The following is a 288,358-nucleotide window of genomic DNA, read 5'->3' on the forward strand; positions in this document are numbered from 1 at the left end:
TTCCAAATGTGTGTGGGTAGAATATATATCCCACGGGGGTAAAATTGAAAAAAGTTGAAAAAAATTTTTTTTTGGACTTAGTCATTTCTCTGGTGTTTATCAGACTTTAAGATAGGAGAAATGTCAGTGATCATTCCCATTTCAGTTCCAGAGCGATTCGCCTAATGAGTCTTTGATATTTAGTCGTTTTCAGCCAATTTTCTGGATTTTTGAAAATTTCACTTCTTTGTGAAAATATCCACTAAATGAGGGAATAATATGTGTGAGGGTACCCCAGGAGAGTTCCAAATGTGTGTGGGTAGAATATATATCCCACGGGGGTAAAATTGAAAAAAGTTGAAAAAAATTTTTTTTTGGACTTGGTAATTTTTCCGGCGTTTATCAGACTTTCAGATAGGGAAAATGTCAGTGAGCATTCGGATTTCAGTTCCAGAGCGATTCGCCCAATGAGTCCTTGATACTTAGTCGTTTTCAGCCAATTTTCTGGATTTTTGAAAATTTCACTTCTTTGTGAAAATATCCACTAAATGAGGGAAGAATATGTGTGAGGGTACCCCAGGAGAGTTCCAAATGTGTGTGGGTAGAATATATATCCCACGGGGGTAAAATTGAAAAAAGTTGAAAAAAATTTTTTTTTGGACTGTCATTTTTCTGGCGTTTATCAGACTTTAAGATAGGGGAAATGTCAGTGAGCATTCCCATTTCAGTTCCAGAGCGATTCGCCCAATGAGTCTTTGATATTTAGTCGTTTTCAGCCAATTTTCTGGATTTTTGAAAATTTCACTTTTTTTTAAAAATATCTACTAAATGAGGGAATAATATGTGTGAGGTTACCGAAGGAGAGTTCCAAATGTGTGTGGGTAGAATATATATCCCAAGGGGGTAAAATTGAAAAAAGATGAAAAAAATTTTTTTTTGGACTTAGTCATTTTTCTGGTGTTTATCAGACTTTAAAATAGGGGAATTGTCAGTGATCATTCCCATTTCAGTTCCAGAGCGATTCGCCTAATGAGTCTTTGATATTTAGTCGTTTTCAGCAAATTTTCTGGATTTTTGAAAATTTCACTTCTTTGTGAAAATATCCACTAAATGAGGGAATAATATGTGTGAGGGTACCCCAGGAGAGTTCCAAATGTGTGTGGGTAGAATATATATCCCACGGGGGTAAAATTTAAAAAAGTTGAAAAAAATTTTTTTTTGGACTTAGTCATTTCTCTGGTGTTTATCAGACTTTAAGATAGGAGAAATGTCAGTGATCATTCCCATTTCAGTTCCAGAGCGATTCGCCTAATGAGTCTTTGATATTTAGTCGTTTTCAGCCAATTTTCTGGATTTTTGAAAATTTCACTTCTTTGTGAAAATATCCACTAAATGAGGAAATAATATGTGTGAGGGTACCCCAGGAGAGTTCCAAATGTGTGTGGGTAGAATATATATCCCACGGGGGTAAAATTGAAAAAAGTTGAAAAAATTTTTTTTTGGACTTGGTAATTTTTCCGGCGTTTATCAGACTTTCAGATAGGGAAAATGTCAGTGAGCATTCGGATTTCAGTTCCAGAGCGATTCGCCCAATGAGTCCTTGATACTTAGTCGTTTTCAGCCAATTTTCTGGATTTTTGAAAATTTCACTTCTTTGTGAAAATATCCACTAAATGAGGGAAGAATATGTGTGAGGGTACCCCAGGAGAGTTCCAAATGTGTGTGGGTAGAATATATATCCCACGGGGGTAAAATTGAAAAAAGTTGAAAAAAATTTTTTTTTGGACTGTCATTTTTCTGGCGTTTATCAGACTTTAAGATAGGGTAAATGTCAGTGAGCATTCCCATTTCAGTTCCAGAGCGATTCGCCCAATGAGTCTTTGATATTTATTCGTTTTCAGCCAATTTTCTGGATTTTTGAAAATTTCACTTTTTTTTTAAAATATCTACTAAATGAGGGAATAATATGTGTGTGGGTACCCCAGGAGAGTTCCAAATGTGTGTGGGTAGAATATATATCCCACGGGGGTAAAATTGAAAAAAGTTGAAAAAAATTTTTTTTTGGACTTAGTCATTTTTCCGGCGTTTATCAGACTTTCAGATAGGGAAAATGTCAGTGAGTGTTCCGATTTCAGTTCCAGAGCGATTCGCCCAATGAGTCCTTGATACTTAGTCGTTTTCAGCAAATTTTCTGGATTTTTGAAAATTTCACTTCTTTGTGAAAATATCCACTAAATGAGGGAATAATATGTGTGAGGGTACCCCAGGAGAGTTCCAAATGTGTGTGGGTAGAATATATATCCCACGGGGGTAAAATTGAAAAAAGTTGAAAAAAATTTTTTTTTGGACTTAGTCATTTTTCTGGTGTTTATCAGACTTTAAGATAGGGGAAATGTCAGGGATCATTCCCATTTCAGTTCCAGAGCGATTCGCCCAATGAGTCCTTGATACTTAGTCGTTTTCAGCCAATTTTCTGGATTTTTGAAAATTTCACTTCTTTGTGAAAATATCCACTAAATGAGGGAATAATATGTGTGAGGGTACCCCAGGAGAGTTCCAAATGTGTGTGGGTAGAATATATATCCCACGGGGGTAAAATTGAAAAAAGTTGAAAAAAATTTTTTTTTGGACTTAGTCATTTTTCTGGTGTTTATCAGACTTTAAGATAGGGGAAATGTCAGTGATCATTCCCATTTCAGTTCCAGAGCGATTCGCCCAATGAGTCCTTGATACTTAGTCGTTTTCAGCCAATTTTCTGGATTTTTGAAAATTTCACTTCTTTGTGAAAATATCCACTAAATGAGGGAATAATATGTGTGAGGGTACCCCAGGAGAGTTCCAAATGTGTGTGGGTAGAATATATATCCCACGGGGGTAAAATTGAAAAAAGTTGAAAAAAATTTTTTTTTGGACTTAGTCATTTTTCCGGCGTTTATCAGACTTTCAGATAGGGAAAATGTCAGTGAGCATTCGGATTTCAGTTCCAGAGCGATTCGCCCAATGAGTCCTTGATACTTAGTCGTTTTCAGCCAATTTACTGGATTTTTGAAAATTTCACTTCTTTGTGAAAATATCCACTAAATGAGGGAAGAATATGTGTGAGGGTACCCCAGGAGAGTTCCAAATGTGTGTGGGTAGAATATATATCCCACGGGGGTAAAATTGAAAAAAGTTGAAAAAAATTTTTTTTTGGACTTAGTCATTTTTCTGGCGTTTATCAGACTTTAAGATAGGGGAAATGTCAGTGAGCATTCCCATTTCAGTTCCAGAGCGATTCGCCCAATGAGTCTTTGATATTTAGTCGTTTTCAGCCAATTTTCTGGATTTTTGAAAATTTCACTTTTTTGTGAAAATATCCACTAAATGAGGGAATAATATGTGTGAGGGTACCCCAGGAGAGTTCCAAATGTGTGTGGTAAGAATTTATATCCCACGGAGGTAAAATTGAAAAAAGTTGAAAAAAATTTTTTTTTGGACTTAGTCATTTTTCTGGTGTTTATCAGACTTTAAGATAGGGGAAATGTCAGTGATCATTCCCATTTCAGTTCCAGAGCGATTCGCCTAATGAGTCTTTGATATTTAGTCGTTTTCAGCCAATTTTCTGGATTTTTGAAAATTTCACTTCTTTGTGAAAATATCCACTAAATGAGGGAATAATATGTGTGAGGGTACCCCAGGAGAGTTCCAAATGTGTGTGGGTAGAATATATATCCCAGGGGGGTAAAATTGAAAAAAGTTGAAAAAAATTTTTTTGGGGACTTAGTCATTTTTCCGGCGTTTATCAGACTTTCAGATAGGGAAAATGTCAGTGAGCATTCCGATTTCAGTTCCAGAGCGATTCGCCCAATGAGTCTTTGATATTTAGTGGTTTTCAGCCAATTTTCTGGATTTTTGAAAATTTCACTTCTTTGTGAAAATATCCACTAAATGAGGAAATAATATGTGTGAGGGTACCCCAGGAGAGTTCCAAATGTGTGTGGTTAGAATATATATCCCACGGGGGTAAAATTGAAAAAAGTTTAAAAAAAATTTTTTTTGGACTTAGTCATTTTTCCGGCGTTTATCAGACTTTCAGATAGGGAAAATGTCAGTGAGCGTTCCGATTTCAGTTCCAGAGCGATTCGCCCAATGAGTCCTTGATACTTAGTCATTTTCAGCCAATTTTCTGGATTTTTGAAAATTTCACTTCTTTGTGAAAATATCCACTAAATGAGGGAATAATATGTGTGAGGGTACCCCAGGAGAGTTCCAAATGTGTGTGGGTAGAATATATATCCCACGGGGGTAAAATTGAAAAAAGTTGAAAAAAATTTTTTTTTGGACTTAGTCATTTTTCCGGCGTTTATCAGACTTTCAGATAGGGAAAATGTCAGTGAGCGTTCCGTATTTCAGTTCCAGAGCGATTCGCCCAATGAGTCCTTGATACTTAGTCGTTTTCAGCAAATTTTCTGGATTTTTGAAAATTTCACTTCTTTGTGAAAATATCCACTAAATGTGGGAATAATATGTGTGAGGGTACCCCAGGAGAGTTCCAAATGTGTGTGGGTAGAATATATATCCCACGGGGGTAAAATTGAAAAAAGTTGAAAAAAATTTTTTTTTTGACTTAGTCATTTCTCTGGTGTTTATCAGACTTTAAGATAGGGGAAATGTCAGTGAGCATTCCCATTTCAGTTCCAGAGCGATTCGCCCAATGAGTCTTTGATATTTAGTCGTTTTCAGCCATTTTTCTGGATTTTTGAAAATGTCACTTTTTTTTTAAAATATCCACTAAATGAGGGAATAATATGTGTGAGGGTACCCCAGGAGAGTTCCAAATGTGTGTGGGTAGAATATATATCCCACGGGGATAAAATTGAAAAAAGTTGAAAAAAATTTTTTTTTGGACTTAGTCATTTCTCTGGTGTTTATCAGACTTTAAGATAGGAGAAATGTCAATGATCATTCCCATTTCAGTTCCAGAGCGATTCGCCTAATGAGTCTTTGATATTTAGTCGTTTTCAGCCAATTTTCTGGATTTTTGAAAATTTCACTTCTTTGTGAAAATATCCACTAAATGAGGGAATAATATGTGTGAGGGTACCCCAGGAGAGTTCCAAATGTGTGTGGGTAGAATATATATCCCACGGGGGTAAAATTGAAAAAAGTTGAAAAAAATTTTTTTTTGGACTTGGTAATTTTTCCGGCGTTTATCAGACTTTCAGATAGGGAAAATGTCAGTGAGCATTCGGATTTCAGTTCCAGAGCGATTCGCCCAATGAGTCTTTGATACTTAGTCGTTTTCAGCCAATTTTCTGGATTTTTGAAAATTTCACTTCTTTGTGAAATTATCCACTAAATGAGGGAAGAATATGTGTGAGGGTACCCCAGGAGAGTTCCAAATGTGTTTGGGTAGAATATATATCCCACGGGGGTAAAATTGAAAAAAGTTGAAAAAAATTTTTTTTTGGACTTAGTCATTTTTCTGGCGTTTATCAGACTTTAAGATAGGGGAAATGTCAGTGAGCATTCCCATTTCAGTTCCAGAGCGATTCGCCCAATGAGTCTTTGATATTTAGTCGTTTTCAGCCAATTTTCTGGATTTTTGAAAATTTCACTTCTTTGTGAAAATATCCACTAAATGAGGGAATAATATGTGTGAGGGTACCCCAGGAGAGTTCCAAATGTGGTTGGTTAGAATATATATCCCACGGGGGTAAAATTGAAAAAAGTTGAAAAACATTTTTTTTTGGACTTAGTCATTTTTCCGGCGTTTATCAGACTTTCAGATAGGGAAAATGTCAGTGAGCGTTCCGATTTCAGTTCCAGAGCGATTCGCCCAATGAGTCCTTGATACTTAGTCGTTTTCAGCAAATTTTCTGGATTTTTGAAAATTTCACTTCTTTGTGAAAATATCCACTAAATGAGGGAATAATATGTGTGAGGGTACCCCAGGAGAGTTCCAAATGTGTGTGGGTAGAATATATATCCCACGGGGGTAAAATTGAAAAAAGTTGAAAAAAATTTTTTTTTGGACTTAGTCATTTCTCTGGTGTTTATCAGACTTTAAGATAGGAGAAATGTCAGTGATCATTCCCATTTCAGTTCCAGAGCGATTCGCCTAATGAGTCTTTGATATTTAGTCGTTTTCAGCCAATTTTCTGGATTTTTGAAAATTTCACTTCTTTGTGAAAATATCCACTAAATGAGGGAATAATATGTGTGAGGGTACCCCAGGAGAGTTCCAAATGTGTGTGGGTAGAATATATATCCCACGGGGGTAAAATTGAAAAAAGTTGAAAAAATTTTTTTTTGGACTTGGTAATTTTTCCGGCGTTTATCAGACTTTCAGATAGGGAAAATGTCAGTGAGCATTCGGATTTCAGTTCCAGAGCGATTCGCCCAATGAGTCCTTGATACTTAGTCGTTTTCAGCCAATTTTCTGGATTTTTGAAAATTTCACTTCTTTGTGAAAATATCCACTAAATGAGGGAAGAATATGTGTGAGGGTACCCCAGGAGAGTTCCAAATGTGTGTGGGTAGAATATATATCCCACGGGGGTAAAATTGAAAAAAGTTGAAAAAAATTTTTTTTTGGACTGTCATTTTTCTGGCGTTTATCAGACTTTAAGATAGGGTAAATGTCAGTGAGCATTCCCATTTCAGTTCCAGAGCGATTCGCCCAATGAGTCTTTGATATTTAGTCGTTTTCAGCCAATTTTCTGGATTTTTGAAAATTTCACTTCTTTGTGAAAATATCCACTAAATGAGGGAATAATATGTGTGAGGGTACCCCAGGAGAGTTCCAAATGTGTGTGGGTAGAATATATATCCCACGGGGGTAAAATTGAAAAAAGTTGAAAAAAATTTTTTTTTGGACTTAGTCATTTTTCCGGCGTTTATCAGACTTTCAGATAGGGAAAATGTCAGTGAGCGTTCCGTATTTCAGTTCCAGAGCGATTCGCCCAATGAGTCCTTGATACTTAGTCGTTTTCAGCAAATTTTCTGGATTTTTGAAAATTTCACTTCTTTGTGAAAATATCCACTAAATGTGGGAATAATATGTGTGAGGGTACCCCAGGAGAGTTCCAAATGTGTGTGGGTAGAATATATATCCCACGGGGGTAAAATTGAAAAAAGTTGAAAAAAATTTTTTTTTTGACTTAGTCATTTCTCTGGTGTTTATCAGACTTTAAGATAGGGGAAATGTCAGTGAGCATTCCCATTTCAGTTCCAGAGCGATTCGCCCAATGAGTCTTTGATATTTAGTCGTTTTCAGCCATTTTTCTGGATTTTTGAAAATGTCACTTTTTTTTTAAAATATCCACTAAATGAGGGAATAATATGTGTGAGGGTACCCCAGGAGAGTTCCAAATGTGTGTGGGTAGAATATATATCCCACGGGGATAAAATTGAAAAAAGTTGAAAAAAATTTTTTTTTGGACTTAGTCATTTCTCTGGTGTTTATCAGACTTTAAGATAGGAGAAATGTCAATGATCATTCCCATTTCAGTTCCAGAGCGATTCGCCTAATGAGTCTTTGATATTTAGTCGTTTTCAGCCAATTTTCTGGATTTTTGAAAATTTCACTTCTTTGTGAAAATATCCACTAAATGAGGGAATAATATGTGTGAGGGTACCCCAGGAGAGTTCCAAATGTGTGTGGGTAGAATATATATCCCACGGGGGTAAAATTGAAAAAAGTTGAAAAAAATTTTTTTTTGGACTTGGTAATTTTTCCGGCGTTTATCAGACTTTCAGATAGGGAAAATGTCAGTGAGCATTCGGATTTCAGTTCCAGAGCGATTCGCCCAATGAGTCTTTGATACTTAGTCGTTTTCAGCCAATTTTCTGGATTTTTGAAAATTTCACTTCTTTGTGAAATTATCCACTAAATGAGGGAAGAATATGTGTGAGGGTACCCCAGGAGAGTTCCAAATGTGTTTGGGTAGAATATATATCCCACGGGGGTAAAATTGAAAAAAGTTGAAAAAAATTTTTTTTTGGACTTAGTCATTTTTCTGGCGTTTATCAGACTTTAAGATAGGGGAAATGTCAGTGAGCATTCCCATTTCAGTTCCAGAGCGATTCGCCCAATGAGTCTTTGATATTTAGTCGTTTTCAGCCAATTTTCTGGATTTTTGAAAATTTCACTTCTTTGTGAAAATATCCACTAAATGAGGGAATAATATGTGTGAGGGTACCCCAGGAGAGTTCCAAATGTGGTTGGTTAGAATATATATCCCACGGGGGTAAAATTGAAAAAAGTTGAAAAACATTTTTTTTTGGACTTAGTCATTTTTCCGGCGTTTATCAGACTTTCAGATAGGGAAAATGTCAGTGAGCGTTCCGATTTCAGTTCCAGAGCGATTCGCCCAATGAGTCCTTGATACTTAGTCGTTTTCAGCAAATTTTCTGGATTTTTGAAAATTTCACTTCTTTGTGAAAATATCCACTAAATGAGGGAATAATATGTGTGAGGGTACCCCAGGAGAGTTCCAAATGTGTGTGGGTAGAATATATATCCCACGGGGGTAAAATTGAAAAAAGTTGAAAAAAATTTTTTTTTGGACTTAGTCATTTCTCTGGTGTTTATCAGACTTTAAGATAGGAGAAATGTCAGTGATCATTCCCATTTCAGTTCCAGAGCGATTCGCCTAATGAGTCTTTGATATTTAGTCGTTTTCAGCCAATTTTCTGGATTTTTGAAAATTTCACTTCTTTGTGAAAATATCCACTAAATGAGGGAATAATATGTGTGAGGGTACCCCAGGAGAGTTCCAAATGTGTGTGGGTAGAATATATATCCCACGGGGGTAAAATTGAAAAAAGTTGAAAAAAATTTTTTTTTTGACTTAGTCATTTCTCTGGTGTTTATCAGACTTTAAGATAGGGGAAATGTCAGTGAGCATTCCCATTTCAGTTCCAGAGCGATTCGCCCAATGAGTCTTTGATATTTAGTCGTTTTCAGCCATTTTTCTGGATTTTTGAAAATGTCACTTTTTTTTTAAAATATCCACTAAATGAGGGAATAATATGTGTGAGGGTACCCCAGGAGAGTTCCAAATGTGTGTGGGTAGAATATATATCCCACGGGGATAAAATTGAAAAAAGTTGAAAAAAATTTTTTTTTGGACTTAGTCATTTCTCTGGTGTTTATCAGACTTTAAGATAGGAGAAATGTCAGTGATCATTCCCATTTCAGTTCCAGAGCGATTCGCCTAATGAGTCTTTGATATTTAGTCGTTTTCAGCCAATTTTCTGGATTTTTGAAAATTTCACTTCTTTGTGAAAATATCCACTAAATGAGGGAATAATATGTGTGAGGGTACCCCAGGAGAGTTCCAAATGTGTGTGGGTAGAATATATATCCCACGGGGGTAAAATTGAAAAAAGTTGAAAAAATTTTTTTTTGGACTTGGTAATTTTTCCGGCGTTTATCAGACTTTCAGATAGGGAAAATGTCAGTGAGCATTCGGATTTCAGTTCCAGAGCGATTCGCCCAATGAGTCCTTGATACTTAGTCGTTTTCAGCCAATTTTCTGGATTTTTGAAAATTTCACTTCTTTGTGAAAATATCCACTAAATGAGGGAAGAATATGTGTGAGGGTACCCCAGGAGAGTTCCAAATGTGTGTGGGTAGAATATATATCCCACGGGGGTAAAATTGAAAAAAGTTGAAAAAAATTTTTTTTTGGACTGTCATTTTTCTGGCGTTTATCAGACTTTAAGATAGGGTAAATGTCAGTGAGCATTCCCATTTCAGTTCCAGAGCGATTCGCCCAATGAGTCTTTGATATTTAGTCGTTTTCAGCCAATTTTCTGGATTTTTGAAAATTTCACTTCTTTGTGAAAATATCCACTAAATGAGGGAATAATATGTGTGAGGGTACCCCAGGAGAGTTCCAAATGTGTGTGGGTAGAATATATATCCCACGGGGGTAAAATTGAAAAAAGTTGAAAAAAATTTTTTTTTGGACTTAGTCATTTTTCCGGCGTTTATCAGACTTTCAGATAGGGAAAATGTCAGTGAGCATTCGGATTTCAGTTCCAGAGCGATTCGCCCAATGAGTCCTTGATACTTAGTCGTTTTCAGCCAATTTACTGGATTTTTGAAAATTTCACTTCTTTGTGAAAATATCCACTAAATGAGGGAAGAATATGTGTGAGGGTACCCCAGGAGAGTTCCAAATGTGTGTGGGTAGAATATATATCCCACGGGGGTAAAATTGAAAAAAGTTGAAAAAAATTTTTTTTTGGACTTAGTCATTTTTCTGGCGTTTATCAGACTTTAAGATAGGGGAAATGTCAGTGAGCATTCCCATTTCAGTTCCAGAGCGATTCGCCCAATGAGTCTTTGATATTTAGTCGTTTTCAGCCAATTTTCTGGATTTTTGAAAATTTCACTTTTTTGTGAAAATATCCACTAAATGAGGGAATAATATGTGTGAGGGTACCCCAGGAGAGTTCCAAATGTGTGTGGGTAGAATATATATCCCAGGGGGGTAAAATTGAAAAAAGTTGAAAAAAATTTTTTTTGGGACTTAGTCATTTTTCCGGCGTTTATCAGACTTTCAGATAGGGAAAATGTCAGTGAGCATTCCGATTTCAGTTCCAGAGCGATTCGCCCAATGAGTCCTTGATACTTAGTCGTTTTCAGCCAATTTTCTGGATTTTTGAAAATTTCACTTCTTTGTGAAATTATCCACTAAATGAGGGAATATGTGTGAGGGTACCCCAGGAGAGTTCCAAATGTGTTTGGGTAGAATATATATCCCACGGGGTAAAATAGAAAAAAGTTGAAAAAAATTTTTTTTTGGACTTAGTCATTTTTCTGGCGTTTATCAGACTTTAAGATAGGGGAAATGTCAGTGAGCATTCCCATTTCAGTTCCAGAGCGATTCGCCCAATGAGTCTTTGATATTTAGTGGTTTTCAGCCAATTTTCTGGATTTTTGAAAATTTCACTTCTTTGTGAAAATATCCACTAAATGAGGAAATAATATGTGTGAGGGTACCCCAGGAGAGTTCCAAATGTGTGTGGTTAGAATATATATCCCACGGGGGTAAAATTGAAAAAAGTTTAAAAAAATTTTTTTTTGGACTTAGTCATTTTTCCGGCGTTTATCAGACTTTCAGATAGGGAAAATGTCAGTGAGCGTTCCGATTTCAGTTCCAGAGCGATTCGCCCAATGAGTCCTTGATACTTAGTCATTTTCAGCCAATTTTCTGGATTTTTGAAAATTTCACTTCTTTGTGAAAATATCCACTAAATGAGGGAATAATATGTGTGAGGGTACCCCAGGAGAGTTCCAAATGTGTGTGGGTAGAATATATATCCCACGGGGGTAAAATTGAAAAAAGTTGAAAAAAATTTTTTTTTGGACTTAGTCATTTTTCCGGCGTTTATCAGACTTTCAGATAGGGAAAATGTCAGTGAGCGTTCCGTATTTCAGTTCCAGAGCGATTCGCCCAATGAGTCCTTGATACTTAGTCGTTTTCAGCAAATTTTCTGGATTTTTGAAAATTTCACTTCTTTGTGAAAATATCCACTAAATGTGGGAATAATATGTGTGAGGGTACCCCAGGAGAGTTCCAAATGTGTGTGGGTAGAATATATATCCCACGGGGGTAAAATTGAAAAAAGTTGAAAAAAAATTTTTTTTTGACTTAGTCATTTCTCTGGTGTTTATCAGACTTTAAGATAGGGGAAATGTCAGTGAGCATTCCCATTTCAGTTCCAGAGCGATTCGCCCAATGAGTCTTTGATATTTAGTCGTTTTCAGCCATTTTTCTGGATTTTTGAAAATGTCACTTTTTTTTTTAAATATCCACTAAATGAGGGAATAATATGTGTGAGGGTACCCCAGGAGAGTTCCAAATGTGTGTGGGTAGAATATATATCCCACGGGGATAAAATTGAAAAAAGTTGAAAAAAATTTTTTTTTGGACTTAGTCATTTCTCTGGTGTTTATCAGACTTTAAGATAGGAGAAATGTCAATGATCATTCCCATTTCAGTTCCAGAGCGATTCGCCTAATGAGTCTTTGATATTTAGTCGTTTTCAGCCAATTTTCTGGATTTTTGAAAATTTCACTTCTTTGTGAAAATATCCACTAAATGAGGGAATAATATGTGTGAGGGTACCCCAGGAGAGTTCCAAATGTGTGTGGGTAGAATATATATCCCACGGGGGTAAAATTGAAAAAAGTTGAAAAAAATTTTTTTTTGGACTTGGTAATTTTTCCGGCGTTTATCAGACTTTCAGATAGGGAAAATGTCAGTGAGCATTCGGATTTCAGTTCCAGAGCGATTCGCCCAATGAGTCTTTGATACTTAGTCGTTTTCAGCCAATTTTCTGGATTTTTGAAAATTTCACTTCTTTGTGAAAATATCCACTAAATGAGGGAAGAATATGTGTGAGGGTACCCCAGGAGAGTTCCAAATGTGTGTGGGTAGAATATATATCCCACGGGGGTAAAATTGAAAAAAGTTGAAAAAAATTTTTTTTTGGACTTAGTCATTTTTCTGGCGTTTATCAGACTTTCAGATAGGGGAAATGTCAGTGAGCATTCCCATTTCAGTTCCAGAGCGATTCGCCCAATGAGTCTTTGATATTTAGTCGTTTTCAGCCAATTTTCTGGATTTTTGAAAATTTCACTTTTTTGTGAAAATATCCACTAAATGAGGGAATAATATGTGTGAGGGTACCCCAGGAGAGTTCCAAATGTGTGTGGGTAGAATATATATCCCAGGGGGGTAAAATTGAAAAAAGTTGAAAAAAATTTTTTTTTGGACTTAGTCATTTTTCCGGCGTTTATCAGACTTTCAGATAGGGAAAATGTCAGTGAGCGTTCCGATTTCAGTTCCAGAGCGATTCGCCCAATGAGTCCTTGATACTTAGTCGTTTTCAGCCAATTTTCTGGATTTTTGAAAATTTCACTTCTTTGTGAAAATATCCACTAAATGAGGGAAGAATATGTGTGAGGGTACCCCAGGAGAGTTCCAAATGTGTGTGGGTAGAATATATATCCCACGGGGGTAAAATTGAAAAAAGTTGAAAAAAATTTTTTTTTGGACTTAGTCATTTTTCTGGTGTTTATCAGACTTTCAGATAGGGGAAATGTCAGTGAGCATTCCAATTTCAGTTCCAGAGCGATTCGCCCAATGAGTTTTTGATATTTAGTCGTTTTCAGCCAATTTTCTGGATTTTTGAAAATTTCACTTTTTTGTGAAAATATCCACTAAATGAGGGAATAATATGTGTGAGGGTACCCCAGGAGAGTTCCAAATGTGTGTGGGTAGAATATATATCCCAGGGGGGTAAAATTGAAAAAAGTTGAAAAAAATTTTTTTTTGGACTTAGTCATTTTTCCGGCGTTTATCAGACTTTCAGATAGGGAAAATGTCAGTGAGCATTCGGATTTCAGTTCCAGAGCGATTCGCCCAATGAGTCCTTGATACTTAGTCGTTTTCAGCCAATTTTCTGGATTTTTGAAAATGTCACTTCTTTGTGAAAATATCCACTAAATGAGGGAATAATATGTGTGAGGGTACCCCAGGAGAGTTCCAAATGTGTGTGGGTAGAATATATATCCCACGGGGGTAAAATTGAAAAAAGTTGAAAAAAATTTTTTTTTGGACTTAGTCATTTTTCTGGCGTTTATCAGACTTTCAGATAGGGGAAATGTCAGTGAGCATTCCCATTTCAGTTCCAGAGCGATTCGCCCAATGAGTCTTTGATATTTAGTCGTTTTCAGCCAATTTTCTGGATTTTTGAAAATTTCACTTTTTTGTGAAAATATCCACTAAATGAGGGAATAATATGTGTGAGGGTACCCCAGGAGAGTTCCAAATGTGTGTGGGTAGAATATATATCCCACGGGGGTAAAATTGAAAAAAGTTGAAAAAAATTTTTTTTTGGACTTAGTCATTTTTCCGGCGTTTATCAGACTTTCAGATAGGGAAAATGTCAGTGAGCGTTCCGATTTCAGTTCCAGAGCGATTCGCCCAATGAGTCCTTGATACTTAGTCGTTTTCAGCCAATTTTCTGGATTTTTGAAAATTTCACTTCTTTGTGAAAATATCCACTAAATGAGGGAAGAATATGTGTGAGGGTACCCCAGGAGAGTTCCAAATGTGTGTGGGTAGAATATATATCCCACGGGGGTAAAATTGAAAAAAGTTGAAAAAAATTTTTTTTTGGACTTAGTCATTTTTCTGGTGTTTATCAGACTTTCAGATAGGGGAAATGTCAGTGAGCATTCCAATTTCAGTTCCAGAGCGATTCGCCCAATGAGTCTTTGATATTTAGTCGTTTTCAGCCAATTTTCTGGATTTTTGAAAATTTCACTTTTTTGTGAAAATATCCACTAAATGAGGGAATAATATGTGTGAGGGTACCCCAGGAGAGTTCCAAATGTGTGTGGGTAGAATATATATCCCACGGGGGTAAAATTGAAAAAAGTTGAAAAAAATTTTTTTTTGGACTTAGTCATTTTTCCGGCGTTTATCAGACTTTCAGATAGGGAAAATGTCAGTGAGCATTCGGATTTCAGTTCCAGAGCGATTCGCCCAATGAGTCCTTGATACTTAGTCAATTTCAGCCAATTTTCTGGATTTTTGAAAATTTCACTTCTTTGTGAAAATATCCACTAAATGAGGGAAGAATATGTGTGAGGGTACCCCAGGAGAGTTCCAAATGTGTGTGGATAGAATATATATCCCACGGGGGTAAAATTGAAAAAAGTTGAAAAAAATTTTTTTTTGGACTTAGTCATTTTTCCGGCGTTTATCAGACTTTCAGATAGGGGAAATGTCAGTGAGCATTCCCATTTCAGTTCCAGAGTGATTCGCCCAATGAGTCTTTGATATTTAGTCGTTTTCAGCCAATTTTCTGGATTTTTGAAAATTTCACTTTTTTTGTGAAAATATCCACTAAATGAGGGAATAATATGTGTGAGGGTACCCCAGGAGAGTTCCAAATGTGTGTGGGTAGAATATATATCCCACGGGGGTAAAATTGAAAAAAGTTTAAAAAAATTTTTTTTTGGACTTAGTCATTTTTCCGGCGTTTATCAGACTTTCAGATAGGGAAAATGTCAGTGAGCATTCGGATTTCAGTTCCAGAGCGATTCGCCCAATGAGTCCTTGATACTTAGTCGTTTTCAGCCAATTTTCTGGATTTTTGAAAATTTCACTTCTTTGTGAAAATATCCACTAAATGAGGGAAGAATATGTGTGAGGGTACCCCAGGAGAGTTCCAAATGTGTGTGGGTAGAATATATATCCCACGGGGGTAAAATTGAAAAAAGTTGAAAAAAATTTTTTTTTGGACTTAGTCATTTTTCTGGCGTTTATCAGACTTTAAGATAGGGGAAATGTCAGTGAGCATTCCCATTTCAGTTCCAGAGCGATTCGCCCAATGAGTCTTTGATATTTATTCGTTTTCAGCCAATTTTCTGGATTTTTGAAAATTTCACTTCTTTGTGAAAATATCCACTAAATGAGGGAATAATATGTGTGAGGGTACCCCAGGAGAGTTCCAAATGTGTGTGGGTAGAATATATATCCCACGGGGGTAAAATTGAAAAAAGTTGAAAAAATTTTTTTTTGGACTTAGTAATTTTTCCGGCGTTTATCAGACTTTCAGATAGGGAAAATGTCAGTGAGCATTCGGATTTCAGTTCCAGAGCGATTCGCCCAATGAGTCCTTGATACTTAGTCGTTTTCAGCCAATTTTCTGGATTTTTGAAAATTTCACTTCTTTGTGAAAATATCCACTAAATGAGGGAATAATATGTGTGAGGGTACCCCAGGAGAGTTCCAAATGTGTGTGGGTAGAATATATATCCCACGGGGGTAAAATTGAAAAAAGTTGAAAAAATTTTTTTTTTGGACTTAGTCATTTTTCCGGCGTTTATCAGACTTTCAGATAGGGAAAATGTCAGTGAGCATTCGGATTTCAGTTCCAGAGCGATTCGCCCAATGAGTCCTTGATACTTAGTCGTTTTCAGCCAATTTTCTGGATTTTTGAAAATTTCACTTCTTTGTGAAAATATCCACTAAATGAGGGAAGAATATGTGTGAGGGTACCCCAGGAGAGTTCCAAATGTGTGTGGGTAGAATATATATCCCACGGGGGTAAAATTGAAAAAAGTTGAAAAAAATTTTTTTTTGGACTTAGTCATTTTTCTGGTGTTTATCAGACTTTCAGATAGGGGAAATGTCAGTGAGCATTCCAATTTCAGTTCCAGAGCGATTCGCCCAATGAGTCTTTGATATTTAGTCGTTTTCAGCCAATTTTCTGGATTTTTGAAAATTTCACTTTTTTGTGAAAATATCCACTAAATGAGGGAATAATATGTGTGAGGGTACCCCAGGAGAGTTCCAAATGTGTGTGGGTAGAATATATATCCCACGGGGGTAAAATTGAAAAAAGTTGAAAAAAATTTTTTTTTGGACTTAGTCATTTTTCCGGCGTTTATCAGACTTTCAGATAGGGAAAATGTCAGTGAGCATTCGGATTTCAGTTCCAGAGCGATTCGCCCAATGAGTCCTTGATACTTAGTCAATTTCAGCCAATTTTCTGGATTTTTGAAAATTTCACTTCTTTGTGAAAATATCCACTAAATGAGGGAAGAATATGTGTGAGGGTACCCCAGGAGAGTTCCAAATGTGTGTGGATAGAATATATATCCCACGGGGGTAAAATTGAAAAAAGTTGAAAAAAATTTTTTTTTGGACTTAGTCATTTTTCCGGCGTTTATCAGACTTTCAGATAGGGGAAATGTCAGTGAGCATTCCCATTTCAGTTCCAGAGTGATTCGCCCAATGAGTCTTTGATATTTAGTCGTTTTCAGCCAATTTTCTGGATTTTTGAAAATTTCACTTTTTTTGTGAAAATATCCACTAAATGAGGGAATAATATGTGTGAGGGTACCCCAGGAGAGTTCCAAATGTGTGTGGGTAGAATATATATCCCACGGGGGTAAAATTGAAAAAAGTTTAAAAAAATTTTTTTTTGGACTTAGTCATTTTTCCGGCGTTTATCAGACTTTCAGATAGGGAAAATGTCAGTGAGCATTCGGATTTCAGTTCCAGAGCGATTCGCCCAATGAGTCCTTGATACTTAGTCGTTTTCAGCCAATTTTCTGGATTTTTGAAAATTTCACTTCTTTGTGAAAATATCCACTAAATGAGGGAAGAATATGTGTGAGGGTACCCCAGGAGAGTTCCAAATGTGTGTGGGTAGAATATATATCCCACGGGGGTAAAATTGAAAAAAGTTGAAAAAAATTTTTTTTTGGACTTAGTCATTTTTCTGGCGTTTATCAGACTTTAAGATAGGGGAAATGTCAGTGAGCATTCCCATTTCAGTTCCAGAGCGATTCGCCCAATGAGTCTTTGATATTTATTCGTTTTCAGCCAATTTTCTGGATTTTTGAAAATTTCACTTCTTTGTGAAAATATCCACTAAATGAGGGAATAATATGTGTGAGGGTACCCCAGGAGAGTTCCAAATGTGTGTGGGTAGAATATATATCCCACGGGGGTAAAATTGAAAAAAGTTGAAAAAATTTTTTTTTGGACTTAGTAATTTTTCCGGCGTTTATCAGACTTTCAGATAGGGAAAATGTCAGTGAGCATTCGGATTTCAGTTCCAGAGCGATTCGCCCAATGAGTCCTTGATACTTAGTCGTTTTCAGCCAATTTTCTGGATTTTTGAAAATTTCACTTCTTTGTGAAAATATCCACTAAATGAGGGAATAATATGTGTGAGGGTACCCCAGGAGAGTTCCAAATGTGTGTGGGTAGAATATATATCCCACGGGGGTAAAATTGAAAAAAGTTGAAAAAATTTTTTTTTTGGACTTAGTCATTTTTCCGGCGTTTATCAGACTTTCAGATAGGGAAAATGTCAGTGAGCATTCGGATTTCAGTTCCAGAGCGATTCGCCCAATGAGTCCTTGATACTTAGTCGTTTTCAGCCAATTTTCTGGATTTTTGAAAATTTCACTTCTTTGTGAAAATATCCACTAAATGAGGGAAGAATATGTGTGAGGGTACCCCAGGAGAGTTCCAAATGTGTGTGGGTAGAATATATATCCCACGGGGGTAAAATTGAAAAAAGTTGAAAAAAATTTTTTTTTGGACTTAGTCATTTTTCTGGTGTTTATCAGACTTTCAGATAGGGGAAATGTCAGTGAGCATTCCAATTTCAGTTCCAGAGCGATTCGCCCAATGAGTCTTTGATATTTAGTCGTTTTCAGCCAATTTTCTGGATTTTTGAAAATTTTACTTTTTTGTGAAAATATCCACTAAATGAGGGAATAATATGTGTGAGGGTACCCCAGGAGAGTTCCAAATGTGTGTGGGTAGAATATATATCCCACGGGGGTAAAATTGAAAAAAGTTGAAAAAAATTTTTTTTTGGACTTAGTCATTTTTCCGGCGTTTATCAGACTTTCAGATAGGGAAAATGTCAGTGAGCATTCGGATTTCAGTTCCAGAGCGATTTGCCCAATGAGTCCTTGATACTTAGTCAATTTCAGCCAATTTTCTGGATTTTTGAAAATTTCACTTCTTTGTGAAAATATCCACTAAATGAGGGAAGAATATGTGTGAGGGTACCCCAGGAGAGTTCCAAATGTGTGTGGGTAGAATATATATCCCACGGGGGTAAAATTGAAAAAAGTTGAAAAAAATTTTTTTTTGGACTTAGTCATTTTTCTGGTGTTTATCAGACTTTAAGATAGGGGAAATGTCAGTGATCATTCCCATTTCAGTTCCAGAGCGATTCGCCCAATGAGTCCTTGATACTTAGTCGTTTTCAGCCAATTTTCTGGATTTTTGAAAATTTCACTTCTTTGTGAAAATATCCACTAAATGAGGGAATAATATGTGTGAGGGTACCCCAGGAGAGTTCCAAATGTGTGTGGGTAGAATATATATCCCACGGGGGTAAAATTGAAAAAAGTTGAAAAAAATTTTTTTTTGGACTTAGTCATTTTTCTGGCGTTTATCAGACTTTCAGATAGGGGAAATGTCAGTGAGCATTCCCATTTCAGTTCCAGAGCGATTCGCCCAATGAGTCTTTGATATTTAGTCGTTTTCAGCCAATTTTCTGGATTTTTGAAAATTTCACTTTTTTGTGAAAATATCCACTAAATGAGGGAATAATATGTGTGAGGGTACCCCAGGAGAGTTCCAAATGTGTGTGGGTAGAATATATATCCCACGGGGGTAAAATTGAAAGAAGTTGAAAAAAATTTTTTTTTGGACTTAGTCATTTTTCCGGCGTTTATCAGACTTTCAGATAGGGAAAATGTCAGTGAGCGTTCCGATTTCAGTTCCAGAGCGATTCGCCCAATGAGTCCTTGATACTTAGTCGTTTTCAGCCAATTTTCTGGATTTTTGAAAATTTCACTTCTTTGTGAAAATATCCACTAAATGAGGGAAGAATATGTGTGAGGGTACCCCAGGAGAGTTCCAAATGTGTGTGGGTAGAATATATATCCCACGGGGGTAAAATTGAAAAAAGTTGAAAAAAAATTTTTTTTGGACTTAGTCATTTTTCTGGTGTTTATCAGACTTTCAGATAGGGGAAATGTCAGTGAGCATTCCAATTTCAGTTCCAGAGCGATTCGCCCAATGAGTCTTTGATATTTAGTCGTTTTCAGCCAATTTTCTGGATTTTTGAAAATTTCACTTTTTTGTGAAAATATCCACTAAATGAGGGAATAATATGTGTGAGGGTACCCCAGGAGAGTTCCAAATGTGTGTGGGTAGAATATATATCCCACGGGGGTAAAATTGAAAAAAGTTGAAAAAAATTTTTTTTTGGACTTAGTCATTTTTCCGGCGTTTATCAGACTTTCAGATAGGGAAAATGTCAGTGAGCATTCGGATTTCAGTTCCAGAGCGATTCGCCCAATGAGTCCTTGATACTTAGTCAATTTCAGCCAATTTTCTGGATTTTTGAAAATTTCACTTCTTTGTGAAAATATCCACTAAATGAGGGAAGAATATGTGTGAGGGTACACCAGGAGAGTTCCAAATGTGTGTGGATAGAATATATATCCCACGGGGGTAAAATTGAAAAAAGTTGAAAAAAATTTTTTTTTGGACTTAGTCATTTCTCCGGCGTTTATCAGACTTTCAGATAGGGGAAATGTCAGTGAGCATTCCCATTTCAGTTCCAGAGTGATTCGCCCAATGAGTCTTTGATATTTAGTCGTTTTCAGCCAATTTTCTGGATTTTTGAAAATTTCACTTTTTTGTGAAAATATCCACTAAATGAGGGAATAATATGTGTGAGGGTACCCCAGGAGAGTTCCAAATGTGTGTGGGTAGAATATATATCCCACGGGGGTAAAATTGAAAAAAGTTTAAAAAAATTTTTTTTTGGACTTAGTCATTTTTCCGGCGTTTATCAGACTTTCAGATAGGGAAAATGTCAGTGAGCATTCGGATTTCAGTTCCAGAGCGATTCGCCCAATGAGTCCTTGATACTTAGTCGTTTTCAGCCAATTTTCTGGATTTTTGAAAATTTCACTTCTTTGTGAAAATATCCACTAAATGAGGGAAGAATATGTGTGAGGGTACCCCAGGAGAGTTCCAAATGTGTGTGGGTAGAATATATATCCCACGGGGGTAAAATTGAAAAAAGTTGAAAAAAATTTTTTTTTGGACTTAGTCATTTTTCTGGCGTTTATCAGACTTTAAGATAGGGGAAATGTCAGTGAGCATTCCCATTTCAGTTCCAGAGCGATTCGCCCAATGAGTCTTTGATATTTATTCGTTTTCAGCCAATTTTCTGGATTTTTGAAAATTTCACTTCTTTGTGAAAATATCCACTAAATGAGGGAATAATATGTGTGAGGGTACCCCAGGAGAGTTCCAAATGTGTGTGGGTAGAATATATATCCCACGGGGGTAAAATTGAAAAAAGTTGAAAAAATTTTTTTTTGGACTTAGTCATTTTTCCGGCGTTTATCAGACTTTCAGATAGGGAAAATGTCAGTGAGCATTCCGATTTCAGTTCCAGAGCGATTCGCCCAATGAGTCCTTGATACTTAGTCGTTTTCAGCCAATTTTCTGGATTTTTGAAAATTTCACTTCTTTGTGAAAATATCCACTAAATGAGGGAAGAATATGTGTGAGGGTACCCCAGGAGAGTTCCAAATGTGTGTGGGTAGAATATATATCCCACGGGGGTAAAATTGAAAAAAGTTGAAAAAATTTTTTTTTTGGACTTAGTCATTTTTCCGGCGTTTATCAGACTTTCAGATAGGGAAAATGTCAGTGAGCATTCGGATTTCAGTTCCAGAGCGATTCGCCCAATGAGTCCTTGATACTTAGTCGTTTTCAGCCAATTTTCTGGATTTTTGAAAATTTCACTTCTTTGTGAAAATATCCACTAAATGAGGGAAGAATATGTGTGAGGGTACCCCAGGAGAGTTCCAAATGTGTGTGGGTAGAATATATATCCCACGGGGGTAAAATTGAAAAAAGTTGAAAAAAATTTTTTTTTGGACTTAGTCATTTTTCTGGCATTTATCAGACTTTCAGATAGGGGAAATGTCAGTGAGCATTCCCATTTCAGTTCCAAAGCGATTCGCCCAATGAGTCTTTGATATTTAGTCGTTTTCAGCCAATTTTCTGGATTTTTGAAAATTTCACTTTTTTGTGAAAATATCCACTAAATGAGGGAATAATATGTGTGAGGGTACCCCAGGAGAGTTCCAAATGTGTGTGGGTAGAATATATATCCCACGGGGGTAAAATTGAAAAAAGTTGAAAAAAATTTTTTTCTGGACTTAGTCATTTTTCCGGCGTTTATCAGACTTTCAGATAGGGAAAATGTCAGTGAGCATTCGGATTTCAGTTCCAGAGCGATTCGCCTAATGAGTCTTTGATATTTAGTCGTTTTCAGCCAATTTTCTGGATTTTTGAAAATTTCACTTCTTTGTGAAAATATCCACTAAATGAGGGAATAATATGTGTGAGGGTACCCCAGGAGAGTTCCAACTGTGTGGGGGTAGAATATATATCCCACGGGGGTAAAATTGAAAAAAGTTGAAAAAAATTTTTTTTTGGACTTCGTCATTTTTCCGGCGTTTATCAGACTTTCAGATAGGGAAAATGTCAGTGAGCATTCCGATTTCAGTTCCAGAGCGATTCGCCCAATGAGTCCTTGATACTTAGTCGTTTTCAGCCAATTTTCTGGATTTTTGAAAATTTCACTTCTTTGTGAAAATATCCACTAAATGAGGGAATAATATGTGTGAGGGTACCCCAGGAGAGTTCCAAATGTGTGTGGGTAGAATATATATCCCACGGGGGTAAAATTGAAAAAAGTTGAAAAAAATTTTTTTTTGGACTTAGTCATTTTTCTGGCGTTTATCAGACTTTAAGATAGGGGAAATGTCAGTGAGCATTCCCATTTCAGTTCCAGAGCGATTCGCCCAATGAGTCCTTGATACTTAGTCGTTTTCAGCCAATTTTCTGGATTTTTGAAAATTTCACTTCTTTGTGAAAATATCCACTAAATGAGGGAATAATATGTGTGAGGTTACCGAAGGAGAGTTCCAAATGTGTGTGGGTAGAATATATATCCCAAGGGGGTAAAATTGAAAAAAGATGAAAAAAATTTTTTTTTGGACTTAGTCATTTTTCTGGTGTTTATCAGACTTTAAGATAGGGGAATTGTCAGTGATCATTCCCATTTCAGTTCCAGAGCGATTCGCCTAATGAGTCTTTGATATTTAGTCGTTTTCAGCAAATTTTCTGGATTTTTGAAAATTTCACTTCTTTGTGAAAATATCCACTAAATGAGGGAATAATATGTGTGAGGGTACCCCAGGAGAGTTCCAAATGTGTGTGGGTAGAATATATATACCACGGGGGTAAAATTGAAAAAAGTTGAAAAAAAATTTTTTTTGGACTTAGTCATTTCTCTGGTGTTTATCAGACTTTAAGATAGGAGAAATGTCAGTGATCATTCCCATTTCAGTTCCAGAGCGATTCGCCTAATGAGTCTTTGATATTTAGTCGTTTTCAGCCAATTTTCTGGATTTTTGAAAATTTCACTTCTTTGTGAAAATATCCACTAAATGAGGGAAGAATATGTGTGAGGGTACCCCAGGAGAGTTCCAAATGTGTGTGGGTAGAATATATATCCCACGGGGGTAAAATTGAAAAAAGTTGAAAAAAATTTTTTTTTGGACTTAGTCATTTTTCTGGTGTTTATCAGACTTTCAGATAGGGGAAATGTCAGTGAGCATTCCAATTTCAGTTCCAGAGCGATTCGCCCAATGAGTCTTTGATATTTAGTCGTTTTCAGCCAATTTTCTGGATTTTTGAAAATTTCACTTTTTTGTGAAAATATCCACTAAATGAGGGAATAATATGTGTGAGGGTACCCCAGGAGAGTTCCAAATGTGTGTGGGTAGAATATATATCCCACGGGGGTAAAATTGAAAAAAGTTGAAAAAAATTTTTTTTTGGACTTAGTCATTTTTCCGGCGTTTATCAGACTTTCAGATAGGGAAAATGTCAGTGAGCATTCGGATTTCAGTTCCAGAGCGATTCGCCCAATGAGTCCTTGATACTTAGTCAATTTCAGCCAATTTTCTGGATTTTTGAAAATTTCACTTCTTTGTGAAAATATCCACTAAATGAGGGAAGAATATGTGTGAGGGTACACCAGGAGAGTTCCAAATGTGTGTGGATAGAATATATATCCCACGGGGGTAAAATTGAAAAAAGTTGAAAAAAATTTTTTTTTGGACTTAGTCATTTTTCCGGCGTTTATCAGACTTTCAGATAGGGGAAATGTCAGTGAGCATTCCCATTTCAGTTCCAGAGTGATTCGCCCAATGAGTCTTTGATATTTAGTCGTTTTCAGCCAATTTTCTGGATTTTTGAAAATTTCACTTTTTTGTGAAAATATCCACTAAATGAGGGAATAATATGTGTGAGGGTACCCCAGGAGAGTTCCAAATGTGTGTGGGTAGAATATATATCCCACGGGGGTAAAATTGAAAAAAGTTTAAAAAAATTTTTTTTTGGACTTAGTCATTTTTCCGGCGTTTATCAGACTTTCAGATAGGGAAAATGTCAGTGAGCATTCGGATTTCAGTTCCAGAGCGATTCGCCCAATGAGTCCTTGATACTTAGTCGTTTTCAGCCAATTTTCTGGATTTTTGAAAATTTCACTTCTTTGTGAAAATATCCACTAAATGAGGGAAGAATATGTGTGAGGGTACCCCAGGAGAGTTCCAAATGTGTGTGGGTAGAATATATATCCCACGGGGGTAAAATTGAAAAAAGTTGAAAAAAATTTTTTTTTGGACTTAGTCATTTTTCTGGCGTTTATCAGACTTTAAGATAGGGGAAATGTCAGTGAGCATTCCCATTTCAGTTCCAGAGCGATTCGCCCAATGAGTCTTTGATATTTATTCGTTTTCAGCCAATTTTCTGGATTTTTGAAAATTTCACTTCTTTGTGAAAATATCCACTAAATGAGGGAATAATATGTGTGAGGGTACCCCAGGAGAGTTCCAAATGTGTGTGGGTAGAATATATATCCCACGGGGGTAAAATTGAAAAAAGTTGAAAAAATTTTTTTTTGGACTTAGTCATTTTTCCGGCGTTTATCAGACTTTCAGATAGGGAAAATGTCAGTGAGCATTCGGATTTCAGTTCCAGAGCGATTCGCCCAATGAGTCCTTGATACTTAGTCGTTTTCAGCCAATTTTCTGGATTTTTGAAAATTTCACTTCTTTGTGAAAATATCCACTAAATGAGGGAAGAATATGTGTGAGGGTACCCCAGGAGAGTTCCAAATGTGTGTGGGTAGAATATATATCCCACGGGGGTAAAATTGAAAAAAGTTGAAAAAATTTTTTTTTTGGACTTAGTCATTTTTCCGGCGTTTATCAGACTTTCAGATAGGGAAAATGTCAGTGAGCATTCGGATTTCAGTTCCAGAGCGATTCGCCCAATGAGTCCTTGATACTTAGTCGTTTTCAGCCAATTTTCTGGATTTTTGAAAATTTCACTTCTTTGTGAAAATATCCACTAAATGAGGGAAGAATATGTGTGAGGGTACCCCAGGAGAGTTCCAAATGTGTGTGGGTAGAATATATATCCCACGGGGGTAAAATTGAAAAAAGTTGAAAAAAATTTTTTTTTGGACTTAGTCATTTTTCTGGCATTTATCAGACTTTCAGATAGGGGAAATGTCAGTGAGCATTCCCATTTCAGTTCCAAAGCGATTCGCCCAATGAGTCTTTGATATTTAGTCGTTTTCAGCCAATTTTCTGGATTTTTGAAAATTTCACTTTTTTGTGAAAATATCCACTAAATGAGGGAATAATATGTGTGAGGGTACCCCAGGAGAGTTCCAAATGTGTGTGGGTAGAATATATATCCCACGGGGGTAAAATTGAAAAAAGTTGAAAAAAATTTTTTTCTGGACTTAGTCATTTTTCCGGCGTTTATCAGACTTTCAGATAGGGAAAATGTCAGTGAGCATTCGGATTTCAGTTCCAGAGCGATTCGCCTAATGAGTCTTTGATATTTAGTCGTTTTCAGCCAATTTTCTGGATTTTTGAAAATTTCACTTCTTTGTGAAAATATCCACTAAATGAGGGAATAATATGTGTGAGGGTACCCCAGGAGAGTTCCAACTGTGTGGGGGTAGAATATATATCCCACGGGGGTAAAATTGAAAAAAGTTGAAAAAAATTTTTTTTTGGACTTAGTCATTTTTCCGGCGTTTATCAGACTTTCAGATAGGGAAAATGTCAGTGAGCATTCCGATTTCAGTTCCAGAGCGATTCGCCCAATGAGTCCTTGATACTTAGTCGTTTTCAGCCAATTTTCTGGATTTTTGAAAATTTCACTTCTTTGTGAAAATATCCACTAAATGAGGGAATAATATGTGTGAGGGTACCCCAGGAGAGTTCCAAATGTGTGTGGGTAGAATATATATCCCACGGGGGTAAAATTGAAAAAAGTTGAAAAAAATTTTTTTTTGGACTTAGTCATTTTTCTGGCGTTTATCAGACTTTAAGATAGGGGAAATGTCAGTGAGCATTCCCATTTCAGTTCCAGAGCGATTCGCCCAATGAGTCCTTGATACTTAGTCGTTTTCAGCCAATTTTCTGGATTTTTGAAAATTTCACTTCTTTGTGAAAATATCCACTAAATGAGGGAATAATATGTGTGAGGTTACCGAAGGAGAGTTCCAAATGTGTGTGGGTAGAATATATATCCCAAGGGGGTAAAATTGAAAAAAGATGAAAAAAATTTTTTTTTGGACTTAGTCATTTTTCTGGTGTTTATCAGACTTTAAGATAGGGGAATTGTCAGTGATCATTCCCATTTCAGTTCCAGAGCGATTCGCCTAATGAGTCTTTGATATTTAGTCGTTTTCAGCAAATTTTCTGGATTTTTGAAAATTTCACTTCTTTGTGAAAATATCCACTAAATGAGGGAATAATATGTGTGAGGGTACCCCAGGAGAGTTCCAAATGTGTGTGGGTAGAATATATATACCACGGGGGTAAAATTGAAAAAAGTTGAAAAAAAATTTTTTTTGGACTTAGTCATTTCTCTGGTGTTTATCAGACTTTAAGATAGGAGAAATGTCAGTGATCATTCCCATTTCAGTTCCAGAGCGATTCGCCTAATGAGTCTTTGATATTTAGTCGTTTTCAGCCAATTTTCTGGATTTTTGAAAATTTCACTTCTTTGTGAAAATATCCACTAAATGAGGGAATAATATGTGTGAGGGCACCCCAGGAGAGTTCCAAATGTGTGTGGGTAGAATATATATCCCACGGGGGTAAAATTGAAAAAAGTTGAAAAAAATTTTTTTTTGGACTTGGTAATTTTTCCGGCGTTTATCAGACTTTCAGATAGGGAAAATGTCAGTGAGCATTCGGATTTCAGTTCCAGAGCGATTCGCCCAATGAGTCCTTGATACTTAGTCGTTTTCAGCCAATTTTCTGGATTTTTGAAAATTTCACTTCTTTGTGAAAATATCCACTAAATGAGGGAAGAATATGTGTGAGGGTACCCCAGGAGAGTTCCAAATGTGTGTGGGTAGAATATATATCCCACGGGGGTAAAATTGAAAAAAGTTGAAAAAAATTTTTTTTTGGACTGTCATTTTTCTGGCGTTTATCAGACTTTAAGATAGGGGAAATGTCAGTGAGCATTCCCATTTCAGTTCCAGAGCGATTCGCCCAATGAGTCTTTGATATTTAGTCGTTTTCAGCCAATTTTCTGGATTTTTGAAAATTTCACTTTTTTTTTAAAATATCTACTAAATGAGGGAATAATATGTGTGAGGGTACCCCAGGAGAGTTCCAAATGTGTGTGGGTAGAATATATATCCCACGGGGGTAAAATTGAAAAAAGTTGAAAAAAATTTTTTTTTGGACTTAGTCATTTTTCCGGCGTTTATCAGACTTTCAGATAGGGAAAATGTCAGTGAGCGTTCCGTATTTCAGTTCCATAGCGATTCGCCCAATGAGTCCTTGATACTTAGTCGTTTTCAGCAAATTTTCTGGATTTTTGAAAATTTCACTTCTTTGTGAAAATATCCACTAAATGAGGGAATAATATGTGTGAGGGTACCCCAGGAGAGTTCCAAATGTGTGTGGGTAGAATATATATCCCACGGGGGTAAAATTGAAAAAAGTTGAAAAAAATTTTTTTTTGGACTTAGTCATTTTTCCGGCGTTTATCAGACTTTCAGATAGGGAAAATGTCAGTGAGCATTCCCATTTCAGTTCCAGAGCGATTCGCCCAATGAGTCTTTGATATTTAGTTGTTTTCAGCCAATTTTCTGGATTTTTGAAAATTTCACTTTTTTTTGAAAATATCCACTAAATGAGGGAATAATATGTGTGAGGGTACCCCAGGAGAGTTCCAAATGTGTGTGGGTGGAATATATATCCCACGGGGGTAAAATTGAAAAAAGTTGAAAAAAATTTTTTTTTGGACTTAGTCATCTTTCCGGCGTTTATCAGACTTTCAGATAGGGAAAATGTCAGTGAGCGTTCCGATTTCAGTTCCAGAGCGATTCGCCCAATGAGTCCATGATACTTAGTCGTTTTCAGCCAGTTTTCTGGATTTTTGAAAATTTCACTTCTTTGTGAAAATATCCACTAAATGAGGGAAGAATATGTGTGAGGGTACCCCAGGAGAGTTCCAAATGTGTGTGGTAAGAATTTATATCCCACGGGGGTAAAATTGAAAAAAGTTGAAAAAATTTTTTTTTTGGACTTAGTCATTTTTCTGGTGTTTATCAGACTTTAAGATAGGGGAAATGTCAGTGATCATTCCCATTTCAGTTCCAGAGCGATTTGCCTAATGAGTCTTTGATATTTAGTCGTTTTCAGCCAATTTTCTGGATTTTTGAAAATTTCACTTCTTTGTGAAAATATCCACTAAATGAGGGAAGAATATGTGTGAGGGTACCCCAGGAGAGTTCCAAATGTGTGTGGTAAGAATTTATATCCCACGGGGGTAAAATTGAAAAAAGTTGAAAAAATTTTTTTTTTGGACTTAGTCATTTTTCTGGTGTTTATCAGACTTTAAGATAGGGGAAATGTCAGTGATCATTCCCATTTCAGTTCCAGAGCGATTTGCCTAATGAGTCTTTGATATTTAGTCGTTTTCAGCCAATTTTCTGGATTTTTGAAAATTTCACTTCTTTGTGAAAATATCCACTAAATGAGGGAATAATATGTGTGAGGGTACCCCAGGAGAGTTCCAAATGTGTGTGGGTAGAATATATATCCCACGGGGTAAAATTGAAAAAAGTTGAAAAAAAATTTTTTTTGGACTTAGTCATTTTTCCGGCGTTTATCAGACTTTCAGATAGGGAAAATGTCAGTGAGCATTCCGATTTCAGTTCCAGAGCGATTCGCCCAATGAGTCCTTGATACTTAGTCGTTTTCAGCCAATTTTCTGGATTTTTGAAAATTTCACTTCTTTGTGAAATTATCCACTAAATGAGGGAAGAATATGTGTGAGGGTACCCCAGGAGAGTTCCAAATGTGTTTGGGTAGAATATATATCCCACGGGGGTAAAATTGAAAAAAGTTGAAAAAAATTTTTTTTTGGACTTAGTCATTTTTCTGGCGTTTATCAGACTTTAAGATAGGGGAAATGTCAGTGAGCATTCCCATTTCAGTTCCAGAGCGATTTGCCTAATGAGTCTTTGATATTTAGTCGTTTTCAGCCAATTTTCTGGATTTTTGAAAATTTCACTTCTTTGTGAAAATATCCACTAAATGAGGGAAGAATATGTGTGAGGGTACCCCAGGAGAGTTCCAAATGTGTGTGGTAAGAATTTATATCCCACGGGGGTAAAATTGAAAAAAGTTGAAAAAATTTTTTTTTTGGACTTAGTCATTTTTCTGGTGTTTATCAGACTTTAAGATAGGGGAAATGTCAGTGATCATTCCCATTTCAGTTCCAGAGCGATTTGCCTAATGAGTCTTTGATATTTAGTCGTTTTCAGCCAATTTTCTGGATTTTTGAAAATTTCACTTCTTTGTGAAAATATCCACTAAATGAGGGAATAATATGTGTGAGGGTACCCCAGGAGAGTTCCAAATGTGTGTGGGTAGAATATATATCCCACGGGGTAAAATTGAAAAAAGTTGAAAAAAAATTTTTTTTGGACTTAGTCATTTTTCCGGCGTTTATCAGACTTTCAGATAGGGAAAATGTCAGTGAGCATTCCGATTTCAGTTCCAGAGCGATTCGCCCAATGAGTCCTTGATACTTAGTCGTTTTCAGCCAATTTTCTGGATTTTTGAAAATTTCACTTCTTTGTGAAATTATCCACTAAATGAGGGAAGAATATGTGTGAGGGTACCCCAGGAGAGTTCCAAATGTGTTTGGGTAGAATATATATCCCACGGGGGTAAAATTGAAAAAAGTTGAAAAAAATTTTTTTTTGGACTTAGTCATTTTTCTGGCGTTTATCAGACTTTAAGATAGGGGAAATGTCAGTGAGCATTCCCATTTCAGTTCCAGAGCGATTCGCCCAATGAGTCTTTGATATTTAGTCGTTTTCAGCCAATTTTCTGGATTTTTGAAAATTTCACTTCTTTGTGAAAATATCCACTAAATGAGGGAATAATATGTGTGAGGGTACCCCAGGAGAGTTCCAAATGTGTGTGGGTAGAATATATATCCCACGGGGGTAAAATTGAAAAAAGTTGAAAAAAATTTTTTTTTGGACTTAGTCATTTTTCCGGCGTTTATCAGACTTTCAGATAGGGAAAATGTCAGTGAGCGTTCCGATTTCAGTTCCAGAGCGATTCGCCCAATGAGTCCTTGATACTTAGTCGTTTTCAGCCAATTTTCTGGATTTTTGAAAATTTCACTTCTTTGTGAAAATATCCACTAAATGAGGGAATAATATGTGTGAGGTTACCGAAGGAGAGTTCCAAATGTGTGTGGGTAGAATATATATCCCAAGGGGGTAAAATTGAAAAAAGATGAAAAAAATTTTTTTTTGGACTTAGTCATTTTTCTGGTGTTTATCAGACTTTAAGATAGGGGAATTGTCAGTGATCATTCCCATTTCAGTTCCAGAGCGATTCGCCTAATGAGTCTTTGATATTTAGTCGTTTTCAGCAAATTTTCTGGATTTTTGAAAATTTCACTTCTTTGTGAAAATATCCACTAAATGAGGGAATAATATGTGTGAGGGTACCCCAGGAGAGTTCCAAATGTGTTTGGGTAGAATATATATCCCACGGGGGTAAAATTTAAAAAAGTTGAAAAAAATTTTTTTTTGGACTTAGTCATTTCTCTGGTGTTTATCAGACTTTAAGATAGGAGAAATGTCAGTGATCATTCCCATTTCAGTTCCAGAGCGATTCGCCTAATGAGTCTTTGATATTTAGTCGTTTTCAGCCAATTTTCTGGATTTTTGAAAATTTCACTTCTTTGTGAAAATATCCACTAAATGAGGGAATAATATGTGTGAGGGTACCCCAGGAGAGTTCCAAATGTGTGTGGGTAGAATATATATCCCACGGGGGTAAAATTGAAAAAAGTTGAAAAAATTTTTTTTTGGACTTGGTAATTTTTCCGGCGTTTATCAGACTTTCAGATAGGGAAAATGTCACTGAGCATTCGGATTTCAGTTCCAGAGCGATTCGCCCAATGAGTCCTTGATACTTAGTCGTTTTCAGCCAATTTTCTGGATTTTTGAAAATTTCACTTCTTTGTGAAAATATCCACTAAATGAGGGAAGAATATGTGTGAGGGTACCCCAGGAGAGTTCCAAATGTGTGTGGGTAGAATATATATCCCACGGGGGTAAAATTGAAAAAAGTTGAAAAAAAATTTTTTTTGGACTGTCATTTTTCTGGCGTTTATCAGACTTTAAGATAGGGGAAATGTCAGTGAGCATTCGGATTTCAGTTCCAGAGCGATTCGCCCAATGAGTCCTTGATACTTAGTCGTTTTTAGCCAATTTACTGGATTTTTGAAAATTTCACTTCTTTGTGAAAATATCCACTAAATGAGGGAAGAATATGTGTGAGGGTACCCCAGGAGAGTTCCAAATGTGTGTGGGTAGAATATATATCCCACGGGGGTAAAATTGAAAAAAGTTGAAAAAAATTTTTTTTTGGACTTAGTCATTTTTCTGGCGTTTATCAGACTTTAAGATAGGGGAAATGTCAGTGAGCATTCCCATTTCAGTTCCAGAGCGATTCGCCCAATGAGTCCTTGATACTTAGTCGTTTTCAGCCAATTTTCTGGATTTTTGAAAATTTCACTTCTTTGTGAAAATATCCACTAAATGAGGGAATAATATGTGTGAGGGTACCCCAGGAGAGTTCCAAATGTGTGTGGGTAGAATATATATCCCACGGGGATAAAATTGAAAAAAGTTGAAAAAAATTTTTTTTTGGACTTAGTCATTTCTCTGGTGTTTATCAGACTTTAAGATAGGAGAAATGTCAATGATCATTCCCATTTCAGTTCCAGAGCGATTCGCCTAATGAGTCTTTGATATTTAGTCGTTTTCAGCGAATTTTCTGGATTTTTGAAAATTTCACTTCTTTGTGAAAATATCCACTAAATGAGGGAATAATATGTGTGAGGGTACCCCAGGAGAGTTCCAAATGTGTGTGGGTAGAATATATATCCCACGGGGGTAAAATTGAAAAAAGTTGAAAAAAATTTTTTTTTGGACTTGCTAATTTTTCCGGCGTTTATCAGACTTTCAGATAGGGAAAATGTCAGTGAGCATTCGGATTTCAGTTCCAGAGCGATTCGCCCAATGAGTCTTTGATACTTAGTCGTTTTCAGCCAATTTTCTGGATTTTTGAAAATTTCACTTCTTTGTGAAAATATCCACTAAATGAGGGAAGAATATGTGTGAGGGTACCCCAGGAGAGTTCCAAATGTGTGTGGGTAGAATATATATCCCACGGGGGTAAAATTGAAAAAAGTTGAAAAAAATTTTTTTTTGGACTGTTATTTTTCTGCCGTTTATCAGACTTTAAGATAGGGGAAATGTCAGTGAGCATTCCCATTTCAGTTCCAGAGCGATTCGCCCAATGAGTCTTTGATATTTAGTCGTTTTCAGCCAATTTTCTGGATTTTTGAAAATTTCACTTTTTTGTGAAAATATCTACTAAATGAGGGAATAATATGTGTGAGGGTACCCCAGGAGAGTTCCAAATGTGTGTGGGTAGAATATATATCCCACGGGGGTAAAATTGAAAAAAGTTGAAAAAAATTTTTTTTTGGACTTAGTCATTTTTCCGGCGTTTATCAGACTTTCAGATAGGGAAAATGTCAGTGAGCGTTCCGATTTCAGTTCCAGAGCGATTCGCCCAATGAGTCCTTGATACTTAGTCGTTTTCAGCAAATTTTCTGGATTTTTGAAAATTTCACTTCTTTGTGAAAATATCCACTAAATGAGGGAATAATATGTGTGAGGGTACCATAGGAGAGTTCCAAATGTGTGTGGGTAGAATATATATCCCACGGGGGTAAAATTGAAAAAAGTTGAAAAAAATTTTTTTTTGGACTTAGTCATTTTTCTGGTGTTTATCAGACTTTAACATAGGGGAAATGTCAGTGATCATTCCCATTTCAGTTCCAGAGCGATTCGCCCAATGAGTCCTTGATACTTAGTCGTTTTCAGCCAATTTTCTGGATTTTTGAAAATTTCACTTCTTTGTGAAAATATCCACTAAATGAGGGAATAATATGTGTGAGGGTACCCCAGGAGAGTTCCAAATGTGTGTGGGTAGAATATAGATCCCACGGGGGTAAAATTGAAAAAAGTTGAAAAAATTTTTTTTTTGGACTTAGTCATTTTTCTGGCGTTTATCAGACTTTCAGATAGGGGAAATGTCAGTGAGCATTCCCATTTCAGTTCCAGAGCGATTCGCCCAATGAGTCTTTGATATTTAGTCGTTTTCAGCCAATTTTCTGGATTTTTGAAAATTTCACTTTTTTGTGAAAATATCCACTAAATGAGGGAATAATATGTGTGAGGGTACCCCAGGAGAGTTCCAAATGTGTGTGGGTAGAATATATATCCCACGGGGGTAAAATTGAAAAAAGTTGAAAAAAATTTTTTTTTGGACTTAGTCATTTTTCCGGCGTTTATCAGACTTTCAGATAGGGAAAATGTCAGTGAGCGTTCCGATTTCAGTTCCAGAGCGATTCGCCCAATGAGTCCTTGATACTTAGTCGTTTTCAGCCAATTTTCTGGATTTTTGAAAATTTCACTTCTTTGTGAAAATATCCACTAAATGAGGGAAGAATATGTGTGAGGGTACCCCAGGAGAGTTCCAAATGTGTGTGGGTAGAATATATATCCCACGGGGGTAAAATTGAAAAAAGTTGAAAAAAAATTTTTTTTGGACTTAGTCATTTTTCTGGTGTTTATCAGACTTTCAGATAGGGGAAATGTCAGTGAGCATTCCAATTTCAGTTCCAGAGCGATTCGCCCAATGAGTCTTTGATATTTAGTCGTTTTCAGCCAATTTTCTGGATTTTTGAAAATTTCACTTTTTTGTGAAAATATCCACTAAATGAGGGAATAATATGTGTGAGGGTACCCCAGGAGAGTTCCAAATGTGTGTGGGTAGAATATATATCCCACGGGGGTAAAATTGAAAAAAGTTGAAAAAAATTTTTTTTTGGACTTAGTCATTTTTCCGGCGTTTATCAGACTTTCAGATAGGGAAAATGTCAGTGAGCATTCGGATTTCAGTTCCAGAGCGATTCGCCCAATGAGTCCTTGATACTTAGTCAATTTCAGCCAATTTTCTGGATTTTTGAAAATTTCACTTCTTTGTGAAAATATCCACTAAATGAGGGAATAATATGTGTGAGGGTACCCCAGGAGAGTTCCAAATGTGTGTGGGTAGAATATATATCCCACGAGGGTAAAATTGAAAAAAGTTGAAAAAAATTTTTTTTTGGACTTAGTCATTTTTCTGGCGTTTATCAGACTTTCAGATAGGGGAAATGTCAGTGAGCATTCCCATTTCAGTTCCAGAGCGATTCGCCCAATGAGTCTTTGATATTTAGTCGTTTTCAGCCAATTTTCTGGATTTTTGAAAATTTCACTTTTTTGTGAAAATATCCACTAAATGAGGGAATAATATGTGTGAGGGTACCCCAGGAGAGTTCCAAATGTGTGTGGGTAGAATATATATCCCACGGGGGTAAAATTGAAAAAAGTTGAAAAAAATTTTTTTTTGGACTTAGTCATTTTTCCGGCGTTTATCAGACTTTCAGATAGGGAAAATGTCAGTGAGCGTTCCGATTTCAGTTCCAGAGCGATTCGCCCAATGAGTCCTTGATACTTAGTCGTTTTCAGCCAATTTTCTGGATTTTTGAAAATTTCACTTCTTTGTGAAAATATCCACTAAATGAGGGAAGAATATGTGTGAGGGTACCCCAGGAGAGTTCCAAATGTGTGTGGGTAGAATATATAACCCACGGGGGTAAAATTGAAAAAAGTTGAAAAAAATTTTTTTTTGGACTTAGTCATTTTTCTGGTGTTTATCAGACTTTCAGATAGGGGAAATGTCAGTGAGCATTCCAATTTCAGTTCCAGAGCGATTCGCCCAATGAGTCTTTGATATTTAGTCGTTTTCAGCCAATTTTCTGGATTTTTGAAAATTTCACTTTTTTGTAAAAATATCCACTAAATGAGGGAATAATATGTGTGAGGGTACCCCAGGAGAGTTCCAAATGTGTGTGGGTAGAATATATATCCCACGGGGGTAAAATTGAAAAAAGTTGAAAAAAATTTTTTTTTGGACTTAGTCATTTTTCCGGCGTTTATCAGACTTTCAGATAGGGAAAATGTCAGTGAGCGTTCCGATTTCAGTTCCAGAGCGATTCGCCCAATGAGTCCTTGATACTGAGTCATTTTCAGCCAATTTTCTGGATTTTTGAAAATTTCACTTCTTTGTGAAAATATCCACTAAATGAGGGAAGAATATGTGTGAGGGTACCCCAGGAGAGTTCCAAATGTGTGTGGGTAGAATATATATCCCACGAGGGTAAAATTGAAAAAAGTTGAAAAAAATTTTTTTTTGGACTTAGTCATTTTTCTGGCGTTTATCAGACTTTCAGATAGGGGAAATGTCAGTGAGCATTCCCATTTCAGTTCCAGAGCGATTCGCCCAATGAGTCTTTGATATTTAGTCGTTTTCAGCCAATTTTCTGGATTTTTGAAAATTTCACTTTTTTGTGAAAATATCCACTAAATGAGGGAATAATATGTGTGAGGGTACCCCAGGAGAGTTCCAAATGTGTGTGGGTAGAATATATATCCCACGGGGGTAAAATTGAAAAAAGTTGAAAAAAATTTTTTTTTGGACTTAGTCATTTTTCCGGCGTTTATCAGACTTTCAGATAGGGAAAATGTCAGTGAGCGTTCCGATTTCAGTTCCAGAGCGATTCGCCCAATGAGTCCTTGATACTTAGTCGTTTTCAGCCAATTTTCTGGATTTTTGAAAATTTCACTTCTTTGTGAAAATATCCACTAAATGAGGGAAGAATATGTGTGAGGGTACCCCAGGAGAGTTCCAAATGTGTGTGGGTAGAATATATATCCCACGGGGGTAAAATTGAAAAAAGTTGAAAAAAATTTTTTTTTGGACTTAGTCATTTTTCCGGCGTTTATCAGACTTTCAGATAGGGAAAATGTCAGTGAGCGTTCCGATTTCAGTTCCAGAGCGATTCGCCCAATGAGTCCTTGATACTGAGTCATTTTCAGCCAATTTTCTGGATTTTTGAAAATTTCACTTCTTTGTGAAAATATCCACTAAATGAGGGAAGAATATGTGTGAGGGTACCCCAGGAGAGTTCCAAATGTGTGTGGGTAGAATATATATCCCACGGGGGTAAAATTGAAAAAAGTTGAAAAAAATTTTTTTTGGGACTTAGTCATTTTTCTGGTGTTTATCAGACTTTCAGATAGGGGAAATGTCAGTGAGCATTCCAATTTCAGTTCCAGAGCGATTCGCCCAATGAGTCTTTGATATTTAGTCGTTTTCAGCCAATTTTCTGGATTTTTGAAAATTTCACTTTTTTGTGAAAATATCCACTAAATGAGGGAATAATATGTGTGAGGGTACCCCAGGAGAGTTCCAAATGTGTGTGGGTAGAATATATATCCCACGGGGGTAAAATTGAAAAAAGTTGAAAAAAATTTTTTTTTGGACTTAGTCATTTTTCCGGCGTTTATCAGACTTTCAGATAGGGAAAATGTCAGTGAGCGTTCCGATTTCAGTTCCAGAGCGATTCGCCCAATGAGTCCTTGATACTGAGTCATTTTCAGCCAATTTACTGGATTTTTGAAAATTTCACTTCTTTGTGAAAATATCCACTAAATGAGGGAAGAATATGTGTGAGGGTACCCCAGGAGAGTTCCAAATGTGTGTGGGTAGAATATATATCCCACGGGGGTAAAATTGAAAAAAGTTGAAAAAAAATTTTTTTGGGACTTAGTCATTTTTCTGGTGTTTATCAGACTTTCAGATAGGGGAAATGTCAGTGAGCATTCCAATTTCAGTTCCAGAGCGATTCGCCCAATGAGTCTTTGATATTTAGTCGTTTTCAGCCAATTTTCTGGATTTTTGAAAATTTCACTTTTTTGTAAAAATATCCACTAAATGAGGGAATAATATGTGTGAGGGTACCCCAGGAGAGTTCCAAATGTGTGTGGGTAGAATATATATCCCACGGGGGTAAAATTGAAAAAAGTTGAAAAAAATTTTTTTTTGGACTTAGTCATTTTTCCGGCGTTTATCAGACTTTCAGATAGGGAAAATGTCAGTGAGCGTTCCGATTTCAGTTCCAGAGCGATTCGCCCAATGAGTCCTTGATACTGAGTCATTTTCAGCCAATTTTCTGGATTTTTGAAAATTTCACTTCTTTGTGAAAATATCCACTAAATGAGGGAAGAATATGTGTGAGGGTACCCCAGGAGAGTTCCAAATGTGTGTGGGTAGAATATATATCCCACGAGGGTAAAATTGAAAAAAGTTGAAAAAAATTTTTTTTTGGACTTAGTCATTTTTCTGGCGTTTATCAGACTTTCAGATAGGGGAAATGTCAGTGAGCATTCCCATTTCAGTTCCAGAGCGATTCGCCCAATGAGTCTTTGATATTTAGTCGTTTTCAGCCAATTTTCTGGATTTTTGAAAATTTCACTTTTTTGTGAAAATATCCACTAAATGAGGGAATAATATGTGTGAGGGTACCCCAGGAGAGTTCCAAATGTGTGTGGGTAGAATATATATCCCACGGGGGTAAAATTGAAAAAAGTTGAAAAAAATTTTTTTTTGGACTTAGTCATTTTTCCGGCGTTTATCAGACTTTCAGATAGGGAAAATGTCAGTGAGCGTTCCGATTTCAGTTCCAGAGCGATTCGCCCAATGAGTCCTTGATACTTAGTCGTTTTCAGCCAATTTTCTGGATTTTTGAAAATTTCACTTTTTTGTGAAAATATCCACTAAATGAGGGAATAATATGTGTGAGGGTACCCCAGGAGAGTTCCAAATGTGTGTGGGTAGAATATATATCCCACGGGGGTAAAATTGAAAAAAGTTGAAAAAAATTTTTTTTTGGACTTAGTCATTTTTCCGGCGTTTATCAGACTTTCAGATAGGGAAAATGTCAGTGAGCGTTCCGATTTCAGTTCCAGAGCGATTCGCCCAATGAGTCCTTGATACTGAGTCATTTTCAGCCAATTTTCTGGATTTTTGAAAATTTCACTTCTTTGTGAAAATATCCACTAAATGAGGGAAGAATATGTGTGAGGGTACCCCAGGAGAGTTCCAAATGTGTGTGGGTAGAATATATATCCCACGGGGGTAAAATTGAAAAAAGTTGAAAAAAAATTTTTTTGGGACTTAGTCATTTTTCTGGTGTTTATCAGACTTTCAGATAGGGGAAATGTCAGTGAGCATTCCAATTTCAGTTCCAGAGCGATTCGCCCAATGAGTCTTTGATATTTAGTCGTTTTCAGCCAATTTTCTGGATTTTTGAAAATTTCACTTTTTTGTGAAAATATCCACCAAATGAGGGAATAATATGTGTGAGGGTACCCCAGGAGAGTTCCAAATGTGTGTGGGTAGAATATATATCCCACGGGGGTAAAATTGAAAAAAGTTGAAAAAAATTTTTTTTTGGACTTAGTCATTTTTCCGGCGTTTATCAGACTTTCAGATAGGGAAAATGTCAGTGAGCATTCGGATTTCAGTTCCAGAGCGATTCGCCCAATGAGTCCTTGATACTTAGTCGTTTTCAGCCAATTTTCTGGATTTTTGAAAATTTCACTTCTTTGTGAAAATATCCACTAAATGAGGGAAGAATATGTGTGAGGGTACCCCAGGAGAGTTCCAAATGTGTGTGGGTAGAATATATATCCCACGGGGGTAAAATTGAAAAAAGTTGAAAAAAATTTTTTTTTGGACTTAGTCATTTTTCTGGCATTTATCAGACTTTAAGATAGGGGAAATATCAGTGAGCATTCCCATTTCAGTTCCAGAGCGATTCGCCCAATGAGTCTTTGATATTTAGTCGTTTTCAGCCAATTTTCTGGATTTTTGAAAATTTCACTTCTTTGTGAAAATATCCACTAAATGAGGGAATAATATGTGTGAGGGTACCCCAGGAGAGTTCCAAATGTGTGTGGGTAGAATATATATCCCACGGGGGTAAAATTGAAAAAAGTTGAAAAAATTTTTTTTTGGACTTAGTCATTTTTCTGGTGTTTATCAGACTTTCAGATAGGGGAAATGTCAGTGAGCATTCCCATTTCAGTTCCAGAGCGATTCGCCCAATGAGTCTTTGATATTTAGTCGTTTTCAGCCAATTTTCTGGATTTTTGAAAATTTCATTTTTTGGGAAAATATCCACTAAATGAAGGAATAATATGTGTGAGGGTACCCCAGGAGAGTTCCAAATGTGTGTGGGTAGAATATATATCCCACGGGGGTAAAATTGAAAAAAGTTGAAAAAAATTTTTTTTTGGACTTAGTAATTTTTCCGGCGTTTATCAGACTTTCAGATAGGGAAAATGTCAGTGAGCATTCGGATTTCAGTTCCAGAGCGATTCGCCCAATGAGTCCTTGATACTTAGTCGTTTTCAGCCAATTTTCTGGATTTTTGAAAATTTCACTTCTTTGTGAAAATATCCACTAAATGAGGGAATAATATGTGTGAGGGTACCCCAGGAGAGTTCCAAATGTGTGTGGTTAGAATATATATCCCACGGTGGTAAAATTGAAAAAAGTTGAAAAAAATTTTTTTTTGGACTTAGTCATTTTTCCGGCGTTTATCAGACTTTCAGATAGGGAAAATGTCAGTGAGCGTTCCGTATTTCAGTTCCAGAGCGATTCGCCCAATGAGTCCTTGATACTTAGTCGTTTTCAGCAAATTTTCTGGATTTTTGAAAATTTCACTTCTTTGTGAAAATATCCACTAAATGAGGGAATAATATGTGTGAGGGTACCCCAGGAGAGTTCCAAATGTGTGTGGGTAGAATATATATCCCACGGGGGTAAAATTGAAAAAAGTTGAAAAAATTTTTTTTTGGACTTAGTCATTTCTCTGGTGTTTATCAGACTTTAAGATAGGAGAAATGTCAGTGATCATTCCCATTTCAGTTCCAGAGCGATTCGCCTAATGAGTCTTTGATATTTAGTCGTTTTCAGCCAATTTTCTGGATTTTTGAAAATTTCACTTCTTTGTGAAAATATCCACTAAATGAGGGAATAATATGTGTGAGGGTACCCCAGGAGAGTTCCAAATGTGTGTGGGTAGAATATATATCCCACGGGGGTAAAATTGAAAAAAGTTGAAAAAAATTTTTTTTTAGACTTAGTCATTTTTCCGGCGTTTATCAGACTTTCAGATAGGGAAAATGTCAGTGAGCATTCCGATTTCAGTTCCAGAGCGATTCGCCCAATGAGTCCTTGATACTTAGTCGTTTTCGACCAATTTTCTGGATTTTTGAAAATTTCACTTCTTTGTGAAAATATCCACTAAATGAGGGAATAATATGTGTGAGGGTACCCCAGGAGAGTTCCAAACGTGTGTGGTTAGAATATATATCCCACGGGGGTAAAATTGAAAAAAGTTGAAAAAAATTTTTTTTTGGACTTAGTCATTTTTCCGTCGTTTATCAGACTTTCAGATAGGGAAAATGTCAGTGAGCGTTCCGATTTCAGTTCCAGAGCGATTCGCCCAATGAGTCCTTGATACTGAGTCATTTTCAGCCAATTTTCTGGATTTTTGAAAATTTCACTTCTTTGTGAAAATATCCACTAAATGAGGGAAGAATATGTGTGAGGGTACCCCAGGAGAGTTCCAAATGTGTGTGGGTAGAATATATATCCCACGGGGGTAAAATTGAAAAAAGTTGAAAAAAAATTTTTTTGGGACTTAGTCATTTTTCTGGTGTTTATCAGACTTTCAGATAGGGGAAATGTCAGTGAGCATTCCAATTTCAGTTCCAGAGCGATTCGCCCAATGAGTCTTTGATATTTAGTCGTTTTCAGCCAATTTTCTGGATTTTTGAAAATTTCACTTTTTTGTGAAAATATCCACCAAATGAGGGAATAATATGTGTGAGGGTACCCCAGGAGAGTTCCAAATGTGTGTGGGTAGAATATATATCCCACGGGGGTAAAATTGAAAAAAGTTGAAAAAAATTTTTTTTTGGACTTAGTCATTTTTCCGGCGTTTATCAGACTTTCAGATAGGGAAAATGTCAGTGAGCATTCGGATTTCAGTTCCAGAGCGATTCGCCCAATGAGTCCTTGATACTTAGTCGTTTTCAGCCAATTTTCTGGATTTTTGAAAATTTCACTTCTTTGTGAAAATATCCACTAAATGAGGGAAGAATATGTGTGAGGGTACCCCAGGAGAGTTCCAAATGTGTGTGGGTAGAATATATATCCCACGGGGGTAAAATTGAAAAAAGTTGAAAAAAATTTTTTTTTGGACTTAGTCATTTTTCTGGCATTTATCAGACTTTAAGATAGGGGAAATATCAGTGAGCATTCCCATTTCAGTTCCAGAGCGATTCGCCCAATGAGTCTTTGATATTTAGTCGTTTTCAGCCAATTTTCTGGATTTTTGAAAATTTCACTTCTTTGTGAAAATATCCACTAAATGAGGGAATAATATGTGTGAGGGTACCCCAGGAGAGTTCCAAATGTGTGTGGGTAGAATATATATCCCACGGGGGTAAAATTGAAAAAAGTTGAAAAAATTTTTTTTTGGACTTAGTCATTTTTCTGGTGTTTATCAGACTTTCAGATAGGGAAAATGTCAGTGAGCATTCCGATTTCAGTTCCAGAGCGATTCGCCCAATGAGTCCTTGATACTTAGTCGTTTTCAGCCAATTTTCTGGATTTTTGAAAATTTCACTTCTTTGTGAAAATATCCACTAAATGAGGGAAGAATATGTGTGAGGGTACCCCAGGAGAGTTCCAAATGTGTGTGGGTAGAATATATATCCCACGGGGGTAAAATTGAAAAAAGTTGAAAAAAATTTTTTTTTGGACTTAGTCATTTTTCCGTCGTTTATCAGACTTTCAGATAGGGAAAATGTCAGTGAGCATTCCGTATTTCAGTTCCAGAGCGATTCGCCCAATGAGTCCTTGATACTTAGTCGTTTTCAGCAAATTTTCTGGATTTTTGAAAATTTCACTTCTTTGTGAAAATATCCACTAAATGAGGGAATAATATGTGTGAGGGTACCCCAGGAGAGTTCCAAATGTGTGTGGGTAGAATATATATCCCACGGGGGTAAAATTGAAAAAAGTTGAAAAAAATTTTTTTTTGGACTTAGTCATTTTTCCGGCGTTTATCAGACTTTCAGATAGGGAAAATGTCAGTGAGCATTCCGATTTCAGTTCCAGAGCGATTCGCCCAATGAGTCCTTGATACTTAGTCGTTTTCAGCCAATTTTCTGGATTTTTGAAAATTTCACTTCTTTGTGAAAATATCCACTAAATGAGGGAAGAATATGTGTGAGGGTACCCCAGGAGAGTTCCAAATGTGTGTGGTTAGAATATATATCCCACGGGGGTAAAATTGAAAAAAGTTGAAAAAAATTTTTTTTTGGACTTAGTCATTTTTCCAGCGTTTATCAGACTTTCAGATAGGGAAAATGTCAGTGAGCGTTCCAATTTCAGTTCCAGAGCGATTCGCCCAATGAGTCCTTGATACTTAGTCGTTTTCAGCAAATTTTCTGGATTTTTGAAAATTTCACTTCTTTGTGAAAATATCCACTAAATGAGGGAATAATATGTGTGAGGGTACCCCAGGAGAGTTCCAAATGTGTGTGGGTAGAATATATATCCCACGGGGGTAAAATTGAAAAAAGTTGAAAAAAATTTTTTTTTGGACTTAGTCATTTTTCTGGCGTTTATCAGACTTTAAGATAGGGGAAATATCAGTGAGCATTCCCATTTCAGTTCCAGAGCGATTCGCCCAATGAGTCTTTGATATTTAGTCGTTTTCAGCCAATTTTCTGGATTTTTGAAAATTTCACTTCTTTGTGAAAATATCCACTAAATGAGGGAATAATATGTGTGAGGGTACCCCAGGAGAGTTCCAAATGTGTGTGGGTAGAATATATATCCCACGGGGGTAAAATTGAAAAAAGTTGAAAAAATTTTTTTTTGGACTTAGTCATTTTTCTGGTGTTTATCAGACTTTCAGATAGGGGAAATGTCAGTGAGCATTCCCATTTCAGTTCCAGAGCGATTCGCCCAATGAGTCTTTGATATTTAGTCGTTTTCAGCCAATTTTCTGGATTTTTGAAAATGTCACTTTTTTTTGAAAATATCCACTAAATGAGGGAATAATATGTGTGAGGGTACCCCAGGAGAGTTCCAAATGTGTGTGGGTAGAATATATATCCCACGGGGGTAAAATTGAAAAAAGTTGAAAAAAATTTTTTTTTGGACTTAGTCATTTCTCTGGTGTTTATCAGACTTTAAGATAGGAGAAATGTCAGTGATCATTCCCATTTCAGTTCCAGAGCGATTCGCCCAATGAGTCCTTGATACTTAGTCGTTTTCAGCCAATTTTCTGGATTTTTGAAAATTTCACTTCTTTGTGAAATTATCCACTAAATGAGGGAAGAATATGTGTGAGGGTACCCCAGGAGAGTTCCAAATGTGTTTGGGTAGAATATATATCCCACGGGGGTAAAATTGAAAAAAGTTGAAAAAAATTTTTTTTTGGACTTAGTCATTTTTCTGGCGTTTATCAGACTTTAAGATAGGGGAAATGTCAGTGAGCATTCCCATTTCAGTTCCAGAGCGATTCGCCCAATGAGTCTTTGATATTTAGTCGTTTTCAGCCAATTTTCTGGATTTTTGAAAATTTCACTTCTTTGTGAAAATATCCACTAAATGAGGGAAGAATATGTGTGAGGGTACCCCAGGAGAGTTCCAAATGTGTGTGGTTAGAATATATATCCCACGGGGGTAAAATTGAAAAAAGTTGAAAAAAATTTTTTTTTGGACTTAGTCATTTTTCCAGCGTTTATCAGACTTTCAGATAGGGAAAATGTCAGTGAGCGTTCCAATTTCAGTTCCAGAGCGATTCGCCCAATGAGTCCTTGATACTTAGTCGTTTTCAGCAAATTTTCTGGATTTTTGAAAATTTCACTTCTTTGTGAAAATATCCACTAAATGAGGGAATAATATGTGTGAGGGTACCCCAGGAGAGTTCCAAATGTGTGTGGGTAGAATATATATCCCACGGGGGTAAAATTGAAAAAAGTTGAAAAAAATTTTTTTTTGGACTTAGTCATTTTTCTGGTGTTTAGCAGACTTTAAGATAGGGGAAATGTCAGTGATCATTCCCATTTCAGTTCCAGAGCGATTCGCCCAATGAGTCCTTGATACTTAGTCGTTTTCAGCCAATTTTCTGGATTTTTGAAAATTTCACTTCTTTGTGAAAATATCCACTAAATGAGGGAATAATATGTGTGAGGGTACCCCAGGAGAGTTCCAAATGTGTGTGGGTAGAATATATCCCACGGGGGTAAAATTGAAAAAAGTTGAAAAAAATTTTTTTTTGGACTTAGTCATTTTTCCGGCGTTTATCAGACTTTCACATAGGGAAAATGTCAGTGAGCGTTCCGATTTCAGTTCCAGAGCGATTCGCCCAATGAGTCATTGATACTTAGTCGTTTTCAGCCAATTTTCTGGATTTTTGAAAATTTCACTTCTTTGTGAAAATATCCACTAAATGAGGGAATAATATGTGTGAGGGTACCCCAGGAGAGTTCCAAATGTGTGTGGGTAGAATATATCCCACGGGGGTAAAATTGAAAAAAGTTGAAAAAAATTTTTTTTTGGACTTAGTCATTTTTCTGGCGTTTATCAGACTTTAAGATAGGGGAAATGTAAGTGAGCATTCCCATTTCAGTTCCAGAGCGATTCGCCCAATGAGTCTTTGATATTTAGTCGTTTTCAGCCAATTTTCTGGATTTTTGAAAATGTCACTTTTTTTTTAAAATATCCACTAAATGAGGGAATAATATGTGTGAGGGTACCCCAGGAGAGTTCCAAATGTGTGTGGGTAGAATATATATCCCACGGGGGTAAAATTGAAAAAAGTTGAAAAAAAATTTTTTTTGGACTTAGTCATTTTTCCGGCGTTTATCAGACTTTCAGATAGGGAAAATGTCAGTGAGCGTTCCGATTTCATTTCCAGAGCGATTCGCCCAATGAGTCCTTGATACTTAGTCGTTTTCAGCCAATTTTCTGGATTTTTGAAAATTTCACTTCTTTGTGAAAATATCCACTAAATGAGGGAATAATATGTGTGAGGGTACCCCAGGAGAGTTCCAAATGTGTGTGGGTAGAATATATCCCACTGGGGTAAAATTGAAAAAAGTTGAAAAAATTTTTTTTTTGGACTTAGTCATTTTTCTGGCGTTTATCAGACTTTAAGATAGGGGAAATGTCAGTGAGCATTCCCATTTCAGTTCCAGAGCGATTCGCCCAATGAGTCTTTGATATTTAGTCGTTTTCAGCCAATTTTCTGGATTTTTGAAAATGTCACTTTTTTTTGAAAATATCCACTAAATGAGGGAATAATATGTGTGAGGGTACCCCAGGAGAGTTCCAAATGTGTGTGGGTAGAATATATATCCCACGGGGGTAAAATTGAAAAAAGTTGAAAAAAATTTTTTTTTGGACTTAGTCATTTTTCCGGCGTTTATCAGACTTTCACATAGGGAAAATGTCAGTGAGCGTTCCGATTTCATTTCCAGAGCGATTCGCCCAATGAGTCCTTGATACTTAGTCGTTTTCAGCCAATTTTCTGGATTTTTGAAAATTTCACTTCTTTGTGAAAATATCCACTAAATGAGGGAATAATATGTGTGAGGGTACCCCAGGAGAGTTCCAAATGTGTGTGGGTAGAATATATCCCACGGGGGTAAAATTGAAAAAAGTTGAAAAAAAAATTTTTTTGGACTTAGTCATTTTTCTGGCGTTTATCAGACTTTAAGATAGGGGAAATGTCAGTGAGCATTCCCATTTCAGTTCCAGAGCGATTCGCCCAATGAGTCTTTGATATTTAGTCGTTTTCAGCCAATTTTCTGGATTTTTGAAAATGTCACTTTTTTTTGAAAATATCCACTAAATGAGGGAATAATATGTGTGAGGGTACCCCAGGAGAGTTCCAAATGTGTGTGGGTAGAATATATATCCCACGGGGGTAAAATTGAAAAAAGTTGAAAAAAATTTTTTTTTGGACTTAGTCATTTTTCCGGCGTTTATCAGACTTTCAGATAGGGAAAATGTCAGTGAGCGTTCCGATTTCAGTTCCAGAGCGATTCGCCCAATGAGTCCTTGATACTTAGTCGTTTTCAGCCAATTTTCTGGATTTTTGAAAATTTCACTTCTTTGTGAAAATATCCACTAAATGAAGGAATAATATGTGTGAGGGTACCCCAGGAGAGTTCCAAATGTGTGTGGGTAGAATATATATCCCACGGGGGTAAAATTGAAAAAAGTTGAAAAAAATTTTTTTTTGGACTTAGTCATTTTTCCGGCGTTTATCAGACTTTCAGATAGGGAAAATGTCAGTGAGCATTCCAATTTCAATTCCAGAGCGATTCGCCCAATGAGTCCTTGATACTTAGTCGTTTTCAGCCAATTTTCTGGATTTTTGAAAATTTCACTTCTTTGTGAAAATATCCACTAAATGAGGGAATAATATGTGTGAGGTTACCGAAGGAGAGTTCCAAATGTGTGTGGGTAGAATATATATCCCAAGGGGGTAAAATTGAAAAAAGATGAAAAAAATTTTTTTTTGGACTTAGTCATTTTTCTGGTGTTTATCAGACTTTAAGATAGGTGAAATGTCAGTGAGCATTCCCATTTCAGTTCCAGAGCGATTCGCCCAATGAGTCTTTGATATTTAGTCATTTTCAGCCAATTTTCTGGATTTTTGAAAATTTCACTTTTTTGTGAAAATATCCACTAAATGAGGGAATAATATGTGTGAGGGTACCCCAGGAGAGTTCCAAATGTGTGTGGGTAGAATATATATCCCACGAGGGTAAAATTGAAAAAAGTTTAAAAAAATTTTTTTTTGGACTTAGTCATTTTTCCGGCGTTTATCAGACTTTCAGATAGGGAAAATGTCAGTGAGCGTTCCGATTTCAGTTCCAGAGCGATTCGCCCAATGAGTCCTTGATACTTAGTCATTTTCAGCCAATTTTCTGGATTTTTGAAAATTTCACTTCTTTGTGAAAATATCCACTAAATGAGGGAAGAATATGTGTGAGGGTACCCCAGGAGAGTTCCAAATGTGTGTGGGTAGAATATATATCCCACGGGGGTAAAATTGAAAAAAGTTGAAAAAAATTTTTTTTTGGACTTAGTCATTTCTCTGGTGTTTATCAGACTTTAAGATAGGAGAAATGTCAGTGATCATTCCCATTTCAGTTCCAGAGCGATTCGCCTAATGAGTCTTTGATATTTAGTCGTTTTCAGCCAATTTTCAGGATTTTTGAAAATTTCACTTCTTTGTGAAAATATCCACTAAATGAGGGAATAATATGTGTGAGGGTACCCCAGGAGAGTTCCAAATGTGTGTGGGTAGAATATATATCCCACGGGGGTAAAATTGAAAAAAGTTGAAAAAAATTTTTTTTTGGACTTAGTCATTTTTCCGGCGTTTATCAGACTTTCAGATAGGGAAAATGTCAGTGAGCATTCGGATTTCAGTTCCAGAGCGATTCGCCCAATGAGTCCTTGATACTTAGTCGTTTTCAGCCAATTTTCTGGATTTTTGAGAATTTCACTTCTTTGTGAAAATATCCACTAAATGAGGGAAGAATATGTGTGAGGGTACCCCAGGAGAGTTCCAAATGTGTGTGGGTAGAATATATATCCCACGGGGGTAAAATTGAAAAAAGTTGAAAAAAATTTTTTTTTGGACTTAGTCATTTTTCTGGCGTTTATCAGACTTTAAGATAGGGGAAATGTCAGTGAGCATTCCCATTTCAGTTCCAGAGCGATTCGCCCAATGAGTCTTTGATATTTAGTCGTTTTCAGCCAATTTTCTGGATTTTTGAAAATTTCACTTTTTTGTGAAAATATCCACTAAATGAGGGAATAATATGTGTGAGGGTACCCCAGGAGAGTTCCAAATGTGTGTGGGTAGAATATATATCCCACGGGGGTAAAATTGAAAAAAGTTGAAAAAAATTTTTTTTTGGACTTAGTCATTTTTCCGGCGTTTATCAGACTTTCAGATAGGGAAAATGTCAGTGAGCATTCCGATTTCAGTTCCAGAGCGATTCGCCCAATGAGTCCTTGATACTTAGTCGTTTTCAGCCAATTTTCTGGATTTTTGAAAATTTCACTTCTTTGTGAAAATATCCACTAAATGAGGGAATAATATGTGTGAGGGTACCCCAGGAGAGTTCCAAATGTGTGTCGGTAGAATATATATCCCACGGGGGTAAAATTGAAAAAAGTTGAAAAAAATTTTTTTTTGGACTTAGTCATTTTTCTGGCTTTTATCAGACTTTAAGGTAGGGGAAATGTCAGTGAGCATTCCCATTTCAGTTCCAGAGCGATTCTCCCAATGAGTCTTTGATATTTAGTCGTTTTCAGCCAATTTTCTGGATTTTTGAAAATGTCACTTTTTTGTGAAAATATCCACTAAATGAGGGAATAATATGTGTGAGGGTACCCCAGGAGAGTTCCAAATGTGTGTGGGTAGAATATATATCCCACGGGGGTAAAATTGAAAAAAGTTGAAAAAAATTTTTTTTTGGACTTAGTCATTTTTCCGGCGTTTATCAGACTTTCAGATAGGGAAAATGTCAGTGAGCATTCCGATTTCAGTTCCAGAGCGATTCGCCCATTGAGTCTTTGATACTTAGTCGTTTTCAGCCAATTTTCTGGATTTTTGAAAATTTCACTTCTTTGTGAAAATATCCACTAAATGAGGGAATAATATGTGTGAGGTTACCGAAGGAGAGTTCCAAATGTGTGTGGGTAGAATATATATCCCAAGGGGGTAAAATTGAAAAAAGTTGAAAAAAATTTTTTTTTGGACTTAGTCATTTTTCTGGTGTTTATCAGACTTTAAGATAGGGGAATTGTCAGTGATCATTCCAATTTCAGTTCCAGAGCGATTCGCCTAATGAGTCTTTGATATTTAGTCGTTTTCAGCCAATTTTCTGGATTTTTGAAAATTTCACTTCTTTGTGAAAATATCCACTAAATGAGGGAATAATATGTGTGAGGGTACCCCAGGAGAGTTCCAAATGTGTGTGGGTAGAATATATATCCCACGGGGGTAAAATTGAAAAAAGTTGAAAAAATTTTTCCGGCGTTTATCAGACTTTCAGATAGGGAAAATGTCAGTGAGCATTCGGATTTCAGTTCCAGAGCGATTCGCCCAATGAGTCCTTGATACTTAGTCGTTTTCAGCCAATTTTCTGGATTTTTGAAAATTTCACTTCTTTGTGAAAATATCCACTAAATGAGGGAAGAATATGTGTGAGGGTACCCCAGGAGAGTTCCAAATGTGTGTGGGTAGAATATATATCCCACGGGGGTAAAATTGAAAAAAGTTGAAAAAAATTTTTTTTTGGACTTAGTCATTTTTCTGGCGTTTATCAGACTTTAAGATAGGGGAAATGTCAGTGAGCATTCCCATTTCAGTTCCAGAGCGATTCGCCCAATGAGTCTTTGATATTTAGTCGTTTTCAGCCAATTTTCTGGATTTTTGAAAATTTCACTTCTTTGTGAAAATATCCACTAAATGAGGGAATAATATGTGTGAGGGTACCCCAGGAGAGTTCCAAATGTGTGTGGGTAGAATATATATCCCACGGGGGTAAAATTGAAAAAAGTTGAAAAAAATTTTTTTTTGGACTTAGTCATTTTTCCGGCGTTTATCAGACTTTCAGATAGGGAAAATGTCAGTGAGCATTCGGATTTCATTTCCAGAGCGATTCGCCCAATGAGTCCTTGATACTTAGTCGTTTTCAGCCAATCTTCTGGATTTTTGAAAATTTCACTTCTTTGTGAAAATATCCACTAAATGAGGGAAGAATATGTGTGAGGGTACCCCAGGAGAGTTCCAAATGTGTGTGGGTAGAATATATATCCCACGGGGGTAAAATTGAAAAAAGTTGAAAAAAATTTTTTTTTGGACTTAGTCATTTTTCTGGCGTTTATCAGACTTTAAGATAGGGGAAATGTCAGTGAGCATTCCCATTTCAGTTCCAGAGCGATTCGCCCAATGAGTCTTTGATATTTAGTCGTTTTCAGCCAATTTTCTGGATTTTTGAAAATTTCACTTTTTTGTGAAAATATCCACTAAATGAGGGAATAATATGTGTGAGGGTACCCCAGGAGAGTTCCAAATGTGTGTGGGTAGAATATATATCCCACGGGGGTAAAATTGAAAAAAGTTGAAAAAAATTTTTTTTTGGACTTAGTCATTTTTCCGGCGTTTATCAGACTTTCAGATAGGGAAAATGTCAGTGAGCATTCGGATTTCAGTTCCAGAGCGATTCGCCCAATGAGTCCTTGATACTTAGTCGTTTTCAGCCAATTTTCTGGATTTTTGAAAATTTCACTTCTTTGTGAAAATATCCACTAAATGAGGGAATAATATGTGTGAGGGTACCCCAGGAGAGTTCCAAATGTGTGTGGGTAGAATATATATCCCACGGGGGTAAAATTGAAAAAAGTTGAAAAAAATTTTTTTTTGGACTTAGTCATTTTTCTGGCTTTTATCAGACTTTAAGGTAGGGGAAATGTCAGTGAGCATTCCCATTTCAGTTCCAGAGCGATTCGCCCAATGAGTCTTTGATATTTAGTCGTTTTCAGCCAATTTTCTGGATTTTTGAAAATTTCACTTTTTTGTGAAAATATCCACTAAATGAGGGAATAATATGTGTGAGGGTACCCCAGGAGAGTTCCAAATGTGTGTGGGTAGAATATATATCCCACGGGGGTAAAATTGAAAAAAGTTGAAAAAAATTTTTTTTTGGACTTAGTCATTTTTCCGGCGTTTATCAGACTTTCAGATAGGGAAAATGTCAGTGAGCGTTCCGATTTCAGTTCCAGAGCGATTCGCCCAATGAGTCCTTGATACTTAGTCGTTTTCAGCCAATTTTCTGGATTTTTGAAAATTTCACTTCTTTGTGAAAATATCCACTAAATGAGGGAAGAATATGTGTGACGGTACCCCAGGAGAGTTCCAAATGTGTGTGGGTAGAATATATATCCCACGGGGGTAAAATTGGAAAAAGTTGAAAAAAATTTTTTTTTGGACTTAGTCATTTCTCTGGTGTTTATCAGACTTTAAGATATGAGAAATGTCAGTGATCATTCCCATTTCAGTTCCAGAGCGATTCGCCTAATGAGCCTTTGATATTTAGTCTTTTTCAGCCAATTTTCTGGATTTTTGAAAATGTCACTTTTTTTTGAAAATATCCACTAAATGAGGGAATAATATGTGTGAGGGTACCCCAGGAGAGTTCCAAATGTGTGTGGGTAGAATATATATCCCACGGGGGTAAAATTGAAAAAAGTTGAAAAAAATTTTTTTTTGGACTTAGTCATTTTTCCGGCGTTTATCAGACTTTCAGATAGGGAAAATGTCAGTGAGCATTCGGATTTCATTTCCAGAGCGATTCGCCCAATGAGTCCTTGATACTTAGTCGTTTTCAGCCAATTTTCTGGATTTTTGAAAATTTCACTTCTTTGTGAAAATATCCACTAAATGAGGGAAGAATATGTGTGAGGGTACCCCAGGAGAGTTCCAAATGTGTGTGGGTAGAATATATATCCCACGGGGGTAAAATTGAAAAAAGTTGAAAAAAAATTTTTTTTGGACTTAGTCATTTTTCTGGCGTTTATCAGACTTTAAGATAGGGGAAATGTCAGTGAGCATTCCCATTTCAGTTCCAGAGCGATTCGCCCAATGAGTCTTTGATATTTAGTCGTTTTCAGCCAATTTTCTGGATTTTTGAAAATGTCACTTTTTTGTGAAAATATCCACTAAATGAGGGAATAATATGTGTGAGGGTACCCCAGGAGAGTTCCAAATGTGTGTGGGTAGAATATATATCCCACGGGGGTAAAATTGAAAAAAGTTGAAAAAAATTTTTTTTTGGACTTAGTCATTTTTCCGGCGTTTATCAGACTTTCAGATAGGGAAAATGTCAGTGAGCATTCCGATTTCAGTTCCAGAGCGATTCGCCCAATGAGTCCTTGATACTTAGTCGTTTTCAGCCAATTTTCTGGATTTTTGAAAATTTCACTTCTTTGTGAAAATATCCACTAAATGAGGGAATAATATGTGTGAGGTTACCGAAGGAGAGTTCCAAATGTGTGTGGGTAGAATATATATCCCAAGGGGGTAAAATTGAAAAAAGTTGAAAAAAATTTTTTTTTGGACTTAGTCATTTTTCTGGTGTTTATCAGACTTTAAGATAGGGGAATTGTCAGTGATCATTCCAATTTCAGTTCCAGAGCGATTCGCCTAATGAGTCTTTGATATTTAGTCGTTTTCAGCCAATTTTATGGATTTTTGAAAATTTCACTTCTTTGTGAAAATATCCACTAAATGAGGGAATAATATGTGTGAGGGTACCCCAGGAGAGTTCCAAATGTGTGTGGGTAGAATATATATCCCACGGGGGTAAAATTGAAAAAAGTTGAAAAAATTTTTTTTTTGGACTTAGTCATTTTTCCGGCGTTTATCAGACTTTCAGATAGGGAAAATGTCAGTGAGCATTCGGATTTCAGTTCCAGAGCGATTCGCCCAATGAGTACTTGATACTTAGTCGTTTTCAGCCAATTTTCTGGATTTTTGAAAATTTCACTTCTTTGTGAAAATATCCACTAAATGAGGGAAGAATATGTGTGAGGGTACCCCAGGAGAGTTCCAAATGTGTGTGGGTAGAATATATATCCCACGGGGGTAAAATTGAAAAAAGTTGAAAAAAATTTTTTTTTGGACTTAGTCATTTTTCTGGCGTTTATCAGACTTTAAGATAGGGGAAATGTCAGTGAGCATTCCCATTTCAGTTCCAGAGCGATTCGCCCAATGAGTCTTTGATATTTAGTCGTTTTCAGCCAATTTTCTGGATTTTTGAAAATTTCACTTCTTTGTGAAAATATCCACTAAATGAGGGAATAATATGTGTGAGGGTACCCCAGGAGAGTTCCAAATGTGTGTGGGTAGAATATATATCCCACGGGGGTAAAATTGAAAAAAGTTGAAAAAAATTTTTTTTCGGACTTAGTCATTTTTCCGGCGTTTATCAGACTTTCAGATAGGGAAAATGTCAGTGAGCATTCGGATTTCATTTCCAGAGCGATTCGCCCAATGAGTCCTTGATACTTAGTCGTTTTCAGCCAATTTTCTGGATTTTTGAAAATTTCACTTCTTTGTGAAAATATCCACTAAATGAGGGAAGAATATGTGTGAGGGTACCCCAGGAGAGTTCCAAATGTGTGTGGGTAGAATATATATCCCACGGGGGTAAAATTGAAAAAAGTTGAAAAAAATTTTTTTTTGGACTTAGTCATTTTTCTGGCGTTTATCAGACTTTAAGATAGGGGAAATGTCAATGAGCATTCCCATTTCAGTTCCAGAGCGATTCGCCCAATGAGTCTTTGATATTTAGTCGTTTTCAGCCAATTTTCTGGATTTTTGAAAATTTCACTTTTTTGTGAAAATATCCACTAAATGAGGGAATAATATGTGTGAGGGTACCCCAGGAGAGTTCCAAATGTGTGTGGGTAGAATATATATCCCACGGGGGTAAAATTGAAAAAAGTTGAAAAAAATTTTTTTTTGGACTTAGTCATTTTTCCGGCGTTTATCAGACTTTCAGATAGGGAAAATGTCAGTGAGCATTCGGATTTCAGTTCCAGAGCGATTCGCCCAATGAGTCCTTGATACTTAGTCGTTTTCAGCCAATTTTCTGGATTTTTGAAAATTTCACTTCTTTGTGAAAATATCCACTAAATGAGGGAATAATATGTGTGAGGGTACCCCAGGAGAGTTCCAAATGTGTGTCGGTAGAATATATATCCCACGGGGGTAAAATTGAAAAAAGTTGAAAAAAATTTTTTTTTGGACTTAGTCATTTTTCTGGCTTTTATCAGACTTTAAGGTAGGGGAAATGTCAGTGAGCATTCCCATTTCAGTTCCAGAGCGATTCGCCCAATGAGTCTTTGATATTTAGTCGTTTTCAGCCAATTTTCTGGATTTTTGAAAATGTCACTTCTTTGTGAAAATATCCACTAAATGAGGGAAGAATATGTGTGAGGGTACCCCAGGAGAGTTCCAAATGTGTGTGGGTAGAATATATATCCCACGGGGGTAAAATTGAAAAAAGTTGAAAAAATTTTTTTTTTGGACTTAGTCATTTTTCCGGCGTTTATCAGACTTTCAGATAGGGAAAATGTCAGTGAGCGTTCCGATTTCAGTTCCAGAGCGATTCGCCCAATGAGTTCTTGATACTTAGTCGTTTTCAGCCAATTTTCTGGATTTTTGAAAATTTCACTTCTTTGTGAAAATATCCACTAAATGAGGGAATAATATGTGTGAGGGTACCCCAGGAGAGTTCCAAATGTGTGTGGGTAGAATATATATCCCACGGGGGTAAAATTGAAAAAAGTTGAAAAAATTTTTTTTTTGGACTTAGTCATTTTTCCGGCGTTTATCAGACTTTCAGATAGGGAAAATGTCAGTGAGCGTTCCGATTTCAGTTCCAGAGCGATTCGCCCAATGAGTCCTTGATACTTAGTCGTTTTCAGCCAATTTTCTGGATTTTTGAAAATTTCACTTCTTTGTGAAAATATCCACTAAATGAGGGAAGAATATGTGTGAGGGTACCCCAGGAGAGTTCCAAATGTGTGTGGGTAGAATATATATCCCACGGGGGTAAAATTGAAAAAAGTTGAAAAAAATTTTTTTTTGGACTTAGTCATTTTTCTGGCGTTTATCAGACTTTAAGATAGGGGAAATGTCAATGAGCATTCCCATTTCAGTTCCAGAGCGATTCGCCCAATGAGTCTTTGATATTTAGTCGTTTTCAGCCAATTTTCTGGATTTTTGAAAATTTCACTTCTTTGTGAAAATATCCACTAAATGAGGGAATAATATGTGTGAGGGTACCCCAGGAGAGTTCCAAATGTGTGTGGGTAGAATATATATCCCACGGGGGTAAAATTGAAAAAAGTTGAAAAAATTTTTTTTTTGGACTTAGTCATTTTTCCGGCGTTTATCAGACTTTCAGATAGGGAAAATGTCAGTGAGCGTTCCGATTTCAGTTCCAGAGCGATTCGCCCAATGAGTTCTTGATACTTAGTCGTTTTCAGCCAATTTTCTGGATTTTTGAAAATTTCACTTCTTTGTGAAAATATCCACTAAATGAGGGAATAATATGTGTGAGGGTACCCCAGGAGAGTTCCAAATGTGTGTGGGTAGAATATATATCCCACGGGGGTAAAATTGAAAAAAGTTGAAAACATTTTTTTTTTGGACTTAGTCATTTTTCCGGCGTTTATCAGACTTTCAGATAGGGAAAATGTCAGTGAGCGTTCCGATTTCAGTTCCAGAGCGATTCGCCCAATGAGTCCTTGATACTTAGTCGTTTTCAGCCAATTTTCTGGATTTTTGAAAATTTCACTTCTTTGTGAAAATATCCACTAAATGAGGGAAGAATATGTGTGAGGGTACCCCAGGAGAGTTCCAAATGTGTGTGGGTAGAATATATATCCCACGGGGGTAAAATTGAAAAAAGTTGAAAAAAATTTTTTTTTGGACTTAGTCATTTTTCTGGCGTTTATCAGACTTTAAGATAGGGGAAATGTCAGTGAGCATTCCCATTTCAGTTCCAGAGCGATTCGCCCAATGAGTCTTTGATATTTAGTCGTTTTCAGCCAATTTTCTGGATTTTTGAAAATTTCACTTCTTTGTGAAAATATCCACTAAATGAGGGAATAATATGTGTGAGGGTACCCCAGGAGAGTTCGAAATGTGTGTGGGTAGAATATATATCCCACGGGGGTAAAATTGAAAAAAGTTGAAAAAAATTTTTTTTTGGACTTAGTCATTTTTCCGGCGTTTATCAGACTTTCAGATAGGGAAAATGTCAGTGAGCATTCGGATTTCATTTCCAGAGCGATTCGCCCAATGAGTCCTTGATACTTAGTCGTTTTCAGCCAATTTTCTGGATTTTTGAAAATTTCACTTCTTTGTGAAAATATCCACTAAATGAGGGAAGAATATGTGTGAGGGTACCCCAGGAGAGTTCCAAATGTGTGTGGGTAGAATATATATCCCACGGGGGTAAAATTGAAAAAAGTTGAAAAAAATTTTTTTTTGGACTTAGTCATTTTTCTGGCGTTTATCAGACTTTAAGATAGGGGAAATGTCAGTGAGCATTCCCATTTCAGTTCCAGAGCGATTCGCCCAATGAGTCTTTGATATTTAGTCGTTTTCAGCCAATTTTCTGGATTTATGAAAATTTCACTTTTTTGTGAAAATATCCACTAAATGAGGGAATAATATGTGTGAGGGTACCCCAGGAGAGTTCCAAATGTGTGTGGGTAGAATATATATCCCACGGGGGTAAAATTGAAAAAAGTTGAAAAAAATTTTTTTTTGGACTTAGTCATTTTTCCGGCGTTTATCAGACTTTCAGATAGGGAAAATGTCAGTGAGCATTCCGATTTCAGTTCCAGAGCGATTCGCCCAATGAGTCCTTGATACTTAGTCGTTTTCAGCCAATTTTCTGGATTTTTGAAAATTTCACTTCTTTGTGAAAATATCCACTAAATGAGGGAATAATATGTGTGAGGTTACCGAAGGAGAGTTCCAAATGTGTGTGGGTAGAATATATATCCCAAGGGGGTAAAATTGAAAAAAGTTGAAAAAAATTTTTTTTTGGACTTAGTCATTTTTCCGGCGTTTATCAGACTTTCAGATAGGGAAAATGTCAGTGAGCATTCCGATTTCAGTTCCAGAGCGATTCGCCCAATGAGTCCTTGATACTTAGTCGTTTTTAGCCAATTTTCTGGATTTTTGAAAATTTCACTTCTTTGTGAAAATATCCACTAAATGAGGGAATAATATGTGTGAGGTTACCGAAGGAGAGTTCCAAATGTGTGTGGGTAGAATATATATCCCAAGGGGGTAAAATTGAAAAAAGTTGAAAAAAATTTTTTTTTGGACTTAGTCATTTTTCTGGTGTTTATCAGACTTTAAGATAGGGGAATTGTCAGTGATCATTCCAATTTCAGTTCCAGAGCGATTCGCCTAATGAGTCTTTGATATTTAGTCGTTTTCAGCCAATTTTCTGGATTTTTGAAAATTTCACTTCTTTGTGAAAATATCCACTAAATGAGGGAATAATATGTGTGAGGGTACCCCAGGAGAGTTCCAAATGTGTGTGGGTAGAATATATATCCCACGGGGGTAAAATTGAAAAAAGTTGAAAAAATTTTTTTTTTGGACTTAGTCATTTTTCCGGCGTTTATCAGACTTTCAGATAGGGAAAATGTCAGTGAGCGTTCCGATTTCAGTTCCAGAGCGATTCGCCCAATGAGTTCTTGATACTTAGTCGTTTTCAGCCAATTTTCTGGATTTTTGAAAATTTCACTTCTTTGTGAAAATATCCACTAAATGAGGGAATAATATGTGTGAGGGTACCCCAGGAGAGTTCCAAATGTGTGTGGGTAGAATATATATCCCACGGGGGTAAAATTGAAAAAAGTTGAAAAAATTTTTTTTTTGGACTTAGTCATTTTTCCGGCGTTTATCAGACTTTCAGATAGGGAAAATGTCAGTGAGCGTTCCGATTTCAGTTCCAGAGCGATTCGCCCAATGAGTCCTTGATACTTAGTCGTTTTCAGCCAATTTTCTGGATTTTTGAAAATTTCACTTTTTTTTGAAAATATCCACTAAATGAGGGAATAATATGAGTGAGGGTACCCCAGGAGAGTTCCAAATGTGTGTGGGTAGAATATATATCCCACGGGGGTAAAATTGAAAAAAGTTGAAAAAAATTTTTTTTTGGACTTAGTCATTTTTCCGGCGTTTATCAGACTTTCAGATAGGGGAAATGTCAGTGAGCGTTCCGATTTTAGTTCCAGAGCGATTCGCCCAATGTGTCCTTGTTATTTAGTTGTTTTCAGCCAATTTTCTGGATTTTTGAAAATTTCACTTCTTTGTGAAAATATCCACTAAATGAGGGAATAATATGTGTGAGGTTACCGAAGGAGAGTTCCAAATGTGTGTGGGTAGAATATATATCCCAAGGGGGTAAAATTGAAAAAAGTTGAAAAAAATTTTTTTTTGGACTTAGTCATTTTTCTGGTGTTTATCAGACTTTAAGATAGGGGAATTGTCAGTGATCATTCCCATTTCAGTTCCAGAGCGATTCGCCTAATGAGTCTTTGATATTTAGTCGTTTTCAGCCAATTTTCTGGATTTTTGAAAATTTCACTTCTTTGTGAAAATATCCACTAAATGAGGGAATAATATGTGTGAGGGTACCCCAGGAGAGTTCCAAATGTGTGTGGGTAGAATATATATCCCACGGGGGTAAAATTGAAAAAAGTTAAAAAAAAAATTTTTTTTGGACTTAGTCATTTTTCTGGCGTTTATCAGACTTTAAGATAGGGCAAATGTCAGTGAGCATTCCCATTTCAGTTCCAGAGCGATTCGCCCAATGAGTCTTTGATATTTAGTCGTTTTCAGCCAATTTTCTGGATTTTTGAAAATTTCACTTTTTTTTGAAAATATCCACTAAATGAGGGAATAATATGAGTGAGGGTACCCCAGGAGAGTTCCAAATGTGTGTAGGTAGAATATATATCCCACGGGGGTAAAATTGAAAAAAGTTGAAAAAATTTTTTTTTTGGACTTAGTCATTTTTCCGGCGTTTATCAGACTTTCAGATAGGGAAAATGTCAGTGAGCGTTCCGATTTCAGTTCCAGAGCGATTCGCCCAATGAGTCCTTGATACTTAGTCGTTTTCAGCCAATTTTCTGGATTTTTGAAAATTTCACTTCTTTGTGAAAATATCCACTAAATGAGGGAATAATATGTGTGAGGTTACCGAAGGAGAGTTCCAAATGTGTGTGGGTAGAATATATATCCCAAGGGGGTAAAATTGAAAAAAGTTGAAAAAAATTTTTTTTTGGACTTAGTCATTTTTCTGGTGTTTATCAGACTTTAAGATAGGGGAATTGTCAGTGATCATTCCAATTTCAGTTCCAGAGCGATTCGCCTAATGAGTCTTTGATATTTAGTCGTTTTCAGCCAATTTTCTGGATTTTTGAAAATTTCACTTCTTTGTGAAAATATCCACTAAATGAGGGAATAATATGTGTGAGGGTACCCCAGGAGAGTTCCAAATGTGTGTGGGTAGAATATATATCCCACGGGGGTAAAATTGAAAAAAGTTGAAAAAATTTTTTTTTTGGACTTAGTCATTTTTCCGGCGTTTATCAGACTTTCAGATAGGGAAAATGTCAGTGAGCGTTCCGATTTCAGTTCCAGAGCGATTCGCCCAATGAGTCCTTGATACTTAGTCGTTTTCAGCCAATTTTCTGGATTTTTGAAAATTTCACTTTTTTTTGAAAATATCCACTAAATGAGGGAATAATATGAGTGAGGGTACCCCAGGAGAGTTCCAAATGTGTGTGGGTAGAATATATATCCCACGGGGGTAAAATTGAAAAAAGTTGAAAAAAATTTTTTTTTGGACTTAGTCATTTTTCCGGCGTTTATCAGACTTTCAGATAGGGGAAATGTCAGTGAGCGTTCCGATTTTAGTTCCAGAGCGATTCGCCCAATGTGTCCTTGTTATTTAGTTGTTTTCAGCCAATTTTCTGGATTTTTGAAAATTTCACTTCTTTGTGAAAATATCCACTAAATGAGGGAATAATATGTGTGAGGTTACCGAAGGAGAGTTCCAAATGTGTGTGGGTAGAATATATATCCCAAGGGGGTAAAATTGAAAAAAGTTGAAAAAAATTTTTTTTTGGACTTAGTCATTTTTCTGGTGTTTATCAGACTTTAAGATAGGGGAATTGTCAGTGATCATTCCCATTTCAGTTCCAGAGCGATTCGCCTAATGAGTCTTTGATATTTAGTCGTTTTCAGCCAATTTTCTGGATTTTTGAAAATTTCACTTCTTTGTGAAAATATCCACTAAATGAGGGAATAATATGTGTGAGGGTACCCCAGGAGAGTTCCAAATGTGTGTGGGTAGAATATATATCCCACGGGGGTAAAATTGAAAAAAGTTAAAAAAAAAATTTTTTTTGGACTTAGTCATTTTTCTGGCGTTTATCAGACTTTAAGATAGGGCAAATGTCAGTGAGCATTCCCATTTCAGTTCCAGAGCGATTCGCCCAATGAGTCTTTGATATTTAGTCGTTTTCAGCCAATTTTCTGGATTTTTGAAAATTTCACTTTTTTTTGAAAATATCCACTAAATGAGGGAATAATATGAGTGAGGGTACCCCAGGAGAGTTCCAAATGTGTGTAGGTAGAATATATATCCCACGGGGGTAAAATTGAAAAAAGTTGAAAAAATTTTTTTTTTGGACTTAGTCATTTTTCCGGCGTTTATCAGACTTTCAGATAGGGAAAATGTCAGTGAGCGTTCCGATTTCAGTTCCAGAGCGATTCGCCCAATGAGTCCTTGATACTTAGTCGTTTTCAGCCAATTTTCTGGATTTTTGAAAATTTCACTTCTTTGTGAAAATATCCACTAAATGAGGGAATAATATGTGTGAGGTTACCGAAGGAGAGTTCCAAATGTGTGTGGGTAGAATATATATCCCAAGGGGGTAAAATTGAAAAAAGTTGAAAAAAATTTTTTTTTGGACTTAGTCATTTTTCTGGTGTTTATCAGACTTTAAGATAGGGGAATTGTCAGTGATCATTCCAATTTCAGTTCCAGAGCGATTCGCCTAATGAGTCTTTGATATTTAGTCGTTTTCAGCCAATTTTCTGGATTTTTGAAAATTTCACTTCTTTGTGAAAATATCCACTAAATGAGGGAATAATATGTGTGAGGGTACCCCAGGAGAGTTCCAAATGTGTGTGGGTAGAATATATATCCCACGGGGGTAAAATTGAAAAAAGTTGAAAAAATTTTTTTTTTGGACTTAGTCATTTTTCCGGCGTTTATCAGACTTTCAGATAGGGAAAATGTCAGTGAGCGTTCCGATTTCAGTTCCAGAGCGATTCGCCCAATAAGTCCTTGATACTTAGTCGTTTTCAGCCAATTTTCTGGATTTTTGAAAATTTCACTTTTTTTTGAAAATATCCACTAAATGAGGGAATAATATGAGTGAGGGTACCCCAGGAGAGTTCCAAATGTGTGTGGGTAGAATATATATCCCACGGGGGTAAAATTGAAAAAAGTTGAAAAAAAATTTTTTTTGGACTTAGTCATTTTTCCGGCGTTTATCAGACTTTCAGATAGGGGAAATGTCAGTGAGCGTTCCAATTTTAGTTCCAGAGCGATTCGCCCAATGTGTCCTTGTTATTTAGTTGTTTTCAGCCAATTTTCTGGATTTTTGAAAATTTCACTTCTTTGTGAAAATATCCACTAAATGAGGGAATAATATGTGTGAGGTTACCGAAGGAGAGTTCCAAATGTGTGTGGGTAGAATATATATCCCAAGGGGGTAAAATTGAAAAAAGTTGAAAAAAATTTTTTTTTGGACTTAGTCATTTTTCCGGCGTTTATCAGACTTTCAGATAGGGAAAATGTCAGTGAGCATTCCGATTTCAGTTCCAGAGCGATTCGCCCAATGAGTCCTTGATACTTAGTCGTTTTCAGCCAATTTTCTGGATTTTTGAAAATTTCACTTCTTTGTGAAAATATCCACTAAATGAGGGAATAATATGTGTGAGGTTACCGAAGGAGAGTTCCAAATGTGTGTGGGTAGAATATATATCCCAAGGGGGTAAAATTGAAAAAAGTTGAAAAAAATTTTTTTTTGGACTTAGTCATTTTTCTGGTGTTTATCAGACTTTAAGATAGGGGAATTGTCAGTGATCATTCCAATTTCAGTTCCAGAGCGATTCGCCTAATGAGTCTTTGATATTTAGTCGTTTTCAGCCAATTTTCTGGATTTTTGAAAATTTCACTTCTTTGTGAAAATATCCACTAAATGAGTGAATAATATGTGTGAGGGTACCCCAGGAGAGTTCCAAATGTGTGTGGGTAGAATATATATCCCACGGGGGTAAAATTGAAAAAAGTTGAAAAAATTTTTTTTTTGGACTTAGTCATTTTTCCGGCGTTTATCAGACTTTCAGATAGGGAAAATGTCAGTGAGCGTTCCGATTTCAGTTCCAGAGCGATTCGCCCAATGAGTCCTTGATACTTAGTCGTTTTCAGCCAATTTTCTGGATTTTTGAAAATTTCACTTTTTTTTGAAAATATCCACTAAATGAGGGAATAATATGAGTGAGGGTACCCCAGGAGAGTTCCAAATGTGTGTGGGTAGAATATATATCCCACGGGGGTAAAATTGAAAAAAGTTGAAAAAAATTTTTTTTTGGACTTAGTCATTTTTCCGGCGTTTATCAGACTTTCAGATAGGGGAAATGTCAGTGAGCGTTCCGATTTTAGTTCCAGAGCGATTCGCCCAATGTGTCCTTGTTATTTAGTTGTTTTCAGCCAATTTTCTGGATTTTTGAAAATTTCACTTCTTTGTGAAAATATCCACTAAATGAGGGAATAATATGTGTGAGGTTACCGAAGGAGAGTTCCAAATGTGTGTGGGTAGAATATATATCCCAAGGGGGTAAAATTGAAAAAAGTTGAAAAAAATTTTTTTTTGGACTTAGTCATTTTTCCGGCGTTTATCAGACTTTCAGATAGGGAAAATGTCAGTGAGCATTCCGATTTCAGTTCCAGAGCGATTCGCCCAATGAGTCCTTGATACTTAGTCGTTTTCAGCCAATTTTCTGGATTTTTGAAAATTTCACTTCTTTGTGAAAATATCCACTAAATGAGGGAATAATATGTGTGAGGTTACCGAAGGAGAGTTCCAAATGTGTGTGGGTAGAATATATATCCCAAGGGGGTAAAATTGAAAAAAGTTGAAAAAAATTTTTTTTTGGACTTAGTCATTTTTCTGGTGTTTATCAGACTTTAAGATAGGGGAATTGTCAGTGATCATTCCAATTTCAGTTCCAGAGCGATTCGCCTAATGAGTCTTTGATATTTAGTCGTTTTCAGCCAATTTTCTGGATTTTTGAAAATTTCACTTCTTTGTGAAAATATCCACTAAATGAGTGAATAATATGTGTGAGGGTACCCCAGGAGAGTTCCAAATGTGTGTGGGTAGAATATATATCCCACGGGGGTAAAATTGAAAAAAGTTGAAAAAATTTTTTTTTTGGACTTAGTCATTTTTCCGGCGTTTATCAGACTTTCAGATAGGGAAAATGTCAGTGAGCGTTCCGATTTCAGTTCCAGAGCGATTCGCCCAATGAGTCCTTGATACTTAGTCGTTTTCAGCCAATTTTCTGGATTTTTGAAAATTTCACTTTTTTTTGAAAATATCCACTAAATGAGGGAATAATATGAGTGAGGGTACCCCAGGAGAGTTCCAAATGTGTGTGGGTAGAATATATATCCCACGGGGGTAAAATTGAAAAAAGTTGAAAAAAATTTTTTTTTGGACTTAGTCATTTTTCCGGCGTTTATCAGACTTTCAGATAGGGGAAATGTCAGTGAGCGTTCCGATTTTAGTTCCAGAGCGATTCGCCCAATGTGTCCTTGTTATTTAGTTGTTTTCAGCCAATTTTCTGGATTTTTGAAAATTTCACTTCTTTGTGAAAATATCCACTAAATGAGGGAATAATATGTGTGAGGTTACCGAAGGAGAGTTCCAAATGTGTGTGGGTAGAATATATATCCCAAGGGGGTAAAATTGAAAAAAGTTGAAAAAAATTTTTTTTTGGACTTAGTCATTTTTCCGGCGTTTATCAGACTTTCAGATAGGGAAAATGTCAGTGAGCATTCCGATTTCAGTTCCAGAGCGATTCGCCCAATGAGTCCTTGATACTTAGTCGTTTTCAGCCAATTTTCTGGATTTTTGAAAATTTCACTTCTTTGTGAAAATATCCACTAAATGAGGGAATAATATGTGTGAGGTTACCGAAGGAGAGTTCCAAATGTGTGTGGGTAGAATATATATCCCAAGGGGGTAAAATTGAAAAAAGTTGAAAAAAATTTTTTTTTGGACTTAGTCATTTTTCTGGTGTTTATCAGACTTTAAGATAGGGGAATTGTCAGTGATCATTCCAATTTCAGTTCCAGAGCGATTCGCCTAATGAGTCTTTGATATTTAGTCGTTTTCAGCCAATTTTCTGGATTTTTGAAAATTTCACTTCTTTGTGAAAATATCCACTAAATGAGGGAATAATATGTGTGAGGGTACCCCAGGAGAGTTCCAAATGTGTGTGGGTAGAATATATATCCCACGGGGGTAAAATTGAAAAAAGTTAAAAAAAAAATTTTTTTTGGACTTAGTCATTTTTCTGGCGTTTATCAGACTTTAAGATAGGGCAAATGTCAGTGAGCATTCCCATTTCAGTTCCAGAGCGATTCGCCCAATGAGTCTTTGATATTTAGTCGTTTTCAGCCAATTTTCTGGATTTTTGAAAATTTCACTTTTTTTTGAAAATATCCACTAAATGAGGGAATAATATGAGTGAGGGTACCCCAGGAGAGTTCCAAATGTGTGTGGGTAGAATATATATCCCACGGGGGTAAAATTGAAAAAAGTTGAAAAAATTTTTTTTTTGGACTTAGTCATTTTTCCGGCGTTTATCAGACTTTCAGATAGGGAAAATGTCAGTGAGCGTTCCGATTTCAGTTCCAGAGCGATTCGCCCAATGAGTCCTTGATACTTAGTCGTTTTCAGCCAATTTTCTGGATTTTTGAAAATTTCACTTCTTTGTGAAAATATCCACTAAATGAGGGAATAATATGTGTGAGGTTACCGAAGGAGAGTTCCAAATGTGTGTGGGTAGAATATATATCCCAAGGGGGTAAAATTGAAAAAAGTTGAAAAAAATTTTTTTTTGGACTTAGTCATTTTTCTGGTGTTTATCAGACTTTAAGATAGGGGAATTGTCAGTGATCATTCCAATTTCAGTTCCAGAGCGATTCGCCTAATGAGTCTTTGATATTTAGTCGTTTTCAGCCAATTTTCTGGATTTTTGAAAATTTCACTTCTTTGTGAAAATATCCACTAAATGAGGGAATAATATGTGTGAGGGTACCCCAGGAGAGTTCCAAATGTGTGTGGGTAGAATATATATCCCACGGGGGTAAAATTGAAAAAAGTTGAAAAAATTTTTTTTTTGGACTTAGTCATTTTTCCGGCGTTTATCAGACTTTCAGATAGGGAAAATGTCAGTGAGCGTTCCGATTTCAGTTCCAGAGCGATTCGCCCAATGAGTCCTTGATACTTAGTCGTTTTCAGCCAATTTTCTGGATTTTTGAAAATTTCACTTTTTTTTGAAAATATCCACTAAATGAGGGAATAATATGAGTGAGGGTACCCCAGGAGAGTTCCAAATGTGTGTGGGTAGAATATATATCCCACGGGGGTAAAATTGAAAAAAGTTGAAAAAAATTTTTTTTTGGACTTAGTCATTTTTCTGGCGTTTATCAGACTTTCAGATAGGGGAAATGTCAGTGAGCGTTCCAATTTTAGTTCCAGAGCGATTCGCCCAATGTGTCCTTGTTATTTAGTTGTTTTCAGCCAATTTTCTGGATTTTTGAAAATTTCACTTCTTTGTGAAAATATCCACTAAATGAGGGAATAATATGTGTGAGGTTACCGAAGGAGAGTTCCAAATGTGTGTGGGTAGAATATATATCCCAAGGGGGTAAAATTGAAAAAAGTTGAAAAAAATTTTTTTTTGGACTTAGTCATTTTTCCGGCGTTTATCAGACTTTCAGATAGGGAAAATGTCAGTGAGCATTCCGATTTCAGTTCCAGAGCGATTCGCCCAATGAGTCCTTGATACTTAGTCGTTTTCAGCCAATTTTCTGGATTTTTGAAAATTTCACTTCTTTGTGAAAATATCCACTAAATGAGGGAATAATATGTGTGAGGTTACCGAAGGAGAGTTCCAAATGTGTGTGGGTAGAATATATATCCCAAGGGGGTAAAATTGAAAAAAGTTGAAAAAAATTTTTTTTTGGACTTAGTCATTTTTCTGGTGTTTATCAGACTTTAAGATAGGGGAATTGTCAGTGATCATTCCAATTTCAGTTCCAGAGCGATTCGCCTAATGAGTCTTTGATATTTAGTCGTTTTCAGCCAATTTTCTGGATTTTTGAAAATTTCACTTCTTTGTGAAAATATCCACTAAATGAGTGAATAATATGTGTGAGGGTACCCCAGGAGAGTTCCAAATGTGTGTGGGTAGAATATATATCCCACGGGGGTAAAATTGAAAAAAGTTGAAAAAATTTTTTTTTTGGACTTAGTCATTTTTCCGGCGTTTATCAGACTTTCAGATAGGGAAAATGTCAGTGAGCGTTCCGATTTCAGTTCCAGAGCGATTCGCCCAATGAGTCCTTGATACTTAGTCGTTTTCAGCCAATTTTCTGGATTTTTGAAAATTTCACTTTTTTTTGAAAATATCCACTAAATGAGGGAATAATATGAGTGAGGGTACCCCAGGAGAGTTCCAAATGTGTGTGGGTAGAATATATATCCCACGGGGGTAAAATTGAAAAAAGTTGAAAAAAATTTTTTTTTGGACTTAGTCATTTTTCCGGCGTTTATCAGACTTTCAGATAGGGGAAATGTCAGTGAGCGTTCCGATTTTAGTTCCAGAGCGATTCGCCCAATGTGTCCTTGTTATTTAGTTGTTTTCAGCCAATTTTCTGGATTTTTGAAAATTTCACTTCTTTGTGAAAATATCCACTAAATGAGGGAATAATATGTGTGAGGTTACCGAAGGAGAGTTCCAAATGTGTGTGGGTAGAATATATATCCCAAGGGGGTAAAATTGAAAAAAGTTGAAAAAAATTTTTTTTTGGACTTAGTCATTTTTCTGGTGTTTATCAGACTTTAAGATAGGGGAATTGTCAGTGATCATTCCCATTTCAGTTCCAGAGCGATTCGCCTAATGAGTCTTTGATATTTAGTCGTTTTCAGCCAATTTTCTGGATTTTTGAAAATTTCACTTCTTTGTGAAAATATCCACTAAATGAGGGAATAATATGTGTGAGGGTACCCCAGGAGAGTTCCAAATGTGTGTGGGTAGAATATATATCCCACGGGGGTAAAATTGAAAAAAGTTAAAAAAAAAATTTTTTTTGGACTTAGTCATTTTTCTGGCGTTTATCAGACTTTAAGATAGGGCAAATGTCAGTGAGCATTCCCATTTCAGTTCCAGAGCGATTCGCCCAATGAGTCTTTGATATTTAGTCGTTTTCAGCCAATTTTCTGGATTTTTGAAAATTTCACTTTTTTTTGAAAATATCCACTAAATGAGGGAATAATATGAGTGAGGGTACCCCAGGAGAGTTCCAAATGTGTGTGGGTAGAATATATATCCCACGGGGGTAAAATTGAAAAAAGTTGAAAAAATTTTTTTTTTGGACTTAGTCATTTTTCCGGCGTTTATCAGACTTTCAGATAGGGAAAATGTCAGTGAGCGTTCCGATTTCAGTTCCAGAGCGATTCGCCCAATGAGTCCTTGATACTTAGTCGTTTTCAGCCAATTTTCTGGATTTTTGAAAATTTCACTTCTTTGTGAAAATATCCACTAAATGAGGGAATAATATGTGTGAGGTTACCGAAGGAGAGTTCCAAATGTGTGTGGGTAGAATATATATCCCAAGGGGGTAAAATTGAAAAAAGTTGAAAAAAATTTTTTTTTGGACTTAGTCATTTTTCTGGTGTTTATCAGACTTTAAGATAGGGGAATTGTCAGTGATCATTCCAATTTCAGTTCCAGAGCGATTCGCCTAATGAGTCTTTGATATTTAGTCGTTTTCAGCCAATTTTCTGGATTTTTGAAAATTTCACTTCTTTGTGAAAATATCCACTAAATGAGGGAATAATATGTGTGAGGGTACCCCAGGAGAGTTCCAAATGTGTGTGGGTAGAATATATATCCCACGGGGGTAAAATTGAAAAAAGTTGAAAAAATTTTTTTTTTGGACTTAGTCATTTTTCCGGCGTTTATCAGACTTTCAGATAGGGAAAATGTCAGTGAGCGTTCCGATTTCAGTTCCAGAGCGATTCGCCCAATGAGTCCTTGATACTTAGTCGTTTTCAGCCAATTTTCTGGATTTTTGAAAATTTCACTTTTTTTTGAAAATATCCACTAAATGAGGGAATAATATGAGTGAGGGTACCCCAGGAGAGTTCCAAATGTGTGTGGGTAGAATATATATCCCACGGGGGTAAAATTGAAAAAAGTTGAAAAAAATTTTTTTTTGGACTTAGTCATTTTTCTGGCGTTTATCAGACTTTCAGATAGGGGAAATGTCAGTGAGCGTTCCAATTTTAGTTCCAGAGCGATTCGCCCAATGTGTCCTTGTTATTTAGTTGTTTTCAGCCAATTTTCTGGATTTTTGAAAATTTCACTTCTTTGTGAAAATATCCACTAAATGAGGGAATAATATGTGTGAGGTTACCGAAGGAGAGTTCCAAATGTGTGTGGGTAGAATATATATCCCAAGGGGGTAAAATTGAAAAAAGTTGAAAAAAATTTTTTTTTGGACTTAGTCATTTTTCCGGCGTTTATCAGACTTTCAGATAGGGAAAATGTCAGTGAGCATTCCGATTTCAGTTCCAGAGCGATTCGCCCAATGAGTCCTTGATACTTAGTCGTTTTCAGCCAATTTTCTGGATTTTTGAAAATTTCACTTCTTTGTGAAAATATCCACTAAATGAGGGAATAATATGTGTGAGGTTACCGAAGGAGAGTTCCAAATGTGTGTGGGTAGAATATATATCCCAAGGGGGTAAAATTGAAAAAAGTTGAAAAAAATTTTTTTTTGGACTTAGTCATTTTTCTGGTGTTTATCAGACTTTAAGATAGGGGAATTGTCAGTGATCATTCCAATTTCAGTTCCAGAGCGATTCGCCTAATGAGTCTTTGATATTTAGTCGTTTTCAGCCAATTTTCTGGATTTTTGAAAATTTCACTTCTTTGTGAAAATATCCACTAAATGAGTGAATAATATGTGTGAGGGTACCCCAGGAGAGTTCCAAATGTGTGTGGGTAGAATATATATCCCACGGGGGTAAAATTGAAAAAAGTTGAAAAAATTTTTTTTTTGGACTTAGTCATTTTTCCGGCGTTTATCAGACTTTCAGATAGGGAAAATGTCAGTGAGCGTTCCGATTTCAGTTCCAGAGCGATTCGCCCAATGAGTCCTTGATACTTAGTCGTTTTCAGCCAATTTTCTGGATTTTTGAAAATTTCACTTTTTTTTGAAAATATCCACTAAATGAGGGAATAATATGAGTGAGGGTACCCCAGGAGAGTTCCAAATGTGTGTGGGTAGAATATATATCCCACGGGGGTAAAATTGAAAAAAGTTGAAAAAAATTTTTTTTTGGACTTAGTCATTTTTCCGGCGTTTATCAGACTTTCAGATAGGGGAAATGTCAGTGAGCGTTCCGATTTTAGTTCCAGAGCGATTCGCCCAATGTGTCCTTGTTATTTAGTTGTTTTCAGCCAATTTTCTGGATTTTTGAAAATTTCACTTCTTTGTGAAAATATCCACTAAATGAGGGAATAATATGTGTGAGGTTACCGAAGGAGAGTTCCAAATGTGTGTGGGTAGAATATATATCCCAAGGGGGTAAAATTGAAAAAAGTTGAAAAAAATTTTTTTTTGGACTTAGTCATTTTTCTGGTGTTTATCAGACTTTAAGATAGGGGAATTGTCAGTGATCATTCCCATTTCAGTTCCAGAGCGATTCGCCTAATGAGTCTTTGATATTTAGTCGTTTTCAGCCAATTTTCTGGATTTTTGAAAATTTCACTTCTTTGTGAAAATATCCACTAAATGAGGGAATAATATGTGTGAGGGTACCCCAGGAGAGTTCCAAATGTGTGTGGGTAGAATATATATCCCACGGGGGTAAAATTGAAAAAAGTTAAAAAAAAAATTTTTTTTGGACTTAGTCATTTTTCTGGCGTTTATCAGACTTTAAGATAGGGCAAATGTCAGTGAGCATTCCCATTTCAGTTCCAGAGCGATTCGCCCAATGAGTCTTTGATATTTAGTCGTTTTCAGCCAATTTTCTGGATTTTTGAAAATTTCACTTTTTTTTGAAAATATCCACTAAATGAGGGAATAATATGAGTGAGGGTACCCCAGGAGAGTTCCAAATGTGTGTGGGTAGAATATATATCCCACGGGGGTAAAATTGAAAAAAGTTGAAAAAAAATTTTTTTTGGACTTAGTCATTTTTCCGGCGTTTATCAGACTTTCAGATAGGGAAAATGTCAGTGAGCATTCCGATTTCAGTTCCAGAGCGATTCGCCCAATGAGTCCTTGATACTTAGTCGTTTTCAGCCAATCTTCTGGATTTTTGAAAATTTCACTTCTTTGTGAAAATATCCACTAAATGAGGGAATAATATGTGTGAGGGTACCCCAGGAGAGTTCCAAATGTGTGTGGGTAGAATATATATCCCACGGGGGTAAAATTGAAAAAAGTTGAAAAAATTTTTTTTTTGGACTTAGTCATTTTTCCGGCGTTTATCAGACTTTCAGATAGGGAAAATGTCAGTGAGCGTTCCGATTTCAGTTCCAGAGCGATTCGCCCAATGAGTCCTTGATACTTAGTCGTTTTCAGCCAATTTTCTGGATTTTTGAAAATTTCACTTTTTTTTGAAAATATCCACTAAATGAGGGAATAATATGAGTGAGGATACCCCAGGAGAGTTCCAAATGTGTGTGGGTAGAATATATATCCCACGGGGGTAAAATTGAAAAAAGTTGAAAAAAATTTTTTTTTGGACTTAGTCATTTTTCCGGCGTTTATCAGACTTTCAGATAGGGGAAATGTCAGTGAGCGTTCCGATTTTAGTTCCAGAGCGATTCGCCCAATGTGTCCTTGTTATTTAGTTGTTTTCAGCCAATTTTCTGGATTTTTGAAAATTTCACTTCTTTGTGAAAATATCCACTAAATGAGGGAATAATATGTGTGAGGTTACCGAAGGAGAGTTCCAAATGTGTGTGGGTAGAATATATATCCCAAGGGGGTAAAATTGAAAAAAGTTGAAAAAATTTTTTTTTTGGACTTAGTCATTTTTCTGGTGTTTATCAGACTTTAAGATAGGGGAATTGTCAGTGATCATTCCCATTTCAGTTCCAGAGCGATTCGCCTAATGAGTCTTTGATATTTAGTCGTTTTCAGCCAATTTTCTGGATTTTTGAAAATTTCACTTCTTTGTGAAAATATCCACTAAATGAGGGAATAATATGTGTGAGGGTACCCCAGGAGAGTTCCAAATGTGTGTGGGTAGAATATATATCCCACGGGGGTAAAATTGAAAAAAGTTAAAAAAAAAATTTTTTTTGGACTTAGTCATTTTTCTGGCGTTTATCAGACTTTAAGATAGGGCACATGTCAGTGAGCATTCCCATTTCAGTTCCAGAGCGATTCGCCCAATGAGTCTTTGATATTTAGTCGTTTTCAGCCAATTTTCTGGATTTTTGAAAATTTCACTTTTTTTTGAAAATATCCACTAAATGAGGGAATAATATGAGTGAGGGTACCCCAGGAGAGTTCCAAATGTGTGTGGGTAGAATATATATCCCACGGGGGTAAAATTGAAAAAAGTTGAAAAAAAATTTTTTTTGGACTTAGTCATTTTTCCGGCGTTTATCAGACTTTCAGATAGGGAAAATGTCAGTGAGCATTCCGATTTCAGTTCCAGAGCGATTCGCCCAATGAGTCCTTGATACTTAGTCGTTTTCAGCCAATCTTCTGGATTTTTGAAAATTTCACTTTATCCACTAAATGAGGGAATAATATGTGTGAGGGTACCCCAGGAGAGTTCCAAATGTGTGTGGGTAGAATATATATCCCACGGGAATAAAATTGAAAAAAGTTGAAAAAAATTTTTTTTTGGACTTAGTCATTTTTCTGGTGTTTATCAGACTTTAAGATAGGGGAAATGTCAGTGATCATTCCCATTTCAGTTCCAGAGCGATTCTCCTGAGTCTTTGATATTTAGTCGTTTTCAGCCAATTTTCTGGATTTTTGAAAATTTCACTTCTTTGTGAAAATATCCACTAAATGAGGGAATAATATGTGTGAGGGTACCCCAGGAGAGTTCCAAATGTGTGTGGGTAGAATATATATCCCACGGGGGTAAAATTGAAAAAAGTTGAAAAAATTTTTTTTTTGGACTTAGTCATTTTTCCGGCGTTTATCAGACTTTCAGATAGGGAAAATGTCAGTGAGCGTTCCGATTTCAGTTCCAGAGCGATTCGCCCAATGAGTCCTTGATACTTAGTCGTTTTCAGCCAATTTTCTGGATTTTTGAAAATTTCACTTCTTTGTGAAAATATCCACTAAATGAGGGAAGAATATGTGTGAGGGTACCCCAGGAGAGTTCCAAATGTGTGTGGGCAGAATATATATCCCACGGGGGTAAAATTGAAAAAAGTTGAAAAAAATTTTTTTTTGGACTTAGTCATTTTTCTGGCGTTTATCAGACTTTAACATAGGGGAAATGTCAGTGAGCATTCCCATTTCAGTTCCAGAGCGATTCGCCCAATGAGTCTTTGATATTTAGTCGTTTTCAGCCAATTTTCTGGATTTTTGAAAATTTCACTTTTTTGTGAAAATATCCACTAAATGAGGGAATAGTATGTGTGAGGGTACCCCAGGAGAGTTCCAAATGTGTGTGGGTAGAATATATATCCCACGGGGGTAAAATTGAAAAAAGTTGAAAAAATTTTTTTTTTGGACTTAGTCATTTTTCTGGCGTTTATCAGACTTTAAGATAGGGCAAATGTCAGTGAGCATTCCCATTTCAGTTCCAGAGTGATTCGCCCAATGAGTCTTTGATATTTAGTCATTTTCAGCCAATTTTCTGGATTTTTGAAAATTTCACTTTTTTTTGAAAATATCCACTAAATGAGGGAATAATATGAGTGAGGGTACCCCAGGAGAGTTCCAAATGTGTGTGGGTAGAATATATATCCCACGGGGGTAAAATTGAAAAAAGTTGAAAAAAATTTTTTTTTGGACTTAGTCATTTTTCCGGCGTTTATCAGACTTTCAGATAGGGAAAATGTCAGTGAGCATTCCGATTTCAGTTCCAGAGCGATTCGCCCAATGAGTCCTTGATACTTAGTCGTTTTCAGCCAATTTTCTGGATTTTTGAAAATTTCACTTCTTTGTGAAAATATCCACTAAATGAGGGAATAATATGTGTGAGGGTACCCCAGGAGAGTTCCAAATGTGTGTGGGTAGAATATATATCCCACGGGGGTAAAATTGAAAAAAGTTTAAAAAAAATTTTTTTTGGACTTAGTCATTTTTCTGGCGTTTATCAGACTTTAAGATAGGGGAAATGTCAGTGAGCATTCCCATTTCAGTTCCAGAGCGATTCGCCCAATGAGTCTTTGATATTTAGTCGTTTTCAGCCAATTTTCTGGATTTTTGAAAATGTCACTTTTTTTTGAAAATATCCACTAAATGAGGGAATAATATGTGTGAGGGTACCCCAGGAGAGTTCCAAATGTGTGTGGGTAGAATATATATCCGACGGGGGTAAAATTGAAAAAAGTTGAAAAAAATTTTTTTTTGGACTTAGTCATTTTTCTGGTGTTCATCAGACTTTAAGATAGGGGAAATGTCAGTGATCAGTTCCAGAGCGATTCTCCTAATGAGTCTTTGATATTTAGTCGTTTTCAGCCAATATTCTGGATTTTTGAAAATTTCACTTCTTTGTGAAAATATCCACTAAATGAGGGAATAATATGTGTGAGGGTACCCCAGGAGAGTTCCAAATGTGTGTGGGTAGAATATATATCCCACGGGGGTAAAATTGAAAAAAGTTGAAAAATTTTTTTTTTGGACTTAGTCATTTTTCTGGTGTTTATCAGACTTTAAGATAGGGGAATTGTCAGTGATCATTCCCATTTCAGTTCCAGAGCGATTCGCCTAATGAGTCTTTGATATTTAGTCGTTTTCAGCCAATTTTCTGGATTTTTGAAAATTTCACTTCTTTGTGAAAATATCCACTAAATGAGGGAATAATATGTGTGAGGGTACCCCAGGAGAGTTCCAAATGTGTGTGGGTAGAATATATATCCCACGGGGGTAAAATTGAAAAAAGTTAAAAAATAATTTTTTTTTGGACTTAGTCATTTTTCTGGCGTTTATCAGACTTTAAGATAGGGCAAATGTCAGTGAGCATTCCCATTTCAGTTCCAGAGCGATTCGCCCAATGAGTCTTTGATATTTAGTCGTTTTCAGCCAATTTTCTGGATTTTTGAAAATTTCACTTTTTTTTTAAAATATCCACTAAATGAGGGAATAATATGAGTGAGGGTACCCCAGGAGAGTTCCAAATGTGTGTGGGTAGAATATATATCCCACGGGGGTAAAATTGAAAAAAGTTGAAAAAAATTTTTTTTTGGACTTAGTCATTTTTCCGGCGTTTATCAGACTTTCAGATAGGGAAAATGTCAGTGAGCATTCCGATTTCAGTTCCAGAGCGATTCGCCCAATGAGTCCTTGATACTTAGTCGTTTTCAGCCAATTTTCTGGATTTTTGAAAATTTCACTTCTTTGTGAAAATATCCACTAAATGAGGGAATAATATGTGTGAGGGTACCCCAGGAGAGTTCCAAATGTGTGTGGGTAGAATATATATCCCACGGGGGTAAAATTGAAAAAAGTTGAAAAAATTTTTTTTTTGGACTTAGTCATTTTTCCGGCGTTTATCAGACTTTCAGATAGGGAAAATGTCAGTGAGCGTTCCGATTTCAGTTCCAGAGCGATTCGCCCAATGAGTCCTTGATACTTAGTCGTTTTCAGCCAATTTTCTGGATTTTTGAAAATTTCACTTCTTTGTGAAAATATCCACTAAATGAGGGAAGAATATGTGTGAGGGTACCCCAGGAGAGTTCCAAATGTGTGTGGGCAGAATATATATCCCACGGGGGTAAAATTGAAAAAAGTTGAAAAAAATTTTTTTTTGGACTTAGTCATTTTTCTGGCGTTTATCAGACTTTAACATAGGGGAAATGTCAGTGAGCATTCCCATTTCAGTTCCAGAGCGATTCGCCCAATGAGTCTTTGATATTTAGTCGTTTTCAGCCAATTTTCTGGATTTTTGAAAATTTCACTTTTTTGTGAAAATATCCACTAAATGAGGGAATAGTATGTGTGAGGGTACCCCAGGAGAGTTCCAAATGTGTGTGGGTAGAATATATATCCCACGGGGGTAAAATTGAAAAAAGTTGAAAAAATTTTTTTTTTGGACTTAGTCATTTTTCTGGCGTTTATCAGACTTTAAGATAGGGCAAATGTCAGTGAGCATTCCCATTTCAGTTCCAGAGTGATTCGCCCAATGAGTCTTTGATATTTAGTCATTTTCAGCCAATTTTCTGGATTTTTGAAAATTTCACTTTTTTTTGAAAATATCCACTAAATGAGGGAATAATATGAGTGAGGGTACCCCAGGAGAGTTCCAAATGTGTGTGGGTAGAATATATATCCCACGGGGGTAAAATTGAAAAAAGTTGAAAAAAATTTTTTTTTGGACTTAGTCATTTTTCCGGCGTTTATCAGACTTTCAGATAGGGAAAATGTCAGTGAGCATTCCGATTTCAGTTCCAGAGCGATTCGCCCAATGAGTCCTTGATACTTAGTCGTTTTCAGCCAATTTTCTGGATTTTTGAAAATTTCACTTCTTTGTGAAAATATCCACTAAATGAGGGAATAATATGTGTGAGGGTACCCCAGGAGAGTTCCAAATGTGTGTGGGTAGAATATATATCCCACGGGGGTAAAATTGAAAAAAGTTTAAAAAAAATTTTTTTTGGACTTAGTCATTTTTCTGGCGTTTATCAGACTTTAAGATAGGGGAAATGTCAGTGAGCATTCCCATTTCAGTTCCAGAGCGATTCGCCCAATGAGTCTTTGATATTTAGTCGTTTTCAGCCAATTTTCTGGATTTTTGAAAATGTCACTTTTTTTTGAAAATATCCACTAAATGAGGGAATAATATGTGTGAGGGTACCCCAGGAGAGTTCCAAATGTGTGTGGGTAGAATATATATCCGACGGGGGTAAAATTGAAAAAAGTTGAAAAAAATTTTTTTTTGGACTTAGTCATTTTTCTGGTGTTCATCAGACTTTAAGATAGGGGAAATGTCAGTGATCAGTTCCAGAGCGATTCTCCTAATGAGTCTTTGATATTTAGTCATTTTCAGCCAATATTCTGGATTTTTGAAAATTTCACTTCTTTGTGAAAATATCCACTAAATGAGGGAATAATATGTGTGAGGGTACCCCAGGAGAGTTCCAAATGTGTGTGGGTAGAATATATATCCCACGGGGGTAAAATTGAAAAAAGTTGAAAAATTTTTTTTTTGGACTTAGTCATTTTTCTGGTGTTTATCAGACTTTAAGATAGGGGAATTGTCAGTGATCATTCCCATTTCAGTTCCAGAGCGATTCGCCTAATGAGTCTTTGATATTTAGTCGTTTTCAGCCAATTTTCTGGATTTTTGAAAATTTCACTTCTTTGTGAAAATATCCACTAAATGAGGGAATAATATGTGTGAGGGTACCCCAGGAGAGTTCCAAATGTGTGTGGGTAGAATATATATCCCACGGGGGTAAAATTGAAAAAAGTTAAAAAATAATTTTTTTTTGGACTTAGTCATTTTTCTGGCGTTTATCAGACTTTAAGATAGGGCAAATGTCAGTGAGCATTCCCATTTCAGTTCCAGAGCGATTCGCCCAATGAGTCTTTGATATTTAGTCGTTTTCAGCCAATTTTCTGGATTTTTGAAAATTTCACTTTTTTTTTAAAATATCCACTAAATGAGGGAATAATATGAGTGAGGGTACCCCAGGAGAGTTCCAAATGTGTGTGGGTAGAATATATATCCCACGGGGGTAAAATTGAAAAAAGTTGAAAAAAATTTTTTTTTGGACTTAGTCATTTTTCCGGCGTTTATCAGACTTTCAGATAGGGAAAATGTCAGTGAGCATTCCGATTTCAGTTCCAGAGCGATTCGCCCAATGAGTCCTTGATACTTAGTCGTTTTCAGCCAATTTTCTGGATTTTTGAAAATTTCACTTCTTTGTGAAAATATCCACTAAATGAGGGAAGAATATGTGTGAGGGTACCCCAGGAGAGTTCCAAATGTGTGTGGGCAGAATATATATCCCACGGGGGTAAAATTGAAAAAAGTTGAAAAAAATTTTTTTTTGGACTTAGTCATTTTTCTGGCGTTTATCAGACTTTAACATAGGGGAAATGTCAGTGAGCATTCCCATTTCAGTTCCAGAGCGATTCGCCCAATGAGTCTTTGATATTTAGTCGTTTTCAGCCAATTTTCTGGATTTTTGAAAATTTCACTTTTTTGTGAAAATATCCACTAAATGAGGGAATAGTATGTGTGAGGGTACCCCAGGAGAGTTCCAAATGTGTGTGGGTAGAATATATATCCCACGGGGGTAAAATTGAAAAAAGTTGAAAAAATTTTTTTTTTGGACTTAGTCATTTTTCTGGCGTTTATCAGACTTTAAGATAGGGCACATGTCAGTGAGCATTCCCATTTCAGTTCCAGAGTGATTCGCCCAATGAGTCTTTGATATTTAGTCATTTTCAGCCAATTTTCTGGATTTTTGAAAATTTCACTTTTTTTTGAAAATATCCACTAAATGAGGGAATAATATGAGTGAGGGTACCCCAGGAGAGTTCCAAATGTGTGTGGGTAGAATATATATCCCACGGGGGTAAAATTGAAAAAAGTTGAAAAAAATTTTTTTTTGGACTTAGTCATTTTTCCGGCGTTTATCAGACTTTCAGATAGGGAAAATGTCAGTGAGCATTCCGATTTCAGTTCCAGAGCGATTCGCCCAATGAGTCCTTGATACTTAGTCGTTTTCAGCCAATTTTCTGGATTTTTGAAAATTTCACTTCTTTGTGAAAATATCCACTAAATGAGGGAATAATATGTGTGAGGGTACCCCAGGAGAGTTCCAAATGTGTGTGGGTAGAATATATATCCCACGGGGGTAAAATTGAAAAAAGTTTAAAAAAAATTTTTTTTGGACTTAGTCATTTTTCTGGCGTTTATCAGACTTTAAGATAGGGGAAATGTCAGTGAGCATTCCCATTTCAGTTCCAGAGCGATTCGCCCAATGAGTCTTTGATATTTAGTCGTTTTCAGCCAATTTTCTGGATTTTTGAAAATGTCACTTTTTTTTGAAAATATCCACTAAATGAGGGAATAATATGTGTGAGGGTACCCCAGGAGAGTTCCAAATGTGTGTGGGTAGAATATATATCCGACGGGGGTAAAATTGAAAAAAGTTGAAAAAAATTTTTTTTTGGACTTAGTCATTTTTCTGGTGTTCATCAGACTTTAAGATAGGGGAAATGTCAGTGATCAGTTCCAGAGCGATTCTCCTAATGAGTCTTTGATATTTAGTCGTTTTCAGCCAATATTCTGGATTTTTGAAAATTTCACTTCTTTGTGAAAATATCCACTAAATGAGGGAATAATATGTGTGAGGGTACCCCAGGAGAGTTCCAAATGTGTGTGGGTAGAATATATATCCCACGGGGGTAAAATTGAAAAAAGTTGAAAAATTTTTTTTTTGGACTTAGTCATTTTTCTGGTGTTTATCAGACTTTAAGATAGGGGAATTGTCAGTGATCATTCCCATTTCAGTTCCAGAGCGATTCGCCTAATGAGTCTTTGATATTTAGTCGTTTTCAGCCAATTTTCTGGATTTTTGAAAATTTCACTTCTTTGTGAAAATATCCACTAAATGAGGGAATAATATGTGTGAGGGTACCCCAGGAGAGTTCCAAATGTGTGTGGGTAGAATATATATCCCACGGGGGTAAAATTGAAAAAAGTTAAAAAATAATTTTTTTTTGGACTTAGTCATTTTTCTGGCGTTTATCAGACTTTAAGATAGGGCAAATGTCAGTGAGCATTCCCATTTCAGTTCCAGAGCGATTCGCCCAATGAGTCTTTGATATTTAGTCGTTTTCAGCCAATTTTCTGGATTTTTGAAAATTTCACTTCTTTGTGAAAATATCCACTAAATGAGGGAATAATATGTGTGAGGGTACCCCAGGAGAGTTCCAAATGTGTGTGGGTAGAATATATATCCCACGGGGGTAAAATTGAAAAAAGTTGAAAAAAATTTTTTTTTGGACTTAGTCATTTTTCTGGTGTTTATCAGACTTTAAGATAGGGGAAATGTCAGTGATCATTCCCATTTCAGTTCCAGAGCGATTCTCCTAATGAGTCTTTGATATTTAGTCGTTTTCAGCCAATTTTCTGGATTTTTGAAAATTTCACTTCTTTGTGAAAATATCCACTAAATGAGGGAATAATATGTGTGAGGGTACCCCAGGAGAGTTCCAAATGTGTGTGGGTAGAATATATATCCCACGGGGGTAAAATTGAAAAAAGTTGAAAAATTTTTTTTTTGGACTTAGTCATTTTTCTGGTGTTTATCAGACTTTAAGATAGGGGAATTGTCAGTGATCATTCCCATTTCAGTTCCAGAGCGATTCGCCTAATGAGTCTTTGATATTTAGTCGTTTTCAGCCAATTTTCTGGATTTTTGAAAATTTCACTTCTTTGTGAAAATATCCACTAAATGAGGGAATAATATGTGTGAGGGTACCCCAGGAGAGTTCCAAATGTGTGTGGGTAGAATATATATCCCACGGGGGTAAAATTGAAAAAAGTTAAAAAATAATTTTTTTTTGGACTTAGTCATTTTTCTGGCGTTTATCAGACTTTAAGATAGGGCAAATGTCAGTGAGCATTCCCATTTCAGTTCCAGAGCGATTCGCCCAATGAGTCTTTGATATTTAGTCGTTTTCAGCCAACTTTCTGGATTTTTGAAAATTTCACTTTTTTTTTAAAATATCCACTAAATGAGGGAATAATATGAGTGAGGGTACCCCAGGAGAGTTCCAAATGTGTGTGGGTAGAATATATATCCCACGGGGGTAAAATTGAAAAAAGTTGAAAAAAATTTTTTTTTGGACTTAGTAATTTTTCCGGCGTTTATCAGACTTTCAGATAGGGAAAATGTCAGTGAGCATTCCGATTTCAGTTCCAGAGCGATTCGCCCAATGAGTCCTTGATACTTAGTCGTTTTCAGCCAATTTTCTGGATTTTTGAAAATTTCACTTCTTTGTGAAAATATCCACTAAATGAGGGAATAATATGTGTGAGGGTACCCCAGGAGAGTTCCAAATGTGTGTGGGTAGAATATATATCCCACGGGGGTAAAATTGAAAAAAGTTGAAAAAAATTTTTTTTTGGACTTAGTCATTTTTCTGGTGTTTATCAGACTTTAAGATAGGGGAAATGTCAGTGATCATTCCCATTTCAGTTCCAGAGCGATTCTCCTAATGAGTCTTTGATATTTAGTCGTTTTCAGCCAATTTTCTGGATTTTTGAAAATGTCACTTTTTTTTGAAAATATCCACTAAATGAGGGAATAATATGTGTGAGGGTACCCCAGGAGAGTTCCAAATGTGTGTGGGTAGAATATATATCCGACGGGGGTAAAATTGAAAAAAGTTGAAAAAAATTTTTTTTTGGACTTAGTCATTTTTCTGGTGTTCATCAGACTTTAAGATAGGGGAAATGTCAGTGATCAGTTCCAGAGCGATTCTCCTAATGAGTCTTTGATATTTAGTCATTTTCAGCCAATATTCTGGATTTTTGAAAATTTCACTTCTTTGTGAAAATATCCACTAAATGAGGGAATAATATGTGTGAGGGTACCCCAGGAGAGTTCCAAATGTGTGTGGGTAGAATATATATCCCACGGGGGTAAAATTGAAAAAAGTTGAAAAATTTTTTTTTTGGACTTAGTCATTTTTCTGGTGTTTATCAGACTTTAAGATAGGGGAATTGTCAGTGATCATTCCCATTTCAGTTCCAGAGCGATTCGCCTAATGAGTCTTTGATATTTAGTCGTTTTCAGCCAATTTTCTGGATTTTTGAAAATTTCACTTTTTTTTGAAAATATCCACTAAATGAGGGAATAATATGTGTGAGGGTACCCCAGGAGAGTTCCAAATGTGTGTGGGTAGAATATATATCCGACGGGGGTAAAATTGAAAAAAGTTGAAAAAAATTTTTTTTTGGACTTAGTCATTTTTCTGGTGTTCATCAGACTTTAAGATAGGGGAAATGTCAGTGATCAGTTCCAGAGCGATTCTCCTAATGAGTCTTTGATATTTAGTCATTTTCAGCCAATATTCTGGATTTTTGAAAATTTCACTTCTTTGTGAAAATATCCACTAAATGAGGGAATAATATGTGTGAGGGTACCCCAGGAGAGTTCCAAATGTGTGTGGGTAGAATATATATCCCACGGGGGTAAAATTGAAAAAAGTTGAAAAATTTTTTTTTTGGACTTAGTCATTTTTCTGGTGTTTATCAGACTTTAAGATAGGGGAATTGTCAGTGATCATTCCCATTTCAGTTCCAGAGCGATTCGCCTAATGAGTCTTTGATATTTAGTCGTTTTCAGCCAATTTTCTGGATTTTTGAAAATTTCACTTCTTTGTGAAAATATCCACTAAATGAGGGAATAATATGTGTGAGGGTACCCCAGGAGAGTTCCAAATGTGTGTGGGTAGAATATATATCCCACGGGGGTAAAATTGAAAAAAGTTAAAAAATAATTTTTTTTTGGACTTAGTCATTTTTCTGGCGTTTATCAGACTTTAAGATAGGGCAAATGTCAGTGAGCATTCCCATTTCAGTTCCAGAGCGATTCGCCCAATGAGTCTTTGATATTTAGTCGTTTTCAGCCAATTTTCTGGATTTTTGAAAATTTCACTTTTTTTTTAAAATATCCACTAAATGAGGGAATAATATGAGTGAGGGTACCCCAGGAGAGTTCCAAATGTGTGTGGGTAGAATATATATCCCACGGGGGTAAAATTGAAAAAAGTTGAAAAAAATTTTTTTTTGGACTTAGTCATTTTTCCGGCGTTTATCAGACTTTCAGATAGGGAAAATGTCAGTGAGCATTCCGATTTCAGTTCCAGAGCGATTCGCCCAATGAGTCCTTGATACTTAGTCGTTTTCAGCCAATTTTCTGGATTTTTGAAAATTTCACTTCTTTGTGAAAATATCCACTAAATGAGGGAATAATATGTGTGAGGGTACCCCAGGAGAGTTCCAAATGTGTGTGGGTAGAATATATATCCCACGGGGGTAAAATTGAAAAAAGTTGAAAAAAATTTTTTTTTGGACTTAGTCATTTTTCTGGTGTTTATCAGACTTTAAGATAGGGGAAATGTCAGTGATCATTCCCATTTCAGTTCCAGAGCGATTCTCCTAATGAGTCTTTGATATTTAGTCGTTTTCAGCCAATTTTCTGGATTTTTGAAAATTTCACTTCTTTGTGAAAATATCCACTAAATGAGGGAATAATATGTGTGAGGGTACCCCAGGAGAGTTCCAAATGTGTGTGGGTAGAATATATATCCCACGGGGGTAAAATTGAAAAAAGTTGAAAAAAATTTTTTTTTGGACTTAGTCATTTTTCTGGCGTTTATCAGACTTTAAGATAGGGCAAATGTCAGTGAGCATTCCCATTTCAGTTCCAGAGCGATTCGCCCAATGAGTCTTTGATATTTAGTCATTTTCAGCCAATTTTCTGGATTTTTGAAAATTTCACTTTTTTTTGAAAATATCCACTAAATGAGGGAATAATATGAGTGAGGGTACCCCAGGAGAGTTCCAAATGTGTGTGGGTAGAATATATATCCCACGGGGGTAAAATTGAAAAAAGTTGAAAAAAATTTTTTTTTGGACTTAGTCATTTTTCCGGCGTTTATCAGACTTTCAGATAGGGAAAATGTCAGTGAGCATTCCGATTTCAGTTCCAGAGCGATTCGCCCAATGAGTCCTTGATACTTAGTCGTTTTCAGCCAATTTTCTGGATTTTTGAAAATTTCACTTCTTTGTGAAAATATCCACTAAATGAGGGAATAATATGTGTGAGGGTACCCCAGGAGAGTTCCAAATGTGTGTGGGTAGAATATATATCCCACGGGGGTAAAATTGAAAAAAGTTGAAAAAAATTTTTTTTTGGACTTAGTCATTTTTCTGGTGTTTATCAGACTTTAAGATAGGGGAAATGTCAGTGATCATTCCCATTTCAGTTCCAGAGCGATTCTCCTAATGAGTCTTTGATATTTAGTCGTTTTCAGCCAATTTTCTGGATTTTTGAAAATTTCACTTCTTTGTGAAAATATCCACTAAATGAGGGAATAATATGTGTGAGGGTACCCCAGGAGAGTTCCAAATGTGTGTGGGTAGAATATATATCCCACGGGGGTAAAATTGAAAAAAGTTGAAAAAAATTTTTTTTTGGACTTAGTCATTTTTCTGGCGTTTATCAGACTTTAAGATAGGGCAAATGTCAGTGAGCATTCCCATTTCAGTTCCAGAGCGATTCGCCCAATGAGTCTTTGATATTTAGTCATTTTCAGCCAATTTTCTGGATTTTTGAAAATTTCACTTTTTTTTGAAAATATCCACTAAATGAGGGAATAATATGAGTGAGGGTACCCCAGGAGAGTTCCAAATGTGTGTGGGTAGAATATATATCCCACGGGGGTAAAATTGAAAAAAGTTGAAAAAAATTTTTTTTTGGACTTAGTCATTTTTCCGGCGTTTATCAGACTTTCAGATAGGGAAAATGTCAGTGAGCATTCCGATTTCAGTTCCAGAGCGATTCGCCCAATGAGTCCTTGATACTTAGTCGTTTTCAGCCAATTTTCTGGATTTTTGAAAATTTCACTTCTTTGTGAAAATATCCACTAAATGAGGGAATAATATGTGTGAGGGTACCCCAGGAGAGTTCCAAATGTGTGTGGGTAGAATATATATCCCACGGGGGTAAAATTGAAAAAAGTTTAAAAAAAATTTTTTTTGGACTTAGTCATTTTTCTGGCGTTTATCAGACTTTAAGATAGGGGAAATGTCAGTGAGCACTCCCATTTCAGTTCCAGAGCGATTCGCCCAATGAGTCTTTGATATTTAGTCGTTTTCAGCCAATTTTCTGGATTTTTGAAAATTTCACTTCTTTGTGAAAATATCCACTAAATGAGGGAATAATATGTGTGAGGGTACCCCAGGAGAGTTCCAAATGTGTGTGGGTAGAATATATATCCCACGGGGGTAAAATTGAAAAAAGTTGAAAAATTTTTTTTTTTGGACTTAGTCATTTTTCCGGCGTTTATCAGACTTTCAGATAGGGAAAATGTCAGTGAGCGTTCCGATTTCAGTTCCAGAGCGATTCGCCCAATGAGTCCTTGATACTTAGTCGTTTTCAGCCAATTTTCTGGATTTTTGAAAATTTCACTTCTTTGTGAAAATATCCACTAAATGAGGGAAGAATATGTGTGAGGGTACCCCAGGAGAGTTCCAAATGTGTGTGGGTAGAATATATATCCCACGGGGGTAAAATTGAAAAAAGTTGAAAAAATTTTTTTTTTGGACTTACTCATTTTTCTGGCGTTTATCAGACTTTAAGATAGGGGAAATGTCAGTGAGCATTCCCATTTCAGTTCCAGAGCGATTCGCCCAATGAGTCTTTGATATTTAGTCGTTTTCAGCCAATTTTCTGGATTTTTGAAAATTTCACTTTTTTTTGAAAATATCCACTAAATGAGGGAATAATATGAGTGAGGGTACCCCAGGAGAGTTCCAAATGTGTGTGGGTAGAATATATATCCCACGGGGGTAAAATTGAAAAAAGTTGAAAAAAATTTTTTTTTGGACTTAGTCATTTTTCCGGCGTTTATCAGACTTTCAGATAGGGGAAATGTCAGTGAGCGTTCCGATTTTAGTTCCAGAGCGATTCGCCCAATGTGTCCTTGTTATTTAGTTGTTTTCAGCCAATTTTCTGGATTTTTGAAAATTTCACTTTTTTGTGAAAATATCCACTAAATGAGGGAATAATATGTGTGAGGGTACCCCAGGAGAGTTCCAAATGTGTGTGGGTAGAATATATATCCCACGGGGGTAAAATTGAAAAAAGTTAAAAAATAATTTTTTTTTGGACTTAGTCATTTTTCTGGCGTTTATCAGACTTTAAGATAGGGCAAATGTCAGTGAGCATTCCCATTTCAGTTCCAGAGCGATTCGCCCAATGAGTCTTTGATATTTAGTCGTTTTCAGCCAATTTTCTGGATTTTTGAAAATTTCACTTTTTTTTTAAAATATCCACTAAATGAGGGAATAATATGAGTGAGGGTACCCCAGGAGAGTTCCAAATGTGTGTGGGTAGAATATATATCCCACGGGGGTAAAATTGAAAAAAGTTGAAAAAAATTTTTTTTTGGACTTAGTCATTTTTCCGGCGTTTATCAGACTTTCAGATAGGGAAAATGTCAGTGAGCATTCCGATTTCAGTTCCAGAGCGATTCGCCCAATGAGTCCTTGATACTTAGTCGTTTTCAGCCAATTTTCTGGATTTTTGAAAATTTCACTTCTTTGTGAAAATATCCACTAAATGAGGGAATAATATGTGTGAGGGTACCCCAGGAGAGTTCCAAATGTGTGTGGGTAGAATATATATCCCACGGGGGTAAAATTGAAAAAAGTTGAAAAAAATTTTTTTTTGGACTTAGTCATTTTTCTGGTGTTTATCAGACTTTAAGATAGGGGAAATGTCAGTGATCATTCCCATTTCAGTTCCAGAGCGATTCTCCTAATGAGTCTTTGATATTTAGTCGTTTTCAGCCAATTTTCTGGATTTTTGAAAATTTCACTTCTTTGTGAAAATATCCACTAAATGAGGGAATAATATGAGTGAGGGTACCCCAGGAGAGTTCCAAATGTGTGTGGGTAGAATATATATCCCACGGGGGTAAAATTGAAAAAAGTTGAAAAAAATTTTTTTTTGGACTTAGTCATTTTTCCGTCGTTTATCAGACTTTCGGATAGGGAAAATGTCAGTGAGCATTCCGATTTCAGTTCCAGAGCGATTCGCCCAATGAGTCCTTGATACTTAGTCGTTTTCAGCCAATTTTCTGGATTTTTGAAAATTTCACTTCTTTGTGAAAATATCCACTAAATGAGGGAATAATATGTGTGAGGGTACCCCAGGAGAGTTCCAAATGTGTGTGGGTAGAATATATATCCCACGGGGGTAAAATTGAAAAAAGTTTAAAAAAAATTTTTTTTGGACTTAGTCATTTTTCTGGCGTTTATCAGACTTTAAGATAGGGGAAATGTCAGTGAGCACTCCCATTTCAGTTCCAGAGCGATTCGCCCAATGAGTCTTTGATATTTAGTCGTTTTCAGCCAATTTTCTGGATTTTTGAAAATTTCACTTCTTTGTGAAAATATCCACTAAATGAGGGAATAATATGTGTGAGGGTACCCCAGGAGAGTTCCAAATGTGTGTGGGTAGAATATATATCCCACGGGGGTAAAATTGAAAAAAGTTGAAAAATTTTTTTTTTTGGACTTAGTCATTTTTCCGGCGTTTATCAGACTTTCAGATAGGGAAAATGTCAGTGAGCGTTCCGATTTCAGTTCCAGAGCGATTCGCCCAATGAGTCCTTGATACTTAGTCGTTTTCAGCCAATTTTCTGGATTTTTGAAAATTTCACTTCTTTGTGAAAATATCCACTAAATGAGGGAAGAATATGTGTGAGGGTACCCCAGGAGAGTTCCAAATGTGTGTGGGTAGAATATATATCCCACGGGGGTAAAATTGAAAAAAGTTGAAAAAATTTTTTTTTTGGACTTACTCATTTTTCTGGCGTTTATCAGACTTTAAGATAGGGGAAATGTCAGTGAGCATTCCCATTTCAGTTCCAGAGCGATTCGCCCAATGAGTCTTTGATATTTAGTCGTTTTCAGCCAATTTTCTGGATTTTTGAAAATTTCACTTTTTTTTGAAAATATCCACTAAATGAGGGAATAATATGAGTGAGGGTACCCCAGGAGAGTTCCAAATGTGTGTGGGTAGAATATATATCCCACGGGGGTAAAATTGAAAAAAGTTGAAAAAAATTTTTTTTTGGACTTAGTCATTTTTCCGGCGTTTATCAGACTTTCAGATAGGGGAAATGTCAGTGAGCGTTCCGATTTTAGTTCCAGAGCGATTCGCCCAATGTGTCCTTGTTATTTAGTTGTTTTCAGCCAATTTTCTGGATTTTTGAAAATTTCACTTTTTTGTGAAAATATCCACTAAATGAGGGAATAATATGTGTGAGGGTACCCCAGGAGAGTTCCAAATGTGTGTGGGTAGAATATATATCCCACGGGGGTAAAATTGAAAAAAGTTGAAAAATTTTTTTTTTTGGACTTAGTCATTTTTCCGGCGTTTATCAGACTTTCAGATAGGGGAAATGTCAGTGAGCGTTCCGATTTTAGTTCCAGAGCGATTCGCCCCATGTGTCCTTGTTATTTAGTTGTTTTCAGCCAATTTTCTGGATTTTTGAAAATTTCACTTTTTTGTGAAAATATCCACTAAATGAGGGAATAATATGTGTGAGGGTACCCCAGGAGAGTTCCAAATGTGTGTGGGTAGAATATATATCCCACGGGGGTAAAATTGAAAAAAGTTGAAAAATTTTTTTTTTTGGACTTAGTCATTTTTCCGGCGTTTATCAGACTTTCAGATAGGGAAAATGTCAGTGAGCGTTCCGATTTCAGTTCCAGAGCGATTCGCCCAATGAGTCCTTGATACTTAGTCGTTTTCAGCCAATTTTCTGGATTTTTGAAAATTTCACTTCTTTGTGAAAATATCCACTAAATGAGGGAAGAATATGTGTGAGGGTACCCCAGGAGAGTTCCAAATGTGTGTGGGTAGAATATATATCCCACGGGGGTAAAATTGAAAAAAGTTGAAAAAAATTTTTTTTTGGACTTAGTCATTTTTCTGGCGTTTATCAGACTTTAAGATAGGGCAAATGTCAGTGAGCATTCCCATTTCAGTTCCAGAGCGATTCGCCCAATGAGTCTTTGATATTTAGTCATTTTCAGCCAATTTTCTGGATTTTTGAAAATTTCACTTTTTTTTGAAAATATCCACTAAATGAGGGAATAATATGAGTGAGGGTACCCCAGGAGAGTTTCAAATGTGTGTGGGTAGAATATATATCCCACGGGGGTAAAATTGAAAAAAGTTGAAAAAAATTTTTTTTTGGACTTAGTCATTTTTCCGGCGTTTATCAGACTTTCAGATAGGGAAAATGTCAGTGAGCATTCCGATTTCAGTTCCAGAGCGATTCGCCCAATGAGTCCTTGATACTTAGTCGTTTTCAGCCAATTTTCTGGATTTTTGAAAATTTCACTTCTTTGTGAAAATATCCACTAAATGAGGGAATAATATGTGTGAGGGTACCCCAGGAGAGTTCCAAATGTGTGTGGGTAGAATATATATCCCACGGGGGTAAAATTGAAAAAAGTTTAAAAAAAATTTTTTTTGGACTTAGTCATTTTTCTGGTGTTTATCAGACTTTAAGATAGGGGAATTGTCAGTGATCATTCCCATTTCAGTTCCAGAGCGATTCGCCTAATGAGTCTTTGATATTTAGTCGTTTTCAGCCAATTTTCTGGATTTTTGAAAATTTCACTTTTTTTTGAAAATATCCACTAAATGAGGGAATAATATGTGTGAGGGTACCCCAGGAGAGTTCCAAATGTGTGTGGGTAGAATATATATCCGACGGGGGTAAAATTGAAAAAAGTTGAAAAAAATTTTTTTTTGGACTTAGTCATTTTTCTGGTGTTCATCAGACTTTAAGATAGGGGAAATGTCAGTGATCAGTTCCAGAGCGATTCTCCTAATGAGTCTTTGATAGTTAGTCGTTTTCAGCCAATTTTCTGGATTTTTGAAAATTTCACTTCTTTGTGAAAATATCCACTAAATGAGGGAATAATATGTGTGAGGGTACCCCAGGAGAGTTCCAAATGTGTGTGGGTAGAATATATATCCCACGGGGGTAAAATTGAAAAAAGTTGAAAAATTTTTTTTTTTTGGACTTAGTCATTTTTCCGGCGTTTATCAGACTTTCAGATAGGGAAAATGTCAGTGAGCGTTCCGATTTCAGTTCCAGAGCGATTCGCCCAATGAGTCCTTGATACTTAGTCGTTTTCAGCCAATTTTCTGGATTTTTGAAAATTTCACTTCTTTGTGAAAATATCCACTAAATGAGGGAAGAATATGTGTGAGGGTACCCCAGGAGAGTTCCAAATGTGTGTGGGTAGAATATATATCCCACGGGGGTAAAATTGAAAAAAGTTGAAAAAATTTTTTTTTTGGACTTAGTCATTTTTCTGGCGTTTATCAGACTTTAAGATAGGGGAAATGTCAGTGAGCATTCCCATTTCAGTTCCAGAGCGATTCGCCCAATGAGTCTTTGATATTTAGTCGTTTTCAGCCAATTTTCTGGATTTTTGAAAATTTCACTTTTTTTTGAAAATATCCACTAAATGAGGGAATAATATGTGTGAGGGTACCCCAGGAGAGTTCCAAATGTGTGTGGGTAGAATATATATCCCACGGGGGTAAAATTGAAAAAAGTTTAAAAAAAATTTTTTTTGGACTTAGTCATTTTTCCGGCGTTTATCAGACTTTCAGATAGGGAAAATGTCAGTGAGCGTTCCGATTTCAGTTCCAGAGCGATTCGCCCAATGAGTTCTTGATACTTAGTCGTTTTCAGCCAATTTTCTGGATTTTTGAAAATTTCACTTCTTTGTGAAAATATCCACTAAATGAGGGAATAATATGTGTGAGGGTACCCCAGGAGAGTTCCAAATGTGTGTGGGTAGAATATATATCCCACGGGGGTAAAATTGAAAAAAGTTGAAAAAAATTTTTTTTTGGACTTAGTCATTTTTCTGGTGTTTATCAGACTTTAAGATAGGGGAAATGTCAGTGAGCATTCCCATTTCAGTTCCAGAGCGATTCGCCCAATGAGTCTTTGATATTTAGTCGTTTTCAGCCAATTTTCTGGATTTTTGAAAATTTCACTTTTTTTTTAAAATATCCACTAAAAGAGGGAATAATATGAGTGAGGGTACCCCAGGAGAGTTCCAAATGTGTGTGGGTAGAATATATATCCCACGGGGGTAAAATTGAAAAAAGTTTAAAAAAAATTTTTTTTGGACTTAGTCATTTTTCCGGCGTTTATCAGACTTTCAGATAGGGGAAATGTCAGTGAGCGTTCCGATTTTAGTTCCAGAGCGATTCGCCCAATGTGTCCTTGTTATTTAGTTGTTTTCAGCCAATTTTCTGGATTTTTGAAAATTTCACTTTTTTGTGAAAATATCCACTAAATGAGGGAATAATATGTGTGAGGGTACCCCAGGAGAGTTCCAAATGTGTGTGGGTAGAATATATATCCCACGGGGGTAAAATTGAAAAAAGTTGAAAAATTTTTTTTTTTGGACTTAGTCATTTTTCCGGCGTTTATCAGACTTTCAGATAGGGAAAATGTCAGTGAGCGTTCCGATTTCAGTTCCAGAGCGATTCGCCCAATGAGTCCTTGATACTTAGTCGTTTTCAGCCAATTTTCTGGATTTTTGAAAATTTCACTTCTTTGTGAAAATATCCACTAAATGAGGGAAGAATATGTGTGAGGGTACCCCAGGAGAGTTCCAAATGTGTGTGGGTAGAATATATATCCCACGGGGGTAAAATTGAAAAAAGTTGAAAAAATTTTTTTTTTGGACTTAGTCATTTTTCTGGCGTTTATCAGACTTTAAGATAGGGGAAATGTCAGTGAGCATTCCCATTTCAGTTCCAGAGCGATTCGCCCAATGAGTCTTTGATATTTAGTCGTTTTCAGCCAATTTTCTGGATTTTTGAAAATTTCACTTTTTTTTGAAAATATCCACTAAATGAGGGAATAATATGTGTGAGGGTACCCCAGGAGAGTTCCAAATGTGTGTGGGTAGAATATATATCCCACGGGGGTAAAATTGAAAAAAGTTTAAAAAAAAATTTTTTTGGACTTAGTCATTTTTCCGACGTTTATCAGACTTTCAGATAGGGAAAATGTCAGTGAGCGTTCCGATTTCAGTTCCAGAGCGATTCGCCCAATGAGTTCTTGATACTTAGTCGTTTTCAGCCAATTTTCTGGATTTTTGAAAATTTCACTTCTTTGTGAAAATATCCACTAAATGAGGGAATAATATGTGTGAGGGTACCCCAGGAGAGTTCCAAATGTGTGTGGGTAGAATATATATCCCACGGGGGTAAAATTGAAAAAAGTTGAAAAAAATTTTTTTTTGGACTTAGTCATTTTTCTGGTGTTTATCAGACTTTAAGATAGGGGAAATGTCAGTGAGCATTCCCATTTCAGTTCCAGAGCGATTCGCCCAATGAGTCTTTGATATTTAGTCGTTTTCAGCCAATTTTCTGGATTTTTGAAAATTTCACTTTTTTTTTAAAATATCCACTAAAAGAGGGAATAATATGAGTGAGGGTACCCCAGGAGAGTTCCAAATGTGTGTGGGTAGAATATATATCCCACGGGGGTAAAATTGAAAAAAGTTTAAAAAAAATTTTTTTTGGACTTAGTCATTTTTCCGGCGTTTATCAGACTTTCAGATAGGGGAAATGTCAGTGAGCGTTCCGATTTTAGTTCCAGAGCGATTCGCCCAATGTGTCCTTGTTATTTAGTTGTTTTCAGCCAATTTTCTGGATTTTTGAAAATTTCACTTTTTTGTGAAAATATCCACTAAATGAGGGAATAATATGTGTGAGGGTACCCCAGGAGAGTTCCAAATGTGTGTGGGTAGAATATATATCCCACGGGGGTAAAATTGAAAAAAGTTGAAAAATTTTTTTTTTTGGACTTAGTCATTTTTCCGGCGTTTATCAGACTTTCAGATAGGGAAAATGTCAGTGAGCGTTCCGATTTCAGTTCCAGAGCGATTCGCCCAATGAGTCCTTGATACTTAGTCGTTTTCAGCCAATTTTCTGGATTTTTGAAAATTTCACTTCTTTGTGAAAATATCCACTAAATGAGGGAAGAATATGTGTGAGGGTACCCCAGGAGAGTTCCAAATGTGTGTGGGTAGAATATATATCCCACGGGGGTAAAATTGAAAAAAGTTGAAAAAAATTTTTTTTTGGACTTAGTCATTTTTCTGGCGTTTATCAGACTTTAAGATAGGGGAAATGTCAGTGAGCATTCCCATTTCAGTTCCAGAGCGATTCGCCCAATGAGTCTTTGATATTTAGTCGTTTTCAGCCAATTTTCTGGATTTTTGAAAATTTCACTTTTTTTTGAAAATATCCACTAAATGAGGGAATAATATGAGTGAGGGTACCCCAGGAGAGTTCCAAATGTGTGTGGGTAGAATATATATCCCACGGGGGTAAAATTGAAAAAAGTTGAAAAAAATTTTTTTTTGGACTTAGTCATTTTTCCGGCGTTTATCAGACTTTCAGATAGGGGAAATGTCAGTGAGCGTTCCGATTTTAGTTCCAGAGCGATTCGCCCAATGTGTCCTTGTTATTTAGTTGTTTTCAGCCAATTTTCTGGATTTTTGAAAATTTCACTTTTTTGTGAAAATATCCACTAAATGAGGGAATAATATGTGTGAGGGTACCCCAGGAGAGTTCCAAATGTGTGTGGCTAGAATAAAAATCCCACGGGGGTAAAATTGAAAAAAGTTGAAAAAAATTTTTTTTTGGACTTAGTCATTTTTCCGGCGTTTATCAGACTTTCAGATAGGGAAAATGTCAGTGAGCGTTCCGATTTCAGTTCCAGAGCGATTCGCCCAATGAGTTCTTGATACTTAGTCGTTTTCAGCCAATTTTCTGGATTTTTGAAAATTTCACTTCTTTGTGAAAATATCCACTAAATGAGGGAATAATATGTGTGAGGGTACCCCAGGAGAGTTCCAAATGTGTGTGGGTAGAATATATATCCCACGGGGGTAAAATTGAAAAAAGTTGAAAAAAATTTTTTTTTGGACTTAGTCATTTTTCTGGTGTTTATCAGACTTTAAGATAGGGGAAATGTCAGTGAGCATTCCCATTTCAGTTCCAGAGCGATTCGCCCAATGAGTCTTTGATATTTAGTCGTTTTCAGCCAATTTTCTGGATTTTTGAAAATTTCACTTTTTTTTTAAAATATCCACTAAAAGAGGGAATAATATGAGTGAGGGTACCCCAGGAGAGTTCCAAATGTGTGTGGGTAGAATATATATCCCACGGGGGTAAAATTGAAAAAAGTTTAAAAAAAATTTTTTTTGGACTTAGTCATTTTTCCGGCGTTTATCAGACTTTCAGATAGGAGAAATGTCAGTGAGCGTTCCGATTTTAGTTCCAGAGCGATTCGCCCAATGTGTCCTTGTTATTTAGTTGTTTTCAGCCAATTTTCTGGATTTTTGAAAATTTCACTTTTTTGTGAAAATATCCACTAAATGAGGGAATAATATGTGTGAGGGTACCCCAGGAGAGTTCCAAATGTGTGTGGGTAGAATATATATCCCACGGGGGTAAAATTGAAAAAAGTTTAAAAAAAATTTTTTTTGGACTTAGTCATTTTTCCGGCGTTTATCAGACTTTCAGATAGGGAAAATGTCAGTGAGCGTTCCGATTTCAGTTCCAGAGCGATTCGCCCAATGAGTCCTTGATACTTAGTCGTTTTCAGCCAATTTTCTGGATTTTTGAAAATTTCACTTCTTTGTGAAAATATCCACTAAATGAGGGAAGAATATGTGTGAGGGTACCCCAGGAGAGTTCCAAATGTGTGTGGGTAGAATAGATATCCCACGGGGGTAAAATTGAAAAAAGTTGAAAAAAATTTTTTTTTGGACTTAGTCATTTTTCTGGCGTTTATCAGACTTTAAGATAGGGGAAATGTCAGTGAGCATTCCCATTTCAGTTCCAGAGCAATTCGCCCAATGAGTCTTTGATATTTAGTCGTTTTCAGCCAATTTTCTGGATTTTTGAAAATTTCACTTCTTTGTGAAAATATCCACTAAATGAGGGAATAATATGTGTGAGGGTACCCCAGGAGAGTTCCAAATGTGTGTGGGTAGAATATATATCCCACGGGGGTAAAATTGAAAAAAGTTGAAAAAAATTTTTTTTTTGGACTTAGTCATTTTTCTGGTGTTTATCAGACTTTAAGATAGGGGAAATGTCAGTGATCATTCCCATTTCAGTTCCAGAGCGATTCGCCTAATGAGTCTTTGATATTTAGTCGTTTTCAGCCAATTTTCTGGATTTTTGAAAATTTCACTTTTTTTTGAAAATATCCACTAAATGAGGGAATAATATGTGTGAGGGTACCCCAGGAGAGTTCCAAATGTGTGTGGGTAGAATATATATCCCACGGGGGTAAAATTGAAAAAAGTCGAAAAAAATTTTTTTTTGGACTTAGTCATTTTTCTGGCGTTTATCAGACTTTCAGATAGGGGAAATGTCAGTGAGCGTTCCGATTTTAGTTCCAGAGCGATTCGCCCAATGTGTCCTTGTTATTTAGTTGTTTTCAGCCAATTTTCTGGATTTTTGAAAATTTCACTTTTTTGTGAAAATATCCACTAAATGAGGGAATAATATGTGTGAGGGTACCCCAGGAGAGTTCCAAATGTGTGTGGGTAGAATATATATCCCACGGGGGTAAAATTGAAAAAAGTTTAAAAAAAATTTTTTTTGGACTTAGTCATTTTTCCGGCGTTTATCAGACTTTCAGATAGGGAAAATGTCAGTGAGCATTCCGATTTCAGTTCCAGAGCGATTCGCCCAATGAGTCCTTGATACTTAGTCGTTTTCAGCCAATTTTCTGGATTTTTGAAAATTTCACTTCTTTGTGAAAATATCCACTAAATGAGGGAATAATATGTGTGAGGGTACCCCAGGAGAGTTCCAATTGTGTGTGGGTAGAATATATATCCCACGGGGGTAAAATTGAAAAAAGTTTAAAAAAAATTTTTTTTCGACTTACTCATTTTTCTGGCGTTTATCAGACTTTAAGATAGGAGAAATGTCAGTGAGCATTCCCATTTCAGTTCCAGAGCGATTCGCCCAATGAGTCTTTGATATTTAGTCGTTTTCAGCCAATTTTCTGGATTTTTGAAAATGTCACTTTTTTTTGAAAATATCCACTAAATGAGGGAATAATATGTGTGAGGGTACCCCAGGAGAGTTCCAAATGTGTGTGGGTAGAATATATATCCCACGGGGGTAAAATTGAAAAAAGTTGAAAAAAATTTTTTTTTGGACTTAGTCATTTTTCTGGTGTTTATCAGACTTTAAGATAGGGGAATTGTCAGTGATCATTCCCATTTCAGTTCCAGAGCGATTCGCCTAATGAGTCTTTGATATTTAGTCGTTTTCAGCCAATTTTCTGGATTTTTGAAAATTTCACTTTTTTTTGAAAATATCCACTAAATGAGGGAATAATATGTGTGAGGGTACCCCAGGAGAGTTCCAAATGTGTGTGGGTAGAATATATATCCGACGGGGGTAAAATTGAAAAAAGTTGAAAAAAATTTTTTTTTGGACTTAGTCATTTTTCTGGTGTTCATCAGACTTTAAGATAGGGGAAATGTCAGTGATCAGTTCCAGAGCGATTCTCCTAATGAGTCTTTGATATTTAGTCGTTTTCAGCCAATTTTCTGGATTTTTTAAAATTTCACTTCTTTGTGAAAATATCCACTAAATGAGGGAATAATATGTGTGAGGGTACCCCAGGAGAGTTCCAAATGTGTGTGGGTAGAATATATATCCCACGGGGGTAAAATTGAAAAAAGTTGAAAAATTTTTTTTTTTGGACTTAGTCATTTTTCCGGCGTTTATCAGACTTTCAGATAGGGAAAATGTCAGTGAGCGTTCCGATTTCAGTTCCAGAGCGATTCGCCCAATGAGTCCTTGATACTTAGTCGTTTTCAGCCAATTTTCTGGATTTTTGAAAATTTCACTTCTTTGTGAAAATATCCACTAAATGAGGGAAGAATATGTGTGAGGGTACCCCAGGAGAGTTCCAAATGTGTGTGGGTAGAATATATATCCCACGGGGGTAAAATTGAAAAAAGTTGAAAAAAATTTTTTTTGGACTTAGTCATTTTTCCAGCGTTTATCAGACTTTCAGATAGGGGAAATGTCAGTGAGCGTTCCGATTTTAGTTCCAGAGCGATTCGCCCAATGTGTCCTTGTTATTTAGTTGTTTTCAGCCAATTTTCTGGATTTTTGAAAATTTCACTTTTTTGTGAAAATATCCACTAAATGAGGGAATAATATGTGTGAGGGTACCCCAGGAGAGTTCCAAATGTGTGTGGGTAGAATATATATGCCACGGGGGTAAAATTGAAAAAAGTTTAAAAAAAAATTTTTTTGGACTTAGTCATTTTTCCGGCGTTTATCAGACTTTCAGATAGGGAAAATGTCAGTGAGCGTTCCGATTTCAGTTCCAGAGCGATTCGCCCAATGAGTTCTTGATACTTAGTCGTTTTCAGCCAATTTTCTGGATTTTTGAAAATTTCACTTCTTTGTGAAAATATCCACTAAATGAGGGAATAATATGTGTGAGGGTACCCCAGGAGAGTTCCAAATGTGTGTGGGTAGAATATATATCCCACGGGGGTAAAATTGAAAAAAGTTGAAAAAAATTTTTTTTTGGACTTAGTCATTTTTCTGGTGTTTATCAGACTTTAAGATAGGGGAAATGTCAGTGAGCATTCCCATTTCAGTTCCAGAGCGATTCGTCCAATGAGTCTTTGATATTTAGTCGTTTTCAGCCAATTTTCTGGATTTTTGAAAATTTCACTTTTTTTTGAAAATATCCACTAAATGAGGGAATAATATGTGTGAGGGTACCCCAGGAGAGTTCCAAATGTGTGTGGGTAGAATATATATCCCACGGGGGTAAAATTGAAAAAAGTTGAAAAAAATTTTTTTTTGGACTTAGTCATTTTTCTGGTGTTTATCAGACTTTAAGATAGGGGAAATGTCAGTGAGCATTCCCATTTCAGTTCCAGAGCGATTCGTCCAATGAGTCTTTGATATTTAGTCGTTTTCAGCCAATTTTCTGGATTTTTGAAAATTTCACTTTTTTTTGAAAATATCCACTAAATGAGGGAATAATATGTGTGAGGGTACCCCAGGAGAGTTCCAAATGTGTGTGGGTAGAATATATATCCCACGGGGGTAAAATTGAAAAAAGTTGAAAAAAATTTTTTTTTGGACTTAGTCATTTTTCTGGTGTTTATCAGACTTTAAGATAGGGGAATTGTCAGTGATCATTCCCATTTCAGTTCCAGAGCGATTCGCCTAATGAGTCTTTGATATTTAGTCGTTTTCAGCCAATTTTCTGGATTTTTGAAAATTTCACTTTTTTTTGAAAATATCCACTAAATGAGGGAATAATATGTGTGAGGGTACCCCAGGAGAGTTCCAAATGTGTGTGGGTAGAATATATATCCGACGGGGGTAAAATTGAAAAAAGTTGAAAAAAATTTTTTTTTGGACTTAGTCATTTTTCTGGTGTTCATCAGACTTTAAGATAGGGGAAATGTCAGTGATCAGTTCCAGAGCGATTCTCCTAATGAGTCTTTGATATTTAGTCGTTTTCAGCCAATTTTCTGGATTTTTGAAAATTTCACTTCTTTGTGAAAATATTCACTAAATGAGGGAATAATATGTGTGAGGGTACCCCAGGAGAGTTCCAAATGTGTGTGGGTAGAATATATATCCCACGGGGGTAAAATTGAAAAAAGTTGAAAAATTTTTTTTTTTGGACTTAGTCATTTTTCTGGCGTTTATCAGACTTTCAGATAGGGAAAATGTCAGTGAGCGTTCCGATTTCAGTTCCAGAGCGATTCGCCCAATGAGTCCTTGATACTTAGTCGTTTTCAGCCAATTTTCTGCATTTTTGAAAATTTCACTTCTTTGTGAAAATATCCACTAAATGAGGGAAGAATATGTGTGAGGGTACCCCAGGAGAGTTCCAAATGTGTGTGGGTAGAATATATATCCCACGGGGGTAAAATTGAAAAAAGTTGAAAAAAATTTTTTTTTGGACTTAGTCATTTTTCTGGCGTTTATCAGACTTTAAGATAGGGGAAATGTCAGTGAGCATTCCCATTTCAGTTCCAGAGCGATTCGCTCAATGAGTCTTTGATATTTAGTCGTTTTCAGCCAATTTTCTGGATTTTTGAAAATTTCACTTTTTTTTGAAAATATCCACTAAATGAGGGAATAATATGAGTGAGGGTACCCCAGGAGAGTTCCAAATGTGTGTGGGTAGAATATATATCCCACGGGGGTAAAATTGAAAAAAGTTGAAAAAAATTTTTTTTTGGACTTAGTCATTTTTCCGGCGTTTATCAGACTTTCAGATGGGGGAAATGTCAGTGAGCATTCCGATTTTAGTTCCAGAGCGATTCGCCCAATGTGTCCTTGTTATTTAGTTGTTTTCAGCCAATTTTCTGGATTTTTGAAAATTTCACTTTTTTGTGAAAATATCCACTAAATGAGGGAATAATATGTGTGAGGGTACCCCAGGAGAGTTCCAAATGTGTGTGGGTAGAATATATATCCCACGGGGGTAAAATTGAAAAAAGTTTAAAAAAAATTTTTTTTGGACTTAGTCATTTTTCCGGCATTTATCAGACTTTCAGATAGGGAAAATGTCAGTGAGCGTTCCGATTTCAGTTCCAGAGCGATTCGCCCAATGAGTTCTTGATACTTAGTCGTTTTCAGCCAATTTTCTGGATTTTTGAAAATTTCACTTCTTTGTGAAAATATCCACTAAATGAGGGAAGAATATGTGTGAGGGTACCCCAGGAGAGTTCCAAATGTGTGTGGGTAGAATATATATCCCACGGGGGTAAAATTGAAAAAAGTTGAAAAAAATTTTTTTTTGGACTTAGTCATTTTTCTGGCGTTTATCAGACTTTAAGATAGGGGAAATGTCAGTGAGCATTCCCATTTCAGTTCCAGAGCGATTCGCCCAATGAGTCTTTGATATTTAGTCGTTTTCAGCCAATTTTCTGGATTTTTGAAAATTTCACTTTTTTTTGAAAATATCCACTAAATGAGGGAATAATATGAGTGAGGGTACCCCAGGAGAGTTCCAAATGTGTGTGGGTAGAATATATATCTCACGGGGGTAAAATTGAAAAAAGTTTAAAAAAAATTTTTTTTGGACTTAGTCATTTTTCCGGCGTTTATCAGACTTTCAGATAGGGGAAATGTCAGTGAGCGTTCCGATTTTAGTTCCAGAGCGATTCGCCCAATGTGTCCTTGTTATTTAGTTGTTTTCAGCCAATTTTCTGGATTTTTGAAAATTTCACTTTTTTGTGAAAATATCCACTAAATGAGGGAATAATATGTGTGAGGGTACCCCAGGAGAGTTCCAAATGTGTGTGGGTAGAATATATATGCCACGGGGGTAAAATTGAAAAAAGTTTAAAAAAAAATTTTTTTGGACTTAGTCATTTTTCCGGCGTTTATCAGACTTTCAGATAGGGAAAATGTCAGTGAGCGTTCCGATTTCAGTTCCAGAGCGATTCGCCCAATGAGTTCTTGATACTTAGTCGTTTTCAGCCAATTTTCTGGATTTTTGAAAATTTCACTTCTTTGTGAAAATATCCACTAAATGAGGGAATAATATGTGTGAGGGTACCCCAGGAGAGTTCCAAATGTGTGTGGGTAGAATATATATCCCACGGGGGTAAAATTGAAAAAAGTTGAAAAAAATTTTTTTTTGGACTTAGTCATTTTTCTGGTGTTTATCAGACTTTAAGATAGGGGAAATGTCAGTGAGCATTCCCATTTCAGTTCCAGAGCGATTCGCCCAATGAGTCTTTGATATTTAGTCGTTTTCAGCCAATTTTCTGGATTTTTGAAAATTTCACTTTTTTTTGAAAATATCCACTAAATGAGGGAATAATATGTGTGAGGGTACCCCAGGAGAGTTCCAAATGTGTGTGGGTAGAATATATATCCCACGGGGGTAAAATTGAAAAAAGTTGAAAAAAATTTTTTTTTGGACTTAGTCATTTTTCTGGTGTTTATCAGACTTTAAGATAGGGGAATTGTCAGTGATCATTCCCATTTCAGTTCCAGAGCGATTCGCCTAATGAGTCTTTGATATTTAGTCGTTTTCAGCCAATTTTCTGGATTTTTGAAAATTTCACTTTTTTTTGAAAATATCCACTAAATGAGGGAATAATATGTGTGAGGGTACCCCAGGAGAGTTCCAAATGTGTGTGGGTAGAATATATATCCGACGGGGGTAAAATTGAAAAAAGTTGAAAAAAATTTTTTTTTGGACTTAGTCATTTTTCTGGTGTTCATCAGACTTTAAGATAGGGGAAATGTCAGTGATCAGTTCCAGAGCGATTCTCCTAATGAGTCTTTGATATTTAGTCGTTTTCAGCCAATTTTCTGGATTTTTTAAAATTTCACTTCTTTGTGAAAATATTCACTAAATGAGGGAATAATATGTGTGAGGGTACCCCAGGAGAGTTCCAAATGTGTGTGGGTAGAATATATATCCCACGGGGGTAAAATTGAAAAAAGTTGAAAAATTTTTTTTTTTGGACTTAGTCATTTTTCCGGCGTTTATCAGACTTTCAGATAGGGAAAATGTCAGTGAGCGTTCCGATTTCAGTTCCAGAGCGATTCGCCCAATGAGTCCTTGATACTTAGTCGTTTTCAGCCAATTTTCTGCATTTTTGAAAATTTCACTTCTTTGTGAAAATATCCACTAAATGAGGGAAGAATATGTGTGAGGGTACCCCAGGAGAGTTCCAAATGTGTGTGGGTAGAATATATATCCCACGGGGGTAAAATTGAAAAAAGTTGAAAAAAATTTTTTTTTGGACTTAGTCATTTTTCTGGCGTTTATCAGACTTTAAGATAGGGGAAATGTCAGTGAGCATTCCCATTTCAGTTCCAGAGCGATTCGCCCAATGAGTCTTTGATATTTAGTCGTTTTCAGCCAATTTTCTGGATTTTTGAAAATTTCACTTTTTTTTGAAAATATCCACTAAATGAGGGAATAATATGAGTGAGGGTACCCCAGGAGAGTTCCAAATGTGTGTGGGTAGAATATATATCCCACGGGGGTAAAATTGAAAAAAGTTGAAAAAAATTTTTTTTTGGACTTAGTCATTTTTCCGGCGTTTATCAGACTTTCAGATAGGGGAAATGTCAGTGAGCATTCCGATTTTAGTTCCAGAGCGATTCGCCCAATGTGTCCTTGTTATTTAGTTGTTTTCAGCCAATTTTCTGGATTTTTGAAAATTTCACTTTTTTGTGAAAATATCCACTAAATGAGGGAATAATATGTGTGAGGGTACCCCAGGAGAGTTCCAAATGTGTGTGGGTAGAATATATATGCCACGGGGGTAAAATTGAAAAAAGTTTAAAAAAAAATTTTTTTGGACTTAGTCATTTTTCCGGCGTTTATCAGACTTTCAGATAGGGAAAATGTCAGTGAGCGTTCCGATTTCAGTTCCAGAGCGATTCGCCCAATGAGTTCTTGATACTTAGTCGTTTTCAGCCAATTTTCTGGATTTTTGAAAATTTCACTTCTTTGTGAAAATATCCACTAAATGAGGGAATAATATGAGTGAGGGTACCCCAGGAGAGTTCCAAATGTGTGTGGGTAGAATATATATCCCACGGGGGTAAAATTGAAAAAAGTTGAAAAAAATTTTTTTTTGGACTTAGTCATTTTTCCGGCGTTTATCAGACTTTCAGATAGGGAAAATGTCAGTGAGCGTTCCGATTTCAGTTCCAGAGCGATTCGCCCAATGAGTTCTTGATACTTAGTCGTTTTCAGCCAATTTTCTGGATTTTTGAAAATTTCACTTCTTTGTGAAAATATCCACTAAATGAGGGAAGAATATGTGTGAGGGTACCCCAGGAGAGTTCCAAATGTGTGTGGGTAGAATATATATCCCACGGGGGTAAAATTGAAAAAAGTTGAAAAAAATTTTTTTTTGGACTTAGTCATTTTTCTGGCGTTTATCAGACTTTAAGATAGGGGAAATGTCAGTGAGCATTCCCATTTCAGTTCCAGAGCGATTCGCCCAATGAGTCTTTGATATTTAGTCGTTTTCAGCCAATTTTCTGGATTTTTGAAAATTTCACTTTTTTTTGAAAATATCCACTAAATGAGGGAATAATATGAGTGAGGGTACCCCAGGAGAGTTCCAAATGTGTGTGGGTAGAATATATATCTCACGGGGGTAAAATTGAAAAAAGTTTAAAAAAAATTTTTTTTGGACTTAGTCATTTTTCCGGCGTTTATCAGACTTTCAGATAGGGGAAATGTCAGTGAGCGTTCCGATTTTAGTTCCAGAGCGATTCGCCCAATGTGTCCTTGTTATTTAGTTGTTTTCAGCCAATTTTCTGGATTTTTGAAAATTTCACTTTTTTGTGAAAATATCCACTAAATGAGGGAATAATATGTGTGAGGGTACCCCAGGAGAGTTCCAAATGTGTGTGGGTAGAATATATATGCCACGGGGGTAAAATTGAAAAAAGTTTAAAAAAAAATTTTTTTGGACTTAGTCATTTTTCCGGCGTTTATCAGACTTTCAGATAGGGAAAATGTCAGTGAGCGTTCCGATTTCAGTTCCAGAGCGATTCGCCCAATGAGTTCTTGATACTTAGTCGTTTTCAGCCAATTTTCTGGATTTTTGAAAATTTCACTTCTTTGTGAAAATATCCACTAAATGAGGGAATAATATGTGTGAGGGTACCCCAGGAGAGTTCCAAATGTGTGTGGGTAGAATATATATCCCACGGGGGTAAAATTGAAAAAAGTTGAAAAAAATTTTTTTTTGGACTTAGTCATTTTTCTGGTGTTTATCAGACTTTAAGATAGGGGAAATGTCAGTGAGCATTCCCATTTCAGTTCCAGAGCGATTCGCCCAATGAGTCTTTGATATTTAGTCGTTTTCAGCCAATTTTCTGGATTTTTGAAAATTTCACTTTTTTTTGAAAATATCCACTAAATGAGGGAATAATATGTGTGAGGGTACCCCAGGAGAGTTCCAAATGTGTGTGGGTAGAATATATATCCCACGGGGGTAAAATTGAAAAAAGTTGAAAAAAATTTTTTTTTGGACTTAGTCATTTTTCTGGTGTTTATCAGACTTTAAGATAGGGGAATTGTCAGTGATCATTCCCATTTCAGTTCCAGAGCGATTCGCCTAATGAGTCTTTGATATTTAGTCGTTTTCAGCCAATTTTCTGGATTTTTGAAAATTTCACTTTTTTTTGAAAATATCCACTAAATGAGGGAATAATATGTGTGAGGGTACCCCAGGAGAGTTCCAAATGTGTGTGGGTAGAATATATATCCGACGGGGGTAAAATTGAAAAAAGTTGAAAAAAATTTTTTTTTGGACTTAGTCATTTTTCTGGTGTTCATCAGACTTTAAGATAGGGGAAATGTCAGTGATCAGTTCCAGAGCGATTCTCCTAATGAGTCTTTGATATTTAGTCGTTTTCAGCCAATTTTCTGGATTTTTTAAAATTTCACTTCTTTGTGAAAATATTCACTAAATGAGGGAATAATATGTGTGAGGGTACCCCAGGAGAGTTCCAAATGTGTGTGGGTAGAATATATATCCCACGGGGGTAAAATTGAAAAAAGTTGAAAAATTTTTTTTTTTGGACTTAGTCATTTTTCCGGCGTTTATCAGACTTTCAGATAGGGAAAATGTCAGTGAGCGTTCCGATTTCAGTTCCAGAGCGATTCGCCCAATGAGTCCTTGATACTTAGTCGTTTTCAGCCAATTTTCTGCATTTTTGAAAATTTCACTTCTTTGTGAAAATATCCACTAAATGAGGGAAGAATATGTGTGAGGGTACCCCAGGAGAGTTCCAAATGTGTGTGGGTAGAATATATATCCCACGGGGGTAAAATTGAAAAAAGTTGAAAAAAATTTTTTTTTGGACTTAGTCATTTTTCTGGCGTTTATCAGACTTTAAGATAGGGGAAATGTCAGTGAGCATTCCCATTTCAGTTCCAGAGCGATTCGCCCAATGAGTCTTTGATATTTAGTCGTTTTCAGCCAATTTTCTGGATTTTTGAAAATTTCACTTTTTTTTGAAAATATCCACTAAATGAGGGAATAATATGAGTGAGGGTACCCCAGGAGAGTTCCAAATGTGTGTGGGTAGAATATATATCCCACGGGGGTAAAATTGAAAAAAGTTGAAAAAAATTTTTTTTTGGACTTAGTCATTTTTCCGGCGTTTATCAGACTTTCAGATAGGGGAAATGTCAGTGAGCATTCCGATTTTAGTTCCAGAGCGATTCGCCCAATGTGTCCTTGTTATTTAGTTGTTTTCAGCCAATTTTCTGGATTTTTGAAAATTTCACTTTTTTGTGAAAATATCCACTAAATGAGGGAATAATATGTGTGAGGGTACCCCAGGAGAGTTCCAAATGTGTGTGGGTAGAATATATATGCCACGGGGGTAAAATTGAAAAAAGTTTAAAAAAAAATTTTTTTGGACTTAGTCATTTTTCCGGCGTTTATCAGACTTTCAGATAGGGAAAATGTCAGTGAGCGTTCCGATTTCAGTTCCAGAGCGATTCGCCCAATGAGTTCTTGATACTTAGTCGTTTTCAGCCAATTTTCTGGATTTTTGAAAATTTCACTTCTTTGTGAAAATATCCACTAAATGAGGGAATAATATGTGTGAGGGTACCCCAGGAGAGTTCCAAATGTGTGTGGGTAGAATATATATCCCACGGGGGTAAAATTGAAAAAAGTTGAAAAAAATTTTTTTTTGGACTTAGTCATTTTTCTGGTGTTTATCAGACTTTAAGATAGGGGAAATGTCAGTGAGCATTCCCATTTCAGTTCCAGAGCGATTCGCCCAATGAGTCTTTGATATTTAGTCGTTTTCAGCCAATTTTCTGGATTTTTGAAAATTTCACTTTTTTTTGAAAATATCCACTAAATGAGGGAATAATATGTGTGAGGGTACCCCAGGAGAGTTCCAAATGTGTGTGGGTAGAATATATATCCCACGGGGGTAAAATTGAAAAAAGTTGAAAAAAATTTTTTTTTGGACTTAGTCATTTTTCTGGTGTTTATCAGACTTTAAGATAGGGGAATTGTCAGTGATCATTCCCATTTCAGTTCCAGAGCGATTCGCCTAATGAGTCTTTGATATTTAGTCGTTTTCAGCCAATTTTCTGGATTTTTGAAAATTTCACTTTTTTTTGAAAATATCCACTAAATGAGGGAATAATATGTGTGAGGGTACCCCAGGAGAGTTCCAAATGTGTGTGGGTAGAATATATATCCGACGGGGGTAAAATTGAAAAAAGTTGAAAAAAATTTTTTTTTGGACTTAGTCATTTTTCTGGTGTTCATCAGACTTTAAGATAGGGGAAATGTCAGTGATCAGTTCCAGAGCGATTCTCCTAATGAGTCTTTGATATTTAGTCGTTTTCAGCCAATTTTCTGGATTTTTTAAAATTTCACTTCTTTGTGAAAATATTCACTAAATGAGGGAATAATATGTGTGAGGGTACCCCAGGAGAGTTCCAAATGTGTGTGGGTAGAATATATATCCCACGGGGGTAAAATTGAAAAAAGTTGAAAAAAATTTTTTTTTGGACTTAGTCATTTTTCTGGTGTTTATCAGACTTTAAGATAGGGGAATTGTCAGTGATCATTCCCATTTCAGTTCCAGAGCGATTCGCCTAATGAGTCTTTGATATTTAGTCGTTTTCAGCCAATTTTCTGGATTTTTGAAAATTTCACTTTTTTTTGAAAATATCCACTAAATGAGGGAATAATATGTGTGAGGGTACCCCAGGAGAGTTCCAAATGTGTGTGGGTAGAATATATATCCGACGGGGGTAAAATTGAAAAAAGTTGAAAAAAATTTTTTTTTGGACTTAGTCATTTTTCTGGTGTTCATCAGACTTTAAGATAGGGGAAATGTCAGTGATCAGTTCCAGAGCGATTCTCCTAATGAGTCTTTGATATTTAGTCGTTTTCAGCCAATTTTCTGGATTTTTTAAAATTTCACTTCTTTGTGAAAATATTCACTAAATGAGGGAATAATATGTGTGAGGGTACCCCAGGAGAGTTCCAAATGTGTGTGGGTAGAATATATATCCCACGGGGGTAAAATTGAAAAAAGTTGAAAAATTTTTTTTTTTGGACTTAGTCATTTTTCCGGCGTTTATCAGACTTTCAGATAGGGAAAATGTCAGTGAGCGTTCCGATTTCAGTTCCAGAGCGATTCGCCCAATGAGTCCTTGATACTTAGTCGTTTTCAGCCAATTTTCTGCATTTTTGAAAATTTCACTTCTTTGTGAAAATATCCACTAAATGAGGGAAGAATATGTGTGAGGGTACCCCAGGAGAGTTCCAAATGTGTGTGGGTAGAATATATATCCCACGGGGGTAAAATTGAAAAAAGTTGAAAAAAATTTTTTTTTGGACTTATTCATTTTTCTGGCGTTTATCAGACTTTAAGATAGGGGAAATGTCAGTGAGCATTCCCATTTCAGTTCCAGAGCGATTCGCCCAATGAGTCTTTGATATTTAGTCGTTTTCAGCCAATTTTCTGGATTTTTGAAAATTTCACTTTTTTTTGAAAATATCCACTAAATGAGGGAATAATATGAGTGAGGGTACCCCAGGAGAGTTCCAAATGTGTGTGGGTAGAATATATATCCCACGGGGGTAAAATTGAAAAAAGTTGAAAAAAATTTTTTTTTGGACTTAGTCATTTTTCCGGCGTTTATCAGACTTTCAGATAGGGGAAATGTCAGTGAGCATTCCGATTTTAGTTCCAGAGCGATTCGCCCAATGTGTCCTTGTTATTTAGTTGTTTTCAGCCAATTTTCTGGATTTTTGAAAATTTCACTTTTTTGTGAAAATATCCACTAAATGAGGGAATAATATGTGTGAGGGTACCCCAGGAGAGTTCCAAATGTGTGTGGGTAGAATATATATCCCACGGGGGTAAAATTGAAAAAAGTTTAAAAAAAATTTTTTTTGAACTTAGTCATTTTTCCGGCGTTTATCAGACTTTCAGATAGGGGAAATGTCAGTGAGCGTTCCGATTTTAGTTCCAGAGCGATTCGCCCAATGTGTCCTTGTTATTTAGTTGTTTTCAGCCAATTTTCTGGATTTTTGAAAATTTCACTTTTTTGTGAAAATATCCACTAAATGAGGGAATAATATGTGTGAGGGTACCCTAGGAGAGTTCCAAATGTGTGTGGGTAGAATATATATCCCACGGGGGTAAAATTGAAAAAAGTTTAAAAAAAATTTTTTTTGGACTTAGTCATTTTTCCGGCGTTTATCAGACTTTCAGATAGGGAAAATGTCAGTGAGCGTTCCGATTTCAGTTCCAGAGCGATTCGCCCAATGAGTCCTTGATACTTAGTCGTTTTCAGCCAATTTTCTGGATTTTTGAAAATTTCACTTCTTTGTGAAAATATCCACTAAATGAGAAAAGAATATGTGTGAGGGTACCCCAGGAGAGTTCCAAATGTGTGTGGGTAGAATATATATCCCACGGGGGTAAAATTGAAAAAAGTTGAAAAAAATTTTTTTTTGGACTTAGTCATTTTTCTGGCGTTTATCAGACTTTAAGATAGGGGAAATGTCAGTGAGCATTCCCATTTCAGTTCCAGAGCAATTCGCCCAATGAGTCTTTGATATTTAGTCGTTTTCAGCCAATTTTCTGGATTTTTGAAAATTTCACTTCTTTGTGAAAATATCCACTAAATGAGGGAATAATATGTGTGAGGGTACCCCAGGAGAGTTCCAAATGTGTGTGGGTAGAATATATATCCCACGGGGGTAAAATTGAAAAAAGTCGAAAAAAATTTTTTTTTGGACTTAGTCATTTTTCTGGCGTTTATCAGACTTTCAGATAGGGGAAATGTCAGTGAGCATTCCGATTTTAGTTCCAGAGCGATTCGCCCAATGTGTCCTTGTTATTTAGTTGTTTTCAGCCAATTTTCTGGATTTTTGAAAATTTCACTTTTTTGTGAAAATATCCACTAAATGAGGGAATAATATGTGTGAGGGTACCCCAGGAGAGTTCCAAATGTGTGTGGGTAGAATATATATCCCACGGGGGTAAAATTGAAAAAAGTTTAAAAAAAATTTTTTTTGGACTTAGTCATTTTTCCGGCGTTTATCAGACTTTCAGATAGGGAAAATGTCAGTGAGCGTTCCGATTTCAGTTCCAGAGCGATTCGCCCAATGAGTTCTTGATACTTAGTCGTTTTCAGCCAATTTTCTGGATTTTTGAAAATTTCACTTCTTTGTGAAAATATCCACTAAATGAGGGAATAATATGTGTGAGGGTACCCCAGGAGAGTTCCAAATGTGTGTGGGTAGAATATATATCCCACGGGGGTAAAATTGAAAAAAGTTGAAAAAAATTTTTTTTTGGACTTAGTCATTTTTCTGGTGTTTATCAGACTTTAAGATAGGGGAAATGTCAGTGATCATTCCCATTTCAGTTCCAGAGCGATTCGCCTAATGAGTCTTTGATATTTAGTCGTTTTCAGCCAATTTTCTGGATTTTTGAAAATTTCACTTCTTTGTGAAAATATCCACTAAATGAGGGAAGAATATGTGTGAGGGTACCCCAGGAGAGTTCCAAATGTGTGTGGGCAGAATATATATCCCACGGGGGTAAAATTGAAAAAAGTTGAAAAAAATTTTTTTTTGGACTTAGTCATTTTTCTGGCGTTTATCAGACTTTAAGATAGGGGAAATGTCAGTGAGCATTCCCATTTCAGTTCCAGAGCGATTCGCCCAATGAGTCTTTGATATTTAGTCGTTTTCAGCCAATTTTCTGGATTTTTGAAAATTTCACTTTTTTGTGAAAATATCCACTAAATGAGGGAATAATATGTGTGAGGGTACCCCAGGAGAGTTCCAAATGTGTGTGGGTAGAATATATATCCCACGGGGGTAAAATTGAAAAAAGTTGAAAAAAATTTTTTTTTGGACTTAGTCATTTTTCCGGCGTTTATCAGACTTTCAGATAGGGGAAATGTCAGTGAGCATTCCGATTTTAGTTCCAGAGCGATTCGCCCAATGTGTCCTTGTTATTTAGTTGTTTTCAGCTAATTTTCTGGATTTTTGAAAATTTCACTTTTTTGTGAAAATATCCACTAAATGAGGGAATAATATGTGTGAGGGTACCCCAGGAGAATTCCAAATGTGTGTGGGTAGAATATATATCCCACGGGGGTAAAATTGAAAAAAGTTTAAAAAAAATTTTTTTTGGACTTAGTCATTTTTCCGGCATTTATCAGACTTTCAGATAGGGAAAATGTCAGTGAGCGTTCCGATTTCAGTTCCAGAGCGATTCGCCCAATGAGTTCTTGATACTTAGTCGTTTTCAGCCAATTTTCTGGATTTTTGAAAATTTCACTTCTTTGTGAAAATATCCACTAAATGAGGGAAGAATATGTGTGAGGGTACCCCAGGAGAGTTCCAAATGTGTGTGGGTAGAATATATATCCCACGGGGGTAAAATTGAAAAAAGTTGAAAAAAATTTTTTTTTGGACTTAGTCATTTTTCTGGCGTTTATCAGACTTTAAGATAGGGGAAATGTCAGTGAGCATTCCCATTTCAGTTCCAGAGCGATTCGCCCAATGAGTCTTTGATATTTAGTCGTTTTCAGCCAATTTTCTGGATTTTTGAAAATTTCACTTTTTTTTGAAAATATCCACTAAATGAGGGAATAATATGAGTGAGGGTACCCCAGGAGAGTTCCAAATGTGTGTGGGTAGAATATATATCTCACGGGGGTAAAATTGAAAAAAGTTTAAAAAAAATTTTTTTTGGACTTAGTCATTTTTCCGGCGTTTATCAGACTTTCAGATAGGGGAAATGTCAGTGAGCGTTCCGATTTTAGTTCCAGAGCGATTCGCCCAATGTGTCCTTGTTATTTAGTTGTTTTCAGCCAATTTTCTGGATTTTTGAAAATTTCACTTTTTTGTGAAAATATCCACTAAATGAGGGAATAATATGTGTGAGGGTACCCCAGGAGAGTTCCAAATGTGTGTGGGTAGAATATATATGCCACGGGGGTAAAATTGAAAAAAGTTTAAAAAAAAATTTTTTTGGACTTAGTCATTTTTCCGGCGTTTATCAGACTTTCAGATAGGGAAAATGTCAGTGAGCGTTCCGATTTCAGTTCCAGAGCGATTCGCCCAATGAGTTCTTGATACTTAGTCGTTTTCAGCCAATTTTCTGGATTTTTGAAAATTTCACTTCTTTGTGAAAATATCCACTAAATGAGGGAATAATATGTGTGAGGGTACCCCAGGAGAGTTCCAAATGTGTGTGGGTAGAATATATATCCCACGGGGGTAAAATTGAAAAAAGTTGAAAAAAATTTTTTTTTGGACTTAGTCATTTTTCTGGTGTTTATCAGACTTTAAGATAGGGGAAATGTCAGTGAGCATTCCCATTTCAGTTCCAGAGCGATTCGCCCAATGAGTCTTTGATATTTAGTCGTTTTCAGCCAATTTTCTGGATTTTTGAAAATTTCACTTTTTTTTGAAAATATCCACTAAATGAGGGAATAATATGTGTGAGGGTACCCCAGGAGAGTTCCAAATGTGTGTGGGTAGAATATATATCCCACGGGGGTAAAATTGAAAAAAGTTGAAAAAAATTTTTTTTTGGACTTAGTCATTTTTCTGGTGTTTATCAGACTTTAAGATAGGGGAATTGTCAGTGATCATTCCCATTTCAGTTCCAGAGCGATTCGCCTAATGAGTCTTTGATATTTAGTCGTTTTCAGCCAATTTTCTGGATTTTTGAAAATTTCACTTTTTTTTGAAAATATCCACTAAATGAGGGAATAATATGTGTGAGGGTACCCCAGGAGAGTTCCAAATGTGTGTGGGTAGAATATATATCCGACGGGGGTAAAATTGAAAAAAGTTGAAAAAAATTTTTTTTTGGACTTAGTCATTTTTCTGGTGTTCATCAGACTTTAAGATAGGGGAAATGTCAGTGATCAGTTCCAGAGCGATTCTCCTAATGAGTCTTTGATATTTAGTCGTTTTCAGCCAATTTTCTGGATTTTTTAAAATTTCACTTCTTTGTGAAAATATTCACTAAATGAGGGAATAATATGTGTGAGGGTACCCCAGGAGAGTTCCAAATGTGTGTGGGTAGAATATATATCCCACGGGGGTAAAATTGAAAAAAGTTGAAAAATTTTTTTTTTTGGACTTAGTCATTTTTCCGGCGTTTATCAGACTTTCAGATAGGGAAAATGTCAGTGAGCGTTCCGATTTCAGTTCCAGAGCGATTCGCCCAATGAGTCCTTGATACTTAGTCGTTTTCAGCCAATTTTCTGCATTTTTGAAAATTTCACTTCTTTGTGAAAATATCCACTAAATGAGGGAAAAATATGTGTGAGGGTACCCCAGGAGAGTTCCAAATGTGTGTGGGTAGAATATATATCCCACGGGGGTAAAATTGAAAAAAGTTGAAAAAAATTTTTTTTTGGACTTAGTCATTTTTCTGGCGTTTATCAGACTTTAAGATAGGGGAAATGTCAGTGAGCATTCCCATTTCAGTTCCAGAGCGATTCGCCCAATGTGTCCTTGTTATTTAGTTGTTTTCAGCCAATTTTCTGGATTTTTGAAAATTTCACTTCTTTGTGAAAATATCCACTAAATGAGAAAAGAATATGTGTGAGGGTACCCCAGGAGAGTTCCAAATGTGTGTGGGTAGAATATATATCCCACGGGGGTAAAATTGAAAAAAGTTGAAAAAAATTTTTTTTTGGACTTAGTCATTTTTCTGGCGTTTATCAGACTTTAAGATAGGGGAAATGTCAGTGAGCATTCCCATTTCAGTTCCAGAGCAATTCGCCCAATGAGTCTTTGATATTTAGTCGTTTTCAGCCAATTTTCTGGATTTTTGAAAATTTCACTTCTTTGTGAAAATATCCACTAAATGAGGGAATAATATGTGTGAGGGTACCCCAGGAGAGTTCCAAATGTGTGTGGGTAGAATATATATCCCACGGGGGTAAAATTGAAAAAAGTCGAAAAAAATTTTTTTTTGGACTTAGTCATTTTTCTGGCGTTTATCAGACTTTCAGATAGGGGAAATGTCAGTGAGCATTCCGATTTTAGTTCCAGAGCGATTCGCCCAATGTGTCCTTGTTATTTAGTTGTTTTCAGCCAATTTTCTGGATTTTTGAAAATTTCACTTTTTTGTGAAAATATCCACTAAATGAGGGAATAATATGTGTGAGGGTACCCCAGGAGAGTTCCAAATGTGTGTGGGTAGAATATATATCCCACGGGGGTAAAATTGAAAAAAGTTTAAAAAAAATTTTTTTTGGACTTAGTCATTTTTCCGGCGTTTATCAGACTTTCAGATAGGGAAAATGTCAGTGAGCGTTCCGATTTCAGTTCCAGAGCGATTCGCCCAATGAGTTCTTGATACTTAGTCGTTTTCAGCCAATTTTCTGGATTTTTGAAAATTTCACTTCTTTGTGAAAATATCCACTAAATGAGGGAATAATATGTGTGAGGGTACCCCAGGAGAGTTCCAAATGTGTGTGGGTAGAATATATATCCCACGGGGGTAAAATTGAAAAAAGTTGAAAAAAATTTTTTTTTGGACTTAGTCATTTTTCTGGTGTTTATCAGACTTTAAGATAGGGGAAATGTCAGTGATCATTCCCATTTCAGTTCCAGAGCGATTCGCCTAATGAGTCTTTGATATTTAGTCGTTTTCAGCCAATTTTCTGGATTTTTGAAAATTTCACTTCTTTGTGAAAATATCCACTAAATGAGGGAAGAATATGTGTGAGGGTACCCCAGGAGAGTTCCAAATGTGTGTGGGCAGAATATATATCCCACGGGGGTAAAATTGAAAAAAGTTGAAAAAAATTTTTTTTTGGACTTAGTCATTTTTCTGGCGTTTATCAGACTTTAAGATAGGGGAAATGTCAGTGAGCATTCCCATTTCAGTTCCAGAGCGATTCGCCCAATGAGTCTTTGATATTTAGTCGTTTTCAGCCAATTTTCTGGATTTTTGAAAATTTCACTTTTTTGTGAAAATATCCACTAAATGAGGGAATAATATGTGTGAGGGTACCCCAGGAGAGTTCCAAATGTGTGTGGGTAGAATATATATCCCACGGGGGTAAAATTGAAAAAAGTTGAAAAAAATTTTTTTTTGGACTTAGTCATTTTTCCGGCGTTTATCAGACTTTCAGATAGGGGAAATGTCAGTGAGCATTCCGATTTTAGTTCCAGAGCGATTCGCCCAATGTGTCCTTGTTATTTAGTTGTTTTCAGCTAATTTTCTGGATTTTTGAAAATTTCACTTTTTTGTGAAAATATCCACTAAATGAGGGAATAATATGTGTGAGGGTACCCCAGGAGAATTCCAAATGTGTGTGGGTAGAATATATATCCCACGGGGGTAAAATTGAAAAAAGTTTAAAAAAAATTTTTTTTGGACTTAGTCATTTTTCCGGCATTTATCAGACTTTCAGATAGGGAAAATGTCAGTGAGCGTTCCGATTTCAGTTCCAGAGCGATTCGCCCAATGAGTTCTTGATACTTAGTCGTTTTCAGCCAATTTTCTGGATTTTTGAAAATTTCACTTCTTTGTGAAAATATCCACTAAATGAGGGAAGAATATGTGTGAGGGTACCCCAGGAGAGTTCCAAATGTGTGTGGGTAGAATATATATCCCACGGGGGTAAAATTGAAAAAAGTTGAAAAAAATTTTTTTTTGGACTTAGTCATTTTTCTGGCGTTTATCAGACTTTAAGATAGGGGAAATGTCAGTGAGCATTCCCATTTCAGTTCCAGAGCGATTCGCCCAATGAGTCTTTGATATTTAGTCGTTTTCAGCCAATTTTCTGGATTTTTGAAAATTTCACTTTTTTTTGAAAATATCCACTAAATGAGGGAATAATATGAGTGAGGGTACCCCAGGAGAGTTCCAAATGTGTGTGGGTAGAATATATATCTCACGGGGGTAAAATTGAAAAAAGTTTAAAAAAAATTTTTTTTGGACTTAGTCATTTTTCCGGCGTTTATCAGACTTTCAGATAGGGGAAATGTCAGTGAGCGTTCCGATTTTAGTTCCAGAGCGATTCGCCCAATGTGTCCTTGTTATTTAGTTGTTTTCAGCCAATTTTCTGGATTTTTGAAAATTTCACTTTTTTGTGAAAATATCCACTAAATGAGGGAATAATATGTGTGAGGGTACCCCAGGAGAGTTCCAAATGTGTGTGGGTAGAATATATATGCCACGGGGGTAAAATTGAAAAAAGTTTAAAAAAAAATTTTTTTGGACTTAGTCATTTTTCCGGCGTTTATCAGACTTTCAGATAGGGAAAATGTCAGTGAGCGTTCCGATTTCAGTTCCAGAGCGATTCGCCCAATGAGTTCTTGATACTTAGTCGTTTTCAGCCAATTTTCTGGATTTTTGAAAATTTCACTTCTTTGTGAAAATATCCACTAAATGAGGGAATAATATGTGTGAGGGTACCCCAGGAGAGTTCCAAATGTGTGTGGGTAGAATATATATCCCACGGGGGTAAAATTGAAAAAAGTTGAAAAAAATTTTTTTTTGGACTTAGTCATTTTTCTGGTGTTTATCAGACTTTAAGATAGGGGAATTGTCAGTGATCATTCCCATTTCAGTTCCAGAGCGATTCGCCTAATGAGTCTTTGATATTTAGTCGTTTTCAGCCAATTTTCTGGATTTTTGAAAATTTCACTTTTTTTTGAAAATATCCACTAAATGAGGGAATAATATGTGTGAGGGTACCCCAGGAGAGTTCCAAATGTGTGTGGGTAGAATATATATCCGACGGGGGTAAAATTGAAAAAAGTTGAAAAAAATTTTTTTTTGGACTTAGTCATTTTTCTGGTGTTCATCAGACTTTAAGATAGGGGAAATGTCAGTGATCAGTTCCAGAGCGATTCTCCTAATGAGTCTTTGATATTTAGTCGTTTTCAGCCAATTTTCTGGATTTTTTAAAATTTCACTTCTTTGTGAAAATATTCACTAAATGAGGGAATAATATGTGTGAGGGTACCCCAGGAGAGTTCCAAATGTGTGTGGGTAGAATATATATCCCACGGGGGTAAAATTGAAAAAAGTTGAAAAATTTTTTTTTTTGGACTTAGTCATTTTTCCGGCGTTTATCAGACTTTCAGATAGGGAAAATGTCAGTGAGCGTTCCGATTTCAGTTCCAGAGCGATTCGCCCAATGAGTCCTTGATACTTAGTCGTTTTCAGCCAATTTTCTGCATTTTTGAAAATTTCACTTCTTTGTGAAAATATCCACTAAATGAGGGAAAAATATGTGTGAGGGTACCCCAGGAGAGTTCCAAATGTGTGTGGGTAGAATATATATCCCACGGGGGTAAAATTGAAAAAAGTTGAAAAAAATTTTTTTTTGGACTTAGTCATTTTTCTGGCGTTTATCAGACTTTAAGATAGGGGAAATGTCAGTGAGCATTCCCATTTCAGTTCCAGAGCGATTCGCCCAATGAGTCTTTGATATTTAGTCGTTTTCAGCCAATTTTCTGGATTTTTGAAAATTTCACTTTTTTTTGAAAATATCCACTAAATGAGGGAATAATATGAGTGAGGGTACCCCAGGAGAGTTCCAAATGTGTGTGGGTAGAATATATATCCCACGGGGGTAAAATTGAAAAAAGTTGAAAAAAATTTTTTTTTGGACTTAGTCATTTTTCCGGCGTTTATCAGACTTTCAGATAGGGGAAATGTCAGTGAGCATTCCGATTTTAGTTCCAGAGCGATTCGCCCAATGTGTCCTTGTTATTTAGTTGTTTTCAGCCAATTTTCTGGATTTTTGAAAATTTCACTTTTTTGTGAAAATATCCACTAAATGAGGGAATAATATGTGTGAGGGTACCCCAGGAGAGTTCCAAATGTGTGTGGGTAGAATATATATCCCACGGGGGTAAAATTGAAAAAAGTTTAAAAAAAATTTTTTTTGGACTTAGTCATTTTTCCGGCGTTTATCAGACTTTCAGATAGGGAAAATGTCAGTGAGCATTCCGATTTCAGTTCCAGAGCGATTCGCCCAATGAGTCCTTGATACTTAGTCGTTTTCAGCCAATTTTCTGGATTTTTGAAAATTTCACTTCTTTGTGAAAATATCCACTAATTGAGGGAAGAATATGTGTGAGGGTACCCCAGGAGAGTTCCAAATGTGTGTGGGTAGAATATATATCCCACGGGGGTAAAATTGAAAAAAGTTGAAAAAAATTTTTTTTTGGACTTAGTCATTTTTCTGGCGTTTATCAGACTTTAAGATAGGGGAAATGTCAGTGAGCATTCCCATTTCAGTTCCAGAGCAATTCGCCCAATGAGTCTTTGATATTTAGTCGTTTTCAGCCAATTTTCTGGATTTTTGAAAATTTCACTTCTTTGTGAAAATATCCACTAAATGAGGGAATAATATGTGTGAGGGTACCCCAGGAGAGTTCCAAATGTGTGTGGGTAGAATATATATCCCACAGGGGTAAAATTGAAAAAAGTCGAAAAAAATTTTTTTTTGGACTTAGTCATTTTTCTGGCGTTTATCAGACTTTCAGATAGGGGAAATGTCAGTGAGCATTCCAATTTTAGTTCCAGAGCGATTCGCCCAATGTGTCCTTGTTATTTAGTTGTTTTCAGCCAATTTTCTGGATTTTTGAAAATTTCACTTTTTTGTGAAAATATCCACTAAATGAGGGAATAATATGTGTGAGGGTACCCCAGGAGAGTTCCAAATGTGTGTGGGTAGAATATATATCCCACGGGGGTAAAATTGAAAAAAGTTTAAAAAAAATTTTTTTTGGACTTAGTCATTTTTCTGGCGTTTATCAGACTTTAAGATAGGGGAAATGTCAGTGAGCATTCCCATTTCAGTTCCAGAGCGATTCGCCCAATGAGTCTTTGATATTTAGTCGTTTTCAGCCAATTTTCTGGATTTTTGAAAATTTCACTTTTTTTTTATAATATCCACTAAATGAGGGAATAATATGTGTGAGGGTACCCCAGGAGAGTTCCAAATGTGTGTGGGTAGAATATATATCCCACGGGGGTAAAATTGAAAAAAGTTTAAAAAAAATTTTTTTTGGACTTAGCCATTTTTCCGGCGTTTATCAGACTTTCAGATAGGGAAAATGTCAGTGAGCGTTCCGATTTCAGTTCCAGAGCGATTCGCCCAATGTGTCCTTGTTATTTAGTTGTTTTCAGCCAATTTTCTGGATTTTTGAAAATTTCACTTTTTTGTGAAAATATCCACTAAATGAGGGAATAATATGTGTGAGGGTACCCCAGGAGAGTTCCAAATGTGTGTGGGTAGAATATATATGCCACGGGGGTAAAATTGAAAAAAGTTTAAAAAAAAATTTTTTTGGACTTAGTCATTTTTCCGGCGTTTATCAGACTTTCAGATAGGGAAAATGTCAGTGAGCGTTCCGATTTCAGTTCCAGAGCGATTCGCCCAATGAGTTCTTGATACTTAGTCGTTTTCAGCCAATTTTCTGGATTTTTGAAAATTTCACTTCTTTGTGAAAATATCCACTAAATGAGGGAATAATATGTGTGAGGGTACCCCAGGAGAGTTCCAAATGTGTGTGGGTAGAATATATATCCCACGGGGGTAAAATTGAAAAAAGTTGAAAAAAATTTTTTTTTGGACTTAGTCATTTTTCTGGTGTTTATCAGACTTTAAGATAGGGGAAATGTCAGTGAGCATTCCCATTTCAGTTCCAGAGCGATTCGCCCAATGAGTCTTTGATATTTAGTCGTTTTCAGCCAATTTTCTGGATTTTTGAAAATTTCACTTTTTTTTGAAAATATCCACTAAATGAGGGAATAATATGTGTGAGGGTACCCCAGGAGAGTTCCAAATGTGTGTGGGTAGAATATATATCCCACGGGGGTAAAATTGAAAAAAGTTGAAAAAAATTTTTTTTTGGACTTAGTCATTTTTCTGGTGTTTATCAGACTTTAAGATAGGGGAATTGTCAGTGATCATTCCCATTTCAGTTCCAGAGCGATTCGCCTAATGAGTCTTTGATATTTAGTCGTTTTCAGCCAATTTTCTGGATTTTTTAAAATTTCACTTCTTTGTGAAAATATTCACTAAATGAGGGAATAATATGTGTGAGGGTACCCCAGGAGAGTTCCAAATGTGTGTGGGTAGAATATATATCCCACGGGGGTAAAATTGAAAAAAGTTGAAAAATTTTTTTTTTTGGACTTAGTCATTTTTCCGGCGTTTATCAGACTTTCAGATAGGGAAAATGTCAGTGAGCGTTCCGATTTCAGTTCCAGAGCGATTCGCCCAATGAGTCCTTGATACTTAGTCGTTTTCAGCCAATTTTCTGCATTTTTGAAAATTTCACTTCTTTGTGAAAATATCCACTAAATGAGGGAAAAATATGTGTGAGGGTACCCCAGGAGAGTTCCAAATGTGTGTGGGTAGAATATATATCCCACGGGGGTAAAATTGAAAAAAGTTGAAAAAAATTTTTTTTTGGACTTAGTCATTTTTCTGGCGTTTATCAGACTTTAAGATAGGGGAAATGTCAGTGAGCATTCCCATTTCAGTTCCAGAGCGATTCGCCCAATGAGTCTTTGATATTTAGTCGTTTTCAGCCAATTTTCTGGATTTTTGAAAATTTCACTTTTTTTTGAAAATATCCACTAAATGAGGGAATAATATGAGTGAGGGTACCCCAGGAGAGTTCCAAATGTGTGTGGGTAGAATATATATCCCACGGGGGTAAAATTGAAAAAAGTTGAAAAAAATTTTTTTTTGGACTTAGTCATTTTTCCGGCGTTTATCAGACTTTCAGATAGGGGAAATGTCAGTGAGCATTCCGATTTTAGTTCCAGAGCGATTCGCCCAATGTGTCCTTGTTATTTAGTTGTTTTCAGCCAATTTTCTGGATTTTTGAAAATTTCACTTTTTTGTGAAAATATCCACTAAATGAGGGAATAATATGTGTGAGGGTACCCCAGGAGAGTTCCAAATGTGTGTGGGTAGAATATATATCCCACGGGGGTAAAATTGAAAAAAGTTTAAAAAAAATTTTTTTTGGACTTAGTCATTTTTCCGGCGTTTATCAGACTTTCAGATAGGGAAAATGTCAGTGAGCATTCCGATTTCAGTTCCAGAGCGATTCGCCCAATGAGTCCTTGATACTTAGTCGTTTTCAGCCAATTTTCTGGATTTTTGAAAATTTCACTTCTTTGTGAAAATATCCACTAAATGAGGGAAGAATATGTGTGAGGGTACCCCAGGAGAGTTCCAAATGTGTGTGGGTAGAATATATATCCCACGGGGGTAAAATTGAAAAAAGTTGAAAAAAATTTTTTTTTGGACTTAGTCATTTTTCTGGCGTTTATCAGACTTTAAGATAGGGGAAATGTCAGTGAGCATTCCCATTTCAGTTCCAGAGCAATTCGCCCAATGAGTCTTTGATATTTAGTCGTTTTCAGCCAATTTTCTGGATTTTTGAAAATTTCACTTCTTTGTGAAAATATCCACTAAATGAGGGAATAATATGTGTGAGGGTACCCCAGGAGAGTTCCAAATGTGTGTGGGTAGAATATATATCCCACAGGGGTAAAATTGAAAAAAGTCGAAAAAAATTTTTTTTTGGACTTAGTCATTTTTCTGGCGTTTATCAGACTTTCAGATAGGGGAAATGTCAGTGAGCATTCCAATTTTAGTTCCAGAGCGATTCGCCCAATGTGTCCTTGTTATTTAGTTGTTTTCAGCCAATTTTCTGGATTTTTGAAAATTTCACTTTTTTGTGAAAATATCCACTAAATGAGGGAATAATATGTGTGAGGGTACCCCAGGAGAGTTCCAAATGTGTGTGGGTAGAATATATATCCCACGGGGGTAAAATTGAAAAAAGTTTAAAAAAAATTTTTTTTGGACTTAGTCATTTTTCTGGCGTTTATCAGACTTTAAGATAGGGGAAATGTCAGTGAGCATTCCCATTTCAGTTCCAGAGCGATTCGCCCAATGAGTCTTTGATATTTAGTCGTTTTCAGCCAATTTTCTGGATTTTTGAAAATTTCACTTTTTTTTTATAATATCCACTAAATGAGGGAATAATATGTGTGAGGGTACCCCAGGAGAGTTCCAAATGTGTGTGGGTAGAATATATATCCCACGGGGGTAAAATTGAAAAAAGTTTAAAAAAAATTTTTTTTGGACTTAGTCATTTTTCCGGCGTTTATCAGACTTTCAGATAGGGAAAATGTCAGTGAGCGTTCCGATTTCAGTTCCAGAGCGATTCGCCCAATGAGTTCTTGATACTTAGTCGTTTTCAGCCAATTTTCTGGATTTTTGAAAATTTCACTTCTTTGTGAAAATATCCACTAAATGAGGGAATAATATGTGTGAGGGTACCCCAGGAGAGTTCCAAATGTGTGTGGGTAGAATATATATCCCACGGGGGTAAAATTGAAAAAAGTTGAAAAAAATTTTTTTTTGGACTTAGTCATTTTTCTGGTGTTTATCAGACTTTAAGATAGGGGAAATGTCAGTGATCATTCCCATTTCAGTTCCAGAGCGATTCGCCTAATGAGTCTTTGATATTTAGTCGTTTTCAGCCAATTTTCTGGATTTTTGAAAATTTCACTTCTTTGTGAAAATATCCACTAAATGAGGGAAGAATATGTGTGAGGGTACCCCAGGAGAGTTCCAAATGTGTGTGGGCAGAATATATATCCCACGGGGGTAAAATTGAAAAAAGTTGAAAAAAATTTTTTTTTGGACTTAGTCATTTTTCTGGCGTTTATCAGACTTTAAGATAGGGGAAATGTCAGTGAGCATTCCCATTTCAGTTCCAGAGCGATTCGCCCAATGAGTCTTTGATATTTAGTCGTTTTCAGCCAATTTTCTGGATTTTTGAAAATTTCACTTTTTTGTGAAAATATCCACTAAATGAGGGAATAATATGTGTGAGGGTACCCCAGGAGAGTTCCAAATGTGTGTGGGTAGAATATATATCCCACGGGGGTAAAATTGAAAAAAGTTTAAAAAAAATTTTTTTTGGACTTAGTCATTTTTCTGGCGTTTATCAGACTTTAAGATAGGGGAAATGTCAGTGAGCATTCCCATTTCAGTTCCAGAGCGATTCGCCCAATGAGTCTTTGATATTTAGTCGTTTTCAGCCAATTTTCTGGATTTTTGAAAATGTCACTTTTTTTTTAAAATATCCACTAAATGAGGGAATAATATGTGTGAGGGTACCCCAGGAGAGTTCCAAATGTGTGTGGGTAGAATATATATCCCACTGGGGTAAAATTGAAAAAAGTTGAAAAAAATTTTTTTTTGGACTTAGTCATTTTTCTGGTGTTTATCAGACTTTAAGATAGGGGAATTGTCAGTGATCATTCCCATTTCAGTTCCAGAGCGATTCGCCTAATGAGTCTTTGATATTTAGTCGTTTTCAGCCAATTTTCTGGATTTTTGAAAATTTCACTTCTTTGTGAAAATATCCACTAAATGAGGGAAGAATATGTGTGAGGGTACCCCAGGAGAGTTCCAAATGTGTGTGGGCAGAATATATATCCCACGGGGGTAAAATTGAAAAAAGTTGAAAAAAATTTTTTTTTGGACTTAGTCATTTTTCTGGCGTTTATCAGACTTTAAGATAGGGGAAATGTCAGTGAGCATTCCCATTTCAGTTCCAGAGTGATTCGCCCAATGAGTCTTTGATATTTAGTCGTTTTCAGCCAATTTTCTGGATTTTTGAAAATTTCACTTTTTTGTGAAAATATCCACTAAATGAGGGAATAATATGAGTGAGGGTACCCCAGGAGAGTTCCAAATGTGTGTGGGTAGAATATATATCCCACGGGGGTAAAATTGAAAAAAGTTGAAAAAAATTTTTTTTTGGACTTAGTCATTTTTCCGGCGTTTATCAGACTTTCAGATAGGGGAAATGTCAGTGAGCATTCCGATTTTAGTTCCAGAGCGATTCGCCCAATGTGTCCTTGTTATTTAGTTGTTTTCAGCCAATTTTCTGGATTTTTGAAAATTTCACTTTTTTGTGAAAATATCCACTAAATGAGGGAATAATATGTGTGAGGGTACCCCAGGAGAGTTCCAAATGTGTGTGGGTAGAATATATATCCCACGGGGGTAAAATTGAAAAAAGTTTAAAAAAAATTTTTTTTGGACTTAGTCATTTTTCCGGCGTTTATCAGACTTTCAGATAGGGAAAATGTCAGTGAGCATTCCGATTTCAGTTCCAGAGCGATTCGCCCAATGAGTCCTTGATACTTAGTCGTTTTCAGCCAATTTTCTGGATTTTTGAAAATTTCACTTCTTTGTGAAAATATCCACTAAATGAGGGAAGAATATGTGTGAGGGTACCCCAGGAGAGTTCCAAATGTGTGTGGGTAGAATATATATCCCACGGGGGTAAAATTGAAAAAAGTTGAAAAAAATTTTTTTTTGGACTTAGTCATTTTTCTGGCGTTTATCAGACTTTAAGATAGGGGAAATGTCAGTGAGCATTCCCATTTCAGTTCCAGAGCAATTCGCCCAATGAGTCTTTGATATTTAGTCGTTTTCAGCCAATTTTCTGGATTTTTGAAAATTTCACTTCTTTGTGAAAATATCCACTAAATGAGGGAATAATATGTGTGAGGGTACCCCAGGAGAGTTCCAAATGTGTGTGGGTAGAATATATATCCCACGGGGGTAAAATTGAAAAAAGTTTAAAAAAAATTTTTTTTGGACTTAGTCATTTTTCTGGCGTTTATCAGACTTTAAGATAGGGGAAATGTCAGTGAGCATTCCCATTTCAGTTCCAGAGCGATTCGCCCAATGAGTCTTTGATATTTAGTCGTTTTCAGCCAATTTTCTGGATTTTTGAAAATGTCACTTTTTTTTTAAAATATCCACTAAATGAGGGAATAATATGTGTGAGGGTACCCCAGGAGAGTTCCAAATGTGTGTGGGTAGAATATATATCCCACTGGGGTAAAATTGAAAAAAGTTGAAAAAAATTTTTTTTTGGACTTAGTCATTTTTCTGGTGTTTATCAGACTTTAAGATAGGGGAATTGTCAGTGATCATTCCCATTTCAGTTCCAGAGCGATTCGCCTAATGAGTCTTTGATATTTAGTCGTTTTCAGCCAATTTTCTGGATTTTTGAAAATTTCACTTCTTTGTGAAAATATCCACTAAATGAGGGAAGAATATGTGTGAGGGTACCCCAGGAGAGTTCCAAATGTGTGTGGGCAGAATATATATCCCACGGGGGTAAAATTGAAAAAAGTTGAAAAAAATTTTTTTTTGGACTTAGTCATTTTTCTGGCGTTTATCAGACTTTAAGATAGGGGAAATGTCAGTGAGCATTCCCATTTCAGTTCCAGAGCGATTCGCCCAATGAGTCTTTGATATTTAGTCGTTTTCAGCCAATTTTCTGGATTTTTGAAAATTTCACTTTTTTGTGAAAATATCCACTAAATGAGGGAATAATATGAGTGAGGGTACCCCAGGAGAGTTCCAAATGTGTGTGGGTAGAATATATATCCCACGGGGGTAAAATTGAAAAAAGTTGAAAAAAATTTTTTTTTGGACTTAGTCATTTTTCCGGCGTTTATCAGACTTTCAGATAGGGGAAATGTCAGTGAGCATTCCGATTTTAGTTCCAGAGCGATTCGCCCAATGTGTCCTTGTTATTTAGTTGTTTTCAGCCAATTTTCTGGATTTTTGAAAATTTCACTTTTTTGTGAAAATATCCACTAAATGAGGGAATAATATGTGTGAGGGTACCCCAGGAGAGTTCCAAATGTGTGTGGGTAGAATATATATCCCACGGGGGTAAAATTGAAAAAAGTTTAAAAAAAATTTTTTTTGGACTTAGTCATTTTTCCGGCGTTTATCAGACTTTCAGATAGGGAAAATGTCAGTGAGCATTCCGATTTCAGTTCCAGAGCGATTCGCCCAATGAGTCCTTGATACTTAGTCGTTTTCAGCCAATTTTCTGGATTTTTGAAAATTTCACTTCTTTGTGAAAATATCCACTAAATGAGGGAAGAATATGTGTGAGGGTACCCCAGGAGAGTTCCAAATGTGTGTGGGTAGAATATATATCCCACGGGGGTAAAATTGAAAAAAGTTGAAAAAAATTTTTTTTTGGACTTAGTCATTTTTCTGGCGTTTATCAGACTTTAAGATAGGGGAAATGTCAGTGAGCATTCCCATTTCAGTTCCAGAGCAATTCGCCCAATGAGTCTTTGATATTTAGTCGTTTTCAGCCAATTTTCTGGATTTTTGAAAATTTCACTTCTTTGTGAAAATATCCACTAAATGAGGGAATAATATGTGTGAGGGTACCCCAGGAGAGTTCCAAATGTGTGTGGGTAGAATATATATCCCACAGGGGTAAAATTGAAAAAAGTCGAAAAAAATTTTTTTTTGGACTTAGTCATTTTTCTGGCGTTTATCAGACTTTCAGATAGGGGAAATGTCAGTGAGCATTCCAATTTTAGTTCCAGAGCGATTCGCCCAATGTGTCCTTGTTATTTAGTTGTTTTCAGCCAATTTTCTGGATTTTTGAAAATTTCACTTTTTTGTGAAAATATCCACTAAATGAGGGAATAATATGTGTGAGGGTACCCCAGGAGAGTTCCAAATGTGTGTGGGTAGAATATATATCCCACGGGGGTAAAATTGAAAAAAGTTTAAAAAAAATTTTTTTTGGACTTAGTCATTTTTCTGGCGTTTATCAGACTTTAAGATAGGGGAAATGTCAGTGAGCATTCCCATTTCAGTTCCAGAGCGATTCGCCCAATGAGTCTTTGATATTTAGTCGTTTTCAGCCAATTTTCTGGATTTTTGAAAATTTCACTTTTTTTTTATAATATCCACTAAATGAGGGAATAATATGTGTGAGGGTACCCCAGGAGAGTTCCAAATGTGTGTGGGTAGAATATATATCCCACGGGGGTAAAATTGAAAAAAGTTTAAAAAAAATTTTTTTTGGACTTAGTCATTTTTCCGGCGTTTATCAGACTTTCAGATAGGGAAAATGTCAGTGAGCGTTCCGATTTCAGTTCCAGAGCGATTCGCCCAATGAGTTCTTGATACTTAGTCGTTTTCAGCCAATTTTCTGGATTTTTGAAAATTTCACTTCTTTGTGAAAATATCCACTAAATGAGGGAATAATATGTGTGAGGGTACCCCAGGAGAGTTCCAAATGTGTGTGGGTAGAATATATATCCCACGGGGGTAAAATTGAAAAAAGTTGAAAAAAATTTTTTTTTGGACTTAGTCATTTTTCTGGTGTTTATCAGACTTTAAGATAGGGGAAATGTCAGTGATCATTCCCATTTCAGTTCCAGAGCGATTCGCCTAATGAGTCTTTGATATTTAGTCGTTTTCAGCCAATTTTCTGGATTTTTGAAAATTTCACTTCTTTGTGAAAATATCCACTAAATGAGGGAAGAATATGTGTGAGGGTACCCCAGGAGAGTTCCAAATGTGTGTGGGCAGAATATATATCCCACGGGGGTAAAATTGAAAAAAGTTGAAAAAAATTTTTTTTTGGACTTAGTCATTTTTCTGGCGTTTATCAGACTTTAAGATAGGGGAAATGTCAGTGAGCATTCCCATTTCAGTTCCAGAGCGATTCGCCCAATGAGTCTTTGATATTTAGTCGTTTTCAGCCAATTTTCTGGATTTTTGAAAATTTCACTTTTTTGTGAAAATATCCACTAAATGAGGGAATAATATGTGTGAGGGTACCCCAGGAGAGTTCCAAATGTGTGTGGGTAGAATATATATCCCACGGGGGTAAAATTGAAAAAAGTTTAAAAAAAATTTTTTTTGGACTTAGTCATTTTTCTGGCGTTTATCAGACTTTAAGATAGGGGAAATGTCAGTGAGCATTCCCATTTCAGTTCCAGAGCGATTCGCCCAATGAGTCTTTGATATTTAGTCGTTTTCAGCCAATTTTCTGGATTTTTGAAAATGTCACTTTTTTTTTAAAATATCCACTAAATGAGGGAATAATATGTGTGAGGGTACCCCAGGAGAGTTCCAAATGTGTGTGGGTAGAATATATATCCCACTGGGGTAAAATTGAAAAAAGTTGAAAAAAATTTTTTTTTGGACTTAGTCATTTTTCTGGTGTTTATCAGACTTTAAGATAGGGGAATTGTCAGTGATCATTCCCATTTCAGTTCCAGAGCGATTCGCCTAATGAGTCTTTGATATTTAGTCGTTTTCAGCCAATTTTCTGGATTTTTGAAAATTTCACTTCTTTGTGAAAATATCCACTAAATGAGGGAAGAATATGTGTGAGGGTACCCCAGGAGAGTTCCAAATGTGTGTGGGCAGAATATATATCCCACGGGGGTAAAATTGAAAAAAGTTGAAAAAAATTTTTTTTTGGACTTAGTCATTTTTCTGGCGTTTATCAGACTTTAAGATAGGGGAAATGTCAGTGAGCATTCCCATTTCAGTTCCAGAGCGATTCGCCCAATGAGTCTTTGATATTTAGTCGTTTTCAGCCAATTTTCTGGATTTTTGAAAATTTCACTTTTTTGTGAAAATATCCACTAAATGAGGGAATAATATGTGTGAGGGTACCCCAGGAGAGTTCCAAATGTGTGTGGGTAGAATATATATCCCACGGGGGTAAAATTGAAAAAAGTTTAAAAAAAATTTTTTTTGGACTTAGTCATTTTTCCGGCATTTATCAGACTTTCAGATAGGGAAAATGTCAGTGAGCGTTCCGATTTCAGTTCCAGAGCGATTCGCCCAATGAGTTCTTGATACTTAGTCGTTTTCAGCCAATTTTCTGGATTTTTGAAAATTTCACTTCTTTGTGAAAATATCCACTAAATGAGGGAAGAATATGTGTGAGGGTACCCCAGGAGAGTTCCAAATGTGTGTGGGTAGAATATATATCCCACGGGGGTAAAATTGAAAAAAGTTGAAAAAAATTTTTTTTTGGACTTAGTCATTTTTCTGGCGTTTATCAGACTTTAAGATAGGGGAAATGTCAGTGAGCATTCCCATTTCAGTTCCAGAGCGATTCGCCCAATGAGTCTTTGATATTTAGTCGTTTTCAGCCAATTTTCTGGATTTTTGAAAATTTCACTTTTTTTTGAAAATATCCACTAAATGAGGGAATAATATGAGTGAGGGTACCCCAGGAGAGTTCCAAATGTGTGTGGGTAGAATATATATCTCACGGGGGTAAAATTGAAAAAAGTTTAAAAAAAATTTTTTTTGGACTTAGTCATTTTTCCGGCGTTTATCAGACTTTCAGATAGGGGAAATGTCAGTGAGCGTTCCGATTTTAGTTCCAGAGCGATTCGCCCAATGTGTCCTTGTTATTTAGTTGTTTTCAGCCAATTTTCTGGATTTTTGAAAATTTCACTTTTTTGTGAAAATATCCACTAAATGAGGGAATAATATGTGTGAGGGTACCCCAGGAGAGTTCCAAATGTGTGTGGGTAGAATATATATGCCACGGGGGTAAAATTGAAAAAAGTTTAAAAAAAAATTTTTTTGGACTTAGTCATTTTTCCGGCGTTTATCAGACTTTCAGATAGGGAAAATGTCAGTGAGCGTTCCGATTTCAGTTCCAGAGCGATTCGCCCAATGAGTTCTTGATACTTAGTCGTTTTCAGCCAATTTTCTGGATTTTTGAAAATTTCACTTCTTTGTGAAAATATCCACTAAATGAGGGAATAATATGTGTGAGGGTACCCCAGGAGAGTTCCAAATGTGTGTGGGTAGAATATATATCCCACGGGGGTAAAATTGAAAAAAGTTGAAAAAAATTTTTTTTTGGACTTAGTCATTTTTCTGGTGTTTATCAGACTTTAAGATAGGGGAAATGTCAGTGAGCATTCCCATTTCAGTTCCAGAGCGATTCGCCCAATGAGTCTTTGATATTTAGTCGTTTTCAGCCAATTTTCTGGATTTTTGAAAATTTCACTTTTTTTTGAAAATATCCACTAAATGAGGGAATAATATGTGTGAGGGTACCCCAGGAGAGTTCCAAATGTGTGTGGGTAGAATATATATCCCACGGGGGTAAAATTGAAAAAAGTTGAAAAAAATTTTTTTTTGGACTTAGTCATTTTTCTGGTGTTTATCAGACTTTAAGATAGGGGAATTGTCAGTGATCATTCCCATTTCAGTTCCAGAGCGATTCGCCTAATGAGTCTTTGATATTTAGTCGTTTTCAGCCAATTTTCTGGATTTTTGAAAATTTCACTTTTTTTTGAAAATATCCACTAAATGAGGGAATAATATGTGTGAGGGTACCCCAGGAGAGTTCCAAATGTGTGTGGGTAGAATATATATCCGACGGGGGTAAAATTGAAAAAAGTTGAAAAAAATTTTTTTTTGGACTTAGTCATTTTTCTGGTGTTCATCAGACTTTAAGATAGGGGAAATGTCAGTGATCAGTTCCAGAGCGATTCTCCTAATGAGTCTTTGATATTTAGTCGTTTTCAGCCAATTTTCTGGATTTTTTAAAATTTCACTTCTTTGTGAAAATATTCACTAAATGAGGGAATAATATGTGTGAGGGTACCCCAGGAGAGTTCCAAATGTGTGTGGGTAGAATATATATCCCACGGGGGTAAAATTGAAAAAAGTTGAAAAATTTTTTTTTTTGGACTTAGTCATTTTTCCGGCGTTTATCAGACTTTCAGATAGGGAAAATGTCAGTGAGCGTTCCGATTTCAGTTCCAGAGCGATTCGCCCAATGAGTCCTTGATACTTAGTCGTTTTCAGCCAATTTTCTGCATTTTTGAAAATTTCACTTTTTTTTGAAAATATCCACTAAATGAGGGAATAATATGAGTGAGGGTACCCCAGGAGAGTTCCAAATGTGTGTGGGTAGAATATATATCCCACGGGGGTAAAATTGAAAAAAGTTGAAAAAAATTTTTTTTTGGACTTAGTCATTTTTCTGGCGTTTATCAGACTTTAAGATAGGGGAAATGTCAGTGAGCATTCCCATTTCAGTTCCAGAGCAATTCGCCCAATGAGTCTTTGATATTTAGTCGTTTTCAGCCAATTTTCTGGATTTTTGAAAATTTCACTTCTTTGTGAAAATATCCACTAAATGAGGGAATAATATGTGTGAGGGTACCCCAGGAGAGTTCCAAATGTGTGTGGGTAGAATATATATCCCACAGGGGTAAAATTGAAAAAAGTCGAAAAAAATTTTTTTTTGGACTTAGTCATTTTTCTGGCGTTTATCAGACTTTCAGATAGGGGAAATGTCAGTGAGCATTCCAATTTTAGTTCCAGAGCGATTCGCCCAATGTGTCCTTGTTATTTAGTTGTTTTCAGCCAATTTTCTGGATTTTTGAAAATTTCACTTTTTTGTGAAAATATCCACTAAATGAGGGAATAATATGTGTGAGGGTACCCCAGGAGAGTTCCAAATGTGTGTGGGTAGAATATATATCCCACGGGGGTAAAATTGAAAAAAGTTTAAAAAAAATTTTTTTTGGACTTAGTCATTTTTCTGGCGTTTATCAGACTTTAAGATAGGGGAAATGTCAGTGAGCATTCCCATTTCAGTTCCAGAGCGATTCGCCCAATGAGTCTTTGATATTTAGTCGTTTTCAGCCAATTTTCTGGATTTTTGAAAATTTCACTTTTTTTTTATAATATCCACTAAATGAGGGAATAATATGTGTGAGGGTACCCCAGGAGAGTTCCAAATGTGTGTGGGTAGAATATATATCCCACGGGGGTAAAATTGAAAAAAGTTTAAAAAAAATTTTTTTTGGACTTAGCCATTTTTCCGGCGTTTATCAGACTTTCAGATAGGGAAAATGTCAGTGAGCATTCCGATTTCAGTTCCAGAGCGATTCGCCCAATGTGTCCTTGTTATTTAGTTGTTTTCAGCCAATTTTCTGGATTTTTGAAAATTTCACTTTTTTGTGAAAATATCCACTAAATGAGGGAATAATATGTGTGAGGGTACCCCAGGAGAGTTCCAAATGTGTGTGGGTAGAATATATATGCCACGGGGGTAAAATTGAAAAAAGTTTAAAAAAAAATTTTTTTGGACTTAGTCATTTTTCCGGCGTTTATCAGACTTTCAGATAGGGAAAATGTCAGTGAGCGTTCCGATTTCAGTTCCAGAGCGATTCGCCCAATGAGTCCTTGATACTTAGTCGTTTTCAGCCAATTTTCTGCATTTTTGAAAATTTCACTTCTTTGTGAAAATATCCACTAAATGAGGGAAAAATATGTGTGAGGGTACCCCAGGAGAGTTCCAAATGTGTGTGGGTAGAATATATATCCCACGGGGGTAAAATTGAAAAAAGTTGAAAAAAATTTTTTTTTGGACTTAGTCATTTTTCTGGCGTTTATCAGACTTTAAGATAGGGGAAATGTCAGTGAGCATTCCCATTTCAGTTCCAGAGCGATTCGCCCAATGAGTCTTTGATATTTAGTCGTTTTCAGCCAATTTTCTGGATTTTTGAAAATTTCACTTTTTTTTGAAAATATCCACTAAATGAGGGAATAATATGAGTGAGGGTACCCCAGGAGAGTTCCAAATGTGTGTGGGTAGAATATATATCCCACGGGGGTAAAATTGAAAAAAGTTGAAAAAAATTTTTTTTTGGACTTAGTCATTTTTCCGGCGTTTATCAGACTTTCAGATAGGGGAAATGTCAGTGAGCATTCCGATTTTAGTTCCAGAGCGATTCGCCCAATGTGTCCTTGTTATTTAGTTGTTTTCAGCCAATTTTCTGGATTTTTGAAAATTTCACTTTTTTGTGAAAATATCCACTAAATGAGGGAATAATATGTGTGAGGGTACCCCAGGAGAGTTCCAAATGTGTGTGGGTAGAATATATATCCCACGGGGGTAAAATTGAAAAAAGTTTAAAAAAAATTTTTTTTGGACTTAGTCATTTTTCCGGCGTTTATCAGACTTTCAGATAGGGAAAATGTCAGTGAGCATTCCGATTTCAGTTCCAGAGCGATTCGCCCAATGAGTCCTTGATACTTAGTCGTTTTCAGCCAATTTTCTGGATTTTTGAAAATTTCACTTCTTTGTGAAAATATCCACTAAATGAGGGAAGAATATGTGTGAGGGTACCCCAGGAGAGTTCCAAATGTGTGTGGGTAGAATATATATCCCACGGGGGTAAAATTGAAAAAAGTTGAAAAAAATTTTTTTTTGGACTTAGTCATTTTTCTGGCGTTTATCAGACTTTAAGATAGGGGAAATGTCAGTGAGCATTCCCATTTCAGTTCCAGAGCGATTCGCCCAATGAGTCTTTGATATTTAGTCGTTTTCAGCCAATTTTCTGGATTTTTGAAAATTTCACTTTTTTGTGAAAATATCCACTAAATGAGGGAATAATATGTGTGAGGGTACCCCAGGAGAGTTCCAAATGTGTGTGGGTAGAATATATATCCCACGGGGGTAAAATTGAAAAAAGTTTAAAAAAAATTTTTTTTGGACTTAGTCATTTTTCTGGCGTTTATCAGACTTTAAGATAGGGGAAATGTCAGTGAGCATTCCCATTTCAGTTCCAGAGCGATTCGCCCAATGAGTCTTTGATATTTAGTCGTTTTCAGCCAATTTTCTGGATTTTTGAAAATGTCACTTTTTTTTGAAAATATCCACTAAATGAGGGAATAATATGTGTGAGGGTACCCCAGGAGAGTTCCAAATGTGTGTGGGTAGAATATATATCCCACTGGGGTAAAATTGAAAAAAGTTGAAAAAAATTTTTTTTTGGACTTAGTCATTTTTCTGGTGTTTATCAGACTTTAAGATAGGGGAATTGTCAGTGATCATTCCCATTTCAGTTCCAGAGCGATTCGCCTAATGAGTCTTTGATATTTAGTCGTTTTCAGCCAATTTTCTGGATTTTTGAAAATTTCACTTCTTTGTGAAAATATCCACTAAATGAGGGAATAATATGTGTGAGGGTACCCCAGGAGAGTTCCAAATGTGTGTGGGTAGAATATATATCCCACGGGGGTAAAATTGAAAAAAGTTGAAAAATTTTTTTTTTTGGACTTAGTCATTTTTCCGGCGTTTATCAGACTTTCAGATAGGGGAAATGTCAGTGAGCATTCCCATTTCAGTTCCAGAGCGATTCGCCCAATGAGTCCTTGATACTTAGTCGTTTTCAGCCAATTTTCTGGATTTTTGAAAATTTCACTTCTTTGTGAAAATATCCACTAAATGAGGGAAGAATATGTGTGAGGGTACCCCAGGAGAGTTCCAAATGTGTGTGGGCAGAATATATATCCCACGGGGGTAAAATTGAAAAAAGTTGAAAAAAATTTTTTTTTGGACTTAGTCATTTTTCTGGCGTTTATCAGACTTTAAGATAGGGGAAATGTCAGTGAGCATTCCCATTTCAGTTCCAGAGCGATTCGCCCAATGAGTCTTTGATATTTAGTCGTTTTCAGCCAATTTTCTGGATTTTTGAAAATTTCACTTTTTTGTGAAAATATCCACTAAATGAGGGAATAATATGTGTGAGGGTACCCCAGGAGAGTTCCAAATGTGTGTGGGTAGAATATATATCCCACGGGGGTAAAATTGAAAAAAGTTGAAAAAAATTTTTTTTTGGACTTAGTCATTTTTCTGGCGTTTATCAGACTTTAAGATAGGGAAAATGTCAGTGAGCATTCCCATTTCAGTTCCAGAGCGATTCGCCCAATGAGTCTTTGATATTTAGTCATTTTCAGCCAATTTTCTGGATTTTTGAAAATTTCACTTTTTTTTGAAAATATCCACTAAATGAGGGAATAATATGAGTGAGGGTACCCCAGGAGAGTTCCAAATGTGTGTGGGTAGAATATATATCCCACGGGGGTAAAATTGAAAAAAGTTGAAAAAAATTTTTTTTTGGACTTAGTCATTTTTCCGGCGTTTATCAGACTTTCAGATAGGGAAAATGTCAGTGAGCATTCCGATTTCAGTTCCAGAGCGATTCGCCCAATGAGTCCTTGATACTTAGTCGTTTTCAGCCAATTTTCTGGATTTTTGAAAATTTCACTTCTTTGTGAAAATATCCACTAAATGAGGGAATAATATGTGTGAGGGTACCCCAGGAGAGTTCCAAATGTGTGTGGGTAGAATATATATCCCACGGGGGTAAAATTGAAAAAAGTTTAAAAAAAATTTTTTTTGGACTTAGTCATTTTTCTGGCGTTTATCAGACTTTAAGATAGGGGAAATGTCAGTGAGCATTCCCATTTCAGTTCCAGAGCGATTCGCCCAATGAGTCTTTGATATTTAGTCGTTTTCAGCCAATTTTCTGGATTTTTGAAAATGTCACTTTTTTTTGAAAATATCCACTAAATGAGGGAATAATATGTGTGAGGGTACCCCAGGAGAGTTCCAAATGTGTGTGGGTAGAATATATAACCCACTGGGGTAAAATTAAAAAAAGTTGAAAAAAATTTTTTTTTGGACTTAGTCATTTTTCTGGTGTTTATCAGACTTTAAGATAGGGGAATTGTCAGTGATCATTCCCATTTCAGTTCCAGAGCGATTCGCCTAATGAGTCTTTGATATTTAGTCGTTTTCAGCCAATTTTCTGGATTTTTGAAAATTTCACTTCTTTGTGAAAATATCCACTAAATGAGGGAATAATATGTGTGAGGGTACCCCAGGAGAGTTCCAAATGTGTGTGGGTAGAATATATATCCCACGGGGGTAAAATTGAAAAAAGTTGAAAAAAATTTTTTTTTGGACTTAGTCATTTTTCTGGCGTTTATCAGACTTTCAGATAGGGGAAATGTCAGTGAGCATTCCCATTTCAGTTCCAGAGCGATTCGCCCATTGAGTCTTTGATATTTAGTCGTTTTCAGCCAATTTTCTGGATTTTTGAAAATTTCACTTTTTTTTGAAAATATCCACTAAATGAGGGAATAATATGTGTGAGGGTACCCCAGGAGAATTCCAAATGTGTGTGGGTAGAATATATATCCGACGGGGGTAAAATTGAAAAAAGTTGAAAAAAATTTTTTTTTGGACTTAGTCATTTTTCTGGTGTTCATCAGACTTTAAGATAGGGGAAATGTCAGTGATCATTCCCATTTCAGTTCCAGAGCGATTCTCCTAATGAGTCTTTGATATTTAGTCGTTTTCAGCCAATTTTCTGGATTTTTGAAAATTTCACTTCTTTGTGAAAATATCCACTAAATGAGGGAATAATATGTGTGAGGGTACCCCAGGAGAGTTCCAAATGTGTGTGGGTAGAATATATATCCCACGGGGGTAAAATTGAAAAAAGTTGAAAAATTTTTTTTTTTGGACTTAGTCATTTTTCCGGCGTTTATCAGACTTTCAGATAGGGAAAATGTCAGTGAGCGTTCCGATTTCAGTTCCAGAGCGATTCGCCCAATGAGTCCTTGATACTTAGTCGTTTTCAGCCAATTTTCTGGATTTTTGAAAATTTCACTTCTTTGTGAAAATATCCACTAAATGAGGGAAGAATATGTGTGAGGGTACCCCAGGAGAGTTCCAAATGTGTGTGGGTAGAATATATATCCCACGGGGGTAAAATTGAAAAAAGTTTAAAAAAAATTTTTTTTGGACTTAGTCATTTTTCCGGCGTTTATCAGACTTTCAGATAGGGAAAATGTCAGTGAGCGTTCCGATTTCAGTTCCAGAGCGATTCGCCCAATGAGTTCTTGATACTTAGTCGTTTTCAGCCAATTTTCTGGATTTTTGAAAATTTCACTTCTTTGTGAAAATATCCACTAAATGAGGGAATAATATGTGTGAGGGTACCCCAGGAGAGTTCCAAATGTGTGTGGGTAGAATATATATCCCACGGGGGTAAAATTGAAAAAAGTTGAAAAAAATTTTTTTTTGGACTTAGTCATTTTTCTGGTGTTTATCAGACTTTAAGATAGGGGAAATGTCAGTGAGCATTCCCATTTCAGTTCCAGAGCGATTCGCCCAATGAGTCTTTGATATTTAGTCGTTTTCAGCCAATTTTCTGGATTTTTGAAAATTTCACTTTTTTTTGAAAATATCCACTAAATGAGGGAATAATATGTGTGAGGGTACCCCAGGAGAGTTCCAAATGTGTGTGGGTAGAATATATATCCCACGGGGGTAAAATTGAAAAAAGTTGAAAAAAATTTTTTTTTGGACTTAGTCATTTTTCTGGCGTTTATCAGACTTTAAGATAGGGAAAATGTCAGTGAGCATTCCCATTTCAGTTCCAGAGCGATTCGCCCAATGAGTCTTTGATATTTAGTCATTTTCAGCCAATTTTCTGGATTTTTGAAAATTTCACTTCTTTGTGAAAATATCCACTAAATGAGGGAATAATATGTGTGAGGGTACCCCAGGAGAGTTCCAAATGTGTGTGGGTAGAATATATATCCCACGGGGGTAAAATTGAAAAAAGTCGAAAAAAATTTTTTTTTGGACTTAGTCATTTTTCTGGCGTTTATCAGACTTTCAGATAGGGGAAATGTCAGTGAGCGTTCCGATTTTAGTTCCAGAGCGATTCGCCCTATGTGTCCTTGTTATTTAGTTGTTTTCAGCCAATTTTCTGGATTTTTGAAAATTTCACTTTTTTGTGAAAATATCCACTAAATGAGGGAATAATATGTGTGAGGGTACCCCAGGAGAGTTCCAAATGTGTGTGGGTAGAATATATATCCCACGGGGGTAAAATTGAAAAAAGTTTAAAAAAAATTTTTTTTGGACTTAGTCATTTTTCTGGCGTTTATCAGACTTTCAGATAGGGGAAATGTCAGTGAGCGTTCCGATTTTAGTTCCAGAGCGATTCGCCCTATGTGTCCTTGTTATTTAGTTGTTTTCAGCCAATTTTCTGGATTTTTGAAAATTTCACTTTTTTGTGAAAATATCCACTAAATGAGGGAATAATATGTGTGAGGGTACCCCAGGAGAGTTCCAAATGTGTGTGGGTAGAATATATATCCCACGGGGGTAAAATTGAAAAAAGTTGAAAAAAATTTTTTTTTGGACTTAGTCATTTTTCTGGCGTTTATCAGACTTTCAGATAGGGGAAATGTCAGTGAGCATTCCCATTTCAGTTCCAGAGCGATTCGCCCATTGAGTCTTTGATATTTAGTCGTTTTCAGCCAATTTTCTGGATTTTTGAAAATTTCACTTTTTTTTGAAAATATCCACTAAATGAGGGAATAATATGTGTGAGGGTACCCCAGGAGAGTTCCAAATGTGTGTGGGTAGAATATATATCCGACGGGGGTAAAATTGAAAAAAGTTGAAAAAAATTTTTTTTTGGACTTAGTCATTTTTCTGGTGTTCATCAGACTTTAAGATAGGGGAAATGTCAGTGATCATTCCCATTTCAGTTCCAGAGCGATTCTCCTAATGAGTCTTTGATATTTAGTCGTTTTCAGCCAATTTTCTGGATTTTTGAAAATTTCACTTCTTTGTGAAAATATCCACTAAATGAGGGAATAATATGTGTGAGGGTACCCCAGGAGAGTTCCAAATGTGTGTGGGTAGAATATATATCCCACGGGGGTAAAATTGAAAAAAGTTGAAAAATTTTTTTTTTTGGACTTAGTCATTTTTCCGGCGTTTATCAGACTTTCAGATAGGGAAAATGTCAGTGAGCGTTCCGATTTCAGTTCCAGAGCGATTCGCCCAATGAGTCCTTGATACTTAGTCGTTTTCAGCCAATTTTCTGGATTTTTGAAAATTTCACTTCTTTGTGAAAATATCCACTAAATGAGGGAAGAATATGTGTGAGGGTACCCCAGGAGAGTTCCAAATGTGTGTGGGTAGAATATATATCCCACGGGGGTAAAATTGAAAAAAGTTGAAAAAAATTTTTTTTTGGACTTAGTCATTTTTCCGGCGTTTATCAGACTTTCAGATAGGGGAAGTGTCAGTGAGCGTTCCGATTTTAGTTCCAGAGCGATTCGCCCAATGTGTCCTTGTTATTTAGTTGTTTTCAGCCAATTTTCTGGATTTTTGAAAATTTCACTTTTTTGTGAAAATATCCACTAAATGAGGGAATAATATGTGTGAGGGTACCCCAGGAGAGTTCCAAATGTGTGTGGGTAGAATATATATCCCACGGGGGTAAAATTGAAAAAAGTTTAAAAAAAATTTTTTTTGGACTTAGTCATTTTTCCGGCGTTTATCAGACTTTCAGATAGGGAAAATGTCAGTGAGCGTTCCGATTTCAGTTCCAGAGCGATTCGCCCAATGAGTTCTTGATACTTAGTCGTTTTCAGCCAATTTTCTGGATTTTTGAAAATTTCACTTCTTTGTGAAAATATCCACTAAATGAGGGAATAATATGTGTGAGGGTACCCCAGGAGAGTTCCAAATGTGTGTGGGTAGAATATATATCCCACGGGGGTAAAATTGAAAAAAGTTGAAAAAAATTTTTTTTTGGACTTAGTCATTTTTCTGGCGTTTATCAGACTTTAAGATAGGGAAAATGTCAGTGAGCATTCCCATTTCAGTTCCAGAGCGATTCGCCCAATGAGTCTTTGATATTTAGTCATTTTCAGCCAATTTTCTGGATTTTTGAAAATTTCACTTTTTTTTGAAAATATCCACTAAATGAGGGAATAATATGAGTGAGGGTACCCCAGGAGAGTTCCAAATGTGTGTGGGTAGAATATATATCCCACGGGGGTAAAATTGAAAAAAGTTGAAAAAAATTTTTTTTTGGACTTAGTCATTTTTCCGGCGTTTATCAGACTTTCAGATAGGGAAAATGTCAGTGAGCATTCCGATTTCAGTTCCAGAGCGATTCGCCCAATGAGTCCTTGATACTTAGTCGTTTTCAGCCAATTTTCTGGATTTTTGAAAATTTCACTTCTTTGTGAAAATATCCACTAAATGAGGGAATAATATGTGTGAGGGTACCCCAGGAGAGTTCCAAATGTGTGTGGGTAGAATATATATCCCACGGGGGTAAAATTGAAAAAAGTCGAAAAAAATTTTTTTTTGGACTTAGTCATTTTTCTGGCGTTTATCAGACTTTCAGATAGGGGAAATGTCAGTGAGCGTTCCGATTTTAGTTCCAGAGCGATTCGCCCTATGTGTCCTTGTTATTTAGTTGTTTTCAGCCAATTTTCTGGATTTTTGAAAATTTCACTTTTTTGTGAAAATATCCACTAAATGAGGGAATAATATGTGTGAGGGTACCCCAGGAGAGTTCCAAATGTGTGTGGGTAGAATATATATCCCACGGGGGTAAAATTGAAAAAAGTTGAAAAAAATTTTTTTTTGGACTTAGTCATTTTTCTGGCGTTTATCAGACTTTCAGATAGGGGAAATGTCAGTGAGCATTCCCATTTCAGTTCCAGAGCGATTCGCCCATTGAGTCTTTGATATTTAGTCGTTTTCAGCCAATTTTCTGGATTTTTGAAAATTTCACTTTTTTTTGAAAATATCCACTAAATGAGGGAATAATATGTGTGAGGGTACCCCAGGAGAGTTCCAAATGTGTGTGGGTAGAATATATATCCGACGGGGGTAAAATTGAAAAAAGTTGAAAAAAATTTTTTTTTGGACTTAGTCATTTTTCTGGTGTTCATCAGACTTTAAGATAGGGGAAATGTCAGTGATCATTCACATTTCAGTTCCAGAGCGATTCTCCTAATGAGTCTTTGATATTTAGTCGTTTTCAGCCAATTTTCTGGATTTTTGAAAATTTCACTTCTTTGTGAAAATATCCACTAAATGAGGGAATAATATGTGTGAGGGTACCCCAGGAGAGTTCCAAATGTGTGTGGGTAGAATATATATCCCACGGGGGTAAAATTGAAAAAAGTTGAAAAATTTTTTTTTTTGGACTTAGTCATTTTTCCGGCGTTTATCAGACTTTCAGATAGGGAAAATGTCAGTGAGCGTTCCGATTTCAGTTCCAGAGCGATTCGCCCAATGAGTCCTTGATACTTAGTCGTTTTCAGCCAATTTTCTGGATTTTTGAAAATTTCACTTCTTTGTGAAAATATCCACTAAATGAGGGAAGAATATGTGTGAGGGTACCCCAGGAGAGTTCCAAATGTGTGTGGGTAGAATATATATCCCACGGGGGTAAAATTGAAAAAAGTTGAAAAAAATTTTTTTTTGGACTTAGTCATTTTTCCGGCGTTTATCAGACTTTCAGATAGGGGAAGTGTCAGTGAGCGTTCCGATTTTAGTTCTAGAGCGATTCGCCCAATGTGTCCTTGTTATTTAGTTGTTTTCAGCCAATTTTCTGGATTTTTGAAAATTTCACTTTTTTGTGAAAATATCCACTAAATGAGGGAATAATATGTGTGAGGGTACCCCAGGAGAGTTCCAAATGTGTGTGGGTAGAATATATATCCCACGGGGGTAAAATTGAAAAAAGTTTAAAAAAAATTTTTTTTGGACTTAGTCATTTTTCCGACGTTTATCAGACTTTCAGATAGGGAAAATGTCAGTGAGCGTTCCGATTTCAGTTCCAGAGCGATTCGCCCAATGAGTTCTTGATACTTAGTCGTTTTCAGCCAATTTTCTGGATTTTTGAAAATTTCACTTCTTTGTGAAAATATCCACTAAATGAGGGAATAATATGTGTGAGGGTACCCCAGGAGAGTTCCAAATGTGTGTGGGTAGAATATATATCCCACGGGGGTAAAATTGAAAAAAGTTGAAAAAAATTTTTTTTTGGACTTAGTCATTTTTCTGGTGTTTATCAGACTTTAAGATAGGGAAATGTCAGTGAGCATTCCCATTTCAGTTCCAGAGCGATTCGCCCAATGAGTCTTTGATATTTAGTCGTTTTCAGCCAATTTTCTGGATTTTTGAAAATTTCACTTTTTTTTGAAAATATCCACTAAATGAGGGAATAATATGTGTGAGGGTACCCCAGGAGAGTTCCAAATGTGTGTGGGTAGAATATATATCCCACGGGGGTAAAATTGAAAAAAGTTGAAAAAAATTTTTTTTTGGACTTAGTCATTTTTCTGGCGTTTATCAGACTTTAAGATAGGGAAAATGTCAGTGAGCATTCCCATTTCAGTTCCAGAGCGATTCGCCCAATGAGTCTTTGATATTTAGTCATTTTCAGCCAATTTTCTGGATTTTTGAAAATTTCACTTTTTTTTGAAAATATCCACTAAATGAGGGAATAATATGAGTGAGGGTACCCCAGGAGAGTTCCAAATGTGTGTGGGTAGAATATATATCCCACGGGGGTAAGATTGAAAAAAGTTGAAAAAAATTTTTTTTTGGACTTAGTCATTTTTCCGGCGTTTATCAGACTTTCAGATAGGGAAAATGTCAGTGAGCATTCCGATTTCAGTTCCAGAGCGATTCGCCCAATGAGTCCTTGATACTTAGTCGTTTTCAGCCAATTTTCTGGATTTTTGAAAATTTCACTTCTTTGTGAAAATATCCACTAAATGAGGGAATAATATGTGTGAGGGTACCCCAGGAGAGTTCCAAATGTGTGTGGGTAGAATATATATCCCACGGGGGTAAAATTGAAAAAAGTCGAAAAAAATTTTTTTTTGGACTTAGTCATTTTTCTGGCGTTTATCAGACTTTCAGATAGGGGAAATGTCAGTGAGCGTTCCGATTTTAGTTCCAGAGCGATTCGCCCTATGTGTCCTTGTTATTTAGTTGTTTTCAGCCAATTTTCTGGATTTTTGAAAATTTCACTTTTTTGTGAAAATATCCACTAAATGAGGGAATAATATGTGTGAGGGTACCCCAGGAGAGTTCCAAATGTGTGTGGGTAGAATATATATCCCACGGGGGTAAAATTGAAAAAAGTTTAAAAAAAATTTTTTTTGGACTTAGTCATTTTTCCGGCGTTTATCAGACTTTCAGATAGGGAAAATGTCAGTGAGCGTTCCGATTTCAGTTCCAGAGCGATTCGCCCAATGAGTTCTTGATACTTAGTCGTTTTCAGCCAATTTTCTGGATTTTTGAAAATTTCACTTCTTTGTGAAAATATCCACTAAATGAGGGAATAATATGTGTGAGGGTACCCCAGGAGAGTTCCAAATGTGTGTGGGTAGAATATATATCCCACGGGGGTAAAATTGAAAAAAGTTGAAAAAAATTTTTTTTTGGACTTAGTCATTTTTCTGGTGTTTATCAGACTTTAAGATAGGGGAAATGTCAGTGAGCATTCCCATTTCAGTTCCAGAGCGATTCGCCCAATGAGTCTTTGATATTTAGTCGTTTTCAGCCAATTTTCTGGATTTTTGAAAATTTCACTTTTTTTTGAAAATATCCACTAAATGAGGGAATAATATGTGTGAGGGTACCCCAGGAGAGTTCCAAATGTGTGTGGGTAGAATATATATCCCACGGGGGTAAAATTGAAAAAAGTTGAAAAAAATTTTTTTTTGGACTTAGTCATTTTTCTGGCGTTTATCAGACTTTAAGATAGGGAAAATGTCAGTGAGCATTCCCATTTCAGTTCCAGAGCGATTCGCCCAATGAGTCTTTGATATTTAGTCATTTTCAGCCAATTTTCTGGATTTTTGAAAATTTCACTTTTTTTTGAAAATATCCACTAAATGAGGGAATAATATGAGTGAGGGTACCCCAGGAGAGTTCCAAATGTGTGTGGGTAGAATATATATCCCACGGGGGTAAAATTGAAAAAAGTTGAAAAAAATTTTTTTTTGGACTTAGTCATTTTTCCGGCGTTTATCAGACTTTCAGATAGGGAAAATGTCAGTGAGCATTCCGATTTCAGTTCCAGAGCGATTTGCCCAATGAGTCCTTGATACTTAGTCGTTTTCAGCCAATTTTCTGGATTTTTGAAAATTTCACTTCTTTGTGAAAATATCCACTAAATGAGGGAATAATATGTGTGAGGGTACCCCAGGAGAGTTCCAAATGTGTGTGGGTAGAATATATATCCCACGGGGGTAAAATTGAAAAAAGTCGAAAAAAATTTTTTTTTGGACTTAGTCATTTTTCTGGCGTTTATCAGACTTTCAGATAGGGGAAATGTCAGTGAGCGTTCCGATTTTAGTTCCAGAGCGATTCGCCCTATGTGTCCTTGTTATTTAGTTGTTTTCAGCCAATTTTCTGGATTTTTGAAAATTTCACTTTTTTGTGAAAATATCCACTAAATGAGGGAATAATATGTGTGAGGGTACCCCAGGAGAGTTCCAAATGTGTGTGGGTAGAATATATATCCCACGGGGGTAAAATTGAAAAAAGTTTAAAAAAAATTTTTTTTGGACTTAGTCATTTTTCTGGCGTTTATCAGACTTTCAGATAGGGGAAATGTCAGTGAGCGTTCCGATTTTAGTTCCAGAGCGATTCGCCCTATGTGTCCTTGTTATTTAGTCATTTTCAGCCAATTTTCTGGATTTTTGAAAATTTCACTTCTTTGTGAAAATATCCACTAAATGAGGGAATAATATGTGTGAGGGTACCCCAGGAGAGTTCCAAATGTGTGTGGGTAGAATATATATCCCACGGGGGTAAAATTGAAAAAAGTTGAAAAATTTTTTTTTTTGGACTTAGTCATTTTTCCGGCGTTTATCAGACTTTCAGATAGGGAAAATGTCAGTGAGCGTTCCGATTTCAGTTCCAGAGCGATTCGCCCAATGAGTCCTTGATACTTAGTCGTTTTCAGCCAATTTTCTGGATTTTTGAAAATTTCACTTCTTTGTGAAAATATCCACTAAATGAGGGAAGAATATGTGTGAGGGTACCCCAGGAGAGTTCCAAATGTGTGTGGGTAGAATATATATCCCACGGGGGTAAAATTGAAAAAAGTTGAAAAAAATTTTTTTTTGGACTTAGTCATTTTTCCGGCGTTTATCAGACTTTCAGATAGGGGAAGTGTCAGTGAGCGTTCCGATTTTAGTTCCAGAGCGATTCGCCCAATGTGTCCTTGTTATTTAGTTGTTTTCAGCCAATTTTCTGGATTTTTGAAAATTTCACTTTTTTGTGAAAATATCCACTAAATGAGGGAATAATATGTGTGAGGGTACCCCAGGAGAGTTCCAAATGTGTGTGGGTAGAATATATATCCCACGGGGGTAAAATTGAAAAAAGTTTAAAAAAAATTTTTTTTGGACTTAGTCATTTTTCCGGCGTTTATCAGACTTTCAGATAGGGAAAATGTCAGTGAGCGTTCCGATTTCAGTTCCAGAGCGATTCGCCCAATGAGTTCTTGATACTTAGTCGTTTTCAGCCAATTTTCTGGATTTTTGAAAATTTCACTTCTTTGTGAAAATATCCACTAAATGAGGGAATAATATGTGTGAGGGTACCCCAGGAGAGTTCCAAATGTGTGTGGGTAGAATATATATCCCACGGGGGTAAAATTGAAAAAAGTTGAAAAAAATTTTTTTTTGGACTTAGTCATTTTTCTGGTGTTTATCAGACTTTAAGATAGGGGAAATGTCAGTGAGCATTCCCATTTCAGTTCCAGAGCGATTCGCCCAATGAGTCTTTGATATTTAGTCGTTTTCAGCCAATTTTCTGGATTTTTGAAAATTTCACTTTTTTTTGAAAATATCCACTAAATGAGGGAATAATATGTGTGAGGGTACCCCAGGAGAGTTCCAAATGTGTGTGGGTAGAATATATATCCCACGGGGGTAAAATTGAAAAAAGTTGAAAAAAATTTTTTTTTGGACTTAGTCATTTTTCCGGCGTTTATCAGACTTTCAGATAGGGAAAATGTCAGTGAGCATTCCGATTTCAGTTCCAGAGCGATTCGCCCAATGAGTCCTTGATACTTAGTCGTTTTCAGCCAATTTTCTGGATTTTTGAAAATTTCACTTCTTTGTGAAAATATCCACTAAATGAGGGAATAATATGTGTGAGGGTACCCCAGGAGAGTTCCAAATGTGTGTGGGTAGAATATATATCCCACGGGGGTAAAATTGAAAAAAGTCGAAAAAAATTTTTTTTTGGACTTAGTCATTTTTCTGGCGTTTATCAGACTTTCAGATAGGGGAAATGTCAGTGAGCGTTCCGATTTTAGTTCCAGAGTGATTCGCCCTATGTGTCCTTGTTATTTAGTTGTTTTCAGCCAATTTTCTGGATTTTTGAAAATTTCACTTTTTTGTGAAAATATCCACTAAATGAGGGAATAATATGTGTGAGGGTACCCCAGGAGAGTTCCAAATGTGTGTGGGTAGAATATATATCCCACGGGGGTAAAATTGAAAAAAGTTTAAAAAAAATTTTTTTTGGACTTAGTCATTTTTCTGGCGTTTATCAGACTTTCAGATAGGGGAAATGTCAGTGAGCGTTCCGATTTTAGTTCCAGAGCGATTCGCCCTATGTGTCCTTGTTATTTAGTTGTTTTCAGCCAATTTTCTGGATTTTTGAAAATTTCACTTTTTTGTGAAAATATCCACTAAATGAGGGAATAATATGTGTGAGGGTACCCCAGGAGAGTTCCAAATGTGTGTGGGTAGAATATATATCCCACGGGGGTAAAATTGAAAAAAGTTGAAAAAAATTTTTTTTTGGACTTAGTCATTTTTCTGGCGTTTATCAGACTTTCAGATAGGGGAAATGTCAGTGAGCATTCCCATTTCAGTTCCAGAGCGATTCGCCCATTGAGTCTTTGATATTTAGTCGTTTTCAGCCAATTTTCTGGATTTTTGAAAATTTCACTTTTTTTTGAAAATATCCACTAAATGAGGGAATAATATGTGTGAGGGTACCCCAGGAGAGTTCCAAATGTGTGTGGGTAGAATATATATCCGACGGGGGTAAAATTGAAAAAAGTTGAAAAAAATTTTTTTTTGGACTTAGTCATTTTTCTGGTGTTCATCAGACTTTAAGATAGGGGAAATGTCAGTGATCATTCCCATTTCAGTTCCAGAGCGATTCTCCTAATGAGTCTTTGATATTTAGTCGTTTTCAGCCAATTTTCTGGATTTTTGAAAATTTCACTTCTTTGTGAAAATATCCACTAAATGAGGGAATAATATGTGTGAGGGTACCCCAGGAGAGTTCCAAATGTGTGTGGGTAGAATATATATCCCACGGGGGTAAAATTGAAAAAAGTTGAAAAATTTTTTTTTTTGGACTTAGTCATTTTTCCGGCGTTTATCAGACTTTCAGATAGGGAAAATGTCAGTGAGCGTTCCGATTTCAGTTCCAGAGCGATTCGCCCAATGAGTCCTTGATACTTAGTCGTTTTCAGCCAATTTTCTGGATTTTTGAAAATTTCACTTCTTTGTGAAAATATCCACTAAATGAGGGAAGAATATGTGTGAGGGTACCCCAGGAGAGTTCCAAATGTGTGTGGGTAGAATATATATCCCACGGGGGTAAAATTGAAAAAAGTTGAAAAAAATTTTTTTTTGGACTTAGTCATTTTTCCGGCGTTTATCAGACTTTCAGATAGGGGAAGTGTCAGTGAGCGTTCCGATTTTAGTTCCAGAGCGATTCGCCCAATGTGTCCTTGTTATTTAGTTGTTTTCAGCCAATTTTCTGGATTTTTGAAAATTTCACTTTTTTGTGAAAATATCCACTAAATGAGGGAATAATATGTGTGAGGGTACCCCAGGAGAGTTCCAAATGTGTGTGGGTAGAATATATATCCCACGGGGGTAAAATTGAAAAAAGTTTAAAAAAAATTTTTTTTGGACTTAGTCATTTTTCCGGCGTTTATCAGACTTTCAGATAGGGAAAATGTCAGTGAGCGTTCCGATTTCAGTTCCAGAGCGATTCGCCCAATGAGTTCTTGATACTTAGTCGTTTTCAGCCAATTTTCTGGATTTTTGAAAATTTCACTTCTTTGTGAAAATATCCACTAAATGAGGGAATAATATGTGTGAGGGTACCCCAGGAGAGTTCCAAATGTGTGTGGGTAGAATATATATCCCACGGGGGTAAAATTGAAAAAAGTTGAAAAAAATTTTTTTTTGGACTTAGTCATTTTTCTGGTGTTTATCAGACTTTAAGATAGGGGAAATGTCAGTGAGCATTCCCATTTCAGTTCCAGAGCGATTCGCCCAATGAGTCTTTGATATTTAGTCGTTTTCAGCCAATTTTCTGGATTTTTGAAAATTTCACTTTTTTTTGAAAATATCCACTAAATGAGGGAATAATATGTGTGAGGGTACCCCAGGAGAGTTCCAAATGTGTGTGGGTAGAATATATATCCCACGGGGGTAAAATTGAAAAAAGTTGAAAAAAATTTTTTTTTGGACTTAGTCATTTTTCTGGCGTTTATCAGACTTTAAGATAGGGAAAATGTCAGTGAGCATTCCCATTTCAGTTCCAGAGCGATTCGCCCAATGAGTCTTTGATATTTAGTCATTTTCAGCCAATTTTCTGGATTTTTGAAAATTTCACTTTTTTTTGAAAATATCCACTAAATGAGGGAATAATATGAGTGAGGGTACCCCAGGAGAGTTCCAAATGTGTGTGGGTAGAATATATATCCCACGGGGGTAAAATTGAAAAAAGTTGAAAAAAATTTTTTTTTGGACTTAGTCATTTTTCCGGCGTTTATCAGACTTTCAGATAGGGAAAATGTCAGTGAGCATTCCGATTTCAGTTCCAGAGCGATTCGCCCAATGAGTCCTTGATACTTAGTCGTTTTCAGCCAATTTTCTGGATTTTTGAAAATTTCACTTCTTTGTGAAAATATCCACTAAATGAGGGAATAATATGTGTGAGGGTACCCCAGGAGAGTTCCAAATGTGTGTGGGTAGAATATATATCCCACGGGGGTAAAATTGAAAAAAGTCAAAAAAAATTTTTTTTTGGACTTAGTCATTTTTCTGGCGTTTATCAGACTTTCAGATAGGGGAAATGTCAGTGAGCGTTCCGATTTTAGTTCCAGAGCGATTCGCCCTATGTGTCCTTGTTATTTAGTTGTTTTCAGCCAATTTTCTGGATTTTTGAAAATTTCACTTTTTTGTGAAAATATCCACTAAATGAGGGAATAATATGTGTGAGGGTACCCCAGGAGAGTTCCAAATGTGTGTGGGTAGAATATATATCCCACGGGGGTAAAATTGAAAAAAGTTTAAAAAAAATTTTTTTTGGACTTAGTCATTTTTCTGGCGTTTATCAGACTTTCAGATAGGGGAAATGTCAGTGAGCGTTCCGATTTTAGTTCCAGAGCGATTCGCCCTATGTGTCCTTGTTATTTAGTTGTTTTCAGCCAATTTTCTGGATTTTTGAAAATTTCACTTTTTTGTGAAAATATCCACTAAATGAGGGAATAATATGTGTGAGGGTACCCCAGGAGAGTTCCAAATGTGTGTGGGTAGAATATATATCCCACGGGGGTAAAATTGAAAAAAGTTGAAAAAAAATTTTTTTTGGACTTAGTCATTTTTCCGGCGTTTATCAGACTTTCAGATAGGGGAAGTGTCAGTGAGCGTTCCGATTTTAGTTCCAGAGCGATTCGCCCAATGTGTCCTTGTTATTTAGTTGTTTTCAGCCAATTTTCTGGATTTTTGAAAATTTCACTTTTTTGTGAAAATATCCACTAAATGAGGGAATAATATGTGTGAGGGTACCCCAGGAGAGTTCCAAATGTGTGTGGGTAGAATATATATCCCACGGGTATAAAATTGAAAAAAGTTTAAAAAAAATTTTTTTTGGACTTAGTCATTTTTCCGGCGTTTATCAGACTTTCAGATAGGGAAAATGTCAGTGAGCGTTCCGATTTCAGTTCCAGAGCGATTCGCCCAATGAGTTCTTGATACTTAGTCGTTTTCAGCCAATTTTCTGGATTTTTGAAAATTTCACTTCTTTGTGAAAATATCCACTAAATGAGGGAATAATATGTGTGAGGGTACCCCAGGAGAGTTCCAAATGTGTGTGGGTAGAATATATATCCCACGGGGGTAAAATTGAAAAAAGTTGAAAAAAATTTTTTTTTGGACTTAGTCATTTTTCTGGTGTTTATCAGACTTTAAGATAGGGGAAATGTCAGTGAGCATTCCCATTTCAGTTCCAGAGCGATTCGCCCAATGAGTCTTTGATATTTAGTCGTTTTCAGCCAATTTTCTGGATTTTTGAAAATTTCACTTTTTTTTGAAAATATCCACTAAATGAGGGAATAATATGTGTGAGGGTACCCCAGGAGAGTTCCAAATGTGTGTGGGTAGAATATATATCCCACGGGGGTAAAATTGAAAAAAGTTGAAAAAAATTTTTTTTTGGACTTAGTCATTTTTCTGGCGTTTATCAGACTTTAAGATAGGGAAAATGTCAGTGAGCATTCCCATTTCAGTTCCAGAGCGATTCGCCCAATGAGTCTTTGATATTTAGTCATTTTCAGCCAATTTTCTGGATTGTTGAAAATTTCACTTTTTTTTGAAAATATCCACTAAATGAGGGAATAATATGAGTGAGGGTACCCCAGGAGAGTTCCAAATGTGTGTGGGTAGAATATATATCCCACGGGGGTAAAATTGAAAAAAGTTGAAAAAAATTTTTTTTTGGACTTAGTCATTTTTCCGGCGTTTATCAGACTTTCAGATAGGGAAAATGTCAGTGAGCATTCCGATTTCAGTTCCAGAGCGATTCGCCCAATGAGTCCTTGATACTTAGTCGTTTTCAGCCAATTTTCTGGATTTTTGAAAATTTCACTTCTTTGTGAAAATATCCACTAAATGAGGGAATAATATGTGTGAGGGTACCCCAGGAGAGTTCCAAATGTGTGTGGGTAGAATATATATCCCACGGGGGTAAAATTGAAAAAAGTCGAAAAAAATTTTTTTTTGGACTTAGTCATTTTTCTGGCGTTTATCAGACTTTCAGATAGGGGAAATGTCAGTGAGCATTCCGATTTTAGTTCCAGAGCGATTCGCCCTATGTGTCCTTGTTATTTAGTTGTTTTCAGCCAATTTTCTGGATTTTTGAAAATTTCACTTTTTTGTGAAAATATCCACTAAATGAGGGAATAATATGTGTGAGGGTACCCCAGGAGAGTTCCAAATGTGTGTGGGTAGAATATATATCCCACGGGGGTAAAATTGAAAAAAGTTTAAAAAAAATTTTTTTTGGACTTAGTCATTTTTCTGGCGTTTATCAGACTTTCAGATAGGGGAAATGTCAGTGAGCGTTCCGATTTTAGTTCCAGAGCGATTCGCCCTATGTGTCCTTGTTATTTAGTTGTTTTCAGCCAATTTTCTGGATTTTTGAAAATTTCACTTTTTTGTGAAAATATCCACTAAATGAGGGAATAATATGTGTGAGGGTACCCCAGGAGAGTTCCAAATGTGTGTGGGTAGAATATATATCCCACGGGGGTAAAATTGAAAAAAGTTGAAAAAAATTTTTTTTTGGACTTAGTCATTTTTCTGGCGTTTATCAGACTTTCAGATAGGGGAAATGTCAGTGAGCATTCCCATTTCAGTTCCAGAGCGATTCGCCCATTGAGTCTTTGATATTTAGTCGTTTTCAGCCAATTTTCTGGATTTTTGAAAATTTCACTTTTTTTTGAAAATATCCACTAAATGAGGGAATAATATGTGTGAGGGTACCCCAGGAGAGTTCCAAATGTGTGTGGGTAGAATATATATCCGACGGGGGTAAAATTGAAAAAAGTTGAAAAAAATTTTTTTTTGGACTTAGTCATTTTTCTGGTGTTCATCAGACTTTAAGATAGGGGAAATGTCAGTGATCATTCCCATTTCAGTTCCAGAGCGATTCTCCTAATGAGTCTTTGATATTTAGTCGTTTTCAGCCAATTTTCTGGATTTTTGAAAATTTCACTTCTTTGTGAAAATATCCACTAAATGAGGGAATAATATGTGTGAGGGTACCCCAGGAGAGTTCCAAATGTGTGTGGGTAGAATATATATCCCACGGGGGTAAAATTGAAAAAAGTCAAAAAAAATTTTTTTTTGGACTTAGTCATTTTTCTGGCGTTTATCAGACTTTCAGATAGGGGAAATGTCAGTGAGCGTTCCGATTTTAGTTCCAGAGCGATTCGCCCTATGTGTCCTTGTTATTTAGTTGTTTTCAGCCAATTTTCTGGATTTTTGAAAATTTCACTTTTTTGTGAAAATATCCACTAAATGAGGGAATAATATGTGTGAGGGTACCCCAGGAGAGTTCCAAATGTGTGTGGGTAGAATATATATCCCACGGGGGTAAAATTGAAAAAAGTTTAAAAAAAATTTTTTTTGGACTTAGTCATTTTTCTGGCGTTTATCAGACTTTCAGATAGGGGAAATGTCAGTGAGCGTTCCGATTTTAGTTCCAGAGCGATTCGCCCTATGTGTCCTTGTTATTTAGTTGTTTTCAGCCAATTTTCTGGATTTTTGAAAATTTCACTTTTTTGTGAAAATATCCACTAAATGAGGGAATAATATGTGTGAGGGTACCCCAGGAGAGTTCCAAATGTGTGTGGGTAGAATATATATCCCACGGGGGTAAAATTGAAAAAAGTTGAAAAAAAATTTTTTTTGGACTTAGTCATTTTTCCGGCGTTTATCAGACTTTCAGATAGGGGAAGTGTCAGTGAGCGTTCCGATTTTAGTTCCAGAGCGATTCGCCCAATGTGTCCTTGTTATTTAGTTGTTTTCAGCCAATTTTCTGGATTTTTGAAAATTTCACTTTTTTGTGAAAATATCCACTAAATGAGGGAATAATATGTGTGAGGGTACCCCAGGAGAGTTCCAAATGTGTGTGGGTAGAATATATATCCCACGGGTATAAAATTGAAAAAAGTTTAAAAAAAATTTTTTTTGGACTTAGTCATTTTTCCGGCGTTTATCAGACTTTCAGATAGGGAAAATGTCAGTGAGCGTTCCGATTTCAGTTCCAGAGCGATTCGCCCAATGAGTTCTTGATACTTAGTCGTTTTCAGCCAATTTTCTGGATTTTTGAAAATTTCACTTCTTTGTGAAAATATCCACTAAATGAGGGAATAATATGTGTGAGGGTACCCCAGGAGAGTTCCAAATGTGTGTGGGTAGAATATATATCCCACGGGGGTAAAATTGAAAAAAGTTGAAAAAAATTTTTTTTTGGACTTAGTCATTTTTCTGGTGTTTATCAGACTTTAAGATAGGGGAAATGTCAGTGAGCATTCCCATTTCAGTTCCAGAGCGATTCGCCCAATGAGTCTTTGATATTTAGTCGTTTTCAGCCAATTTTCTGGATTTTTGAAAATTTCACTTTTTTTTGAAAATATCCACTAAATGAGGGAATAATATGTGTGAGGGTACCCCAGGAGAGTTCCAAATGTGTGTGGGTAGAATATATATCCCACGGGGGTAAAATTGAAAAAAGTTGAAAAAAATTTTTTTTTGGACTTAGTCATTTTTCTGGCGTTTATCAGACTTTAAGATAGGGAAAATGTCAGTGAGCATTCCCATTTCAGTTCCAGAGCGATTCGCCCAATGAGTCTTTGATATTTAGTCATTTTCAGCCAATTTTCTGGATTGTTGAAAATTTCACTTTTTTTTGAAAATATCCACTAAATGAGGGAATAATATGAGTGAGGGTACCCCAGGAGAGTTCCAAATGTGTGTGGGTAGAATATATATCCCACGGGGGTAAAATTGAAAAAAGTTGAAAAAAATTTTTTTTTGGACTTAGTCATTTTTCCGGCGTTTATCAGACTTTCAGATAGGGAAAATGTCAGTGAGCATTCCGATTTCAGTTCCAGAGCGATTCGCCCAATGAGTCCTTGATACTTAGTCGTTTTCAGCCAATTTTCTGGATTTTTGAAAATTTCACTTCTTTGTGAAAATATCCACTAAATGAGGGAATAATATGTGTGAGGGTACCCCAGGAGAGTTCCAAATGTGTGTGGGTAGAATATATATCCCACGGGGGTAAAATTGAAAAAAGTCGAAAAAAATTTTTTTTTGGACTTAGTCATTTTTCTGGCGTTTATCAGACTTTCAGATAGGGGAAATGTCAGTGAGCATTCCGATTTTAGTTCCAGAGCGATTCGCCCTATGTGTCCTTGTTATTTAGTTGTTTTCAGCCAATTTTCTGGATTTTTGAAAATTTCACTTTTTTGTGAAAATATCCACTAAATGAGGGAATAATATGTGTGAGGGTACCCCAGGAGAGTTCCAAATGTGTGTGGGTAGAATATATATCCCACGGGGGTAAAATTGAAAAAAGTTTAAAAAAAATTTTTTTTGGACTTAGTCATTTTTCTGGCGTTTATCAGACTTTCAGATAGGGGAAATGTCAGTGAGCGTTCCGATTTTAGTTCCAGAGCGATTCGCCCTATGTGTCCTTGTTATTTAGTTGTTTTCAGCCAATTTTCTGGATTTTTGAAAATTTCACTTTTTTGTGAAAATATCCACTAAATGAGGGAATAATATGTGTGAGGGTACCCCAGGAGAGTTCCAAATGTGTGTGGGTAGAATATATATCCCACGGGGGTAAAATTGAAAAAAGTTGAAAAAAATTTTTTTTTGGACTTAGTCATTTTTCTGGCGTTTATCAGACTTTCAGATAGGGGAAATGTCAGTGAGCATTCCCATTTCAGTTCCAGAGCGATTCGCCCATTGAGTCTTTGATATTTAGTCGTTTTCAGCCAATTTTCTGGATTTTTGAAAATTTCACTTTTTTTTGAAAATATCCACTAAATGAGGGAATAATATGTGTGAGGGTACCCCAGGAGAGTTCCAAATGTGTGTGGGTAGAATATATATCCGACGGGGGTAAAATTGAAAAAAGTTGAAAAAAATTTTTTTTTGGACTTAGTCATTTTTCTGGTGTTCATCAGACTTTAAGATAGGGGAAATGTCAGTGATCATTCCCATTTCAGTTCCAGAGCGATTCTCCTAATGAGTCTTTGATATTTAGTCGTTTTCAGCCAATTTTCTGGATTTTTGAAAATTTCACTTCTTTGTGAAAATATCCACTAAATGAGGGAAGAATATGTGTGAGGGTACCCCAGGAGAGTTCCAAATGTGTGTGGGTAGAATATATATCCCACGGGGGTAAAATTGAAAAAAGTTGAAAAAAATTTTTTTTTGGACTTAGTCATTTTTCCGGCGTTTATCAGACTTTCAGATAGGGGAAGTGTCAGTGAGCGTTCCGATTTTAGTTCCAGAGCGATTCGCCCAATGTGTCCTTGTTATTTAGTTGTTTTCAGCCAATTTTCTGGATTTTTGAAAATTTCACTTTTTTGTGAAAATATCCACTAAATGAGGGAATAATATGTGTGAGGGTACCCCAGGAGAGTTCCAAATGTGTGTGGGTAGAATATATATCCCACGGGGGTAAAATTGAAAAAAGTTTAAAAAAAATTTTTTTTGGACTTAGTCATTTTTCCGGCGTTTATCAGACTTTCAGATAGGGAAAATGTCAGTGAGCGTTCCGATTTCAGTTCCAGAGCGATTCGCCCAATGAGTTCTTGATACTTAGTCGTTTTCAGCCAATTTTCTGGATTTTTGAAAATTTCACTTCTTTGTGAAAATATCCACTAAATGAGGGAATAATATGTGTGAGGGTACCCCAGGAGAGTTCCAAATGTGTGTGGGTAGAATATATATCCCACGGGGGTAAAATTGAAAAAAGTTGAAAAAAATTTTTTTTTGGACTTAGTCATTTTTCTGGTGTTTATCAGACTTTAAGATAGGGGAAATGTCAGTGAGCATTCCCATTTCAGTTCCAGAGCGATTCGCCCAATGAGTCTTTGATATTTAGTCGTTTTCAGCCAATTTTCTGGATTTTTGAAAATTTCACTTTTTTTTGAAAATATCCACTAAATGAGGGAATAATATGTGTGAGGGTACCCCAGGAGAGTTCCAAATGTGTGTGGGTAGAATATATATCCCACGGGGGTAAAATTGAAAAAAGTTGAAAAAAATTTTTTTTTGGACTTAGTCATTTTTCTGGCGTTTATCAGACTTTAAGATAGGGAAAATGTCAGTGAGCATTCCCATTTCAGTTCCAGAGCGATTCGCCCAATGAGTCTTTGATATTTAGTCATTTTCAGCCAATTTTCTGGATTTTTGAAAATTTCACTTTTTTTTGAAAATATCCACTAAATGAGGGAATAATATGAGTGAGGGTACCCCAGGAGAGTTCCAAATGTGTGTGGGTAGAATATATATCCCACGGGGGTAAAATTGAAAAAAGTTGAAAAAAATTTTTTTTTGGACTTAGTCATTTTTCCGGCGTTTATCAGACTTTCAGATAGGGAAAATGTCAGTGAGCATTCCGATTTCAGTTCCAGAGCGATTCGCCCAATGAGTCCTTGATACTTAGTCGTTTTCAGCCAATTTTCTGGATTTTTGAAAATTTCACTTCTTTGTGAAAATATCCACTAAATGAGGGAATAATATGTGTGAGGGTACCCCAGAAGAGTTCCAAATGTGTGTGGGTAGAATATATATCCCACGGGGGTAAAATTGAAAAAAGTCGAAAAAAATTTTTTTTTGGACTTAGTCATTTTTCTGGCGTTTATCAGACTTTCAGATAGGGGAAATGTCAGTGAGCGTTCCGATTTTAGTTCCAGAGCGATTCGCCCTATGTGTCCTTGTTATTTAGTTGTTTTCAGCCAATTTTCTGGATTTTTGAAAATTTCACTTTTTTGTGAAAATATCCACTAAATGAGGAAATAATATGTGTGAGGGTACCCCAGGAGAGTTCCAAATGTGTGTGGGTAGAATATATATCCCACGGGGGTAAAATTGAAAAAAGTTTAAAAAAAATTTTTTTTGGACTTAGTCATTTTTCTGGCGTTTATCAGACTTTCAGATAGGGGAAATGTCAGTGAGCGTTCCGATTTTAGTTCCAGAGCGATTTGCCCTATGTGTCCTTGTTATTTAGTTGTTTTCAGCCAATTTTCTGGATTTTTGAAAATTTCACTTTTTTGTGAAAATATCCACTAAATGAGGGAATAATATGTGTGAGGGTACCCCAGGAGAGTTCCAAATGTGTGTGGGTAGAATATATATCCCACGGGGGTAAAATTGAAAAAAGTTGAAAAAAAATTTTTTTTGGACTTAGTCATTTTTCTGGCGTTTATCAGACTTTCAGATAGGGGAAATGTCAGTGAGCATTCCCATTTCAGTTCCAGAGCGATTCGCCCATTGAGTCTTTGATATTTAGTCGTTTTCAGCCAATTTTCTGGATTTTTGAAAATTTCACTTTTTTTTGAAAATATCCACTAAATGAGGGAATAATATGTGTGAGGGTACCCCAGGAGAGTTCCAAATGTGTGTGGGTAGAATATATATCCGACGGGGGTAAAATTGAAAAAAGTTGAAAAAAATTTTTTTTTGGACTTAGTCATTTTTCTGGTGTTCATCAGACTTTAAGATAGGGGAAATGTCAGTGATCATTCCCATTTCAGTTCCAGAGCGATTCTCCTAATGAGTCTTTGATATTTAGTCGTTTTCAGCCAATTTTCTGGATTTTTGAAAATTTCACTTCTTTGTGAAAATATCCACTAAATGAGGGAATAATATGTGTGAGGGTACCCCAGGAGAGTTCCAAATGTGTGTGGGTAGAATATATATCCCACGGGGGTAAAATTGAAAAAAGTTGAAAAATTTTTTTTTTTGGACTTAGTCATTTTTCCGGCGTTTATCAGACTTTCAGATAGGGAAAATGTCAGTGAGCGTTCCGATTTCAGTTCCAGAGCGATTCGCCCAATGAGTCCTTGATACTTAGTCGTTTTCAGCCAATTTTCTGGATTTTTGAAAATTTCACTTCTTTGTGAAAATATCCACTAAATGAGGGAAGAATATGTGTGAGGGTACCCCAGGAGAGTTCCAAATGTGTGTGGGTAGAATATATATCCCACGGGGGTAAAATTGAAAAAAGTTGAAAAAAATTTTTTTTTGGACTTAGTCATTTTTCTGGCGTTTATCAGACTTTAAGATAGGGAAAATGTCAGTGAGCATTCCCATTTCAGTTCCAGAGCGATTCGCCCAATGAGTCTTTGATATTTAGTCATTTTCAGCCAATTTTCTGGATTTTTGAAAATTTCACTTTTTTTTGAAAATATCCACTAAATGAGGGAATAATATGAGTGAGGGTACCCCAGGAGAGTTCCAAATGTGTGTGGGTAGAATATATATCCCACGGGGGTAAAATTGAAAAAAGTTGAAAAAAATTTTTTTTTGGACTTAGTCATTTTTCCGGCGTTTATCAGACTTTCAGATAGGGAAAATGTCAGTGAGCATTCCGATTTCAGTTCCAGAGCGATTCGCCCAATGAGTCCTTGATACTTAGTCGTTTTCAGCCAATTTTCTGGATTTTTGAAAATTTCACTTCTTTGTGAAAATATCCACTAAATGAGGGAATAATATGTGTGAGGGTACCCCAGGAGAGTTCCAAATGTGTGTGGGTAGAATATATATCCCACGGGGGTAAAATTGAAAAAAGTCGAAAAAAATTTTTTTTTGGACTTAGTCATTTTTCTGGCGTTTATCAGACTTTCAGATAGGGGAAATGTCAGTGAGCGTTCCGATTTTAGTTCCAGAGCGATTCGCCCTATGTGTCCTTGTTATTTAGTTGTTTTCAGCCAATTTTCTGGATTTTTGAAAATTTCACTTTTTTGTGAAAATATCCACTAAATGAGGGAATAATATGTGTGAGGGTACCCCAGGAGAGTTCCAAATGTGTGTGGGTAGAATATATATCCCACGGGGGTAAAATTGAAAAAAGTTTAAAAAAAATTTTTTTTGGACTTAGTCATTTTTCTGGCGTTTATCAGACTTTCAGATAGGGGAAATGTCAGTGAGCGTTCCGATTTTAGTTCCAGAGCGATTCGCCCTATGTGTCCTTGTTATTTAGTTGTTTTCAGCCAATTTTCTGGATTTTTGAAAATTTCACTTTTTTGTGAAAATATCCACTAAATGAGGGAATAATATGTGTGAGGGTACCCCAGGAGAGTTCCAAATGTGTGTGGGTAGAATATATATCCCACGGGGGTAAAATTGAAAAAAGTTGAAAAAAAATTTTTTTTGGACTTAGTCATTTTTCTGGCGTTTATCAGACTTTCAGATAGGGGAAATGTCAGTGAGCATTCCCATTTCAGTTCCAGAGCGATTCGCCCATTGAGTCTTTGATATTTAGTCGTTTTCAGCCAATTTTCTGGATTTTTGAAAATTTCACTTTTTTTTGAAAATATCCACTAAATGAGGGAATAATATGTGTGAGGGTACCCCAGGAGAGTTCCAAATGTGTGTGGGTAGAATATATATCCGACGGGGGTAAAATTGAAAAAAGTTGAAAAAAATTTTTTTTTGGACTTAGTCATTTTTCTGGTGTTCATCAGACTTTAAGATAGGGGAAATGTCAGTGATCATTCCCATTTCAGTTCCAGAGCGATTCTCCTAATGAGTCTTTGATATTTAGTCGTTTTCAGCCAATTTTCTGGATTTTTGAAAATTTCACTTCTTTGTGAAAATATCCACTAAATGAGGGAATAATATGTGTGAGGGTACCCCAGGAGAGTTCCAAATGTGTGTGGGTAGAATATATATCCCACGGGGGTAAAATTGAAAAAAGTTGAAAAATTTTTTTTTTTGGACTTAGTCATTTTTCCGGCGTTTATCAGACTTTCAGATAGGGGAAGTGTCAGTGAGCGTTCCGATTTTAGTTCCAGAGCGATTCGCCCAATGAGTTCTTGATACTTAGTCGTTTTCAGCCAATTTTCTGGATTTTTGAAAATTTCACTTCTTTGTGAAAATATCCACTAAATGAGGGAATAATATGTGTGAGGGTACCCCAGGAGAGTTCCAAATGTGTGTGGGTAGAATATATATCCCACGGGGGTAAAATTGAAAAAAGTTGAAAAAAATTTTTTTTTGGACTTAGTCATTTTTCTGGTGTTTATCAGACTTTAAGATAGGGGAAATGTCAGTGAGCATTCCCATTTCAGTTCCAGAGCGATTCGCCCAATGAATCTTTGATATTTAGTCGTTTTCAGCCAATTTTCTGGATTTTTGAAAATTTCACTTTTTTTTGAAAATATCCACTAAATGAGGGAATAATATGTGTGAGGGTACCCCAGGAGAGTTCCAAATGTGTGTGGGTAGAATATATATCCCACGGGGGTAAAATTGAAAAAAGTTGAAAAAAATTTTTTTTTGGACTTAGTCATTTTTCTGGCGTTTATCAGACTTTAAGATAGGGAAAATGTCAGTGAGCATTCCCATTTCAGTTCCAGAGCGATTCGCCCAATGAGTCTTTGATATTTAGTCATTTTCAGCCAATTTTCTGGATTGTTGAAAATTTCACTTTTTTTTGAAAATATCCACTAAATGAGGGAATAATATGAGTGAGGGTACCCCAGGAGAGTTCCAAATGTGTGTGGGTAGAATATATATCCCACGGGGGTAAAATTGAAAAAAGTTGAAAAAAATTTTTTTTTGGACTTAGTCATTTTTCCGGTGTTTATCAGACTTTCAGATAGGGAAAATGTCAGTGAGCATTCCGATTTCAGTTCCAGAGCGATTCGCCCAATGAGTCCTTGATACTTAGTCGTTTTCAGCCAATTTTCTGGATTTTTGAAAATTTCACTTCTTTGTGAAAATATCCACTAAATGAGGGAATAATATGTGTGAGGGTACCCCAGGAGAGTTCCAAATGTGTGTGGGTAGAATATATATCCCACGGGGGTAAAATTGAAAAAAGTCGAAAAAAATTTTTTTTTGGACTTAGTCATTTTTCTGGCGTTTATCAGACTTTCAGATAGGGGAAATGTCAGTGAGCGTTCCGATTTTAGTTCCAGAGCGATTCGCCCTATGTGTCCTTGTTATTTAGCTGTTTTCAGCCAATTTTCTGGATTTTTGAAAATTTCACTTTTTTGTGAAAATATCCACTAAATGAGGGAATAATATGTGTGAGGGTACCCCAGGAGAGTTCCAAATGTGTGTGGGTAGAATATATATCCCACGGGGGTAAAATTGAAAAAAGTTTTAAAAAAATTTTTTTTGGACTTAGTCATTTTTCTGGCGTTTATCAGACTTTAAGATAGGGGAAATGTCAGTGAGCATTCCCATTTCAGTTCCAGAGCGATTCGCCCAATGAGTCTTTGATATTTAGTCGTTTTCAGCCAATTTTCTGGATTTTTGAAAATTTCACTTTTTTTTTATAATATCCACTAAATGAGGGAATAATATGTGTGAGGGTACCCCAGGAGAGTTCCAAATGTGTGTGGGTAGAATATATATCCCACGGGGGTAAAATTGAAAAAAGTTGAAAAAATTTTTTTTTTGGACTTAGTCATTTTTCCGGCGTTTATCAGACTCTCAGATAGGGAAAATGTCAGTGAGCGTTCCGATTTCAGTTCCAGAGCGATTCGCCCAATGAGTCTTTGATATTTAGTCGTTTTCAGCCAATTTTCTGGATTTTTGAAAATTTCACTTTTTTGTGAAAATATCCACTAAATGAGGGAATAATATGTGTGAGGGTACCCCAGGAGAGTTCCAAATGTGTGTGGGTAGAATATATATCCCACGGGGGTAAAATTGAAAAAAGTTGAAAAAATTTTTTTTTTGGACTTAGTCATTTTTCCGGCGTTTATCAGACTTTCAGATAGGGAAAATGTCAGTGAGCGTTCCGATTTCAGTTCCAGAGCGATTCGCCCAATGAGTCCTTGATACTTAGTCGTTTTCAGCCAATTTTCTGGATTTTTGAAAATTTCACTTCTTTGTGAAAATATCCACTAAATGAGGGAAGAATATGTGTGAGGGTACCCCAGGAGAGTTCCAAATGTGTGTGGGTAGAATATATATCCCACGGGGGTAAAATTGAAAAAGTCGAAAAAAATTTTTTTTTGGACTTAGTCATTTTTCTGGCGTTTATCAGACTTTCAGATAGGGGAAATGTCAGTGAGCGTTCCGATTTTAGTTCCAGAGCGATTCGCCCTATGTGTCCTTGTTATTTAGTTGTTTTCAGCCAATTTTCTGGATTTTTGAAAATTTCACTTTTTTGTGAAAATATCCACTAAATGAGGGAATAATATGTGTGAGGGTACCCCAGGAGAGTTCCAAATGTGTGTGGGTAGAATATATATCCCACGGGGGTAAAATTGAAAAAAGTTTAAAAAAAATTTTTTTTGGACTTAGTCATTTTTCTGGCGTTTATCAGACTTTAAGATAGGGGAAATGTCAGTGAGCATTCCCATTTCAGTTCCAGAGCGATTCGCCCAATGAGTCTTTGATATTTAGTCGTTTTCAGCCAATTTTCTGGATTTTTGAAAATTTCACTTTTTTTTATAATATCCACTAAATGAGGGAATAATATGTGTGAGGGTACCCCAGGAGAGTTCCAAATGTGTGTGGGTAGAATATATATCCCACGGGGGTAAAATTGAAAAAAGTTGAAAAAATTTTTTTTTGGACTTAGTCATTTTTCCGGCGTTTATCAGACTTTCAGATAGGGAAAATGTCAGTGAGCGTTCTGATTTCAGTTCCAGAGCGATTCGCCCAATGAGTCTTTGATATTTAGTCGTTTTCAGCCAATTTTCTGGATTTTTGAAAATTTCACTTTTTTGCAAAATATCCACTAAATGAGGGAATAATATGTGTGAGGGTACCCCAGGAGAGTTCCAAATGTGTGTGGGTAGAATATATATCCCACGGGGGTAAAATTGAAAAAAGTTGAAAAAAATTTTTTTTTGGACTTAGTCATTTTTCTGGCATTTATTAGACTTTAAGATAGGGCAAATATCAGTGAGCATTCCCATTTCAGTTCCAGAGCGATTCGCCCAATGAGTCTTTGATATTTAGTCGTTTTCAGCCAATTTTCTGGATTTTTGAAAATTTCACTTTTTTTTTAAAATATCCACTAAATGAGGGAATAATATGAGTGAGGGTACCCCAGGAGAGTTCCAAATGTGTGTGGGTAGAATATATATCCCACGGGGGTAAAATTGAAAAAAGTTGAAAAAAATTTTTTTTTGGACTTAGTCATTTTTCCGCCGTTTATCAGACTTTCAGATAGGGAAAATGTCAGTGAGCATTCCGATTTCAGTTCCAGAGCGATTCGCCCAATGAGTCCTTGATACTTAGTCGTTTTCAGCCAATTTTCTGGATTTTTGAAAATTTCACTTCTTTGTGAAAATATCCACTAAATGAGGGAATAATATGTGTGAGGGTACCCCAGGAGAGTTCCAAATGTGTGTGGGTAGAATATATATCCCACGGGGGTAAAATTGAAAAAAGTTGAAAAAAATTTTTTTTTGGACTTAGTCATTTTTCTGGTGTTTATCAGACTTTAAGATAGGGGAATTGTCAGTGATCATTCCCATTTCAGTTCCAGAGCGATTCGCCTAATGAGTCTTTGATATTTAGTCGTTTTCAGCCAATTTTCTGGATTTTTGAAAATTTCACATCTTTGTGAAAATATCCACTAAATGAGGGAATAATATGTGTGAGGGTACCCCAGGAGAGTTCCAAATGTGTGTGGGTAGAATATATATCCCACGGGGGTAAAATTGAAAAAAGTTGAAAAAAATTTTTTTTTGGACTTAGTCATTTTTCTGGTGTTTATCAGACTTTAAGATAGGGGAAATGTCAGTGATCATTCCCATTTCAGTTCCAGAGCGATTCGCCTAATGAGTCTTTGATATTTAGTCGTTTTCAGCCAATTTTCTGGATTTTTGAAAATTTCACTTTTTTTTGAAAATATCCACTAAATGAGGGAATAATATGTGTGAGGGTACCCCAGGAGAGTTCCAAATGTGTGTGGGTAGAATATATATCCCACGGGGGTAAAATTGAAAAAAGTGGAAAAAAAATTTTTTTTGGACTTAGTCATTTTTCCGGCGTTTATCAGACTTTCAGATAGGGAAAATGTCAGTGAGCATTCCGATTTCAGTTCCAGAGCGATTCGCCCAATGAGTCCTTGATACTTAGTCGTTTTCAGCCAATTTTCTGGATTTTTGAAAATTTCACTTCTTTGTGAAAATATCCACTAAATGAGGGAAGAATATGTGTGAGGGTACCCCAGGAGAGTTCCAAATGTGTGTGGGTAGAATATATATCCCACGGGGGTAAAATTGAAAAAAGTTGAAAAAAATTTTTTTTTGGACTTAGTCATTTTTCTGGCGTTTATCAGACTTTAAGATAGGGCAAATGTCAGTGAGCATTCCCATTTCAGTTCCAGAGCGATTCGCCCAATGAGTCTTTGATATTTAGTCGTTTTCAGCCAATTTTCTGGATTTTTGAAAATTTCACTTTTTTTTGAAAATATCCACTAAATGAGGGAATAATATGAGTGAGGGTACCCCAGGAGAGTTCCAAATGTGTGTGGGTAGAATATATATCCCACGGGGGTAAAATTGAAAAAAGTTGAAAAAAATTTTTTTTTGGACTTAGTCATTTTTCCGGCGTTTATCAGACTTTCAGATAGGGAAAATGTCAGTGAGCATTCCGATTTCAGTTCCAGAGCGATTCGCCCAATGAGTCCTTGATACTTAGTCGTTTTCAGCCAATTTTCTGGATTTTTGAAAATTTCACTTCTTTGTGAAAATATCCACTAAATGAGGGAAGAATATGTGTGAGGGTACCCCAGGAGAGTTCCAAATGTGTGTGGGTAGAATATATATCCCACGGGGGTAAAATTGAAAAAAGTTGAAAAAAATTTTTTTTTGGACTTAGTCATTTTTCTGGCGTTTATCAGACTTTAAGATAGGGGAAATGTCAGTGAGCATTCCCATTTCAGTTCCAGAGCGATTCGCCCAATGAGTCTTTGATATTTAGTCGTTTTCAGCCAATTTTCTGGATTTTTGAAAATTTCACTTTTTTTTGAAAATATCCACTAAATGAGGGAATAATATGAGTGAGGGTACCCCAGGAGAGTTCCAAATGTGTGTGGGTAGAATATATATCCCACGGGGGTAAAATTGAAAAAAGTTGAAAAAAATTTTTTTTTGGACTTAGTCATTTTTCTGGCGTTTATCAGACTTTAAGATAGGGGAAATGTCAGTGAGCATTCCCATTTCAGTTCCAGAGCGATTCGCCCAATGAGTCTTTGATATTTAGTCGTTTTCAGCCAATTTTCTGGATTTTTGAAAATTTCACTTCTTTGTGAAAATATCCACTAAATGAGGGAATAATATGTGTGAGGGTACCCCAGGAGAGTTCCAAATGTGTGTGGGTAGAATATATATCCCACGGGGGTAAAATTGAAAAAAGGTGAAAAAAATTTTTTTTTGGACTTAGTCATTTTTCTAGCGTTTATCAGACTTTCAGATAGGGAAAATGTCAGTGAGCATTCCGATTTCAGTTCCAGAGCGATTCGCCCAATGAGTCCTTGATACTTAGTCGTTTTCAGCCAATTTTCTGGATTTTTGAAAATTTCACTTCTTTGTGAAAATATCCACTAAATGAGGGAATAATATGTGTGAGGGTACCCCAGGAGAGTTCCAAATGTGTGTGGGTAGAATATATATCCCACGGGGGTAAAATTGAAAAAAGTTGAAAAAAATTTTTTTTTTGGACTTAGTCATTTTTCTGGCGTTTATCAGACTTTAAGATAGGGGAAATGTCAGTGAGCATTCCCATTTCAGTTCCAGAGCGATTCGCCCAATGAGTCTTTGATATTTAGTCGTTTTCAGCCAATTTTCTGGATTTTTGAAAATTTCACTTTTTTGTGAAAATATCCACTAAATGAGGGAATAATATGTGTGAGGGTACCCCAGGAGAGTTCCAAATGTGTGTGGGTAGAATATATATCCCACGGGGGTAAAATTGAAAAAAGTTGAAAAAAATTTTTTTTTGGACTTAGTCATTTTTCTGGCGTTTATCAGACTTTAAGATAGGGCAAATGTCAGTGAGCATTCCCATTTCAGTTCCAGAGCGATTCGCCCAATGAGTCTTTGATATTTAGTCGTTTTCAGCCAATTTTCTGGATTTTTGAAAATTTCACTTTTTTTTGAAAATATCCACTAAATGAGGGAATAATATGAGTGAGGGTACCCCAGGAGAGTTCCAAATGTGTGTGGGTAGAATATATATCCCACGGGGGTAAAATTGAAAAAAGTTGAAAAAAATTTTTTTTTGGACTTAGTCATTTTTACGGTGTTTATCAGACTTTCAGATAGGGAAAATGTCAGTGAGAATTCCGATTTCAGTTCCAGAGCGATTCGCCCAATGAGTCCTTGATACTTAGTCGTTTTCAGCCAATTTTCTGGATTTTTGAAAATTTCACTTCTTTGTGAAAATATCCACTAAATGAGGGAATAATATGTGTGAGGGTACCCCAGGAGAGTTCCAAATGTGTGTGGGTAGAATATATATCCCACGGGGGTAAAATTGAAAAAAGTTTAAAAAAATTTTTTTTTGGACTTAGTCATTTTTCTGGCGTTTATCAGACTTTAAGATAGGGGAAATGTCAGTGAGCATTCCCATTTCAGTTCCAGAGCGATTCGCCCAATGAGTCTTTGATATTTAGTCGTTTTCAGCCAATTTTCTGGATTTTTGAAAATTTCACTTCTTTGTGAAAATATCCACTAAATGAGGGAAGAATATGTGTGAGGGTACCCCAGGAGAGTTCCAAATGTGTGTGGGTAGAATATTTATCCCACGGGGGTAAAATTGAAAAAAGTTGAAAAAAATGTTTTTTTGGACTTAGTCATTTTTCTGGCGTTTATCAGACTTTAATATAGGGGAAATGTCAGTGAGCATTCCCATTTCAGTTCCAGAGCGATTCGCCCAATGAGTCTTTGATATTTAGTCGTTTTCAGCCAATTTTCTGGATTTTTGAAAATTTCACTTTTTTTTAAAATATCCACTAAATGAGGGAATAATATGAGTGAGGGTACCCCAGGAGAGTTCCAAATGTGTGTGGGTAGAATGTATATCCCACGGGGGTAAAATTGAAAAAAGTTGAAAAAAATTTTTTTTTGGACTTAGTCATTTTTCCGGCGTTTATCAGACTTTCAGATAGGGAAAATGTCAGTGAGCATTCCGATTTCAGTTCCAGAGCGATTCGCCCAATGAGTCCTTGATACTTAGTCGTTTTCAGCCAATTTTCTGGATTTTTGAAAATTTCACTTCTTTGTGAAAATATCCACTAAATGAGGGAATAATATGTGTGAGGGTACCCCAGGAGAGTTCCAAATGTGTGTGGGTAGAATATATATCCCACGGGGGTAAAATTGAAAAAAGTTTAAAAAAATTTTTTTTTGGACTTAGTCATTTTTCTGGCGTTTATCAGACTTTAAGATAGGGGAAATGTCAGTGAGCATTCCCATTTCAGTTCCAGAGCGATTCGCCCAATGAGTCTTTGATATTTAGTCGTTTTCAGCCAATTTTCTGGATTTTTGAAAATTTCACTTCTTTGTGAAAATATCCACTAAATGAGGGAAGAATATGTGTGAGGGTACCCCAGGAGAGTTCCAAATGTGTGTGGGTAGAATATATATCCCATGGGGGTAAAATTGAAAAAAGTTGAAAAAAATTTTTTTTTGGACTTAGTCATTTTTCTGGCGTTTATCAGACTTTAAGATAGGGCAAATGTCAGTGAGCATTCCCATTTCAGTTCCAGAGCGATTCGCCCAATGAGTCTTTGATATTTAGTCGTTTTCAGCCAATTTTCTGGATTTTTGAAAATTTCACTTTTTTTTAAAATATCCACTAAATGAGGGAATAATATGAGTGAGGGTACCCCAGGAGAGTTCCAAATGTGTGTGGGTAGAATGTATATCCCACGGGGGTAAAATTGAAAAAAGTTGAAAAAAATTTTTTTTTGGACTTAGTCATTTTTCCGGCGTTTATCAGACTTTCAGATAGGGAAAATGTCAGTGAGCATTCCGATTTCAGTTCCAGAGCGATTCGCCCAATGAGTCCTTGATACTTAGTCGTTTTCAGCCAATTTTCTGGATTTTTGAAAATTTCACTTCTTTGTGAAAATATCCACTAAATGAGGGAATAATATGTGTGAGGGTACCCCAGGAGAGTTCCAAATGTGTGTGGGTAGAATATATATCCCACGGGGGTAAAATTGAAAAAAGTTTAAAAAAATTTTTTTTTGGACTTAGTCATTTTTCTGGCGTTTATCAGACTTTAAGATAGGGGAAATGTCAGTGAGCATTCCCATTTCAGTTCCAGAGCGATTCGCCCAATGAGTCTTTGATATTTAGTCGTTTTCAGCCAATTTTCTGGATTTTTGAAAATTTCACTTCTTTGTGAAAATATCCACTAAATGAGGGAAGAATATGTGTGAGGGTACCCCAGGAGAGTTCCAAATGTGTGTGGGTAGAATATTTATCCCACGGGGGTAAAATTGAAAAAAGTTGAAAAAAATTTTTTTTGGGACTTAGTCATTTTTCTGGCGTTTATCAGACTTTAACATAGGGGAAATGTCAGTGAGCATTCCCATTTCAGTTCCAGAGCGATTCGCCCAATGAGTCTTTGATATTTAGTCGTTTTCAGCCAATTTTCTGGATTTTTGAAAATTTCACTTTTTTTTGAAAATATCCACTAAATGAGGGAATAATATGAGTTAGGGTACCCCAGGAGAGTTCCAAATGTGTGTGGGTAGAATATATATCCCACGGGGGTAAAATTGAAAAAAGTTGAAAAAAATTTTTTTTTGGACTTAGTCATTTTTCCGGCGTTTATCAGACTTTCAGATAGGGAAAATGTCAGTGAGCATTCCGATTTCAGTTCCAGAGCGATTCGCCCAATGAGTCCTTGATACTTAGTCGTTTTCAGCCAATTTTCTGGATTTTTGAAAATTTCACTTCTTTGTGAAAATATCCACTAAATGAGGGAATAATATGTGTGAGGGTACCCCAGGAGAGTTCCAAATGTGTGTGGGTAGAATATATATCCCACGGGGGTAAAATTGAAAAAAGTTTAAAAAAATTTTTTTTTGGACTTAGTTATTTTTCTGGCGTTTATCAGACTTTAAGATAGGGGAAATGTCAGTGAGCATTCCCATTTCAGTTCCAGAGCGATTCGCCCAATGAGTCTTTGATATTTAGTCGTTTTCAGCCAATTTTCTGGATTTTTGAAAATGTCACTTTTTTTTGAAAATATCCACTAAATGAGGGAATAATATGTGTGAGGGTACCCCAGGAGAGTTCCAAATGTGTGTGGGTAGAATATATATCCCACGGGGGTAAAATTGAAAAAAGTTGAAAAAAATTTTTTTTTGGACTTAGTCATTTTTCTGGTGTTTATCAGACTTTAAGATAGGGTGAATTGTCAGTGATCATTCCCATTTCAGTTCCAGAGCGATTCGCCTAATGAGTCTTTGATATTTAGTCGTTTTCAGCCAATTTTCTGGATTTTTGAAAATTTCACTTCTTTGTGAAAATATCCACTAAATGAGGGAATAATATGTGTGAGGGTACCCCAGGAGAGTTCCAAATGTGTGTGGGTAGAATATATATCCCACGGGGGTAAAATTGAAAAAAGTTGAAAAAAATTTTTTTTTGGACTTAGTCATTTTTCTGGTGTTTATCAGACTTTAAGATAGGGGAATTGTCAGTGATCATTCCCATTTCAGTTCCAGAGCGATTCGCCTAATGAGTCTTTGATATTTAGTCGTTTTCAGGCAATTTTCTGGATTTTTGAAAATTTCACTTCTTTGTGAAAATATCCACTAAATGAGGGAATAATATGTGTGAGGGTACCCCAGGAGAGTTCCAAATGTGTGTGGGTAGAATATATATCCCACGGGGGTAAAATTGAAAAAAGTTGAAAAAAATTTTTTTTTGGACTTAGTCATTTTTCTGGTGTTTATCAGACTTTAAGATAGGGGAATTGTCAGTGATCATTCCCATTTCAGTTCCAGAGCGATTCGCCTAATGAGTCTTTGATATTTAGTCGTTTTCAGGCAATTTTCTGGATTTTTGAAAATTTCACTTCTTTGTGAAAATATCCACTAAATGAGGGAATAATATGTGTGAGGGTACCCCAGGAGAGTTCCAAATGTGTGTGGGTAGAATATATATCCCACGGGGGTAACATTGAAAAAAGTTGAAAAAAATTTTTTTTTGGACTTAGTCATTTTTCTGGTGTTTATCAGACTTTAAGATAGGGGAAATGTCAGTGATCATTCCCATTTCAGTTCCAGAGCGATTCTCCTAATGAGTCTTTGATATTTAGTCGTTTTCAGCCAATTTTCTGGATTTTTGAAAATTTCACTTCTTTGTGAAAATATCCACTAAATGAGGGAATAATATGTGTGAGGGTACCCCAGGAGAGTTCCAAATGTGTGTGGGTAGAATATATATCCCACGGGGGTAAAATTGAAAAAAGTTGAAAAAATTTTTTTTTTGGACTTAGTCATTTTTCCGGCATTTATCAGAATTTCAGATAGGGAAAATGTCAGTGAGCGTTCCGATTTCAGTTACAGAGCGATTCGCCCAATGAGTTCTTGATACTTAGTCGTTTTCAGCCAATTTTCTGGATTTTTGAAAATTTCACTTCTTTGTGAAAATATCCACTAAATGAGGGAATAATATGTGTGAGGGTACCCCAGGAGAGTTCCAAATGTGTGTGGGTAGAATATATATCCCACGGGGGTAAAATTGAAAAAAGTTGAAAAATTTTTTTTTTTGGACTTAGTCATTTTTCCGGCGTTTATCAGACTTTCAGATAGGGAAAATGTCAGTGAGCGTTCCGATTTCAGTTCCAGAGCGATTCGCCCAATGAGTCCTTGATACTTAGTCGTTTTCAGCCAATTTTCTGGATTTTTGAAAATTTCACTTCTTTGTGAAAATATCCACTAAATGAGGGAAGAATATGTGTGAGGGTACCCCAGGAGAGTTCCAAATGTGTGTGGGTAGAATATATATCCCACGGGGGTAAAATTGAAAAAAGTTGAAAAAAATTTTTTTTTGGACTTAGTCATTTTTCTGGCGTTTATCAGACTTTAAGATAGGGGAAATGTCAGTGAGCATTCCCATTTCAGTTCCAGAGCGATTCGCCCAATGAGTCTTTGATATTTAGTCGTTTTCAGCCAATTTTCTGGATTTTTGAAAACTTCACTTTTTTTTGAAAATATCCACTAAATGAGGGAATAATATGAGTGAGGGTACCCCAGGAGAGTTCCAAATGTGTGTGGGTAGAATATATATCCCACGGGGGTAAAATTGAAAAAAGTTGAAAAAAATTTTTTTTTGGACTTAGTCATTTTTCCGGCGTTTATCAGACTTTCAGATAGGGGAAATGTCAGTGAGCGTTCCGATTTTAGTTCCAGAGCGATTCGCCCAATGTGTCCTTGTTATTTAGTTGTTTTCAGCCAATTTTCTGGATTTTTGAAAATTTCACTTTTTTGTGAAAATATCCACTAAATGAGGGAATAATATGTGTGAGGGTACCCCAGGAGAGTTCCAAATGTGTGTGGGTAGAATATATATCCCACGGGGGTAAAATTGAAAAAAGTTTAAAAAAAATTTTTTTTGGACTTAGTCATTTTTCCGGCGTTTATCAGACTTTCAGATAGGGAAAATGTCAGTGAGCGTTCCGATTTCAGTTCCAGAGCGATTCGCCCAATGAGTTCTTGATACTTAGTCGTTTTCAGCCAATTTTCTGGATTTTTGAAAATTTCACTTCTTTGTGAAAATATCCACTAAATGAGGGAAGAATATGTGTGAGGGTACCCCAGGAGAGTTCCAAATGTGTGTGGGTAGAATATATATCCCACGGGGGTAAAATTGAAAAAAGTTGAAAAAAATTTTTTTTTGGACTTTGTCATTTTTCTGGCGTTTATCAGACTTTAAGATAGGGGAAATGTCAGTGAGTATTCCCATTTCAGTTCCAGAGCGATTCGCCCAATGAGTCTTTGATATTTAGTCGTTTTCAGCCAATTTTCTGGATTTTTGAAAATTTCACTTTTTTGTGAAAATATCCACTAAATGAGGGAATAATATGTGTGAGGGTACCCCAGGAGAGTTCCAAATGTGTGTGGGTAGAATATATATCCCACGGGGGTAAAATTGAAAAAAGTTGAAAAAATTTTTTTTTTGGACTTAGTCATTTTTCTGGCGTTTATCAGACTTTAAGATAGGGCAAATATCAGTGAGCATTCCCATTTCAGTTCCAGAGCGATTCGCCCAATGAGTCTTTGATATTTAGTCGTTTTCAGCCAATTTTCTGGATTTTTGAAAATTTCACTTTTTTTTGAAAATATCCACTAAATGAGGGAATAATATGAGTGAGGGTACCCCAGGAGAGTTCCAAATGTGTGTGGGTAGAATATATATACCACGGGGGTAAAATTGAAAAAAGTTGAAAAAAATTTTTTTTTGGACTTAGTCATTTTTCCGGCGTTTATCAGACTTTCAGATAGGGAAAATGTCAGTGAGCATTCCGATTTCAGTTCCAGAGCGATTCGCCCAATGAGTCCTTGATACTTAGTCGTTTTCAGCCAATTTTCTGGATTTTTGAAAATTTCACTTCTTTGTGAAAATATCCACTAAATGAGGGAATAATATGTGTGAGGGTACCCCAGGAGAGTTCCAAATGTGTGTGGGTAGAATATATATCCCACGGGGGTAAAATTGAAAAAAGTTGAAAAAAATTTTTTTTTGGACTTAGTCATTTTTCTGGTGTTTATCAGACTTTAAGATAGGGGAAATGTCAGTGAGCATTCCCATTTCAGTTCCAGAGCAATTCGCCCAATGAGTCTTTGATATTTAGTCGTTTTCAGCCAATTTTCTGGATTTTTGAAAATTTCACTTTTTTTTGAAAATATCCACTAAATGAGGGAATAATATGAGTGAAGGTACCCCAGGAGAGTTCCAAATGTGTGTGGGTAGAATATATATCCCGCGGGGGTAAAATTGAAAAAAGTTGAAAAAAATTTTTTTTTTGGACTTAGTCATTTTTCCGGCGTTTATCAGACTTTCAGATAGGGGAAATGTCAGTGAGCGTTCCGATTTTAGTTCCAGAGCGATTCGCCCAATGTGTCCTTGTTATTTAGTTGTTTTCAGCCAATTTTCTGGATTTTTGAAAATTTCACTTTTTTGTGAAAATATCCACTAAATGAGGGAATAATATGTGTGAGGGTACCCCAGGAGAGTTCCAAATGTGTGTGGGTAGAATATATATCCCACGGGGGTAAAATTGAAAAAAGTTTAAAAAAAATTTTTTTTGGACTTTGTCATTTTTCCGGCGTTTATCAGATTTTCAGATAGGGAAAATGTCAGTGAGCGTTCCGATTTCAGTTCCAGAGCGATTCGCCCAATGAGTTCTTGATACTTAGTCGTTTTCAGCCAATTTTCTGGATTTTTGAAAATTTCACTTCTTTGTGAAAATATCCACTAAATGAGGGAATAATATGTGTGAGGGTACCCCAGGAGAGTTCCAAATGTGTGTGGGTAGAATATATATCCCACGGGGGTAAAATTGAAAAAAGTTGTAAAAAATTTTTTTTTGGACTTAGTCATTTTTCTGGTGTTTATCAGACTTTCAGATAGGGGAAATGTCAGTGAGCATTCCGATTTTAGTTCCAGAGCGATTCGCCCAATGTGTCCTTGTTATTTAGTTGTTTTCAGCCAATTTTCTGGATTTTTGAAAATTTCACTTTTTTGTGAAAATATCCACTAAATGAGGGAATAATATGTGTGAGGGTACCCCAGGAGAGTTCCAAATGTGTGTGGGTAGAATATATATCCCACGGGGGTAAAATTGAAAAAAGTTTAAAAAAAAATTTTTTTGGACTTAGTCATTTTTCCGGCGTTTATCAGACTTTCAGATAGGGAAAATGTCAGTGAGCGTTCCGATTTCAGTTCCAGAGTGATTCGCCCAATGAGTTCTTGATACTTAGTCGTTTTCAGCCAATTTTCTGGATTTTTGAAAATTTCACTTCTTTGTGAAAATATCCACTAAATGAGGGAATAATATGTGTGAGGGTACCCCAGGAGAGTTCCAAATGTGTGTGGGTAGAATATATATCCCACGGGGGTAAAATTGAAAAAAGTTGAAAAAAATTTTTTTTTGGACTTAGTCATTTTTCTGGTGTTTATCAGACTTTAAGATAGGGGAAATGTCAGTGATCATTCCCATTTCAGTTCCAGAGCGATTCGCCTAATGAGTCTTTGATATTTAGTCGTTTTCAGCCAATTTTCTGGATTTTTGAAAATTTCACTTTTTTTTGAAAATATCCACTAAATGAGGGAATAATATGTGTGAGGGTACCCCAGGAGAGTTCCAAATGTGTGTGGGTAGAATATATATCCCACGGGGGTAAAATTGAAAAAAGTGGAAAAAATTTTTTTTTTGGACTTAGTCATTTTTCAGGCGTTTATCAGACTTTCAGATAGGGAAAATGTCAGTGAGCATTCCGATTTTAGTTCCAGAGCGATTCGCCCAATGAGTCCTTGATACTTAGTCGTTTTCAGCCAATTTTCTGGATTTTTGAAAATTTCACTTCTTTGTGAAAATATCCACTAAATGAGGGAAGAATATGTGTGAGGGTACCCCAGGAGAGTTCCAAATGTGTGTGGGTAGAATATATATCCCACGGGGGTAAAATTGAAAAAAGTTTAAAAAAAATTTTTTTTGGACTTAGTCATTTTTCCGGCGTTTATCAGACTTTCAGATAGGGAAAATGTCAGTGAGCGTTCCGATTTCAGTTCCAGAGCGATTCGCCCAATGAATTCTTGATACTTAGTCGTTTTCAGCCAATTTTCTGGATTTTTGAAAATTTCACTTCTTTGTGAAAATATCCACTAAATGAGGGAATAATATGTGTGAGGGTACCCCAGGAGAGTTCCAAATGTGTGTGGGTAGAATATATATCCCACGGGGGTAAAATTGAAAAAAGTTGAAAAAATTTTTTTTTTGGACTTAGTCATTTTTCCGGCGTTTATCAGACTTTCAGATAGGGAAAATGTCAGTGAGCGTTCCGATTTCAGTTCCAGAGCGATTCGCCCAATGAGTCCTTGATACTTAGTCGTTTTCAGCCAATTTTCTGGATTTTTGAAAATTTCACTTCTTTGTGAAAATATCCACTAAATGAGGGAAGAATATGTGTGAGGGTACCCCAGGAGAGTTCCAAATGTGTGTGGGTAGAATATATATCCCACGGGGGTAAAATTGAAAAAAGTTTAAAAAAAATTTTTTTTGGACTTAGTCATTTTTCCGGCGTTTATCAGACTTTCAGATAGGGAAAATGTCAGTGAGCGTTCCGATTTCAGTTCCAGAGCGATTCGCCCAATGAATTCTTGATACTTAGTCGTTTTCAGCCAATTTTCTGGATTTTTGAAAATTTCACTTCTTTGTGAAAATATCCACTAAATGAGGGAATAATATGTGTGAGGGTACCCCAGGAGAGTTCCAAATGTGTGTGGGTAGAATATATATCCCACGGGGGTAAAATTGAAAAAAGTTGAAAAAAATTTTTTTTTGGACTTAGTCATTTTTCTGGTGTTTATCAGACTTTAAGATAGGGTGAATTGTCAGTGATCATTCCCATTTCAGTTCCAGAGCGATTCGCCTAATGAGTCTTTGATATTTAGTCGTTTTCAGCCAATTTTCTGGATTTTTGAAAATTTCACTTCTTTGTGAAAATATCCACTAAATGAGGGAATAATATGTGTGAGGGTACCCCAGGAGAGTTCCAAATGTGTGTGGGTAGAATATATATCCCACGGGGGTAAAATTGAAAAAAGTTGAAAAAAATTTTTTTTTGGACTTAGTCATTTTTCTGGTGTTTATCAGACTTTAAGATAGGGGAATTGTCAGTGATCATTCCCATTTCAGTTCCAGAGCGATTCGCCTAATGAGTCTTTGATATTTAGTCGTTTTCAGGCAATTTTCTGGATTTTTGAAAATTTCACTTCTTTGTGAAAATATCCACTAAATGAGGGAATAATATGTGTGAGGGTACCCCAGGAGAGTTCCAAATGTGTGTGGGTAGAATATATATCCCACGGGGGTAAAATTGAAAAAAGTTGAAAAAAATTTTTTTTTGGACTTAGTCATTTTTCTGGTGTTTATCAGACTTTAAGATAGGGGAATTGTCAGTGATCATTCCCATTTCAGTTCCAGAGCGATTCGCCTAATGAGTCTTTGATATTTAGTCGTTTTCAGGCAATTTTCTGGATTTTTGAAAATTTCACTTCTTTGTGAAAATATCCACTAAATGAGGGAATAATATGTGTGAGGGTACCCCAGGAGAGTTCCAAATGTGTGTGGGTAGAATATATATCCCACGGGGGTAACATTGAAAAAAGTTGAAAAAAATTTTTTTTTGGACTTAGTCATTTTTCTGGTGTTTATCAGACTTTAAGATAGGGGAAATGTCAGTGATCATTCCCATTTCAGTTCCAGAGCGATTCTCCTAATGAGTCTTTGATATTTAGTCGTTTTCAGCCAATTTTCTGGATTTTTGAAAATTTCACTTCTTTGTGAAAATATCCACTAAATGAGGGAATAATATGTGTGAGGGTACCCCAGGAGAGTTCCAAATGTGTGTGGGTAGAATATATATCCCACGGGGGTAAAATTGAAAAAAGTTGAAAAAATTTTTTTTTTGGACTTAGTCATTTTTCCGGCATTTATCAGAATTTCAGATAGGGAAAATGTCAGTGAGCGTTCCGATTTCAGTTACAGAGCGATTCGCCCAATGAGTTCTTGATACTTAGTCGTTTTCAGCCAATTTTCTGGATTTTTGAAAATTTCACTTCTTTGTGAAAATATCCACTAAATGAGGGAATAATATGTGTGAGGGTACCCCAGGAGAGTTCCAAATGTGTGTGGGTAGAATATATATCCCACGGGGGTAAAATTGAAAAAAGTTGAAAAATTTTTTTTTTTGGACTTAGTCATTTTTCCGGCGTTTATCAGACTTTCAGATAGGGAAAATGTCAGTGAGCGTTCCGATTTCAGTTCCAGAGCGATTCGCCCAATGAGTCCTTGATACTTAGTCGTTTTCAGCCAATTTTCTGGATTTTTGAAAATTTCACTTCTTTGTGAAAATATCCACTAAATGAGGGAAGAATATGTGTGAGGGTACCCCAGGAGAGTTCCAAATGTGTGTGGGTAGAATATATATCCCACGGGGGTAAAATTGAAAAAAGTTTAAAAAAAATTTTTTTTGGACTTAGTCATTTTTCCGGCGTTTATCAGACTTTCAGATAGGGAAAATGTCAGTGAGCGTTCCGATTTCAGTTCCAGAGCGATTCGCCCAATGAATTCTTGATACTTAGTCGTTTTCAGCCAATTTTCTGGATTTTTGAAAATTTCACTTCTTTGTGAAAATATCCACTAAATGAGGGAATAATATGTGTGAGGGTACCCCAGGAGAGTTCCAAATGTGTGTGGGTAGAATATATATCCCACGGGGGTAAAATTGAAAAAAGTTGAAAAAAATTTTTTTTTGGACTTAGTCATTTTTCTGGTGTTTATCAGACTTTAAGATAGGGTGAATTGTCAGTGATCATTCCCATTTCAGTTCCAGAGCGATTCGCCTAATGAGTCTTTGATATTTAGTCGTTTTCAGCCAATTTTCTGGATTTTTGAAAATTTCACTTCTTTGTGAAAATATCCACTAAATGAGGGAATAATATGTGTGAGGGTACCCCAGGAGAGTTCCAAATGTGTGTGGGTAGAATATATATCCCACGGGGGTAAAATTGAAAAAAGTTGAAAAAAATTTTTTTTTGGACTTAGTCATTTTTCTGGTGTTTATCAGACTTTAAGATAGGGGAATTGTCAGTGATCATTCCCATTTCAGTTCCAGAGCGATTCGCCTAATGAGTCTTTGATATTTAGTCGTTTTCAGGCAATTTTCTGGATTTTTGAAAATTTCACTTCTTTGTGAAAATATCCACTAAATGAGGGAATAATATGTGTGAGGGTACCCCAGGAGAGTTCCAAATGTGTGTGGGTAGAATATATATCCCACGGGGGTAAAATTGAAAAAAGTTGAAAAAAATTTTTTTTTGGACTTAGTCATTTTTCTGGTGTTTATCAGACTTTAAGATAGGGGAATTGTCAGTGATCATTCCCATTTCAGTTCCAGAGCGATTCGCCTAATGAGTCTTTGATATTTAGTCGTTTTCAGGCAATTTTCTGGATTTTTGAAAATTTCACTTCTTTGTGAAAATATCCACTAAATGAGGGAATAATATGTGTGAGGGTACCCCAGGAGAGTTCCAAATGTGTGTGGGTAGAATATATATCCCACGGGGGTAACATTGAAAAAAGTTGAAAAAAATTTTTTTTTGGACTTAGTCATTTTTCTGGTGTTTATCAGACTTTAAGATAGGGGAAATGTCAGTGATCATTCCCATTTCAGTTCCAGAGCGATTCTCCTAATGAGTCTTTGATATTTAGTCGTTTTCAGCCAATTTTCTGGATTTTTGAAAATTTCACTTCTTTGTGAAAATATCCACTAAATGAGGGAATAATATGTGTGAGGGTACCCCAGGAGAGTTCCAAATGTGTGTGGGTAGAATATATATCCCACGGGGGTAAAATTGAAAAAAGTTGAAAAAATTTTTTTTTTGGACTTAGTCATTTTTCCGGCATTTATCAGAATTTCAGATAGGGAAAATGTCAGTGAGCGTTCCGATTTCAGTTACAGAGCGATTCGCCCAATGAGTTCTTGATACTTAGTCGTTTTCAGCCAATTTTCTGGATTTTTGAAAATTTCACTTCTTTGTGAAAATATCCACTAAATGAGGGAATAATATGTGTGAGGGTACCCCAGGAGAGTTCCAAATGTGTGTGGGTAGAATATATATCCCACGGGGGTAAAATTGAAAAAAGTTGAAAAATTTTTTTTTTTGGACTTAGTCATTTTTCCGGCGTTTATCAGACTTTCAGATAGGGAAAATGTCAGTGAGCGTTCCGATTTCAGTTCCAGAGCGATTCGCCCAATGAGTCCTTGATACTTAGTCGTTTTCAGCCAATTTTCTGGATTTTTGAAAATTTCACTTCTTTGTGAAAATATCCACTAAATGAGGGAAGAATATGTGTGAGGGTACCCCAGGAGAGTTCCAAATGTGTGTGGGTAGAATATATATCCCACGGGGGTAAAATTGAAAAAAGTTGAAAAAAATTTTTTTTTGGACTTAGTCATTTTTCTGGCGGTTATCAGACTTTAAGATAGGGGAAATGTCAGTGAGCATTCCCATTTCAGTTCCAGAGCGATTCGCCCAATGAGTCTTTGATATTTAGTCGTTTTCAGCCAATTTTCTGGATTTTTGAAAACTTCACTTTTTTTTGAAAATATCCACTAAATGAGGGAATAATATGAGTGAGGGTACCCCAGGAGAGTTCCAAATGTGTGTGGGTAGAATATATATCCCACGGGGGTAAAATTGAAAAAAGTTGAAAAAAATTTTTTTTTGGACTTAGTCATTTTTCCGGCGTTTATCAGACTTTCAGATAGGGGAAATGTCAGTGAGCGTTCCGATTTTAGTTCCAGAGCGATTCGCCCAATGTGTCCTTGTTATTTAGTTGTTTTCAGCCAATTTTCTGGATTTTTGAAAATTTCACTTTTTTGTGAAAATATCCACTAAATGAGGGAATAATATGTGTGAGGGTACCCCAGGAGAGTTCCAAATGTGTGTGGGTAGAATATATATCCCACGGGGGTAAAATTGAAAAAAGTTTAAAAAAAATTTTTTTTGGACTTAGTCATTTTTCCGGCGTTTATCAGACTTTCAGATAGGGAAAATGTCAGTGAGCGTTCCGATTTCAGTTCCAGAGCGATTCGCCCAATGAGTTCTTGATACTTAGTCGTTTTCAGCCAATTTTCTGGATTTTTGAAAATTTCACTTCTTTGTGAAAATATCCACTAAATGAGGGAAGAATATGTGTGAGGGTACCCCAGGAGAGTTCCAAATGTGTGTGGGTAGAATATATATCCCACGGGGGTAAAATTGAAAAAAGTTGAAAAAAATTTTTTTTTGGACTTTGTCATTTTTCTGGCGTTTATCAGACTTTAAGATAGGGGAAATGTCAGTGAGTATTCCCATTTCAGTTCCAGAGCGATTCGCCCAATGAGTCTTTGATATTTAGTCGTTTTCAGCCAATTTTCTGGATTTTTGAAAATTTCACTTTTTTGTGAAAATATCCACTAAATGAGGGAATAATATGTGTGAGGGTACCCCAGGAGAGTTCCAAATGTGTGTGGGTAGAATATATATCCCACGGGGGTAAAATTGAAAAAAGTTGAAAAAATTTTTTTTTTGGACTTAGTCATTTTTCTGGCGTTTATCAGACTTTAAGATAGGGCAAATATCAGTGAGCATTCCCATTTCAGTTCCAGAGCGATTCGCCCAATGAGTCTTTGATATTTAGTCGTTTTCAGCCAATTTTCTGGATTTTTGAAAATTTCACTTTTTTTTGAAAATATCCACTAAATGAGGGAATAATATGAGTGAGGGTACCCCAGGAGAGTTCCAAATGTGTGTGGGTAGAATATATATACCACGGGGGTAAAATTGAAAAAAGTTGAAAAAAATTTTTTTTTGGACTTAGTCATTTTTCCGGCGTTTATCAGACTTTCAGATAGGGAAAATGTCAGTGAGCATTCCGATTTCAGTTCCAGAGCGATTCGCCCAATGAGTCCTTGATACTTAGTCGTTTTCAGCCAATTTTCTGGATTTTTGAAAATTTCACTTCTTTGTGAAAATATCCACTAAATGAGGGAATAATATGTGTGAGGGTACCCCAGGAGAGTTCCAAATGTGTGTGGGTAGAATATATATCCCACGGGGGTAAAATTGAAAAAAGTTGAAAAAAATTTTTTTTTGGACTTAGTCATTTTTCTGGTGTTTATCAGACTTTAAGATAGGGGAAATGTCAGTGAGCATTCCCATTTCAGTTCCAGAGCAATTCGCCCAATGAGTCTTTGATATTTAGTCGTTTTCAGCCAATTTTCTGGATTTTTGAAAATTTCACTTTTTTTTGAAAATATCCACTAAATGAGGGAATAATATGAGTGAAGGTACCCCAGGAGAGTTCCAAATGTGTGTGGGTAGAATATATATCCCGCGGGGGTAAAATTGAAAAAAGTTGAAAAAAATTTTTTTTTTGGACTTAGTCATTTTTCCGGCGTTTATCAGACTTTCAGATAGGGGAAATGTCAGTGAGCGTTCCGATTTTAGTTCCAGAGCGATTCGCCCAATGTGTCCTTGTTATTTAGTTGTTTTCAGCCAATTTTCTGGATTTTTGAAAATTTCACTTTTTTGTGAAAATATCCACTAAATGAGGGAATAATATGTGTGAGGGTACCCCAGGAGAGTTCCAAATGTGTGTGGGTAGAATATATATCCCACGGGGGTAAAATTGAAAAAAGTTTAAAAAAAATTTTTTTTGGACTTTGTCATTTTTCCGGCGTTTATCAGACTTTCAGATAGGGAAAATGTCAGTGAGCGTTCCGATTTCAGTTCCAGAGCGATTCGCCCAATGAGTTCTTGATACTTAGTCGTTTTCAGCCAATTTTCTGGATTTTTGAAAATTTCACTTCTTTGTGAAAATATCCACTAAATGAGGGAATAATATGTGTGAGGGTACCCCAGGAGAGTTCCAAATGTGTGTGGGTAGAATATATATCCCACGGGGGTAAAATTGAAAAAAGTTGTAAAAAATTTTTTTTTGGACTTAGTCATTTTTCTGGTGTTTATCAGACTTTCAGATAGGGGAAATGTCAGTGAGCATTCCGATTTTAGTTCCAGAGCGATTCGCCCAATGTGTCCTTGTTATTTAGTTGTTTTCAGCCAATTTTCTGGATTTTTGAAAATTTCACTTTTTTGTGAAAATATCCACTAAATGAGGGAATAATATGTGTGAGGGTACCCCAGGAGAGTTCCAAATGTGTGTGGGTAGAATATATATCCCACGGGGGTAAAATTGAAAAAAGTTGAAAAAAATTTTTTTTTGGACTTAGTCATTTTTCCGGCGTTTATCAGACTTTCAGATAGGGGAAATGTCAGTGAGCGTTCCGATTTTAGTTCCAGAGCGATTCGCCCAATGTATCCTTGTTATTTAGTTGTTTTCAGCCAATTTTCTGGATTTTTGAAAATTTCACTTTTTTGTGAAAATATCCACTAAATGAGGGAATAATATGTGTGAGGGTACCCCAGGAGAGTTCCAAATGTGTGTGGGTAGAATATATATCCCACGGGGGTAAAATTGAAAAAAGTTTAAAAAAAAATTTTTTTGGACTTAGTCATTTTTCCGGCGTTTATCAGACTTTCAGATAGGGAAAATGTCAGTGAGCGTTCCGATTTCAGTTCCAGAGCGATTCGCCCAATGAGTTCTTGATACTTAGTCGTTTTCAGCCAATTTTCTGGATTTTTGAAAATTTCACTTCTTTGTGAAAATATCCACTAAATGAGGGAATAATATGTGTGAGGGTACCCCAGGAGAGTTCCAAATGTGTGTGGGTAGAATATATATCCCACGGGGGTAAAATTGAAAAAAGTTGAAAAAAATTTTTTTTTGGACTTAGTCATTTTTCTGGTGTTTATCAGACTTTAAGATAGGGGAAATGTCAGTGATCATTCCCATTTCAGTTCCAGAGCGATTCGCCTAATGAGTCTTTGATATTTAGTCGTTTTCAGCCAATTTTCTGGATTTTTGAAAATTTCACTTTTTTTTGAAAATATCCACTAAATGAGGGAATAATATGTGTGAGGGTACCCCAGGAGAGTTCCAAATGTGTGTGGGTAGAATATATATCCCACGGGGGTAAAATTGAAAAAAGTGGAAAAAATTTTTTTTTTGGACTTAGTCATTTTTCCGGCGTTTATCAGACTTTCAGATAGGGAAAATGTCAGTGAGCGTTCCGATTTCAGTTCCAGAGCGATTCGCCCAATGAGTCCTTGATACTTAGTCGTTTTCAGCCAATTTTCTGGATTTTTGAAAATTTCACTTCTTTGTGAAAATATCCACTAAATGAGGGAAGAATATGTGTGAGGGTACCCCAGGAGAGTTCCAAATGTGTGTGGGTAGAATATATATCCCACGGGGGTAAAATTGAAAAAAGTTTAAAAAAAATTTTTTTTGGACTTAGTCATTTTTCCGGCGTTTATCAGACTTTCAGATAGGGAAAATGTCAGTGAGCGTTCCGATTTCAGTTCCAGAGCGATTCGCCCAATGAATTCTTGATACTTAGTCGTTTTCAGCCAATTTTCTGGATTTTTGAAAATTTCACTTCTTTGTGAAAATATCCACTAAATGAGGGAATAATATGTGTGAGGGTACCCCAGGAGAGTTCCAAATGTGTGTGGGTAGAATATATATCCCACGGGGGTAAAATTGAAAAAAGTTGAAAAAATTTTTTTTTTGGACTTAGTCATTTTTCCGGCGTTTATCAGACTTTCAGATAGGGAAAATGTCAGTGAGCGTTCCGATTTCAGTTCCAGAGCGATTTGCCCAATGAGTCCTTGATACTTAGTCGTTTTCAGCCAATTTTCTGGATTTTTGAAAATTTCACTTTTTTTTGAAAATATCCACTAAATGAGGGAATAATATGTGTGAGGGTACCCCAGGAGAGTTCCAAATGTGTGTGGGTAGAATATATATCCCACGGGGGTAAAATTGAAAAAAGTGGAAAAAATTTTTTTTTTGGACTTAGTCATTTTTCCGGCGTTTATCAGACTTTCAGATAGGGAAAATGTCAGTGAGCATTCCGATTTTAGTTCCAGAGCGATTCGCCCAATGAGTCCTTGATACTTAGTCGTTTTCAGCCAATTTTCTGGATTTTTGAAAATTTCACTTCTTTGTGAAAATATCCACTAAATGAGGGAAGAATATGTGTGAGGGTACCCCAGGAGAGTTCCAAATGTGTGTGGGTAGAATATATATCCCACGGGGGTAAAATTGAAAAAAGTTTAAAAAAAATTTTTTTTGGACTTAGTCATTTTTCCGGCGTTTATCAGACTTTCAGATAGGGAAAATGTCAGTGAGCGTTCCGATTTCAGTTCCAGAGCGATTCGCCCAATGAATTCTTGATACTTAGTCGTTTTCAGCCAATTTTCTGGATTTTTGAAAATTTCACTTCTTTGTGAAAATATCCACTAAATGAGGGAATAATATGTGTGAGGGTACCCCAGGAGAGTTCCAAATGTGTGTGGGTAGAATATATATCCCACGGGGGTAAAATTGAAAAAAGTTGAAAAAATTTTTTTTTTGGACTTAGTCATTTTTCCGGCGTTTATCAGACTTTCAGATAGGGAAAATGTCAGTGAGCGTTCCGATTTCAGTTCCAGAGCGATTCGCCCAATGAGTCCTTGATACTTAGTCGTTTTCAGCCAATTTTCTGGATTTTTGAAAATTTCACTTCTTTGTGAAAATATCCACTAAATGAGGGAAGAATATGTGTGAGGGTACCCCAGGAGAGTTCCAAATGTGTGTGGGTAGAATATATATCCCACGGGGGTAAAATTGAAAAAAGTTTAAAAAAAATTTTTTTTGGACTTAGTCATTTTTCCGGCGTTTATCAGACTTTCAGATAGGGAAAATGTCAGTGAGCGTTCCGATTTCAGTTCCAGAGCGATTCGCCCAATGAATTCTTGATACTTAGTCGTTTTCAGCCAATTTTCTGGATTTTTGAAAATTTCACTTCTTTGTGAAAATATCCACTAAATGAGGGAATAATATGTGTGAGGGTACCCCAGGAGAGTTCCAAATGTGTGTGGGTAGAATATATATCCCACGGGGGTAAAATTGAAAAAAGTTGAAAAAATTTTTTTTTTGGACTTAGTCATTTTTCCGGCGTTTATCAGACTTTCAGATAGGGAAAATGTCAGTGAGCGTTCCGATTTCAGTTCCAGAGCGATTCGCCCAATGAGTCCTTGATACTTAGTCGTTTTCAGCCAATTTTCTGGATTTTTGAAAATTTCACTTCTTTGTGAAAATATCCACTAAATGAGGGAATAATATGTGTGAGGGTACCCCAGGAGAGTTCCAAATGTGTGTGGGTAGAATATATATCCCACGGGGGTAAAATTGAAAAAAGTTGAAAAAAATTTTTTTTTGGACTTAGTCATTTTTCCGGCGTTTATCAGACTTTCAGATAGGGGAAATGTCAGTGAGCGTTCCGATTTTAGTTCCAGAGCGATTCGCCCAATGTGTCCTTGTTATTTAGTTGTTTTCAGCCAATTTTCTGGATTTTTGAAAATTTCACTTTTTTGTGAAAATATCCACTAAATGAGGGAATAATATGTGTGAGGGTACCCCAGGAGAGTTCCAAATGTGTGTGGGTAGAATATATATCCCACGGGGGTAAAATTGAAAAAAGTTTAAAAAAAAATTTTTTTGGACTGTCATTTTTCCGGCGTTTATCAGACTTTCAGATAGGGAAAATGTCAGTGAGCGTTCCGATTTCAGTTCCAGAGCGATTCGCCCAATGAGTTCTTGATACTTAGTCGTTTTCAGCCAATTTTCTGGATTTTTGAAAATTTCACTTCTTTGTGAAAATATCCACTAAATGAGGGAATAATATGTGTGAGGGTACCCCAGGAGAGTTCCAAATGTGTGTGGGTAGAATATATATCCCACGGGGGTAAAATTGAAAAAAGTTGAAAAAAATTTTTTTTTGGACTTAGTCATTTTTCTGGTGTTTATCAGACTTTAAGATAGGGGAAATGTCAGTGATCATTCCCATTTCAGTTCCAGAGCGATTCGCCTAATGAGTCTTTGATATTTAGTCGTTTTCAGCCAATTTTCTGGATTTTTGAAAATTTCACTTTTTTTTGAAAATATCCACTAAATGAGGGAATAATATGTGTGAGGGTACCCCAGGAGAGTTCCAAATGTGTGTGGGTAGAATATATATCCCACGGGGGTAAAATTGAAAAAAGTGGAAAAAAATTTTTTTTTGGACTTAGTCATTTTTCCGGCGTTTATCAGACTTTCAGATAGGGAAAATGTCAGTGAGCATTCCGATTTTAGTTCCAGAGCGATTCGCCCAATGAGTCCTTGATACTTAGTCGTTTTCAGCCAATTTTCTGGATTTTTGAAAATTTCACTTCTTTGTGAAAATATCCACTAAATGAGGGAAGAATATGTGTGAGGGTACCCCAGGAGAGTTCCAAATGTGTGTGGGTAGAATATATATCCCACGGGGGTAAAATTGAAAAAAGTTTAAAAAAAATTTTTTTTGGACTTAGTCATTTTTCCGGCGTTTATCAGACTTTCAGATAGGGAAAATGTCAGTGAGCGTTCCGATTTCAGTTCCAGAGCGATTCGCCCCATGAATTCTTGATACTTAGTCGTTTTCAGCCAATTTTCTGGATTTTTGAAAATTTCACTTCTTTGTGAAAATATCCACTAAATGAGGGAATAATATGTGTGAGGGTACCCCAGGAGAGTTCCAAATGTGTGTGGGTAGAATATATATCCCACGGGGGTAAAATTGAAAAAAGTTGAAAAAAATTTTTTTTTGGACTTAGTCATTTTTCCGGCGTTTATCAGACTTTCAGATAGGGAAAATGTCAGTGAGCGTTCCGATTTCAGTTCCAGAGCGATTCGCCCAATGAGTCCTTGATACTTAGTCGTTTTCAGCCAATTTTCTGGATTTTTGAAAATTTCACTTCTTTGTGAAAATATCCACTAAATGAGGGAAGAATATGTGTGAGGGTACCCCAGGAGAGTTCCAAATGTGTGTGGGTAGAATATATATCCCACGGGGGTAAAATTGAAAAAAGTTTAAAAAAAATTTTTTTTGGACTTAGTCATTTTTCCGGCGTTTATCAGACTTTCAGATAGGGAAAATGTCAGTGAGCGTTCCGATTTCAGTTCCAGAGCGATTCGCCCAATGAGTCCTTGATACTTAGTCGTTTTCAGCCAATTTTCTGGATTTTTGAAAATTTCACTTCTTTGTGAAAATATCCACTAAATGAATGAAGAATATGTGTGAGGGTACCCCAGGAGAGTTCCAAATGTGTGTGGGTAGAATATATATCCCACGGGGGTAAAATTGAAAAAAGTTTAAAAAAATTTTTTTTTGGACTTAGTCATTTTTCTGGCGTTTATCAGACTTTAAGATAGGGGAAATGTCAGTGAGCCCAGAGCAATTCGCCCAATCAGTCTTTGATATTTAGTCGTTTTCAGCCAATTTTCTGGATTTTTGAAAATTTCACTTTTTTTTGAAAATATCCACTAAATGAGGGAATAATATGAGTGAAGGTACCCCAGGAGAGTTCCAAATGTGTGTGGGTAGAATATATATCCCGCGGGGGTAAAATTGAAAAAAGTTGAAAAAATTTTTTTTTTTGGACTTAGTCATTTTTCCGGCGTTTATCAGACTTTCAGATAGGGGAAATGTCAGTGAGCGTTCCGATTTTAGTTCCAGAGCGATTCGCCCAATGTGTCCTTGTTATTTAGTTGTTTTCAGCCAATTTTCTGGATTTTTGAAAATTTCACTTTTTTGTGAAAATATCCACTAAATGAGGGAATAATATGTGTGAGGGTACCCCAGGAGAGTTCCAAATGTGTGTGGGTAGAATATATATCCCACGGGGGTAAAATTGAAAAAAGTTTAAAAAAAATTTTTTTTGGACTTAGTCATTTTTCCGGCGTTTATCAGACTTTCAGATAGGGAAAATGTCAGTGAGCGTTCCGATTTCAGTTCCAGAGCGATTCGCCCAATGAGTTCTTGATACTTAGCCGTTTTCAGCCAATTTTCTGGATTTTTGAAAATTTCACTTCTTTGTGAAAATATCCACTAAATGAGGGAATAATATGTGTGAGGGTACCCCAGGAGAGTTCCAAATGTGTGTGGGTAGAATATATATCCCACGGGGGTAAAATTGAAAAAAGTTGTAAAAATTTTTTTTTTGGACTTAGTCATTTTTCTGGTGTTTATCAGACTTTAAGATAGGGGAAATGTCAGTGATCATTCCCATTTCAGTTCCAGAGCGATTCGCCTAATGAGTCTTTGATATTTAGTCGTTTTCAGCCAATTTTCTGGATTTTTGAAAATTTCACTTTTTTTTGAAAATATCCACTAAATGAGGGAATAATATGCGTGAGGGTACCCCAGGAGAGTTCCAAATGTGTGTGGGTAGAATATATATCCCACGGGGGTAAAATTGAAAAAAGTCGAAAAAAATTTTTTTTTGGACTTAGTCATTTTTCTGGCGTTTATCAGACTTTCAGATAGGGGAAATGTCAGTGAGCGTTCCGATTTTAGTTCCAGAGCGATTCGCCCAATGAGTCTTTGATATTTAGTCGTTTTCAGCCAATTTTCTGGATTTTTGAAAATTTCACTTTTTTGTGAAAATATCCACTAAATGAGGGAATAATATGTGTGAGGGTACCCCAGGAGAGTTCCAAATGTGTGTGGGTAGAATATATATCCCACGGGGGTAAAATTGAAAAAAGTTGAAAAAAATTTTTTTTTGGACTTAGTCATTTTTCCGGCGTTTATCAGACTTTCAGATAGGGAAAATGTCAGTGAGCGTTCCGATTTTAGTTCCAGAGTGATTCGCCCAATGAGTCCTTGTTATTTAGCTGTTTTTAGCCAATTTTCTGGATTTTTGAAAATTTCACTTTTTTGTGAAAATATCCACTAAATGAGGGAATAATATGTGTGAGGGTACCCCAGGAGAGTTCCAAATGAGTGTGGGTAGAATATATATCCCACGGGGGTAAAATTGAAAAAAGTTGAAAACATTTTTTTTTTGGACTTAGTCATTTTTCCGGCGTTTATCAGACTTTCAGATAGGGAAAATGTCAGTGAGAGTTCCGATTTCAGTTCCAGAGCGATTCGCCCAATGAGTCTTTGATATTTAGTCGTTTTCAGCCAATTTTCTGGATATTTGAAAATTTCACTTTTTTGTGAAAATATCCACTAAATGAGGGAATAATATGTGTGAGGGTACCCCAGGAGAGTTCCAAATGTGTGTGGGTAGAATATATATCCCACAGGGGTAAAATTGAAAGAAGTTGAAAAAAATTTTTTTTTGGACTTAGTCATTTTTCCGGCGTTTATCAGACTTTCAGATAGGGAAAATGTCAGTGAGCGTTCCGATTTCAGTTCCAGAGCGATTCGCCCAATGAGTCCTTGATACTTTGTCGTTTTCAGCCAATTTTCTGGATTTTTGAAAATTTCACTTCTTTGTGAAAATATCCACTAAATGAGGGAATAATATGTGTGAGGGTACCCCAGGAGAGTTCCAAATGTGTGTGGGTAGAATATATATCCCACGGGGGTAAAATTGAAAAAAGTTGAAAAAAATTTTTTTTTGGACTTAGTCATTTTTCTGGTGTTTATCAGACTTTAAGATAGGGGAAATGTCAGTGATCATTCCCATTTCAGTTCCAGAGCGATTCGCCTAATGAGTCTTTGATATTTAGTCGTTTTCAGCCAATTTTCTGGATTTTTGAAAATTTCACTTTTTTTTGAAAATATCCACTAAATGAGGGAATAATATGTGTGAGGGTACCCCAGGAGAGTTCCAAATGTGTGTGGGTAGAATATATATCCCACGGGGGTAAAATTGAAAAAAGTTGAAAAAAATTTTTTTTTGGACTTAGTCATTTTTCTGGTGTTTATCAGACTTTAAGATAGGGGAAATGTCAGTGATCATTCCCATTTCAGTTCCAGAGCGATTCGCCTAATGAGTCTTTGATATTTAGTCGTTTTCAGCCAATTTTCTGGATTTTTGAAAATTTCACTTTTTTTTGAAAATATCCACTAAATGAGGGAATAATATGTGTGAGGGTACCCCAGGAGAGTTCCAAATGTGTGTGGGTAGAATATATATCCCACGGGGGTAAAATTGAAAAAAGTGGAAAAAAATTTTTTTTTGGACTTAGTCATTTTTCCGGCGTTTATCAGACTTTCAGATAGGGAAAATGTCAGTGAGCATTCCGATTTTAGTTCCAGAGCGATTCGCCCAATGAGTCCTTGATACTTAGTCGTTTTCAGCCAATTTTCTGGATTTTTGAAAATTTCACTTCTTTGTGAAAATATCCACTAAATGAGGGAAGAATATGTGTGAGGGTACCCCAGGAGAGTTCCAAATGTGTGTGGGTAGAATATATATCCCACGGGGGTAAAATTGAAAAAAGTTTAAAAAAAATTTTTTTTGGACTTAGTCATTTTTCCGGCGTTTATCAGACTTTCAGATAGGGAAAATGTCAGTGAGCGTTCCGATTTCAGTTCCAGAGCGATTCGCCCCATGAATTCTTGATACTTAGTCGTTTTCAGCCAATTTTCTGGATTTTTGAAAATTTCACTTCTTTGTGAAAATATCCACTAAATGAGGGAATAATATGTGTGAGGGTACCCCAGGAGAGTTCCAAATGTGTGTGGGTAGAATATATATCCCACGGGGGTAAAATTGAAAAAAGTTGAAAAAAATTTTTTTTTGGACTTAGTCATTTTTCCGGCGTTTATCAGACTTTCAGATAGGGAAAATGTCAGTGAGCGTTCCGATTTCAGTTCCAGAGCGATTCGCCCAATGAGTCCTTGATACTTAGTCGTTTTCAGCCAATTTTCTGGATTTTTGAAAATTTCACTTCTTTGTGAAAATATCCACTAAATGAGGGAAGAATATGTGTGAGGGTACCCCAGGAGAGTTCCAAATGTGTGTGGGTAGAATATATATCCCACGGGGGTAAAATTGAAAAAAGTTTAAAAAAAATTTTTTTTGGACTTAGTCATTTTTCCGGCGTTTATCAGACTTTCAGATAGGGAAAATGTCAGTGAGCGTTCCGATTTCAGTTCCAGAGCGATTCGCCCAATGAGTCCTTGATACTTAGTCGTTTTCAGCCAATTTTCTGGATTTTTGAAAATTTCACTTCTTTGTGAAAATATCCACTAAATGAATGAAGAATATGTGTGAGGGTACCCCAGGAGAGTTCCAAATGTGTGTGGGTAGAATATATATCCCACGGGGGTAAAATTGAAAAAAGTTTAAAAAAATTTTTTTTTGGACTTAGTCATTTTTCTGGCGTTTATCAGACTTTAAGATAGGGGAAATGTCAGTGAGCCCAGAGCAATTCGCCCAATCAGTCTTTGATATTTAGTCGTTTTCAGCCAATTTTCTGGATTTTTGAAAATTTCACTTTTTTTTGAAAATATCCACTAAATGAGGGAATAATATGAGTGAAGGTACCCCAGGAGAGTTCCAAATGTGTGTGGGTAGAATATATATCCCGCGGGGGTAAAATTGAAAAAAGTTGAAAAAATTTTTTTTTTTGGACTTAGTCATTTTTCCGGCGTTTATCAGACTTTCAGATAGGGGAAATGTCAGTGAGCGTTCCGATTTTAGTTCCAGAGCGATTCGCCCAATGTGTCCTTGTTATTTAGTTGTTTTCAGCCAATTTTCTGGATTTTTGAAAATTTCACTTTTTTGTGAAAATATCCACTAAATGAGGGAATAATATGTGTGAGGGTACCCCAGGAGAGTTCCAAATGTGTGTGGGTAGAATATATATCCCACGGGGGTAAAATTGAAAAAAGTTTAAAAAAAATTTTTTTTGGACTTAGTCATTTTTCCGGCGTTTATCAGACTTTCAGATAGGGAAAATGTCAGTGAGCGTTCCGATTTCAGTTCCAGAGCGATTCGCCCAATGAGTTCTTGATACTTAGCCGTTTTCAGCCAATTTTCTGGATTTTTGAAAATTTCACTTCTTTGTGAAAATATCCACTAAATGAGGGAATAATATGTGTGAGGGTACCCCAGGAGAGTTCCAAATGTGTGTGGGTAGAATATATATCCCACGGGGGTAAAATTGAAAAAAGTTGTAAAAATTTTTTTTTTGGACTTAGTCATTTTTCTGGTGTTTATCAGACTTTAAGATAGGGGAAATGTCAGTGATCATTCCCATTTCAGTTCCAGAGCGATTCGCCTAATGAGTCTTTGATATTTAGTCGTTTTCAGCCAATTTTCTGGATTTTTGAAAATTTCACTTTTTTTTGAAAATATCCACTAAATGAGGGAATAATATGCGTGAGGGTACCCCAGGAGAGTTCCAAATGTGTGTGGGTAGAATATATATCCCACGGGGGTAAAATTGAAAAAAGTCGAAAAAAATTTTTTTTTGGACTTAGTCATTTTTCTGGCGTTTATCAGACTTTCAGATAGGGGAAATGTCAGTGAGCGTTCCGATTTTAGTTCCAGAGCGATTCGCCCAATGAGTCTTTGATATTTAGTCGTTTTCAGCCAATTTTCTGGATTTTTGAAAATTTCACTTTTTTGTGAAAATATCCACTAAATGAGGGAATAATATGTGTGAGGGTACCCCAGGAGAGTTCCAAATGTGTGTGGGTAGAATATATATCCCACGGGGGTAAAATTGAAAAAAGTTGAAAAAAATTTTTTTTTGGACTTAGTCATTTTTCCGGCGTTTATCAGACTTTCAGATAGGGAAAATGTCAGTGAGCGTTCCGATTTTAGTTCCAGAGTGATTCGCCCAATGAGTCCTTGTTATTTAGCTGTTTTTAGCCAATTTTCTGGATTTTTGAAAATTTCACTTTTTTGTGAAAATATCCACTAAATGAGGGAATAATATGTGTGAGGGTACCCCAGGAGAGTTCCAAATGAGTGTGGGTAGAATATATATCCCACGGGGGTAAAATTGAAAAAAGTTGAAAACATTTTTTTTTTGGACTTAGTCATTTTTCCGGCGTTTATCAGACTTTCAGATAGGGAAAATGTCAGTGAGAGTTCCGATTTCAGTTCCAGAGCGATTCGCCCAATGAGTCTTTGATATTTAGTCGTTTTCAGCCAATTTTCTGGATATTTGAAAATTTCACTTTTTTGTGAAAATATCCACTAAATGAGGGAATAATATGTGTGAGGGTACCCCAGGAGAGTTCCAAATGTGTGTGGGTAGAATATATATCCCACAGGGGTAAAATTGAAAGAAGTTGAAAAAAATTTTTTTTTGGACTTAGTCATTTTTCCGGCGTTTATCAGACTTTCAGATAGGGAAAATGTCAGTGAGCGTTCCGATTTCAGTTCCAGAGCGATTCGCCCAATGAGTCCTTGATACTTTGTCGTTTTCAGCCAATTTTCTGGATTTTTGAAAATTTCACTTCTTTGTGAAAATATCCACTAAATGAGGGAATAATATGTGTGAGGGTACCCCAGGAGAGTTCCAAATGTGTGTGGGTAGAATATATATCCCACGGGGGTAAAATTGAAAAAAGTTGAAAAAAATTTTTTTTTGGACTTAGTCATTTTTCCGGTGTTTATCAGACTTTCAGATAGGGGAAATGTCAGTGAGCGTTCCGATTTCAGTTCCAGAGCGATTCGCCCAATGTGTCCTTGTTATTTAGTTGTTTTCAGCCAATTTTCTGGATTTTTGAAAATTTCACTTTTTTGTGAAAATATCCACTAAATGAGGGAATAATATGTGTGAGGGTACCCCAGGAGAGTTCCAAATGTGTGTGGGTAGAATATATATCCCACGGGGGTAAAATTGAAAAAAGTTTAAAAAAAATTTTTTTTGGACTTAGTCATTTTTCTGGCGTTTATCAGACTTTAAGATAGGGGAAATGTCAGTGAGCATTCCCATTTCAGTTCCAGAGCGATTCGCCCAATGAGTCTTTGATATTTAGTCGTTTTCAGCCAATTTTCTGGATTTTTGAAAATTTCACTTCTTTGTGAAAATATCCACTAAATGAGGGAATAATATGTGTGAGGGTACCCCAGGAGAGTTCCAAATGTGTGTGGGTAGAATATATATCCCACGGGGGTAAAATTGAAAAAAGTTGAAAAAATTTTTTTTTTGGACTTAGTCATTTTTCCGGCGTTTATCAGACTTTCAGATAGGGAAAATGTCAGTGAGCGTTCCGATTTCAGTTCCAGAGCGATTCGCCCAATGAGTCCTTGATACTTAGTCGTTTTCAGCCAATTTTCTGGATTTTTGAAAATTTCACTTCTTTGTGAAAATATCCACTAAATGAGGGAAGAATATGTGTGAGGGTACCCCAGGAGAGTTCCAAATGTGTGTGGGTAGAATATATATCCCACGGGGGTAAAATTGAAAAAAGTTGAAAAAAATTTTTTTTTGGACTTAGTCATTTTTCTGGCGTTTATCAGACTTTAAGATAGGGGAAATGTCAGTGAGCATTCCCATTTCAGTTCCAGAGCAATTCGCCCAATGAGTCTTTGATATTTAGTCGTTTTCAGCCAATTTTCTGGATTTTTGAAAATTTCACTTTTTTTTGAAAATATCCACTAAATGAAGGAATAATATGAGTTCGTACCCCAGGAGAGTTCCAAATGTGTGTGGGTAGAATATATATCCCACGGGGGTAAAATTGAAAAAAGTTGTAATAAATTTTTTTTTGGACTTAGTCATTTTTCTGGTGTTTATCAGACTTTAAGATAGGGGAAATGTCAGTGATCATTCCCATTTCAGTTCCAGAGCGATTCGCCTAATGAGTCTTTGATATTTAGTCGTTTTCAGCCAATTTTCTGGATTTTTGAAAATTTCACTTTTTTTTGAAAATATCCACTAAATGAGGGAATAATATGTGTGAGGGTACCCCAGGAGAGTTCCAAATGTGTGTGGGTAGAATATATATCCCACGGGGGTAAAATTGAAAAAAGTCGAAAAAAATTTTTTTTTGGACTTAGTCATTTTTCTGGCGTTTATCAGACTTTCAGATAGGGGAAATGTCAGTGAGCGTTCCGATTTTAGTTCCAGAGCGATTCGCCCAATGAGTCTTTGATATTTAGTCGTTTTCAGCCAATTTTCTGGATTTTTGAAAATTTCACTTTTTTGTGAAAATATCCACTAAATGAGGGAATAATATGTGTGAGGGTACCCCAGGAGAGTTCCAAATGTGTGTGGGTAGAATATATATCCCACGGGGGTAAAATTGAAAAAAGTTGAAAAAAATTTTTTTTTGGACTTAGTCATTTTTCCGGCGTTTATCAGACTTTCAGATAGGGAAAATGTCAGTGAGCGTTCCGATTTTAGTTCCAGAGTGATTCGCCCAATGAGTCCTTGTTATTTAGTTGTTTTTAGCCAATTTTCTGGATTTTTGAAAATTTCACTTTTTTGTGAAAATATCCACTAAATGAGGGAATAATATGTGTGAGGGTACCCCAGGAGAGTTCCAAATGAGTGTGGGTAGAATATATATCCCACGGGGGTAAAATTGAAAAAAGTTGAAAACATTTTTTTTTTGGACTTAGTCATTTTTCCGGCGTTTATCAGACTTTCAGATAGGGAAAATGTCAGTGAGCGTTCCGATTTCAGTTCCAGAGCGATTCGCCCAATGAGTCTTTGATATTTAGTCGTTTTCAGCCAATTTTCTGGATATTTGAAAATTTCACTTTTTTGTGAAAATATCCACTAAATGAGGGAATAATATGTGTGAGGGTACCCCAGGAGAGTTCCAAATGTGTGTGGGTAGAATATATATCCCACAGGGGTAAAATTGAAAGAAGTTGAAAAAAATTTTTTTTTGGACTTAGTCATTTTTCCGGCGTTTATCAGACTTTCAGATAGGGAAAATGTCAGTGAGCGTTCCGATTTCAGTTCCAGAGCGATTCGCCCAATGAGTCCTTGATACTTTGTCGTTTTCAGCCAATTTTCTGGATTTTTGAAAATTTCACTTCTTTGTGAAAATATCCACTAAATGAGGGAATAATATGTGTGAGGGTACCCCAGGAGAGTTCCAAATGTGTGTGGGTAGAATATATATCCCACGGGGTAAAATTGAAAAAAGTTGAAAAAAATTTTTTTTTGGACTTAGTCATTTTTCCGGTGTTTATCAGACTTTCAGATAGGGGAAATGTCAGTGAGCGTTCCGATTTCAGTTCCAGAGCGATTCGCCCAATGAGTCCTTGATACTTAGTCGTTTTCAGCCAATTTTCTGGATTTTTGAAAATTTCACTTCTTTGTGAAAATATCCACTAAATGAGGGAATAATATGTGTGAGGGTACCCCAGGAGAGTTCCAAATGTGTGTGGGTAGAATATATATCCCACGGGGGTAAAATTGAAAAAAGTTGAAAAAATTTTTTTTTTGGACTTAGTCATTTTTCTGGCGTTTATCAGACTTTAAGATAGGGGAAATGTCAGTGAGCGTTCCGATTTTAGTTCCAGAGCAATTCGCCCAATGAGTCCTTGTTATTTAGTTGTTTTTAGCCAATTTTCTGGATTTTTGAAAATTTTAATTCTTTGTGAAAATATCCACTAAATGAGGGAATAATATGTGTGAGGATACCCCAGGAGAGTTCCAAATGTGTGTGGGTAGAATATATATCCCACGGGGGTAAAATTGAAAAAAGTTGAAAAAGATTTTTTTTTGGACTTAGTCATTTTTCTGGCGTTTATCAGACTTTAAGATAGGGGAAATGTCAGTGAGCATTCCCATTTCAGTTCCAGAGCGATTCGCCCAATGATTCCTTGATATTTAGTCGTTTTCAGCAAATTTTCTGGATTTTTGAAAATTTCACTTATTTGTGAAAATATCCACTAAATGAGGGAATAATATGTGTGAGGGTACCCCAGGAGAGTTCCAAATGTGTGTGGGTAGAATATATATCCCACGGGGGTAAAATTGAAAAAAGGTGAAAAAAAATTTTTTTTGGACTTAGTCATTTTTCCGGCGTTTATCAGACTTTCAGATAGGGGAAATGTCAGTGAGCATTCCCATTTCAGTTCCAGAGCGATTCGCCCAATGAGTCTTTGATATTTAGTCGTTTTCAGCCAATTTTCTGGATATTTGAAAATTTCACTTTTTTGTGAAAATATCCACTAAATGAGGGAATAATATGTGTGAGGGTACCCCAGGAGAGTTCCAAATATGTGTGGGTAGAATATATATCCCGCAGGGGTAAAATTGAAAGAAGTTGAAAAAAATTTTTTTTGGACTTAGTCATTTTTCCGGCGTTTATCAGACTTTCAGATAGGGAAAATGTCAGTGAGCGTTCCGATTTCAGTTCCAGAGCGATTCGCCCAATGAGTCCTTGATACTTTGTCGTTTTCAGCCAATTTTCTGGATTTTTGAAAATTTCACTTCTTTGTGAAAATATCCACTAAATGAGGGAATAATATGTGTGAGGGTACCACAGGAGAGTTCCAAATGTGTGTGGGTAGAATATATATCCCACGGGGGTAAAATTGAAAAAAGTTGAAAAAAATTTTTTTTTGGACTTAGTCATTTTTCCGGTGTTTATCAGACTTTCAGATAGGGGAAATGTCAGTGAGCGTTCCGATTTCAGTTCCAGAGCGATTCGCCCAATGAGTCCTTGATACTTAGTCGTTTTCAGCCAATTTTCTGGATTTTTGAAAATTTCACTTCTTTGTGAAAATATCCACTAAATGAGGGAATAATATGTGTGAGGGTACCCCAGGAGAGTTCCAAATGTGTGTGGGTAGAATATATATCCCACGGGGGTAAAATTGAAAAAAGTTGAAAAAAAATTTTTTTTGGACTTAGTCATTTTTCTTGCGTTTATCACACTTTAAGATAGGGAAAATGTCAGTGAGCGTTCCGATTTCAGTTCCAGAGCGATTCGCCCAATGAGTCTTTGATATTTAGTCGTTTTCAGCCAATTTTCTGGATTTTTGAAAATTTCACTTTTTTGTGAAAATATCCACTAAATGAGGGAATAATATGTGTGAGGGTACCCCAGGAGAGTTCCAAATGTGTGTGGGTAGAATATATATCCCACGGGGGTAAAATTGAAAAAAGTTGAAAAAAATTTTTTTTTGGACTTAGTCATTTTTCCGGCGTTTATCAGACTTTCAGATAGGGAAAATGTCAGTGAGCGTTCCGATTTTAGTTCCAGAGTGATTCGCCCAATGAGTCCTTGTTATTTAGTTGTTTTTAGCCAATTTTCTGGATTTTTGAAAATTTCACTTTTTTGTGAAAATATCCACTAAATGAGGGAATAATATGTGTGAGGGTACCCCAGTAGAGTTCCAAATGTGTGTGGGTAGAATATATATCCCACGGGGGTAAAATTGAAAAAAGTTGAAAACATTTTTTTTTTGGACTTAGTCATTTTTCTGGCGTTTATCAGACTTTAAGATAGGGGAAATGTCAGTGAGCGTTCCGATTTTAGTTCCAGAGCGATTCGCCCAATGAGTCCTTGTTATTTAGTTGTTTTTAGCCAATTTTCTGGATTTTTGAAAATTTCACTTCTTTGTGAAAATATCCACTAAATGAGGGAATAATATGTGTGAGGGTACCCCAGGAGAGTTCCAAATGTGTGTGGGTAGAATATATATCCCACGGGGGTAAAATTGAAAAAAGTTGAAAAAAATTTTTTTTTGGACTTAGTCATTTTTCCGGCGTTTATCAGACTTTCAGATAGGGAAAATGTCAGTGAGCATTCCGATTTCAGTTCCAGAGCGATTCGCCCAATGAGTCCTTGATACTTAGTCGTTTTCAGCCAATTTTCTGGATTTTTGAAAATTTCACTTCTTTGTGAAAATATCCACTAAATGAGGGAATAATATGTGTGAGGGTACCCCAGGAGAGTTCCAAATGTGTGTGGGTAGAATATATATCCCACGGGGGTAAAATTGAAAAAAGTTGAAAAAAATTTTTTTTTGGACTTAGTCATTTTTCCGGGGTTTATCAGACTTTCAGATAGGGAAAATGTCAGTGAGCGTTCCGATTTCAGTTCCAGAGCGATTCGCCCAATGAGTCCTTGATACTTAGTCGTTTTCAGCCAATTTTCTGGATTTTTGAAAATTTCACTTCTTTGTGAAAATATCCACTAAATGAGGGAATAATATGTGTGAGGGTACCCCAGGAGAGTTCCAAATGTGTGTGGGTAGAATATATATCCCACGGGGGTAAAATTGAAAAAAGTTGAAAACAATTTTTTTTTGGACTTAGTCATTTTTCCGGCGTTTATCAGACTTTCAGATAGGGAAAATGTCAGTGAGCGTTCCGATTTTTGTTCCAGAGCGATTCGCCCAATGAGTCCTTGTTATTTAGTTGTTTTTAGCCAATTTTCTGGATTTTTGAAAATTTCACTTTTTTGTGAAAATATCCACTAAATGAGGGAATAATATGTGTGAGGGTACCCCAGGAGAGTTCCAAATGTGTGTGGGTAGAATATATATCCCACGGGGGTAAAATTGAAAAAAGTTGAAAAAAATTTTTTTTTGGACTTAGTCATTTTTCTGGCGTTTATCAGACTTTCAGATAGGGAAAATGTCAGTGAGCGTTCCGATTTTAGTTCCAGAGTGATTCGCCCAATGAGTCCTTGTTATTTAGTTGTTTTTAGCCAATTTTCTGGATTTTTGAAAATTTCACTTTTTTGTGAAAATATCCACTAAATGAGGGAATAATATGTGTGAGGGTACCCCAGGAGAGTTCCAAATGTGTGTGGGTAGAATATATATCCCACGGGGGTAAAATTGAAAAAAGTTGAAAACAATTTTTTTTTGGACTTAGTCATTTTTCTGGCGTTTATCAGACTTTAAGATAGGGGAAATGTTAGTGAGCATTCCCATTTCAGTTCCAGAGCGATTCGCCCAATGAGTCTTTGATATTTAGTCGTTTTCAGCCAATTTTCTGGATATTTGAAAATTTCACTTTTTTGTGAAAATATCCACTAAATGAGGGAATAATATGTGTGAGGGTACCCCAGGAGAGTTCCAAATATGTGTGGGTAGAATATATATCCCGCAGGGGTAAAATTGAAAGAAGTTGAAAAAAATTTTTTTTGGACTTAGTCATTTTTCCGGCGTTTATCAGACTTTCAGATAGGGAAAATGTCAGTGAGCGTTCCGATTTCAGTTCCAGAGCGATTCGCCCAATGAGTCCTTGATACTTTGTCGTTTTCAGCCAATTTTCTGGATTTTTGAAAATTTCACTTCTTTGTGAAAATATCCACTAAATGAGGGAATAATATGTGTGAGGGTACCACAGGAGAGTTCCAAATGTGTGTGGGTAGAATATATATCCCACGGGGGTAAAATTGAAAAAAGTTGAAAAAAATTTTTTTTTGGACTTAGTCATTTTTCCGGTGTTTATCAGACTTTCAGATAGGGGAAATGTCAGTGAGCGTTCCGATTTCAGTTCCAGAGCGATTCGCCCAATGAGTCCTTGATACTTAGTCGTTTTCAGCCAATTTTCTGGATTTTTGAAAATTTCACTTCTTTGTGAAAATATCCACTAAATGAGGGAATAATATGTGTGAGGGTACCCCAGGAGAGTTCCAAATGTGTGTGGGTAGAATATATATCCCACGGGGGTAAAATTGAAAAAAGTTGAAAAAAAATTTTTTTTGGACTTAGTCATTTTTCTTGCGTTTATCACACTTTAAGATAGGGAAAATGTCAGTGAGCGTTCCGATTTCAGTTCCAGAGCGATTCGCCCAATGAGTCTTTGATATTTAGTCGTTTTCAGCCAATTTTCTGGATTTTTGAAAATTTCACTTTTTTGTGAAAATATCCACTAAATGAGGGAATAATATGTGTGAGGGTACCCCAGGAGAGTTCCAAATGTGTGTGGGTAGAATATATATCCCACGGGGGTAAAATTGAAAAAAGTTGAAAAAAATTTTTTTTTGGACTTAGTCATTTTTCCGGCGTTTATCAGACTTTCAGATAGGGAAAATGTCAGTGAGCGTTCCGATTTTAGTTCCAGAGTGATTCGCCCAATGAGTCCTTGTTATTTAGTTGTTTTTAGCCAATTTTCTGGATTTTTGAAAATTTCACTTTTTTGTGAAAATATCCACTAAATGAGGGAATAATATGTGTGAGGGTACCCCAGTAGAGTTCCAAATGTGTGTGGGTAGAATATATATCCCACGGGGGTAAAATTGAAAAAAGTTGAAAACATTTTTTTTTTGGACTTAGTCATTTTTCTGGCGTTTATCAGACTTTAAGATAGGGGAAATGTCAGTGAGCGTTCCGATTTTAGTTCCAGAGCGATTCGCCCAATGAGTCCTTGTTATTTAGTTGTTTTTAGCCAATTTTCTGGATTTTTGAAAATTTCACTTCTTTGTGAAAATATCCACTAAATGAGGGAATAATATGTGTGAGGGTACCCCAGGAGAGTTCCAAATGTGTGTGGGTAGAATATATATCCCACGGGGGTAAAATTGAAAAAAGTTGAAAAAAATTTTTTTTTGGACTTAGTCATTTTTCCGGCGTTTATCAGACTTTCAGATAGGGAAAATGTCAGTGAGCGTTCCGATTTCAGTTCCAGAGCGATTCGCCCAATGAGTCCTTGATACTTAGTCGTTTTCAGCCAATTTTCTGGATTTTTGAAAATTTCACTTCTTTGTGAAAATATCCACTAAATGAGGGAATAATATGTGTGAGGGTACCCCAGGAGAGTTCCAAATGTGTGTGGGTAGAATATATATCCCACGGGGGTAAAATTGAAAAAAGTTGAAAAAAATTTTTTTTTGGACTTAGTCATTTTTCTTGCGTTTATCAGACTTTAAGATAGGGAAAATGTCAGTGAGCGTTCCGATTTCAGTTCCAGAGCGATTCGCCCAATGAGTCTTTGATATTTAGTAGTTTTCAGCCAATTTTCTGGATTTTTGAAAATTTCACTTTTTTGTGAAAATATCCACTAAATGAGGGAATAATATGTGTGAGGGTACCCCAGGAGAGTTCCAAATGTGTGTGGGTAGAATATATATCCCACGGGGGTAAAATTGAAAAAAGTTGAAAAAAATTTTTTTTTGGACTTAGTCATTTTTCCGGGGTTTATCAGACTTTCAGATAGGGAAAATGTCAGTGAGCGTTCCGATTTCAGTTCCAGAGCGATTCGCCCAATGAGTCCTTGATACTTAGTCGTTTTCAGCCAATTTTCTGGATTTTTGAAAATTTCACTTCTTTGTGAAAATATCCACTAAATGAGGGAATAATATGTGTGAGGGTACCCCAGGAGAGTTCCAAATGTGTGTGGGTAGAATATATATCCCACGGGGGTAAAATTGAAAAAAGTTGAAAACAATTTTTTTTTGGACTTAGTCATTTTTCCGGCGTTTATCAGACTTTCAGATAGGGAAAATGTCAGTGAGCGTTCCGATTTTAGTTCCAGAGTGATTCGCCCAATGAGTCCTTGTTATTTAGTTGTTTTTAGCCAATTTTCTGGATTTTTGAAAATTTCACTTTTTTGTGAAAATATCCACTAAATGAGGGAATAATATGTGTGAGGGTACCCCAGGAGAGTTCCAAATGTGTGTGGGTAGAATATATATCCCACGGGGGTAAAATTGAAAAAAGTTGAAAAAATTGTTTTTTTGGACTTAGTCATTTTTCTGGCGTTTATCAGACTTTAAGATAGGGGAAATGTCAGTGAGCGTTCCGATTTTAGTTCCAGAGCGATTCGCCCAATGAGTCCTTGTTATTTAGTTGTTTTTAGCCAATTTTCTGGATTTTTGAAAATTTCACTTCTTTGTGAAAATATCCACTAAATGAGGGAATAATATGTGTGAGGGTACCCCAGGAGAGTTCCAAATGTGTGTGGGTAGAATATATATCCCACGGGGGTAAAATTGAAAAAAGTTGAAAAAATTTTTTTTTTGGACTTAGTCATTTTTCTGGCGTTTATCAGACTTTAAGATAGGGGAAATGTCAGTGAGCGTTCCGATTTTAGTTCCAGAGCAATTCGCCCAATGAGTCCTTGTTATTTAGTTGTTTTTAGCCAATTTTCTGGATTTTTGAAAATTTTAATTCTTTGTGAAAATATCCACTAAATGAGGGAATAATATGTGTGAGGATACCCCAGGAGAGTTCCAAATGTGTGTGGGTAGAATATATATCCCACGGGGGTAAAATTGAAAAAAGTTGAAAAAGATTTTTTTTTGGACTTAGTCATTTTTCTGGCGTTTATCAGACTTTAAGATAGGGGAAATGTCAGTGAGCATTCCCATTTCAGTTCCAGAGCGATTCGCCCAATGATTCCTTGATATTTAGTCGTTTTCAGCAAATTTTCTGGATTTTTGAAAATTTCACTTATTTGTGAAAATATCCACTAAATGAGGGAATAATATGTGTGAGGGTACCCCAGGAGAGTTCCAAATGTGTGTGGGTAGAATATATATCCCACGGGGGTAAAATTGAAAAAAGGTGAAAAAAAATTTTTTTTGGACTTAGTCATTTTTCCGGCGTTTATCAGACTTTCAGATAGGGGAAATGTCAGTGAGCGTTCCGATTTTTGTTCCAGAGCGATTCGCCCAATGAGTCCTTGTTATTTAGTTGTTTTTAGCCAATTTTCTGGATTTTTGAAAATTTCACTTTTTTGTGAAAATATCCACTAAATGAGGGAATAATATGTGTGAGGGTACCCCAGGAGAGTTCCAAATGTGTGTGGGTAGAATATATATCCCACGGGGGTAAAATTGAAAAAAGTTGAAAAAAATTTTTTTTTGGACTTAGTCATTTTTCTGGCGTTTATCAGACTTTCAGATAGGGAAAATGTCAGTGAGCGTTTCGATTTTAGTTCCAGAGTGATTCGCCCAATGAGTCCTTGTTATTTAGTTGTTTTTAGCCAATTTTCTGGATTTTTGAAAATTTCACTTTTTTGTGAAAATATCCACTAAATGAGGGAATAATATGTGTGAGGGTACCCCAGGAGAGTTCCAAATGTGTGTGGGTAGAATATATATCCCACGGGGGTAAAATTGAAAAAAGTTGAAAACAATTTTTTTTTGGACTTAGTCATTTTTCTGGCGTTTATCAGACTTTAAGATAGGGGAAATGTTAGTGAGCATTCCCATTTCAGTTCCAGAGCGATTCGCCCAATGAGTCTTTGATATTTAGTCGTTTTCAGCCAATTTTCTGGATATTTGAAAATTTCACTTTTTTGTGAAAATATCCACTAAATGAGGGAATAATATGTGTGAGGGTACCCCAGGAGAGTTCCAAATATGTGTGGGTAGAATATATATCCCGCAGGGGTAAAATTGAAAGAAGTTGAAAAAAATTTTTTTTGGACTTAGTCATTTTTCCGGCGTTTATCAGACTTTCAGATAGGGAAAATGTCAGTGAGCGTTCCGATTTCAGTTCCAGAGCGATTCGCCCAATGAGTCCTTGATACTTTGTCGTTTTCAGCCAATTTTCTGGATTTTTGAAAATTTCACTTCTTTGTGAAAATATCCACTAAATGAGGGAATAATATGTGTGAGGGTACCACAGGAGAGTTCCAAATGTGTGTGGGTAGAATATATATCCCACGGGGGTAAAATTGAAAAAAGTTGAAAAAAATTTTTTTTTGGACTTAGTCATTTTTCCGGTGTTTATCAGACTTTCAGATAGGGGAAATGTCAGTGAGCGTTCCGATTTCAGTTCCAGAGCGATTCGCCCAATGAGTCCTTGATACTTAGTCGTTTTCAGCCAATTTTCTGGATTTTTGAAAATTTCACTTCTTTGTGAAAATATCCACTAAATGAGGGAATAATATGTGTGAGGGTACCCCAGGAGAGTTCCAAATGTGTGTGGGTAGAATATATATCCCACGGGGTAAAATTGAAAAAAGTTGAAAAAAAATTTTTTTTGGACTTAGTCATTTTTCTTGCGTTTATCACACTTTAAGATAGGGAAAATGTCAGTGAGCGTTCCGATTTCAGTTCCAGAGCGATTCGCCCAATGAGTCTTTGATATTTAGTCGTTTTCAGCCAATTTTCTGGATTTTTGAAAATTTCACTTTTTTGTGAAAATATCCACTAAATGAGGGAATAATATGTGTGAGGGTACCCCAGGAGAGTTCCAAATGTGTGTGGGTAGAATATATATCCCACGGGGGTAAAATTGAAAAAAGTTGAAAAAAATTTTTTTTTGGACTTAGTCATTTTTCCGGCGTTTATCAGACTTTCAGATAGGGAAAATGTCAGTGAGCGTTCCGATTTTAGTTCCAGAGTGATTCGCCCAATGAGTCCTTGTTATTTAGTTGTTTTTAGCCAATTTTCTGGATTTTTGAAAATTTCACTTTTTTGTGAAAATATCCACTAAATGAGGGAATAATATGTGTGAGGGTACCCCAGTAGAGTTCCAAATGTGTGTGGGTAGAATATATATCCCACGGGGGTAAAATTGAAAAAAGTTGAAAACATTTTTTTTTTGGACTTAGTCATTTTTCTGGCGTTTATCAGACTTTAAGATAGGGGAAATGTCAGTGAGCGTTCCGATTTTAGTTCCAGAGCGATTCGCCCAATGAGTCCTTGTTATTTAGTTGTTTTTAGCCAATTTTCTGGATTTTTGAAAATTTCACTTCTTTGTGAAAATATCCACTAAATGAGGGAATAATATGTGTGAGGGTACCCCAGGAGAGTTCCAAATGTGTGTGGGTAGAATATATATCCCACGGGGGTAAAATTGAAAAAAGTTGAAAAAAATTTTTTTTTGGACTTAGTCATTTTTCCGGCGTTTATCAGACTTTCAGATAGGGAAAATGTCAGTGAGCGTTCCGATTTCAGTTCCAGAGCGATTCGCCCAATGAGTCCTTGATACTTAGTCGTTTTTAGCCAATTTTCTGGATTTTTGAAAATTTCACTTCTTTGTGAAAATATCCACTAAATGAGGGAATAATATGTGTGAGGGTACCCCAGGAGAGTTCCAAATGTGTGTGGGTAGAATATATATCCCACGGGGGTAAAATTGAAAAAAGTTGAAAAAAATTTTTTTTTGGACTTAGTCATTTTTCCGGCGTTTATCACACTTTAAGATAGGGGAAATGTCAGTGAGCGTTCCGATTTTAGTTCCAGAGCGATTCGCCCAATGAGTCCTTGTTATTTAGTTGTTTTTAGCCAATTTTCTGGATTTTTGAAAATTTCACTTCTTTGTGAAAATATCCACTAAATGAGGGAATAATATGTGTGAGGGTACCCCAGGAGAGTTCCAAATGTGTGTGGGTAGAATATATATCCCACGGGGGTAAAATTGAAAAAAGTTGAAAAAAATTTTTTTTTGGACTTAGTCATTTTTCCGGCGTTTATCAGACTTTCAGATAGGGAAAATGTCAGTGAGCGTTCCGATTTCAGTTCCAGAGCGATTCGCCCAATGAGTCCTTGATACTTAGTCGTTTTCAGCCAATTTTCTGGATTTTTGAAAATTTCACTTCTTTGTGAAAATATCCACTAAATGAGGGAATAATATGTGTGAGGGTACCCCAGGAGAGTTCCAAATGTGTGTGGGTAGAATATATATCCCACGGGGGTAAAATTGAAAAAAGTTGAAAAAAATTTTTTTTTGGACTTAGTCATTTTTCTTGCGTTTATCAGACTTTAAGATAGGGAAAATGTCAGTGAGCGTTCCGATTTCAGTTCCAGAGCGATTCGCCCAATGAGTCTTTGATATTTAGTCGTTTTCAGCCAATTTTCTGGATTTTTGAAAATTTCACTTTTTTGTGAAAATATCCACTAAATGAGGGAATAATATGTGTGAGGGTACCCCAGGAGAGTTCCAAATGTGTGTGGGTAGAATATATATCCCACGGGGGTAAAATTGAAAAAAGTTGAAAAAAATTTTTTTTTGGACTTAGTCATTTTTCCGGTGTTTATCAGACTTTCAGATAGGGGAAATGTCAGTGAGCGTTCCGATTTCAGTTCCAGAGCGATTCGCCCAATGAGTCCTTGATACTTAGTCGTTTTCAGCCAATTTTCTGGATTTTTGAAAATTTCACTTCTTTGTGAAAATATCCACTAAATGAGGGAATAATATGTGTGAGGGTACCCCAGGAGAGTTCCAAATGTGTGTGGGTAGAATATATATCCCACGGGGGTAAAATTGAAAAAAGTTGAAAAAAAATTTTTTTTGGACTTAGTCATTTTTCTTGCGTTTATCACACTTTAAGATAGGGAAAATGTCAGTGAGCGTTCCGATTTCAGTTCCAGAGCGATTCGCCCAATGAGTCTTTGATATTTAGTCGTTTTCAGCCAATTTTCTGGATTTTTGAAAATTTCACTTTTTTGTGAAAATATCCACTAAATGAGGGAATAATATGTGTGAGGGTACCCCAGGAGAGTTCCAAATGTGTGTGGGTAGAATATATATCCCACGGGGGTAAAATTGAAAAAAGTTGAAAAAAATTTTTTTTTGGACTTAGTCATTTTTCCGGCGTTTATCAGACTTTCAGATAGGGAAAATGTCAGTGAGCGTTCCGATTTTAGTTCCAGAGTGATTCGCCCAATGAGTCCTTGTTATTTAGTTGTTTTTAGCCAATTTTCTGGATTTTTGAAAATTTCACTTTTTTGTGAAAATATCCACTAAATGAGGGAATAATATGTGTGAGGGTACCCCAGTAGAGTTCCAAATGTGTGTGGGTAGAATATATATCCCACGGGGGTAAAATTGAAAAAAGTTGAAAACATTTTTTTTTTGGACTTAGTCATTTTTCTGGCGTTTATCAGACTTTAAGATAGGGGAAATGTCAGTGAGCGTTCCGATTTTAGTTCCAGAGCGATTCGCCCAATGAGTCCTTGTTATTTAGTTGTTTTTAGCCAATTTTCTGGATTTTTGAAAATTTCACTTCTTTGTGAAAATATCCACTAAATGAGGGAATAATATGTGTGAGGGTACCCCAGGAGAGTTCCAAATGTGTGTGGGTAGAATATATATCCCACGGGGGTAAAATTGAAAAAAGTTGAAAAAAATTTTTTTTTGGACTTAGTCATTTTTCCGGCGTTTATCAGACTTTCAGATAGGGAAAATGTCAGTGAGCGTTCCGATTTCAGTTCCAGAGCGATTCGCCCAATGAGTCCTTGATACTTAGTCGTTTTCAGCCAATTTTCTGGATTTTTGAAAATTTCACTTCTTTGTGAAAATATCCACTAAATGAGGGAATAATATGTGTGAGGGTACCCCAGGAGAGTTCCAAATGTGTGTGGGTAGAATATATATCCCACGGGGGTAAAATTGAAAAAAGTTGAAAAAAATTTTTTTTTGGACTTAGTCATTTTTCCGGGGTTTATCAGACTTTCAGATAGGGAAAATGTCAGTGAGCGTTCCGATTTCAGTTCCAGAGCGATTCGCCCAATGAGTCCTTGATACTTAGTCGTTTTCAGCCAATTTTCTGGATTTTTGAAAATTTCACTTCTTTGTGAAAATATCCACTAAATGAGGGAATAATATGTGTGAGGGTACCCCAGGAGAGTTCCAAATGTGTGTGGGTAGAATATATATCCCACGGGGGTAAAATTGAAAAAAGTTGAAAAAATTGTTTTTTTGGACTTAGTCATTTTTCTGGCGTTTATCAGACTTTAAGATAGGGGAAATGTCAGTGAGCGTTCCGATTTTAGTTCCAGAGCGATTCGCCCAATGAGTCCTTGTTATTTAGTTGTTTTTAGCCAATTTTCTGGATTTTTGAAAATTTCACTTCTTTGTGAAAATATCCACTAAATGAGGGAATAATATGTGTGAGGGTACCCCAGGAGAGTTCCAAATGTGTGTGGGTAGAATATATATCCCACGGGGGTAAAATTGAAAAAAGTTGTAAAAAATTTTTTTTTGGACTTAGTCATTTTTCCGGGGTTTATCAGACTTTCAGATAGGGAAAATGTCAGTGAGCGTTCCGATTTCAGTTCCAGAGCGATTCGCCCAATGAGTCCTTGATACTTAGTCGTTTTCAGCCAATTTTCTGGATTTTTGAAAATTTCACTTCTTTGTGAAAATATCCACTAAATGAGGGAATAATATGTGTGAGGGTACCCCAGGAGAGTTCCAAATGTGTGTGGGTAGAATATATATCCCACAGGGGTAAAATTGAAAGAAGTTGAAAAAAATTTTTTTTTGGACTTAGTCATTTTTCCGGCGTTTATCAGACTTTCAGATAGGGAAAATGTCAGTGAGCGTTCCGATTTCAGTTCCAGAGCGATTCGCCCAATGAGTCCTTGATACTTTGTCGTTTTCAGCCAATTTTCTGGATTTTTGAAAATTTCACTTCTTTGTGAAAATATCCACTAAATGAGGGAATAATATGTGTGAGGGTACCCCAGGAGAGTTCCAAATGTGTGTGGGTAGAATATATATCCCACGGGGGTAAAATTGAAAAAAGTTGAAAAAAATTTTTTTTTGGACTTAGTCATTTTTCCGGTGTTTATCAGACTTTCAGATAGGGGAAATGTCAGTGAGCGTTCCGATTTCAGTTCCAGAGCGATTCGCCCAATGAGTCCTTGATACTTAGTCGTTTTCAGCCAATTTTCTGGATTTTTGAAAATTTCACTTCTTTGTGAAAATATCCACTAAATGAGGGAATAATATGTGTGAGGGTACCCCAGGAGAGTTCCAAATGTGTGTGGGTAGAATATATATCCCACGGGGGTAAAATTGAAAAAAGTTGAAAAAATTTTTTTTTTGGACTTAGTCATTTTTCTGGCGTTTATCAGACTTTAAGATAGGGGAAATGTCAGTGAGCGTTCCGATTTTAGTTCCAGAGCAATTCGCCCAATGAGTCCTTGTTATTTAGTTGTTTTTAGCCAATTTTCTGGATTTTTGAAAATTTTAATTCTTTGTGAAAATATCCACTAAATGAGGGAATAATATGTGTGAGGATACCCCAGGAGAGTTCCAAATGTGTGTGGGTAGAATATATATCCCACGGGGGTAAAATTGAAAAAAGTTGAAAAAGATTTTTTTTTGGACTTAGTCATTTTTCTGGCGTTTATCAGACTTTAAGATAGGGGAAATGTCAGTGAGCATTCCCATTTCAGTTCCAGAGCGATTCGCCCAATGATTCCTTGATATTTAGTCGTTTTCAGCAAATTTTCTGGATTTTTGAAAATTTCACTTATTTGTGAAAATATCCACTAAATGAGGGAATAATATGTGTGAGGGTACCCCAGGAGAGTTCCAAATGTGTGTGGGTAGAATATATATCCCACGGGGGTAAAATTGAAAAAAGGTGAAAAAAAATTTTTTTTGGACTTAGTCATTTTTCCGGCGTTTATCAGACTTTCAGATAGGGGAAATGTCAGTGAGCGTTCCGATTTTTGTTCCAGAGCGATTCGCCCAATGAGTCCTTGTTATTTAGTTGTTTTTAGCCAATTTTCTGGATTTTTGAAAATTTCACTTTTTTGTGAAAATATCCACTAAATGAGGGAATAATATGTGTGAGGGTACCCCAGGAGAGTTCCAAATGTGTGTGGGTAGAATATATATCCCACGGGGGTAAAATTGAAAAAAGTTGAAAAAAATTTTTTTTTGGACTTAGTCATTTTTCTGGCGTTTATCAGACTTTCAGATAGGGAAAATGTCAGTGAGCGTTTCGATTTTAGTTCCAGAGTGATTCGCCCAATGAGTCCTTGTTATTTAGTTGTTTTTAGCCAATTTTCTGGATTTTTGAAAATTTCACTTTTTTGTGAAAATATCCACTAAATGAGGGAATAATATGTGTGAGGGTACCCCAGGAGAGTTCCAAATGTGTGTGGGTAGAATATATATCCCACGGGGGTAAAATTGAAAAAAGTTGAAAACAATTTTTTTTTGGACTTAGTCATTTTTCTGGCGTTTATCAGACTTTAAGATAGGGGAAATGTTAGTGAGCATTCCCATTTCAGTTCCAGAGCGATTCGCCCAATGAGTCTTTGATATTTAGTCGTTTTCAGCCAATTTTCTGGATATTTGAAAATTTCACTTTTTTGTGAAAATATCCACTAAATGAGGGAATAATATGTGTGAGGGTACCCCAGGAGAGTTCCAAATATGTGTGGGTAGAATATATATCCCGCAGGGGTAAAATTGAAAGAAGTTGAAAAAAATTTTTTTTGGACTTAGTCATTTTTCCGGCGTTTATCAGACTTTCAGATAGGGAAAATGTCAGTGAGCGTTCCGATTTCAGTTCCAGAGCGATTCGCCCAATGAGTCCTTGATACTTAGTCGTTTTCAGCCAATTTTCTGGATTTTTGAAAATTTCACTTCTTTGTGAAAATATCCACTAAATGAGGGAATAATATGTGTGAGGGTACCCCAGGAGAGTTCCAAATGTGTGTGGGTAGAATATATATCCCACGGGGGTAAAATTGAAAAAAGTTGAAAAAATTTTTTTTTTGGACTTAGTCATTTTTCTGGCGTTTATCAGACTTTAAGATAGGGGAAATGTCAGTGAGCGTTCCGATTTTAGTTCCAGAGCAATTCGCCCAATGAGTCCTTGTTATTTAGTTGTTTTTAGCCAATTTTCTGGATTTTTGAAAATTTTAATTCTTTGTGAAAATATCCACTAAATGAGGGAATAATATGTGTGAGGATACCCCAGGAGAGTTCCAAATGTGTGTGGGTAGAATATATATCCCACGGGGGTAAAATTGAAAAAAGTTGAAAAAGATTTTTTTTTGGACTTAGTCATTTTTCTGGCGTTTATCAGACTTTAAGATAGGGGAAATGTCAGTGAGCATTCCCATTTCAGTTCCAGAGCGATTCGCCCAATGATTCCTTGATATTTAGTCGTTTTCAGCAAATTTTCTGGATTTTTGAAAATTTCACTTATTTGTGAAAATATCCACTAAATGAGGGAATAATATGTGTGAGGGTACCCCAGGAGAGTTCCAAATGTGTGTGGGTAGAATATATATCCCACGGGGGTAAAATTGAAAAAAGGTGAAAAAAAATTTTTTTTGGACTTAGTCATTTTTCCGGCGTTTATCAGACTTTCAGATAGGGGAAATGTCAGTGAGCGTTCCGATTTTTGTTCCAGAGCGATTCGCCCAATGAGTCCTTGTTATTTAGTTGTTTTTAGCCAATTTTCTGGATTTTTGAAAATTTCACTTTTTTGTGAAAATATCCACTAAATGAGGGAATAATATGTGTGAGGGTACCCCAGGAGAGTTCCAAATGTGTGTGGGTAGAATATATATCCCACGGGGGTAAAATTGAAAAAAGTTGAAAAAAATTTTTTTTTGGACTTAGTCATTTTTCTGGCGTTTATCAGACTTTCAGATAGGGAAAATGTCAGTGAGCGTTTCGATTTTAGTTCCAGAGTGATTCGCCCAATGAGTCCTTGTTATTTAGTTGTTTTTAGCCAATTTTCTGGATTTTTGAAAATTTCACTTTTTTGTGAAAATATCCACTAAATGAGGGAATAATATGTGTGAGGGTACCCCAGGAGAGTTCCAAATGTGTGTGGGTAGAATATATATCCCACGGGGGTAAAATTGAAAAAAGTTGAAAACAATTTTTTTTTGGACTTAGTCATTTTTCTGGCGTTTATCAGACTTTAAGATAGGGGAAATGTTAGTGAGCATTCCCATTTCAGTTCCAGAGCGATTCGCCCAATGAGTCTTTGATATTTAGTCGTTTTCAGCCAATTTTCTGGATATTTGAAAATTTCACTTTTTTGTGAAAATATCCACTAAATGAGGGAATAATATGTGTGAGGGTACCCCAGGAGAGTTCCAAATATGTGTGGGTAGAATATATATCCCGCAGGGGTAAAATTGAAAGAAGTTGAAAAAAATTTTTTTTGGACTTAGTCATTTTTCCGGCGTTTATCAGACTTTCAGATAGGGAAAATGTCAGTGAGCGTTCCGATTTCAGTTCCAGAGCGATTCGCCCAATGAGTCCTTGATACTTAGTCGTTTTCAGCCAATTTTCTGGATTTTTGAAAATTTCACTTCTTTGTGAAAATATCCACTAAATGAGGGAATAATATGTGTGAGGGTACCCCAGGAGAGTTCCAAATGTGTGTGGGTAGAATATATATCCCACGGGGGTAAAATTGAAAAAAGTTGAAAAAATTTTTTTTTTGGACTTAGTCATTTTTCTGGCGTTTATCAGACTTTAAGATAGGGGAAATGTCAGTGAGCGTTCCGATTTTAGTTCCAGAGCAATTCGCCCAATGAGTCCTTGTTATTTAGTTGTTTTTAGCCAATTTTCTGGATTTTTGAAAATTTTAATTCTTTGTGAAAATATCCACTAAATGAGGGAATAATATGTGTGAGGATACCCCAGGAGAGTTCCAAATGTGTGTGGGTAGAATATATATCCCACGGGGGTAAAATTGAAAAAAGTTGAAAAAGATTTTTTTTTGGACTTAGTCATTTTTCTGGCGTTTATCAGACTTTAAGATAGGGGAAATGTCAGTGAGCATTCCCATTTCAGTTCCAGAGCGATTCGCCCAATGATTCCTTGATATTTAGTCGTTTTCAGCAAATTTTCTGGATTTTTGAAAATTTCACTTATTTGTGAAAATATCCACTAAATGAGGGAATAATATGTGTGAGGGTACCCCAGGAGAGTTCCAAATGTGTGTGGGTAGAATATATATCCCACGGGGGTAAAATTGAAAAAAGGTGAAAAAAAATTTTTTTTGGACTTAGTCATTTTTCCGGCGTTTATCAGACTTTCAGATAGGGGAAATGTCAGTGAGCGTTCCGATTTTTGTTCCAGAGCGATTCGCCCAATGAGTCCTTGTTATTTAGTTGTTTTTAGCCAATTTTCTGGATTTTTGAAAATTTCACTTTTTTGTGAAAATATCCACTAAATGAGGGAATAATATGTGTGAGGGTACCCCAGGAGAGTTCCAAATGTGTGTGGGTAGAATATATATCCCACGGGGGTAAAATTGAAAAAAGTTGAAAAAAATTTTTTTTTGGACTTAGTCATTTTTCTGGCGTTTATCAGACTTTCAGATAGGGAAAATGTCAGTGAGCGTTTCGATTTTAGTTCCAGAGTGATTCGCCCAATGAGTCCTTGTTATTTAGTTGTTTTTAGCCAATTTTCTGGATTTTTGAAAATTTCACTTTTTTGTGAAAATATCCACTAAATGAGGGAATAATATGTGTGAGGGTACCCCAGGAGAGTTCCAAATGTGTGTGGGTAGAATATATATCCCACGGGGGTAAAATTGAAAAAAGTTGAAAACAATTTTTTTTTGGACTTAGTCATTTTTCTGGCGTTTATCAGACTTTAAGATAGGGGAAATGTTAGTGAGCATTCCCATTTCAGTTCCAGAGCGATTCGCCCAATGAGTCTTTGATATTTAGTCGTTTTCAGCCAATTTTCTGGATATTTGAAAATTTCACTTTTTTGTGAAAATATCCACTAAATGAGGGAATAATATGTGTGAGGGTACCCCAGGAGAGTTCCAAATATGTGTGGGTAGAATATATATCCCGCAGGGGTAAAATTGAAAGAAGTTGAAAAAAATTTTTTTTGGACTTAGTCATTTTTCCGGCGTTTATCAGACTTTCAGATAGGGAAAATGTCAGTGAGCGTTCCGATTTCAGTTCCAGAGCGATTCGCCCAATGAGTCCTTGATACTTTGTCGTTTTCAGCCAATTTTCTGGATTTTTGAAAATTTCACTTCTTTGTGAAAATATCCACTAAATGAGGGAATAATATGTGTGAGGGTACCACAGGAGAGTTCCAAATGTGTGTGGGTAGAATATATATCCCACGGGGGTAAAATTGAAAAAAGTTGAAAAAAATTTTTTTTTGGACTTAGTCATTTTTCCGGCGTTTATCAGACTTTCAGATAGGGAAAATGTCAGTGAGCGTTCCGATTTTAGTTCCAGAGTGATTCGCCCAATGAGTCCTTGTTATTTAGTTGTTTTTAGCCAATTTTCTGGATTTTTGAAAATTTCACTTTTTTGTGAAAATATCCACTAAATGAGGGAATAATATGTGTGAGGGTACCCCAGTAGAGTTACAAATGTGTGTGGGTAGAATATATATCCCACGGGGGTAAAATTGAAAAAAGTTGAAAACATTTTTTTTTTGGACTTAGTCATTTTTCTGGCGTTTATCAGACTTTAAGATAGGGGAAATGTCAGTGAGCGTTCCGATTTTAGTTCCAGAGCGATTCGCCCAATGAGTCCTTGTTATTTAGTTGTTTTTAGCCAATTTTCTGGATTTTTGAAAATTTCACTTCTTTGTGAAAATATCCACTAAATGAGGGAATAATATGTGTGAGGGTACCCCAGGAGAGTTCCAAATGTGTGTGGGTAGAATATATATCCCACGGGGGTAAAATTGAAAAAAGTTGAAAAAAATTTTTTTTTGGACTTAGTCATTTTTCCGGCGTTTATCAGACTTTCAGATAGGGAAAATGTCAGTGAGCGTTCCGATTTCAGTTCCAGAGCGATTCGCCCAATGAGTCCTTGATACTTAGTCGTTTTCAGCCAATTTTCTGGATTTTTGAAAATTTCACTTCTTTGTGAAAATATCCACTAAATGAGGGAATAATATGTGTGAGGGTACCCCAGGAGAGTTCCAAATGTGTGTGGGTAGAATATATATCCCACGGGGGTAAAATTGAAAAAAGTTGAAAAAAATTTTTTTTTGGACTTAGTCATTTTTCTTGCGTTTATCAGACTTTAAGATAGGGAAAATGTCAGTGAGCGTTTCGATTTCAGTTCCAGAGCGATTCGCCCAATGAGTCTTTGATATTTAGTAGTTTTCAGCCAATTTTCTGGATTTTTGAAAATTTCACTTTTTTGTGAAAATATCCACTAAATGAGGGAATAATATGTGTGAGGGTACCCCAGGAGAGTTCCAAATGTGTGTGGGTAGAATATATATCCCACGGGGGTAAAATTGAAAAAAGTTGAAAAAAATTTTTTTTTGGACTTAGTCATTTTTCCGGGGTTTATCAGACTTTCAGATAGGGAAAATGTCAGTGAGCGTTCCGATTTCAGTTCCAGAGCGATTCGCCCAATGAGTCCTTGATACTTAGTCGTTTTCAGCCAATTTTCTGGATTTTTGAAAATTTCACTTCTTTGTGAAAATATCCACTAAATGAGGGAATAATATGTGTGAGGGTACCCCAGGAGAGTTCCAAATGTGTGTGGGTAGAATATATATCCCACGGGGGTAAAATTGAAAAAAGTTGAAAACAATTTTTTTTTGGACTTAGTCATTTTTCCGGCGTTTATCAGACTTTCAGATAGGGAAAATGTCAGTGAGCGTTCCGATTTCAGTTCCAGAGCGATTCGCCCAATGAGTCTTTGATATTTAGTAGTTTTCAGCCAATTTTCTGGATTTTTGAAAATTTCACTTTTTTGTGAAAATATCCACTAAATGAGGGAATAATATGTGTGAGGGTACCCCAGGAGAGTTCCAAATGTGTGTGGGTAGAATATATATCCCACGGGGGTAAAATTGAAAAAAGTTGAAAAAAATTTTTTTTTGGACTTAGTCATTTTTCCGGCGTTTATCAGACTTTCAGATAGGGAAAATGTCAGTGAGCGTTCCGATTTTAGTTCCAGAGTGATTCGCCCAATGAGTCCTTGTTATTTAGTTGTTTTTAGCCAATTTTCTGGATTTTTGAAAATTTCACTTTTTTGTGAAAATATCCACTAAATGAGGGAATAATATGTGTGAGGGTACCCCAGGAGAGTTCCAAATGTGTGTGGGTTGAATATATATCCCACGGGGGTAAAATTGAAAAAAGTTGAAAAAATTTTTTTTTTGGACTTAGTCATTTTTCTGGCGTTTATCAGACTTTAAGATAGGGGAAATGTCAGTGAGCGTTCCGATTTTAGTTCCAGAGCGATTCGCCCAATGAGTCCTTGTTATTTAGTTGTTTTTAGCCAATTTTCTGGATTTTTGAAAATTTCACTTCTTTGTGAAAATATCCACTAAATGAGGGAATAATATGTGTGAGGGTACCCCAGGAGAGTTCCAAATGTGTGTGGGTAGAATATATATCCCACGGGGGTAAAATTGAAAAAAGTTGAAAAAAATTTTTTTTTGGACTTAGTCATTTTTCCGGGGTTTATCAGACTTTCAGATAGGGAAAATGTCAGTGAGCGTTCCGATTTCAGTTCCAGAGCGATTCGCCCAATGAGTCCTTGATACTTAGTCGTTTTCAGCCAATTTTCTGGATTTTTGAAAATTTCACTTCTTTGTGAAAATATCCACTAAATGAGGGAATAATATGTGTGAGGGTACCCCAGGAGAGTTCCAAATGTGTGTGGGTAGAATATATATCCCACGGGGGTAAAATTGAAAAAAGTTGAAAACAATTTTTTTTTGGACTTAGTCATTTTTCCGGCGTTTATCAGACTTTCAGATAGGGAAAATGTCAGTGAGCGTTCCGATTTTAGTTCCAGAGTGATTCGCCCAATGAGTCCTTGTTATTTAGTTGTTTTTAGCCAATTTTCTGGATTTTTGAAAATTTCACTTTTTTGTGAAAATATCCACTAAATGAGGGAATAATATGTGTGAGGGTACCCCAGGAGAGTTCCAAATGTGTGTGGGTAGAATATATATCCCACGGGGGTAAAATTGAAAAAAGTTGAAAAAATTGTTTTTTTGGACTTAGTCATTTTTCTGGCGTTTATCAGACTTTAAGATAGGGGAAATGTCAGTGAGCGTTCCGATTTTAGTTCCAGAGCGATTCGCCCAATGAGTCCTTGTTATTTAGTTGTTTTTAGCCAATTTTCTGGATTTTTGAAAATTTCACTTCTTTGTGAAAATATCCACTAAATGAGGGAATAATATGTGTGAGGGTACCCCAGGAGAGTTCCAAATGTGTGTGGGTAGAATATATATCCCACGGGGGTAAAATTGAAAAAAGTTGAAAAAATTTTTTTTTTGGACTTAGTCATTTTTCTGGCGTTTATCAGACTTTAAGATAGGGGAAATGTCAGTGAGCGTTCCGATTTTAGTTCCAGAGCGATTCGCCCAATGAGTCCTTGTTATTTAGTTGTTTTTAGCCAATTTTCTGGATTTTTGAAAATTTCACTTCTTTGTGAAAATATCCACTAAATGAGGGAATAATATGTGTGAGGGTACCCCAGGAGAGTTCCAAATGTGTGTGGGTAGAATATATATCCCACGGGGGTAAAATTGAAAAAAGTTGAAAAAATTTTTTTTTTGGACTTAGTCATTTTTCCGGGGTTTATCAGACTTTCAGATAGGGAAAATGTCAGTGAGCGTTCCGATTTCAGTTCCAGAGCGATTCGCCCAATGAGTCCTTGATACTTAGTCGTTTTCAGCCAATTTTCTGGATTTTTGAAAATTTCACTTCTTTGTGAAAATATCCACTAAATGAGGGAATAATATGTGTGAGGGTACCCCAGGAGAGTTCCAAATGTGTGTGGGTAGAATATATATCCCACGGGGGTAAAATTGAAAAAAGTTGAAAACAATTTTTTTTTGGACTTAGTCATTTTTCCGGCGTTTATCAGACTTTCAGATAGGGAAAATGTCAGTGAGCGTTCCGATTTCAGTTCCAGAGCGATTCGCCCAATGAGTCCTTGTTATTTAGTTGTTTTTAGCCAATTTTCTGGATTTTTGAAAATTTCACTTCTTTGTGAAAATATCCACTAAATGAGGGAATAATATGTGTGAGGGTACCCCAGGAGAGTTCCAAATGTGTGTGGGTAGAATATATATCCCACGGGGGTAAAATTGAAAAAAGTTGAAAAAAATTTTTTTTTGGACTTAGTCATTTTTCCGGCGTTTATCAGACTTTCAGATAGGGAAAATGTCAGTGAGCGTTCCGATTTCAGTTCCAGAGCGATTCGCCCAATGAGTCCTTGATACTTAGTCGTTTTCAGCCAATTTTCTGGATTTTTGAAAATTTCACTTCTTTGTGAAAATATCCACTAAATGAGGGAATAATATGTGTGAGGGTACCCCAGGAGAGTTCCAAATGTGTGTGGGTAGAATATATATCCCACGGGGGTAAAATTGAAAAAAGTTGAAAAAATTTTTTTTTTGGACTTAGTCATTTTTCTGGCGTTTATCAGACTTTAAGATAGGGGAAATGTCAGTGAGCGTTCCGATTTTAGTTCCAGAGCAATTCGCCCAATGAGTCCTTGTTATTTAGTTGTTTTTAGCCAATTTTCTGGATTTTTGAAAATTTTAATTCTTTGTGAAAATATCCACTAAATGAGGGAATAATATGTGTGAGGATACCCCAGGAGAGTTCCAAATGTGTGTGGGTAGAATATATATCCCACGGGGGTAAAATTGAAAAAAGTTGAAAAAGATTTTTTTTTGGACTTAGTCATTTTTCTGGCGTTTATCAGACTTTAAGATAGGGGAAATGTCAGTGAGCATTCCCATTTCAGTTCCAGAGCGATTCGCCCAATGATTCCTTGATATTTAGTCGTTTTCAGCAAATTTTCTGGATTTTTGAAAATTTCACTTATTTGTGAAAATATCCACTAAATGAGGGAATAATATGTGTGAGGGTACCCCAGGAGAGTTCCAAATGTGTGTGGGTAGAATATATATCCCACGGGGGTAAAATTGAAAAAAGGTGAAAAAAAATTTTTTTTGGACTTAGTCATTTTTCCGGCGTTTATCAGACTTTCAGATAGGGGAAATGTCAGTGAGCGTTCCGATTTTTGTTCCAGAGCGATTCGCCCAATGAGTCCTTGTTATTTAGTTGTTTTTAGCCAATTTTCTGGATTTTTGAAAATTTCACTTTTTTGTGAAAATATCCACTAAATGAGGGAATAATATGTGTGAGGGTACCCCAGGAGAGTTCCAAATGTGTGTGGGTAGAATATATATCCCACGGGGGTAAAATTGAAAAAAGTTGAAAAAAATTTTTTTTTGGACTTAGTCATTTTTCTGGCGTTTATCAGACTTTCAGATAGGGAAAATGTCAGTGAGCGTTTCGATTTTAGTTCCAGAGTGATTCGCCCAATGAGTCCTTGTTATTTAGTTGTTTTTAGCCAATTTTCTGGATTTTTGAAAATTTCACTTTTTTGTGAAAATATCCACTAAATGAGGGAATAATATGTGTGAGGGTACCCCAGGAGAGTTCCAAATGTGTGTGGGTAGAATATATATCCCACGGGGGTAAAATTGAAAAAAGTTGAAAACAATTTTTTTTTGGACTTAGTCATTTTTCTGGCGTTTATCAGACTTTAAGATAGGGGAAATGTTAGTGAGCATTCCCATTTCAGTTCCAGAGCGATTCGCCCAATGAGTCTTTGATATTTAGTCGTTTTCAGCCAATTTTCTGGATATTTGAAAATTTCACTTTTTTGTGAAAATATCCACTAAATGAGGGAATAATATGTGTGAGGGTACCCCAGGAGAGTTCCAAATATGTGTGGGTAGAATATATATCCCGCAGGGGTAAAATTGAAAGAAGTTGAAAAAAATTTTTTTTGGACTTAGTCATTTTTCCGGCGTTTATCAGACTTTCAGATAGGGAAAATGTCAGTGAGCGTTCCGATTTCAGTTCCAGAGCGATTCGCCCAATGAGTCCTTGATACTTAGTCGTTTTCAGCCAATTTTCTGGATTTTTGAAAATTTCACTTCTTTGTGAAAATATCCACTAAATGAGGGAATAATATGTGTGAGGGTACCCCAGGAGAGTTCCAAATGTGTGTGGGTAGAATATATATCCCACGGGGGTAAAATTGAAAAAAGTTGAAAAAATTTTTTTTTTGGACTTAGTCATTTTTCTGGCGTTTATCAGACTTTAAGATAGGGGAAATGTCAGTGAGCGTTCCGATTTTAGTTCCAGAGCAATTCGCCCAATGAGTCCTTGTTATTTAGTTGTTTTTAGCCAATTTTCTGGATTTTTGAAAATTTTAATTCTTTGTGAAAATATCCACTAAATGAGGGAATAATATGTGTGAGGATACCCCAGGAGAGTTCCAAATGTGTGTGGGTAGAATATATATCCCACGGGGGTAAAATTGAAAAAAGTTGAAAAAGATTTTTTTTTGGACTTAGTCATTTTTCTGGCGTTTATCAGACTTTAAGATAGGGGAAATGTCAGTGAGCATTCCCATTTCAGTTCCAGAGCGATTCGCCCAATGATTCCTTGATATTTAGTCGTTTTCAGCAAATTTTCTGGATTTTTGAAAATTTCACTTATTTGTGAAAATATCCACTAAATGAGGGAATAATATGTGTGAGGGTACCCCAGGAGAGTTCCAAATGTGTGTGGGTAGAATATATATCCCACGGGGGTAAAATTGAAAAAAGGTGAAAAAAAATTTTTTTTGGACTTAGTCATTTTTCCGGCGTTTATCAGACTTTCAGATAGGGGAAATGTCAGTGAGCGTTCCGATTTTTGTTCCAGAGCGATTCGCCCAATGAGTCCTTGTTATTTAGTTGTTTTTAGCCAATTTTCTGGATTTTTGAAAATTTCACTTTTTTGTGAAAATATCCACTAAATGAGGGAATAATATGTGTGAGGGTACCCCAGGAGAGTTCCAAATGTGTGTGGGTAGAATATATATCCCACGGGGGTAAAATTGAAAAAAGTTGAAAAAAATTTTTTTTTGGACTTAGTCATTTTTCTGGCGTTTATCAGACTTTCAGATAGGGAAAATGTCAGTGAGCGTTTCGATTTTAGTTCCAGAGTGATTCGCCCAATGAGTCCTTGTTATTTAGTTGTTTTTAGCCAATTTTCTGGATTTTTGAAAATTTCACTTTTTTGTGAAAATATCCACTAAATGAGGGAATAATATGTGTGAGGGTACCCCAGGAGAGTTCCAAATGTGTGTGGGTAGAATATATATCCCACGGGGGTAAAATTGAAAAAAGTTGAAAACAATTTTTTTTTGGACTTAGTCATTTTTCTGGCGTTTATCAGACTTTAAGATAGGGGAAATGTTAGTGAGCATTCCCATTTCAGTTCCAGAGCGATTCGCCCAATGAGTCTTTGATATTTAGTCGTTTTCAGCCAATTTTCTGGATATTTGAAAATTTCACTTTTTTGTGAAAATATCCACTAAATGAGGGAATAATATGTGTGAGGGTACCCCAGGAGAGTTCCAAATATGTGTGGGTAGAATATATATCCCGCAGGGGTAAAATTGAAAGAAGTTGAAAAAAATTTTTTTTGGACTTAGTCATTTTTCCGGCGTTTATCAGACTTTCAGATAGGGAAAATGTCAGTGAGCGTTCCGATTTCAGTTCCAGAGCGATTCGCCCAATGAGTCCTTGATACTTTGTCGTTTTCAGCCAATTTTCTGGATTTTTGAAAATTTCACTTCTTTGTGAAAATATCCACTAAATGAGGGAATAATATGTGTGAGGGTACCACAGGAGAGTTCCAAATGTGTGTGGGTAGAATATATATCCCACGGGGGTAAAATTGAAAAAAGTTGAAAAAAATTTTTTTTTGGACTTAGTCATTTTTCCGGCGTTTATCAGACTTTCAGATAGGGAAAATGTCAGTGAGCGTTCCGATTTTAGTTCCAGAGTGATTCGCCCAATGAGTCCTTGTTATTTAGTTGTTTTTAGCCAATTTTCTGGATTTTTGAAAATTTCACTTTTTTGTGAAAATATCCACTAAATGAGGGAATAATATGTGTGAGGGTACCCCAGTAGAGTTACAAATGTGTGTGGGTAGAATATATATCCCACGGGGGTAAAATTGAAAAAAGTTGAAAACATTTTTTTTTTGGACTTAGTCATTTTTCTGGCGTTTATCAGACTTTAAGATAGGGGAAATGTCAGTGAGCGTTCCGATTTTAGTTCCAGAGCGATTCGCCCAATGAGTCCTTGTTATTTAGTTGTTTTTAGCCAATTTTCTGGATTTTTGAAAATTTCACTTCTTTGTGAAAATATCCACTAAATGAGGGAATAATATGTGTGAGGGTACCCCAGGAGAGTTCCAAATGTGTGTGGGTAGAATATATATCCCACGGGGGTAAAATTGAAAAAAGTTGAAAAAAATTTTTTTTTGGACTTAGTCATTTTTCCGGCGTTTATCAGACTTTCAGATAGGGAAAATGTCAGTGAGCGTTCCGATTTCAGTTCCAGAGCGATTCGCCCAATGAGTCCTTGATACTTAGTCGTTTTCAGCCAATTTTCTGGATTTTTGAAAATTTCACTTCTTTGTGAAAATATCCACTAAATGAGGGAATAATATGTGTGAGGGTACCCCAGGAGAGTTCCAAATGTGTGTGGGTAGAATATATATCCCACGGGGGTAAAATTGAAAAAAGTTGAAAAAAATTTTTTTTTGGACTTAGTCATTTTTCTTGCGTTTATCAGACTTTAAGATAGGGAAAATGTCAGTGAGCGTTTCGATTTCAGTTCCAGAGCGATTCGCCCAATGAGTCTTTGATATTTAGTAGTTTTCAGCCAATTTTCTGGATTTTTGAAAATTTCACTTTTTTGTGAAAATATCCACTAAATGAGGGAATAATATGTGTGAGGGTACCCCAGGAGAGTTCCAAATGTGTGTGGGTAGAATATATATCCCACGGGGGTAAAATTGAAAAAAGTTGAAAAAAATTTTTTTTTGGACTTAGTCATTTTTCCGGGGTTTATCAGACTTTCAGATAGGGAAAATGTCAGTGAGCGTTCCGATTTCAGTTCCAGAGCGATTCGCCCAATGAGTCCTTGATACTTAGTCGTTTTCAGCCAATTTTCTGGATTTTTGAAAATTTCACTTCTTTGTGAAAATATCCACTAAATGAGGGAATAATATGTGTGAGGGTACCCCAGGAGAGTTCCAAATGTGTGTGGGTAGAATATATATCCCACGGGGGTAAAATTGAAAAAAGTTGAAAACAATTTTTTTTTGGACTTAGTCATTTTTCCGGCGTTTATCAGACTTTCAGATAGGGAAAATGTCAGTGAGCGTTCCGATTTCAGTTCCAGAGCGATTCGCCCAATGAGTCTTTGATATTTAGTAGTTTTCAGCCAATTTTCTGGATTTTTGAAAATTTCACTTTTTTGTGAAAATATCCACTAAATGAGGGAATAATATGTGTGAGGGTACCCCAGGAGAGTTCCAAATGTGTGTGGGTAGAATATATATCCCACGGGGGTAAAATTGAAAAAAGTTGAAAAAAATTTTTTTTTGGACTTAGTCATTTTTCCGGCGTTTATCAGACTTTCAGATAGGGAAAATGTCAGTGAGCGTTCCGATTTTAGTTCCAGAGTGATTCGCCCAATGAGTCCTTGTTATTTAGTTGTTTTTAGCCAATTTTCTGGATTTTTGAAAATTTCACTTTTTTGTGAAAATATCCACTAAATGAGGGAATAATATGTGTGAGGGTACCCCAGGAGAGTTCCAAATGTGTGTGGGTTGAATATATATCCCACGGGGGTAAAATTGAAAAAAGTTGAAAAAATTTTTTTTTTGGACTTAGTCATTTTTCTGGCGTTTATCAGACTTTAAGATAGGGGAAATGTCAGTGAGCGTTCCGATTTTAGTTCCAGAGCGATTCGCCCAATGAGTCCTTGTTATTTAGTTGTTTTTAGCCAATTTTCTGGATTTTTGAAAATTTCACTTCTTTGTGAAAATATCCACTAAATGAGGGAATAATATGTGTGAGGGTACCCCAGGAGAGTTCCAAATGTGTGTGGGTAGAATATATATCCCACGGGGGTAAAATTGAAAAAAGTTGAAAAAAATTTTTTTTTGGACTTAGTCATTTTTCCGGGGTTTATCAGACTTTCAGATAGGGAAAATGTCAGTGAGCGTTCCGATTTCAGTTCCAGAGCGATTCGCCCAATGAGTCCTTGATACTTAGTCGTTTTCAGCCAATTTTCTGGATTTTTGAAAATTTCACTTCTTTGTGAAAATATCCACTAAATGAGGGAATAATATGTGTGAGGGTACCCCAGGAGAGTTCCAAATGTGTGTGGGTAGAATATATATCCCACGGGGGTAAAATTGAAAAAAGTTGAAAACAATTTTTTTTTGGACTTAGTCATTTTTCCGGCGTTTATCAGACTTTCAGATAGGGAAAATGTCAGTGAGCGTTCCGATTTTAGTTCCAGAGTGATTCGCCCAATGAGTCCTTGTTATTTAGTTGTTTTTAGCCAATTTTCTGGATTTTTGAAAATTTCACTTTTTTGTGAAAATATCCACTAAATGAGGGAATAATATGTGTGAGGGTACCCCAGGAGAGTTCCAAATGTGTGTGGGTAGAATATATATCCCACGGGGGTAAAATTGAAAAAAGTTGAAAAAATTGTTTTTTTGGACTTAGTCATTTTTCTGGCGTTTATCAGACTTTAAGATAGGGGAAATGTCAGTGAGCGTTCCGATTTTAGTTCCAGAGCGATTCGCCCAATGAGTCCTTGTTATTTAGTTGTTTTTAGCCAATTTTCTGGATTTTTGAAAATTTCACTTCTTTGTGAAAATATCCACTAAATGAGGGAATAATATGTGTGAGGGTACCCCAGGAGAGTTCCAAATGTGTGTGGGTAGAATATATATCCCACGGGGGTAAAATTGAAAAAAGTTGAAAAAATTTTTTTTTTGGACTTAGTCATTTTTCTGGCGTTTATCAGACTTTAAGATAGGGGAAATGTCAGTGAGCGTTCCGATTTTAGTTCCAGAGCGATTCGCCCAATGAGTCCTTGTTATTTAGTTGTTTTTAGCCAATTTTCTGGATTTTTGAAAATTTCACTTCTTTGTGAAAATATCCACTAAATGAGGGAATAATATGTGTGAGGGTACCCCAGGAGAGTTCCAAATGTGTGTGGGTAGAATATATATCCCACGGGGGTAAAATTGAAAAAAGTTGAAAAAATTTTTTTTTTGGACTTAGTCATTTTTCCGGGGTTTATCAGACTTTCAGATAGGGAAAATGTCAGTGAGCGTTCCGATTTCAGTTCCAGAGCGATTCGCCCAATGAGTCCTTGATACTTAGTCGTTTTCAGCCAATTTTCTGGATTTTTGAAAATTTCACTTCTTTGTGAAAATATCCACTAAATGAGGGAATAATATGTGTGAGGGTACCCCAGGAGAGTTCCAAATGTGTGTGGGTAGAATATATATCCCACGGGGGTAAAATTGAAAAAAGTTGAAAACAATTTTTTTTTGGACTTAGTCATTTTTCCGGCGTTTATCAGACTTTCAGATAGGGAAAATGTCAGTGAGCGTTCCGATTTCAGTTCCAGAGCGATTCGCCCAATGAGTCCTTGTTATTTAGTTGTTTTTAGCCAATTTTCTGGATTTTTGAAAATTTCACTTCTTTGTGAAAATATCCACTAAATGAGGGAATAATATGTGTGAGGGTACCCCAGGAGAGTTCCAAATGTGTGTGGGTAGAATATATATCCCACGGGGGTAAAATTGAAAAAAGTTGAAAAAAATTTTTTTTTGGACTTAGTCATTTTTCTGGCGTTTATCAGACTTTAAGATAGGGGAAATGTCAGTGAGCGTTCCGATTTTAGTTCCAGAGCGATTCGCCCAATGAGTCCTTGTTATTTAGTTGTTTTTAGCCAATTTTCTGGATTTTTGAAAATTTCACTTCTTTGTGAAAATATCCACTAAATGAGGGAATAATATGTGTGAGGGTACCCCAGGAGAGTTCCAAATGTGTGTGGGTAGAATATATATCCCACGGGGGTAAAATTGAAAAAAGTTGTAAAAAATTTTTTTTTGGACTTAGTCATTTTTCCGGGGTTTATCAGACTTTCAGATAGGGAAAATGTCAGTGAGCGTTCCGATTTCAGTTCCAGAGCGATTCGCCCAATGAGTCCTTGATACTTAGTCGTTTTCAGCCAATTTTCTGGATTTTTGAAAATTTCACTTCTTTGTGAAAATATCCACTAAATGAGGGAATAATATGTGTGAGGGTACCCCAGGAGAGTTCCAAATGTGTGTGGGTAGAATATATATCCCACGGGGGTAAAATTGAAAAAAGTTGAAAACAATTTTTTTTTGGACTTAGTCATTTTTCCGGCGTTTATCAGACTTTCAGATAGGGAAAATGTCAGTGAGCGTTCCGATTTCAGTTCCAGAGCGATTCGCCCAATGAGTCCTTGATACTTAGTCGTTTTCAGCCAATTTTCTGGATTTTTGAAAATTTCACTTCTTTGTGAAAATATCCACTAAATGAGGGAATAATATGTGTGAGGGTACCCCAGGAGAGTTCCAAATGTGTGTGGGTAGAATATATATCCCACGGGGGTAAAATTGAAAAAAGTTGAAAACAATTTTTTTTTGGACTTAGTCATTTTTCTGGCGTTTATCAGACTTTAAGATAGGGGAAATGTTAGTGAGCATTCCCATTTCAGTTCCAGAGCGATTCGCCCAATGAGTCTTTGATATTTAGTCGTTTTCAGCCAATTTTCTGGATATTTGAAAATTTCACTTTTTTGTGAAAATATCCACTAAATGAGGGAATAATATGTGTGAGGGTACCCCAGGAGAGTTCCAAATATGTGTGGGTAGAATATATATCCCACAGGGGTAAAATTGAAAGAAGTTGAAAAAAATTTTTTTTTGGACTTAGTCATTTTTCCGGCGTTTATCAGACTTTCAGATAGGGAAAATGTCAGTGAGCGTTCCGATTTCAGTTCCAGAGCGATTCGCCCAATGAGTCCTTGATACTTAGTCGTTTTCAGCCAATTTTCTGGATTTTTGAAAATTTCACTTCTTTGTGAAAATATCCACTAAATGAGGGAATAATATGTGTGAGGGTACCCCAGGAGAGTTCCAAATGTGTGTGGGTAGAATATATATCCCACGGGGGTAAAATTGAAAAAAGTTGAAAAAAAATTTTTTTTGGACTTAGTCATTTTTCTTGCGTTTATCACACTTTAAGATAGGGAAAATGTCAGTGAGCGTTCCGATTTCAGTTCCAGAGCGATTCGCCCAATGAGTCTTTGATATTTAGTCGTTTTCAGCCAATTTTCTGGATTTTTGAAAATTTCACTTTTTTGTGAAAATATCCACTAAATGAGGGAATAATATGTGTGAGGGTACCCCAGGAGAGTTCCAAATGTGTGTGGGTAGAATATATATCCCACGGGGGTAAAATTGAAAAAAGTTGAAAAAAAATTTTTTTTGGACTTAGTCATTTTTCCGGCGTTTATCAGACTTTCAGATAGGGAAAATGTCAGTGAGCGTTCCGATTTTAGTTCCAGAGTGATTCGCCCAATGAGTCCTTGTTATTTAGTTGTTTTTAGCCAATTTTCTGGATTTTTGAAAATTTCACTTTTTTGTGAAAATATCCACTAAATGAGGGAATAATATGTGTGAGGGTACCCCAGGAGAGTTCCAAATGTGTGTGGGTAGAATATATATCCCACGGGGGTAAAATTGAAAAAAGTTGAAAACATTTTTTTTTTGGACTTAGTCATTTTTCTGGCGTTTATCAGACTTTAAGATAGGGGAAATGTCAGTGAGCGTTCCGATTTTAGTTCCAGAGCGATTCGCCCAATGAGTCCTTGTTATTTAGTTGTTTTTAGCCAATTTTCTGGATTTTTGAAAATTTCACTTCTTTGTGAAAATATCCACTAAATGAGGGAATAATATGTGTGAGGGTACCCCAGGAGAGTTCCAAATGTGTGTGGGTAGAATATATATCCCACGGGGGTAAAATTGAAAAAAGTTGAAAAAAATTTTTTTTTGGACTTAGTCATTTTTCCGGCGTTTATCAGACTTTCAGATAGGGAAAATGTCAGTGAGCGTTCCGATGTCAGTTCCAGAGCGATTCGCCCAATGAGTCCTTGATACTTAGTCGTTTTCAGCCAATTTTCTGGATTTTTGAAAATTTCACTTCTTTGTGAAAATATCCACTAAATGAGGGAATAATATGTGTGAGGGTACCCCAGGAGAGTTCCAAATGTGTGTGGGTAGAATATATATCCCACGGGGGTAAAATTGAAAAAAGTTGAAAAAAATTTTTTTTTGGACTTAGTCATTTTTCTTGCGTTTATCAGACTTTAAGATAGGGAAAATGTCAGTGAGCGTTCCGATTTCAGTTCCAGAGCGATTCGCCCAATGAGTCTTTGATATTTAGTAGTTTTCAGCCAATTTTCTGGATTTTTGAAAATTTCACTTTTTTGTGAAAATATCCACTAAATGAGGGAATAATATGTGTGAGGGTACCCCAGGAGAGTTCCAAATGTGTGTGGGTAGAATATATATCCCACGGGGGTAAAATTGAAAAAAGTTGAAAAAAATTTTTTTTTGGACTTAGTCATTTTTCCGGCGTTTATCAGACTTTCAGATAGGGAAAATGTCAGTGAGCGTTCCGATTTTAGTTCCAGAGTGATTCGCCCAATGAGTCCTTGTTATTTAGTTGTTTTTAGCCAATTTTCTGGATTTTTGAAAATTTCACTTTTTTGTGAAAATATCCACTAAATGAGGGAATAATATGTGTGAGGGTACCCCAGGAGAGTTCCAAATGTGTGTGGGTAGAATATATATCCCACGGGGGTAAAATTGAAAAAAGTTGAAAAAAATTTTTTTTTGGACTTAGTCATTTTTCCGGCGTTTATCAGACTTTCAGATAGGGAAAATGTCAGTGAGCGTTCCGATTTTAGTTCCAGAGTGATTCGCCCAATGAGTCCTTGTTATTTAGTTGTTTTTAGCCAATTTTCTGGATTTTTGAAAATTTCACTTTTTTGTGAAAATATCCACTAAATGAGGGAATAATATGTGTGAGGGTACCCCAGGAGAGTTCCAAATGTGTGTGGGTAGAATATATATCCCACGGGGGTAAAATTGAAAAAAGTTGAAAAAATTTTTTTTTTGGACTTAGTCATTTTTCTGGCGTTTATCAGACTTTAAGATAGGGGAAATGTCAGTGAGCGTTCCGATTTTAGTTCCAGAGCGATTCGCCCAATGAGTCCTTGTTATTTAGTTGTTTTCAGCCAATTTTCTGGATTTTTGAAAATTTCACTTCTTTGTGAAAATATCCACTAAATGAGGGAATAATATGTGTGAGGGTACCCCAGGAGAGTTCCAAATGTGTGTGGGTAGAATATATATCCCACGGGGGTAAAATTGAAAAAAGTTGAAAACAATTTTTTTTTGGACTTAGTCATTTTTCCGGCGTTTATCAGACTTTCAGATAGGGAAAATGTCAGTGAGCGTTCCGATTTTAGTTCCAGAGTGATTCGCCCAATGAGTCCTTGTTATTTAGTTGTTTTTAGCCAATTTTCTGGATTTTTGAAAATTTCACTTTTTTGTGAAAATATCCACTAAATGAGGGAATAATATGTGTGAGGGTACCCCAGGAGAGTTCCAAATGTGTGTGGGTAGAATATATATCCCACGGGGGTAAAATTGAAAAAAGTTGAAAAAATTGTTTTTTTGGACTTAGTCATTTTTCTGGCGTTTATCAGACTTTAAGATAGGGGAAATGTCAGTGAGCGTTCCGATTTTAGTTCCAGAGCGATTCGCCCAATGAGTCCTTGTTATTTAGTTGTTTTTAGCCAATTTTCTGGATTTTTGAAAATTTCACTTCTTTGTGAAAATATCCACTAAATGAGGGAATAATATGTGTGAGGGTACCCCAGGAGAGTTCCAAATGTGTGTGGGTAGAATATATATCCCACGGGGGTAAAATTGAAAAAAGTTGAAAAAATTTTTTTTTTGGACTTAGTCATTTTTCTGGCGTTTATCAGACTTTAAGATAGGGGAAATGTCAGTGAGCGTTCCGATTTTAGTTCCAGAGCGATTCGCCCAATGAGTCCTTGTTATTTAGTTGTTTTTAGCCAATTTTCTGGATTTTTGAAAATTTCACTTCTTTGTGAAAATATCCACTAAATGAGGGAATAATATGTGTGAGGGTACCCCAGGAGAGTTCCAAATGTGTGTGGGTAGAATATATATCCCACGGGGGTAAAATTGAAAAAAGTTGTAAAAAATTTTTTTTTGGACTTAGTCATTTTTCCGGGGTTTATCAGACTTTCAGATAGGGAAAATGTCAGTGAGCGTTCCGATTTCAGTTCCAGAGCGATTCGCCCAATGAGTCCTTGATACTTAGTCGTTTTCAGCCAATTTTCTGGATTTTTGAAAATTTCACTTCTTTGTGAAAATATCCACTAAATGAGGGAATAATATGTGTGAGGGTACCCCAGGAGAGTTCCAAATGTGTGTGGGTAGAATATATATCCCACGGGGGTAAAATTGAAAAAAGTTGAAAACAATTTTTTTTTGGACTTAGTCATTTTTCCGGCGTTTATCAGACTTTCAGATAGGGAAAATGTCAGTGAGCGTTCCGATTTCAGTTCCAGAGCGATTCGCCCAATGAGTCCTTGATACTTAGTCGTTTTCAGCCAATTTTCTGGATTTTTGAAAATTTCACTTCTTTGTGAAAATATCCACTAAATGAGGGAATAATATGTGTGAGGGTACCCCAGGAGAGTTCCAAATGTGTGTGGGTAGAATATATATCCCACGGGGGTAAAATTGAAAAAAGTTGAAAAAAATTTTTTTTTGGACTTAGTCATTTTTCTTGCGTTTATCAGACTTTAAGATAGGGAAAATGTCAGTGAGCGTTCCGATTTCAGTTCCAGAGCGATTCGCCCAATGAGTCTTTGATATTTAGTAGTTTTCAGCCAATTTTCTGGATTTTTGAAAATTTCACTTTTTTGTGAAAATATCCACTAAATGAGGGAATAATATGTGTGAGGGTACCCCAGGAGAGTTCCAAATGTGTGTGGGTAGAATATATATCCCACGGGGGTAAAATTGAAAAAAGTTGAAAAAAATTTTTTTTTGGACTTAGTCATTTTTCCGGCGTTTATCAGACTTTCAGATAGGGAAAATGTCAGTGAGCGTTCCGATTTTAGTTCCAGAGTGATTCGCCCAATGAGTCCTTGTTATTTAGTTGTTTTTAGCCAATTTTCTGGATTTTTGAAAATTTCACTTTTTTGTGAAAATATCCACTAAATGAGGGAATAATATGTGTGAGGGTACCCCAGGAGAGTTCCAAATGTGTGTGGGTTGAATATATATCCCACGGGGGTAAAATTGAAAAAAGTTGAAAAAATTTTTTTTTTGGACTTAGTCATTTTTCTGGCGTTTATCAGACTTTAAGATAGGGGAAATGTCAGTGAGCGTTCCGATTTTAGTTCCAGAGCGATTCGCCCAATGAGTCCTTGTTATTTAGTTGTTTTTAGCCAATTTTCTGGATTTTTGAAAATTTCACTTCTTTGTGAAAATATCCACTAAATGAGGGAATAATATGTGTGAGGGTACCCCAGGAGAGTTCCAAATGTGTGTGGGTAGAATATATATCCCACGGGGGTAAAATTGAAAAAAGTTGAAAAAAATTTTTTTTTGGACTTAGTCATTTTTCCGGGGTTTATCAGACTTTCAGATAGGGAAAATGTCAGTGAGCGTTCCGATTTTAGTTCCAGAGCGATTCGCCCAATGAGTCCTTGTTATTTAGTTGTTTTTAGCCAATTTTCTGGATTTTTGAAAATTTCACTTCTTTGTGAAAATATCCACTAAATGAGGGAATAATATGTGTGAGGGTACCCCAGGAGAGTTCCAAATGTGTGTGGGTAGAATATATATCCCACGGGGGTAAAATTGAAAAAAGTTGAAAAAAATTTTTTTTTGGACTTAGTCATTTTTCCGGGGTTTATCAGACTTTCAGATAGGGAAAATGTCAGTGAGCGTTCCGATTTCAGTTCCAGAGCGATTCGCCCAATGAGTCCTTGATACTTAGTCGTTTTCAGCCAATTTTCTGGATTTTTGAAAATTTCACTTCTTTGTGAAAATATCCACTAAATGAGGGAATAATATGTGTGAGGGTACCCCAGGAGAGTTCCAAATGTGTGTGGGTAGAATATATATCCCACGGGGGTAAAATTGAAAAAAGTTGAAAACAATTTTTTTTTGGACTTAGTCATTTTTCCGGCGTTTATCAGACTTTCAGATAGGGAAAATGTCAGTGAGCGTTCCGATTTTAGTTCCAGAGTGATTCGCCCAATGAGTCCTTGTTATTTAGTTGTTTTTAGCCAATTTTCTGGATTTTTGAAAATTTCACTTTTTTGTGAAAATATCCACTAAATGAGGGAATAATATGTGTGAGGGTACCCCAGGAGAGTTCCAAATGTGTGTGGGTAGAATATATATCCCACGGGGGTAAAATTGAAAAAAGTTGAAAAAATTGTTTTTTTGGACTTAGTCATTTTTCTGGCGTTTATCAGACTTTAAGATAGGGGAAATGTCAGTGAGCGTTCCGATTTTAGTTCCAGAGCGATTCGCCCAATGAGTCCTTGTTATTTAGTTGTTTTTAGCCAATTTTCTGGATTTTTGAAAATTTCACTTCTTTGTGAAAATATCCACTAAATGAGGGAATAATATGTGTGAGGGTACCCCAGGAGAGTTCCAAATGTGTGTGGGTAGAATATATATCCCACGGGGGTAAAATTGAAAAAAGTTGAAAAAATTTTTTTTTTGGACTTAGTCATTTTTCTGGCGTTTATCAGACTTTAAGATAGGGGAAATGTCAGTGAGCGTTCCGATTTTAGTTCCAGAGCGATTCGCCCAATGAGTCCTTGTTATTTAGTTGTTTTTAGCCAATTTTCTGGATTTTTGAAAATTTCACTTCTTTGTGAAAATATCCACTAAATGAGGGAATAATATGTGTGAGGGTACCCCAGGAGAGTTCCAAATGTGTGTGGGTAGAATATATATCCCACGGGGGTAAAATTGAAAAAAGTTGTAAAAAATTTTTTTTTGGACTTAGTCATTTTTCCGGGGTTTATCAGACTTTCAGATAGGGAAAATGTCAGTGAGCGTTCCGATTTCAGTTCCAGAGCGATTCGCCCAATGAGTCCTTGATACTTAGTCGTTTTCAGCCAATTTTCTGGATTTTTGAAAATTTCACTTCTTTGTGAAAATATCCACTAAATGAGGGAATAATATGTGTGAGGGTACCCCAGGAGAGTTCCAAATGTGTGTGGGTAGAATATATATCCCACGGGGGTAAAATTGAAAAAAGTTGAAAACAATTTTTTTTTGGACTTAGTCATTTTTCCGGCGTTTATCAGACTTTCAGATAGGGAAAATGTCAGTGAGCGTTCCGATTTCAGTTCCAGAGCGATTCGCCCAATGAGTCCTTGATACTTAGTCGTTTTCAGCCAATTTTCTGGATTTTTGAAAATTTCACTTCTTTGTGAAAATATCCACTAAATGAGGGAATAATATGTGTGAGGGTACCCCAGGAGAGTTCCAAATGTGTGTGGGTAGAATATATATCCCACGGGGGTAAAATTGAAAAAAGTTGAAAAAAATTTTTTTTTGGACTTAGTCATTTTTCTTGCGTTTATCAGACTTTAAGATAGGGAAAATGTCAGTGAGCGTTCCGATTTCAGTTCCAGAGCGATTCGCCCAATGAGTCTTTGATATTTAGTAGTTTTCAGCCAATTTTCTGGATTTTTGAAAATTTCACTTTTTTGTGAAAATATCCACTAAATGAGGGAATAATATGTGTGAGGGTACCCCAGGAGAGTTCCAAATGTGTGTGGGTAGAATATATATCCCACGGGGGTAAAATTGAAAAAAGTTGAAAAAAATTTTTTTTTGGACTTAGTCATTTTTCCGGCGTTTATCAGACTTTCAGATAGGGAAAATGTCAGTGAGCGTTCCGATTTTAGTTCCAGAGTGATTCGCCCAATGAGTCCTTGTTATTTAGTTGTTTTTAGCCAATTTTCTGGATTTTTGAAAATTTCACTTTTTTGTGAAAATATCCACTAAATGAGGGAATAATATGTGTGAGGGTACCCCAGGAGAGTTCCAAATGTGTGTGGGTTGAATATATATCCCACGGGGGTAAAATTGAAAAAAGTTGAAAAAATTTTTTTTTTGGACTTAGTCATTTTTCTGGCGTTTATCAGACTTTAAGATAGGGGAAATGTCAGTGAGCGTTCCGATTTTAGTTCCAGAGCGATTCGCCCAATGAGTCCTTGTTATTTAGTTGTTTTTAGCCAATTTTCTGGATTTTTGAAAATTTCACTTCTTTGTGAAAATATCCACTAAATGAGGGAATAATATGTGTGAGGGTACCCCAGGAGAGTTCCAAATGTGTGTGGGTAGAATATATATCCCACGGGGGTAAAATTGAAAAAAGTTGAAAAAAATTTTTTTTTGGACTTAGTCATTTTTCCGGGGTTTATCAGACTTTCAGATAGGGAAAATGTCAGTGAGCGTTCCGATTTTAGTTCCAGAGCGATTCGCCCAATGAGTCCTTGTTATTTAGTTGTTTTTAGCCAATTTTCTGGATTTTTGAAAATTTCACTTCTTTGTGAAAATATCCACTAAATGAGGGAATAATATGTGTGAGGGTACCCCAGGAGAGTTCCAAATGTGTGTGGGTAGAATATATATCCCACGGGGGTAAAATTGAAAAAAGTTGAAAAAAATTTTTTTTTGGACTTAGTCATTTTTCCGGGGTTTATCAGACTTTCAGATAGGGAAAATGTCAGTGAGCGTTCCGATTTCAGTTCCAGAGCGATTCGCCCAATGAGTCCTTGATACTTAGTCGTTTTCAGCCAATTTTCTGGATTTTTGAAAATTTCACTTCTTTGTGAAAATATCCACTAAATGAGGGAATAATATGTGTGAGGGTACCCCAGGAGAGTTCCAAATGTGTGTGGGTAGAATATATATCCCACGGGGGTAAAATTGAAAAAAGTTGAAAACAATTTTTTTTTGGACTTAGTCATTTTTCCGGCGTTTATCAGACTTTCAGATAGGGAAAATGTCAGTGAGCGTTCCGATTTTAGTTCCAGAGTGATTCGCCCAATGAGTCCTTGTTATTTAGTTGTTTTTAGCCAATTTTCTGGATTTTTGAAAATTTCACTTTTTTGTGAAAATATCCACTAAATGAGGGAATAATATGTGTGAGGGTACCCCAGGAGAGTTCCAAATGTGTGTGGGTAGAATATATATCCCACGGGGGTAAAATTGAAAAAAGTTGAAAAAATTGTTTTTTTGGACTTAGTCATTTTTCTGGCGTTTATCAGACTTTAAGATAGGGGAAATGTCAGTGAGCGTTCCGATTTTAGTTCCAGAGCGATTCGCCCAATGAGTCCTTGTTATTTAGTTGTTTTTAGCCAATTTTCTGGATTTTTGAAAATTTCACTTCTTTGTGAAAATATCCACTAAATGAGGGAATAATATGTGTGAGGGTACCCCAGGAGAGTTCCAAATGTGTGTGGGTAGAATATATATCCCACGGGGGTAAAATTGAAAAAAGTTGAAAAAATTTTTTTTTTGGACTTAGTCATTTTTCTGGCGTTTATCAGACTTTAAGATAGGGGAAATGTCAGTGAGCGTTCCGATTTTAGTTCCAGAGCGATTCGCCCAATGAGTCCTTGTTATTTAGTTGTTTTTAGCCAATTTTCTGGATTTTTGAAAATTTCACTTCTTTGTGAAAATATCCACTAAATGAGGGAATAATATGTGTGAGGGTACCCCAGGAGAGTTCCAAATGTGTGTGGGTAGAATATATATCCCACGGGGGTAAAATTGAAAAAAGTTGTAAAAAATTTTTTTTTGGACTTAGTCATTTTTCCGGGGTTTATCAGACTTTCAGATAGGGAAAATGTCAGTGAGCGTTCCGATTTCAGTTCCAGAGCGATTCGCCCAATGAGTCCTTGATACTTAGTCGTTTTCAGCCAATTTTCTGGATTTTTGAAAATTTCACTTCTTTGTGAAAATATCCACTAAATGAGGGAATAATATGTGTGAGGGTACCCCAGGAGAGTTCCAAATGTGTGTGGGTAGAATATATATCCCACGGGGGTAAAATTGAAAAAAGTTGAAAACAATTTTTTTTTGGACTTAGTCATTTTTCCGGCGTTTATCAGACTTTCAGATAGGGAAAATGTCAGTGAGCGTTCCGATTTCAGTTCCAGAGCGATTCGCCCAATGAGTCCTTGATACTTAGTCGTTTTCAGCCAATTTTCTGGATTTTTGAAAATTTCACTTCTTTGTGAAAATATCCACTAAATGAGGGAATAATATGTGTGAGGGTACCCCAGGAGAGTTCCAAATGTGTGTGGGTAGAATATATATCCCACGGGGGTAAAATTGAAAAAAGTTGAAAAAAATTTTTTTTTGGACTTAGTCATTTTTCTTGCGTTTATCAGACTTTAAGATAGGGAAAATGTCAGTGAGCGTTCCGATTTCAGTTCCAGAGCGATTCGCCCAATGAGTCTTTGATATTTAGTAGTTTTCAGCCAATTTTCTGGATTTTTGAAAATTTCACTTTTTTGTGAAAATATCCACTAAATGAGGGAATAATATGTGTGAGGGTACCCCAGGAGAGTTCCAAATGTGTGTGGGTAGAATATATATCCCACGGGGGTAAAATTGAAAAAAGTTGAAAAAAATTTTTTTTTGGACTTAGTCATTTTTCCGGCGTTTATCAGACTTTCAGATAGGGAAAATGTCAGTGAGCGTTCCGATTTTAGTTCCAGAGTGATTCGCCCAATGAGTCCTTGTTATTTAGTTGTTTTTAGCCAATTTTCTGGATTTTTGAAAATTTCACTTTTTTGTGAAAATATCCACTAAATGAGGGAATAATATGTGTGAGGGTACCCCAGGAGAGTTCCAAATGTGTGTGGGTTGAATATATATCCCACGGGGGTAAAATTGAAAAAAGTTGAAAAAATTTTTTTTTTGGACTTAGTCATTTTTCTGGCGTTTATCAGACTTTAAGATAGGGGAAATGTCAGTGAGCGTTCCGATTTTAGTTCCAGAGCGATTCGCCCAATGAGTCCTTGTTATTTAGTTGTTTTTAGCCAATTTTCTGGATTTTTGAAAATTTCACTTCTTTGTGAAAATATCCACTAAATGAGGGAATAATATGTGTGAGGGTACCCCAGGAGAGTTCCAAATGTGTGTGGGTAGAATATATATCCCACGGGGGTAAAATTGAAAAAAGTTGAAAAAAATTTTTTTTTGGACTTAGTCATTTTTCCGGGGTTTATCAGACTTTCAGATAGGGAAAATGTCAGTGAGCGTTCCGATTTCAGTTCCAGAGCGATTCGCCCAATGAGTCCTTGATACTTAGTCGTTTTCAGCCAATTTTCTGGATTTTTGAAAATTTCACTTCTTTGTGAAAATATCCACTAAATGAGGGAATAATATGTGTGAGGGTACCCCAGGAGAGTTCCAAATGTGTGTGGGTAGAATATATATCCCACGGGGGTAAAATTGAAAAAAGTTGAAAACAATTTTTTTTTGGACTTAGTCATTTTTCCGGCGTTTATCAGACTTTCAGATAGGGAAAATGTCAGTGAGCGTTCCGATTTCAGTTCCAGAGCGATTCGCCCAATGAGTCCTTGATACTTAATCGTTTTCAGCCAATTTTCTGGATTTTTGAAAATTTCACTTCTTTGTGAAAATATCCACTAAATGAGGGAATAATATGTGTGAGGGTACCCCAGGAGAGTTCCAAATGTGTGTGGGTAGAATATATATCCCACGGGGGTAAAATTGAAAAAAGTTGAAAACAATTTTTTTTTGGACTTAGTCATTTTTCTGGCGTTTATCAGACTTTAAGATAGGGGAAATGTTAGTGAGCATTCCCATTTCAGTTCCAGAGCGATTCGCCCAATGAGTCTTTGATATTTAGTCGTTTTCAGCCAATTTTCTGGATATTTGAAAATTTCACTTTTTTGTGAAAATATCCACTAAATGAGGGAATAATATGTGTGAGGGTACCCCAGGAGAGTTCCAAATATGTGTGGGTAGAATATATATCCCACAGGGGTAAAATTGAAAGAAGTTGAAAAAAATTTTTTTTTGGACTTAGTCATTTTTCCGGCGTTTATCAGACTTTCAGATAGGGAAAATGTCAGTGAGCGTTCCGATTTCAGTTCCAGAGCGATTCGCCCAATGAGTCCTTGATACTTAGTCGTTTTCAGCCAATTTTCTGGATTTTTGAAAATTTCACTTCTTTGTGAAAATATCCACTAAATGAAGGAATAATATGTGTGAGGGTACCCCAGGAGAGTTCCAAATGTGTGTGGGTAGAATATATATCCCACGGGGGTAAAATTGAAAAAAGTTGAAAAAAAATTTTTTTTGGACTTAGTCATTTTTCTTGCGTTTATCACACTTTAAGATAGGGAAAATGTCAGTGAGCGTTCCGATTTCAGTTCCAGAGCGATTCGCCCAATGAGTCTTTGATATTTAGTCGTTTTCAGCCAATTTTCTGGATTTTTGAAAATTTCACTTTTTTGTGAAAATATCCACTAAATGAGGGAATAATATGTGTGAGGGTACCCCAGGAGAGTTCCAAATGTGTGTGGGTAGAATATATATCCCACGGGGGTAAAATTGAAAAAAGTTGAAAAAAAATTTTTTTTGGACTTAGTCATTTTTCCGGCGTTTATCAGACTTTCAGATAGGGAAAATGTCAGTGAGCGTTCCGATTTTAGTTCCAGAGTGATTCGCCCAATGAGTCCTTGTTATTTAGTTGTTTTTAGCCAATTTTCTGGATTTTTGAAAATTTCACTTTTTTGTGAAAATATCCACTAAATGAGGGAATAATATGTGTGAGGGTACCCCAGGAGAGTTCCAAATGTGTGTGGGTAGAATATATATCCCACGGGGGTAAAATTGAAAAAAGTTGAAAACATTTTTTTTTTGGACTTAGTCATTTTTCTGGCGTTTATCAGACTTTAAGATAGGAGAAATGTCAGTGAGCATTCCGATTTTAGTTCCAGAGCGATTCGCCCAATGAGTCCTTGTTATTTAGTTGTTTTTAGCCAATTTTCTGGATTTTTGAAAATTTCACTTTTTTGTGAAAATATCCACTAAATGAGGGAATAATATGTGTGAGGGTACCCCAGGAGAGTTCCAAATGTGTGTGGGTAGAATATATATCCCACAGGAGTAAAATTGAAAGAAGTTGAAAAAAATTTTTTTTTGGACTTAGTCATTTTTCCGGCGTTTATCAGACTTTCAGATAGGGAAAATGTCAGTGAGCGTTCCGATTTCAGTTCCAGAGCGATTCGCCCAATGAGTCCTTGATACTTTGTCGTTTTCAGCCAATTTTCTGGATTTTTGAAAATTTCACTTCTTTGTGAAAATATCCACTAAATGAGGGAATAATATGTGTGAGGGTACCCCAGGAGAGTTCCAAATGTGTGTGGGTAGAATATATATCCCACGGGGGTAAAATTGAAAAAAGTTGAAAAAAATTTTTTTTTGGACTTAGTCATTTTTCCGGTGTTTATCAGACTTTCAGATAGGGGAAATGTCAGTGAGCGTTCCGATTTCAGTTCCAGAGCGATTCGCCCAATGAGTCCTTGATACTTAGTCGTTTTCAGCCAACTTTCTGGATTTTTGAAAATTTCACTTCTTTGTGAAAATATCCACTAAATGAGGGAATAATATGTGTGAGGGTACCCCAGGAGAGTTCCAAATGTGTGTGGGTAGAATATATATCCCACGGGGGTAAAATTGAAAAAAGTTGAAAAAATTTTTTTTTTGGACTTAGTCATTTTTCTGGCGTTTATCAGACTTTAAGATAGGGGAAATGTCAGTGAGCGTTCCGATTTCAGTTCCAGAGCGATTCGCCCAATGAGTCCTTGATACTTTGTCGTTTTCAGCCAATTTTCTGGATTTTTGAAAATTTCACTTCTTTGTGAAAATATCCACTAAATGAGGGAATAATATGTGTGAGGGTACCCCAGGAGAGTTCCAAATGTGTGTGGGTAGAATATATATCCCACGGGGGTAAAATTGAAAAAAGTTGAAAAAAATTTTTTTTTGGACTTAGTCATTTTTCCGGTGTTTATCAGACTTTCAGATAGGGGAAATGTCAGTGAGCGTTCCGATTTCAGTTCCAGAGCGATTCGCCCAATGAGTCCTTGATACTTAGTCGTTTTCAGCCAATTTTCTGGATTTTTGAAAATTTCACTTCTTTGTGAAAATATCCACTAAATGAGGGAATAATATGTGTGAGGGTACCCCAGGAGAGTTCCAAATGTGTGTGGGTAGAATATATATCCCACGGGGGTAAAATTGAAAAAAGTTGAAAAAATTTTTTTTTTGGACTTAGTCATTTTTCTGGCGTTTATCAGACTTTAAGATAGGGGAAATGTCAGTGAGCGTTCCGATTTTAGTTCCAGAGCGATTCGCCCAATGAGTCCTTGTTATTTAGTTGTTTTTAGCCAATTTTCTGGATTTTTGAAAATTTCACTTCTTTGTGAAAATATCCACTAAATGAGGGAATAATATGTGTGAGGGTACCCCAGGAGAGTTCCAAATGTGTGTGGGTAGAATATATATCCCACGGGGGTAAAATTGAAAAAAGTTGAAAAAAATTTTTTTTTGGACTTAGTCATTTTTCCGGGGTTTATCAGACTTTCAGATAGGGAAAATGTCAGTGAGCGTTCCGATTTCAGTTCCAGAGCGATTCGCCCAATGAGTCCTTGATACTTAGTCGTTTTCAGCCAATTTTCTGGATTTTTGAAAATTTCACTTCTTTGTGAAAATATCCACTAAATGAGGGAATAATATGTGTGAGGGTACCCCAGGAGAGTTCCAAATGTGTGTGGGTAGAATATATATCCCACGGGGGTAAAATTGAAAAAAGTTGAAAACAATTTTTTTTTGGACTTAGTCATTTTTCCGGCGTTTATCAGACTTTCAGATAGGGAAAATGTCAGTGAGCGTTCCGATTTCAGTTCCAGAGCGATTCGCCCAATGAGTCCTTGATACTTAATCGTTTTCAGCCAATTTTCTGGATTTTTGAAAATTTCACTTCTTTGTGAAAATATCCACTAAATGAGGGAATAATATGTGTGAGGGTACCCCAGGAGAGTTCCAAATGTGTGTGGGTAGAATATATATCCCACGGGGGTAAAATTGAAAAAAGTTGAAAACAATTTTTTTTTGGACTTAGTCATTTTTCTGGCGTTTATCAGACTTTAAGATAGGGGAAATGTTAGTGAGCATTCCCATTTCAGTTCCAGAGCGATTCGCCCAATGAGTCTTTGATATTTAGTCGTTTTCAGCCAATTTTCTGGATATTTGAAAATTTCACTTTTTTGTGAAAATATCCACTAAATGAGGGAATAATATGTGTGAGGGTACCCCAGGAGAGTTCCAAATGTGTGTGGGTAGAATATATATCCCACGGGGGTAAAATTGAAAAAAGTTGAAAAAAAATTTTTTTTGGACTTAGTCATTTTTCCGGCGTTTATCAGACTTTCAGATAGGGAAAATGTCAGTGAGCGTTCCGATTTTAGTTCCAGAGTGATTCGCCCAATGAGTCCTTGTTATTTAGTTGTTTTTAGCCAATTTTCTGGATTTTTGAAAATTTCACTTTTTTGTGAAAATATCCACTAAATGAGGGAATAATATGTGTGAGGGTACCCCAGGAGAGTTCCAAATGTGTGTGGGTAGAATATATATCCCACGGGGGTAAAATTGAAAAAAGTTGAAAACATTTTTTTTTTGGACTTAGTCATTTTTCTGGCGTTTATCAGACTTTAAGATAGGAGAAATGTCAGTGAGCATTCCGATTTTAGTTCCAGAGCGATTCGCCCAATGAGTCCTTGTTATTTAGTTGTTTTTAGCCAATTTTCTGGATTTTTGAAAATTTCACTTTTTTGTGAAAATATCCACTAAATGAGGGAATAATATGTGTGAGGGTACCCCAGGAGAGTTCCAAATGTGTGTGGGTAGAATATATATCCCACAGGGGTAAAATTGAAAGAAGTTGAAAAAAATTTTTTTTTGGACTTAGTCATTTTTCCGGCGTTTATCAGACTTTCAGATAGGGAAAATGTCAGTGAGCGTTCCGATTTCAGTTCCAGAGCGATTCGCCCAATGAGTCCTTGATACTTTGTCGTTTTCAGCCAATTTTCTGGATTTTTGAAAATTTCACTTCTTTGTGAAAAAATCCACTAAATGAGGGAATAATATGTGTGAGGGTACCCCAGGAGAGTTCCAAATGTGTGTGGGTAGAATATATATCCCACGGGGGTAAAATTGAAAAAAGTTGAAAAAAATTTTTTTTTGGACTTAGTCATTTTTCCGGTGTTTATCAGACTTTCAGATAGGGGAAATGTCAGTGAGCGTTCCGATTTCAGTTCCAGAGCGATTCGCCCAATGAGTCCTTGATACTTAGTCGTTTTCAGCCAACTTTCTGGATTTTTGAAAATTTCACTTCTTTGTGAAAATATCCACTAAATGAGGGAATAATATGTGTGAGGGTACCCCAGGAGAGTTCCAAATGTGTGTGGGTAGAATATATATCCCACGGGGGTAAAATTGAAAAAAGTTGAAAAAATTTTTTTTTTGGACTTAGTCATTTTTCTGGCGTTTATCAGACTTTAAGATAGGGGAAATGTCAGTGAGCGTTCCGATTTCAGTTCCAGAGCGATTCGCCCAATGAGTCCTTGATACTTTGTCGTTTTCAGCCAATTTTCTGGATTTTTGAAAATTTCACTTCTTTGTGAAAATATCCACTAAATGAGGGAATAATATGTGTGAGGGTACCCCAGGAGAGTTCCAAATGTGTGTGGGTAGAATATATATCCCACGGGGGTAAAATTGAAAAAAGTTGAAAAAAATGTTTTTTTGGACTTAGTCATTTTTCCGGTGTTTATCAGACTTTCAGATAGGGGAAATGTCAGTGAGCGTTCCGATTTCAGTTCCAGAGCGATTCGCCCAATGAGTCCTTGATACTTAGTCGTTTTCAGCCAATTTTCTGGATTTTTGAAAATTTCACTTCTTTGTGAAAATATCCACTAAATGAGGGAATAATATGTGTGAGGGTACCCCAGGAGAGTTCCAAATGTGTGTGGGTAGAATATATATCCCACGGGGGTAAAATTGAAAAAAGTTGAAAAAATTTTTTTTTTGGACTTAGTCATTTTTCTGGCGTTTATCAGACTTTAAGATAGGGGAAATGTCAGTGAGCGTTCCGATTTTAGTTCCAGAGCGATTCGCCCAATGAGTCCTTGTTATTTAGTTGTTTTTAGCCAATTTTCTGGATTTTTGAAAATTTCACTTCTTTGTGAAAATATCCACTAAATGAGGGAATAATATGTGTGAGGGTACCCCAGGAGAGTTCCAAATGTGTGTGGGTAGAATATATATCCCACGGGGGTAAAATTGAAAAAAGTTGAAAAAAATTTTTTTTTGGACTTAGTCATTTTTCCGGGGTTTATCAGACTTTCAGATAGGGAAAATGTCAGTGAGCGTTCCGATTTCAGTTCCAGAGCGATTCGCCCAATGAGTCCTTGATACTTAGTCGTTTTCAGCCAATTTTCTGGATTTTTGAAAATTTCACTTCTTTGTGAAAATATCCACTAAATGAGGGAATAATATGTGTGAGGGTACCCCAGGAGAGTTCCAAATGTGTGTGGGTAGAATATATATCCCACGGGGGTAAAATTGAAAAAAGTTGAAAACAATTTTTTTTTGGACTTAGTCATTTTTCCGGCGTTTATCAGACTTTCAGATAGGGAAAATGTCAGTGAGCGTTCCGATTTCAGTTCCAGAGCGATTCGCCCAATGAGTCCTTGATACTTAATCGTTTTCAGCCAATTTTCTGGATTTTTGAAAATTTCACTTCTTTGTGAAAATATCCACTAAATGAGGGAATAATATGTGTGAGGGTACCCCAGGAGAGTTCCAAATGTGTGTGGGTAGAATATATATCCCACGGGGGTAAAATTGAAAAAAGTTGAAAACAATTTTTTTTTGGACTTAGTCATTTTTCTGGCGTTTATCAGACTTTAAGATAGGGGAAATGTTAGTGAGCATTCCCATTTCAGTTCCAGAGCGATTCGCCCAATGAGTCTTTGATATTTAGTCGTTTTCAGCCAATTTTCAGGATATTTGAAAATTTCACTTTTTTGTGAAAATATCCACTAAATGAGGGAATAATATGTGTGAGGGTACCCCAGGAGAGTTCCAAATATGTGTGGGTAGAATATATATCCCACAGGGGTAAAATTGAAAGAAGTTGAAAAAAATTTTTTTTTGGACTTAGTCATTTTTCCGGCGTTTATCAGACTTTCAGATAGGGAAAATGTCAGTGAGCGTTCCGATTTCAGTTCCAGAGCGATTCGCCCAATGAGTCCTTGATACTTAGTCGTTTTCAGCCAATTTTCTGGATTTTTGAAAATTTCACTTCTTTGTGAAAATATCCACTAAATGAGGGAATAATATGTGTGAGGGTACCCCAGGAGAGTTCCAAATGTGTGTGGGTAGAATATATATCCCACGGGGGTAAAATTGAAAAAAGTTGAAAAAAAATTTTTTTTGGACTTAGTCATTTTTCTTGCGTTTATCACACTTTAAGATAGGGAAAATGTCAGTGAGCGTTCCGATTTCAGTTCCAGAGCGATTCGCCCAATGAGTCTTTGATATTTAGTCGTTTTCAGCCAATTTTCTGGATTTTTGAAAATTTCACTTTTTTGTGAAAATATCCACTAAATGAGGGAATAATATGTGTGAGGGTACCCCAGGAGAGTTCCAAATGTGTGTGGGTAGAATATATATCCCACGGGGGTAAAATTGAAAAAAGTTGAAAAAAAATTTTTTTTGGACTTAGTCATTTTTCCGGCGTTTATCAGACTTTCAGATAGGGAAAATGTCAGTGAGCGTTCCGATTTTAGTTCCAGAGTGATTCGCCCAATGAGTCCTTGTTATTTAGTTGTTTTTAGCCAATTTTCTGGATTTTTGAAAATTTCACTTTTTTGTGAAAATATCCACTAAATGAGGGAATAATATGTGTGAGGGTACCCCAGGAGAGTTCCAAATGTGTGTGGGTAGAATATATATCCCACGGGGGTAAAATTGAAAAAAGTTGAAAACATTTTTTTTTTGGACTTAGTCATTTTTCTGGCGTTTATCAGACTTTAAGATAGGAGAAATGTCAGTGAGCATTCCGATTTTAGTTCCAGAGCGATTCGCCCAATGAGTCCTTGTTATTTAGTTGTTTTTAGCCAATTTTCTGGATTTTTGAAAATTTCACTTTTTTGTGAAAATATCCACTAAATGAGGGAATAATATGTGTGAGGGTACCCCAGGAGAGTTCCAAATGTGTGTGGGTAGAATATATATCCCACAGGGGTAAAATTGAAAGAAGTTGAAAAAAATTTTTTTTTGGACTTAGTCATTTTTCCGGCGTTTATCAGACTTTCAGATAGGGAAAATGTCAGTGAGCGTTCCGATTTCAGTTCCAGAGCGATTCGCCCAATGAGTCCTTGATACTTTGTCGTTTTCAGCCAATTTTCTGGATTTTTGAAAATTTCACTTCTTTGTGAAAATATCCACTAAATGAGGGAATAATATGTGTGAGGGTACCCCAGGAGAGTTCCAAATGTGTGTGGGTAGAATATATATCCCACGGGGGTAAAATTGAAAAAAGTTGAAAAAAATTTTTTTTTGGACTTAGTCATTTTTCCGGTGTTTATCAGACTTTCAGATAGGGGAAATGTCAGTGAGCGTTCCGATTTCAGTTCCAGAGCGATTCGCCCAATGAGTCCTTGATACTTAGTCGTTTTCAGCCAATTTTCTGGATTTTTGAAAATTTCACTTCTTTGTGAAAATATCCACTAAATGAGGGAATAATATGTGTGAGGGTACCCCAGGAGAGTTCCAAATGTGTGTGGGTAGAATATATATCCCACGGGGGTAAAATTGAAAAAAGTTGAAAAAAATTTTTTTTTGGACTTAGTCATTTTTCTGGCGTTTATCAGACTTTCAGATAGGGAAAATGTCAGTGAGCGTTCCGATTTTAGTTCCAGAGTGATTCGCCCAATGAGTCCTTGTTATTTAGTTGTTTTTAGCCAATTTTCTGGATTTTTGAAAATTTCACTTCTTTGTGAAAATATCCACTAAATGAGGGAATAATATGTGTGAGGGTACCCCAGGAGAGTTCCAAATGTGTGTGGGTAGAATATATATCCCACGGGGGTAAAATTGAAAAAAGTTGAAAAAAATTTTTTTTTGGACTTAGTCATTTTTCCGGCGTTTATCAGACTTTCAGATAGGGAAAATGTCAGTGAGCGTTCCGATTTCAGTTCCAGAGCGATTCGCCCAATGAGTCCTTGATACTTAGTCGTTTTCAGCCAATTTTCTGGATTTTTGAAAATTTCACTTCTTTGTGAAAATATCCACTAAATGAGGGAATAATATGTGTGAGGGTACCCCAGGAGAGTTCCAAATGTGTGTGGGTAGAATATATATCCCACGGGGATAAAATTGAAAAAAGTTGAAAAAAATTTTTTTTTGGACTTAGTCATTTTTCCGGCGTTTATCAGACTTTCAGATAGGGAAAATGTCAGTGAGCGTTCCGATTTCAGTTCCAGAGCGATTCGCCCAATGAGTCTTTGATATTTAGTCGTTTTCAGCCAATTTTCTGGATATTTGAAAATTTCACTTTTTTTGTGAAAATATCCACTAAATGAGGGAATAATATGTGTGAGGGTACCCCAGGAGAGTTCCAAATGTGTGTGGGTAGAATATATATCCCACGGGGGTAAAATTGAAAAAAGTTGAAAAAAAATTTTTTTTGGACTTAGTCATTTTTCCGGCGTTTATCAGACTTTCAGATAGGGGAAATGTCAGTGAGCGTTCCGATTTTAGTTCCAGAGCGATTCGCCCAATGAGTCCTTGATACTTAGTCGTTTTCAGCCAATTTTCTGGATTTTTGAAAATTTCACTTCTTTGTGAAAATATCCACTAAATGAGGGAATAATATGTGTGAGGGTACCCCAGGAGAGTTCCAAATGTGTGTGGGTAGAATATATATCCCACGGGGGTAAAACTGAAAAAAGTTGAAAAAAAATTTTTTTTGGACTTAGTCATTTTTCTTGCGTTTATCAGACTTTAAGATAGGGAAAATGTCAGTGAGCGTTCCGATTTCAGTTCCAGAGCGATTCGCCCAATGAGTCTTTGATATTTAGTCGTTTTCAGCCAATTTTCTGGATTTTTGAAAATTTCACTTTTTTGTGAAAATATCCACTAAATGAGGGAATAATATGTGTGAGGGTACCCCAGGAGAGTTCCAAATGTGTGTGGGTAGAATATATATCTCACGGGGGTAAAATTGAAAAAAGTTGAAAAAAATTTTTTTTTGGACTTAGTCATTTTTCCGGCGTTTATCAGACTTTCAGATAGGGAAAATGTCAGTGAGCGTTCCGATTTTAGTTCCAGAGTGATTCGCCCAATGAGTCCTTGTTATTTAGTTGTTTTTAGCCAATTTTCTGGATTTTTGAAAATTTCACTTTTTTGTGAAAATATCCACTAAATGAGGGAATAATATGTGTGAGGGTACCCCAGTAGAGTTCCAAATGTGTGTGGGTAGAATATATATCCCACGGGGGTAAAATTGAAAAAAGTTGAAAACATTTTTTTTTTGGACTTAGTCATTTTTCTGGCGTTTATCAGACTTTAAGATAGGGGAAATGTCAGTGAGCGTTCCGATTTTAGTTCCAGAGCGATTCGCCCAATGAGTCCTTGTTATTTAGTTGTTTTTAGCCAATTTTCTGGATTTTTGAAAATTTCACTTCTTTGTTAAAATATCCACTAAATGAGGGAATAATATGTGTGAGGGTACCCCAGGAGAGTTCCAAATGTGTGTGGGTAGAATATATATCCCACGGGGGTAAAATTGAAAAAAGTTGAAAAAAATTTTTTTTTGGACTTAGTCATTTTTCTTGCGTTTCTCAGACTTTAAGATAGGGAAAATGTCAGTGAGCGTTCCGATTTCAGTTCCAGAGCGATTCGCCCAATGAGTCTTTGATATTTAGTCGTTTTCAGCCAATTTTCTGGATTTTTGAAAATTTCACTTTTTTGTGAAAATATCCACTAAATGAGGGAATAATATGTGTGAGGGTACCCCAGGAGAGTTCCAAATGTGTGTGGGTAGAATATATATCCCACGGGGGTAAAATTGAAAAAAGTTGAAAAAAATTTTTTTTTGGACTTAGTCATTTTTCCGGCGTTTATCAGACTTTCAGATAGGGAAAATGTCAGTGAGCGTTCCGATTTTAGTTCCAGAGTGATTCGCCCAATGAGTCCTTGTTATTTAGTTGTTTTTAGCCAATTTTCTGGATTTTTGAAAATTTCACTTTTTTGTGAAAATATCCACTAAATGAGGGAATAATATGTGTGAGGGTACCCCAGGAGAGTTCCAAATGTGTGTGGGTAGAATATATATCCCACGGGGGTAAAATTGAAAAAAGTTGAAAAAATTTTTTTTTTGGACTTAGTCATTTTTCTGGCGTTTATCAGACTTTAAGATAGGGGAAATGTCAGTGAGCGTTCCGATTTTAGTTCCAGAGCGATTCGCCCAATGAGTCCTTGTTATTTAGTTGTTTTTAGCCAATTTTCTGGATTTTTGAAAATTTCACTTCTTTGTGAAAATATCCACTAAATGAGGGAATAATATGTGTGAGGGTACCCCAGGAGAGTTCCAAATGTGTGTGGGTAGAATATATATCCCACGGGGGTAAAATTGAAAAAAGTTGAAAAAAATTTTTTTTTGGACTTAGTCATTTTTCGGGGTTTATCAGACTTTCAGATAGGGAAAATGTCAGTGAGCGTTCCGATTTCAGTTCCAGAGCGATTCGCCCAATGAGTCCTTGATACTTTGTCGTTTTCAGCCAATTTTCTGGATTTTTGAAAATTTCACTTCTTTGCGAAAATATCCACTAAATGAGGGAATAATATGTGTGAGGGTACCCCAGGAGAGTTCCAAATGTGTGTGGGTAGAATATATATCCCACGGGGGTAAAATTGAAAAAAGTTGAAAAAAATTTTTTTTTGGACTTAGTCATTTTTCTGGCGTTTATCAGACTTTAAGATAGGGGAAATGTCAGTGAGCGTTCCGATTTTAGTTCCAGAGCGATTCGCCCAATGAGTCCTTGTTATTTAGTTGCTTTTAGCCAATTTTCTGGATTTTTGAAAATTTCACTTCTTTGTGAAAATATCCACTAAATGAGGGAATAATATGTGTGAGGGTACCCCAGGAGAGTTCCAAATGTGTGTGGGTAGAATATATATCCCACGGGGGTAAAATTGAAAAAAGTTGAAAAAAATTTTTTTTTGGACTTAGTCATTTTTCCGGCGTTTATCAGACTTTCAGATAGGGAAAATGTCAGTGAGCGTTCCGATTTCAGTTCCAGAGCGATTCGCCCAATGAGTCTTTGATATTTAGTCGTTTTCAGCCAATTTTCTGGATATTTGAAAATTTCACTTTTTTGTGAAAATATCCACTAAATGAGGGAATAATATGTGTGAGGGTACCCCAGGAGAGTTCCAAATATGTGTGGGTAGAATATATATCCCACAGGGGTAAAATTGAAAGAAGTTGAAAAAATTTTTTTTTTGGACTTAGTCATTTTTCCGGCGTTTATCAGACTTTCAGATAGGGAAAATGTCAGTGAGCGTTCCGATTTCAGTTCCAGAGCGATTCGCCCAATGAGTCCTTGATACTTAGTCGTTTTCAGCCAATTTTCTGGATTTTTGAAAATTTCACTTCTTTGTGAAAATATCCACTAAATGAGGGAATAATATGTGTGAGGGTACCCCAGGAGAGTTCCAAATGTGTGTGGGTAGAATATATATCCCACGGGGGTAAAACTGAAAAAAGTTGAAAAAAAATTTTTTTTGGACTTAGTCATTTTTCTTGCGTTTATCAGACTTTAAGATAGGGAAAATGTCAGTGAGCGTTCCGATTTCAGTTCCAGAGCGATTCGCCCAATGAGTCTTTGATATTTAGTCGTTTTCAGCCAATTTTCTGGATTTTTGAAAATTTCACTTTTTTGTGAAAATATCCACTAAATGAGGGAATAATATGTGTGAGGGTACCCCAGGAGAGTTCCAAATGTGTGTGGGTAGAATATATATCCCACGGGGGTAAAATTGAAAAAAGTTGAAAAAAATTTTTTTTTGGACTTAGTCATTTTTCCGGCGTTTATCAGACTTTCAGATAGGGAAAATGTCAGTGAGCGTTCCGATTTTAGTTCCAGAGTGATTCGCCCAATGAGTCCTTGTTATTTAGTTGTTTTTAGCCAATTTTCTGGATTTTTGAAAATTTCACTTTTTTGTGAAAATATCCACTAAATGAGGGAATAATATGTGTGAGGGTACCCCAGTAGAGTTCCAAATGTGTGTGGGTAGAATATATATCCCACGGGGGTAAAATTGAAAAAAGTTGAAAACATTTTTTTTTTGGACTTAGTCATTTTTCTGGCGTTTATCAGACTTTAAGATAGGGGAAATGTCAGTGAGCGTTCCGATTTTAGTTCCAGAGCGATTCGCCCAATGAGTCCTTGTTATTTAGTTGTTTTTAGCCAATTTTCTGGATTTTTGAAAATTTCACTTCTTTGTTAAAATATCCACTAAATGAGGGAATAATATGTGTGAGGGTACCCCAGGAGAGTTCCAAATGTGTGTGGGTAGAATATATATCCCACGGGGGTAAAATTGAAAAAAGTTGAAAAAAATTTTTTTTTGGACTTAGTCATTTTTCTTGCGTTTATCAGACTTTAAGATAGGGAAAATGTCAGTGAGCGTTCCGATTTCAGTTCCAGAGCGATTCGCCCAATGAGTCTTTGATATTTAGTCGTTTTCAGCCAATTTTCTGGATTTTTGAAAATTTCACTTTTTTGTGAAAATATCCACTAAATGAGGGAATAATATGTGTGAGGGTACCCCAGGAGAGTTCCAAATGTGTGTGGGTAGAATATATATCCCACGGGGGTAAAATTGAAAAAAGTTGAAAAAAATTTTTTTTTGGACTTAGTCATTTTTCCGGCGTTTATCAGACTTTCAGATAGGGAAAATGTCAGTGAGCGTTCCGATTTTAGTTCCAGAGTGATTCGCCCAATGAGTCCTTGTTATTTAGTTGTTTTTAGCCAATTTTCTGGATTTTTGAAAATTTCACTTTTTTGTGAAAATATCCACTAAATGAGGGAATAATATGTGTGAGGGTACCCCAGGAGAGTTCCAAATGTGTGTGGGTAGAATATATATCCCACGGGGGTAAAATTGAAAAAAGTTGAAAAAATTTTTTTTTTGGACTTAGTCATTTTTCTGGCGTTTATCAGACTTTAAGATAGGGGAAATGTCAGTGAGCGTTCCGATTTTAGTTCCAGAGCGATTCGCCCAATGAGTCCTTGTTATTTAGTTGTTTTTAGCCAATTTTCTGGATTTTTGAAAATTTCACTTCTTTGTGAAAATATCCACTAAATGAGGGAATAATATGTGTGAGGGTACCCCAGGAGAGTTCCAAATGTGTGTGGGTAGAATATATATCCCACGGGGGTAAAATTGAAAAAAGTTGAAAAAAATTTTTTTTTGGACTTAGTCATTTTTCGGGGTTTATCAGACTTTCAGATAGGGAAAATGTCAGTGAGCGTTCCGATTTCAGTTCCAGAGCGATTCGCCCAATGAGTCCTTGATACTTTGTCGTTTTCAGCCAATTTTCTGGATTTTTGAAAATTTCACTTCTTTGTGAAAATATCCACTAAATGAGGGAATAATATGTGTGAGGGTACCCCAGGAGAGTTCCAAATGTGTGTGGGTAGAATATATATCCCACGGGGGTAAAATTGAAAAAAGTTGAAAAAAAATTTTTTTTGGACTTAGTCATTTTTCCGGCGTTTATCAGACTTTCAGATAGGGAAAATGTCAGTGAGCGTTCCGATTTTAGTTCCAGAGTGATTCGCCCAATGAGTCCTTGTTATTTAGTTGTTTTTAGCCAATTTTCTGGATTTTTGAAAATTTCACTTTTTTGTGAAAATATCCACTAAATGAGGGAATAATATGTGTGAGGGTACCCCAGGAGAGTTCCAAATGTGTGTGGGTAGAATATATATCCCACGGGGGTAAAATTGAAAAAAGTTGAAAAAATTTTTTTTTTGGACTTAGTCATTTTTCTGGCGTTTATCAGACTTTAAGATAGGGGAAATGTCAGTGAGCGTTCCGATTTTAGTTCCAGAGCGATTCGCCCAATGAGTCCTTGTTATTTAGTTGTTTTTAGCCAATTTTCTGGATTTTTGAAAATTTCACTTCTTTGTGAAAATATCCACTAAATGAGGGAATAATATGTGTGAGGGTACCCCAGGAGAGTTCCAAATGTGTGTGGGTAGAATATATATCCCACGGGGGTAAAATTGAAAAAAGTTGAAAAAAATTTTTTTTTGGACTTAGTCATTTTTCCGGGGTTTATCAGACTTTCAGATAGGGAAAATGTCAGTGAGCGTTCCGATTTCAGTTCCAGAGCGATTCGCCCAATGAGTCCTTGATACTTAGTCGTTTTCAGCCAATTTTCTGGATTTTTGAAAATTTCACTTCTTTGTGAAAATATCCACTAAATGAGGGAATAATATGTGTGAGGGTACCCCAGGAGAGTTCCAAATGTGTGTGGGTAGAATATATATCCCACGGGGGTAAAATTGAAAAAAGTTGAAAACAATTTTTTTTTGGACTTAGTCATTTTTCCGGCGTTTATCAGACTTTCAGATAGGGAAAATGTCAGTGAGCGTTCCGATTTCAGTTCCAGAGCGATTCGCCCAATGAGTCCTTGATACTTTGTCGTTTTCAGCCAATTTTCTGGATTTTTGAAAATTTCACTTCTTTGTGAAAATATCCACTAAATGAGGGAATAATATGTGTGAGGGTACCCCAGGAGAGTTCCAAATGTGTGTGGGTAGAATATATATCCCACGGGGGTAAAATTGAAAAAAGTTGAAAAAAATTTTTTTTTGGACTTAGTCATTTTTCTGGCGTTTATCAGACTTTAAGATAGGGGAAATGTCAGTGAGCGTTCCGATTTTAGTTCCAGAGCGATTCGCCCAATGAGTCCTTGTTATTTAGTTGCTTTTAGCCAATTTTCTGGATTTTTGAAAATTTCACTTCTTTGTGAAAATATCCACTAAATGAGGGAATAATATGTGTGAGGGTACCCCAGGAGAGTTCCAAATGTGTGTGGGTAGAATATATATCCCACGGGGGTAAAATTGAAAAAAGTTGAAAAAAATTTTTTTTTGGACTTAGTCATTTTTCCGGCGTTTATCAGACTTTCAGATAGGGAAAATGTCAGTGAGCGTTCCGATTTCAGTTCCAGAGCGATTCGCCCAATGAGTCCTTGATACTTAATCGTTTTCAGCCAATTTTCTGGATTTTTGAAAATTTCACTTCTTTGTGAAAATATCCACTAAATGAGGGAATAATATGTGTGAGGGTACCCCAGGAGAGTTCCAAATGTGTGTGGGTAGAATATATATCCCACGGGGGTAAAATTGAAAAAAGTTGAAAACAATTTTTTTTTGGACTTAGTCATTTTTCTGGCGTTTATCAGACTTTAAGATAGGGGAAATGTTAGTGAGCATTCCCATTTCAGTTCCAGAGCGATTCGCCCAATGAGTCTTTGATATTTAGTCGTTTTCAGCCAATTTTCTGGATATTTGAAAATTTCACTTTTTTGTGAAAATATCCACTAAATGAGGGAATAATATGTGTGAGGGTACCCCAGGAGAGTTCCAAATATGTGTGGGTAGAATATATATCCCACAGGGGTAAAATTGAAAGAAGTTGAAAAAATTTTTTTTTTGGACTTAGTCATTTTTCCGGCGTTTATCAGACTTTCAGATAGGGAAAATGTCAGTGAGCGTTCCGATTTCAGTTCCAGAGCGATTCGCCCAATGAGTCCTTGATACTTAGTCGTTTTCAGCCAATTTTCTGGATTTTTGAAAATTTCACTTCTTTGTGAAAATATCCACTAAATGAGGGAATAATATGTGTGAGGGTACCCCAGGAGAGTTCCAAATGTGTGTGGGTAGAATATATATCCCACGGGGGTAAAATTGAAAAAAGTTGAAAAAAAATTTTTTTTGGACTTAGTCATTTTTCTTGCGTTTATCACACTTTAAGATAGGGAAAATGTCAGTGAGCGTTCCGATTTCAGTTCCAGAGCGATTCGCCCAATGAGTCTTTGATATTTAGTCGTTTTCAGCCAATTTTCTGGATTTTTGAAAATTTCACTTTTTTGTGAAAATATCCACTAAATGAGGGAATAATATGTGTGAGGGTACCCCAGGAGAGTTCCAAATGTGTGTGGGTAGAATATATATCCCACGGGGGTAAAATTGAAAAAAGTTGAAAAAATTTTTTTTTTGGACTTAGTCATTTTTCTGGCGTTTATCAGACTTTAAGATAGGAGAAATGTAAGTGAGCGTTCCGATTTTAGTTCCAGAGCGATTCGCCCAATGAGTCCTTGTTATTTAGTTGTTTTTAGCCAATTTTCTGGATTTTTGAAAATTTCACTTTTTTGTGAAAATATCCACTAAATGAGGGAATAATATGTGTGAGGGTACCCCAGGAGAGTTCCAAATGTGTGTGGGTAGAATATATATCCCACGGGGGTAAAATTGAAAAAAGTTGAAAAAAATTTTTTTTTGGACTTAGTCATTTTTCCGGCGTTTCTCAGACTTTCAGATAGGGAAAATGTCAGTGAGCGTTCCGATTTCAGTTCCAGAGCGATTCGCCCAATGAGTCCTTGATACTTAGTCGTTTTCAGCCAATTTATTGGATTTTTGAAAATTTCACTTCTTTGTGAAAATATCCACTAAATGAGGGAATAATATGTGTGAGGGTACCCCAGGAGAGTTCCAAATGTGTGTGGGTAGAATATATATCCCACGGGGGTAAAATTGAAAAAAGTTGAAAAAAAATTTTTTTTGGACTTAGTCATTTTTCCGGCGTTTATCAGACGTTCAGATAGGGGAAATGTCAGTGAGCGTTCCGATTTTAGTTCCAGAGCGATTCGCCCAATGAGTCCTTGATACTTAGTCGTTTTCAGCCAATTTTCTGGATTTTTGAAAATTTCACTTCTTTGTGAAAATATCCACTAAATGAGGGAATAATATGTGTGAGGGTACCCCAGGAGAGTTCCAAATGTGTGTGGGTAGAATATATATCCCACGGGGGTAAAATTGAAAAAAGTTGAAAAAAATTTTTTTTTGGACTTAGTCATTTTTCTGGCGTTTATCAGACTTTAAGATAGGGGAAATGTCAGTGAGCGTTCCGATTTTAGTTCCAGAGCGATTCGCCCAATGAGTCCTTGTTATTTAGTTGCTTTTAGCCAATTTTCTGGATTTTTGAAAATTTCACTTCTTTGTGAAAATATCCACTAAATGAGGGAATAATATGTGTGAGGGTACCCCAGGAGAGTTCCAAATGTGTGTGGGTAGAATATATATCCCACGGGGGTAAAATTGAAAAAAGTTGAAAACAATTTTTTTTTGGACTTAGTCATTTTTCTGGCGTTTATCAGACTTTAAGATAGGGGAAATGTTAGTGAGCATTCCCATTTCAGTTTCAGAGCGATTCGCCCAATGAGTCTTTGATATTTAGTCGTTTTCAGCCAATTTTCTGGATATTTGAAAATTTCACTTTTTTGTGAAAATATCCACTAAATGAGGGAATAATATGTGTGAGGGTACCCCAGGAGAGTTCCAAATATGTGTGGGTAGAATATATATCCCACAGGGGTAAAATTGAAAGAAGTTGAAAAAATTTTTTTTTTGGACTTAGTCATTTTTCCGGCGTTTATCAGACTTTCAGATAGGGAAAATGTCAGTGAGCGTTCCGATTTCAGTTCCAGAGCGATTCGCCCAATGAGTCCTTGATACTTAGTCGTTTTCAGCCAATTTTCTGGATTTTTGAAAATTTCACTTCTTTGTGAAAATATCCACTAAATGAGGGAATAATATGTGTGAGGGTACCCCAGGAGAGTTCCAAATGTGTGTGGGTAGAATATATATCCCAAGGGGGTAAAATTGAAAAAAGTTGAAAAAAAATTTTTTTGGGACTTAATCATTTTTCTTGCGTTTATCACACTTTAAGATAGGAAAATGTCAGTGAGCGTTCCGATTTCAGTTCCAGAGCGATTCGCCCAATGAGTCTTTGATATTTAGTCGTTTTCAGCCAATTTTCTGGATTTTTGAAAATTTCACTTTTTTGTGAAAATATCCACTAAATGAGGGAATAATATGTGTGAGGGTACCCCAGGAGAGTTCCAAATGTGTGTGGGTAGAATATATATCCCACGGGGGTAAAATTGAAAAAAGTTGAAAAAATTTTTTTTTTGGACTTAGTCATTTTTCTGGCGTTTATCAGACTTTAAGATAGGAGAAATGTCAGTGAGCGTTCCGATTTTAGTTCCAGAGCGATTCGCCCAATGAGTCCTTGTTATTTAGTTGTTTTTAGCCAATTTTCTGGATTTTTGAAAATTTCACTTTTTTGTGAAAATATCCACTAAATGAGGGAATAATATGTGTGAGGGTACCCCAGGAGAGTTCCAAATGTGTGTGGGTAGAATATATATCCCACGGGGGTAAAATTGAAAAAAGTTGAAAAAAATTTTTTTTTGGACTTAGTCATTTTTCCGGCGTTTCTCAGACTTTCAGATAGGGAAAATGTCAGTGAGCGTTCCGATTTCAGTTCCAGAGCGATTCGCCCAATGAGTCCTTGATACTTAGTCGTTTTCAGCCAATTTATTGGATTTTTGAAAATTTCACTTCTTTGTGAAAATATCCACTAAATGAGGGAATAATATGTGTGAGGGTACCCCAGGAGAGTTCCAAATGTGTGTGGGTAGAATATATATCCCACGGGGGTAAAATTGAAAAAAGTTGAAAAAAAAATTTTTTTGGACTTAGTCATTTTTCCGGCGTTTATCAGACGTTCAGATAGGGGAAATGTCAGTGAGCGTTCCGATTTTAGTTCCAGAGCGATTCGCCCAATGAGTCCTTGATACTTAGTCGTTTTCAGCCAATTTTCTGGATTTTTGAAAATTTCACTTCTTTGTGAAAATATCCACTAAATGAGGGAATAATATGTGTGAGGGTACCCCAGGAGAGTTCCAAATGTGTGTGGGTAGAATATATATCCCACGGGGGTAAAATTGAAAAAAGTTGAAAAAAATTTTTTTTTGGACTTAGTCATTTTTCTTGCGTTTATCAGACTTTAAGATAGGGAAAATGTCAGTGAGCGTTCCGATTTCAGTTCCAGAGCGATTCGCCAAATGAGTCTTTGATATTTAGTCGTTTTCAGCCAATTTTCTGGATTTTTGAAAATTTCACTTTTTTGTGAAAATATCCACTAAATGAGGGAATAATATGTGTGAGGGTACCCCAGGAGAGTTCCAAATGTGTGTGGGTAGAATATATATCCCACGGGGGTAAAATTGAAAAAAGTTGAAAAAAAATTTTTTTTGGACTTAGTCATTTTTCCGGCGTTTATCAGACTTTCAGATAGGGGAAATGTCAGTGAGCGTTCCGATTTCAGTTCCAGAGCGATTCGCCCAATGAGTCTTTGATACTTAGTCGTTTTCAGCCAATTTTCTGGATTTTTGAAAATTTCACTTTTTTGTGAAAATATCCACTAAATGAGGGAATAATATGTGTGAGGGTACCCCAGGAGAGTTCCAAATGTGTGTGGGTAGAATATATATCCCACGGGGGTAAAATTGAAAAAAGTTGAAAAAAATTTTTTTTTGGACTTAGTCATTTTTCCGGCGTTTATCAGACTTTCAGATAGGGAAAATGTCAGTGAGCGTTCCGATTTTAGTTCCAGAGTGATTCGCCCAATGAGTCCTTGTTATTTAGTTGTTTTTAGCCAATTTTCTGGATTTTTGAAAATTTCACTTTTTTGTGAAAATATCCACTAAATGAGGGAATAATATGTGTGAGGGTACCCCAGGAGAGTTCCAAATGTGTGTGGGTAGAATATATATCCCACGGGGGTAAAATTGAAAAAAGTTGAAAAAATTTTTTTTTTGGACTTAGTCATTTTTCTGGCGTTTATCAGACTTTAAGATAGGGGAAATGTCAGTGAGCGTTCCGATTTTAGTTCCAGAGCGATTCGCCCAATGAGTCCTTGTTATTTAGTTGTTTTTAGCCAATTTTCTGGATTTTTGAAAATTTCACTTCTTTGTGAAAATATCCACTAAATGAGGGAATAATATGTGTGAGGGTACCCCAGGAGAGTTCCAAATGTGTGTGGGTAGAATATATATCCCACGGGGGTAAAATTGAAAAAAGTTGAAAACAATTTTTTTTTGGACTTAGTCATTTTTCCGGCGTTTCTCAGACTTTCAGATAGGGAAAATGTCAGTGAGCGTTCCGATTTCAGTTCCAGAGCGATTCGCCCAATGAGTCCTTGATACTTAGTCGTTTTCAGCCAATTTATTGGATTTTTGAAAATTTCACTTCTTTGTGAAAATATCCACTAAATGAGGGAATAATATGTGTGAGGGTACCCCAGGAGAGTTCCAAATGTGTGTGGGTAGAATATATATCCCACGGGGGTAAAATTGAAAAAAGTTGAAAAAAAATTTTTTTTGGACTTAGTCATTTTTCCGGCGTTTATCAGACGTTCAGATAGGGGAAATGTCAGTGAGCGTTCCGATTTTAGTTCCAGAGCGATTCGCCCAATGAGTCCTTGATACTTAGTCGTTTTCAGCCAATTTTCTGGATTTTTGAAAATTTCACTTCTTTGTGAAAATATCCACTAAATGAGGGAATAATATGTGTGAGGGTACCCCAGGAGAGTTCCAAATGTGTGTGGGTAGAATATATATCCCACGGGGGTAAAATTGAAAAAAGTTGAAAAAAATTTTTTTTTGGACTTAGTCATTTTTCTGGCGTTTATCAGACTTTAAGATAGGGGAAATGTCAGTGAGCGTTCCGATTTTAGTTCCAGAGCGATTCGCCCAATGAGTCCTTGTTATTTAGTTGCTTTTAGCCAATTTTCTGGATTTTTGAAAATTTCACTTCTTTGTGAAAATATCCACTAAATGAGGGAATAATATGTGTGAGGGTACCCCAGGAGAGTTCCAAATGTGTGTGGGTAGAATATATATCCCACGGGGGTAAAATTGAAAAAAGTTGAAAACAATTTTTTTTTGGACTTAGTCATTTTTCTGGCGTTTATCAGACTTTAAGATAGGGGAAATGTTAGTGAGCATTCCCATTTCAGTTTCAGAGCGATTCGCCCAATGAGTCTTTGATATTTAGTCGTTTTCAGCCAATTTTCTGGATATTTGAAAATTTCACTTTTTTGTGAAAATATCCACTAAATGAGGGAATAATATGTGTGAGGGTACCCCAGGAGAGTTCCAAATATGTGTGGGTAGAATATATATCCCACAGGGGTAAAATTGAAAGAAGTTGAAAAAATTTTTTTTTTGGACTTAGTCATTTTTCCGGCGTTTATCAGACTTTCAGATAGGGAAAATGTCAGTGAGCGTTCCGATTTCAGTTCCAGAGCGATTCGCCCAATGAGTCCTTGATACTTAGTCGTTTTCAGCCAATTTTCTGGATTTTTGAAAATTTCACTTCTTTGTGAAAATATCCACTAAATGAGGGAATAATATGTGTGAGGGTACCCCAGGAGAGTTCCAAATGTGTGTGGGTAGAATATATATCCCAAGGGGGTAAAATTGAAAAAAGTTGAAAAAAAATTTTTTTGGGACTTAATCATTTTTCTTGCGTTTATCACACTTTAAGATAGGAAAATGTCAGTGAGCGTTCCGATTTCAGTTCCAGAGCGATTCGCCCAATGAGTCTTTGATATTTAGTCGTTTTCAGCCAATTTTCTGGATTTTTGAAAATTTCACTTTTTTGTGAAAATATCCACTAAATGAGGGAATAATATGTGTGAGGGTACCCCAGGAGAGTTCCAAATGTGTGTGGGTAGAATATATATCCCACGGGGGTAAAATTGAAAAAAGTTGAAAAAATTTTTTTTTTGGACTTAGTCATTTTTCTGGCGTTTATCAGACTTTAAGATAGGAGAAATGTCAGTGAGCGTTCCGATTTTAGTTCCAGAGCGATTCGCCCAATGAGTCCTTGTTATTTAGTTGTTTTTAGCCAATTTTCTGGATTTTTGAAAATTTCACTTTTTTGTGAAAATATCCACTAAATGAGGGAATAATATGTGTGAGGGTACCCCAGGAGAGTTCCAAATGTGTGTGGGTAGAATATATATCCCACGGGGGTAAAATTGAAAAAAGTTGAAAAAAATTTTTTTTTGGACTTAGTCATTTTTCCGGCGTTTCTCAGACTTTCAGATAGGGAAAATGTCAGTGAGCGTTCCGATTTCAGTTCCAGAGCGATTCGCCCAATGAGTCCTTGATACTTAGTCGTTTTCAGCCAATTTATTGGATTTTTGAAAATTTCACTTCTTTGTGAAAATATCCACTAAATGAGGGAATAATATGTGTGAGGGTACCCCAGGAGAGTTCCAAATGTGTGTGGGTAGAATATATATCCCACGGGGGTAAAATTGAAAAAAGTTGAAAAAAAAATTTTTTTGGACTTAGTCATTTTTCCGGCGTTTATCAGACGTTCAGATAGGGGAAATGTCAGTGAGCGTTCCGATTTTAGTTCCAGAGCGATTCGCCCAATGAGTCCTTGATACTTAGTCGTTTTCAGCCAATTTTCTGGATTTTTGAAAATTTCACTTCTTTGTGAAAATATCCACTAAATGAGGGAATAATATGTGTGAGGGTACCCCAGGAGAGTTCCAAATGTGTGTGGGTAGAATATATATCCCACGGGGGTAAAATTGAAAAAAGTTGAAAAAAATTTTTTTTTGGACTTAGTCATTTTTCTTGCGTTTATCAGACTTTAAGATAGGGAAAATGTCAGTGAGCGTTCCGATTTCAGTTCCAGAGCGATTCGCCAAATGAGTCTTTGATATTTAGTCGTTTTCAGCCAATTTTCTGGATTTTTGAAAATTTCACTTTTTTGTGAAAATATCCACTAAATGAGGGAATAATATGTGTGAGGGTACCCCAGGAGAGTTCCAAATGTGTGTGGGTAGAATATATATCCCACGGGGGTAAAATTGAAAAAAGTTGAAAAAAAATTTTTTTTGGACTTAGTCATTTTTCCGGCGTTTATCAGACTTTCAGATAGGGGAAATGTCAGTGAGCGTTCCGATTTCAGTTCCAGAGCGATTCGCCCAATGAGTCTTTGATACTTAGTCGTTTTCAGCCAATTTTCTGGATTTTTGAAAATTTCACTTTTTTGTGAAAATATCCACTAAATGAGGGAATAATATGTGTGAGGGTACCCCAGGAGAGTTCCAAATGTGTGTGGGTAGAATATATATCCCACGGGGGTAAAATTGAAAAAAGTTGAAAAAAATTTTTTTTTGGACTTAGTCATTTTTCCGGCGTTTATCAGACTTTCAGATAGGGAAAATGTCAGTGAGCGTTCCGATTTTAGTTCCAGAGTGATTCGCCCAATGAGTCCTTGTTATTTAGTTGTTTTTAGCCAATTTTCTGGATTTTTGAAAATTTCACTTTTTTGTGAAAATATCCACTAAATGAGGGAATAATATGTGTGAGGGTACCCCAGGAGAGTTCCAAATGTGTGTGGGTAGAATATATATCCCACGGGGGTAAAATTGAAAAAAGTTGAAAAAATTTTTTTTTTGGACTTAGTCATTTTTCTGGCGTTTATCAGACTTTAAGATAGGGGAAATGTCAGTGAGCGTTCCGATTTTAGTTCCAGAGCGATTCGCCCAATGAGTCCTTGTTATTTAGTTGTTTTTAGCCAATTTTCTGGATTTTTGAAAATTTCACTTCTTTGTGAAAATATCCACTAAATGAGGGAATAATATGTGTGAGGGTACCCCAGGAGAGTTCCAAATGTGTGTGGGTAGAATATATATCCCACGGGGGTAAAATTGAAAAAAGTTGAAAACAATTTTTTTTTGGACTTAGTCATTTTTCCGGCGTTTCTCAGACTTTCAGATAGGGAAAATGTCAGTGAGCGTTCCGATTTCAGTTCCAGAGCGATTCGCCCAATGAGTCCTTGATACTTAGTCGTTTTCAGCCAATTTATTGGATTTTTGAAAATTTCACTTCTTTGTGAAAATATCCACTAAATGAGGGAATAATATGTGTGAGGGTACCCCAGGAGAGTTCCAAATGTGTGTGGGTAGAATATATATCCCACGGGGGTAAAATTGAAAAAAGTTGAAAAAAAATTTTTTTTGGACTTAGTCATTTTTCCGGCGTTTATCAGACGTTCAGATAGGGGAAATGTCAGTGAGCGTTCCGATTTTAGTTCCAGAGCGATTCGCCCAATGAGTCCTTGATACTTAGTCGTTTTCAGCCAATTTTCTGGATTTTTGAAAATTTCACTTCTTTGTGAAAATATCCACTAAATGAGGGAATAATATGTGTGAGGGTACCCCAGGAGAGTTCCAAATGTGTGTGGGTAGAATATATATCCCACGGGGGTAAAATTGAAAAAAGTTGAAAAAAATTTTTTTTTGGACTTAGTCATTTTTCTGGCGTTTATCAGACTTTAAGATAGGGGAAATGTCAGTGAGCGTTCCGATTTTAGTTCCAGAGCGATTCGCCCAATGAGTCCTTGTTATTTAGTTGCTTTTAGCCAATTTTCTGGATTTTTGAAAATTTCACTTCTTTGTGAAAATATCCACTAAATGAGGGAATAATATGTGTGAGGGTACCCCAGGAGAGTTCCAAATGTGTGTGGGTAGAATATATATCCCACGGGGGTAAAATTGAAAAAAGTTGAAAACAATTTTTTTTTGGACTTAGTCATTTTTCCGGCGTTTATCAGACTTTCAGATAGGGAAAATGTCAGTGAGCGTTCCGATTTCAGTTCCAGAGCGATTCGCCCAATGAGTCCTTGATACTTAATCGTTTTCAGCCAATTTTCTGGATTTTTGAAAATTTCACTTCTTTGTGAAAATATCCACTAAATGAGGGAATAATATGTGTGAGGGTACCCCAGGAGAGTTCCAAATGTGTGTGGGTAGAATATATATCCCACGGGGGTAAAATTGAAAAAAGTTGAAAACAATTTTTTTTTGGACTTAGTCATTTTTCTGGCGTTTATCAGACTTTAAGATAGGGGAAATGTTAGTGAGCATTCCCATTTCAGTTTCAGAGCGATTCGCCCAATGAGTCTTTGATATTTAGTCGTTTTCAGCCAATTTTCTGGATATTTGAAAATTTCACTTTTTTGTGAAAATATCCACTAAATGAGGGAATAATATGTGTGAGGGTACCCCAGGAGAGTTCCAAATATGTGTGGGTAGAATATATATCCCACAGGGGTAAAATTGAAAGAAGTTGAAAAAATTTTTTTTTTGGACTTAGTCATTTTTCCGGCGTTTATCAGACTTTCAGATAGGGAAAATGTCAGTGAGCGTTCCGATTTCAGTTCCAGAGCGATTCGCCCAATGAGTCCTTGATACTTAGTCGTTTTCAGCCAATTTTCTGGATTTTTGAAAATTTCACTTCTTTGTGAAAATATCCACTAAATGAGGGAATAATATGTGTGAGGGTACCCCAGGAGAGTTCCAAATGTGTGTGGGTAGAATATATATCCCAAGGGGGTAAAATTGAAAAAAGTTGAAAAAAAATTTTTTTGGGACTTAATCATTTTTCTTGCGTTTATCACACTTTAAGATAGGAAAATGTCAGTGAGCGTTCCGATTTCAGTTCCAGAGCGATTCGCCCAATGAGTCTTTGATATTTAGTCGTTTTCAGCCAATTTTCTGGATTTTTGAAAATTTCACTTCTTTGTGAAAATATCCACTAAATGAGGGAATAATATGTGTGAGGGTACCCCAGGAGAGTTCCAAATGTGTGTGGGTAGAATATATATCCCACGGGGGTAAAATTGAAAAAAGTTGAAAAAAAAATTTTTTTGGACTTAGTCATTTTTCCGGCGTTTATCAGACGTTCAGATAGGGGAAATGTCAGTGAGCGTTCCGATTTTAGTTCCAGAGCGATTCGCCCAATGAGTCCTTGATACTTAGTCGTTTTCAGCCAATTTTCTGGATTTTTGAAAATTTCACTTCTTTGTGAAAATATCCACTAAATGAGGGAATAATATGTGTGAGGGTACCCCAGGAGAGTTCCAAATGTGTGTGGGTAGAATATATATCCCACGGGGGTAAAATTGAAAAAAGTTGAAAAAAATTTTTTTTTGGACTTAGTCATTTTTCTTGCGTTTATCAGACTTTAAGATAGGGAAAATGTCAGTGAGCGTTCCGATTTCAGTTCCAGAGCGATTCGCCAAATGAGTCTTTGATATTTAGTCGTTTTCAGCCAATTTTCTGGATTTTTGAAAATTTCACTTTTTTGTGAAAATATCCACTAAATGAGGGAATAATATGTGTGAGGGTACCCCAGGAGAGTTCCAAATGTGTGTGGGTAGAATATATATCCCACGGGGGTAAAATTGAAAAAAGTTGAAAAAAAATTTTTTTTGGACTTAGTCATTTTTCCGGCGTTTATCAGACTTTCAGATAGGGGAAATGTCAGTGAGCGTTCCGATTTCAGTTCCAGAGCGATTCGCCCAATGAGTCTTTGATACTTAGTCGTTTTCAGCCAATTTTCTGGATTTTTGAAAATTTCACTTTTTTGTGAAAATATCCACTAAATGAGGGAATAATATGTGTGAGGGTACCCCAGGAGAGTTCAAAATGTGTGTGGGTAGAATATATATCCCACGGGGGTAAAATTGAAAAAAGTTGAAAAAAATTTTTTTTTGGACTTAGTCATTTTTCCGGCGTTTATCAGACTTTCAGATAGGGAAAATGTCAGTGAGCGTTCCGATTTTAGTTCCAGAGTGATTCGCCCAATGAGTCCTTGTTATTTAGTTGTTTTTAGCCAATTTTCTGGATTTTTGAAAATTTCACTTTTTTGTGAAAATATCCACTAAATGAGGGAATAATATGTGTGAGGGTACCCCAGGAGAGTTCCAAATGTGTGTGGGTAGAATATATATCCCACGGGGGTAAAATTGAAAAAAGTTGAAAAAATTTTTTTTTTGGACTTAGTCATTTTTCTGGCGTTTATCAGACTTTAAGATAGGGGAAATGTCAGTGAGCGTTCCGATTTTAGTTCCAGAGCGATTCGCCCAATGAGTCCTTGTTATTTAGTTGTTTTTAGCCAATTTTCTGGATTTTTGAAAATTTCACTTCTTTGTGAAAATATCCACTAAATGAGGGAATAATATGTGTGAGGGTACCCCAGGAGAGTTCCAAATGTGTGTGGGTAGAATATATATCCCACGGGGGTAAAATTGAAAAAAGTTGAAAACAATTTTTTTTTGGACTTAGTCATTTTTCTGGCGTTTATCAGACTTTAAGATAGGGGAAATGTTAGTGAGCATTCCCATTTCAGTTCCAGAGCGATTCGCCCAATGAGTCTTTGATATTTAGTCGTTTTCAGCCAATTTTCTGGATATTTGAAAATTTCACTTTTTTGTGAAAATATCCACTAAATGAGGGAATAATATGTGTGAGGGTACCCCAGGAGAGTTCCAAATATGTGTGGGTAGAATATATATCCCACAGGGGTAAAATTGAAAGAAGTTGAAAAAAATTTTTTTTTGGACTTAGTCATTTTTCCGGCGTTTATCAGACTTTCAGATAGGGAAAATGTCAGTGAGCGTTCCGATTTCAGTTCCAGAGCGATTCGCCCAATGAGTCCTTGATACTTTGTCGTTTTCAGCCAATTTTCTGGATTTTTGAAAATTTCACTTCTTTGTGAAAATATCCACTAAATGAGGGAATAATATGTGTGAGGGTACCCCAGGAGAGTTCCAAATGTGTGTGGGTAGAATATATATCCCACGGGGGTAAAATTGAAAAAAGTTGAAAACAATTTTTTTTTGGACTTAGTCATTTTTCTGGCGTTTATCAGACTTTAAGATAGGGGAAATGTTAGTGAGCATTCCCATTTCAGTTCCAGAGCGATTCGCCCAATGAGTCTTTGATATTTAGTCGTTTTCAGCCAATTTTCTGGATATTTGAAAATTTCACTTTTTTGTGAAAATATCCACTAAATGAGGGAATAATATGTGTGAGGGTACCCCAGGAGAGTTCCAAATATGTGTGGGTAGAATATATATCCCACAGGGGTAAAATTGAAAGAAGTTGAAAAAAAATTTTTTTTGGACTTAGTCATTTTTCCGGCGTTTATCAGACTTTCAGATAGGGAAAATGTCAGTGAGCGTTCCGATTTCAGTTCCAGAGCGATTCGCCCAATGAGTCCTTGATACTTAGTCATTTTCAGCCAATTTTCTGGATTTTTGAAAATTTCACTTCTTTGTGAAAATATCCACTAAATGAGGGAATAATATGTGTGAGGGTACCCCAGGAGAGTTCCAAATGTGTGTGGGTAGAATATATATCCCACGGGGGTAAAATTGAAAAAAGTTGAAAAAAAATTTTTTTTGGACTTAGTCATTTTTCTTGCGTTTATCACACTTTAAGATAGGGAAAATGTCAGTGAGCGTTCCGATTTCAGTTCCAGAGCGATTCGCCCAATGAGTCTTTGATATTTAGTCGTTTTCAGCCAATTTTCTGGATTTTTGAAAATTTCACTTTTTTGTGAAAATATCCACTAAATGAGGGAATAATATGTGTGAGGGTACCCCAGGAGAGTTCCAAATGTGTGTGGGTAGAATATATATCCCACGGGGGTAAAATTGAAAAAAGTTGAAAAAAATTTTTTTTTGGACTTAGTCATTTTTCCGGCGTTTATCAGACTTTCAGATAGGGAAAATGTCAGTGAGCGTTCCGATTTTAGTTCCAGAGTGATTCGCCCAATGAGTCCTTGTTATTTAGTTGTTTTTAGCCAATTTTCTGGATTTTTGAAAATTTCACTTTTTTGTGAAAATATCCACTAAATGAGGGAATAATATGTGTGAGGGTACCCCAGGAGAGTTCCAAATGTGTGTGGGTAGAATATATATCCCACGGGGGTAAAATTGAAAAAAGTTGAAAACATTTTTTTTTTGGACTTAGTCATTTTTCTGGCGTTTATCAGACTTTAAGATAGGAGAAATGTCAGTGAGCGTTCCGATTTTAGTTCCAGAGCGATTCGCCCAATGAGTCCTTGTTATTTAGTTGTTTTTAGCCAATTTTCTGGATATTTGAAAATTTCACTTTTTTGTGAAAATATCCACTAAATGAGGGAATAATATGTGTGAGGGTACCCCAGGAGAGTTCCAAATATGTGTGGGTAGAATATATATCCCACAGGGGTAAAATTGAAAGAAGTTGAAAAAAAATTTTTTTTGGACTTAGTCATTTTTCCGGCGTTTATCAGACTTTCAGATAGGGAAAATGTCAGTGAGCGTTCCGATTTCAGTTCCAGAGCGATTCGCCCAATGAGTCCTTGATACTTAGTCATTTTCAGCCAATTTTCTGGATTTTTGAAAATTTCACTTTTTTGTGAAAATATCCACTAAATGAGGGAATAATATGTGTGAGGGTACCCCAGGAGAGTTCCAAATGTGTGTGGGTAGAATATATATCCCACGGGGGTAAAATTGAAAAAAGTTGAAAAAATTTTTTTTTTGGACTTAGTCATTTTTCTGGCGTTTATCAGACTTTAAGATAGGGGAAATGTCAGTGAGCGTTCCGATTTTAGTTCCAGAGCGATTCGCCCAATGAGTCCTTGTTATTTAGTTGTTTTTAGCCAATTTTCTGGATTTTTGAAAATTTCACTTCTTTGTGAAAATATCCACTAAATGAGGGAATAATATGTGTGAGGGTACCCCAGGAGAGTTCCAAATGTGTGTGGGTAGAATATATATCCCACGGGGGTAAAATTGAAAAAAGTTGAAAACAATTTTTTTTTGGACTTAGTCATTTTTCTGGCGTTTATCAGACTTTAAGATAGGGGAAATGTTAGTGAGCATTCCCATTTCAGTTCCAGAGCGATTCGCCCAATGAGTCTTTGATATTTAGTCGTTTTCAGCCAATTTTCTGGATATTTGAAAATTTCACTTTTTTGTGAAAATATCCACTAAATGAGGGAATAATATGTGTGAGGGTACCCCAGGAGAGTTCCAAATATGTGTGGGTAGAATATATATCCCACAGGGGTAAAATTGAAAGAAGTTGAAAAAAATTTTTTTTTGGACTTAGTCATTTTTCCGGCGTTTATCAGAATTTCAGATAGGGAAAATGTCAGTGAGCGTTCCGATTTCAGTTCCAGAGCGATTCGCCCAATGAGTCCTTGATACTTTGTCGTTTTCAGCCAATTTTCTGGATTTTTGAAAATTTCACTTCTTTGTGAAAATATCCACTAAATGAGGGAATAATATGTGTGAGGGTACCCCAGGAGAGTTCCAAATGTGTGTGGGTAGAATATATATCCCACGGGGGTAAAATTGAAAAAAGTTGAAAACAATTTTTTTTTGGACTTAGTCATTTTTCTGGCGTTTATCAGACTTTAAGATAGGGGAAATGTTAGTGAGCATTCCCATTTCAGTTCCAGAGCGATTCGCCCAATGAGTCTTTGATATTTAGTCGTTTTCAGCCAATTTTCTGGATATTTGAAAATTTCACTTTTTTGTGAAAATATCCACTAAATGAGGGAATAATATGTGTGAGGGTACCCCAGGAGAGTTCCAAATATGTGTGGGTAGAATATATATCCCACAGGGGTAAAATTGAAAGAAGTTGAAAAAAAATTTTTTTTGGACTTAGTCATTTTTCCGGCGTTTATCAGACTTTCAGATAGGGAAAATGTCAGTGAGCGTTCCGATTTCAGTTCCAGAGCGATTCGCCCAATGAGTCCTTGATACTTAGTCATTTTCAGCCAATTTTCTGGATTTTTGAAAATTTCACTTCTTTGTGAAAATATCCACTAAATGAGGGAATAATATGTGTGAGGGTACCCCAGGAGAGTTCCAAATGTGTGTGGGTAGAATATATATCCCACGGGGGTAAAATTGAAAAAAGTTGAAAAAAAATTTTTTTTGGACTTAGTCATTTTTCCGGCGTTTATCAGACTTTCAGATAGGGAAAATGTCAGTGAGCGTTCCGATTTCAGTTCCAGAGCGATTCGCCCAATGAGTCGTTGATACTTAATCGTTTTCAGCCAATTTTCTGGATTTTTGAAAATTTCACTTCTTTGTGAAAATATCCACTAAATGAGGGAATAATATGTGTGAGGGTACCCCAGGAGAGTTCCAAATGTGTGTGGGTAGAATATATATCCCACGGGGGTAAAATTGAAAAAAGTTGAAAACAATTTTTTTTTGGACTTAGTCATTTTTCTGGCGTTTATCAGACTTTAAGATAGGGGAAATGTTAGTGAGCATTCCCATTTCAGTTCCAGAGCGATTCGCCCAATGAGTCTTTGATATTTAGTCGTTTTCAGCCAATTTTCTGGATATTTGAAAATTTCACTTTTTTGTGAAAATATCCACTAAATGAGGGAATAATATGTGTGAGGGTACCCCAGGAGAGTTCCAAATATGTGTGGGTAGAATATATATCCCACAGGGGTAAAATTGAAAGAAGTTGAAAAAATTTTTTTTTTGGACTTAGTCATTTTTCCGGCGTTTATCAGACTTTCAGATAGGGAAAATGTCAGTGAGCGTTCCGATTTCAGTTCCAGAGCGATTCGCCCAATGAGTCCTTGATACTTAGTCGTTTTCAGCCAATTTTCTGGATTTTTGAAAATTTCACTTCTTTGTGAAAATATCCACTAAATGAGGGAATAATATGTGTGAGGGTACCCCAGGAGAGTTCCAAATGTGTGTGGGTAGAATATATATCCCACGGGGGTAAAATTGAAAAAAGTTGAAAAAAATTTTTTTTTGGACTTAGTCATTTTTCCGGCGTTTATCAGACTTTCAGATAGGGAAAATGTCAGTGAGCGTTCCGATTTCAGTTCCAGAGCGATTCGCCCAATGAGTCCTTGATACTTAATCGTTTTCAGCCAATTTTCTGGATTTTTGAAAATTTCACTTCTTTGTGAAAATATCCACTAAATGAGGGAATAATATGTGTGAGGGTACCCCAGGAGAGTTCCAAATGTGTGTGGGTAGAATATATATCCCACGGGGGAAAATTGAAAAAAGTTGAAAAAATTTTTTTTTTGGACTTAGTCATTTTTCTGGCGTTTATCAGACTTTAAGATAGGAGAAATGTCAGTGAGCGTTCCGATTTTAGTTCCAGAGCGATTCGCCCAATGAGTCCTTGTTATTTAGTTGTTTTTAGCCAATTTTCTGGATTTTTGAAAATTTCACTTTTTTGTGAAAATATCCACTAAATGAGGGAATAATATGTGTGAGGGTACCCCAGGAGAGTTCCAAATGTGTGTGGGTAGAATATATATCCCACGGGGGTAAAATTGAAAAAAGTTGAAAAAAATTTTTTTTTGGACTTAGTCATTTTTCCGGCGTTTCTCAGACTTTCAGATAGGGAAAATGTCAGTGAGCGTTCCGATTTCAGTTCCAGAGCGATTCGCCCAATGAGTCCTTGATACTTAGTCGTTTTCAGCCAATTTATTGGATTTTTGAAAATTTCACTTCTTTGTGAAAATATCCACTAAATGAGGGAATAATATGTGTGAGGGTACCCCAGGAGAGTTCCAAATGTGTGTGGGTAGAATATATATCCCACGGGGGTAAAATTGAAAAAAGTTGAAAAAAAATTTTTTTTGGACTTAGTCATTTTTCCGGCGTTTATCAGACGTTCAGATAGGGGAAATGTCAGTGAGCGTTCCGATTTTAGTTCCAGAGCGATTCGCCCAATGAGTCCTTGATACTTAGTCGTTTTCAGCCAATTTTCTGGATTTTTGAAAATTTCACTTCTTTGTGAAAATATCCACTAAATGAGGGAATAATATGTGTGAGGGTACCCCAGGAGAGTTCCAAATGTGTGTGGGTAGAATATATATCCCACGGGGGTAAAATTGAAAAAAGTTGAAAAAAATTTTTTTTTGGACTTAGTCATTTTTCTTGCGTTTATCAGACTTTAAGATAGGGAAAATGTCAGTGAGCGTTCCGATTTCAGTTCCAGAGCGATTCGCCAAATGAGTCTTTGATATTTAGTCGTTTTCAGCCAATTTTCTGGATTTTTGAAAATTTCACTTTTTTGTGAAAATATCCACTAAATGAGGGAATAATATGTGTGAGGGTACCCCAGGAGAGTTCCAAATGTGTGTGGGTAGAATATATATCCCACGGGGGTAAAATTGAAAAAAGTTGAAAAAAAATTTTTTTTGGACTTAGTCATTTTTCCGGCGTTTATCAGACTTTCAGATAGGGGAAATGTCAGTGAGCGTTCCGATTTTAGTTCCAGAGCGATTCGCCCAATGAGTCCTTGATACTTAGTCGTTTTCAGCCAATTTTCTGGATTTTTGAAAATTTCACTTCTTTGTGAAAATATCCACTAAATGAGGGAATAATATGTGTGAGGGTACCCCAGGAGAGTTCCAAATGTGTGTGGGTAGAATATATATCCCACGGGGGTAAAATTGAAAAAAGTTGAAAAAAATTTTTTTTTGGACTTAGTCATTTTTCTTGCGTTTATCAGACTTTAAGATAGGGAAAATGTCAGTGAGCGTTCCGATTTCAGTTCCAGAGCGATTCGCCCAATGAGTCTTTGATATTTAGTCGTTTTCAGCCAATTTTCTGGATTTTTGAAAATTTCACTTTTTTGTGAAAATATCCACTAAATGAGGGAATAATATGTGTGAGGGTACCCCAGGAGAGTTCCAAATGTGTGTGGGTAGAATATATATCCCACGGGGGTAAAATTGAAAAAAGTTGAAAACAATTTTTTTTTGGACTTAGTCATTTTTCCGGCGTTTATCAGACTTTCAGATAGGGAAAATGTCAGTGAGCGTTCCGATTTCAGTTCCAGAGCGATTCGCCCAATGAGTCCTTGATATTTTGTCGTTTTCAGCCAATTTTCTGGATTTTTGAAAATTTCACTTCTTTGTGAAAATATCCACTAAATGAGGGAATAATATGTGTGAGGGTACCCCAGGAGAGTTCCAAATGTGTGTGGGTAGAATATATATCCCACGGGGGTAAAATTGAAAAAAGTTGAAAAAAATTTTTTTTTGGACTTAGTCATTTTTCTGGCGTTTATCAGACTTTAAGATAGGGGAAATGTCAGTGAGCGTTCCGATTTTAGTTCCAGAGCGATTCGCCCAATGAGTCCTTGTTATTTAGTTGCTTTTAGCCAATTTTCTGGATTTTTGAAAATTTCACTTCTTTGTGAAAATATCCACTAAATGAGGGAATAATATGTGTGAGGGTACCCCAGGAGAGTTCCAAATGTGTGTGGGTAGAATATATATCCCACGGGGGTAAAATTGAAAAAAGTTGAAAAAAATTTTTTTTTGGACTTAGTCATTTTTCCGGCGTTTCTCAGACTTTCAGATAGGGAAAATGTCAGTGAGCGTTCCGATTTCAGTTCCAGAGCGATTCGCCCAATGAGTCCTTGATACTTAGTCGTTTTCAGCCAATTTATTGGATTTTTGAAAATTTCACTTCTTTGTGAAAATATCCACTAAATGAGGGAATAATATGTGTGAGGGTACCCCAGGAGAGTTCCAAATGTGTGTGGGTAGAATATATATCCCACGGGGGTAAAATTGAAAAAAGTTGAAAAAAAATTTTTTTTGGACTTAGTCATTTTTCCGGCGTTTATCAGACGTTCAGATAGGGGAAATGTCAGTGAGCGTTCCGATTTTAGTTCCAGAGCGATTCGCCCAATGAGTCCTTGATACTTAGTTGTTTTCAGCCAATTTTCTGGATTTTTGAAAATTTCACTTCTTTGTGAAAATATCCACTAAATGAGGGAATAATATGTGTGAGGGTACCCCAGGAGAGTTCCAAATGTGTGTGGGTAGAATATATATCCCACGGGGGTAAAATTGAAAAAAGTTGAAAAAAATTTTTTTTTGGACTTAGTCATTTTTCTTGCGTTTATCAGACTTTAAGATAGGGAAAATGTCAGTGAGCGTTCCGATTTCAGTTCCAGAGCGATTCGCCAAATGAGTCTTTGATATTTAGTCGTTTTCAGCCAATTTTCTGGATTTTTGAAAATTTCACTTTTTTGTGAAAATATCCACTAAATGAGGGAATAATATGTGTGAGGGTACCCCAGGAGAGTTCCAAATGTGTGTGGGTAGAATATATATCCCACGGGGGTAAAATTGAAAAAAGTTGAAAAAAAATTTTTTTTGGACTTAGTCATTTTTCCGGCGTTTATCAGACTTTCAGATAGGGGAAATGTCAGTGAGCGTTCCGATTTTAGTTCCAGAGCGATTCGCCCAATGAGTCCTTGTTATTTAGTTGTTTTTAGCCAATTTTCTGGATTTTTGAAAATTTCACTTCTTTGTGAAAATATCCACTAAATGAGGGAATAATATGTGTGAGGGTACCCCAGGAGAGTTCCAAATGTGTGTGGGTAGAATATATATCCCACGGGGGTAAAATTGAAAAAAGTTGAAAACAATTTTTTTTTGGACTTAGTCATTTTTCTGGCGTTTATCAGACTTTAAGATAGGGGAAATGTTAGTGAGCATTCCCATTTCAGTTCCAGAGCGATTCGCCCAATGAGTCTTTGATATTTAGTCGTTTTCAGCCAATTTTCTGGATATTTGAAAATTTCACTTTTTTGTGAAAATATCCACTAAATGAGGGAATAATATGTGTGAGGGTACCCCAGGAGAGTTCCAAATATGTGTGGGTAGAATATATATCCCACAGGGGTAAAATTGAAAGAAGTTGAAAAAAATTTTTTTTTGGACTTAGTCATTTTTCCGGCGTTTATCAGACTTTCAGATAGGGAAAATGTCAGTGAGCGTTCCGATTTCAGTTCCAGAGCGATTCGCCCAATGAGTCCTTGATACTTTGTCGTTTTCAGCCAATTTTCTGGATTTTTGAAAATTTCACTTCTTTGTGAAAATATCCACTAAATGAGGGAATAATATGTGTGAGGGTACCCCAGGAGAGTTCCAAATGTGTGTGGGTAGAATATATATCCCACGGGGGTAAAATTGAAAAAAGTTGAAAACAATTTTTTTTTGGACTTAGTCATTTTTCTGGCGTTTATCAGACTTTAAGATAGGGGAAATGTTAGTGAGCATTCCCATTTCAGTTCCAGAGCGATTCGCCCAATGAGTCTTTGATATTTAGTCGTTTTCAGCCAATTTTCTGGATATTTGAAAATTTCACTTTTTTGTGAAAATATCCACTAAATGAGGGAATAATATGTGTGAGGGTACCCCAGGAGAGTTCCAAATATGTGTGGGTAGAATATATATCCCACAGGGGTAAAATTGAAAGAAGTTGAAAAAAAATTTTTTTTGGACTTAGTCATTTTTCCGGCGTTTATCAGACTTTCAGATAGGGAAAATGTCAGTGAGCGTTCCGATTTCAGTTCCAGAGCGATTCGCCCAATGAGTCCTTGATACTTAGTCATTTTCAGCCAATTTTCTGGATTTTTGAAAATTTCACTTCTTTGTGAAAATATCCACTAAATGAGGGAATAATATGTGTGAGGGTACCCCAGGAGAGTTCCAAATGTGTGTGGGTAGAATATATATCCCACGGGGGTAAAATTGAAAAAAGTTGAAAAAAAATTTTTTTTGGACTTAGTCATTTTTCTTGCGTTTATCACACTTTAAGATAGGGAAAATGTCAGTGAGCGTTCCGATTTCAGTTCCAGAGCGATTCGCCCAATGAGTCTTTGATATTTAGTCGTTTTCAGCCAATTTTCTGGATTTTTGAAAATTTCACTTTTTTGTGAAAATATCCACTAAATGAGGGAATAATATGTGTGAGGGTACCCCAGGAGAGTTCCAAATGTGTGTGGGTAGAATATATATCCCACGGGGGTAAAATTGAAAAAAGTTGAAAAAAATTTTTTTTTGGACTTAGTCATTTTTCCGGCGTTTATCAGACTTTCAGATAGGGAAAATGTCAGTGAGCGTTCCGATTTTAGTTCCAGAGTGATTCGCCCAATGAGTCCTTGTTATTTAGTTGTTTTTAGCCAATTTTCTGGATTTTTGAAAATTTCACTTTTTTGTGAAAATATCCACTAAATGAGGGAATAATATGTGTGAGGGTACCCCAGGAGAGTTCCAAATGTGTGTGGGTAGAATATATATCCCACGGGGGTAAAATTGAAAAAAGTTGAAAACATTTTTTTTTTGGACTTAGTCATTTTTCTGGCGTTTATCAGACTTTAAGATAGGAGAAATGTCAGTGAGCGTTCCGATTTTAGTTCCAGAGCGATTCGCCCAATGAGTCCTTGTTATTTAGTTGTTTTTAGCCAATTTTCTGGATATTTGAAAATTTCACTTTTTTGTGAAAATATCCACTAAATGAGGGAATAATATGTGTGAGGGTACCCCAGGAGAGTTCCAAATATGTGTGGGTAGAATATATATCCCACAGGGGTAAAATTGAAAGAAGTTGAAAAAAAATTTTTTTTGGACTTAGTCATTTTTCCGGCGTTTATCAGACTTTCAGATAGGGAAAATGTCAGTGAGCGTTCCGATTTCAGTTCCAGAGCGATTCGCCCAATGAGTCCTTGATACTTAGTCATTTTCAGCCAATTTTCTGGATTTTTGAAAATTTCACTTTTTTGTGAAAATATCCACTAAATGAGGGAATAATATGTGTGAGGGTACCCCAGGAGAGTTCCAAATGTGTGTGGGTAGAATATATATCCCACGGGGGTAAAATTGAAAAAAGTTGAAAAAATTTTTTTTTTGGACTTAGTCATTTTTCTGGCGTTTATCAGACTTTAAGATAGGGGAAATGTCAGTGAGCGTTCCGATTTTAGTTCCAGAGCGATTCGCCCAATGAGTCCTTGTTATTTAGTTGTTTTTAGCCAATTTTCTGGATTTTTGAAAATTTCACTTCTTTGTGAAAATATCCACTAAATGAGGGAATAATATGTGTGAGGGTACCCCAGGAGAGTTCCAAATGTGTGTGGGTAGAATATATATCCCACGGGGGTAAAATTGAAAAAAGTTGAAAACAATTTTTTTTTGGACTTAGTCATTTTTCTGGCGTTTATCAGACTTTAAGATAGGGGAAATGTTAGTGAGCATTCCCATTTCAGTTCCAGAGCGATTCGCCCAATGAGTCTTTGATATTTAGTCGTTTTCAGCCAATTTTCTGGATATTTGAAAATTTCACTTTTTTGTGAAAATATCCACTAAATGAGGGAATAATATGTGTGAGGGTACCCCAGGAGAGTTCCAAATATGTGTGGGTAGAATATATATCCCACAGGGGTAAAATTGAAAGAAGTTGAAAAAAATTTTTTTTTGGACTTAGTCATTTTTCCGGCGTTTATCAGAATTTCAGATAGGGAAAATGTCAGTGAGCGTTCCGATTTCAGTTCCAGAGCGATTCGCCCAATGAGTCCTTGATACTTTGTCGTTTTCAGCCAATTTTCTGGATTTTTGAAAATTTCACTTCTTTGTGAAAATATCCACTAAATGAGGGAATAATATGTGTGAGGGTACCCCAGGAGAGTTCCAAATGTGTGTGGGTAGAATATATATCCCACGGGGGTAAAATTGAAAAAAGTTGAAAACAATTTTTTTTTGGACTTAGTCATTTTTCTGGCGTTTATCAGACTTTAAGATAGGGGAAATGTTAGTGAGCATTCCCATTTCAGTTCCAGAGCGATTCGCCCAATGAGTCTTTGATATTTAGTCGTTTTCAGCCAATTTTCTGGATATTTGAAAATTTCACTTTTTTGTGAAAATATCCACTAAATGAGGGAATAATATGTGTGAGGGTACCCCAGGAGAGTTCCAAATATGTGTGGGTAGAATATATATCCCACAGGGGTAAAATTGAAAGAAGTTGAAAAAAAATTTTTTTTGGACTTAGTCATTTTTCCGGCGTTTATCAGACTTTCAGATAGGGAAAATGTCAGTGAGCGTTCCGATTTCAGTTCCAGAGCGATTCGCCCAATGAGTCCTTGATACTTAGTCATTTTCAGCCAATTTTCTGGATTTTTGAAAATTTCACTTCTTTGTGAAAATATCCACTAAATGAGGGAATAATATGTGTGAGGGTACCCCAGGAGAGTTCCAAATGTGTGTGGGTAGAATATATATCCCACGGGGGTAAAATTGAAAAAAGTTGAAAAAAAATTTTTTTTGGACTTAGTCATTTTTCCGGCGTTTATCAGACTTTCAGATAGGGAAAATGTCAGTGAGCGTTCCGATTTCAGTTCCAGAGCGATTCGCCCAATGAGTCCTTGATACTTAATCGTTTTCAGCCAATTTTCTGGATTTTTGAAAATTTCACTTCTTTGTGAAAATATCCACTAAATGAGGGAATAATATGTGTGAGGGTACCCCAGGAGAGTTCCAAATGTGTGTGGGTAGAATATATATCCCACGGGGGTAAAATTGAAAAAAGTTGAAAACAATTTTTTTTTGGACTTAGTCATTTTTCTGGCGTTTATCAGACTTTAAGATAGGGGAAATGTTAGTGAGCATTCCCATTTCAGTTCCAGAGCGATTCGCCCAATGAGTCTTTGATATTTAGTCGTTTTCAGCCAATTTTCTGGATATTTGAAAATTTCACTTTTTTGTGAAAATATCCACTAAATGAGGGAATAATATGTGTGAGGGTACCCCAGGAGAGTTCCAAATATGTGTGGGTAGAATATATATCCCACAGGGGTAAAATTGAAAGAAGTTGAAAAAATTTTTTTTTTGGACTTAGTCATTTTTCCGGCGTTTATCAGACTTTCAGATAGGGAAAATGTCAGTGAGCGTTCCGATTTCAGTTCCAGAGCGATTCGCCCAATGAGTCCTTGATACTTAGTCGTTTTCAGCCAATTTTCTGGATTTTTGAAAATTTCACTTCTTTGTGAAAATATCCACTAAATGAGGGAATAATATGTGTGAGGGTACCCCAGGAGAGTTCCAAATGTGTGTGGGTAGAATATATATCCCACGGGGGTAAAATTGAAAAAAGTTGAAAAAAATTTTTTTTTGGACTTAGTCATTTTTCCGGCGTTTATCAGACTTTCAGATAGGGAAAATGTCAGTGAGCGTTCCGATTTCAGTTCCAGAGCGATTCGCCCAATGAGTCCTTGATACTTAATCGTTTTCAGCCAATTTTCTGGATTTTTGAAAATTTCACTTCTTTGTGAAAATATCCACTAAATGAGGGAATAATATGTGTGAGGGTACCCCAGGAGAGTTCCAAATGTGTGTGGGTAGAATATATATCCCACGGGGGTAAAATTGAAAAAAGTTGAAAAAATTTTTTTTTTGGACTTAGTCATTTTTCTGGCGTTTATCAGACTTTAAGATAGGAGAAATGTCAGTGAGCGTTCCGATTTTAGTTCCAGAGCGATTCGCCCAATGAGTCCTTGTTATTTAGTTGTTTTTAGCCAATTTTCTGGATTTTTGAAAATTTCACTTTTTTGTGAAAATATCCACTAAATGAGGGAATAATATGTGTGAGGGTACCCCAGGAGAGTTCCAAATGTGTGTGGGTAGAATATATATCCCACGGGGGTAAAATTGAAAAAAGTTGAAAAAAATTTTTTTTTGGACTTAGTCATTTTTCCGGCGTTTCTCAGACTTTCAGATAGGGAAAATGTCAGTGAGCGTTCCGATTTCAGTTCCAGAGCGATTCGCCCAATGAGTCCTTGATACTTAGTCGTTTTCAGCCAATTTATTGGATTTTTGAAAATTTCACTTCTTTGTGAAAATATCCACTAAATGAGGGAATAATATGTGTGAGGGTACCCCAGGAGAGTTCCAAATGTGTGTGGGTAGAATATATATCCCACGGGGGTAAAATTGAAAAAAGTTGAAAAAAAATTTTTTTTGGACTTAGTCATTTTTCCGGCGTTTATCAGACGTTCAGATAGGGGAAATGTCAGTGAGCGTTCCGATTTTAGTTCCAGAGCGATTCGCCCAATGAGTCCTTGATACTTAGTCGTTTTCAGCCAATTTTCTGGATTTTTGAAAATTTCACTTCTTTGTGAAAATATCCACTAAATGAGGGAATAATATGTGTGAGGGTACCCCAGGAGAGTTCCAAATGTGTGTGGGTAGAATATATATCCCACGGGGGTAAAATTGAAAAAAGTTGAAAAAAATTTTTTTTTGGACTTAGTCATTTTTCTTGCGTTTATCAGACTTTAAGATAGGGAAAATGTCAGTGAGCGTTCCGATTTCAGTTCCAGAGCGATTCGCCAAATGAGTCTTTGATATTTAGTCGTTTTCAGCCAATTTTCTGGATTTTTGAAAATTTCACTTTTTTGTGAAAATATCCACTAAATGAGGGAATAATATGTGTGAGGGTACCCCAGGAGAGTTCCAAATGTGTGTGGGTAGAATATATATCCCACGGGGGTAAAATTGAAAAAAGTTGAAAAAAAATTTTTTTTGGACTTAGTCATTTTTCCGGCGTTTATCAGACTTTCAGATAGGGGAAATGTCAGTGAGCGTTCCGATTTTAGTTCCAGAACGATTCGCCCAATGAGTCCTTGATACTTAGTCGTTTTCAGCCAATTTTCTGGATTTTTGAAAATTTCACTTCTTTGTGAAAATATCCACTAAATGAGGGAATAATATGTGTGAGGGTACCCCAGGAGAGTTCCAAATGTGTGTGGGTAGAATATATATCCCACGGGGGTAAAATTGAAAAAAGTTGAAAACAATTTTTTTTTGGACTTAGTCATTTTTCCGGCGTTTATCAGACTTTCAGATAGGGAAAATGTCAGTGAGCGTTCCGATTTCAGTTCCAGAGCGATTCGCCCAATGAGTCCTTGATATTTTGTCGTTTTCAGCCAATTTTCTGGATTTTTGAAAATTTCACTTCTTTGTGAAAATATCCACTAAATGAGGGAATAATATGTGTGAGGGTACCCCAGGAGAGTTCCAAATGTGTGTGGGTAGAATATATATCCCACGGGGGTAAAATTGAAAAAAGTTGAAAAAAATTTTTTTTTGGACTTAGTCATTTTTCTGGCGTTTATCAGACTTTAAGATAGGGGAAATGTCAGTGAGCGTTCCGATTTTAGTTCCAGAGCGATTCGCCCAATGAGTCCTTGTTATTTAGTTGCTTTTAGCCAATTTTCTGGATTTTTGAAAATTTCACTTCTTTGTGAAAATATCCACTAAATGAGGGAATAATATGTGTGAGGGTACCCCAGGAGAGTTCCAAATGTGTGTGGGTAGAATATATATCCCACGGGGGTAAAATTGAAAAAAGTTGAAAAAAATTTTTTTTTGGACTTAGTCATTTTTCCGGCGTTTCTCAGACTTTCAGATAGGGAAAATGTCAGTGAGCGTTCCGATTTCAGTTCCAGAGCGATTCGCCCAATGAGTCCTTGATACTTAGTCGTTTTCAGCCAATTTATTGGATTTTTGAAAATTTCACTTCTTTGTGAAAATATCCACTAAATGAGGGAATAATATGTGTGAGGGTACCCCAGGAGAGTTCCAAATGTGTGTGGGTAGAATATATATCCCACGGGGGTAAAATTGAAAAAAGTTGAAAAAAAATTTTTTTTGGACTTAGTCATTTTTCCGGCGTTTATCAGACGTTCAGATAGGGGAAATGTCAGTGAGCGTTCCGATTTTAGTTCCAGAGCGATTCGCCCAATGAGTCCTTGATACTTAGTTGTTTTCAGCCAATTTTCTGGATTTTTGAAAATTTCACTTCTTTGTGAAAATATCCACTAAATGAGGGAATAATATGTGTGAGGGTACCCCAGGAGAGTTCCAAATGTGTGTGGGTAGAATATATATCCCACGGGGGTAAAATTGAAAAAAGTTGAAAAAAATTTTTTTTTGGACTTAGTCATTTTTCTTGCGTTTATCAGACTTTAAGATAGGGAAAATGTCAGTGAGCGTTCCGATTTCAGTTCCAGAGCGATTCGCCAAATGAGTCTTTGATATTTAGTCGTTTTCAGCCAATTTTCTGGATTTTTGAAAATTTCACTTTTTTGTGAAAATATCCACTAAATGAGGGAATAATATGTGTGAGGGTACCCCAGGAGAGTTCCAAATGTGTGTGGGTAGAATATATATCCCACGGGGGTAAAATTGAAAAAAGTTGAAAAAAAATTTTTTTTGGACTTAGTCATTTTTCCGGCGTTTATCAGACTTTCAGATAGGGGAAATGTCAGTGAGCGTTCCGATTTTAGTTCCAGAGCGATTCGCCCAATGAGTCCTTGATACTTAGTCGTTTTCAGCCAATTTTCTGGATTTTTGAAAATTTCACTTCTTTGTGAAAATATCCACTAAATGAGGGAATAATATGTGTGAGGGTACCCCAGGAGAGTTCCAAATGTGTGTGGGTAGAATATATATCCCACGGGGGTAAAATTGAAAAAAGTTGAAAAAAATTTTTTTTTGGACTTAGTCATTTTTCTTGCGTTTATCAGACTTTAAGATAGGGAAAATGTCAGTGAGCGTTCCGATTTCAGTTCCAGAGCGATTCGCCCAATGAGTCTTTGATATTTAGTCGTTTTCAGCCAATTTTCTGGATTTTTGAAAATTTCACTTTTTTGTGAAAATATCCACTAAATGAGGGAATAATATGTGTGAGGGTACCCCAGGAGAGTTCCAAATGTGTGTGGGTAGAATATATATCCCACGGGGGTAAAATTGAAAAAAGTTGAAAACAATTTTTTTTTGGACTTAGTCATTTTTCCGGCGTTTATCAGACTTTCAGATAGGGAAAATGTCAGTGAGCGTTCCGATTTCAGTTCCAGAGCGATTCGCCCAATGAGTCCTTGATACTTTGTCGTTTTCAGCCAATTTTCTGGATTTTTGAAAATTTCACTTCTTTGTGAAAATATCCACTAAATGAGGGAATAATATGTGTGAGGGTACCCCAGGAGAGTTCCAAATGTGTGTGGGTAGAATATATATCCCACGGGGGTAAAATTGAAAAAAGTTGAAAAAAATTTTTTTTTGGACTTAGTCATTTTTCTGGCGTTTATCAGACTTTAAGATAGGGGAAATGTCAGTGAGCGTTCCGATTTTAGTTCCAGAGCGATTCGCCCAATGAGTCCTTGTTATTTAGTTGCTTTTAGCCAATTTTCTGGATTTTTGAAAATTTCACTTCTTTGTGAAAATATCCACTAAATGAGGGAATAATATGTGTGAGGGTACCCCAGGAGAGTTCCAAATGTGTGTGGGTAGAATATATATCCCACGGGGGTAAAATTGAAAAAAGTTGAAAAAAATTTTTTTTTGGACTTAGTCATTTTTCCGGCGTTTATCAGACTTTCAGATAGGGAAAATGTCAGTGAGCGTTCCGATTTCAGTTCCAGAGCGATTCGCCCAATGAGTCCTTGATACTTAATCGTTTTCAGCCAATTTTCTGGATTTTTGAAAATTTCACTTCTTTGTGAAAATATCCACTAAATGAGGGAATAATATGTGTGAGGGTACCCCAGGAGAGTTCCAAATGTGTGTGGGTAGAATATATATCCCACGGGGGTAAAATTGAAAAAAGTTGAAAACAATTTTTTTTTGGACTTAGTCATTTTTCTGGCGTTTATCAGACTTTAAGATAGGGGAAATGTTAGTGAGCATTCCCATTTCAGTTCCAGAGCGATTCGCCCAATGAGTCTTTGATATTTAGTCGTTTTCAGCCAATTTTCTGGATATTTGAAAATTTCACTTTTTTGTGAAAATATCCACTAAATGAGGGAATAATATGTGTGAGGGTACCCCAGGAGAGTTCCAAATATGTGTGGGTAGAATATATATCCCACAGGGGTAAAATTGAAAGAAGTTGAAAAAATTTTTTTTTTGGACTTAGTCATTTTTCCGGCGTTTATCAGACTTTCAGATAGGGAAAATGTCAGTGAGCGTTCCGATTTCAGTTCCAGAGCGATTCGCCCAATGAGTCCTTGATACTTAGTCGTTTTCAGCCAATTTTCTGGATTTTTGAAAATTTCACTTCTTTGTGAAAATATCCACTAAATGAGGGAATAATATGTGTGAGGGTACCCCAGGAGAGTTCCAAATGTGTGTGGGTAGAATATATATCCCACGGGGGTAAAATTGAAAAAAGTTGAAAAAAAATTTTTTTTGGACTTAGTCATTTTTCTTGCGTTTATCACACTTTAAGATAGGGAAAATGTCAGTGAGCGTTCCGATTTCAGTTCCAGAGCGATTCGCCCAATGAGTCTTTGATATTTAGTCGTTTTCAGCCAATTTTCTGGATTTTTGAAAATTTCACTTTTTTGTGAAAATATCCACTAAATGAGGGAATAATATGTGTGAGGGTACCCCAGGAGAGTTCCAAATGTGTGTGGGTAGAATATATATCCCACGGGGGTAAAATTGAAAAAAGTTGAAAAAATTTTTTTTTTGGACTTAGTCATTTTTCTGGCGTTTATCAGACTTTAAGATAGGAGAAATGTCAGTGAGCGTTCCGATTTTAGTTCCAGAGCGATTCGCCCAATGAGTCCTTGTTATTTAGTTGTTTTTAGCCAATTTTCTGGATTTTTGAAAATTTCACTTTTTTGTGAAAATATCCACTAAATGAGGGAATAATATGTGTGAGGGTACCCCAGGAGAGTTCCAAATGTGTGTGGGTAGAATATATATCCCACGGGGGTAAAATTGAAAAAAGTTGAAAAAAATTTTTTTTTGGACTTAGTCATTTTTCCGGCGTTTCTCAGACTTTCAGATAGGGAAAATGTCAGTGAGCGTTCCGATTTCAGTTCCAGAGCGATTCGCCCAATGAGTCCTTGATACTTAGTCGTTTTCAGCCAATTTATTGGATTTTTGAAAATTTCACTTCTTTGTGAAAATATCCACTAAATGAGGGAATAATATGTGTGAGGGTACCCCAGGAGAGTTCCAAATGTGTGTGGGTAGAATATATATCCCACGGGGGTAAAATTGAAAAAAGTTGAAAAAAAATTTTTTTTGGACTTAGTCATTTTTCCGGCGTTTATCAGACGTTCAGATAGGGGAAATGTCAGTGAGCGTTCCGATTTTAGTTCCAGAGCGATTCGCCCAATGAGTCCTTGATACTTAGTCGTTTTCAGCCAATTTTCTGGATTTTTGAAAATTTCACTTCTTTGTGAAAATATCCACTAAATGAGGGAATAATATGTGTGAGGGTACCCCAGGAGAGTTCCAAATGTGTGTGGGTAGAATATATATCCCACGGGGGTAAAATTGAAAAAAGTTGAAAAAAATTTTTTTTTGGACTTAGTCATTTTTCTTGCGTTTATCAGACTTTAAGATAGGGAAAATGTCAGTGAGCGTTCCGATTTCAGTTCCAGAGCGATTCGCCAAATGAGTCTTTGATATTTAGTCGTTTTCAGCCAATTTTCTGGATTTTTGAAAATTTCACTTTTTTGTGAAAATATCCACTAAATGAGGGAATAATATGTGTGAGGGTACCCCAGGAGAGTTCCAAATGTGTGTGGGTAGAATATATATCCCACGGGGGTAAAATTGAAAAAAGTTGAAAAAAAATTTTTTTTGGACTTAGTCATTTTTCCGGCGTTTATCAGACTTTCAGATAGGGGAAATGTCAGTGAGCGTTCCGATTTTAGTTCCAGAGCGATTCGCCCAATGAGTCCTTGATACTTAGTCGTTTTCAGCCAATTTTCTGGATTTTTGAAAATTTCACTTCTTTGTGAAAATATCCACTAAATGAGGGAATAATATGTGTGAGGGTACCCCAGGAGAGTTCCAAATGTGTGTGGGTAGAATATATATCCCACGGGGGTAAAATTGAAAAAAGTTGAAAAAAATTTTTTTTTGGACTTAGTCATTTTTCTTGCGTTTATCAGACTTTAAGATAGGCAAAATGTCAGTGAGCGTTCCGATTTCAGTTCCAGAGCGATTCGCCCAATGAGTCTTTGATATTTAGTCGTTTTCAGCCAATTTTCTGGATTTTTGAAAATTTCACTTTTTTGTGAAAATATCCACTAAATGAGGGAATAATATGTGTGAGGGTACCCCAGGAGAGTTCCAAATGTGTGTGGGTAGAATATATATCCCACGGGGGTAAAATTGAAAAAAGTTGAAAAAAATTTTTTTTTGGACTTAGTCATTTTTCCGGCGTTTATCAGACTTTCAGATAGGGAAAATGTCAGTGAGCATTCCGATTTTAGTTCCAGAGTGATTCGCCCAATGAGTCCTTGTTATTTAGTTGTTTTTAGCCAATTTTCTGGATTTTTGAAAATTTCACTTTTTTGTGAAAATATCCACTAAATGAGGGAATAATATGTGTGAGGGTACCCCAGGAGAGTTCCAAATGTGTGTGGGTAGAATATATATCCCACGGGGGTAAAATTGAAAAAAGTTGAAAAAATTTTTTTTTTGGACTTAGTCATTTTTCTGGCGTTTATCAGACTTTAAGATAGGGGAAATGTCAGTGAGCGTTCCGATTTTAGTTCCAGAGCGATTCGCCCAATGAGTCCTTGTTATTTAGTTGTTTTTAGCCAATTTTCTGGATTTTTGAAAATTTCACTTCTTTGTGAAAATATCCACTAAATGAGGGAATAATATGTGTGAGGGTACCCCAGGAGAGTTCCAAATGTGTGTGGGTAGAATATATATCCCACGGGGGTAAAATTGAAAAAAGTTGAAAACAATTTTTTTTTGGACTTAGTCATTTTTCTGGCGTTTATCAGACTTTAAGATAGGGGAAATGTTAGTGAGCATTCCCATTTCAGTTCCAGAGCGATTCGCCCAATGAGTCTTTGATATTTAGTCGTTTTCAGCCAATTTTCTGGATATTTGAAAATTTCACTTTTTTGTGAAAATATCCACTAAATGAGGGAATAATATGTGTGAGGGTACCCCAGGAGAGTTCCAAATATGTGTGGGTAGAATATATATCCCACAGGGGTAAAATTGAAAGAAGTTGAAAAAAATTTTTTTTTGGACTTAGTCATTTTTCTGGCGTTTATCAGACTTTAAGATAGGGGAAATGTCAGTGAGCGTTCCGATTTTAGTTCCAGAGCGATTCGCCCAATGAGTCCTTGTTATTTAGTTGCTTTTAGCCAATTTTCTGGATTTTTGAAAATTTCACTTCTTTGTGAAAATATCCACTAAATGAGGGAATAATATGTGTGAGGGTACCCCAGGAGAGTTCCAAATGTGTGTGGGTAGAATATATATCCCACGGGGGTAAAATTGAAAAAAGTTGAAAACAATTTTTTTTTGGACTTAGTCATTTTTCTGGCGTTTATCAGACTTTAAGATAGGGGAAATGTTAGTGAGCATTCCCATTTCAGTTCCAGAGCGATTCGCCCAATGAGTCTTTGATATTTAGTCTTTTTCAGCCAATTTTCTGGATATTTGAAAATTTCACTTTTTTGTGAAAATATCCACTAAATGAGGGAATAATATGTGTGAGGGTACCCCAGGAGAGTTCCAAATATGTGTGGGTAGAATATATATCCCACAGGGGTAAAATTGAAAGAAGTTGAAAAAAAATTTTTTTTGGACTTAGTCATTTTTCCGGCGTTTATCAGACTTTCAGATAGGGAAAATGTCAGTGAGCGTTCCGATTTCAGTTCCAGAGCGATTCGCCCAATGAGTCCTTGATACTTAGTCATTTTCAGCCAATTTTCTGGATTTTTGAAAATTTCACTTCTTTGTGAAAATATCCACTAAATGAGGGAATAATATGTGTGAGGGTACCCCAGGAGAGTTCCAAATGTGTGTGGGTAGAATATATATCCCACGGGGGTAAAATTGAAAAAAGTTGAAAAAAAATTTTTTTTGGACTTAGTCATTTTTCTTGCGTTTATCACACTTTAAGATAGGGAAAATGTCAGTGAGCGTTCCGATTTCAGTTCCAGAGCGATTCGCCCAATGAGTCTTTGATATTTAGTCATTTTCAGCCAATTTTCTGGATTTTTGAAAATTTCACTTTTTTGTGAAAATATCCACTAAATGAGGGAATAATATGTGTGAGGGTACCCCAGGAGAGTTCCAAATGTGTGTGGGTAGAATATATATCCCACGGGGGTAAAATTGAAAAAAGTTGAAAAAAATTTTTTTTTGGACTTAGTCATTTTTCCGGCGTTTATCAGACTTTCAGATAGGGAAAATGTCAGTGGGCGTTCCGATTTTAGTTCCAGAGTGATTCGCCCAATGAGTCCTTGTTATTTAGTTGTTTTTAGCCAATTTTCTGGATTTTTGAAAATTTCACTTTTTTGTGAAAATATCCACTAAATGAGGGAATAATATGTGTGAGGGTACCCCAGGAGAGTTCCAAATATGTGTGGGTAGAATATATATCCCACAGGGGTAAAATTGAAAGAAGTTGAAAAAAAATTTTTTTTGGACTTAGTCATTTTTCCGGCGTTTATCAGACTTTCAGATAGGGAAAATGTCAGTGAGCGTTCCGATTTCAGTTCCAGAGCGATTCGCCCAATGAGTCCTTGATACTTAGTCATTTTCAGCCAATTTTCAGGATTTTTGAAAATTTCACTTCTTTGTGAAAATATCCACTAAATGAGGGAATAATATGTGTGAGGGTACCCCAGGAGAGTTCCAAATGTGTGTGGGTAGAATATATATCCCACGGGGGTAAAATTGAAAAAAGTTGAAAAAAATTTTTTTTTGGACTTAGTCATTTTTCTTGCGTTTATCACACTTTAAGATAGGGAAAATGTCAGTGAGCGTTCCGATTTCAGTTCCAGAGCGATTCGCCCAATGAGTCTTTGATATTTAGTCGTTTTCAGCCAATTTTCTGGATTTTTGAAAATTTCACTTTTTTGTGAAAATATCCACTAAATGAGGGAATAATATGTGTGAGGGTACCCCAGGAGAGTTCCAAATGTGTGTGGGTAGAATATATATCCCACGGGGGTAAAATTGAAAAAAGTTGAAAAAAATTTTTTTTTGGACTTAGTCATTTTTCCGGCGTTTATCAGACTTTCAGATAGGGAAAATGTCAGTGAGCGTTCCGATTTTAGTTCCAGAGTGATTCGCCCAATGAGTCCTTGTTATTTAGTTGTTTTTAGCCAATTTTCTGGATTTTTGAAAATTTCACTTTTTTGTGAAAATATCCACTAAATGAGGGAATAATATGTGTGAGGGTACCCCAGGAGAGTTCCAAATGTGTGTGGGTAGAATATATATCCCACGGGGGTAAAATTGAAAAAAGTTGAAAACATTTTTTTTTTGGACTTAGTCATTTTTCTGGCGTTTATCAGACTTTAAGATAGGAGAAATGTCAGTGAGCGTTCCGATTTTAGTTCCAGAGCGATTCGCCCAATGAGTCCTTGTTATTTAGTTGTTTTTAGCCAATTTTCTGGATTTTTGAAAATTTCACTTTTTTGTGAAAATATCCACTAAATGAGGGAATAATATGTGTGAGGGTACCCCAGGAGAGTTCCAAATGTGTGTGGGTAGAATATATATCCCACGGGGGTAAAATTGAAAAAAGTTGAAAAAATTTTTTTTTGGACTTAGTCATTTTTCCGGCGTTTATCAAACTTTCAGATAGGGAAAATGTCAGTGAGCGTTCCGATTTCAGTTCCAGAGCGATTCGTCCAATGAGTCCTTGATACATTTTTCCGCCGTTTATCAGACTTTAAGATAGGGGAAATGTCAGTGAGCATTCCCATTTCAGTTCCAGAGCGATTCGCCCAATGAGTCTTTGATATTTAGTCGTTTTCAGCCAATTTTCTGGATTTTTGAAAATTTCACTTTTTTGTGAAAATATCCACTAAATGAGGGAATAATATGTGTGAGGGTACCCCAGGAGAGTTCCAAATGTGTGTGGGAAGAATATATATCCCACGGGGGTAAAATTGAAAAAAGTTGAAAAAAAATTTTTTTTGGACTTAGTCATTTTTCCGGCATTTATCAGACTTTCAGATAGGGGAAATGTCAGTGAGCGTTCCGATTTTAGTTCCAGAGCGATTCGCCCAATGAGTCCTTGTTATTTAGTTGTTTTTAGCCAATTTTCTGGATTTTTGAAAATTTCACTTTTTTGTGAAAATATCCACTAAATGAGGGAATAATATGTGTGAGGGTACCCCAGGAGAGTTCCAAATGTGTGTGGGTAGAATATATATCCCACGGGGGTAAAATTGAAAAAAGTTGAAAAAAAATTTTTTTGGGAATTAGTCATTTTTCCGGCGTTTCTCAGACTTTCAGATAGGGAAAATGTCAGTGAGCGTTCCGATTTCAGTTCCAGAGCGATTCGCCCAATGAGTCCTTGATACTTAGTCGTTTTCAGCCAATTTATTGGATTTTTGAAAATTTCACTTCTTTGTGAAAATATCCACTAAATGAGGGAATAATATGTGTGAGGGTACCCCAGGAGAGTTCCAAATGTGTGTGGGTAGAATATATATCCCACGGGGGTAAAATTGAAAAAAGTTGAAAAAAAATTTTTTTTGGACTTAGTCATTTTTCTGGCGTTTATCAGACTTTAAGATAGGGAAAATGTCAGTGAGCGTTCCGATTTCAGTTCCAGAGCGATTCGTCCAATGAGTCCTTGATACATTATTCCGGCGTTTATCAGACTTTCAGATAGGGAAAATGTCAGTGAGCGTTCCGATTTCAGTTCCAGAGCGATTCGTCCAATGAGTCCTTGATACTTAGTCGTTTTCAGCCAATTTTCTGGATTTTTGAAAATTTCACTTCTTTGTGAAAATATCCACTAAATGAGGGAATAATATGTGTGAGGGTACCCCAGGAGAGTTCCAAATGTGTGTGGGTAGAATATATATCCCACGGGGGTAAAATTGAAAAAAGTTGAAAAAAATTTTTTTTTGGACTTAGTCATTTTTCCGGTGTTTATCAGACTTTCAGATAGGGGAAATGTCAGTGAGCGTTCCGATTTCAGTTCCAAAGCGATTCGCCCAATGAGTCCTTGATACTTAGTCGTTTTCAGCCAATTTTCTGGATTTTTGAAAATTTCACTTCTTTGTGAAAATA

The sequence above is a fragment of the Phyllobates terribilis genome, unplaced genomic scaffold, assembly GCF_046119375.1.
Source record: "Phyllobates terribilis strain yellow unplaced genomic scaffold, ASM4611937v1 Scaffold_26__1_contigs__length_17865784, whole genome shotgun sequence".
Taxonomy (NCBI): Eukaryota; Metazoa; Chordata; class Amphibia; order Anura; family Dendrobatidae; genus Phyllobates; species Phyllobates terribilis.